The 285,826-nt window shown below is 38.6% G+C and overlaps 2 protein-coding genes across 2 annotated transcripts; one reads left to right on the top strand and one right to left on the bottom strand.

Moving 5' to 3' along the window:
- Positions 1 to 4,729: 4,729 nt before the first annotated feature.
- On the bottom strand, positions 4,730 to 213,686 carry LOC146000279 (uncharacterized). Its single transcript, XM_083137759.1, has 14 exons — positions 213,503 to 213,686; positions 143,912 to 143,981; positions 143,117 to 143,227; positions 135,849 to 135,965; positions 133,802 to 133,899; positions 54,670 to 54,785; positions 50,413 to 50,623; positions 45,518 to 45,615; positions 41,585 to 41,785; positions 39,944 to 40,119; positions 39,017 to 39,229; positions 18,700 to 18,957; positions 16,012 to 16,094; positions 4,730 to 12,869 (listed from the first exon to the last, which is right to left on the bottom strand). Exons 1-14 carry the CDS (start codon positions 213,547 to 213,549, stop codon positions 5,543 to 5,545), a joined length of 9,126 nt encoding a protein of 3,041 aa, XP_082993885.1. The 5' UTR covers positions 213,550 to 213,686; the 3' UTR covers positions 4,730 to 5,542.
- A 21,491-nt stretch (positions 213,687 to 235,177) lies between these two features.
- Positions 235,178 to 252,642, top strand: SdhD (succinate dehydrogenase, subunit D). Its single transcript, XM_083137230.1, has 3 exons — positions 235,178 to 235,573; positions 247,312 to 247,600; positions 252,301 to 252,642. Exons 1-3 carry the CDS (start codon positions 235,528 to 235,530, stop codon positions 252,476 to 252,478), a joined length of 513 nt encoding a protein of 170 aa, XP_082993356.1. The 5' UTR covers positions 235,178 to 235,527; the 3' UTR covers positions 252,479 to 252,642.
- The last annotated feature ends 33,184 nt before the right edge of the window (positions 252,643 to 285,826 follow it).

The raw sequence follows: 285,826 nt of genomic DNA on the forward strand, positions 1-285,826 counted from the left end.
ATAATTGTAACCCAATTGAAGTGTATGGTAGCCTGATGTTGTGTAATGAGACTACTGGTATCGCAATCAATTAACAAGTCTCGTTAGATGCGATGTGTTCAGTTTTATATTGTCACCCGCTGTTTTTATTTTTTCATCGGAGATCACGACACGTCGCAACACCTCACTGAAGGTATTGTGAACTGCAACACCTCACAACCCACCAGGGTGCGAAATCATTGAAAACTGGTGAAGGTGAGTAAGTTCTTAACCTACAACCCCCTCCCCACAAACATATGTGTGAATTATACGATGTACATATTTGTAATGTTATTAAAAATAAAAATAAATTACTCAATTAAAAGAATTATTATGATTATTAATTAGAAATTAATTTGTTACTTTCATACATATCAGATAGTGTAAAGCAGCTAACTAATTCCAATACTAACCGGTTAAAGATGTTAATAAATTATGACATAGTTGAAGTGGTTTTATTATGTGTAAGTTTTTGTTTAGTTAGATTTCATAGTTATTATTGTTTTGCATTCTTGTTTTACTTTTACTGTGCGTATTGATGTAGATTTGTTAATGATCTCTTGAGGCAGAAAGCATTCAACACTCACAACCACACTAATTTGTGTGTGTTTTCGATATTATTCTTAGTAAAGTATATTTGAAATTAAAAGTAATTGCTTATCTTTTCATTGTTATAACAAAAACTCTTTCCCCCGGGAAATTTTTGGTGAGGGATTTTTGAGGCCAAGATTGTTGGTGGGGGGAATCCCCCTCGTCCCCTCCAGGATTTCGCACCCTGAACCCAACAATCCAGAAATACAAGAAAAAAGGAGGGAAAAGAACAAAACAGATCAGCCTTTCCACGTTTCTTTCCGTATGGGGTAAAGACTCAGCTGGGTTTTGTCCGCCCATGACGTCACACCCGTGGCAGTCGCGAAAAGAGGCGTGTCTGACCCCAGCCTTTCCTTCTAGTAGTCTTGGTAGGCGATAGCCATTTACTCATTTACTCTTGGGTTAATTGACAATCTATTACAGTTGAGGGGGTAGTAACCCTCTCCACCCTCCCACTTAATGCACCCATGAACTGTTCTAATTGCCATATATATAAATAGTGTATACAAATCAAATGCAGAATTATTTAAATAATTTATTTTACAATACACTGTATCATATCATCAGCTGTAAAAATAACAGTGTATTTATCAATAATAAATTACAATATATGCAATACTTACAATATATACAAAGTATACAAGATTTCCATAAGTATCAAACTAGAAACTGATGACATGAAATATTATTAATGGAAACTTTGTTGATTATGATGAAAACGTACAATCTTAATATACAAATATTTACACATTATTGTATTATATATTAATGATAATGTGCTTGGGAGCTACTCAAGACTCAAATGATATGAAAACAGAATTAAAGATGGACATGAGTAATGCTTGATGGTATTCTGACTAGCGAATACAGTCTTAATGTAATTCTTATGGTATTTTCCAATTTCTCCTAATCTCTTCTCCTATAAGCATAACTGATACAATTGTGATGCAATTGCTTTAATTGTTTTTAATTATGTATTTATATTCATCAAAGTATAGAACTTACATAATTGGAGGGATAAATGAATTCAACTTGTAACAGCTTAAGTTAGGCTCTCAGACATCAGTAAAAATTACACTTTTACTGGAAGACTGACACTCCCATTAAGTCTAAGTTCTTGAACAGTAAATATTTTGATTACTCTTTTTTACTTTTTGATTTATTATCAGGGTTCCGAAGATTGTTTGTAAGTTTCTGAATATCGTGCTACTTATCCGGCTAAATAAAGTTCCAATAAATACAAAATGGATTTAAAAAGGTTTCATAAATTCTCAGCTAGTTTGCTGTTCAAATACACAGAATTAGTAAGGTCTGTAATAACTTACAACCTCAAAAAATACGACAAAAACATTAACTATTATATTATATAAAATATTATTCAGAAATTTTTAATGGTGTTGTTTACTTTTTTGAAAGATATTGCATACAAACACACAATTTACGGGATTCATATGATTAACTTCTTATAAAAATAACAGCACGTCATGTCGTTGTTACAACCCATTTTGGTATTGGAGAAAATGTACCCAGATATCTGGAAGCATCGTGTACATATCTATATAATTATTCCAAGAAGTTTGTTTTGTTCATTTAAAAGTATCAATATAAAATGCACATGAACACTGAACAGAAAATGTTAAAATTAAAATTCAGAAACATCTTTGAAAACTGAAATATTTCAAACTAGCATGTAATGATGCAAGTACTCGTACTAAGCAGTAAGCAATATATGATGAAATGTTAAAAGAAAAACTCTTTGCGCTTGACATACAAGTGCATATCGATCCAATGTTATGAATTCCAAGTGATAGAATGTATGTATGTATGTAAACGTTTGTTTGTAGAGTATACAGACATCTATTAACTGTTTTATTAAAGTGTGGATCAATTCAGGAAAATTTAACTTCCCAGTTCTGTTGATAATGGTTAATGAAATCAAATTCAATTTATGACTGAATCATCCGAATTGTGTTCTGATGTGACAATGATTACCTGGCCAACCAAAATGACAGTTTTTCTACTGAGTCATTCCATATGAAATCAACACAGCCTACAACCTGACCATCTCCGATTTTCATAAAATTTGGGGAGTTGAAACTATGAATGAAACTTAGTAACTACGAAAATTTTTTGTTTCGTGCGTCTTGTAATTGTTAAATTATTCAAGGTCAAAGTTAGCATAAATTGTCCTTTTTGAGCCCGCTTAGCTATACTAAATGTGCTGTAACTCCGCCCCTATTTCGCCTAGGAACCTCAAATAAAGCTTATTATACAGGTAATTGAACAAGCTTTCCAGTGATATATAATAGGCCTACCTTTGGATAAAAATATAATTTTGTCACGTGTCCTTGACCTTTGACCTTGAGTATCTCAAAACATGTCATCACCAAAAATCGTGAAAAAAAATATATTTGGTCCCTCATGCCATACTCTAAAACATATCAAATAATCATTCTGAGACTGCAATGGGATCAGAAGATACAAAATAATATGTGTAACTATGTGACTGATAAAAGCCCCATTATATGAACTATGACGAGTCAAATATCACTTAATACCCCCTACAAAATGTAAAGGAGTTACCCTGGGTATAATTGGTCATGAAAGAAATAGGTTAGGCACGGGGCGATTCCTAGCCGTGTGTGTCAAGCGCAGGTCCGGCATATTGTTCACCGCCCCGGCATATTGTTCACCGCCATATTGAATTCAACGCAAAAATTTCAACGGAAAGGGGGGTAATGTTATATCAAATCAGGCTAGAATTTCACGAGAAATGAAGTGACGAAGGTTTATCCAACATATATTTAACCAGCAAAAAGTTATTACTGCATGCTTGTAACCATTTTCTCCTTTTCGAGGTGTTAAAAACAAAGCATTGGAATGCTCCTAACGTGTTAGCAACTCATCGAGATCACGCTGACATCTTGGGAGAGAAAGAAGTATACGCACCATTGCATATGATTTTAATCAGTGACATTCACCAAATACTTAAATAGTGAAGAATATTGGGAAAAGTATATCAAGCAATTACGTGACACTTCCTTTGTAATGAAAAATTCTTCAGTGACGAGGCAAATTTTTATGTTCACGGTGAAGTTAATAAAAATAATATGCAATACTTGTGATTTGCCCAGCCGAATGGTTGTTGAAGGTAAGCTAATGATGTGGTATAGTGCATGGAGAACTGGAATGGTTGGTCCATATTCAACAACGGTTCCTTAACTGGTGAGGGCTTCTTGGATTTGTTAAGTGAATACGTTTCTCATCCTTGCTTATGGGATATGGCACTTTTCCAGAGTTTTGAAACAGGACAGAGTGTGACCACACTATTTGGACATTGTGGCAATTTCTTCATGGTAAAGTTCTAGGTAGATTGATGGGCAGACAGGGATCTATTAAAAGGCCTGCACATTCCCCAGATCTAACATCTTACTAGGACTTTTACCTTCAGAAACCTTTAAAGAGAATGGTGCATGCACTAAAAGTCGTGATATTGACCATCTGAGAGAAGGCATAGTTGTTGCTTGCGATGTTGATGCACCTGCTATATTGCCAAATGTTCTATAGAGTGTGAGAGACGTCAACGAGTGTGCTCACAGGAACATTGACAACATTATAATGTGCATGTATCGTAAGTGAAAGATATGAGTATAACTTTTTGCTGGCTAAAAATACGTTGGAAAAACCTTCGTCACTTCATTTCTCGTGAAATTCTAGCCTGATTTGATATATCACATTACCCCCCTTTCCTTTGAAATTTTTGCGTTGAATTCAATATGATGGTGAACAATATGCCGGACTTGCGCTTGACACACACGGCTAGGGATCGCCCTGTGCCTAACCTATTTCTTTCATGACCAATTATACCCAGGATAACTCCTTTACGTTTTGTAGGGGGTGTTAAGTGACATTTGACTCGTCGTAGTTCATATAATGGGGCTTTTATCAGTCACATAGTTACACGTATTATTTTGTATCTTCTGATCCCATTGCAGTCTCAGAATGATTATTTGATATGTTTTAGAGTATGGCATGAGGGACCAAATATATTTTTTTCACGATTTTTGGTGATTACATGTTTTGTGATATTCAAGGTCAAAGGTCAAGGTCACGTGACAAAAATATTTTTTTATCCAAAGGTAGGCCTGTTATATATCACTGGAATGCTTGTTCAATTACCTGTACAATAAGCTTTATTTGAGCTTCGTAGACGAAACACGGGCGGAGTTACAGCACATTTAGTATAGCTAAGCGGGCTCAAAAAGGACAATTTATGCTAACTTTGACCTTGAATAATTTAACAATTACAAGACGCACGAAATTAAAAATTTTCATAGTTACTAAGTTCCATTCATAGTTTCAACTCCCCAAATTTCGTGGAAATCGGAGATGGTCAGGTTGGAAATTGCACATATCTGTGTTGATTTGGCATGGAATGACTCTGCATTAAACAATTATTAGGCTATGTGTGGGCCAAAGATTTTATCCAGTTCATGTATGAACACTTTGATTTGAATGTACTAAAATATTAAAATTAACAAAATAACCACTTTTGACACATGCATATTATGAAGCTTTGAAGCAATAATCAAAATGATCACTTAAATGAAGCAATCGAACCGGATATTAGGACAAAATTGTTACTGCTAAAAAAACTGATTCGGTGATAACAATTCACTAGCTCAAGAACAACCTTGGGACGTGTGATTTCAACTTACCAGGGTGAAAGCTCTACTTTACCAACTTATACTTAATTAACACATAAACTTATGATTTTGTACATACATGTCAATTCATTTTCATCTATAAAGAGGTCAACATTATTTATCATGCTCTAACAGCACTGCACATCGCTGAATACAAAGACTGGCACTAGATAAAAATAGATTGTTATACTTATTTTGTGTGTGGGACATCTCGACTTTAACCTATGCTATGTATACTTTAATGTTTGGCTTGACAAAGAGAGGTGGTCAGCTGCATCACAAGTAAGTCCGCCATCACCATCCTTATCAACCATTGTCGCTCTGACGATTTCCCTCCGTAACCCTACAAGGTGTTGCATGTACGCCCTTGGGGAATGAATGTTCATGGAATGATGCGTGATTGATTGCCTCGTGGCAACCAATCGCGGGGATGCAAGAGGAGACGTTGATGAATGATGAGATTGATGTTTGACTAGATGACGCGGTGAGGATATGTTTCCGACAAAATGCGACAGTCCGTGGCACGAGGTTGAACGTGTAGGTGAACGAGGCGAGTCTCTCATCTCGCGCATATTGAGCTGAGGGGCAGATCCATACCAATCCCTGTCTGTGGGACGCTTCTGCGAATGGCACTCGCTAGGCAAACTTGTTCCGTGGTCCGCGCATAAGTTGTCCAAATTTTGGCAAGACGAAGAGTAAGGTTTGTGCTGACGACAATGATTTCGAGCACACGCACACGAAGATTCCAACTGAGATTGCCCACAATGGTCAGATGAACAATCCAGATTCCTCAATGAAATACCACCGGAATTCAAACTCCTGATTGGCTGTGATGAGGTTAAACTCGATGTTCTGCTCCTGTTCCATGGTTGGCTTCTGCTACTGAGAGAATGATTCCACCGCCTTCGTGACTCTTCAATTTTCTTCTGAAGCCTGACACACGATTCTTCTATTTTCTTCTCGTAAATCGATGGTTCAAAATACATGTACCTCCTTGAAGTTACAATAGTTGAAGTACAATCCTCCAATTCACTAGAACTACCTTTGCTTTTGTGGTTGAACTCATCCCTCCAACTGCCAACACTTATGTCCGTTTCGCTTTCCTCAAAATACAAATCCTTAACTTTGCTTGGAGAGAAGTGCCTCCTTCTAGCATTTCTACCAAACCTACGATCTCTTTCACTGTATCTACTGAGATTATTTGGCTTCACCATTCGACCACTGCTCTCGGTTTCAAGAATTCTTGGATAGTCAGAATCTCTTGTAATCAGGTACTTATCAATGACAGGGTTCGGTAGGAATCTGGATGGAATTGTATTTCTTGGCCTCAAAGAGGTTGCACCATTACTTGTGAATTGTGGTGATGAAGTTTGCTGCTCTGGATCTGATGAATCTTCATCGCTGCACAGGGAATCATCATCATTGCATACGCTGAATTGTGGATCAGTCTGTACTTTGTGGTTGTGTTTCGTGAGGTCCGTCTGTACAGCCTTTTCTTCAAAGCTATCACTTTTTTGCACACGCGCATGGCCGATGAACATTCCAGCTGAGTCCATTTCCTCGAAATCAGCATGCACATTGTTGAAAACGTTCATAGCATGCTGAAGTTTCAACTTGTTCCTCTGTATCTTTGGGCACATTGGGTATTTCTTTTCTAGAAGCACAGAAATCTCATTCAAACTTTTGAGAAGTGTTGTCGCCTCCTCGAGAAAAGTTGTTATCGCTGATAGATTATCGGATGCTTTGTCCTTGATTACACTTGAACTTTTCCTGGCTTGAGCTATTATATCACTCATGTCCATCATGCTCCATGACCTTTGTGGGGGTGCAAACCTCACTCTTTTTCGGTATCCTCTATCTGTGCTACAGTCGTTGCTGCTCGATGAACCTGTAGAGTCGGTTGATAAATTCGTTCTTTCAGCGCAACCAGTCTTATTAGAGTTTCCAATTCTATTCAGAATAGATGTTACCAACTTCGATGCTGTACTTTCTTTAGATGGAGTGGACGGTTCTGAATAGCATTGCCTAGAGGTTACACATTCAGGTAAATTGTTAACCTGAGTAGCTGCGTCAACTTGCTCTCCAACTGTTATATTGTCGCAGATATTCCTTGTTCTGTTCAATATTTCTTTTGGCAAGGTCATTGTGAAGTTGTCATTTTTGAACACTGGCTGAAAGGCTGTATTTGTACTCCTATCTGTATCTTGAACCTCAACATTTGACTTTTTAATTGAACATGATACATTTTCATTACTGATTTCTAATGGATGTGGTGTTAATGTGGCCAGTGTAGAAATGCCCGTTTCTATACCCGTCCTTTTAATTATTGGCTTCGGTTTGTGGCTTGATACGACCGAAGGGTTAATATCTTGGTTACTGGCATTCGGACTATCAGAAACTTCAATGTGAAGCTTTCCACATCCTCTAAGATCAGTCCACGAAACTGTTTTTTTCTTACCCTTGTCCGCACTTTCTTCATTTCCACTTTTGCTTGAACTACTTGTTGACATCTGAAAGTCGGTTGTTCCGCTTTGTCGATTATCCGGTGTTTTGCCTAGAATAAGGCTCTCCAACTCCTTCCAATGCTGAGAACCTGTAGTGCTATTAACAAAATTATCTGCCAACGTTTCTTCATCACGTGTTCGATCATCACAGACTGTCTTCCTAGGAAGGGTAGGTGGTTGAGAATCAAAGAAGTCATCATCTGTGTCAATGGAAGAATCGTTTAAGAACTCTGAATTTGCATTGTCGTAGTTAATTGGTGAATTTCGGCCTTTCTGCTTACAATCTGCTATACTATGAAGCCTCCCCTGTTCGAGAATGACCTGAAATTCTTCTGGGACTAAAGTATCAAGGCTATACGTGCGTGTAATGTCCCTCTTCCTTTGCAGCTTCACAAATTTAGTGAGGGCAACCATAGCTGTGTCAAGAGATATTGACCTCTGGAGTTTGTGTGGTTTCTTTTTCGACGACGCGTAAATGTTATATTGTTTGGCTTTTGGAGATGGCGCATTGGTGCCCGTATCGGAACTTGACAAATCTGCAGAGCTTCCGCTCCCCATTGCTTGAGTAGGCCTTAGGCTTCTTCGAATTAACTCCATTAGGACAGGAGTTCGTCGCGCCGGGCCTACAAATACAAAGGTAATGCTGTCTTCGGATGCTGTAGAGGGTGGGAACGTGTCAGAACCATGGAATGTTTTGATACGAGACACCTTGTCACCAAATAACTGTGAGTCTATACTTACAGGAACATGACGCGATGGGCTGAGTATGTTAACATTTAGGAACTGTCTTTGTACCGTAGATAGTTTTGGATCTCCCCAGGTGCAAATATTGTTACTTTTCATCCAATAATTACTTTCTAGTGTGGTATCACTTCGTTTCTTTACTTGGTTAAAATCTTTATCGTAGAATAAATTTCTGTTAGAACCAGTGCTTGGTTGCTGTGGCTTATCTGAACACGCTGCGATCTTTTTAGACTGATATAATTCAAACAGCTTTGGAGCGGAACGACCAGCGTCCTCTGCAGCCAATTTTTCAGGTATACCGCCTACTGTTCTCTGTAAGTTTGGATTATCATAATTTGAACCTTTATTCAACAACTGGCTGAGCAAACTCTCTACACTTCTATGGATGCTTGCTAGTTTCTGAATTTCAGACATGTTTTTGCACCTAGGTTTGTTGGAAGGTATTGTTTTGGATTTCTGAGAAGCCTGTAAAGGGAAGTAGCTAAGAGGTGAGGGTGAGATTTTATCTTCTTCGTCTACTTTAACGTTGAAGCTCTCTTGTTTTAGAGGGGGCCCATTTGAACAATTTGTCTTAGACTTTCTGAACGTTTCATGAAAGTTTGTATTGTTATTAAGATGGTCATCTATATTTATGTTTTCACCTGTCTCGTTTTCCAAAATCATCTTTGGTACAGTTTCGGGATGGTAGGAACTTGTTGAACTTTGTTCTTGAGCGAATGATTGGCTGGCATCTCCATTGTTATTGTTCTCGGAGCCGCAGTTGTTTATAACTTCTGACCTATCAGTATTTGGGTGTTCTTTTCTCAGACTCCCAGACCTTAAGGAGTCATCTTTCTCCATTTTATTGTGTGCAGAAGAATTAGGATCAGAACATGAGTTGCTTGCATCCGATTGTTGGCTTTCAGGAACCACTGGTGAACTGTGTTCACACCTATTATTAGCAGGCTGTGAAAGGTTGAGTACGTACTCGTCAGTTACAGCACTAGAAATAATATCAAGTGAAGAACTATCTGTTTTAGCATCTTTTGATGGCCCGTTGTTCTTGGACTTGATAGGTGTTCCAGAAGTAGGAGTTAAGCTCGATTGTGGCGTATTTGAACGCGAGAGAGAACTGTCAATGTCGCTTTGTTCACTGTTTTCGACGATTGTGTACAACTGCCGATCTGGCTGGAGAAGCATTGGCATTTGATCTGCTCGACATGGCACCACTTTTCCTTCCGAGAACGGTTCACAGTAAACAAAATCATCTGAAGAAGTTTCGCTTGAGCAAGTCATGTCCGACCCACAAGGAGACGTAAAGGAATTTTCACTTGACGTGGCATCAGTAACTACGGACAATTGATCTATGGCATTCTTAGAGTTTTTCCCAAGGCTTTCATACGATGAAAAATCTGACAGAGATTCTGGTTTTGACAGTAAACCATTATCGTAGGTGTTGTCCTTTGAAAGCGTTTCCTGACTACCCTCGGAGTCAGAGTTTGAACAAGGCAGACCATTAAAGAGTGTCATTATGGGATTTGGAATTCTATTTTCATGAGCAAGAACAAAAGATTCGGTATGATCTGGAGATGAATTAGATTTGTCAAGGTCTAATGTATTTTCTGTAGGAAATTTGGAATGCATCGTTTCATCACGATTTCTAATTTCTCTGCTTGAAATTGTATTAGGTACAGTTGTAAGCAGAAAATTTTTGTTCTGATTATGTTCTTCATGGAGAAAGCGTAATCTAGGATTAGGATTATATTCAAATTCTATAACTCTCTTACCACCAGAAGATGAATCGCCACTTTGCAAGGAACAAGAATTGCTCGCATCTTTACTAATGGTAACATTATTCTTTCGACCACATGGATCAACAGAATTGACATTAATAACAAACTCATTTCTATTTGTTGAAGTTTGACATTCTTTGGAGTGAATTTCAAGTTCCTCGTTTAGAGCTTTTTCATTTGTTCCTTTCTCTTTTCTGTTTGTACTATCCTTTATATTTTCAGTGCTGCTAAAGTCGCTATTAGAATTCCGCTCTTCTAGAAGCTGGTTATTATTTCCAGTGGTATAGCACGCATCTGTAGATTGGGAACATGTATTAATGTTCAACATGAAATAATCGCAACGTTTTGCATCAGTGCCAGTATGAGCCCTTTCTACCTGTTTTCGTTTCAAGTGTTGTGCCTTGCGCCTTTTCTGAGCTTTCACAATTTTTTCATATGCAACAGCTTTCGCCTTGAACATCCTACTCATATTAGCTAATTGCTTTAGTTCCGAATTACCTTCAAACTCGTCTAATGAATCTGAATCTAGATTTTCATCAACAAAGACATTTCTGTTTGGATCACTATCACTCTCTGTGCCATCTAAGCTGTCGTCAGAAAAATACTCATCGCCCATGCCATTATTTCTAGAAGAAAACAAAGGCATGCTACGATTGTGCGTTACTTCAATTACACATTCAGTTTTCCCATTCTGAACTGAGTTGACGTTTTGGCTTTCAGTTGTACCTGATGCTTCTGATGGCTTATCTCCATTAAGCTTCTCTGAACTTAGAGATAACTTAACTTCAGGGCCTCCAGGAGCCTTCTGAATACATTCTAAGACACAAAGCTTCGATTCGGGAATAAACACTTCAGACGAAATGATCTTGTTTGACAGACCATGATTGAAGCTAGAAGGTGAACTTCCCATCTCACTTCTAATGATAATGGATTTTTGGCACGGCTCTGGCTCCGTTTCAACTGCCACTTCTTTCGTGTCGAAGTCCTTGCTTGTCATGTCTGTTTGGATTTCAACTTCCGGATTCTTGTGTTTCTTGCTTTTCTGGGCATTCATCAAAATCTGCTTGCTGAGTTCGAAAAGTCTTAACTTAGGTTGCACACCTGACAGTGGGTCTTCTTTGGCACCGCTGTTGTTGATTGTACTGGGTGGGGTCGGTTCAGGCTTTGCTGGCTTCGGCGGTTCTGCAGATGGCTTTTTCCTCACAGTGTATAATCTTTTCGTGACATTGTCGGCAATCGAAACCTTTGACCCTCTTGGCGAATCCCTTTTCCTCTTAGTTTGAGAATCAGAATCAAGAATGTCGGATGACGATGAATTTTTCCTTGATGAATCCTTGCTCTGAGTGTCTGGAAAATCCTTTGAAGTGTCAGAGACATCTGAGGAAGTAGATAATTTCCTTTGAAGTATTTTGTCATCAGAGTCCGCCAGCTTCTTTGCGGTTGGAAGGGTCTTCCCAACTGGTGTCCTTCTGCCACTTTCTCCTGTAGATGACGTGGCTGCAGTCTTGTTAGCGATTCCTGGTGCATTTTTCCCAATTCCACTTGTAGTTTTTCTGTCAAATGCACCTGTAGACTTTTTCTCAACTGCGCTAGGAGATTTAACTTGGGAAGTTCTAACAGGCAATGTGGCTTGCTTTTTAAGTGTAGCACTAGAATCACTTACTATAGAGGATTTTCTTCTGCTAATACTCGATTGGTTGTCAGGTTGACTTTTCGATGCACTCTTCACATCAGTCAAACTGGATGTTGTTTTTGGATTCCCCTTCGCTTTAACACCAGGGCTGCTTTTTGAAGTTCCAAGAGGATTACGTGTGCCGCTTGCCCTATTCGAAACAGAGTTTTCAGGTAAATTTGATTGCGAAATACTTTTAGCTCCTAGAACACCTATAGTGTTCAAGGAAATGTTCTTTTTTGTACTGTTTGCAGCTTTGTTCGTTTGAAGTTTATCTTGCACCTTGCTATTAGGGTCTTGTTTCATTTTGGACACCTGTGTCGTGTTTTCACCACTTTGAACTTTTGTATCCACACTCTTCTGCGAGTCCACACTGCAAGAGGAATTTAGAGAAACGTCGGAACCGAAACACTTTAGCACACTTGAGTTCGACGGGTTATCACTAGAGGCACTATGAACATCACTATTTACAGGAAGACTCCCCTGCTTGACGTCACAAGAACTCGGAGCATCTTGCGTCTCAGAATTCCCATTTTCACATGTTTTAGAAGTTTCATCACCATTAACTGCACTCTCCACTTCCATCGTGGGTATTAATTCCTCATTTGTCTCAAGGTTGTGAGAGGTGTCTGGTTTGCAATTTTCAGGAACTGAGGGTGAAGCCGGTCCCTCAACATGACCATTAACGTTTGCTGCTTGCGAGACGGAAGGCGTTGATTCGCTGATGACTTCCTGCGTCGCACTTACGTTAGCATAAACACTTTCAGAGACCTCTTCCGAAGAGTTGAGTTGACTAGTGACTTCCCCATTCTCCATTTTAATGGAAACTTCTAACGGATGATCAGGATCCAGTGAATTTGTACTGGAAAGAAACAATGGTAAATAATAAACACAAAAAGAATGTCAATTGTGCCTACAAGCAAGAATACTCCATATTTGATTGCTGACAATATACAGGGTGGTCCAAAAGTGTGGAATAAAAATTGAATGGAATGATACTTCCAAAAACTAACATTGCAGGTTTGGAATAGGGTGGGGAAAAATGTTATAGGGCATATGACGATGACGGCCGCCATCTTGAAATCCGCCATCTTGAATGCAACTTTAAAAGTTCAAATGGAAACCATGTCGTGTAATACCTCATTTCAATAGGAAATTTTGTCACGAGTTCAACGGTGTGCGTAATTTTGCTCTAGCCCCAACAGGGACGAAGTTATTAACGTTTTTATGCTTGCTTTATCGTTGCAGGTGACGTAACACAGCATGGGTCTCACGCAGGCAGAACGCATTGAGATCGTGTTGATCTCAGGCGAACGAAGCACGAGGGTGATTGCAGACGATTATAACCACCGTCATCCATATAGGGTCCCCATCCATTATGGTACCGTCAGTAAAGTGCTTGCAAAATTTCGTAAAACCGGGACTGTGACTGACAAACCAAAATCACGATGGCGCCCCTCCTCATTACGGAAATTGTGTTCGTCAGTACCTGGATGTGCAGTTTCCCAACACTTGCATTGGACGACGAGGTGCTGTGGAGTGGCCACCACGTTCCCCAGACCTCACTCCGCTGGATTTCTACCCGTGGTGACATGTCAAGGCCATCGTTTACACCGAGGAAATTCGAGATATTGTTCACCTTAAGCAACGCATCATTGACGCATCTGCCAGCATTACTGCAGACACTTTACGCAGGGTTTTGCACGAATGGGTATCAAGACTGGCTTTAACTGTGGAACGTGTTAATTACGAACACAATTATTGAAATGAGGTATTACACGACATGGTTTCCATTTGAACTTTTAAAATTGCATTCAAGATGGCGGATTTCAAGATGGCGGCCGTCATCGTCATATGCCCTATAACATTCCCCCCCTATTACAAATCTGCAATGTTAGTTTTGGGAAATATAATGCCATTCAATTTTTATTCAGGTGTTTCCACACTTTTGGACCACCCTGTACAATAGGTAACTTGTATAATAACATGGACGTCTTAGTAAACACAAAACTGTATAAATATTTCTTATTTGTAGCTTTAAATAATACATATTCAGAAACTCAAATTAATGTTACACTTTATAATGTTTGCAAAGGGGAAAAAACACATGAAAGAAAATGTCAACGGTAGAAAAATATAATTTGTGTCAGGTAAAAGTGATTGCCAATGGGAGATATTAAGTGAGCCCACGCCCGCCATCATATTTCCGGCAAACAGATTATATCCTGCCTTGAAAACATGTTGAGTAAGCATTGTGCATATGGTCTTTGCGGAAGTGATTCAAGGCATGATCATATGAAGAACGTGTACGTATAAAATATAGCAAATTTTACCGCTGTAAAAAAGCTTCTTATGTGCTTTCCTTATCTGTTTGACGGAGTTCACGCGTATTCAACTGTTTCTTTCCAAAATGCTCTGCGTGATGATTCCAAGTTGAATATCATCCATTGGTTTAAGTTTACTATTTCTAAGTAAACTATTGGTTCGTCACAGAGTAACCTTGCACATAAAATATAGAAATAAATAATTCTGCTCTGTTCATGCTGAATATATGACATTAGAGTCATAGGCTCCGTACCGATATCTTACACCCTGGATTTCCCAAACATTTCAAACATTTTCGTCAAATAAGTAAGTTTCTTGTGCAAAGGGTGTTTCTAAATAGCGCGGAAGGTATTTTTTTTTACCTCTATGGCCACGAAACTTACGTTTTTTTTTTATATTGAAGTTCCTTACGTACGTAGCGTCTATAGGTGTGTTTCATCTACGTCACAAACTGTTGCATTGTGGGATCGAGCAGCCATGATTGAGGCCGGTTCTTGTAAACATAGGGAATTCAAGCGGGCGGGCGGGAGATTTCAACCTTGTTTATGATGGTACTGTGTAGTTTTCGGTTGTTTAACAGAAACTCACGTTTATCCTCGAATTTTCCGGGAAAGAACAGAAGTTGCGCTTCAGGGCATGGGACTCGTTAAAGCAAGGAGTGAAATTACTGTTTTAGAGCACCTCAACATTTTACATTACAGCGCTTCAACAAACCTTAAAAGGGAACAGAGACGATAATGGCGGAGCCTTGGAATTTACAGTTAACCTTTACTGGATGAAAATGTTTCAAGCAGAATCCTAACCAGTAATAAATAAGAAAACAAATTGATTCCAAGTAGCTGGGTGAAGTAAATAAACACACGTGAACTATAGTTGGGTAAAGGTTTAGGCTCCTTTTCATTTCGTTATTGTCCAGTTCATATGGATCTACACCGCAAAACTTCGCTTTTTCTCCATATCTTTTTCTGTCGATTGCGCAAAGAGTTTGAACATATGAAAAATTACCGCTATTCCCAGATGACATGACATTGTCATTAATTTTATGCAATGTTACCGACATTTTACACAGTACTAACAAACGTACAGTTGGCGCAGGTGTAACGAACGCTACGTGGTGGGTATTTCCTTGCAGACGACAAGCAACTTCGTCGCAAACATGGCGGTGGTGCGAATCCTGATGTCATATGAAACCCACCTATACGGCTTTTCGGGGTTTCCATAATGGATACCCGATTCATGTCACAGGCGCACGTCTACAAATTTTCTTTCTCTTCTTATGATCGACTTGTGCAATGGGATAATTTGCGATATGTTATTTGTATTACGTATTGGCGGGTTGGAGATTTCAGACATTGGAATAGATATGTGTGACAACGTTATCTTGTGGAACATCGTGGACATTTCTCTTCGCAACTGCGGGCCAGAAAAGGGGAGGGTGTAAGATTTCGACACAGATCCGAGCCATAACGGCCCGACCCTGTGGCCGAGTGGTTAGCACATCGCGCTGCGACGTCAAGGGTCCCGGGTTCGAATCCCGGTCGGGCTTGGTTGTTTGTGAATGTCCATTCATCAATTTCATCATTTCATCACTCATCCCCATCTTCGCAAATTAGCCAAGAGGCACAAAACGCGAAGTAAAATAAACTAAATCAAATAAAAAAAAACGAGCCATAACTTACATCGTTTCTGTCTCCACATAATTGTCCTCTGCTTCATGCAACCTAAACGGAACAGGAGGTCCCGCTGATTCTGACAAAGTGTTCTGGAATAGAAACCAACATTAAGCAATGCTTGATCTAAGTTACAAAACTAATCCACAAAAACAGTATATGTTCTATTTGCAATAACAATTAAGCGAAGTGCAAATGTATTTCTCTTTCTCTATGTAAAAGAGTTTAATGCATGCTATGCCCAGTCATAAAATATGATTTTGTAGTGGAGTGAAAGGGGCGAAGTCTCACGAGATTTCAATATCCTATTTTTACTTTTTCATTGTATACGAGGGGCGATCAGGTTGCTCCGACCCTAACATAGAAGGAATGACGTCACGATTGATTTTTTATTTTGTTATTGTTTAGTGATCCTTTATATGCTTTCAATCTGAATTGCAAGTCTAAGTAACATACAGTTTTCTTTTTACAGGGGTTTAACTGAGTGAAGTTGTGTCAATGTGCCAGAATGGAGAAAACTGAGGTGAGAGCTGTGATTAAATATTTTGTGAAGAAGAAGTGGACGGTATCCAAAATTCATGAGGACTTGGTGGATACATTAGGGGACAGTGCTCCTTCATACAATATGGTGAAGAGATGGTGTCGTGAGTTTAATTGTGGGAGAGAGTCGTGTGAGGATAAACATGCAGGTGGAGCACCAAAAACTGTCATGACGACCGAAAACATTAACAAAGTCCACATATCGTGCTGAAGGATCGTCGAGTCACTATCCGTCATGTTGCTGATATGTGTGGCCTGTCATATGGCACTGTGCAAAACATAATTACCCAGGAATTGCAAATGAAAAAAATTGCTGCAAGATGGGTCCCTCGAAACCTCACCCCAGATCAGAAGCGCACCCGAGTGCTCATCAGTCAAGAACTTCTTGACAAGTTTCGTGCTGATATAGACGATTTTCTTGCCCGATTTGTAACTATGGATGAAACATGGGTCCATCACTTCGACCCAGAAACAAAATCACAAAGCATGGAGTGGAAACACCCACATTCTCCACCAACGAAGAAGTTCAAGGTGCAAACGTCAGCCAAGAAGGTGATGGCCTCAATTTTCTAGGACTGCAAGGGTGTCCTTCTTGTGGACTATCTACAAAGAGGCCAAACCATCACTGGCACATACTACAGTGACCTAATCAAGAAATTACGTGATTCCATCAAGAAAAAGAGGCGTGGGATGTTGACCCGTGGTGTGCTCCTTCACCAGGACAATGCACCTGTCCACACCTCACGCATTGCGAGGACCGCTATCGCAGATGCATCGTTCGAATTGCTGCCCCACCCACTCTATTCCCCAGATTTGGCCCCCAGTGATTTCCATTTGTTCAAACATTTGAAGAATGACATTCGTGGGCAAAATTTTTCTGATGATTCTGAGGTGATAAGGACTGTGGACTCATGGTTGGAGGACCAGTCGAAAGATTTTTTTTTGCAAGGTATCCACGCGTTGGAGCACCGATGGGAGAAGTGCATTGGAGTTGCAGGGGAGTATGTTGAAAAATAAAAATAAAATTGAAATCCTATTGCCGCTCTTTCTATGTTAGGGTCAGAGCAACCTGATCGCCCCTCGTACTATGCTTACATTACGCTATGTTCGTACTGAGGCTTTCTAGCAGTTTTTCATTAAATTCTTATGCTGAGTAAGAATTGATTTGATAGACAAATTAGATTACAGTTATTACTATTGGTACTTACCTTTCCCACATAGCAGCAGTAAGTAGGAAAATGCATATAAGTGCAAAATCTGCTACGACTATTGCAGATTTAAACTACAAGCAGTTGAAAGTCAGACACTTAGCTCTGTCTAGCGACTAGTTACTGTGCATGAAAATAGCCATTAATACAAATAGACATATCAAAATAAGCTTGACACTACAAAGAAGGATTGGCAGGTAGAGCGTGAGGCAAATTGTTTGATTGTGTTAGTTTCCTCAGTTTCATTGTTGTGTACTCTTTTTTTTAATATTGCATACACGTAAAGGATTTTGCCTTCCTTGGCAACACAGAAACGTATACCAGAAGAAGATATATATAGATATAGTGAATCAGCTTATAATGTGATTATGAGTGTTGGTGTGCAATAAAGTAAATATGAGATGCCCTTCCGATACTTTTCGATTCTAATTTCAAGCTTCGGCAGATGTCGTTTTCATATTGCTATGTATAGAAGCTAAATCACCCAATCTATATTGATTAATCTATGGTTTTCAGTGACATAATCCAAGAGAAAATATAAAGGTTAGGATTATAAAAAAAAGTTTCTGTGTGCGATAAAGGGATTTCTAAATTTACACTTTATCTTAGTTTTGAACTGTCAGTTCAGTTCTATATATTTTATACTTGGTATAAACAAAGATAAATTGATTTATTAGGATTTGGTAAATTTGTGTGTTATATCGGAAAAATCATCAAACATGGGAATTATTGTTACATGACGAAACATAGGTCACAAATGATCTAACACAACAGATTTCGATGAAATTATGTACGATTGTAAACTAATGGAAGGAAGTTGTACACACAAATATTATTTAAACATGACCTTAATTTGAGACCTAAAGCACATACGCTAGAATCTTTACACACTCTAAGACACTGTTATTCTCGTGAATCTTAACTTTCTGCAGTTTACCTTAGGACTTACCCTCCACGTAGAGCCAGGGTAAGAGAACTTGAAGCAAAACGACTTCCCTAACTGAATGACGTCACCGTCAGACAGTAATGTGGGGAACATCAACCTGTTCCCACCCATAAAGCAGTGAGCCCCCTCCTTCGCTTGCAAGACTACCTGATCGTGAACGGGACTGAATACGCAATGCAGTTCTTGAATGTCTTCCCCAGGTAGAAGGATGTCTGCTGGTTCTCTGCTCACACAGTTGCCCACGGATGTTGATCTGTCTCTCTGGAAACAGAAGATTGTAAATTAGATGCGATGATTTCTGAACATCTAATGATGTTTGATTGACACTCTTTAGAAGCAGCTAAAATATAAATAAATATATAGAAAAGCAAAATTTATTAAAGTACATTTTGCAATAAGCTGATCTGCTTCTCCACTACCGGTGGCGATTAACGTGTCCAAATTGTAATCCTATCCTCAGTTGCCTTTGTGTAATGTAGCTAGTTTTCTTTTTTAAAAGCTACTCTCGGAAATGTTAAATGCTATTTTTCTCAGTTGGTAGAGCATCTCGCTACCACTCGGAATGCCCGGAGTTCGAATCCCGGACCAGGAATTTTTCCAGTCATTTCGCTGTTTCTGCGCGGCTCTGAGGCTTACTCAGCCTCGTATCAATGGGCACTTGGGGGCAACCCTGGGGGGTAAACGCGGCCGAGCGTGATGCTGATCGCATCATTCCAACTATGGCAGAGATCAAGAATATGTGGAGCTCTACACCTCCACATCACCTCATATGCCATATGCATAGCTACACGGGTATATTTACCTGATTTCTGAACTTCGGAAAGAAATAACTTGATTGTATTGACAATTATAAATTATGAAGGGCGTTACTCTTCATACATTACGCTGAATTATATTATTAAAAAACAATTTTGAAACTACAAAGTTACGCTCCAAATAGTGCTTTTTTACCTCGCATTCAAGATTGTCGGGTGTATTTCGGTATCATTTATGTATAAGAAAAGGACAACACTATATACATTCTCTATGTGAACGCACCATAACCCAGAGAATATTAGGTTTTCAGAAAACAATTTATACACAAAAATGTTGAAAAAAACTGTGTCACTAAAGGTATGCAGCAATTACAAATAATACTAAATATAATGCAAATATATTAAGAACAAGCTAATTAATGAAATCCTCTTTTTTCTTGTTACCACAATTCTATTGTATGTTCCATGGTTGTTTGCATGTTCATTTTTAAATGGTAAAGAAGTGAATATTCGTTTTGGATACATTGCATGTATAAGTTACCACGACATTTCACTTAATTATAAAGGGGGAATTAAATATTAAGTAATTTTTTAACCCCCATATTTGGTATGGGTTTCATAACTCCTACATGCTGTAAGTTATTATAGGAATAAGAACACCATAGTTTCAGAAGTTTCAAAAGTAGTAGATTTGCACATCAGTATCGACTTATAGCAGGTGGAGCAAAAGTCATCACCTGATTTTATTAAGCTACAGCTTGGGTTTTAAATTAAACAAAGTGGTTTCTTTTGTGTTAAACTTTTATTGATACTTGTAAATTTTCTGTCCTCAATTTTTAAAGATAAGTAGTGTATATTGGGCGCTTCAAAATAGTACTTAGTAGGTATCCTTTTTTTTTATCAATCGAATATCACTTTTTGACATACTTTGACAATTTTTTGTCCATGTTTTAGCGTTTAGCGATGTTTTAGTACAAATTTTCACTATACTCATTTTTTCCCCACTCGTACTTGGTAGGTATATCATGATGTTACGTGATACAACTTAACCTATCCTTTTTTTACGATTATTTAATTTTTTTATGATCCTAAGTGATATAACTTAACCTATCATTTTTTTTATTTATGCACTGTTTGAACGTCATTATTTGAGGATCATATTTTGTAGGTATCCTCTTTTTTTATCAATCGAATATCACTTTTTGACATACTTTGACAATTTTTTGTCGATGTTATAGCGTTTAGCGATGTTTTAGTACAAATTTTCACCGCACTCATTTTTTCCCCACTCGTACTTGGTAGGTATATCACGATCTTACGTGAAACAACTTAACCTATCTTTTTTTTTTACGATTTTTTAATTTTTTTTACGATCCTAAGTGATATAACTTAACCTATCATTTTTTTTATTTACGCACCGAACTAACCTACAGGGGGGACTCTGTTTGTTTTAATATTTCAGTATTATAAGGTTTTCACAAATTTTATATAACCTAAAATGTGTTGGATGTTGATTTTTAGTATGTGGCAATTTTTTATGAATTTAAAACTGTTCCGTCACCCTCTCGTTCTTCACGTCGTGGACGAAGGACTTCTCTGCAATCAGGATGACGCTGCATAGAGTATCGGCAGGCAGCGCGTCGTGGAACTCGCAAACATCCACTCTACAAAAATTCTACTATATGATCTTTCACTGGCTAAGCTAACCTACAAATAGGAATTGGCAGCACTGACTTATAAACCCACTGGGTCTTCTTGGCATGTTTTTTCATGATGTGTTGCCAGGCTATTGGGCATCTTGGCGTATACAATGTATATATTTTGAGAGGGGGGTTATAGCTTTTTATGCTGTACGAATACTAAAAACTTGACAGTGACAACCAACAGAGTAAATAAACCTACATGCAGAAACTAACAACACTAGTTTCTGACAGTGAATTTGAAATAAAATATTAAACAAAATACATGAGTAAGCACTGTGATTACAAATAATACCAGTGTTATGCCCCCCCCCCAACTCCAACTGGACAACTGGGGAAAATAATTGTACAACAATTTGTACCTAATTGTACAATACTTGTACCTAATTGTACAACATATACACAGACATAAAAAAGAGAGCCTTCTCGTAACTTACTTCATGCACAATTTATATGATTTTACAACTGTGAAAAGAAAGCATATGTGTTCTGTATGCACACATTCATTCTTATTTTTCGAAGTTGAATGGAAGCACGTGTTTTTTACGCTCTCGTAATACTGACCTTGCCCCAGTGATTTTAAATTGCTTCCATCCGGTTTTTTTTTTCTGTGCTATTTCCGCGTGCACGCAACATTCGCTTTCAATAGACAGAAAGGAGTGTTAGTATAGCAGGCTCTGAGTTTACAATTTATTAAATTAAACAATAATTTATGTAAGAATATACTTGTACTTACCGAACACAAAATAATAAAAGCACATGTGAATTTTTGCGTGTGTTCATGTTATATGACGACTGAGTAAAAAATAATGTTGGCTCCCCGAAAGATAAAAGTTCCTGGTTCGACATCAGATGCATGCAAATTTTATGTTTTGCTCTCCAAAATCTTGATTTTTATGTTTGTGCTATTTGTCATACAGCAGAGGAGAAGAGGGGAGAGGGGAGGGGAGGGGGTACTATTAGCGCCATCTATTAGCAAACAATAGAAATAAAAAAGTAGGGTCAAACTTTTTCAACACCCAAAAATTTTAAACGTCCTCGTTTAGTAATACGATCAGCAGAAGACGTTTGAAAGAGTACTCTTAGTCGAGAAAGCTAATTGCTAGGGCCCATATATTGCTAAAATGTTCTTTGATTTGCATATTTCACATACCGCCATATGTTGTTCTAGTTGACTTCTTCCAAAAAAATGCTAATTAGCGAGAGTTAATTAAGCCAGGCAAGTAAAAGAAGCAAATAGGGCAACATGTGGCGGCGTGGAAATATGATAAAATTCGAATTAAAATTGGAGGATATTTTGCATTTTTTTCCTATAATGTACAAAACATTTACCGTACATAATCTTTTCTATTTACAACAGTATAAAATAAGAGGAATGTGCGACAATATCCATATTAATTAGGAAGGTGTGTTGTATGCTAGGTTAGCTAATTGTGTCTTCTACAGCTTCACTCTATAGAGGAAAAATGAAAAAAGAGAGCTCTACAAAAACTAACGCTCTTGACAATATTGTACGCCCCGTGAAAATTATATATAAATAAGGCATAAGCGTATTATCTGCTTTCATGTCAGATTTTCCCGACCTGTGAGCTGTAGTGTTTAGGTGACAAGCGACGTGCTCAAATATAATACCGTTGACAATATTGTACGCCCCGTGAAAATTATATATAAATAAGGCATAAGCGTATTATCTGCTTTCATGTCAGATTTTCCCGACCTGTGAGCTGTAGTGTTTAGGTGACAAGCGACGTGCTCAAATATAATACCGTTGACAATATTGTACGCCCCGTGAAAATTATATATAAATAAGGCATAAGCGTATTATCTGCTTTCATGTCAGATTTTCCCGACCTGTGAGCTGTAGTGTTTAGGTGACAAGCGACGCGCTCAAATATAATACCGTTGACAATATTGTACGCCCCGTGAAAATTATATATAAATAAGGCATAAGCGTATTATCTGCTTTCATGTCAGATTTTACCGACTTGTGAGCTGTAGTGTTTAGGTGACAAGCGACGTGCTCAAATATAATACCGTTGACAATATTGTACGCCCCGTGAAAATTATATATAAATAAGGCATAAGCGTATTATCTGCTTTCATGTCAGATTTTCCCGACCTGTGAGCTGTAGTGTTTAGGTGACAAGCGACGCGCTCAAATATAATACCGTTGACAATATTGAACGCCCCGTGAAAATTATATATAAATAAGGCATAAGCGTATTATCTGCTTTCATGTCAGATTTTCCCGACCTGTGAGCTGTAGTGTTTAGGTGACAAGCGACGTGCTCAAATATAATACCGTTGACAATATTGTACGCCCCGTGAAAATTATATATAAATAAGGCATAAGCGTATTATCTGCTTTCATGTCAGATTTCCCGACCTGTGAGCTGTAGTGTTTAGGTGACAAGCGACGTGCTCAAATATAATACCGTTGACAATATTGTACGCCCCGTGAAAATTATATATAAATAAGGCATAAGCGTATTATCTGCTTTCATGTCAGATTTTCCCGACCTGTGAGCTGTAGTGTTTAGGTGACAAGCGACGCGCTCAAATATAATACCGTTGACAATATTGTACGCCCCGTGAAAATTATATATAAATAAGGCATAAGCGTATTATCTGCTTTCATGTCAGATTTTACCGACTTGTGAGCTGTAGTGTTTAGGTGACAAGCGGCTCGCTCAAATATAATACCGTTGACAATATTGAACGCCCCGTGAAAATTATATATAAATAAGGCATAAGCGTATTATCTGCTTTCATGTCAGATTTTACCGACCTGTGAGCTGTAGTGTTTAGGTGACAAGCGCCGCGCTCAAATATAATACCGTTGACAATATTGTACGCCCCGTGAAAATTATATATAAATAAGGCATAAGTGTATTATCTACTTTCATGTTAGATTTTACCGACCTGTGAGCTGTAGTGTTTAGGTGACAAGCGGCTCGCTCAAATATAATACCGTTGACAATATTGAACGCCCCGTGAAAATTATATATAAATAAGGCATAAGCGTATTATCTGCTTTCATGTTAGATTTTCCCGACCTGTGAGCTGTAGTGTTTAGGCGACAAGCGGCCCGCTCAAATATAATACCGTTGACAATATTGTACGCCCCGTGAAAATTATATATAAAATAACATACCTGAAAATTATATTCACAGTAGATTTATTTTTTGAGTTTTGTAATTACCCCAAGAAATTCTATATAAAATAACATACCTGAAAATTGTATTTACAGTAGATTGAATTCTTGAGTTTTTGTATTCGCACACAAGAAATTCTATATAAATAACATACCTGAAATTCTATTTACAGTAGATTGAATTTTTGAGTTTTGTAATCACTCCAAGAAATTCTATATAAAATAACATACCTGAAAATTGTGTCGCTATATACTAGACTTTTTGATTTCTGTGATTTTGGAGAAAGCAATGGCATCCACCACCAGTTTCAATCGTAAAAATGATAAAACTGAATGTGTTACTTGTGGGAAGCTAATCTCAAGGAACAATTTATCGGTACACAGGGCAAGATGTAGCGAAACAGGTTCGAGAATTAATCGTTCGTTACCTTCTAAGCCATGTGCTCGATGCGGAAAAATAATCAGCATTACAAATTTAAGTAAACATCTCAAAATTTGCAAACCATCGACCGAACAAGGAACATCGAAAAGGAAAATCGATAATTCAGAAACGGAAGCTTCCACTTCCAAGCAAATTAAATTATCTAATGAACGCAAACCAATTAGATCTGCATTTAACGACCAACTCCAGGATTTTTCAATTAAGTCAGAACCAGGTCGTGACATCCTTAGTTTCTTGGATGAAACGAAAACATCTGTACTAAATATTTTAAAAGATAAACTTGAAAACAACTCTATAAAAGTATACGTTGTTCTGTTTTCTGAATACAAGAAAGTTGATGGCACAACAAGTATTTTTTATCATCGTACAAAAAACCAGACTCTTTATTTGGCGGACGTCGAAAATTTGGACAACTTCTATTATAAAGTTTCCAACGAGCTGGTTAAGAAACATGACGATTTCGAGGCTAAAGGGTCGGGATGGTCTCTATGTGGAAGTCCTCACACGTTAACTGTTTACGTGAACCGATTCTCACCTCTTCGAGCTTCCAGCTACGTTCCTCTTCCACCGAACATTCAACACAAGAGGGCTGTGTTAAATATACAGAACAGCGATAACAAGTGTTTTCTCTGGTGTGTGTTGGCTGCACTGCATCCTGTTCATTGCAAAAATAATCCACAGTGGGTTGGACATTACAAACAATACGAGACCGACTTTCAAAGTGTAATGTCTGACATCGAATACCCGGTGACATTGTCGGATATAACAAAGTTCGAAAATTGTACAGGAAAACGCCTCGCTATTAATGTGTATTCCTTCACGTCAGATAAATATCTCGTGCACCCTGTCAGGATAAGCGATATCGACGATGACGATGCCTGTGTAATAAATCTCCTTCTAATTTCAAACGAGGATGTTCATCACTACACGCTAATTCGTTCACTATCACGTTTGGTCAGAAGTCAATCAACCAAGCATAAACATTGCATCGAAGTTTGCCCGAGATGCCTAACCACGTTCGACGATCGAAAACAACTCGATTATCGAAATTACACCGGACGTCAAATTGCTATCGAGAAACTTGCCGAACATAAAATTTATTGCGGCGACAACAGACCGGCTAGAATGTTGATGCCCGAAACGAACGAAGTCGAAGAATTCAAAATGCACAAGGCATTGTTGGAACATCCCGCAATCATCGTCGCAGATTTCGAGGCGTTCCTCAAACCACTCTCCTACTGCGAACCGGATCCCGAAATTTCCTCCACAACGCCGTACCAGCTTCATCAACCTAATAGTTTCGGCTATGTTGTTGTGCGACGTGATAAAATAAATGAAGCATATATATATCGCGGGCCAAATGTAATCGAACACTTCCTGGAAAAAATGGTGGAGGAGGTTGAGGTAATTGGTAGCGTACTGCTTACATCAAAACCGATGGCACCTTTAACTGAAAATGAACTTCAAAATTACAATTCCACTGAGGTGTGTCCGGTATGTGATCAAAGTTTCACTGATGAGAACAAAAAAATATTCCACCACGATCATTTCAGCGGAAACTACATAGGTGGAATTTGCAACACGTGCAATCTTAAAATCCAGAAACCTAAATTCATCCCCATATTCTTTCACAACGGAAGCGGATATGATTTTCACCACCTGGTGAGACATCTTGGCTACGATCCGAAACGTATAGGTGTCTTGGCCGAGAATGAAGAACGTTACATTAGTCTTAGCAAGCAAGTGTCGATTCCGGGAACGAAAAATACAATCGAGATGCGCTTCCTGGATTCGTATAGATTTCTCTCTGCAAGTCTGGATGCTTTAGCGAACAAACTCACCGACGATCAATTTAAAATAACTAGAGCTAGTTTTCCCAACGTAGACATAGAACTCGTTAGACGTAAAGGGGTTTATCCTTACGAATATGTTAGTGATGGTTCTAAATTTAACGACGACGCTCTTCCACTTCCAAGAGAATTTTACAGCAGACTCAGAGAGAAAGGAATCACGGACGAAGAATACCAACACGCGCAACTCATGTGGGAGAAATTAGAATGTAGGACACTCGGAGACTACCACGACGCATACTTAAAATTAGACGTGACGATACTCGCGGATGTTTTTCAAGCGTTCAGGAAAACGGCAACGAATATTTACAAATTAGATCCAGCGTATTTCTACAGTCTACCGGGATTAGCGTGGTCGGCAATGTTATTCCAGACAAAGGTCAAGCTGGAACTGATATCGGACGTTGACATGTTGCTATTCATCGAAAGAGGGATACGAGGTGGAATGGTGCAATGCGTACAGAGACATGCAAAAGCTAATAACGTACACATGAAAGAAGATTACGATTCAAATCGAGCATCGAATTACATCTTCTACGCCGACGTTAATAATCTCTACGGACATGCCATGGTTCAGAAACTTCCTTACGGGGGATTCGAATGGTTAGATCCCACTTCGATAGATATTATTCATTTCGACGATAGCGAGTGTGGTTTCTTCGCAGAGGTAGATCTCCAATTCTCCGACCACCTGCACGACACGTTTTCGGATTTGCCTCCGACTCCCGAAATCAAATGTCCACCCGACTCGGTTCAAGACAAGCTTTTGTTAACATTGGACCCTAAACAGAGATACGTTGTCCACTACAAGAATCTCCGGTTTTTGATTGCGAAGGGTGTTCAGATAGTGAATGTTAGACGAATACTAAAGTTTAAACATTCCACGTGGTTAAGACCTTACATAGAAATTAACACACAACATAGAACAGCTGCCACTTCCGATTTAGACAAGGACTTCTTTAAATTAATGAACAATGCGGTGTACGGAAAGACCATGGAGAATGTTAGAAAGCACGTAGACGTGAAATTAATTTCCGATAAGAATAAATGTCGGAAGTGGATAGCCGATCCTAGATTCAAGTCGAGAAAAATTTACAACGAGAATTTGGCACTTTTCAATCTACATATAAAATTGATGAAATTCAGAAAACCAATTTACGTTGGCGCAACGGTTCTCGACTTGTCGAAACTTTACATGTTCGAATTTCATTATGACGTGATGAAACCCTTCTACAATGATAAAATATCACTTTTGTACACGGACACCGACAGCTTCATTTACAGCATACAAACACCTAACCTATACGAAGACATAAAAAATCCTTCCATGCTTGAGTATTTCGATACTTCTGCGTACCCTCAACCCAACAGATTTGGAATTCCATCCCTCAACAAAAAAGTCCTAGGTAAACTGAAAGATGAATGTAACGGTGATATTATTGTCGAGTTCGCGGGTTTGCGTTCGAAGATGTATGCCATAAAAACAGAGAGTAGCGTCACGAAGAAAGCAAAAGGTGTGGGCAAAAATACGGTGGAGAACAAACTCACCTTCCACGATTACATCGATTGCCTCAAGACCAGGTCGTCGGTTCTAAGAGAAGAACAGCGCATCCAGAGCGTCAACCATATCATCACAACAAACAAAATTAGAAAAATTGCGCTGGATCCCGATGACGACAAGAGGTGCGTTCTCGAGTGTGGTATTCACACATTGCCGTGGGGACATCGTCGTTTAGAAATAAATAAGAATTGCGCACAGTGCAAATAATTAACACTCACCACCACACACAACAATTTTCACTAACTCAAGAAAAAAAACATTTTGTTACTGAGTAAAAAAAACACTTTGACTGTCATTACAAAATAAAACTTTGACCGTATCCTTAAATAACCAGCATGCCTATGAACTTGTTCGGTTTCAAAAAACAGATCATCATGGAAACCATACCAGATCATGAAGTCTTACCTTCCGTGTTACCTAAACTCAACGGTCTGTTGATCATTCACCTCAACAGCATTTGGACGAAACTGAATGACGATGTGGGCAAGATGTTTTACGTTTTTAATAACAATTTACATTTCTACGAAATTCCGATCGACGGGAAACTTCAAATCACCGTGAATCCGGAAAACGCAGGCGAAATCAAAATTTCTACCGGCAAGAACATTTTTCGAATCAAGCACGACAAGATGCTTTCTAACATTACGTACGATGTGTCTGCAGGAGATTATTTTTACATAGAACTCCTCGGAGATTACGACAAACTTATTCCTCTTTTTGTAGAATTACGAATCGTCTATCCTATTATAAATAACCGTTAACCAAAAATGCCTAACGACATTTTCGGCAACACCAAGCGTGTAGACCACGCAGAAGAGATTCTCATGTTGGACATTCGAGTTAAGAAGTTGAGGGCCGATTTGATCGCTTTGCAGGAGACCTTAAACAAAAGTTTAGAGTCGGAAATCGCTACGCTCCAAACGCAATGTCTCGACCCCATTCTGAAAATCGATTCCGAACTGAAAACGCTCATAAAAAATTATGTCGACGTACCTTCTTACGACAACGTTCAAAATATACAGTTGAGCGTGGATTCGCTTCAAAATGATTTGGCCAAATTACAGCAATTTCAATCGAAAAATGAAGATTTGGAAAAATTGAAACTCGAAATCGAAGAACGAACTTCCGCAATAGAAAAGAATTTCTCTGAACTTCAAACCGTCGTGAACGATATTGATGTAGAACGCTTGCATGTCGTTGTTTCCAAATTACAAGAAGAATTCACCAGCACGTTGGAAGAAATTAAATCCAAGTTGCAGACTTTGGAAGATACCATGACGAACCTACCATCGTCGGACGAACTGCAGGTCATCGGTAAAAGCGTCGCGAACATAAAAATTCAATTGGAGGCCTATCGAGATTTCGAACACATTCAAACCACCATCGCTACGCTTCAGGCGTCCTTGGAATTGATCAACGAAGAAATTAAAAATATTCACGCTGAAGCGAGAGCGTTGACGAGCATTCAAGACACGTTGAGCACGGTTCAGCAGAAGATCGAATATTTAGAAAATTTGAACGTCGAAACGAATCTCGCTCATTTTCATCACGTACTCGACAACATACAGGGTGACTTGGAATCGTTACGGACGAGCGTGCCTTCGAGCGAAGATTTGGAAAAATTGAAAACGGCGGTGACGGCACTATCCGATTCGGGCGACATTAAAAGTTCATTGAGCGATCTCGAGAGTAAAGTGGCCAATCTCCCCACCTCCAAAGAATTGCACGCTTTGAAAAGAAACATATCACGTATGCTGAAACGACTAGAAACGGAAACGGCGAACGTGGAACAGATTCGAGACGAAATTAGTTCGCTGGTGTCGACGCTGCCCACTTCCCAGAGCGTCGCCGACCTTCACACGCAGTTTACAGAGATGCGAAGCATCGTGAACGATCTTACCGAGAAGAGCTCGAAATTGAATCAAGTCGAGAACCTTCAGAGCATCGTCGTCAACATCAGAGATCAAGTTGGAGTGCTGGAATCCACGCAGGAATCGACGCAGGCCTCTTTCGGTGCCAAGTTGCAAGAACTCAACGAAAACTACAAGCAGTTGAACGTGGAAGTGAAAATCAAACCGTCGTTTTCTGCCGTAACGGATACCATAGTTGAGCATTTGCTGCCCATCGAAAATAAACTCGGACAAGTTCACAGTAACCTCGTTAGCGTCGACACTAAATTCGCTAAACTGCATTCTCTGCAAGCCATCGAAATCAACAGCGTACCCAATCAACAAAGAATCTCCACGTTCGTCGAAGGTAACAAACTGTACATGTTGCATCCTTATCATCCGTACTACAAGTTTCTCCTCGATGGCACGATTCAGATAAACGAATTTTCGTACTGGTCTCACGGCAGAAAAGCTAGCGTTCCCACCATGACTTTGATATCGAATCGTGGTGTCCAGAAAGCAGGAAACATTCCTCTGGCACGTTGGAACGAAACGCGCAACATATATGAAATACACGAAGACGAAGATCTCACCGTTTTCGACGTGAGTGCCGGCGATAAGCTGATCATTCAAAACACGAGCGAAGTGCCACCTTCTTTGAATCCCATCACGCTTGTGCTTCTCTTGAAACGTAATCTCTAAACAAAAAATGTCTAGGCAAGCCATCGTCGAAGAATTGCATAAACCTGCACGCCGCAACTACGAACGTTTGGCTGTGGTAACCAAGGGCATCGACGACCTCTGGCAAAGTGACCTCGTGGAGATGAGTAGCGGCAATTTGAAAAACGTACATAAATTGAACAAGGGCAACAAGTACCTCCTCACCGTCATAGACACGTTTTCGAAATTCGCATGGGCTCTACCTTTGAAGGCGAAAACGGGAACGTGCGTCACGGAAGCATTCAAATTAATTTTTCGCAAAAGCGGTGGCAGACGACCACGGTTTCTGCAAACGGACAATGGTAAAGAATTTTACAACGCCGTATTCCAAAAGTTTATTCAAAAACATGGCATTCGACATTATTCGACCTTCAGTCACATCAAAGCCAGCATCGTGGAAAGATTCAATCGAACCTTGAAAACACACATGTGGAAACGATTCACGCTTCGGGGAAATTACAAATGGGTCGACATCCTGCCGGAACTCGTCGACACCTATAATGATACGGTACACAGAACGATAGGCATGAAGCCAGTTGACGTTACCAAGTCTGACGAGCAGCATTTAATTTCTACAGTTTACTGTCCAAAGTACACACCCACGACAAAAAAAGCTAAATACAAAATTGGAGACCGGGTGAGGATCAGCAAATTCAAACGCACCTTCGAGAAGGGGTTCACAAAAAATTGGAGCACGGAACTTTTTACGGTGGTTCGAGTTTTACCCGGAAACCGATACACGTATATAATAAAAGATAGTAGCGGCGAGATTTTGAAAGGAAGATTTTACGAAGAGGAACTCTCTAAAACAAAACACCCCGACACGTACCTCATCGAGAAAGTATTGCGTAGGAAAGGTGACAAACTGTTTGTCAAATGGCTGGGACTTCCGGAAAAGAGTTGGATCGACGCGGACGAAGTGATCTTGTGAGTACGTGGAACGTGGTGAAGCGTCTACCGGATCCGGAAAGTCAAACGAAGTAAAAAGAACGGCGAGTTGCTTCCCGACAGCATCCGCTGTCTGATCGTAGGTCCTTCGGGGTGTGGGAAAACGACACTGCTCGTGGACAATTTTCTCCTCGCACCGAATTGGTTAGATTGGAAGAACAGGCACCTGTACGTGTTCTCGAAAAGTTTAGAGCAATCCAAATACCAGCAACTGATGAAACTGTACGATGGTCTGGACATTGCAACGTTTGCCTCGGAAATAAAACCACTCGACGATTGTCGTGAAAATTCAGTTGTTGTGTTCGACGACGCCATCCTGGAAAATCAAAATGAAATTCGCAACTTTTTCACGCAAGGTCGTCACAAAGGAATGGATTGCTTCTACCTAGCTCAAACGTTTTCCAAAATTCCAAAACAGTTAGTACGCGACAACGCTAATTTCATATGTTTGTTTCGTCAAGATCACACCAACCTCAAGCACGCGTACGATGACTACGTAGGCGGAGACATGAACTACAATCAATTTTCGGAACGCTGCTGCTCTACTTGCTGGAACGGTGACGATTTCGGATTCGCGACGATCGACATGACGAGGAAACCCAACGATGGAAAATACAGAAACAAAATCAACGACTTTCTAAACGTTGCAACGTTGTGAGAAACGACGTGTATAAATAACGTCATATCGAAACGAAAAATCGAAGACGAAAATCTCAAGCTTCGCGATTACCTCGCGAAACGCTTCAAAGGTTGGAAATCCGAGAATCGCGGATTCTACGAAGAGAAGAAACGTCAGGATCAACCCGTGATCGATGCCATCAGCGGTCTAGGTAAAGAAATTAAAAGTGTCACGGAACAAAATAAAAATTTGATTAATGAACTCGTACCGCTCGCAGCTAAAAGTTACGCCGTACCCACGCCCATTTCGAGCATTCCTTCGACGCCGTTCGAACTGAAGGATGCACCGGCACGACGTCGAGCTATTGGTAGCACGTCCTCGTCTTCGGATAAAATCGAGTTGGGGCCTTTGGCACGAGACTACCTGAGTACGGGGAAATTCGACAAGGATGAAGTGTTCGGATTGTATCCCAGCATGGAAACCAACGAAGGCGGCGGTGTGGTGTGGAAGATTGGGAAATCGAAGGTGACCTTCGAAGGCAACGACATTAAAGTCAATTTAGGCGACAAGGATAGTTGGACCAGGTATCCGGGTACGGTGGGACTGTGGGAACTCGTCGCCAAAAAGCAGCCGAAAGATTACACCGACGAAGATTACCAAAGTTACAAGGAAATTCTGATCATGACGGATGCCTTGTACCAGAACAACGACGCCTCGCAGAATAGGGTGAAATCGAGCAGCGGCGAGAAGTACAGGAATCTCATCAAACCGATTTGGAACCAGGTCAAAACGGGCAGCGGCGTCAAACGCTACAACACGTTACCCAAAGAATTCGTTTGGGTGGACGACGTTAGGAAACTCGTGGACCGATTGTTGGTGATAGCCGGCGAAGAGAATGCAGGCAATCGTAATTTCTACAACGAGAAGGTTGGCATCGTGGACATGATCAGCACGAAACTTTCCAACTTCATCGTGAACGACGACAAGGGCATAGGTTACCTGATCAAAATCATCAACACGCTGCCTCCGAAATTCTGGAACGTGGCCGAAGGAAAGGGACTCGTAAACGACATCATCAACAAGTTACCTTTCGAGATGCATCTACCGGGCTACCAGTACTGCGGACCGGGTACCAAACTCGAGAAAAGATTGGAGAGAGGAGACAAGGGTGTGAATCCGTTGGACGCGGCATGCAAAGATCACGACATCGCCTACAACACCACGCAGACGAATCTGGACGCACGTCACGAAGCAGACAGAAAGTTAGAGCACGCAGCTTTCGAAAGATTCGTGAGCAGAGACGCATCGTTGGGTGAACGGGTCGCCGCACTAGGCACCACCATCGCCATGAACACGAAACAAAAATTGGGGTGGGGTATATAAATAACATACCGTAAAAAAAAAAACTTGATATATAAATAACACACATCGTAAAAAAATAATCTTCGGTATATATAAATAACACACATCGTGAAAAAAAAGCAATTAAATTTCTCTCTAACACTCTGACAACTGAAAAAATGAGCGATCTCCAAGCATTAAAACAAATGCTAAATTTGTCAGTCGAGTATGTAAAAATTCAGGAATTGGAAGTCGACAAACCTTACGATAACTTCCGGTTCAATCGTTTCTACCCAGTATGGTCCCAAGGTACGCCTGTTGCTCAACGCACAATACAGTCTATTTTTACCAGATCGATACGCTAACATGTTATCCGACGAGAAGCTATGTATTTTAATCGAGAACAAAACTCGAATCGTGTACAAGGGGACAAAGGAACTTCTTGGCAAGAAAACGAAGCACGTAATAGAATTTGTGTAACGACTGCGAGGCCTTGAAAATATATAAATAACATACCGTAAAAAACTACACAAGAAAAAATCTCAGAATATATATATAAATAACATACCGTGAAAATAACACATAGAGCATCAACATGAAGCCCAAGGGTGTCGTGTACCAGATACCATACTCCAATCTTAAAAATCTAGGTGCCCTCGATGGGTTACTCACCAAGAAACAACGCGAGAAGAAACGTTCTTGCTTGTCGAAAGGACACGGAATGAAATTACTTCTCAGCACACCTCAATTGAAAAGATTGCAGCGTTCGCGGAAACAGCAAAAGGTCGGAGGTTTCATATTCAGCATCCCGGCCATCCTGGCAGCATTGGGGGCCGTTGGAAGTTTGGCCGGCGGAAGTGCCGCCATCGCGAAAACCGTCATCGACTCGAAGAAGAACAAAGCGGAATTGGAAGAACAGAAACGTCACAACCTGGCCATGGAGAAGAAGGGGAAGGGCGTGATGAAAAAATTTTAAAAAAAGAAACAGAAGCACTCACCAACCGAGACATTGAATCTCTGATCGGACCGTTACGAATCAAACACTTCAGAGGAGTTTTCATGTCCGACTCGTTACCTTCAAGCGTTAAAAAAAGAGAATGCGGTGTAGTCAACTTGGACGATCAAGAAAATCCAGGCACGCATTGGATATGTTACCACAAAAATGACAATAACAAAGCATTCGTTTTCGATTCTTTCGGAGGTGTTCCACCTACAAATTTAATTCATTATCTGAAAACGAACAAAACCTCTATATACTACAACGACGAACGCATTCAAAATTTCGGAGACGTGAACTGCGGTCATCTCTGCCTCTCCGTGCTCGCGTTTCTCTCTAAAATAAATAACCCTACGATCGAGGATTTCCAGAAAGCATTGTGGAACCTCAAACAGCATCACTAGGATGGGCGTGTTCCATCTCACGAGCGAATCTTCAATCTTGAAACTCACGCTGCACGACGACATCGTCTATCCTAAATCCGTGGCTCTGCGTGCATTCTACAGCATGTACCTCATACCTAATGTTACGCAGCACAACAACAAAATTAGCGTCGGAAGCGAACACATCGTCGTCACGCCAGGACAATACAATCTTTCCACTTTGCAAGCTCAGTTACCCAAAGGCACGTACCTTTCTCAAAATTCGGTCACGCACAGAGTGGAAATCCTATCCGCTACGGAGACCGTGGACCTGGGCACCATGGGAGAACTTTTAGGTTTCGAGAACGACACCAAACTCGAAGCTGGCATCAAGCACGTGGCAACCAACATTCCTAAATTCTTGGCCATAGAGACTCTGAACGTACACTGTAACGTGGCCGAAGGTATGATCACGAAATCTTCGGACGGATTACTGGGAAGTCACAAGCAGACGGGAATCATAGCCACTTTCAAACCAAGTTCTGAGTTCATGGAACCGATCATCTACACGCCCTCTTCGCCGATCTATTTTCCAGTATGTCGCAACCGCATAGACGACATAGAGTTGGTGGTGACGAACGAGAAAGGAGACGTGGTGGATTTCGCAGGTGCCACTACAACGGCCATCGTGGAGATCAACGTATAATAAATAACCATACATGTAAAATGGAGCAAATCGAAAGTTACGAATTGCAATCTTTCCCTCCCAACCGTCGCACGTTCGCCAATCTCAACGAGGCAAACAGGGAGATCGAATACGACGTGGACGTAGGCGACGGGTTTATTCATCCTCACAGAGCGGACCTCTACCTTCAATTCGACGTGGTGAAGAAAGAAAGCGGAGACGCGTTTCCCGCAGCAGCAAACTTGATACTCGTGGACAACTTCGTGCCTCACCTGTTCTCGCAGGTGGAGGTGAGGAAACACAACACTGTCATCGACAGAATAGATTATCCAGGCATCACGTCGACGGCAGTGGGAACGTTGAAATTATCCAAAACGGACGCAGCGTACTACCAGGCCGGGGGATTCGAAGCCGGAACCAAAATATCGACGAAAAGTCACACGGTGCTCTTTCCCATGCGTCTGCTGCCTGGTTTCTTCTCGGATTACAAGGAGATCATGTGGAAGGGAGGACTGAGGATCACGTTTCGAAGAGCGGCCAACGACAACGACGCACTGATGCGATACGCTACTTTGGGTCCGGACGGCACCACGCTGATAGCCAACACTTTACCCGAAGCGGCGAAATGCCTCATCCGAAGCATGGAATTGAGAATGCCGGTGGTGGAATACGAAACAAACTACGCCCTCAAGTACAAAGCGGAGATCTTGAAAAATCCGCAGGTGCCAATTCACTTTCACGGTTACCAGTGCGTGCAGAAAATGGCGTCGGGAAGTCACATGGAATTCGACGTGACGACGCAGTTCAACAACATACAGTTCGACATGCCAGATTTCGTCGTAGTGCTTTTTCAGACCGCGAGGGACAAGAATCAGGAAAAAGATTCTAGCAAGTTCGACGACTGCAAGATCAAGAACGTTTATCTGAAGAACGGTAGGAACGAAGTGTTCCCGCGCGAGAATTACAACCTCGACGTGACCAAAAACGATTACCTCAAACTTTACGAAGCTTACACGGCTTACAAACGCGTGACCGAGGGAAGCGTGGACATGTACTACACGCCCAGCGAATTCAAAGCACGGAGACCCATGACCGTCATCAACACATCTAAGAGAAGGCAGGTGGTGGTCAACGATCGCACAAACATCAAGATCGTCTGCGAGTTCCACGACGCGCTGCCTGCCGATACTCTATGCAGCGTCATCCTGATTGCAGAGAAGTCCTTCGTCCACGACGTGAAGAACGAGAGGGTGACGGAACAGTTTTAAATTCATAAAAAATTGCCACATACTAAAAATCAACATCCAACACATTTTAGGTTATATAAAATTTGTGAAAACCTTATAATACTGAAATATTAAAACAAACAGAGTCCCCCCTGTAGGTTAGTTCGGTGCGTAAATAAAAAAAATGATAGGTTAAGTTATATCACTTAGGATCGTAAAAAAAATTAAAAAATCGTAAAAAAAAAGATAGGTTAAGTTGTATCACGTAAGATCGTGATATACCTACCAAGTACGAGTGGGGAAAAAATGAGTGCGGTGAAAATTTGTACTAAAACATCGCTAAACGCTATAACATCGACAAAAAATTGTCAAAGTATGTCAAAAAGTGATATTCGATTGATAAAAAAAGAGGATACCTACAAAATATGATCCTCAAATAATGACGTTCAAACAGTGCATAAATAAAAAAAATGATAGGTTAAGTTATATCACTTAGGATCATAAAAAAATTAAATAATCGTAAAAAAAGGATAGGTTAAGTTGTATCACGTAACATCATGATATACCTACCAAGTACGAGTGGGGAAAAAATGAGTATAGTGAAAATTTGTACTAAAACATCGCTAAACGCTAAAACATGGACAAAAAATTGTCAAAGTATGTCAAAAAGTGATATTCGATTGATAAAAAAAAAGGATACCTACTAAGTACTATTTTGAAGCGCCCAATATACACTACTAAGATAACATCCAATAAATGACCACCATTCAAATTAATGCAAATTTGGGCTCTTTTTATTGCGTTTTCCATGGTGTTGGAAATCTGCGGGGAATTGTTTTCAATTTCATGCTGAATATTGTTATTACTGTAACGTCTCTGGCTTATTCACATAAACCAATGACTTCAAATATCCCCAAAGGAAAAAAGTGTGGAGCTGGCAAATCGGGAGACCTGGCCGGCCATGGCAAATCACCAAAACGGGATATTACTCTGCCCGGAAAAGTGTCACGCAAAATTGTCACAATTTTTCCACGTTCTTGTGGGGTATACTTATTCATTCTTGCACCCGATAAATTTCGTGAGTATCTTCTATTTAACTGACAAAACACTACTGATATAAACTAGATGTCAAAATAAAGGTGAGTTCAAATAGGATGATGACTTTTGTGCCACCCTTTATATCGGCTGTGTATTAATCGCTTATCTGGCAAACACTAAATATGATACGGATATTACACTCATTTACAATGTAACGAGGACGAAAAACAATTGTAGGGCATACTGGCTGCCTTTTGAACTGGTAGCTGATCTTAGGAGCTATTTCTGTCTTCCAATCAACTTCGTGGATGTGTGTGATTCTCAGTTACGTTCAGTGTAGTCAGAGGCGTCTCGTGAACGCATGCGGTGCATGCTGCGCATGCGTCAATTCTGAGAAAAAGGACAGCTTGCTCTGCGACGACATTAATGAGCATTTCTACATTCAAATTTCTTCATATAGGAGAAGTATTTATTTTACACGAGAGCGCTGAAGTAAGCTTATATTACATTTCTTGGATCTGAAGTGAAAGAAAGTAATCATTCTTTTTCCACAATTGACGCATGCGTCACTTCAGATCCAAGAAATATAATTTAAGCTTAGTTCAGCGCTTTCGTGTAAAATAAATACTTCTCCTATATGAAGACATTAGAATGTAGAAACGCTCATGAATGTCGTCGCAGAGCAAGCTGTCCTTTTCCCCACAATTGACGCATGCGTTCACGAGACGCGTCTGAGTGTAGTTCTAGGAACAACATCGGCTCTCCTGACTCATCGTTGCTGTGTTTGCACGTTACAAGAAACTAGAATTAACCAAGGCCCTTCGACTGTCATTTTCCTCAGGGCTCGCGAGGATTCACTCGTAGCAGGGCTCCGTAGCAACCCTCGCGTTTACAACCGCACGAGGGAGGATACTATGCAGTAGGTTTGGCAACATGCAATATGTGCGAATCTCGTGTGCCCGGTACCGCGCGCGGCGTTCGGCACCTTGGAACAATAAAATTACAAATATCAGCCGAGGACGTGAGGACTTGCCTGCAAAACAAAAGACTGAGGACCCTTGTAGTGTTGAGTTGATCCGACGACGAAGAGTTCCGCCAAGTCTTCCGGTTTCTCTCCTCCAGCTTCCTCGTTGTTGTGCCACTTGCTCACCCAGTCTCTCGTCAGTTCCTTCGCTCTGGATTCGTTCTCCCGCAAAAGGTCCAGCAGGACGTTTCCATTGGGACCGTAGTTGGACAAAGATCCGTTCTGCAGTGAGAAAAAAAGTTGGCTTAATTTAATCCATTTTTCAATGAGAGGACAGAAAGAAATCAAATCAATTTTACCGACAATTTGAGTAGATACAGATAACAATATTGTCGACCTCCGTGGCACACCTTTCGGCTTTGGCATGGGTGTTCTTTGTGAATGTCTCTTCATCAATTTCGTCCTATTATAGCTCATCCTTATCTTCGAAATTAGCCAAAAGTGGCAGAGAAGCGGCGATAATTAACAAGAATCATCAATCAATCGCTTTTCAATCGCGAACATGATAAAGAGTGATGATGTGATGAAATTGATGAAGGGATACTTCACGCAGAACGGGATTCGAACCCGGGATCTCTAGCGTTGTACCGTGCTGTGATAACCGCTCTGCCCCGGAGGTAGGTTAAAAAGTGGCAGAAAGAGACGCTGAATAACAAGAATAAAATCAAAGCAAAATTTATTTTCTTCGCATTATTGGTCATGAAATACATGGTGGTATCAGTTATTCATACCTTTGAATATTCATCTCACGGTTAATTCGTAGTAACAACTATTCCGATCAGATGAACAATTACATTTTCTTTAGGAAGCCTCGTGTGAGAATTAGTTAAAATTTAGTTCTATACTGTTCACGACGTATTCGTGATGTACAAATGAAACAAGGAATTCTTTATGGGGCAATAAACATGAAATCATTCCACAAATTTTGATACTTACAATCTGTATAGCTGCCAGCATGTTCCTGAGCCTCGTGACTTCATCCCGTAACTCTCTGATTATCCTGACGTTTGGGTCCTCGTTGACTATTGGCTGGTTTACGATGCATTTCGTCCTCTTGGCGTACCGCAGCGTGTTCAGGGTCTCGTTGTAGCAGGAACTTGAAGGGGAAATAGCTGACAGGGAAATAATAAAATTAACAAACAATAACTGAAGTTGAGGGAATGAAGACATTGTACAATTTATAAGAGAGAGTTACAAAAATATAATCCTTCCTGTCAGTAAGTCATTTCATTAACCAATCATGGCTAGTAGGGTTTATTTGACCATTACAGGAAGAAACTACTTTTTTTACATTAAATTGACTCAATATACGTATAAAGACAAGTCACTATTTACAACTATACACAGATCAATTACGAAGCATCCTTTCTAAGACACTTCCCGCACTACCTTTCACAACATACAAGTAGATATAGCATCTTGGTAATAAGCCCTGTATAACTGTTTGTTTGTTAGTTTGAATTATTGTTTTAAGTCCACTTTATACGCCATCAGGGAGACCGAGTTGCTTTTGATCGTTTTAATATATGCAAAAGATAAAATGATATGAAATGGTCGGCCATGTCCTAACCTCACTATGTCGACGTGTGTTGAAGAAATAAAATGTTTTGAGAGGCTCTTTAAAAAAATAACTTTAGTGTTGAATAAATTGTAATGTTGGATATATTTATTATTCTCAATTTTTTAAAAAAAGTCATGAATCATCAAGGGTATGCGGGTTTGAATCATGTCATCACTGCACTAAAAGAAATCAATGAGTCATTGCTTGGAGAAAATTTGAAATATTTGTTCACCGAAAAGAAAGGAAGAGGAGTTAAAACTTTTCTTCTGTCAGCGCCTTAAATTCAGGGTCAGGAAACGCCACATTGGTTGTTCGAATGGCAGATGTGCATGAATCTTGCACGTAGGAATAATGTTGAAATGATAAATAAAGCAATACCACACTGAACTTTGCGGATTTGTAACTGATATCCGTATTTCAAATTTTCCGATATCCGTTTCGGATGTAACGGATAATTCGGATATCTGAATAATCCGTATATCCGGGTTATCAGAATATCAGGATAGAAAATTTTACGAATTTGATCATCATCCCTAGTTCGATTTCCACCACACAATTCTCATCGTCGCGATTAGCCAAAAGTGGAAGAAAAGCGACGTAAAGTAATGAATCACTGAACTTTGAAGTTGTGGGGACCTTATATCATTAGGTGTACGGCTACCAATATATTAATGGGCAAAATAACTCCACTATTTTGCCGGCCCCCGTGACGGAGTGGCTTGCACAGCGCGCTACGATGCCAGGGGCCCCGGGTTCGAATCCCAGCATGGGCATGGATGTTTGTGAGTGTCCATTCATCAATTTCATCATATCATCACTCATCCCCATCTTTGCAAATTAGCCAAAAGTGGCACAAAAGGCAAAGTAAAATAAAGGAAATCAATCAATCAACACCACTATTTTCCTCAAAAGTCACGTGGTTTTGTTTATATTAACTTCGTTCCTACAGTGAATACAGAATAGATGTGCTTTGCGTGACAGAGCTTATGCGTTGAAGTTTCCAGCAAGTCACTTACTTGCAATCATGACGGTCTTGGAGTTCCCGCCGAGGGAGTCCTTGAGGAGCCAGGTGAGGACGGAGTCCCTGTAGGGCACGAAGGGTTGCCAGGAGCGGCGAGGGGACGTCGAGGGCGAACTCCCGCAGGAAGTCGTTCCCGACAGGCTCTGCGTCGATCCCGTCAGGCTGTTAAGGCTCCCCTCTGTCACGGAACGCTCAGCTGAAATACAAACACTTGTATGAGCAATCTGTTTTACAGACAATTTTACCAGAAGATACAATTATTGACAATTTTACCAGAAGAAGTAAGTATTGACAATTTTACCAGAAGAAGTAAGTATTGACAATTTAACCAGAAGAAGTAAGTATTGACAATTTAACCAGAAGAAGCAAGTATTGACAATTTTACCAGAAGAAGCAAGTATTGACAATTTTACCAGAAGAAGCAGTTAAGTCCCAGGAACGTAGACGTAACTGTAAGGCAATTGTCTGAAGCACAACACTACATGGATTCTAAACATGAACAGTGGAGGAAGTTAAAAGGACAAGACTGGAAGCCTTTGAAATGTGATGCTACAGGAGAATGTTGAAGATTGAGTTGAAAACAGAGTGACAAACCAAAAAAATGCCTTGCGAGGTGCACAAAAAAAAACAACAAAAAAAAAAACTGGAAAAATTGATGGCCATATTCTGAGTAATTGAAGGAAGAATATATGTGAAAAAAGCACATCGTTTACCTAGGACTGATTATAGCAAAACAAATTGTTAAAGGTGTAAATTGAAAAAGCTATACAGAAATGAAGACAGCCGAAAGCAAGAATAAATGTATCAATGCACCATAGTAAGAAGACTATACTATATAGTTTAGTTCCAGAAAAGGTATGTGGCCATCATATTTCCCTTCGTTGTTCCCACTTCTTGTATGGACACCCATGTGGACATGCGGTGACCACATGCCTCTTCACGCCTTATCAAGGATATGAGGAAGGTCCTAGTTTCTTTAAATTTGTCCATAACTGTAAAATAGTATCACGGGCATCCTTTCGTAAATACTAAGAGAAGGGAAACAAAAAGAAAAATGAGGGAAAATATGAAGGGACCAAGAAATAATAGGACTCCATCACTCCAACCACAGGTAAAGCACTAGAGAAGAAAGTACCACCATGTGTTTTTTTATCGTATCTTCTGCTCATTGGTAAATAGAGACGGCACTGGACTATGGCCGACTTGATAGCGATCTCACCACCGAAGATTCCGAGTTTGTGTCACGGCCTGGGCATGGATTTCTGGTGCTCCCTCCATTAGTTTATCGATTCATCACTCATCTTCATAGGAAAACAGAAAGAGAGTACACCCACTCTCTAGCATTCTTAAACCAGAAGGTTTATGGCTGCAACAACACAAGCCTTCCATCTGTCCCTATCCTGGACAAGATCAATCCAATCTTTTCCATCCTTACCAATTTCCTTTAGGTCCATCTCATCGTTATCCCTTCATCTTCATCTTGGCCTTCCTACAGGTCTCTCACCATCAGGGTTCCCAACAAGAATCTTGTAAACTCTTCTCTCATGTCTTCTTGATTTAATTTAATTATTCTAATAATATCTGGACATGAATACATGTTATGTAGTTCTAAATTATGTAACGTTCTCCATTCACCTGTCTCCTCATCCCTTTTAGGTCCAAATATATTTTTATATTTTTAGGTCCAAAAATAATTTTATTTTCAAATATTCTTAATTTATGCTCCTCTTTTAATGTAATGGACGAAGTTTCAAAAAGGGAGTACATTGGACAATTTTAGCTATGTTCATAATTTTAGTTATGTTCATAATTTTTTTATGATTGTACTGACATGTAGACACCTCGTAGAATCAGAAAGTTTTCTATTGCTACCTTTCGTAGCATGATCAAAACAAAATACATCAAGTTGTGTGCAAAAATGCTAATTGGCTCGCTGATACCTACAGACCTTGGAATATACTTTGTATGTACGACTATAATACAAACTTTGTCAAGTGTATCCTGTCCATTATGAAACTCCGCAAAACACAATTGTATGGTGGGTTGCATATCTATACAGAAAACAAACCCGTGGCGCAACAGCCCTTGGGGGCCAAGGCCTACCTATCCACTGTCGGCCTCAATTCCACATGCCTCAGCAAAGGTAAGCGATCTCACTGTAAATGCAAACAAATGTATCACAAGAAGTGGCATGGGATGTAGTCAGGATAGAAGCAAAATGATTACAGCAATGGCGAAGGAAGCCTCTATAAGTATTCTTGTGGATATTTAAACAAAGAAGTAAGGAAGTGTTTTGTGTGGAGTGTAGCATTGTACAGCGCAGAAACATGGAGGCTACGAAGGAGTAAGAAAAAGCGGCTAGAAATTATACATAGGTGGTTATGGTGAAGAATAGAGAGTGTGAAATAGACTAACAAAGTAAGAAATGAAACATTGCTGATAGAATTGATGAAGTAAGTAGTAATGCTGGATGTGAGCAATAAATTAAACAGAAATCAATTGGGAAGTGGCTAAGAAGAAAGTGTCTGATAATAGGTGTGCTTGAAGCAATGTCTCGTGAAGCGCAATGGGCAGTGAACAATGGATGAAATGCTTACAGTTCGTTACCACCAACACTTCCTCTAAAATTTAATGATTTTGGTAGTTTTATAAAGCTTTAATCCTAGTTGACAGCAGATATGTTATTGTCCTGTACTGACGTAGTGGTTTGTAGAAAGTAGAGGGCTTAATGTATCCGTCCTTTGCCAAAATAACAAACAATCTATTAATATATACTACACGATAGCCGTGACCTAAAAAAAAAAGAATGTGAGAAAAATATTATTTTCACCTCTGCAGATGGAATGAGGTATACGAATATCCACGGAATCAGGAAATGATCTCGTGCAATAATAATTATACATATAACGATAATAATAATTATTATCTGATTATTATCAGATATTATTATCCTTTCCTGATTCCGTGGATATTCGTATACCTCATTCCATCTGCAGAGGTGAAAATAATATTTTTCTCACATTCTTTTTTTTTTTTAGGTCACGGCTATCGTGTAGTATATATTAATAGATTGTTTGTTATTTTGGCAAAGGACGGATACATTAAGCCCTCTACTTTCTACAAACCACTACGTCAGTACAGGACAATAACATATCTGCTGTCAACTAGGATCAAAGCTCTATAAAACTACCAAAATCATTAAATTTTTATAATCAATATCCAATAAGTGATCACGCTACCCACTTTATAGGTTAAACTCGTTGTTTGAAAGAGGTTCTTATACACACACACACACACACACACACACACACACACATATATATATATATATATATATATATATATATATATATATATATATATATATGTAATGTACATATCGAGGAAGGTTGTGTTTGTTGTTTGTTTGAGTTGCTGTTTTAAGTCCACTTTATGCACAGTGAGGCTAATCGGAACTGGACCTACAGTTTAAAGTGGGATCCTCCACCGGGTATCGAACCCGGGACCCCTTGATTACAAGGAAAAGACGCTACCACTGCGCCATGGGGGAGGCCCCCGAGGAAAGTTGAATCATTTAACTCTCTATGCCCTTCTGATACATGGGTAGTTATATTTTTCTTTCGGATTTGGCCATTCCTGAGAGCTTGATCAACCTCACTGATGAACACACTTGGATTAAGAGAGGGGGCTCCATATCATGGCCTTCATCTTCAAAAATAACTAAAAGCCTCGACTGCGGGAAAAAAATGCTTTGAAAATGGCTACAAAATGTGGTACACATATTTTAAAGAAATATATAATATATAACTAACGATCTGTCAAAACTTGTCCTAAAACTTATAACTGATATTGTATGTAGGCCTCATGATGTTAGCTTAGGGTCTCCACACATATAAATTCGGTCCCCGGGTACCAGAATGACACTCACCTAATGACGAGATGACCGTCCCAAGAGTGACGAGGGACTTGTTGATGTTGGCACCTTCCTTCAGCCGCTCCTTGCATTGTTCCTGGTTTGCTCTTTCACTGGGAACGGAAGAAATTGAACAGTGAATAGAAGAAGCATGCAACTTAAAATTCTAATCCATATCAGATAGTAAATCATAAATGATTCTCGAGCACTCCAGTGGAGTTAGCCGTATAATAGTTTTGTGTGTTCCGTTTATATTTTAAGGTTTTGTACGAGTCAATAATAATAATAATAATAATTTCATATTTACTTTTGAATTCAGCAAATGATGATATCGTCTTCCCCCAAGCAAAAACCTTAATTTGTACAGTGGTAAGCTTATTGAAAATACACCAGCTCCAGAACGAATGCTAATAACCAAGTACACCACGCGCACACACATTTCCTTCCTGTTTTTAAGTCCACTTTATGCACAGATAGGCTAATCAGGAGTGGACCTACAGTGTAAACCACTGCCTCCATCCCGATGGAGTAGTGGTAACGTCGTCGCCTTGTAATGAAGGGGTCCCGGGTTCGATACCTGGTAGAGGCGCATTGCACGGTGTTTCGGAACCCAATTTAAACTGTAAATTCAGTCCCGATTAGCCTACCTGTGCATAAAGGTGACTTTAAAACAACAATTCATTTCAATGCGTTCACCGGGTACCGAACCCGGGACTCCCTTGATAAAACGTTACCATTACGCCCTACACAAACACACATAATAATAATGATAATAATGACAAATATAGTAAAAAAGAACACATTAAGAATGATAATTGATTGCAGTTGAAGGAAGAAAATGCACTTGCAGTTCTCGAAATGACAACAATTATTTTGTATGCACTGTACGAACGCGACTTACTTATACATATCTGTATTTGATCGACATGCGAAAGCCATGCCTGCTCCTTCATTATCACCATCCATCAACTCATCTTCCCAGTCGCCCGAGAGACTGTACATAAGCGTTGCAATTTTCCGAACTGGTTAGTGATTAGACAAGATTGTCCCTTTGTTTTCTTTCGGGCTTGAGGTAGATATACCGAGAAATGTCGATAGGGGCCACTGACCGCGTGCGCATGGAGAATTAATGTGTTTGTTTTCCGTCAGGAGGCGCGCAGAGCAATTTCACTGCTTAACCAGCACACATGCACCTTTGATTTACAGTCAGCCTAATTATAGGGAGGCTGCTTCGATTTTCTGCTGGGAAAGATGCATGTGTTCCCAAGAAGAATCCTGGCGAATTGATTGGATGCTTGGCAATCGTTTGGGTTTATGCGTAGCTTCAGGTTTGCCCAATGGAATTACGATGTGTGCTTATGAACTAACCTTTGATGCCATTTACGTTGTGTTAAACGTAGCTTACTCGTGCCGTACGAAAAACTTACAGGCCTATACTTTTTTATCACTAAATTTCAAGAAACTATTTGGTTATTGAATCACTGCTTCCTTCGTTGTTTATATAAGTGCAGTTATTAATTATAATAACGACAAAAATTACCTTCAGTAATAAAAAAGTAATAACCAATTATTGCATGGGTGTCACACACATATTTTATCATTCACTGAAACTTGCAATAACCACGTTAATTTTCATAAGTGTTTTTGTACATATAGGTGCAGTTATACATATATCTTCTCTATATATATATATATATAAAAATGGATGTATGTGTGTGGGTGTATATATGTTTGTTCCTACATAACTCTTGAACGGCTGGAGCAATTTCAACCAAACTTGGTACACGTATCACTTACAATCTGGAAATAATATTTTTGGGGTAGGACACCCCTGGCAACCCTAGGGGTGGGGTGGGAAGGGGTGACATGTAAAAATAAACAAGAACGACCGATATTAAATTTCCGCACAAATAGACATCCGTGACTGTATACAATCCAGCACAGCGATAGTGTTTCTCGGGTTGTCTAACATTCAGGCTGTGCTGCGAATGGAATCCATAGTTTTCGTGACACTCCCAATGCGGTTCAACTTCAAGTTCATCACCTATCGGCATGGGCGGTGAGAGGGGGTGAAAAATATAATTCCACAAATGACCTAGATTAGTGTCGAATCCATAGTTTTCGGAGTCGCTAAGCTAATTGGTGACATTCACGATCACATTTAAAATTAGTTACATTTTACACTATAGTTAGAACTCATTATTTTCCTGTCTAATACAAGATTGGGATAAATAAATACCCGGGCAACGCCAGGTAATCAGCCAGTTAATTATAATACTGTCAAAAATTACCATAATTACCATAGGCGTGCGCAGATCGTCTGATTAGTGGAAAGAGGGGGGGAGACAAATCGGAGAAAGAAAAACCTCATTTCATCTTGCTGTTTATTGTATTGATGGGTACGAAAGGGGCATATGTAATGTGTGTCCCGAACCGCCGAAAATCACTGTATTAGAAGAATTCAAACTTCCGTCAAAACAACTACATATAATTTATTCATTTCCAACAGTGGCTTCCATTAGAAGGGCGTGGAGGGGGCGGTTCCCGTTCACTTCTTGCCCTCACAGTATGGCCTCTTAATGCTAAGCCTTGTCTACCAAGAAAAACTAAACTGTCCATCCCCCCTTCCCCCAATTTTGACACCCAATAGCGGATACTGATTTCCAATGTAGGAGCAATTTATTCTGCAAACACATAGTTTGCGGAAGTGTTAATAAAAAGAAATTTGTTAGGGAACGAAGTTGGATAGTTGAATTACATGAGAAATAATGCACCCCTTCCTTAGTTGGAACTTTCGTCGGCTTGAAAATACTTAATTTTTGAAGAGCATAATATTGTTTAATAACGGCTTCTCCTATTTTATTAACTGCTGGTGATACACGAAAAGTTCCAAACGTTTTAGTCGATTCAATTAAGGTTTTCAATCCCATTATTTTTTCTGCAATTCTCACCGTTATGTTACGAGTCTTCTTTCGCTACAGGTTTCGTCAAAGATGATCAAACTTACTGGTATATCGCAATTAAATACTATAATGCTTTCACTGTGTAGTGTACGCTGTTCATCATTTACCAAGATTATCCATATTACTGTGGTAAACGTGCGACACGTTTTTTTGGATTTAGAGCTAGGGCCGAGAAAAGACTTCACAGTCTCTTTTCGTCTCGTTCTCGGTTTAGAATGTTTTAGTTATTTGTTTTAAGTTTGCTCTATGCTTAGATGGGCTAACCAAGTCTCAATCTACAGTTTAAAGTGGAAATCAAACTATAGATGGTCACATCCGGATACCAAAATATCCGGCTTCCGAGTAGTAACGTATCCGGTTCCATGCATTATGTTGTTCAGTCACCAGCAGAAAAAAAAAAAAGGCCCTGCTATAGCTCTTTTCAGTTCTTACGTCGTGCGCTCTAGAAGCTGGCAGGGGAAGTGGGGAGCGGGGAACATGGCGCTGACCAACCAGAGAACAGACCACCTAGCGGTGGAGCCGAGAGTTACGCAGTTGCGGGAGGAAGCTGCAGCGCTAACTTCGTTCTGCACGTTGCTGTGTTGCCAATTCACCGCGTTGCTGATGGTCTTTTGCCCGTGTTGATTCCTGTTTGTTATGAGCGGAATGTAGGAATAACATACGTGGGAGTAATTGTTGTCGCGTCGTGTATTGCCTAACTGCATTGTTTCTTCGATAAACGTGTATGTGGCATGTGATGTGACGTTTATTTGTACTCTCGCTGTTCCATTGGGAGCTTTGTGTTTATCAACGCAGTAAGTATCGTACGATGGCGAACAGGAAGGAGGTAGTTCGTAGCCAAGGCAGGAAAATAATCAGTAGGGCTCATGGATATTTTCAAAAGGAAGCAGAAAACAGTTTTCCCTTGGTAAGTGTGCACAAAGTGCAACAGAGAGTGTCGGAAGCTTGTGGAGTGACGCTAACTGTGCAGCATATTGTTAGGGAAGGCAAAGATAGTCTTGAGGCGTCGGGTTCCACGTCATTTGAATCACCGCGCAAACGAATCAAAAGGAACAGTATCACAAAGGCAATCGACGGTTGCGATAAAGATATAACAAGAAGAATTATCCTCGGGTATTATGTAAAGGGTGAATATCCAACACTGAACAAGTTTTCGTTGATTTGCATACATAAATAAGCTTTCAGTGGGGAGTTTCGTCGTTGTGGAGGATACTGAAGTATATGGGGTTCAAGTACAAAAAGAGCAATGACAGTAGACGATTTCTGATGGAGAGAGCCGATATAGTTACAGCCAGAGTAACGTTTTTGCGAAAAATGCATCTTCTAAAAAATAAGGAACGTTTGCCCTATATAGGTATTTCATTTAGATGAAACGTACATACATTAGAATTACGCTCCAACGAAAATCTGGCAAAATAAAGAGGGTACAGGGGGTTTAAAAATGTCCGTGGGTAAAGGTGGGCGCATTATTGTTTGCCACGTAGGTTCCAGTCACACTGGTTTTCTACAGGAATGTAAATTAGTTTTCAGTGGTTTTTGCAGTTTTTAGATACGCTTGACGAAAGGAACATCAAAGACGCAGTGATTGTAATGGACAATGCTAGCTACCATTCGGTACAGTTGGAAAGAATTCCTACAACGTATACACTTGATATCATACACTTATCGGTATTCTACTGACCACGAGATGGGGATAATACGCATACTCAGGCCATACGCGAACAATGGGACGTCTGTATTTCATGGTTCTTTCGATTTCAACTCCTCTTTCCCGCTACTCTGGCAACGCTGCAGTCTCTCTCTCTAACCGGCCTGTCTCGTTGCGCTGGATAGGTCGTTTCCCCGCTCTCCACTTCCCCTGCCAGCTTCTAGAGAGCACGCCGTAACAACTGAAAAGAGCTATAGTAAATATTACTGTATCAATGAAGACAATGATTAGGTACGTACCTGCCAGCCAGGTCGACGAGGTGCACCCTGCTGGTGACCTCGGCAGGAAGGTCTCCGTCCATTTTGGCCTGGCCAAAGGTCACCGTGAAGATGGCGTGACTGCGGCTGCTGCGATGATTGGCTTCTGTCGACGCAGTGCTGCGATTGGCGTTCCCCTCCGACACCAGTGTCATCAATGATGTGACGTCATTAACTGTGTGCTGGCTGAGGTCTTAGGGGATAAAACATTGCAGCATTATAGGATATTTTGTTGAGCGAGGAACTCACAGAAACATCTTCCCTAACTCAATCTGTCTCTGGATATCTCGAGTAGAAACATCTTCCCTAACTCAATCTGTCTCAGGATATCTCGAGTAGAAACATCTTTCCTAACTCAATCTGTCTCAGGATATCTCGAGTAGAAACATTTTCTCTAACTCAATCGGTCTCAGGATATCTCGAGTAGAAACATTTTCTCTAACTCAATCGGTCTCAGGATGTCTCGAGTAGAAACATATTCCCTAACTCAATCTGTCTCAGGATATCTCGAGTAGAAACATCTTCCCTAACTCAATCTGTCTCAGGATATCTCGAGTAGAAACATTTTCTCTAACTCAATCTGTCTCAGGATGTCTCGAGTAGAAACATCTTCCCTAACTCAATCTGTCTCAGGATATCTCGAGTAGAAACATCTTTCCTAACTCAATCTGTCTCAGGATATCTCGAGTAGAAACATTTTCTCTAACTCAATCGGTCTCAGGATATCTCGAGTAGAAACATTTTCTCTAACTCAATCGGTCTCAGGATGTCTCCAGTAGAAACATATTCCCTAACTCAATCTGTCTCAGGATATCTCGAGTAGAAACATTTTCTCTAATTCAATCGGTCTCAGGATATCTCGAGTAGAAACATTTTCTCTAACTCAATCTGTCTCAGGATGTCTCGAGTAGAAACATCTTCCCTAACTCAATCTGTCTCAGGATATCTCGAGTAGAAACATCTTCCCTAACTCAATCTGTCTCAGGATGTCTCGAGTAGAAACATCTTCCCTAATTCAATCTGTCTCAGGATGTCTCGAGTAGAAACATCTTCCCTAACTCAATCTGTCTCAGGATGTCTAGAGTAGAAACATCTTCCCTAACTCAATCTGTCTCAGGATATCTCGAGTAGAAACATCTTCCCTAACTCAATCTGTCGCAGGATATCTCGAGTATAAACATTTTCTCTAACTCAATCTGTCTCAGGATGTCTCGAGTATAAACATTTTGTCTAACTCAATCTGTCTCAGGATGTCTTGAGTAGAAACATCTTCCCTAACTCAATCTGTCTCAGGATGTCTCGAGTAGAAACATCTTCCCTAACTCAATCTGTCTCAGGATGTCTCGAGTATAAACATTTTGTCTAACTCAATCTGTCTCAGGATGTCTCGAGTAGAAGCATCTTCCCTAACTCAATCTGTCTCTGGATGTCTCGAGTAGAAACATCTTCCCTAACTCAATCTGTCTCAGGATATCTCGAGTATAAACATTTTGTCTAACTCAATCTGTCTCAGGATGTCTCGAGTAGAAACATCTTCCCTAACTCAATCTGTCTCAGGATGTCTCGAGTAGAAACATCTTCCCTAACTCAATCTGTCTCAGGATGTCTCGAGTAGAAACATCTTCCCTAACTCAATCTGTCTCAGGATGTCTCGAGTAGAAACATCTTCCCTAACTCAATCTGTCTCAGGATGTCTCGAGTAGAAACATCTTCCCTAACTCAATCTGTCTCAGGATATCTCGAGTAGAAACACCTTCCCTAAGTCAATCGGTCTCAGGATATCTCGAGCAGAAACATTTTCTCTAACTCAATCGGTTTCAGGATGTCTCGAGTAGAAACATCTTCCCTAACTCAATCGGTCTCAGGATATCTCGAGTAGAAACATCTTCCCTAACTCAATCGGTCTCAGGATATCTCGAGTATAAACATTTTGTCTAACTCAATCTGTCTCAGGATATCTCGAGTAGAAACATCTTCCCTAACTCAATCGGTCTCAGGATATCTCGAGTAGAAACATCTTCCCTAACTCAATCTGTCTCAGGATATCTCGAGTAGAAACATCTTCCCTAACTCAATCGGTCTCAGGATATCTCGAGAAGAAACATCTTCCCTAACTCAATCTGTCTCAGGATATCTCGAGTAGAAACATCTTCCCTAACTCAATCTGTCTCAGGATATCTCGAGTAGAAACATCTTCCCTAACTCAATCTGTCTCAGGATATCTCGAGTAGAAACATCTTACCTAACTCAATGTGTCTCAGGATATCTCGAGTAGAAACATCTTCCCTAACTCAATCAGTCTCAGGTTATCTGGAGTTCCCTTAAGACTGAAACCTCGGGACTACGTTATCTATTCTTAAACGAGCAGGACGAGTGCTAGTTGTAGAAGTCTTTGGTATTATACTCTTTATTGATTGATTGACTGATTGATTGATTGAGTTGGTTTATTTTACTTCGCTATTCTGCCAGTTTTGGCTAATCGCCAAGATGAGGATGAGTGATGATATGAAGAAATTGATGAAGAACACTCACAAGAATACCCCTAGTGTCGTAGTACTGTGTTACTAGCCATTGCACTGAAAATGCTCACATCTCCCCTCTACAAATACAGATATGGGTTGAAAAAATTGTATCTTTTCAAGAATTCTGAGTGGTTAAGTGTAGAGAGGGTTCCCAAAAGTCACCCTCACTTCCACGTACTGCACAGCGAGGGGTCCCGGGTTCGAATCCCGGTACTGGCATGTATGTCCTTTCATCAATTTCATCATATCTCATCCTCATCTTTGCGATTAGCCAAAAGTGGCTTAAAAGCGAAGCAAAAAAAAATCAATTTACTTCCACGTAGTACACCCCGGTAACTGCAATGTTGCAGGCTAACGAGGCTCTGGGGCCTGGACCCAAATAAATTCTTCCTCTCCTAGATGCCGCAGCTTTAGTATTCTGTCTTTTACGTAATCTTTGTACAACAATCTAAGAATATTAAGGACGTGAAATTCAAAGAATGAAGCTAAGTATTTACAACTATAAAGTAGTATCTCTGCTTAGTAGATGAAATATTAATAGAGATGTAGTTTGAACCTTCGTAGCAGAATTGGGAAGAGTTCAGACTATAATGAACGCAAAATATTTGAAGAAAATATATCTTTATAAGTTGGATCTACTAAGTAGTCATATTCGAAAGAGTAAGTCTTCATTGGATGCGTTTGGTAAGCGATTTAATTTGATTTTGTATTATTATGAAGTATCAAGCAATATTGTAAAATTTAAAACATTATGCTCTTAAATATTTGAAATCCTGATTACATTTTGCTTGAATGATTCTTGTATATATTGGAGAGTGCAAATAAATGAATTAGATAGGGACAAATGATGTTTCTTGCGTAGTCAGTTCCTCACTCAACTGTTTTTGCATTAAGATGATTTATGAATACACTAGTGTTTTTATTTTGCGACTGATAGTTTTGTTAGAAGGACATGATACTTACTCCACTGCAAACTAGACAATTACCAGAGTAGCCTACCTGTTTTATAGCGAGAAAAAATAATTATTACGTAGTGGATCTGTGTGATTTATAATGTGAAAATGTGTTCAGTTATATTTTTAATGATTTAGTTAACTGCATCTTTGTGCAGCTCAATGTTTAAAATAGTTTTGAATGACTAATAGTTATATTTAAATATTTAAATCATTCTATTGCAAAACCTAAAGTAAGCTTGAATAATTTGATTTATTAAGGTAAATTCTATTAGTTTCAAATATATTTATCAAGAAAAACTTACATTTTCATAGTGCAAATACTACTTCTTTTGATAAGTTCTGAATTCAAGATTTTTTTTGTTATATTAGTGTTACAGTTGAACAAAGAGGTAAAGGGCCATAGTATATTATTTTGTCACTTTTGTACAGATACATATTAATATGAATTCGACATTTACCTTATAAAAATCATGAATTGATACTTTATATTATCTATATATATTTGGGATTGGGTAGTTTAACAATCGTACAAAAATTCACCGAAATCTCTTGCCCGAGCAACATGTGTGTTTTTTTCTGAAGAAGCAATTGTCGACAATTTATCTATTACACACAGGCAGGAGAGAATTATATAATGTCGACAAGTATATACGTTTTATGTGCAACAAGCTTGATACGTTTCATGCAATAAGCAATATATGACGTCTACCGCCAGAGGCGCTGGCTACTACAAAGGCAATAATACATACATGAAGACTTACCCTGAACGTAAGGCCCCAGTTTAGGATGCTCCCTGACTTTCAGCGTATAGCGAGGTTTCGATGACGTCCCACCCTGCAACAGATCCCGCACTCTCTCGTTGTAAATCTCCAGGAAACTGGAAAGAGAAAATGTAATTTGCCTTTAAAATGACTTATTTCATAGAATTCGGGAATGTAGTCTCGAAACAAACCTTTTTTACCACTAAACAATTCATAGCAATATAGTAAATAAGCATTCAAAATTTTCCGCAGAAATGGAAGAGTTGATTGTGATTGGCGCAGGGGCAGCGCCAGAATATTTTGACCGGGTGGGCAGGAGGAAAATATTGATAAATTAGGGTGGGCAGATATAAAATGTATGATTGTCAGAAACATGTATTCTCTCGCCCTCTCCTGCATTTCTTTCGCCTTTTCTCTTTGCTGTTGTAGGTATGTCTTATTTATCTTTTTCCACCATTCGCCTATGCTTCTATTACCACCCCCTTTCCGTCGCTTTCACACACATACATGCGCTCGAACGGGTAATCTGTTCGCCAAACTTCTGATTAAATTTCCCACTATCCACTACAATCTAGGAAACAGTAGGAAGTGACTCCATTTCGCCACATGTTGTAAAGCCGCTTGGCTATTATTTCTATCTTCCCTGTGTCAGTCTTCATATACCTTCCTTATTTCTCTCATTGAAGAGTTCCTTCCCTTCGTTGTGTCGCCCTGCTCATTCCTTTCAGCTGCTCACCGTATACTTCGCTTTGTAAGTGGATATTTTGTCTTATCCCTTTCAAGTAAGAAGGAATTTAATTAATTTAATTACCTGAACGAAGCAGATTAGATTAATTGATATGATTGATTTGTTTTATTTGACTTCGAATTTCTTCCACTTTTGGCTAATCGCGAAGATGAATTGTGATGAAATGAAATAGATGAAACGAGTCACTAACACGTATGGGCAGATAACAAAACTAGATACACATAGGATTATACAGGTTGTGAGTACAGACGACAGAGCCTCGCCTGCAAAATACAGCCCAGAGTGCAACGTGGAAGAAAGGTTGACATTTACACTCTGTCCCGTTTATCTCTAGAGAGGCCGCGCATAATGGCAGAGAAGGGGAGGGGGTAATCAAGTGGGCAGAGCGAAGCAGTACATGCTGCTGCGAAGGCTGGTAACTGCAGTCGATTTCCTCCCTCCATGCAATCCCATTTCCTCTCACATGTTCATTGGTAGAGCCGTCTCGCGCCCTACTTGCGCAGAGACTTGTTTTCCTTCGCTTGCTCCGGGACAGAGTATAGGTGGCAGATTAGAGTATATTGCTTAATTCAGGGATTGCGAAACCCTTGATCGCGAGCTACCGGTAGCTCGCTGGGTCATTTCCAGTAGCTCGTGAGGGGTTTGGCTAGAATTGACTGTAGATAAGAACGGCAATATTGGAGTGGCAGAAGAATCTGCTTTTGCGGACAGATGAACATCTGGACAATTCGTTCCAATATCTGTGACAATCAGTTTACACAACCTATCAAATATTGTGGATGAAAATGAGTGTCATCCTTATTAACATGGTAAGAAGCAAGATGATAATAATTAGAAGCAAGTTTGAAAATTTGACTGTTTGTAAGAAAGGTATTTACAGGTTTTGAACTCTCTTTAAGAAATGCAAGCTTCTGTATGTTGCATACAAATTGAAAATAATAATTTGACGTGATTGGATTTTACTTTTGTTACTTAGTGTCGCTTTTATGCCACTTTTGGCTAATGGCAACGATGAGGATGAGTGATGATATGATGGAACTGATGAAGGGACACTCAAAAAGGAAACGCATGTTCATGCCGGGATTCGAATCCGAGGCCCCTGGCGTCTTAGTGCTGTAAAAAACATTACTTACCTTAAAGTTTTTATGAACCGAAAAAGGATCGTAAAATATTCAATCTACACTCATCATGTATTTTCAAATGTGGGAAGTATAGCTCAATGGCTCGGTGAGTTTGGAGACCTCTGGCTTAATTTATGCGACAATTATGAAAAAATATGGAACAATTTTTTTACAAGTACAAGAGTCACCGAAGCCTACAATAAGTATTTGCACGTGCTAATCTAGCGCCGTCCCTTGTGGAGGAACAAGGCCTAATGCTTCATGGAGTGAAGCAACCTAGCAGAAAATCTATTTGAAATGTAATTTTAGTGATTTAGTTTCGGAAAGCAAGTTTGGGTAACACTTTACTATACCGGAGACGGATTTCTTCAAATTTACAGGAGAAAGTACTTACGCAAATCATTTTCTGTAGCGTTTTTGATGTTCGGGAATGTAGTTTTGATCCATTTTAATGCGAATGCATGTGGTTTTCTACGACAATCTATTTCCGACGCGCTATTGCTGCTGCCGCCATTTGCTTTCTGCACGAGAGTACAATACGCGCTATTGCTGCTACTACAAGCCGATGTTGTCCGTATATGCTAAATTGAACGAAAGGAGTGCTAATGGAACCTAACCTAACAGGCTTAACCTAACCTAGTAGGCATACCTCGTCCGCGTGATGGTTCGTGGGGCTATAGTGAATTTTTGGCCTAACGTCAATGGTTTTTGCGGCTCTCCGTGGATGGTTTGGTGGAAATAAGGAACAACAGTAAGTACTCGTCAATGTAAGAAATATACATTATTTTTGTTAGATATTCATTATTTCACCTAAAGAAATGTTCCGCAATGCAGAATAGTACGTTAGCAATGTAAAAAATTGCGAAATAAATCATTGATAGATGTCTCCGGTATAGTAAAGTAGTACCCAAGTTTGTTACGTTCCCCTGAATATTCTCAAAGGATCAACTTACGTTTATTCCTCAACGGCGATCATGAGACTTATCAGCCTACTTTGAAGCCCTCAGGTAGTAGGAAATCAGATAAGGATATGTTAACGTAAACCTTGCTAACTCTCGCACATCAAAAATATATTTAGATGTCAGTTAATGTTAATATATAACACTTGCACTCACAATTAAACTTCTTATTACAAACAAAATTGTATTAAGGTCATAATACTTTTTCACTACACAAATTAACACATTCACATTTCCAAAATCACTTCCATTATCCAGCAACATTCATAATAATCTCTCTCACCTCACAACTGTCACGTACACAAACTGCATTGCTATTCTTTGAAATAAAGGACAATAGATGGCAGCATGCAAAAGGAACAACGGTTATATGAGGTGATGCATAAAGTAGTCTAGAAAGTGGGTAAGAGATGGCACCACCCAGGAGAACTTATACGATTGTAAATAGAGACAACGGAAAGAGCAGATATGATGAAATAGTGATTGTATATATTAATACTAATTATGAGGAAATAAATAAATAAATTTAACATAATAACAGGATATAAATAAGGAGAAAAGGGGAATTATCATTCAGTAACGGCATAAGTGATTAATATACAAAAGTAATGAAGTCGAATTGTAATTTCGATTTTGTGTCTTTTTCGGTTCCCACGAACTTAGAGTTTCGTGTGGCTTTTGGGTTGTTATTTCCCAGGTGTAGCGCCATCTCACGGCAGCACCCAAGCACATTTGGAAGCGCATACACTGTAGCTCCAAGTTAAGGTTAGCGCCGGCTAGGCGGCGATCTTTAACTAACCCCTTTCTCTTTGTTTGTCTGGGGGATTGATTTTATTTCCGTCAATTTGGATCGACAAAGAAAAGGAAGAAGAAATATTATTGATTACAAGAAAGAGAAACCTTAGCGATTATAAGAAGAAGAAGCCTTATTAATTGCATGAAGAAGGCACCTTAAGAAGAAGATGATATATTAATTAAGAGGCTATAAGAAGAAGATGACATATTAAGAAGAAGATGTCATATTAATTATAAGAAGAAGATGCCATATTAATTATAAGAAGAAGATGCCACATTCATTATAAGAAGAAGATGCCATATTAATTAAGAGGTCATAAGAAGAAGATGCCATAAGAAGAAGAGGCTATATTGATTACAAGAAGAAGAAGCATAAAGAAGATTAGCCACAATAGAAGAATAATATTGTATAAAAGGATTTACAAAGATATTAACACTTGTATATAATTATTCAAGAATATAGAACGAATTGTACCCTCCGTAGTGGGTTAAATCTGTTGTTTCTTTTCATATATTCTTAGCGTTAGTAACCTTGGTCTGTGCCCAGAGGTATCTCATTGTCTCTACCCTGTGTTAAGCTGGAAGATGCTCACGCGAGGAACGTGGCATTGATTAATGGCGACCAACGTGTGGGGCTCGATACAGACCAGAGGTTGAAATAACGCAAAGAATAAGATTTTGGAAAGATAAGTAAAGCGAAAATGGAAGAAGGAAAATATATATGTTGTGGCGAAGAAGGAAATAAGGAAGAAATAATACAGTGTAAGATATGTGAAGAAATGAAACACTGGTTATGTGAAGGAATCCGGAAAGAAAAATATGAGAAGATATGTGAAAGAGGAGAAGGATACGAATGCAAGGAATGCAGGAAAGTAAAGTTAAAGGAAAAGGAAGGAAAGAAAGAAGAACAAAACACGATGGAGATGTTGATGAAAATGATGATGGAAATAAAAGAAAGTCAAGATCACAACATCAGAAGGTTGGAAGAGAAAATGGAAGAAAACAGCAAAGAAGTTAAAGAAAGGTTGGAAGAGAAAATAGAAGAAAACAGCAAAGAAGTTAAAGAAAGGTTGGAAGAGAAAATGGAAGAAAACAGCAAAGAAGTTAAAGAAAGGTTGGAAGAGAAAATAGAAGAAAACAGCAAGGAAGTTAAAGAAAGGTTAGAAGAAAATAATCGAAAAATAGAAGAGATGGCAGAAGTATGTGAAGAAAACAGGAAAGCATTGGAGAGAAAGATAGAAGATATGATAAGGATGTCAGATGAACGACATGAAGAAACCAATAGAAAGATAGAAAAGGAAGTTTCAAGAGTGAATGAAGAATGCCAGCAGAGGAGTACAGGTTTAGAAAACAAAATTTTGGCAAATAAGAAGCAGATAGATATTAACATCTCCAAAATAGATGAAGTGGAAAACAGAGTAGAAGAAATGAAAATTGTGACAGAAGAAACAATAGTAAAAGAAACCTTGAAATTCAGAGAAATGATAATTAGAGAACGACAAGAAGTTAGGGAAGAATTAGAGGAGAGTAATAAGAAGATGCAAACCCTCGAAGGTAAGATCGACAAAGGAAAGCAAGAGAATAAAGTACAATGGAGAGAAATAATACATAAAATAGAGGATATGAGAATACAAGATAAGACAATAGGTTTCAATCGAGAAGGAAATGACGGAAAGGAAGAGTATAAAAAGATCAGAATAAAAAAGGAAAGTAGTAGCGACGAATCGAACACAGAGGAGGAAATAAAGCATAAAAGGAATCATCAGAGGAAGAAAAGGAAATGGAAAAGTAGTGAAGAAGGGAGCGATAATGGAAGATGGTTGGACAAAATAAACGGAAGTAATTTGGAAGAGGGAAAATATAAAACAAGAATCCCTAAGCCTAATGAGTTACAACACTTGCCCAAGTTTAATGGAAATATATCGGACAAGTGTCCACGAAAATTCCTGAAGGAACTAACAACTAACGTAAAGCTAATGAGGATACCAGGAAATATGATACTGGACCTAATCGAAGGATGTTTTGAAAAGTCTGCAGTAGGCTGGTATCAGTTAAATCAGCACAAGTTTGGAACATTCGAAGAGTTTAGTAAAAGATTTTTGGAATATTATTGTAGTGAGGAAATTAAGGAAAGGCAATTGGAGACATTGAAAAGAAAATGTATAGATTGGTCCAAGGTTGAGAGTTTGGAAGCACACACATGGGAAACGTTAAGGAGTTTCCGAAATTTGAATGAAAAATGGAACGAGGAAGAGTTGGTTAGACAAGTGATACAAACGCTACCAATATGGACACAAAGAGCGGTGGCTGTAGTAAAAATAAGAAAGGTGGAAGACTTGATAGACTACCTCAGAACAGATGACATGCTGAAGAAGACTCAAAGGTCATGGGATAAAGAAAAGGAAGGTAGATATTATCCTAAGAGGCATCATCCTGAAGAGGAACAACGTCCAGAGCAGAAATTCCGGAAACAAGAATTCGGGATTAGGAACATAGAAGTCAGAAATGCATATAGAGGCAGAGGAAGAGGATTCTTAGAAGATAACGGAAACGGCAGAAGGCGAAATAATGTTCAGGAAGAGCAAAGAAATTATGATAGAAGGAATACAGGACCGTGGAGAGGAAACCGCGGATATAGAGGAAGAAATGATTATTGGCAAAATGTGAATCGAAGAAACTCAGAAAGAGGGATGGAGATAGAAGAAAGGCAACCTAGAGGAAACAACTACAACGACAGGAACGAGAGGGGAAATCCTGAGATAAATGAAGAGCGAAGAGAAGCAGTGGAATTAGTCAGAAGCCAGGTGCAGAACGAAGTAGGAAATGCTGGATGGCAGCAGTTAAATGAGGAATCGAGGAATGTGGAATCGGTCGAGAGGCTAAACTTGTAGAGCTCTCGCAGCAACTCCCAGGTGTGAGAGCAAAGGAAAACGATGAATATATGAAGGGAGAACATAAGATAAATGAAGAAGGAATTCTGAAGTTATTTTTAATTGGAGAGCCGAGTTTTGAAAACCTAAAACCTGGAAGATCATTGTATGTGGAAGCAGAAATAATTGAAATTAAGGTTAAATGCCTGATCGATTGTGGGAGTGTCGTCGAAGTAATGAGCTATAAATATTGGCAGAGAATTAAAGAGAAATACCCACAAGCAAAATTAGACGCTTCTGAAAAAGACAAAGTCAGATTAGTTATGGCTGCGGGAAATGAAGACTACAAAATTCAGGGCACGGTACGCATCATGATGAGCATCAGAGGAGCGAATTTCGAAATAAAATTTCTGGTGATAAAGGGTTTGAGGTGTGATATAATCCTAGGAGTACCTTTCTTAGAAAACTACAATGGGCACATACACATAAAAGAAAAACGGCTAAATCTAGAATCAATGGAGAACATGAAAGTAGATATCCCTATGGAGGATGAAATAAAAGGTTCCGAGAGCGAAATAGGCATTAGGAAGCAAAGTCTTGTATATCAGAAACATGATGCAGTGTATAAGAAGAAAGACTACGATGATATAATGGAAAATGAAAATGTAAAATGTGAATATGAAAAAGAGGCCGAAATAGAGGACCATAAATACAAGGCATCGAAAGAAGAAATACAAGCCAAAGTGGATGAGTGTCATTGGATCTCGGAAAAGGAAAAAGAAAATTTAAGATATATTTTGTTGAGACATAGGGGAATATTTAGCCAACGCCCAGGAGTGACGGATGTGTACACCTATAGGATTGAGGTATACACAGCGAGTCCAATAGTGTCAAAGCAATATCCTATACCCTTTGCAAAGAGAGAAGCTGTAGAAAAGGAATTGAAGAAATGGTTAAGTTGGGGGATAATAGAGAACTCCAATAGCGTACATGTAAGCCCAATGCACGTGGTAGACAAACCGGACGGAGGTGTGAGGCCCGTACTGGATTTAAGGGAGCTAAATAAACACGTGCTACTTCCCAGAAATCAAGTAGAAAGAATAAATGAATTACTACACACTTTTTCAGGCAGCATATACTTCACATCGTTTGATATGACTTTGGGATACTTTCAGGTAGAAATAGAAGAAGAGTCTAGAAAATATACAGCGTTTCGATATGGATCAAGGTTATTTCAATTTAGAAGGCTTCCATATGGTTTAGGCCGCGGTGGCTCAGTCGGTAACGCGTCTGGCTACCATGCTCAAGGTCCCGGGTTCGATCCCCGGCCGGTTCAAATCCGGGAACTTTTCTAAGGATGGAAGCGGCCCCGGCGCCCACCCAGCGTCGAATAACATGGGTACCTGGGGGAAACCCTGGGGGGTAAAGGCGGTCAGGGGCGTGATGCTGATCACATCACCCCACTCACGACCGGATCAAGAAAGTGTGGGGCGTTACCCCCACACCCCCTATACGCCTTCATGGCGTGGTGCTATGCACAGGGGAACACTTTACCTTTTACCATATGGTTTAAATTCGTCAGTATCAGCTTTTATGACGGCTCTCAACAGAATATTTAGTATAGAAACAAGAGAATGGCTTGCTATATATGTGGATGATATGTGTATACATACAAAAGATTGGGAGACACACATAGAAAAAATAGATTGGGTATTAAGTAAATTGGCAGAAGCAGGATTAACTGTCAAATTGGAAAAATGCTCTTTTGCAAGGAAGGAAATACGTTTCCTAGGTCATGTGGTATCTGGAGGTGAAATAAAGATGTGCCCAGACAAAAATGACGCTATAAGCAAGTTCCCAAGACCAAACACAAGGAAACAACTCCAAAGATTCCTGGGAGTATGTAATTGGCGATCGAAATTTATACACAATTTCGCAAGCAAAGCCAAGCCATTATATGAACTCCTCAGAAAACATATAAAATGGAAATGGGAAGAAGACGAAGAGGAGGCTTTCCAAAGACTTAAGCAAGACCTTATACAAGCACCAGCTATAAGCCAACCTGATTTCGGGAAAATGTTCTTTTTAGGTACCGACGCATCAAACATTGGATTGGGAGCATACCTATTTCAGAAAAACGAATCCAATGAAGATAATGTAATACAATATGCTAGCAGAAGCTTGAAGAACTTTGAAAGAGCGTATACTATAAGTGAGCTAGAGTGTTTGGCGATAATATTTGGAATAGAAAAGTTTTCTGCATATCTGAAAGGCAGGAGATTCAAGGTGGTATGTGATCACAAGAGTCTAGTTTGGCTAAATTCTGCAAGACAGTGGAATGCAAGGCTTACGAGATGGGCGATCTTACTGCAACAGTACAGTTTTGATGTTATAGATATAAAAGGAAAGGAAAACCATGTTGCAGATACTCTAAGCAGAGCACCTTTAAAGGGAAATCAGGAACCAGAGGAAGTGATTAGGCTAGAAATCAACGCTATCGCTGAGGAAGAAGTGAATGGTATTAAAGAACAGGAATGGCGAGTTGGAACAGAGGAAGATGAGGAACTAAGGGAGATTATCAAAGTGTTGGAAGGAGAGGAAGGAAACAAGAAAACAAGGATGTCTAAGATAAAGAAAAGATACAAAGTTATAAATGGCATCGTTTTCCAAGTTAGTTATGAGAATCCGAACCAAGTAAGGATTAGTGTACCACGAACTTTGATAAGAAGAGTACTCGAGATCGTTCATGAAGGATCTGGCCACTTCGGAGTTGACAAAACGCTGAGATTAGCTAGAAGATTTTACGTATGGAAGACTATGAAGAGTGACGTTGTTAACCATGTTAGAAATTGTACAATTTGCATACAAACTAAACCTTCAAAGATAAAATTTAAGAAAGAAGAACTACATATTATCGCTAAATGGCCATTAGATATGGTTTCGATAGATCTAATTGGACCATTACCTAGGTCTAAGGGATGTTTGTACATATTGACGTGTGTGGACATATGTAGCAAGTTTATCATGTGCTATCCTTTAAAGAAAGCCACAACCAAAGAGATAGTCAAGAAGTTGGATGAAGGATTTATCAAACATTATGGTAGCCCAAAGAAAATGTTGACAGACAACGGGACTCAATTTACTTCAGAGTATTTCAAGGAGTATCTATATTTTAAAGGGATAAAATTGATTAATGTAACAAGATATCACCCAAGTTCAAATCCAATTGAGCGTTACAATGGAGAGATTGTGAGGTTACTCAGAATGTACCGTCATGATCATCATACAAGGTGGTGCGCAGTAATTAACAGGATAGTTATGTTATTAAATAACTCTATATCAGCTGAGGCGAATATGAGCCCGATAGAGATTTTCTTGGGATATGAGGCAGAGCCAATGATTTTTGATGATTTAGAATGGCCAAAGAAGGTTATGGAAAGAGGAACAAGGAAAGAATTTTTCAATGACTTGTATAACAAAAGAAAGAAGAGGACGTCAAAAGAGGAAGCGAAAGGAAAGAAGATAGAAGTAAAGAGGGGTGATATAGTTTATTGTAAAACACACCCAATAAGTAAGGCCATTGACCGTACAATTAAAAAATTGTTTTTCAAATACGAAGGTCCGTATAGTGTATTAGAAACGTTTAGAAACACTATAGTTATACAAGATATGGTGACAAAGGAAGTAAGAAGAGAAAACTTAGATAATGTAAAAATATATAATTGTACGGAAGACGTTAAACAAATGTTGAAAAGTACACATGAGAAGTGAATAGTAAGAATGGATGTTGAAGAAAATTTTTCCTTGCATACGAAACTTCTCAAAAGGAAAAATTTTGCCCAGAGGAGGGGAATTTTGTGTCACGAACACAAACTGCATTGCTATTCTTTGAAATAAAGGACAATAGATGGCAGCATGCAAAAGGAACAACGGTTATATGAGGTGATGCATAAAGTAGTCTAGAAAGTGGGTAAGAGATGGCACCACCCAGGAGAACTTATACGATTGTAAATAGAGACAACGGAAAGAGCAGATATGATGAAATAGTGATTGTATATATTAATACTAATTATGAGGAAATAAATAAATAAATTTAACATAATAACAGGATATAAATAAGGAGAAAAGGGGAATTATCATTCAGTAACGGCATAAGTGATTAATATACAAAAGTAATGAAGTCGAATTGTAATTTCGATTTTGTGTCTTTTTCGGTTCCCACGAACTTAGAGTTTCGTGTGGCTTTTGGGTTGTTATTTCCCAGGTGTAGCGCCATCTCACGGCAGCACCCAAGCACATTTGGAAGCGCATACACTGTAGCTCCAAGTTAAGGTTAGCGCCGGCTAGGCGGCGATCTTTAACTAACCCCTTTCTCTTTGTTTGTCTGGGGGATTGATTTTATTTCCGTCAATTTGGATCGACAAAGAAAAGGAAGAAGAAATATTATTGATTACAAGAAAGAGAAACCTTAGCGATTATAAGAAGAAGAAGCCTTATTAATTGCATGAAGAAGGCACCTTAAGAAGAAGATGATATATTAATTAAGAGGCTATAAGAAGAAGATGACATATTAAGAAGAAGATGTCATATTAATTATAAGAAGAAGATGCCATATTCGTGCGAAGGTAGCATAATCATTAGTCTTTTAATTGGGGGCTAGAATGAATGGTTGGACGAGGAATAGACTGTCTTTAGTTAATTAACGTATAATTTTACTTTAAAGTGAAAAGGCTTTATTTTTTTAAGGGGACGATAAGACCCTATAGATCTTTATATTATTTTAATGATGTTTTGATTAGCAGTATAATTATATATATCATTTAATAATATTTCGTTGGGGTGATGGGAAGACAATAATTAGCTCTTTTTTATTTAATATTCAATAATTTTTGTTATTTGGGATCCATTTTTAGTGATTTAAAGAATAAGTTACCTTAGGGATAACAGCGTAATCTTTCTTGAGAGATCTTATCGACAGGAGGGGTTGCGACCTCGATGTTGGATTAAGATATCATTTGGGTGTAGCATTTCAAATTTGATGGTCTGTTCGACCTTTAATTTCTTACATGATCTGAGTTCAAACCGGCGTGAGCCAGGTTGGTTTCTATCTCTTAATATTAAGAGTGTTTTAGTACGAAAGGACCAAATACTTATATTATATATGTAATATTGATTAATAATAATTACTATTATGGCAGAGAAGTGCATTGAATTTAGAATTCAATAATGAAGATAAATTTCTTTTTATAGTGGATGATATTAGATTTATTTATTGGAATTATTTCTTTTATTATTTTAGTTGTATGTGTTTTAATTAGAGTTGCTTTTTTTACTTTATTTGAGCGTAGGGTGTTAGGTTATATTCAAATTCGTAGGGGACCTAATCGGGTTGGTATTTGTGGTATTTTTCAGCCTTTTGCTGATGCAGTTAAATTATTTACTAGGGAGCAAACATTACCTACTTTAAGAAATTATTACCCATATTATATATCTCCAGTTTTTAGTTTATTTTTATCTTTGGTTGTTTGGGTTGTTTTTCCATATCATACCTTATTATTTAATTTTTATTTGGGGGTGTTTTTCTTTTTATGTTGTATAAGAATAGGAGTGTATAGAGTAATATCTGCTGGGTGATCATCTAATTCTAATTATGCATTACTCGGTGGGCTTCGAGCCGTTGCTCAAACTATTTCTTATGAGGTTAGATTAGTATTAATCTTATTATCTTTTATTTTTTTAATTGGTGGCTATAATTTACTTTTATTCAATGTCTTTCAGGACTATTTATGGTTTATTTTTATTGCTATACCATTGGCGCTAGCCTGATTGAGTTCTTGTTTAGCTGAAACTAATCGAACTCCTTTTGATTTTGCTGAGGGGGAGTCTGAACTTGTTTCTGGGTTTAATATCGAGTATAGTGCTGGTGGGTTTGCTTTAATTTTTATATCTGAATATGCTAGTATTTTATTTATAAGTGTTTTATTTAGAATTTTATTATTGGGGGGATATCATTTTTCTTATCTTTTTTATTTAAGGATTATTTTTTTAGGCTTTATTTATATTTGAATTCGAGGTACGCTACCACGATTTCGTTATGATAAACTTATATATTTAGCTTGAAGGAGTTTTCTTCCGGTTTCTTTATAAGAAGAAGATGCCACATTCATTATAAGAAGAAGATGCCATATTAATTAAGAGGTCATAAGAAGAAGATGCCATAAGAAGAAGAGGCTATATTGATTACAAGAAGAAGAAGCATAAAGAAGATTAGCCACAATAGAAGAATAATATTGTATAAAAGGATTTACAAAGATATTAACACTTGTATATAATTATTCAAGAATATAGAACGAATTGTACCCTCCGTAGTGGGTTAAATCTGTTGTTTCTTTTCATATATTCTTAGCGTTAGTAACCTTGGTCTGTGCCCAGAGGTATCTCATTGTCTCTACCCTGTGTTAAGCTGGAAGATGCTCACGCGAGGAACGTGGCATTGATTAATGGCGACCAACGTGTGGGGCTCGATACAGACCAGAGGTTGAAATAACGCAAAGAATAAGATTTTGGAAAGATAAGTAAAGCGAAAATGGAAGAAGGAAAATATATATGTTGTGGCGAAGAAGGAAATAAGGAAGAAATAATACAGTGTAAGATATGTGAAGAAATGAAACACTGGTTATGTGAAGGAATCCGGAAAGAAAAATATGAGAAGATATGTGAAAGAGGAGAAGGATACGAATGCAAGGAATGCAGGAAAGTAAAGTTAAAGGAAAAGGAAGGAAAGAAAGAAGAACAAAACACGATGGAGATGTTGATGAAAATGATGATGGAAATAAAAGAAAGTCAAGATCACAACATCAGAAGGTTGGAAGAGAAAATGGAAGAAAACAGCAAAGAAGTTAAAGAAAGGTTGGAAGAGAAAATAGAAGAAAACAGCAAAGAAGTTAAAGAAAGGTTGGAAGAGAAAATGGAAGAAAACAGCAAAGAAGTTAAAGAAAGGTTGGAAGAGAAAATAGAAGAAAACGGCAAGGAAGTTAAAGAAAGGTTAGAAGAAAATAATCGAAAAATAGAAGAGATGGCAGAAGTATGTGAAGAAAACAGGAAAGCATTGGAGAGAAAGATAGAAGATATGATAAGGATGTCAGATGAACGACATGAAGAAACCAATAGAAAGATAGAAAAGGAAGTTTCAAGAGTGAATGAAGAATGCCAGCAGAGGAGTACAGGTTTAGAAAACAAAATTTTGGCAAATAAGAAGCAGATAGATATTAACATCTCCAAAATAGATGAAGTGGAAAACAGAGTAGAAGAAATGAAAATTGTGACAGAAGAAACAATAGTAAAAGAAACCTTGAAATTCAGAGAAATGATAATTAGAGAACGACAAGAAGTTAGGGAAGAATTAGAGGAGAGTAATAAGAAGATGCAAACCCTCGAAGGTAAGATCGACAAAGGAAAGCAAGAGAATAAAGTACAATGGAGAGAAATAATACATAAAATAGAGGATATGAGAATACAAGATAAGACAATAGGTTTCAATCGAGAAGGAAATGACGGAAAGGAAGAGTATAAAAAGATCAGAATAAAAAAGGAAAGTAGTAGCGACGAATCGAACACAGAGGAGGAAATAAAGCATAAAAGGAATCATCAGAGGAAGAAAAGGAAATGGAAAAGTAGTGAAGAAGGGAGCGATAATGGAAGATGGTTGGACAAAATAAACGGAAGTAATTTGGAAGAGGGAAAATATAAAACAAGAATCCCTAAGCCTAATGAGTTACAACACTTGCCCAAGTTTAATGGAAATATATCGGACAAGTGTCCACGAAAATTCCTGAAGGAACTAACAACTAACGTAAAGCTAATGAGGATACCAGGAAATATGATACTGGACCTAATCGAAGGATGTTTTGAAAAGTCTGCAGTAGGCTGGTATCAGTTAAATCAGCACAAGTTTGGAACATTCGAAGAGTTTAGTAAAAGATTTTTGGAATATTATTGTAGTGAGGAAATTAAGGAAAGGCAATTGGAGACATTGAAAAGAAAATGTATAGATTGGTCCAAGGTTGAGAGTTTGGAAGCACACACATGGGAAACGTTAAGGAGTTTCCGAAATTTGAATGAAAAATGGAACGAGGAAGAGTTGGTTAGACAAGTGATACAAACGCTACCAATATGGACACAAAGAGCGGTGGCTGTAGTAAAAATAAGAAAGGTGGAAGACTTGATAGACTACCTCAGAACAGATGACATGCTGAAGAAGACTCAAAGGTCATGGGATAAAGAAAAGGAAGGTAGATATTATCCTAAGAGGCATCATCCTGAAGAGGAACAACGTCCAGAGCAGAAATTCCGGAAACAAGAATTCGGGATTAGGAACATAGAAGTCAGAAATGCATATAGAGGCAGAGGAAGAGGATTCTTAGAAGATAACGGAAACGGCAGAAGGCGAAATAATGTTCAGGAAGAGCAAAGAAATTATGATAGAAGGAATACAGGACCGTGGAGAGGAAACCGCGGATATAGAGGAAGAAATGATTATTGGCAAAATGTGAATCGAAGAAACTCAGAAAGAGGGATGGAGATAGAAGAAAGGCAACCTAGAGGAAACAACTACAACGACAGGAACGAGAGGGGAAATCCTGAGATAAATGAAGAGCGAAGAGAAGCAGTGGAATTAGTCAGAAGCCAGGTGTAGAACGAAGTAGGAAATGCTGGATGGCAGCAGTTAAATGAGGAATCGAGGAATGTGGAATCGGTCGAGAGGCTAAACTTGTAGGGCTCTCGCAGCAACTCCCAGGTGTGAGAGCAAAGGAAAACGATGAATATATGAAGGGAGAACATAAGAGAAATGAAGAAGGAATTCTGAAGTTATTTTTAATTGGAGAGCCGAGTTTTGAAAACCTAAAACCTGGAAGATCATTGTATGTGGAAGCAGAAATAATTGAAATTAAGGTTAAATGCCTGATCGATTGTGGGAGTGTCGTCGAAGTAATGAGCTATAAATTTCGGCAGAGAATTAAAGAGAAATACCCACAAGCAAAATTAGACGCTTCTGAAAAAGACAAAGTCAGATTAGTTATGGCTGCGGGAAATGAAGACTACAAAATTCAGGGCACGGTACGCATCATGATGAGCATCAGAGGAGCGAATTTCGAAATAAAATTTCTGGTGATAAAGGGTTTGAGGTGTGATATAATCCTAGGAGTACCTTTCTTAGAAAACTACAATGGGCACATACACATAAAAGAAAAACGGCTAAATCTAGAATCAATGGAGAACATGAAAGTAGATATCCCTATGGAGGATGAAATAAAAGGTTCCGAGAGCGAAATAGGCATTAGGAAGCAAAGTCTTGTATATCAGAAACATGATGCAGTGTATAAGAAGAAAGACTACGATGATATAATGGAAAATGAAAATGTAAAATGTGAATATGAAAAAGAGGCCGAAATAGAGGACCATAAATACAAGGCATCGAAAGAAGAAATACAAGCCAAAGTGGATGAGTGTCATTGGATCTCGGAAAAGGAAAAAGAAAATTTAAGATATATTTTGTTGAGACATAGGGGAATATTTAGCCAACGCCCAGGAGTGACGGATGTGTACACCTATAGGATTGAGGTATACACAGCGAGTCCAATAGTGTCAAAGCAATATCCTATACCCTTTGCAAAGAGAGAAGCTGTAGAAAAGGAATTGAAGAAATGGTTAAGTTGGGGGATAATAGAGAACTCCAATAGCGTACATGTAAGCCCAATGCACGTGGTAGACAAACCGGACGGAGGTGTGAGGCCCGTACTGGATTTAAGGGAGCTAAATAAACACGTGCTACTTCCCAGAAATCAAGTAGAAAGAATAAATGAATTACTACACACTTTTTCAGGCAGCATATACTTCACATCGTTTGATATGACTTTGGGATACTTTCAGGTAGAAATAGAAGAAGAGTCTAGAAAATATACAGCGTTTCGATATGGATCAAGGTTATTTCAATTTAGAAGGCTTCCATATGGTTTAGGCCGCGGTGGCTCAGTCGGTAACGCGTCTGGCTACCATGCTCAAGGTCCCGGGTTCGATCCCCGGCCGGTTCAAATCCGGGAACTTTTCTAAGGATGGAAGCGGCCCCGGCGCCCACCCAGCGTCGAATAACATGGGTACCTGGGGGAAACCCTGGGGGGTAAAGGCGGTCAGGGGCGTGATGCTGATCACATCACCCCACTCACGACCGGATCAAGAAAGTGTGGGGCGTTACCCCCACACCCCCTATACGCCTTCATGGCGTGGTGCTATGCACAGGGGAACACTTTACCTTTTACCATATGGTTTAAATTCGTCAGTATCAGCTTTTATGACGGCTCTCAACAGAATATTTAGTATAGAAACAAGAGAATGGCTTGCTATATATGTGGATGATATGTGTATACATACAAAAGATTGGGAGACACACATAGAAAAAATAGATTGGGTATTAAGTAAATTGGCAGAAGCAGGATTAACTGTCAAATTGGAAAAATGCTCTTTTGCAAGGAAGGAAATACGTTTCCTAGGTCATGTGGTATCTGGAGGTGAAATAAAGATGTGCCCAGACAAAAATGACGCTATAAGCAAGTTCCCAAGACCAAACACAAGGAAACAACTCCAAAGATTCCTGGGAGTATGTAATTGGCGATCGAAATTTATACACAATTTCGCAAGCAAAGCCAAGCCATTATATGAACTCCTCAGAAAACATATAAAATGGAAATGGGAAGAAGACGAAGAGGAGGCTTTCCAAAGACTTAAGCAAGACCTTATACAAGCACCAGCTATAAGCCAACCTGATTTCGGGAAAATGTTCTTTTTAGGTACCGACGCATCAAACATTGGATTGGGAGCATACCTATTTCAGAAAAACGAATCCAATGAAGATAATGTAATACAATATGCTAGCAGAAGCTTGAAGAACTTTGAAAGAGCGTATACTATAAGTGAGCTAGAGTGTTTGGCGATAATATTTGGAATAGAAAAGTTTTCTGCATATCTGAAAGGCAGGAGATTCAAGGTGGTATGTGATCACAAGAGTCTAGTTTGGCTAAATTCTGCAAGACAGTGGAATGCAAGGCTTACGAGATGGGCGATCTTACTGCAACAGTACAGTTTTGATGTTATAGATATAAAAGGAAAGGAAAACCATGTTGCAGATACTCTAAGCAGAGCACCTTTAAAGGGAAATCAGGAACCAGAGGAAGTGATTAGGCTAGAAATCAACGCTATCGCTGAGGAAGAAGTGAATGGTATTAAAGAACAGGAATGGCGAGTTGGAACAGAGGAAGATGAGGAACTAAGGGAGATTATCAAAGTGTTGGAAGGAGAGGAAGGAAACAAGAAAACAAGGATGTCTAAGATAAAGAAAAGATACAAAGTTATAAATGGCATCGTTTTCCAAGTTAGTTATGAGAATCCGAACCAAGTAAGGATTAGTGTACCACGAACTTTGATAAGAAGAGTACTCGAGATCGTTCATGAAGGATCTGGCCACTTCGGAGTTGACAAAACGCTGAGATTAGCTAGAAGATTTTACGTATGGAAGACTATGAAGAGTGACGTTGTTAACCATGTTAGAAATTGTACAATTTGCATACAAACTAAACCTTCAAAGATAAAATTTAAGAAAGAAGAACTACATAGTATCGCTAAATGGCCATTAGATATGGTTTCGATAGATCTAATTGGACCATTACCTAGGTCTAAGGGATGTTTGTACATATTGACGTGTGTGGACATATGTAGCAAGTTTATCATGTGCTATCCTTTAAAGAAAGCCACAACCAAAGAGATAGTCAAGAAGTTGGATGAAGGATTTATCAAACATTATGGTAGCCCAAAGAAAATGTTGACAGACAACGGGACTCAATTTACTTCAGAGTATTTCAAGGAGTATCTATATTTTAAAGGGATAAAATTGATTAATGTAACAAGATATCACCCAAGTTCAAATCCAATTGAGCGTTACAATGGAGAGATTGTGAGGTTACTCAGAATGTACCGTCATGATCATCATACAAGGTGGTGCGCAGTAATTAACAGGATAGTTATGTTATTAAATAACTCTATATCAGCTGAGGCGAATATGAGCCCGATAGAGATTTTCTTGGGATATGAGGCAGAGCCAATGATTTTTGATGATTTAGAATGGCCAAAGAAGGTTATGGAAAGAGGAACAAGGAAAGAATTTTTCAATGACTTGTATAACAAAAGAAAGAAGAGGACGTCAAAAGAGGAAGCGAAAGGAAAGAAGATAGAAGTAAAGAGGGGTGATATAGTTTATTGTAAAACACACCCAATAAGTAAGGCCATTGACCGTACAATTAAAAAATTGTTTTTCAAATACGAAGGTCCGTATAGTGTATTAGAAACGTTTAGAAACACTATAGTTATACAAGATATGGTGACAAAGGAAGTAAGAAGAGAAAACTTAGATAATGTAAAAATATATAATTGTACGGAAGACGTTAAACAAATGTTGAAAAGTACACATGAGAAGTGAATAGTAAGAATGGATGTTGAAGAAAATTTTTCCTTGCATACGAAACTTCTCAAAAGGAAAAATTTTGCCCAGAGGAGGGGAATTTTGTGTCACGAACACAAACTGCATTGCTATTCTTTGAAATAAAGGACAATAGATGGCAGCATGCAAAAGGAACAACGGTTATATGAGGTGATGCATAAAGTAGTCTAGAAAGTGGGTAAGAGATGGCACCACCCAGGAGAACTTATACGATTGTAAATAGAGACAACGGAAAGAGCAGATATGATGAAATAGTGATTGTATATATTAATACTAATTATGAGGAAATAAATAAATAAATTTAACATAATAACAGGATATAAATAAGGAGAAAAGGGGAATTATCATTCAGTAACGGCATAAGTGATTAATATACAAAAGTAATGAAGTCGAATTGTAATTTCGATTTTGTGTCTTTTTCGGTTCCCACGAACTTAGAGTTTCGTGTGGCTTTTGGGTTGTTATTTCCCAGGTGTAGCGCCATCTCACGGCAGCACCCAAGCACATTTGGAAGCGCATACACTGTAGCTCCAAGTTAAGGTTAGCGCCGGCTAGGCGGCGATCTTTAACTAACCCCTTTCTCTTTGTTTGTCTGGGGGATTGATTTTATTTCCGTCAATTTGGATCGACAAAGAAAAGGAAGAAGAAATATTATTGATTACAAGAAAGAGAAACCTTAGCGATTATAAGAAGAAGAAGCCTTATTAATTGCATGAAGAAGGCACCTTAAGAAGAAGATGATATATTAATTAAGAGGCTATAAGAAGAAGATGACATATTAAGAAGAAGATGTCATATTAATTATAAGAAGAAGATGCCATATTAATTATAAGAAGAAGATGCCACATTCATTATAAGAAGAAGATGCCATATTAATTAAGAGGTCATAAGAAGAAGATGCCATAAGAAGAAGAGGCTATATTGATTACAAGAAGAAGAAGCATAAAGAAGATTAGCCACAATAGAAGAATAATATTGTATAAAAGGATTTACAAAGATATTAACACTTGTATATAATTATTCAAGAATATAGAACGAATTGTACCCTCCGTAGTGGGTTAAATCTGTTGTTTCTTTTCATATATTCTTAGCGTTAGTAACCTTGGTCTGTGCCCAGAGGTATCTCATTGTCTCTACCCTGTGCTAAGCTGGCAGATGCTCACGCGAGGAACGTGGCATTGATTAATGGCGACCAACGTGTGGGGCTCGATACAGACCAGAGGTTGAAATAACGCAAAGAATAAGATTTTGGAAAGATAAGTAAAGCGAAAATGGAAGAAGGAAAATATATATGTTGTGGCGAAGAAGGAAATAAGGAAGAAATAATACAGTGTAAGATATGTGAAGAAATGAAACACTGGTTATGTGAAGGAATCCGGAAAGAAAAATATGAGAAGATATGTGAAAGAGGAGAAGGATACGAATGCAAGGAATGCAGGAAAGTAAAGTTAAAGGAAAAGGAAGGAAAGAAAGAAGAACAAAACACGATGGAGATGTTGATGAAAATGATGATGGAAATAAAAGAAAGTCAAGATCACAACATCAGAAGGTTGGAAGAGAAAATGGAAGAAAACAGCAAAGAAGTTAAAGAAAGGTTGGAAGAGAAAATAGAAGAAAACAGCAAAGAAGTTAAAGAAAGGTTGGAAGAGAAAATGGAAGAAAACAGCAAAGAAGTTAAAGAAAGGTTGGAAGAGAAAATAGAAGAAAACGGCAAGGAAGTTAAAGAAAGGTTAGAAGAAAATAATCGAAAAATAGAAGAGATGGCAGAAGTATGTGAAGAAAACAGGAAAGCATTGGAGAGAAAGATAGAAGATATGATAAGGATGTCAGATGAACGACATGAAGAAACCAATAGAAAGATAGAAAAGGAAGTTTCAAGAGTGAATGAAGAATGCCAGCAGAGGAGTACAGGTTTAGAAAACAAAATTTTGGCAAATAAGAAGCAGATAGATATTAACATCTCCAAAATAGATGAAGTGGAAAACAGAGTAGAAGAAATGAAAATTGTGACAGAAGAAACAATAGTAAAAGAAACCTTGAAATTCAGAGAAATGATAATTAGAGAACGACAAGAAGTTAGGGAAGAATTAGAGGAGAGTAATAAGAAGATGCAAACCCTCGAAGGTAAGATCGACAAAGGAAAGCAAGAGAATAAAGTACAATGGAGAGAAATAATACATAAAATAGAGGATATGAGAATACAAGATAAGACAATAGGTTTCAATCGAGAAGGAAATGACGGAAAGGAAGAGTATAAAAAGATCAGAATAAAAAAGGAAAGTAGTAGCGACGAATCGAACACAGAGGAGGAAATAAAGCATAAAAGGAATCATCAGAGGAAGAAAAGGAAATGGAAAAGTAGTGAAGAAGGGAGCGATAATGGAAGATGGTTGGACAAAATAAACGGAAGTAATTTGGAAGAGGGAAAATATAAAACAAGAATCCCTAAGCCTAATGAGTTACAACACTTGCCCAAGTTTAATGGAAATATATCGGACAAGTGTCCACGAAAATTCCTGAAGGAACTAACAACTAACGTAAAGCTAATGAGGATACCAGGAAATATGATACTGGACCTAATCGAAGGATGTTTTGAAAAGTCTGCAGTAGGCTGGTATCAGTTAAATCAGCACAAGTTTGGAACATTCGAAGAGTTTAGTAAAAGATTTTTGGAATATTATTGTAGTGAGGAAATTAAGGAAAGGTAATTGGAGACATTGAAAAGAAAATGTATAGATTGGTCCAAGGTTGAGAGTTTGGAAGCACACACATGGGAAACGTTAAGGAGTTTCCGAAATTTGAATGAAAAATGGAACGAGGAAGAGTTGGTTAGACAAGTGATACAAACGCTACCAATATGGACACAAAGAGCGGTGGCTGTAGTAAAAATAAGAAAGGTGGAAGACTTGATAGACTACCTCAGAACAGATGACATGCTGAAGAAGACTCAAAGGTCATGGGATAAAGAAAAGGAAGGTAGATATTATCCTAAGAGGCATCATCCTGAAGAGGAACAACGTCCAGAGCAGAAATTCCGGAAACAAGAATTCGGGATTAGGAACATAGAAGTCAGAAATGCATATAGAGGCAGAGGAAGAGGATTCTTAGAAGATAACGGAAACGGCAGAAGGCGAAATAATGTTCAGGAAGAGCAAAGAAATTATGATAGAAGGAATACAGGACCGTGGAGAGGAAACCGCGGATATATAGGAAGAAATGATTATTGGCAAAATGTGAATCGAAGAAACTCAGAAAGAGGGATGGAGATAGAAGAAAGGCAACCTAGAGGAAACAACTACAACGACAGGAACGAGAGGGGAAATCCTGAGATAAATGAAGAGCGAAGAGAAGCAGTGGAATTAGTCAGAAGCCAGGTGCAGAACGAAGTAGGAAATGCTGGATGGCAGCAGTTAAATGAGGAATCGAGGAATGTGGAATCGGTCGAGAGGCTAAACTTGTAGAGCTCTCGCAGCAACTCCCAGGTGTGAGAGCAAAGGAAAACGATGAATATATGAAGGGAGAACATAAGATAAATGAAGAAGGAATTCTGAAGTTATTTTTAATTGGAGAGCCGAGTTTTGAAAACCTAAAACCTGGAAGATCATTGTATGTGGAAGCAGAAATAATTGAAATTAAGGTTAAATGCCTGATCGATTGTGGGAGTGTCGTCGAAGTAATGAGCTATAAATTTTGGCAGAGAATTAAAGAGAAATACCCACAAGCAAAATTAGACGCTTCTGAAAAAGACAAAGTCAGATTAGTTATGGCTGCGGGAAATGAAGACTACAAAATTCAGGGCACGGTACGCATCATGATGAGCATCAGAGGAGCGAATTTCGAAATAAAATTTCTGGTGATAAAGGGTTTGAGGTGTGATATAATCCTAGGAGTACCTTTCTTAGAAAACTACAATGGGCACATACACATAAAAGAAAAACGGCTAAATCTAGAATCAATGGAGAACATGAAAGTAGATATCCCTATGGAGGATGAAATAAAAGGTTCCGAGAGCGAAATAGGCATTAGGAAGCAAAGTCTTGTATATCAGAAACATGATGCAGTGTATAAGAAGAAAGACTACGATGATATAATGGAAAATGAAAATGTAAAATGTGAATATGAAAAAGAGGCCGAAATAGAGGACCATAAATACAAGGCATCGAAAGAAGAAATACAAGCCAAAGTGGATGAGTGTCATTGGATCTCGGAAAAGGAAAAAGAAAATTTAAGATATATTTTGTTGAGACATAGGGGAATATTTAGCCAACGCCCAGGAGTGACGGATGTGTACACCTATAGGATTGAGGTATACACAGCGAGTCCAATAGTGTCAAAGCAATATCCTATACCCTTTGCAAAGAGAGAAGCTGTAGAAAAGGAATTGAAGAAATGGTTAAGTTGGGGGATAATAGAGAACTCCAATAGCGTACATGTAAGCCCAATGCACGTGGTAGACAAACCGGACGGAGGTGTGAGGCCCGTACTGGATTTAAGGGAGCTAAATAAACACGTGCTACTTCCCAGAAATCAAGTAGAAAGAATAAATGAATTACTACACACTTTTTCAGGCAGCATATACTTCACATCGTTTGATATGACTTTGGGATACTTTCAGGTAAAAATAGAAGAAGAGTCTAGAAAATATACAGCGTTTCGATATGGATCAAGGTTATTTCAATTTAGAAGGCTTCCATATGGTTTAGGCCGCGGTGGCTCAGTCGGTAACGCGTCTGGCTACCATGCTCAAGGTCCCGGGTTCGATCCCCGGCCGGTTCAAATCCGGGAACTTTTCTAAGGATGGAAGCGGCCCCGGCGCCCACCCAGCGTCGAATAACATGGGTACCTGGGGGAAACCCTGGGGGGTAAAGGCGGTCAGGGGCGTGATGCTGATCACATCACCCCACTCACGACCGGATCAAGAAAGTGTGGGGCGTTACCCCCACACCCCCTATACGCCTTCATGGCGTGGTGCTATGCACAGGGGAACACTTTACCTTTTACCATATGGTTTAAATTCGTCAGTATCAGCTTTTATGACGGCTCTCAACAGAATATTTAGTATAGAAACAAGAGAATGGCTTGCTATATATGTGGATGATATTTGTATACATACAAAAGATTGGGAGACACACATAGAAAAAATAGATTGGGTATTAAGTAAATTGGCAGAAGCAGGATTAACTGTCAAATTGGAAAAATGCTCTTTTGCAAGGAAGGAAATACGTTTCCTAGGTCATGTGGTATCTGGAGGTGAAATAAAGATGTGCCCAGACAAAAATGACGCTATAAGCTAGTTCCCAAGACCAAACACAAGGAAACAACTCCAAAGATTCCTGGGAGTATGTAATTGGCGATCGAAATTTATACACAATTTCGCAAGCAAAGCCAAGCCATTATATGAACTCCTCAGAAAACATATAAAATGGAAATGGGAAGAAGACGAAGAGGAGGCTTTCCAAAGACTTAAGCAAGACCTTATACAAGCACCAGCTATAAGCCAACCTGATTTCGGGAAAATGTTCTTTTTAGGTACCGACGCATCAAACATTGGATTGGGAGCATACCTATTTCAGAAAAACGAATCCAATGAAGATAATGTAATACAATATGCTAGCAGAAGCTTGAAGAACTTTGAAAGAGCGTATACTATAAGTGAGCTAGAGTGTTTGGCGATAATATTTGGAATAGAAAAGTTTTCTGCATATCTGAAAGGCAGGAGATTCAAGGTGGTATGTGATCACAAGAGTCTAGTTTGGCTAAATTCTGCAAGACAGTGGAATGCAAGGCTTACGAGATGGGCGATCTTACTGCAACAGTACAGTTTTGATGTTATAGATATAAAAGGAAAGGAAAACCATGTTGCAGATACTCTAAGCAGAGCACCTTTAAAGGGAAATCAGGAACCAGAGGAAGTGATTAGGCTAGAAATCAACGCTATCGCTGAGGAAGAAGTGAATGGTATTAAAGAACAGGAATGGCGAGTTGGAACAGAGGAAGATGAGGAACTAAGGGAGATTATCAAAGTGTTGGAAGGAGAGGAAGGAAACAAGAAAACAAGGATGTCTAAGATAAAGAAAAGATACAAAGTTATAAATGGCATCGTTTTCCAAGTTAGTTATGAGAATCCGAACCAAGTAAGGATTAGTGTACCACGAACTTTGATAAGAAGAGTACTCGAGATCGTTCATGAAGGATCTGGCCACTTCGGAGTTGACAAAACGCTGAGATTAGCTAGAAGATTTTACGTATGGAAGACTATGAAGAGTGACGTTGTTAACCATGTTAGAAATTGTACAATTTGCATACAAACTAAACCTTCAAAGATAAAATTTAAGAAAGAAGAACTACATATTATCGCTAAATGGCCATTAGATATGGTTTCGATAGATCTAATTGGACCATTACCTAGGTCTAAGGGATGTTTGTACATATTGACGTGTGTGGACATATGTAGCAAGTTTATCATGTGCTATCCTTTAAAGAAAGCCACAACCAAAGAGATAGTCAAGAAGTTGGATGAAGGATTTATCAAACATTATGGTAGCCCAAAGAAAATGTTGACAGACAACGGGACTCAATTTACTTCAGAGTATTTCAAGGAGTATCTATATTTTAAAGGGATAAAATTGATTAATGTAACAAGATATCACCCAAGTTCAAATCCAATTGAGCGTTACAATGGAGAGATTGTGAGGTTACTCAGAATGTACCGTCATGATCATCATACAAGGTGGTGCGCAGTAATTAACAGGATAGTTATGTTATTAAATAACTCTATATCAGCTGAGGCGAATATGAGCCCGATAGAGATTTTCTTGGGATATGAGGCAGAGCCAATGATTTTTGATGATTTAGAATGGCCAAAGAAGGTTATGGAAAGAGGAACAAGGAAAGAATTTTTCAATGACTTGTATAACAAAAGAAAGAAGAGGACGTCAAAAGAGGAAGCGAAAGGAAAGAAGATAGAAGTAAAGAGGGGTGATATAGTTTATTGTAAAACACACCCAATAAGTAAGGCCATTGACCGTACAATTAAAAAATTGTTTTTCAAATACGAAGGTCCGTATAGTGTATTAGAAACGTTTAGAAACACTATAGTTATACAAGATATGGTGACAAAGGAAGTAAGAAGAGAAAACTTAGATAATGTAAAAATATATAATTGTACGGAAGACGTTAAACAAATGTTGAAAAGTACACATGAGAAGTGAATAGTAAGAATGGATGTTGAAGAAAATTTTTCCTTGCATACGAAACTTCTCAAAAGGAAAAATTTTGCCCAGAGGAGGGGAATTTTGTGTCACGAACACAAACTGCATTGCTATTCTTTGAAATAAAGGACAATAGATGGCAGCATGCAAAAGGAACAACGGTTATATGAGGTGATGCATAAAGTAGTCTAGAAAGTGGGTAAGAGATGGCACCACCCAGGAGAACTTATACGATTGTAAATAGAGACAACGGAAAGAGCAGATATGATGAAATAGTGATTGTATATATTAATACTAATTATGAGGAAATAAATAAATAAATTTAACATAATAACAGGATATAAATAAGGAGAAAAGGGGAATTATCATTCAGTAACGGCATAAGTGATTAATATACAAAAGTAATGAAGTCGAATTGTAATTTCGATTTTGTGTCTTTTTCGGTTCCCACGAACTTAGAGTTTCGTGTGGCTTTTGGGTTGTTATTTCCCAGGTGTAGCGCCATCTCACGGCAGCACCCAAGCACATTTGGAAGCGCATACACTGTAGCTCCAAGTTAAGGTTAGCGCCGGCTAGGCGGCGATCTTTAACTAACCCCTTTCTCTTTGTTTGTCTGGGGGATTGATTTTATTTCCGTCAATTTGGATCGACAAAGAAAAGGAAGAAGAAATATTATTGATTACAAGAAAGAGAAACCTTAGCGATTATAAGAAGAAGAAGCCTTATTAATTGCATGAAGAAGGCACCTTAAGAAGAAGATGATATATTAATTAAGAGGCTATAAGAAGAAGATGACATATTAAGAAGAAGATGTCATATTAATTATAAGAAGAAGATGCCATATTAATTATAAGAAGAAGATGCCACATTCATTATAAGAAGAAGATGCCATATTAATTAAGAGGTCATAAGAAGAAGATGCCATAAGAAGAAGAGGCTATATTGATTACAAGAAGAAGAAGCATAAAGAAGATTAGCCACAATAGAAGAATAATATTGTATAAAAGGATTTACAAAGATATTAACACTTGTATATAATTATTCAAGAATATAGAACGAATTGTACCCTCCGTAGTGGGTTAAATCTGTTGTTTCTTTTCATATATTCTTAGCGTTAGTAACCTTGGTCTGTGCCCAGAGGTATCTCATTGTCTCTACCCTGTGCTAAGCTGGCAGATGCTCACGCGAGGAACGTGGCATTGATTAATGGCGACCAACGTGTGGGGCTCGATACAGACCAGAGGTTGAAATAACGCAAAGAATAAGATTTTGGAAAGATAAGTAAAGCGAAAATGGAAGAAGGAAAATATATATGTTGTGGCGAAGAAGGAAATAAGGAAGAAATAATACAGTGTAAGATATGTGAAGAAATGAAACACTGGTTATGTGAAGGAATCCGGAAAGAAAAATATGAGAAGATATGTGAAAGAGGAGAAGGATACGAATGCAAGGAATGCAGGAAAGTAAAGTTAAAGGAAAAGGAAGGAAAGAAAGAAGAACAAAACACGATGGAGATGTTGATGAAAATGATGATGGAAATAAAAGAAAGTCAAGATCACAACATCAGAAGGTTGGAAGAGAAAATGGAAGAAAACAGCAAAGAAGTTAAAGAAAGGTTGGAAGAGAAAATAGAAGAAAACAGCAAAGAAGTTAAAGAAAGGTTGGAAGAGAAAATGGAAGAAAACAGCAAAGAAGTTAAAGAAAGGTTGGAAGAGAAAATAGAAGAAAACAGCAAGGAAGTTAAAGAAAGGTTAGAAGAAAATAATCGAAAAATAGAAGAGATGGCAGAAGTATGTGAAGAAAACAGGAAAGCATTGGAGAGAAAGATAGAAGATATGATAAGGATGTCAGATGAACGACATGAAGAAACCAATAGAAAGATAGAAAAGGAAGTTTCAAGAGTGAATGAAGAATGCCAGCAGAGGAGTACAGGTTTAGAAAACAAAATTTTGGCAAATACGAAGCAGATAGATATTAACATCTCCAAAATAGATGAAGTGGAAAACAGAGTAGAAGAAATGAAAATTGTGACAGAAGAAACAATAGTAAAAGAAACCTTGAAATTCAGAGAAATGATAATTAGAGAACGACAAGAAGTTAGGGAAGAATTAGAGGAGAGTAATAAGAAGATGCAAACCCTCGAAGGTAAGATCGACAAAGGAAAGCAAGAGAATAAAGTACAATGGAGAGAAATAATACATAAAATAGAGGATATGAGAATACAAGATAAGACAATAGGTTTCAATCGAGAAGGAAATGACGGAAAGGAAGAGTATAAAAAGATCAGAATAAAAAAGGAAAGTAGTAGCGACGAATCGAACACAGAGGAGGAAATAAAGCATAAAAGGAATCATCAGAGGAAGAAAAGGAAATGGAAAAGTAGTGAAGAAGGAAGCGATAATGGAAGATGGTTGGACAAAATAAACGGAAGTAATTTGGAAGAGGGAAAATATAAAACAAGAATCCCTAAGCCTAATGAGTTACAACACTTGCCCAAGTTTAATGGAAATATATCGGACAAGTGTCCACGAAAATTCCTGAAGGAACTAACAACTAACGTAAAGCTAATGAGGATACCAGGAAATATGATACTGGACCTAATCGAAGGATGTTTTGAAAAGTCTGCAGTAGGCTGGTATCAGTTAAATCAGCACAAGTTTGGAACATTCGAAGAGTTTAGTAAAAGATTTTTGGAATATTATTGTAGTGAGGAAATTAAGGAAAGGCAATTGGAGACATTGAAAAGAAAATGTATAGATTGGTCCAAGGTTGAGAGTTTGGAAGCACACACATGGGAAACGTTAAGGAGTTTCCGAAATTTGAATGAAAAATGGAACGAGGAAGAGTTGGTTAGACAAGTGATACAAACGCTACCAATATGGACACAAAGAGCGGTGGCTGTAGTAAAAATAAGAAAGGTGGAAGACTTGATAGACTACCTCAGAACAGATGACATGCTGAAGAAGACTCAAAGGTCATGGGATAAAGAAAAGGAAGGTAGATATTATCCTAAGAGGCATCATCCTGAAGAGGAACAACGTCCAGAGCAGAAATTCCGGAAACAAGAATTCGGGATTAGGAACATAGAAGTCAGAAATGCATATAGAGGCAGAGGAAGAGGATTCTTAGAAGATAACGGAAACGGCAGAAGGCGAAATAATGTTCAGGAAGAGCAAAGAAATTATGATAGAAGGAATACAGGACCGTGGAGAGGAAACCGCGGATATATAGGAAGAAATGATTATTGGCAAAATGTGAATCGAAGAAACTCAGAAAGAGGGATGGAGATAGAAGAAAGGCAACCTACAGGAAACAACTACAACGACAGGAACGAGAGGGGAAATCCTGAGATAAATGAAGAGCGAAGAGAAGCAGTGGAATTAGTCAGAAGCCAGGTGCAGAACGAAGTAGGAAATGCTGGATGGCAGCAGTTAAATGAGGAATCGAGGAATGTGGAATCGGTCGAGAGGCTAAACTTGTAGAGCTCTCGCAGCAACTCCCAGGTGTGAGAGCAAAGGAAAACGATGAATATATGAAGGGAGAACATAAGATAAATGAAGAAGGAATTCTGAAGTTATTTTTAATTGGAGAGCCGAGTTTTGAAAACCTAAAACCTGGAAGATCATTGTATGTGGAAGCAGAAATAATTGAAATTAAGGTTAAATGCCTGATCGATTGTGGGAGTGTCGTCGAAGTAATGAGCTATAAATTTTGGCAGAGAATTAAAGAGAAATACCCACAAGCAAAATTAGACGCTTCTGAAAAAGACAAAGTCAGATTAGTTATGGCTGCGGGAAATGAAGACTACAAAATTCAGGGCACGGTACGCATCATGATGAGCATCAGAGGAGCGAATTTCGAAATAAAATTTCTGGTGATAAAGGGTTTGAGGTGTGATATAATCCTAGGAGTACCTTTCTTAGAAAACTACAATGGGCACATACACATAAAAGAAAAACGGCTAAATCTAGAATCAATGGAGAACATGAAAGTAGATATCCCTATGGAGGATGAAATAAAAGGTTCCGAGAGCGAAATAGGCATTAGGAAGCAAAGTCTTGTATATCAGAAACATGATGCAGTGTATAAGAAGAAAGACTACGATGATATAATGGAAAATGAAAATGTAAAATGTGAATATGAAAAAGAGGCCGAAATAGAGGACCATAAATACAAGGCATCGAAAGAAGAAATACAAGCCAAAGTGGATGAGTGTCATTGGATCTCGGAAAAGGAAAAAGAAAATTTAAGATATATTTTGTTGAGACATAGGGGAATATTTAGCCAACGCCCAGGAGTGACGGATGTGTACACCTATAGGATTGAGGTATACACAGCGAGTCCAATAGTGTCAAAGCAATATCCTATACCCTTTGCAAAGAGAGAAGCTGTAGAAAAGGAATTGAAGAAATGGTTAAGTTGGGGGATAATAGAGAACTCCAATAGCGTACATGTAAGCCCAATGCACGTGGTAGACAAACCGGACGGAGGTGTGAGGCCCGTACTGGATTTAAGGGAGCTAAATAAACACGTGCTACTTCCCAGAAATCAAGTAGAAAGAATAAATGAATTACTACACACTTTTTCAGGCAGCATATACTTCACATCGTTTGATATGACTTTGGGATACTTTCAGGTAGAAATAGAAGAAGAGTCTAGAAAATATACAGCGTTTCGATATGGATCAAGGTTATTTCAATTTAGAAGGCTTCCATATGGTTTAGGCCGCGGTGGCTCAGTCGGTAACGCGTCTGGCTACCATGCTCAAGGTCCCGGGTTCGATCCCCGGCCGGTTCAAATCCGGGAACTTTTCTAAGGATGGAAGCGGCCCCGGCGCCCACCCAGCGTCGAATAACATGGGTACCTGGGGGAAACCCTGGGGGGTAAAGGCGGTCAGGGGCGTGATGCTGATCACATCACCCCACTCACGACCGGATCAAGAAAGTGTGGGGCGTTACCCCCACACCCCCTATACGCCTTCATGGCGTGGTGCTATGCACAGGGGAACACTTTACCTTTTACCATATGGTTTAAATTCGTCAGTATCAGCTTTTATGACGGCTCTCAACAGAATATTTAGTATAGAAACAAGAGAATGGCTTGCTATATATGTGGATGATATGTGTATACATACAAAAGATTGGGAGACACACATAGAAAAAATAGATTGGGTATTAAGTAAATTGGCAGAAGCAGGATTAACTGTCAAATTGGAAAAATGCTCTTTTGCAAGGAAGGAAATACGTTTCCTAGGTCATGTGGTATCTGGAGGTGAAATAAAGATGTGCCCAGACAAAAATGACGCTATAAGCAAGTTCCCAAGACCAAACACAAGGAAACAACTCCAAAGATTCCTGGGAGTATGTAATTGGCGATCGAAATTTATACACAATTTCGCAAGCAAAGCCAAGCCATTATATGAACTCCTCAGAAAACATATAAAATGGAAATGGGAAGAAGACGAAGAGGAGGCTTTCCAAAGACTTAAGCAAGACCTTATACAAGCACCAGCTATAAGCCAACCTGATTTCGGGAAAATGTTCTTTTTAGGTACCGACGCATCAAACATTGGATTGGGAGCATACCTATTTCAGAAAAACGAATCCAATGAAGATAATGTAATACAATATGCTAGCAGAAGCTTGAAGAACTTTGAAAGAGCGTATACTATAAGTGAGCTAGAGTGTTTGGCGATAATATTTGGAATAGAAAAGTTTTCTGCATATCTGAAAGGCAGGAGATTCAAGGTGGTATGTGATCACAAGAGTCTAGTTTGGCTAAATTCTGCAAGACAGTGGAATGCAAGGCTTACGAGATGGGCGATCTTACTGCAACAGTACAGTTTTGATGTTATAGATATAAAAGGAAAGGAAAACCATGTTGCAGATACTCTAAGCAGAGCACCTTTAAAGGGAAATCAGGAACCAGAGGAAGTGATTAGGCTAGAAATCAACGCTATCGCTGAGGAAGAAGTGAATGGTATTAAAGAACAGGAATGGCGAGTTGGAACAGAGGAAGATGAGGAACTAAGGGAGATTATCAAAGTGTTGGAAGGAGAGGAAGGAAACAAGAAAACAAGGATGTCTAAGATAAAGAAAAGATACAAAGTTATAAATGGCATCGTTTTCCAAGTTAGTTATGAGAATCCGAACCAAGTAAGGATTAGTGTACCACGAACTTTGATAAGAAGAGTACTCGAGATCGTTCATGAAGGATCTGGCCACTTCGGAGTTGACAAAACGCTGAGATTAGCTAGAAGATTTTACGTATGGAAGACTATGAAGAGTGACGTTGTTAACCATGTTAGAAATTGTACAATTTGCATACAAACTAAACCTTCAAAGATAAAATTTAAGAAAGAAGAACTACATATTATCGCTAAATGGCCATTAGATATGGTTTCGATAGATCTAATTGGACCATTACCTAGGTCTAAGGGATGTTTGTACATATTGACGTGTGTGGACATATGTAGCAAGTTTATCATGTGCTATCCTTTAAAGAAAGCCACAACCAAAGAGATAGTCAAGAAGTTGGATGAAGGATTTATCAAACATTATGGTAGCCCAAAGAAAATGTTGACAGACAACGGGACTCAATTTACTTCAGAGTATTTCAAGGAGTATCTATATTTTAAAGGGATAAAATTGATTAATGTAACAAGATATCACCCAAGTTCAAATCCAATTGAGCGTTACAATGGAGAGATTGTGAGGTTACTCAGAATGTACCGTCATGATCATCATACAAGGTGGTGCGCAGTAATTAACAGGATAGTTATGTTATTAAATAACTCTATATCAGCTGAGGCGAATATGAGCCCGATAGAGATTTTCTTGGGATATGAGGCAGAGCCAATGATTTTTGATGATTTAGAATGGCCAAAGAAGGTTATGGAAAGAGGAACAAGGAAAGAATTTTTCAATGACTTGTATAACAAAAGAAAGAAGAGGACGTCAAAAGAGGAAGCGAAAGGAAAGAAGATAGAAGTAAAGAGGGGTGATATAGTTTATTGTAAAACACACCCAATAAGTAAGGCCATTGACCGTACAATTAAAAAATTGTTTTTCAAATACGAAGGTCCGTATAGTGTATTAGAAACGTTTAGAAACACTATAGTTATACAAGATATGGTGACAAAGGAAGTAAGAAGAGAAAACTTAGATAATGTAAAAATATATAATTGTACGGAAGACGTTAAACAAATGTTGAAAAGTACACATGAGAAGTGAATAGTAAGAATGGATGTTGAAGAAAATTTTTCCTTGCATACGAAACTTCTCAAAAGGAAAAATTTTGCCCAGAGGAGGGGAATTTTGTGTCACGAACACAAACTGCATTGCTATTCTTTGAAATAAAGGACAATAGATGGCAGCATGCAAAAGGAACAACGGTTATATGAGGTGATGCATAAAGTAGTCTAGAAAGTGGGTAAGAGATGGCACCACCCAGGAGAACTTATACGATTGTAAATAGAGACAACGGAAAGAGCAGATATGATGAAATAGTGATTGTATATATTAATACTAATTATGAGGAAATAAATAAATAAATTTAACATAATAACAGGATATAAATAAGGAGAAAAGGGGAATTATCATTCAGTAACGGCATAAGTGATTAATATACAAAAGTAATGAAGTCGAATTGTAATTTCGATTTTGTGTCTTTTTCGGTTCCCACGAACTTAGAGTTTCGTGTGGCTTTTGGGTTGTTATTTCCCAGGTGTAGCGCCATCTCACGGCAGCACCCAAGCACATTTGGAAGCGCATACACTGTAGCTCCAAGTTAAGGTTAGCGCCGGCTAGGCGGCGATCTTTAACTAACCCCTTTCTCTTTGTTTGTCTGGGGGATTGATTTTATTTCCGTCAATTTGGATCGACAAAGAAAAGGAAGAAGAAATATTATTGATTACAAGAAAGAGAAGCCTTAGCGATTATAATAAGAAGAAGCCTTATTAATTGCATGAAGAAGGCACCTTAAGAAGAAGATGATATATTAATTAAGAGGCTATAAGAAGAAGATGACATATTAAGAAGAAGATGTCATATTAATTATAAGAAGAAGATGCCATATTAATTATAAGAAGAAGATGCCACATTAATTATAAGAAGAAGATGCCACATTCATTATAAGAAGAAGATGCCATATTAATTAAGAGGTCATAAGAAGAAGATGCCATAAGAAGAAGAGGCTATATTGATTACAAGAAGAAGAAGCATAAAGAAGATTAGCCACAATAGAAGAATAATATTGTATAAAAGGATTTACAAAGATATTAACACTTGTATATAATTATTCAAGAATATAGTACGAATTGTACCCTCCGTAGTGGGTTGTTTCTTTTCATATATTCTTAGCGTTAGTAACCTTGGTCTGTGCCCAGAGGTATCTCATTGTCTCTACCCTGTGCTAAGCTGGCAGATGCTCACGCGAGGAACGTGGCACAACCCACAATCAAATGTTTTAAGGTAAGTCCATAACCATAACAAACTACCCAATTGAACAAAACAAATTACATCATAATAGACAATTAACATATTAAACATATCAAACACTTAAAATGATACAATAAGTGGGTGCGTATCATGGCATCCTCCCACAAACAAAAAGAAAATTAACAAAATGAAAATGGAGTAAATTTTCTTTTTAGTTCTTAATTACAGTCATTCTTCCACCTTCGCAACAATTCTTCCCTTCTGGAATAAGAGCAGCTATCTTTTTTAGGTTATAACCGATGTGCCAATTACAAATCCCCATCAGTCTTTCTACGCTTTCCCCCCAAGATCTTAATTTTCTGCTCTCTGAGAAGAAACCCAGCTGCCTCGCTGAGCGTTAGTTCCCATGAAGCCTCCCATATATCACCGCCCCTACTTCAAGGTGAAGGAAACAGTGTGTCCGGCAATAAACTCCCATATCTCTCCCGTACAAATTCATCTAGACTCTGGTTCACGTCAAGATAATTTCAGCCCAGATGGAGCCTATCGAGATAATTTCTGCCGAGAAGGAGCTAATCACCTGGAACTTCAGGCATTTAAAATTTAAAAACTTTCTTACCCGTTTTAAACAAACGAACCTCTGTTCGCGTGAGACTCTGCAGGTGGCCAGGCTCGGATTCTAGACAATCGCCCTACACATGGTGTTCTCCACGAGACGCATAAATTCACGACCACCGCCCGCTAGTCTCGGCTCATAGACAGCTCAGTGACAAGAGTGATTAGTACGGAATTTTGAACTTCAACCCTGCCAGAACATTTCTCTTCATATCTCGTCGCTTCGATGGGATTTCAACAGCAAAGGAAGGAATAACTTTACCGAAGTGTCCAAGTTGTGAGCCATTAAAATTAATTAGAAAAGATGCTTTTCATTCCTCGAGATCAGCTCTCAAACAAGGTGCTATTGTGTTTTTATGTTAAGGGATTCTCACCCTTATCACCCCCGTGTGTTACGATTATCGCCCCTACATGCAGAAGTGACCACGTGTGGGCGGAGCAAAAAGTTCAACGACCAATAGAGAAGAGGAACAATTCTTCCGAGAACGAAGAGAAAAGAGGAAGTAAGAACTTAACAGAAGCAGTTCGATAGACACAGTTTGATAGACACACTAGGATTACACGTTCGATAGACACACTTCGATTTGGCAGTTCGATAGAGAGTTCGACATTCACATTTTAGAGAGACAGTCTTAGAACATTCATTCACAGTTAAAAGTTTCAGATAGAAACTTTGTTTTTCAGCACCTTTGTAGGTCAGAGAGAAACTGTTTTCTCTCTCTAGACCATGATTAAATTTCTAGCTTTGTGATTTCAACTTCTTTAACTTAACTGGTTAGGTATGGTGCTCGAGACATAGCGTTTATGTACGTATAACGCCGACCATCAGCGGTCTGCGTTGCTCACTTGTTTAGACCCGGTGCATTGTGGGTCCGTGACAGTGTTTTTTTATGGTGCCTCAGTAGGCGAGCGGAATTGTAAGTATGTATACAGTGGTGTATTAAATATTATGTCGTAATTTATTTCAGTGTCCAGATTTCTGATTTCCGGTTCCTGATTCTTAAATTCATGATAGATTCATGATAAATTTGGCTAGTAAACGAAGACCATTGTAGAAGGAACATCATCGTCCTCCTCCAATGGCCGAACCAGTGACCGTTCACGCAATGTACATTTCTAATCATATCTAATTCAAATTGTGTTCGTACATTTTGATTTCCCCTTACATTAGAACATCAATGTCTTATAAATAACCCAAACGTTGGTTCGAACCCTAAACGCCACACCCATTTTTCTTAAAATTTTAATTATTGACATAAGGTTATCATAGTTCTCTCGTCCAACCACTTCCTTAGTCCTGGGATCAATCAGAGTTGCAACGTTGTTTTTCGTTTCAGATACTAGAAACGGTCTCACAAAATACTCGAAAAATTTAGCTATAACATTATTTTTGGCTGAGCTGAGTTTACGATTCCGCTTGAGAACGAGGTCACCAGAATGCAGGGAATAAGCATTGCCCTTATTTTTGAACTTATGCTTATCCTTTTTCCTCCTATTACTCTCCTGGGCTCTAAACAGTTTGGTTTCCCAAGCAATTGATTAATTTGCTCGTTAAGGGGCCACTCTAGTTGTTTTAACAAATTAGCTGGAACTGGTTTGTTGTAAAATAATTCCACAGGCGCGTATCCTGTTTCCTCTGATACCGAAAAGTTCAGCATCCAACACACTTTATTTATGTATTTGTGCCAGTCTCCGTGCCTTTTGATGCAGAATGTTCTAAGTAATCTTACAATTTCTTGATTGTATCGCTCTACCAAGTTACTGGCAGGGTGGTAAGGAGATGTAAGCAATGGCGATAGGAATGGCCTTCTAAAAACTTCTTCCATCTATCCGAAGTTAACTGACTTCCTCGATCTGTCAAGATGTGTTAGGTAACCCAGTTTCAATTTATTGATAATTTCTCCTGTGCTGGCAGTCCGCAGTGGGTAGGCAATCAGGAACCTACTGCCGACATCCACCATGGTGAGCAGATAAAGATATCGACTGGATCTAGGTAACCTTCCGATTAGGTCCACGGACACAACTTCGTGCGGAATCCTTTGAGTGGTTGTTAGTTTCTCCTTCACAATACCCAATCTGTCGGGCTTATTCTTCGAACAAACTAAACATTCCCTTACATATTCAGATACATTTCTTTTCATATTTCCCCAGAAGTATCTGGACTTTATTTTATTATAGGTTTTAGTGAATCCAAAATGTCCAGTTCCGTCGTGCTCCGCATGCAAAACTTCTTGAATAAGAGATTCTGGGACTACAATTTGATGAAATTGCTGGGAGTTTAATAAATCCTGATGTTCCAGATATTTTTCCTTATCCTTAGTACTTTCCCTTACATTCTTCCGTACTTTTTGACAAAAGGAGTCATTATTCTGCCTTTTCCTCCACTTGTCCAATTCAACTTCATTCAAGTTATTAGGCATTATATGCCAGACATTAAACACTACGGTGGATTCATTAGGGAGCTTCTCCTCAGGAGCGCTAGGAGGATAACGGCTTAAAATATCAGCGAGTTGATTTTGTTTGCCTTGGATGTAAAGGATTCGATAATCGAACTGCTGCAGTTTTAAGGCCCACCTAGTAAGTCTGGCATTCTAATTTCTGCTGTTTTCCAGCCACACAAGATTATTATGGTCTGTATAAATGAGGAGGAACTTTGTGCCATATAAATACACCTTGAAGTGTTCAGTACCAAACATAACAGCCAGACACTCTAATTCTTGAACAGTATAATTCTTTTCCAAAGTTTTTAATTTTCTACTGGCGTACAGCACGATAGCAATTTCTTCTAATTTGGCAGCTTCAGACAGAACTCCTTGGAAGAGTATGGCTCCCAGACCTATGAGAATGGTTTTGAGAAATCTGGCTGGGCCAAAGCAGGAATTTGAATCAGCTCCCTTTTCAACTTTCGGAAGCTTAACTCATGTTCATTGTTCCATTCCCAATTTTTGTTTTTACTCAGTAGTTCCTCTAACTTAGCAGTCTTTTGAGCAAGATCTCGCACAAATCTCCGCCTCCAATTTACGAGACCCAAAAATTGTTGTAAATGCTTTTTGTTCTTTGGCCTTGGAAACTTCGTAATGGCTTCATCCTTCCGCGGATCTATTCGTATATATTGTCAAGAAACAAGATGTCCTAAATATTTAATTTCTACCTTTACCAAGGAACATTTCTTCAATTTTACAGTAAAGCCTTTCTCTTGCAACTTCCGCAAAACAAAATCAACATGTTCAAAATGGGATTGAATAGAATCATCAAAGATTAGGATGTCATCAATATATAAAGTGAGAAAGTCTTCTGTATCTGGACCGAATAAATTATGCATTGCATGCATGAAAACAGCAACTGCATTGGCTAAACCAAAAGGCATACGGGAAAAACACCACGACCTACCATTGTAGTTGAAAGCAGTGTAGATTTGATGCTCGGTCTGAATGGGAATCTGTAAATATCCTGACGCTAAATCTAAACAAGTGAAATATTTTTTTCCTCTAAATTTTTGTAACGCTTCTTGCAACAGAGGCACTGTGCTCCTGGGGGAAATGGTAAGTCTATTTATCTTCCGAAAATCAATGCAGGGCCTGACCGACCCATCTGGCTTGTCTACAACCAACATAGGATTTAAATAAGGTAAGTTACACGGACGTATCACTCCCCAGGCTTTCCATTTGGTCAATTCCCCTTCCAACTTCGCCCTCTTCGCCATAGGTATCGGATAAGGATGCGTATAGACTGGTTCACCAGATCCTAACACAATTTTAGTACATTCGTAATGTTTTGCAAGTCCAGGCCTATCCGAAAAAATGTGAAGATAACTCAAGAGTAATTCGAACAACCTTTCCTTATCTTCTTGCCTTAAGATTTCGGGTTCATAGGCCTTCATTCTTAAAGCCTCTTCAGAAGCTATGCAATTATCGTCCACTGTATTTTTCTCACAATCTATACTATTGACCACTTTAAGTCCTTTCTCCGTCAAATCAGATTCTGAAGTGCTCTTTGGAATGAGCCCCTCTTCAACAACTTGTCCATTTACAGTAAGATATAATTTATCAGATCCCCTCATCTAAATTAGCTTTATATTTTTTTTAAAATTGGTATCCGAAAAGTAACTCAGCCTCTAAATTCCTAATGACATAGACTAAATCTTCAAAGGTAACTTCAGCTATTTGAAAGTGAATCCTTCGACAACCCACAACTCGGGATCTTTCAATTCCGGACCCTAGCTTGTTGTGGTCTCCTGTTCTCTAATCTGGGATTGTCTGCTCTCCAGCCCTCCAGTTGCTCGGGATCTTTCAATTCCGGCAAAGTCTCTCAACTTAACTCCTGGACACTTTTGAAGTCTCAAACCTGGGAGCTTTTCTCTTAATTTTAGCCACATTCGATAACTCATAACGGTACCCTCGCTGCCGGTGTCTAAAATACAGTTAATTTTAATCTCCAAAACGTCAGCCATAATTTCAGGTTTCTTATTAAAATAATCAAATTCTTCCAAATTTGTCAATCGAACAAAGTGCCAGTCACTAGGAGCAGCATCAATTTCTAAAAACAAAACCTCTAAAATTTCTTCTGAAAATAACCTATTCTCGCTCCCATAAACTTCACTATCTTCATGGGTTACCGTTGTGAATGAAAGAGCTTCATTCACAACGGACGAGGGTTTAAACTCATTTTACTACTTGAAAGAACGTCCCATGGGGATGCTCTCGCATTAAGCTCACTGGGCGTTGCTTCTCGAACAACATCAGTCTGAATCCCAAATTCCTTGGTAACAGTATTACTTCTATCAACAGTCCATCCTCTTTGATAAAACGAGTTCTTTCTTCGATTCCAAAATGTTCTCCCTCCTCTCTGAGCGTTTCTGTACTGTGGTTTCCTATTAAAGTGGTCTTTAGTAGAACTATCATTAGGTTCAGGCATTCCCTGAGAGCGGGACTGGTCTCTAGAATACTTCAATTGCTGGACCCTAGCTTGTTGTGGTCTCCTGTTCTCTAATCTGGGATTGTCTGCTCTCCAGCCCTCCAGTTGCTCCGAGGCTTCATATCTCCCCAAGAAACTAGTGAGTTGGTCGAAGTTTTGTGGATCACGTGTAAGTACCAACTGACGCACTCGCTGTGGTAGTTGACTAATAACCAAATTCAGCGCCTCTGTTTGGTCAGCGTTATCAACAAGATTACAATACGAGCCATATGTGTCCCAGCAATATTCTTCACGTGAGAGGTCACAGCTCCTCGAATTCCGTTTGTTTCTCAGCGTCTGCATTTCCCTTTGCTTGGCATCACCAGAGGCATATTATTTTCTAAAGGCAGCACAAAAATGTTCAAAAGTCTTCCACTTCTTCTCATTTGCAACAAACCATGCCTTAGCCTTTCCTACCATAAAAGAGGGCAATAACTTCAATCTAAAAATCATAGGGACATTCATTAGATCCAGGTATGTTATTAGCTCTTTTAAATACCTCTCAGCAGAGACAGTATTAATCTCTCCAGTAAACTTTGAAAGAGCGTTAACATCAGACATGCGAAAAGATTTGTAGGAACTATTCTTATAGGCATTGCCACGAGATATCTCATCCTGTCCCCATCTCTCAGACTTTCCATTATTATGTCTCTTCCTGGGCTTTGTAATTTTCCTAGTTTCAGTTTCCTCACAACTAGAGGAAAATGCAGAGCAAGAACTTGACGAGTAACGATTCCTTTTCCTCATCTTCCCCTTGGAATCACCTCTCGTTGTTAAACCGTTCATTCCCGGTTGAAATACAGCTTCACCATTTTGAGAAGGTTCTAGAACCCAACAGCCTGCCATTACCATCTGTAGTTGATCGACCTGCATATCTACAGATGCGACTTTCTCCGTAACTTCTTCAAGTTTCTTTTCTTGCCTTCTCTGATTTAGCTCTAAATTATCAAGTAATTCTGAGAAACCTTGTGTTGCCTCTGGCCTTGCACTTCAACACTCTCTATTCGTCCCCTCAATTTCTCGATTTCATTTTCTATTTCCTTTTCTTTAGCTTCTCTAGATGTTTTCTCCTGTGTCAAGTCTAAGTTCCACTTCTCATAATCCTCCTTTTGTTTCTCTTCCAGCTTTAGTATTAATTCAGCTACTTGCTGCCTCTCACACGCAATTTCCTTCCTCAGTCTGCTTAATTTCTCTACATTCCTTTCGCCGCTCTTCTATTCTAAATATAAATGCTTCCTTATCTTGGCTGAGCAGCTTCATCAATTCTCCTCTTTCTTCATTCCTTTTTCTTTCTTGTTCATTTCTTATCCTTTCCTGATCCTCTTTATCTTCTCTTCTGATTCTTTCTTGTTCATTTCTTATCCTTTCCTGTTCCTCTTTATCTTCTCTTCTGATTATTTCTTGTTCATTTCTTATCCTTTCCTGTTCCTCTTTATCTTCATTTCTTATCCTTTCCTATTCCTCTTTATCTTCTCTTCTTATTCTTTCTTGTTCATTTCTTATCCTTTCCTGTTCCTCTTTATCTTCGTTTCTTATCCTTTCCTGTTCTTCTTTATCTTCTCTTCTTATTCTTTCTTGTTCATTTCTTATCCTTTCCTGTTCCTCTTTATCTTCTTTTCTTATCCTTTCCTGTTCCTCTTTATCTTCTTTTCTTATCCTTTCCTGTTCCTCTTTATCTTCTTTTCTTATCCTTTCCTGTTCCTCTTTATCTTCTCTTCTGATTCTTTCTTGTTCATTTCTTATCCTTTCCTGTTCCTCTTTATCTTCTTTTCTTCCCATTTCCACTTTCTCCATCAGGGTTTGAAACAACTGTTCCAAACAAGGACTTCCTTTGTTACCCTTCTCTTTACAAATAAGACATTTCAATTCTTCCCCCTTATACTGAGATTTTGGCAAAGGATAACCAGCACAACGTAAGTGGAAGCTTCTTTTACAATCGTTGCACTCGACCTCTTCATCATCAGCTTTCCCTTTATCGGAACAGCAACTTAAAGTATCCATTTTTAACTTACGACGATCACTTCTTAAATTACGCTTCTGCATACCCTACTCAAACACATTTATCGAGTCCCGCTTTGCGGCGCCAAAAAGTTTACCCCTGTTACGTTCCCATGAATATTCTCAAAGGATCAACTTACGTTTATTCCTCAACGGCGATCATGAGACTTATCAGCCTACTTTGAAGCCCTCAGGTAGTGGGAAATCAGATAAGGATATGTTAACGTAAACCTTGCTAACTCTCGCACATCAAAAATATATTTAGATGTCAGTTAATGTTAATATATAACACTTGCACTCACAATTATACTTCTTATTACAAACAAAATTGTAAGATCATAATACTTCTTCACTACACAAATTAACACATTCACATTTCCAAAATCACTTCCATTATCCAGCAACATTCACAATAATCTATCTCACCTCACAACCCACAATCAAATGTTTTAAGGTTAGTCCATAACCATAACAGACTACCCAATTGAACAAAACAAATTACGTCATAATAGACAATTAACATATTAAACATATCAAACACTTAAAATGATACAATAAGTGGGTGCGTATCAAGTTATACCAAAGATTCGACATTTACAAGTTTCAACTGTCCGCCTTTATTAGCTACTACTGACGTGATTTCCAAAACTAAATAACTTGTTTTTTCTTGCAATGCAATGTTGTATGATCCATACATTAAATATTCAAGGATGATGACAGAAAGTATGGTAATTGATTCATTTAGTTGGTGTTTTAAGTCCACTTTAAGAAAGTACGATAAACCCCGACAATAGTGAAGAAATGTTTTTTGGCTTTTGTCCATTCAAAGGAATTATTTTTAAATATACAATTTTAAGAATGAGTTTTTAACTGGAAAGATCACTACGTCTTTGTTGAAGCTTAATGGATGATCCTTTTCCTTGGCCCAAAGGGGTGTTCCAAATTGATACATGTAGCCGCCTATGTGAATCTTTGAATTTAATTAATGCCTGTTAGAAAAGTTTTTAAGTACTTTTGTTCATTCTGCATTAAACTTTCCTCGCATAAAAACGGGAATTTTCACACAAAATAAAAATTGTAAAAATAAAGAAATATGTGCAAAATGAACATCGAAAAATCGATGCCAACACTTGCTGAAGTAAATCGTGACCTGACTTATGCAGGAAAAAGAAATACTTCATGTGGTTCAATAAAAATATGCCTAGAGATTGAGAAAACAGACACGTTTCAGTAAGTTAGTTAAAAAAAAGTGAAATTTGATCATTGTAGCTATACCGTATGTGGCAATTATTCTCCTGTTCACACCTTACCTTCATACAAATGGAGTTTTTCTTGTTCATTGCGCTTTGAAACTCTTTGATATAGTTTAATTTACTGACAATTTACATGGGAGCGAAAAAAGTCAACGATTATCCAAAATGCTTGGTGAAAGAAGCCTAGTCATGAATCGAAGTTCTTTTGCATACTACATGGAAGTAACGTGACGCTGTTTCTATTTTTTGTTTTGTTTTTATAGACAGGCTATTCTTCCTGTATGATTTTATATTCCCACCTCGGGAAAAGTGTACTTAGGCTGTAGATATTATTGTAATACATAGTAGTCACAGAAGTCTTAACTCGATCACAAGTCTTATGCTTCAATGAATGAATGTTTTGGTGTTTTAAGTCCATTTTATGCACAGTAAGGCTAATTGGGCTGGACCTACAGTTTAAAGTGGGATCCGATTCACTATGTGCCTCCACCGGGTATCAACCCTGGGCCCCCTTGATTACAAAGCGGTGACGGTACCACTACTTCTCTTATGCTTCAAGTTTTAAAAATGGAATACTTATAATTAATTCAAAAGTAATAGGTATTATTTCTCACCATATTTTGCTACGATTTTCACTATCTTATTCGGTAAACTAATGTAAATCCAAAGGCAGCGAAACTTCGTACAGGATGATATTGTGAGCCTCTCTCCTATAGATAATATTCGTAAGAAAAATATGCACGGAGTCATGACAAGAATACATTTTTATTGAAACATTTGTTTTTTTCTAAATACATATTAATACTCTTTGAATATTTTGGGTGGGCAATCGGGTGGGCAGAGAAATTTTTGGGTGGGCGCTTGCCCACCCTCGCCCACCCGTAGCGCCGTCCCTGAATTGGCGGGAAAGAAAGTTTGCGTAGTGTGCCATGTTTATTTGTGGAGATTTCTTAGCGTATTTGTGCTCGACCTTAAAGTTTGTAGTTTGAAAGGAAGTGAAGGATACGATAGTCATAATTTTCACGCACAGTCACCTGCAATAAAAATGCGACACTTAGATCCTGAAATACAGTAAAACCTCGTTAATCCGGACCCCGACAAGCCGAACTTGGCTTAATTCGGACAGGCAAAAGGGGGAAAAAGCAGAATGCAAGGTTTCAAATGTGGCTAGAAGTCAACAAGAGAACTTCCCAAAGAAATGGTAGGCAACCACTGATGAAATTCTGTTTCCAGCAGACTTTGTATTGTAGGCTACTGTATAGTGTATTTAGGCCTATGCCCTTTAAATGCACCATAATAAACGTGTTTTGTTACTATAAACGGAATTTTAATGCACTTTCTACTGTTCTTTTAGGTTATTTCAGTTAATCCGGACTTGCGTTAAACCGATCAACTTATCCCCCATTAGTCCGGATTAACGAGGTTTTACTGTACTTACTTTCCTGCAAGACGTTATGTGTGTTGCATAACTCTACGGCGATTAGTATATCTTAATAGGAAATTTTCAATGACAACTACTATCACCGCCGTAGAGTTAGGCAACACACATAACGTCTTGCAGGGAAGCGAGTACTTCAGTATATAGGTGTAACACTGACGTCAATTCTATCTTCAACAACATAGAGAAAAAAAACACATTATTATGGTTAAGTAATTAATATTCTATTACTTGCTGTATTTTGAATAGCTATACATTTTTCTTCTCCAATGTTATGCCCAAATGCGGTGTCTCCTAGACATTTAATTTCTTTCAAATTGCAAAATATTCACCCAATAGTGACATGCAATTTGTATTTTATTCAGTTGAATACATTGATTGGAAACATAATTTTAAAAAATAAGATGAGAATTTTCCTCTTTCGTGTTTATAATTAAAGAAAAACGTAGTAATTCAATCATAATGAAAAATATATGTTTAATTCAGTTTAAATATACAGATATTTCCTCTTACTGATACACAATACATATATTTTTTATGTTGAACACTGCAGTATAGGAGATTGGGAGGATTGAATTGAAAATGGGTGCGTCAGCGCTTTCAGTACTTAAGCTATTTCGCACTCGTCACATTGTACGGGCCCAACCTCTTATAACACCATTAAGCCTTGTTTCCATGAAACTAAATATGTTGACCAAGGCAGTAATTTATTTTATTAAAAACATAAACTAAACGGAACGTTTCAACCTTCTAGCAAGGTCTTCTTCAGACTCTGCACCAAGTACAAATGTAACAAGGTACAAAACAGGACGATACATATACACAAACATTACTCCCCTTCAGACTATTAGAAAGTTGTTCTGGAACTTTCTAGCAGGTGGCTTTCCCTTGTCAACTTACTTTCACATAAAAGGCTAAATATATTTACTTCCATATAGAATGTGGTTGGACTTTTTATCTCACGCTCTTTTTCCTTCATTTTTCTTCCTTCTCCTCTCCTCTTTCTCTCTTGTCCTTTCCACTCTTTCTAACACCTTCTTCCATTCTTTGTTTAATTTCAGTCCCCCAGAGAAGGAAGAAAAATGAAAGAAAAAGCGCGAGATAAAAAGTCCACCCACATTCTATATGGAAGTAAATATATTTAGCCTTTTATGTGAAAGTAAGTTGACAAGGGAAAGCCACCTGCTAGAAAGTTCCACTACAACTTTCTAATAGTCTGGAGGGAGTAATGTTTGTGTATATATAATGCCCTGTTTTTGTATCTTGTTACTTTTGTACTTGATACAGAGTCTGAAGAAGACCTTGCTAGAAGGTTGAAACGTTACGTTTAGTTTATGTTTTTAATAAAATAAATTACTGCCTTGGTCAGCATATTGAGTTTTTCCAACCTCTTATCGAAACTACAATCAAAATCTGTCTCCGAGAGCTCAAATCTCCTAACCTAATTAGAAGCTGAGGCTGTAAAGGGGCACTCAGAACATACAAGGACAAAAACAGGCCAACGCAGCCCAACAAAAGTTTGTACTGGCCGTAGGTCCAAACGCCAGAACATCGTTGGCCTGCAACACTACGTGGAAGTGAGGTTGACTTTTACACCCCTGCAGCATAGAAGGATATTTAACAAAAACTAACGTTTAATTTTTTCTTCTTAATTGTATTGAAAAACATGTAACGCAACTCACACAAGGCAATTTCTGCCCCCAACATTCACGTAGAGTGACATATACATATTTACATACATCAAAAATTGTTTCTGCCAAGCTTAATAATCTTTTTCAACATTTAGTCATGTAAAGAATAGCCTACACTTTTATTATTAAATTTTAATCATGTTAAATTTTCTATGTTTCAACTGTGACCGACAAGGCACTGATCAGTCTCAAGCGTGGAACTGAGCCCCTTTTCAAAATTAGTTAAAAGAAGTTGTAGGTCCATATAGGCAGAAAAAAATGTGTTAGCAATTAGGACACAGCTTTTCCAGGTAATATGATGTTATTCCTGTTCAGGAAGCAAGTGTTCGCAATTAGGACTGTTCGCAATTAGGACAACACCATAATAGCCTATATGCTGTTGTGCCCATATCACAATCAATCAATCACCACTCGTTCTGTCACTACAACGATGTCCGTGAAACCGTGGGCTGCCACTAGTGCGATGTTGGAACGTTCAACGAATATATTTGCTCCGTTGAATAAAAATCTGCACAAAATCGGTTTCGCAATGTGAATTGAGAAATAGGTTTTAAAAACAGCTGCATAGAGCTTCAAAACAAGACCAAGATCGTATCAATACTAAGAAAAAGTTGTTTCACAAAATTGATAAGAACTGTTTTTTGGCCTTTTAAAAGAAATCTCAAAATTAAGAATTGTATTTAAAACCTTTGTATTTGAACCGTATTTACATTTCATCATGATCCGACCACAAGTTCAGTATTTATAGAATTTCAAAGAAAACGGTAGTTAGGAAAATACCAAAACACCGGCACTTTTTTGTTCTCAGGACGATAAAAAATCGAAAGCATACTCGAAAAAAAATTGGTTACCATAGCTTAACGCAGAATTGAATAAGCTAAATTTTGACGTAACTCGTTTTAGTGTAGGTCTACTGGTTAGTTTTTAATTGGAGTCCAAACTGGAGTATCCATAATTTTTAATCTGACAGTAAATGTTGTACTCATAACTATGGCAGAGATGTGGTCAGAATGATGTGATTACTAAAACAGTATAATTTTGCAGGATTTTTCTCGGGGAGGGGGTTGATGAAAATGATGATGGAAATAAAAGAAAGTCAAGATCACAACAGCAGAAGGTTGGAAGAGAAAATGGTAGAAAACAGCAAAGAAGTTAAAGAAAGGTTGGAAGAGAAAATAGAAGAAAACAGCAAAGAAGTTAAAGAAAGGTTCGAAGAGAAAATGGAAGAAAACAGCAAAGAAGTTAAAGAAAGGTTGGAAGAGAAAATAGAAGAAAACAGCAAAGAAGTTAAAGAAAGGTTAGAAGAAAATAATCGAAAAATAGAAGAGATGGCAGAAGTATGTGAAGAAAACAGGAAAGCATTGGAGAGAAAGATAGAAGATATGATAAGGATTTCAGATGAACGACATGAAGAAACCAATAGAAAGATAGAAAAGGAAGTTTCAAGAGTGAATGAAGAATGCCAGCAGAGGAGTACAGGTTTAGAAAACAAAATTTTGGCAAATACGAAGCAGATAGATATTAACATCTCCAAAATAGATGAAGTGGAAAACAGAGTAGAAGAAATGAAAATTGTGACAGAAGAAACAATAGTAAAAGAAACCTTGAAATTCAGAGAAATGATAATTAGAGAACGACAAGAAGTTAGGGAAGAATTAGAGGAGAGTAATAAGAAGATGCAAACCCTCGAAGGTAAGATCGACAAAGGAAAGCAAGAGAATAAAGTACAATGGAGAGAAATAATACATAAAATAGAGGATATGAGAATACAAGATAAGACAATAGGTTTCAATCGAGAAGGAAATGACGGAAAGGAAGAGTATAAAAAATCAGAATAAAAAAGGAAAGTAGTAGCGACGAATCGAACACAGAGGAGGAAATAAAGCATAAAAGGAATCATCAGAGGAAGAAAAGGAAATGGAAAAGTAGTGAAGAAGGGAGCGATAATGGAAGATGGTTGGACAAAATAAACGGAAGTAATTTGGAAGAGGGAAAATATAAAACAAGAATCCCTAAGCCTAATGAGTTACAACACTTGCCCAAGTTTAATGGAAATATATCGGACAAGTGTCCACGAAAATTCCTGAAGGAACTAACAACTAACGTAAAGCTAATGAGGATACCAGGAAATATGATACTGGACCTAATCGAAGGATGTTTTGAAAAGTCTGCAGCAGGCTGGTATCAGTTAAATCAGCACAAGTTTGGAACATTCGAAGAGTTTAGTAAAAGATTTTTGGAATATTATTGTAGTGAGGAAATTAAGGAAAGGCAATTGGAGACATTGAAAAGAAAATGTATAGATTGGTCCAAGGTTGAGAGTTTGGAAGCACACACATGGGAAACGTTAAGGAGTTTCCGAAATTTGAATGAAAAATGGAACGAGGAAGAGTTGGTTAGACAAGTGATACAAACGCTACCAATATGGACACAAAGAGCGGTGGCTGTAGTAAAAATAAGAAAGGTGGAAGACTTGATAGACTACCTCAGAACAGATGACATGCTGAAGAAGACTCAAAGGTCATGGGATAAAGAAAAGGAAGGTAGATATTATCCTAAGAGGCATCATCCTGAAGAGGAACAACGTCCAGAGCAGAAATTCCGGAAACAAGAATTCGGGATTAGGAACATAGAAGTCAGAAATGCATATAGAGGCAGAGGAAGAGGATTCTTAGAAGATAACGGAAACGGCAGAAGGCGAAATAATGTTCAGGAAGAGCAAAGAAATTATGATAGAAGGAATACAGGACCGTGGAGAGGAAACCGCGGATATAGAGGAAGAAATGATTATTGGCAAAATGTGAATCGAAGAAACTCAGAAAGAGGGATGGAGATAGAAGAAAGGCAACCTAGAGGAAACAACTACAACGACAGGAACGAGAGGGGAAATCCTGAGATAAATGAAGAGCGAAGAGAAGCAGTGGAATTAGTCAGAAGCCAGGTGTAGAACGAAGTAGGAAATGCTGGATGGCAGCAGTTAAATGAGGAATCGAGGAATGTGGAATCGGTCGAGAGGCTAAACTTGTAGGGCTCTCGCAGCAACTCCCAGGTGTGAGAGCAAAGGAAAACGATGAATATATGAAGGGAGAACATAAGAGAAATGAAGAAGGAATTCTGAAGTTATTTTTAATTGGAGAGCCGAGTTTTGAAAACCTAAAACCTGGAAGATCATTGTATGTGGAAGCAGAAATAATTGAAATTAAGGTTAAATGCCTGATCGATTGTGGGAGTGTCGTCGAAGTAATGAGCTATAAATTTTGGCAGAGAATTAAAGAGAAATACCCACAAGCAAAATTAGACGCTTCTGAAAAAGACAAAGTCAGATTAGTTATGGCTGCGGGAAATGAAGACTACAAAATTCAGGGCACGGTACGCATCATGATGAGCATCAGAGGAGCGAATTTCGAAATAAAATTTCTGGTGATAAAGGGTTTGAGGTGTGATATAATCCTAGGAGTACCTTTCTTAGAAAACTACAATGAGCACATGCACATAAAAGAAAAACGGCTAAATCTAGAATCAATGGAGAACATGAAAGTAGATATCCCTATGGAGGATGAAATAAAAGGTTCCGAGAGCGAAGCATTAGGAAGCAAAGTCTTGTATATCAGAAACATGATGCAGTGTATAAGAAGAAAGACTACGATGATATAATGGAAAATGAAAATGTAAAATGTGAATATGAAAAAGAGGTCGAAATAGAGGACCATAAATACAAGGCATCGAAAGAAGAAATACAAGCCAAAGTGGATGAGTGTCATTGGATCTCGGAAAAGGAAAAAGAAAATTTAAGATATATTTTGTTGAGACATAGGGGAATATTTAGCCAACGCCCAGGAGTGACGGATGTGTACACCTATAGGATTGAGGTAGACACAGCGAGTCCAATAGTGTCAAAGGAATATCCTATACCCTTTGCAAAGAGAGAAGCTGTAGAAAAGGAATTGAAGAAATGGTTAAGTTGGGGGATAATAGAGAACTTCAATAGCGTACATGTAAGCCCAATGCACGTGGTAGACAAACCGGACGGAGGTGTGAGGCCCGTACTGGATTTAAAGAAGCTAAATAAACACGTGCTACTTCCCAGAAATCAAGTAGAAAGAATAAATGAATTACTACACACTTTTTCAGGCAGCATATACTTCACATCGTTTGATATGACTTTGGGATACTTTCAGGTAGAAATAGAAGAAGAGTCTAGAAAATATACAGCGTTTCGATATGGATCAAGGTTATTTCAATTTAGAAGGCTTCCATATGGTTTAAATTCGTCAGTATCAGCTTTTATGACGGCTCTCAACAGAATATTTAGTATAGAAACAAGAGAATGGCTTGCTATATATGTGGATGATATTTGTATACATACAAAAGATTGGGAGACACACATAGAAAAAATAGATTGGGTATTAAGTAAATTGGCAGAAGCAGGATTAACTGTCAAATTGGAAAAATGCTCTTTTGCAAGGAAGGAAATACGTTTCCTAGGTCATGTGGTATCTGGAGGTGAAATAAAGATGTGCCCAGACAAAAATGACGCTATAAGCAAGTTCCCAAGACCAAACACAAGGAAACAACTCCAAAGATTCCTGGGAGTATGTAATTGGCGATCGAAATTTATACACAATTTCGCAAGCAAAGCCAAGCCATTATATGAACTCCTCAGAAAACATATAAAATGGAAATGGGAAGAAGACGAAGAGGAGGCTTTCCAAAGACTTAAGCAAGACCTTATACAAGCACCAGCTATAAGCCAACCTGATTTCGGGAAAATGTTCTTTTTAGGTACCGACGCATCAAACATTGGATTGGGAGCATACCTATTTCAGAAAAACGAATCCAATGAAGATAATGTAATACAATATGCTAGCAGAAGCTTGAAGAACTTTGAAAGAGCGTATACTATAAGTGAGCTAGAGTGTTTGGCGATAATATTTGGAATAGAAAAGTTTTCTGCATATCTGAAAGGCAGGAGATTCAAGGTGGTATGTGATCACAAGAGTCTAGTTTGGCTAAATTCTGCAAGACAGTGGAATGCAAGGCTTACGAGATGGGCGATCTTACTGCAACAGTACAGTTTTGATGTTATAGATATAAAAGGAAAGGAAAACCATGTTGCAGATACTCTAAGCAGAGCACCTTTAAAGGGAAATCAGGAACCAGAGGAAGTGATTAGGCTAGAAATCAACGCTATCGCTGAGGAAGAAGTGAATGGTATTAAAGAACAGGAATGGCGAGTTGGAACAGAGGAAGATGAGGAACTAAGGGAGATTATCAAAGTGTTGGAAGGAGAGGAATGAAACAAGAAAACAAGGATGTCTAAGATAAAGAAAAGATACAAAGTTATAAATGGCATCGTTTTCCAAGTTAGTTATGAGAATCCGAACCAAGTAAGGATTAGTGTACCACGAACTTTGATAAGAAGAGTACTCGAGATCGTTCATGAAGGATCTGGCCACTTCGGAGTTGACAAAACGCTGAGATTAGCTAGAAGATTTTACGTATGGAAGACTATGAAGAGTGACGTTGTTAACCATGTTAGAAATTGTACAATTTGCATACAAACTAAACCTTCAAAGATAAAATTTAAGAAAGAAGAACTACATATTATCGCTAAATGGCCATTAGATATGGTTTCGATAGATCTAATTGGACCATTACCTAGGTCTAAGGGATGTTTGTACATATTGACGTGTGTGGACATATGTAGCAAGTTTATCATGTGGTATCCTTTAAAGAAAGCCACAACCAAAGCGATAGTCAAGAAGTTGGATGAAGGATTTATCAAACATTATGGTAGCCCAAAGAAAATGTTGACAGACAACGGGACTCAATTTACTTCAGAGTATTTCAAGGAGTATCTATATTTTAAAGGGATAAAATTGATTAATGTAACAAGATATCACCCAAGTTCAAATCCAATTGAGCGTTACAATGGAGAGATTGTGAGGTTACTCAGAATGTACTGTCATGATCATCATACAAGGTGGTGCGCAGTAATTAACAGGATAGTTATGTTATTAAATAACTCTATATCAGCTGAGGCGAATATGAGCCCGATAGAGATTTTCTTGGGATATGAGGCAGAGCCGATGATTTTTGATGATTTAGAATGGCCAAAGAAGGTTATGGAAAGAGGAACAAGGAAAGAATTTTTCAATGACTTGTATAACAAAAGAAAGAAGAGGACGTCAAAAGAGGAAGCGAAAGGAAAGAAGATAGAAGTAAAGAGGGGTGATATAGTTTATTGTAAAACACACCCAATAAGTAAGGCCATTGACCGTACAATTAAAAAATTGTTTTTCAAATACGAAGGTCCGTATAGTGTATTAGAAACGTTTAGAAACACTATAGTTATACAAGATATGGTGACAAAGGAAGTAAGAAGAGAAAACTTAGATAATGTAAAAATATATAATTGTACGGAAGACGTTAAACAAATGTTGAAAAGTACACATGAGAAGTGAATAGTAAGAATGGATGTTGAAGAAAATTTTTCCTTGCATACGAAACTTCTCAAAAGGAAAAATTTTGCCCAGAGGAGGGGAATTTTGTGTCACGTACACAAACTGCATTGCTATTCTTTGAAATAAAGGACAATAGATGGCAGCATGCAAAAGGAACAACGGTTATATGAGGTGATGCATAAAGTAGTCTAGAAAGTGGGTAAGAGATGGCACCACCCAGGAGAACTTATACGATTGTAAATAGAGACAACGGAAAGAGCAGATATGATGAAATAGTGATTGTATATATTAATACTAATTATGAGGAAATAAATAAATAAATTTAACATAATAACAGGATATAAATAAGGAGAAAAGGGGAATTATCATTCAGTAACGGCATAAGTGATTAATATACAAAAGTAATGAAGTCGAATTGTAATTTCGATTTTGTGTCTTTTTCGGTTCCCACGAACTTAGAGTTTCGTGTGGCTTTTGGGTTGTTATTTCCCAGGTGTAGCGCCATCTCACGGCAGCACCCAAGCACATTTGGAAGCGCATACACTGTAGCTCCAAGTTAAGGTTAGCGCCGGCTAGGCGGCGATCTTTAACTAACCCCTTTCTCTTTGTTTGTCTGGGGGATTGATTTTATTTCCGTCAATTTGGATCGACAAAGAAAAGGAAGAAGAAATATTATTGATTACAAGAAAGAGAAGCCTTAGCGATTATAAGAAGAAGAAGCCTTATTAATTGCATGAAGAAGGCACCTTAAGAAGAAGATGATATATTAATTAAGAGGCTATAAGAAGAAGATGACATATTAAGAAGAAGATGTCATATTAATTATAAGAAGAAGATGCCATATTAATTATAAGAAGAAGATGCCACATTAATTATAAGAAGAAGATGCCGAAGATGCCATATTAATTATAAGAAGAAGATGCCATATTAATTAAGAGGTCATAAGAAGAAGATGCCATAAGAAGAAGAGGCTATATTGATTACAAGAAGAAGAAGCATAAAGAAGATTAGCCACAATAGAAGAATAATATTGTATAAAAGGATTTACAAAGATATTAACACTTGTATATAATTATTCAAGAATATAGTACGAATTGTACCCTCCGTAGTGGGTTGTTTCTTTTCATATATTCTTAGCGTTAGTAACCTTGGTCTGTGCCCAGAGGTATCTCATTGTCTCTACCCTGTGCTAAGCTGGCAGATGCTCACGCGAGGAACGTGGCACAACCCACAATCAAATGTTTTAAGGTAAGTCCATAACCATAACAAACTACCCAATTGAACAAAACAAATTACATCATAATAGACAATTAACATATTAAACATATCAAACACTTAAAATGATACAATAAGTGGGTGCGTATCATGGTATCCTCCCACAAACAAAAAGAAAATTAACAAAATGAAAATGGAGTAAATTTTCTTTTTAGTTCTTAATTACAGTCATTCTTCCACCTTCGCAACAATTCTTCCCTTCTGGAATCAGAGCAGCTATCTTCTTTAGGTTATCATAGTTCTCTCGTCCAACCACTTCCTTAGTCCTGGGATCAATCAGAGTTGCAACGTTGTTTTTCGTTTCAGATACTAGAAACGGTCTCACAAAATACTCGAAAAATTTAGCTATAACATTATTTTTGGCTGAGCTGAGTTTACGATTCCGCTTGAGAACGAGGTCACCAGAATGCAGGGAATAAGCATTGCCCTTATTTTTGAACTTATGCTTATCCTTTTTCCTCCTATTACTCTCCTGGGCTCTAAACAGTTTGGTTTCCCAAGCAATTGATTAATTTGCTCGTTAAGGGGCCACTCTAGTTGTTTTAACAAATTAGCTGGAACTGGTTTGTTGTAAAATAATTCCACAGGCGCGTATCCTGTTTCCTCTGATACCGAAAAGTTCAGCATCCAACACACTTTATTTATGTATTTGTGTCAGTCTCCGTGCCTTTTGATGCAGAATGTTCTAAGTAATCTTACAATTTCTTGATTGTATCGCTCTACCAAGTTACTGGCAGGGTGGTAAGGAGATGTAAGCAATGGCGATAGGAATGGCCTTCTAAAAACTTCTTCCATCTATCCGAAGTGAACTGACTTCCTCGATCTGTCATGATGTGTTAGGTATCCCAGTTTCAATTTATTGATAATTTCTCCTGTGCTGGCAGTCCGCAGTGGGTAGGCAATCAGGAACCTACTGCCGACATCCACCATGGTGAGCAGATAAAGATATCGACTGGATCTAGGTAACCTTCCGATTAGGTCCACGGACACAACTTCGTGCGGAATCCTTTGAGTGGTTGTTAGTTTCTCCTTCACGATACCCAATCTGTCGGGCTTATTCTTCGAACAAACTAAACATTCCCTTACATATTCAGATACATTTCTTTTCATATTTCCCCAGAAGTATCTGGACTTTATTTTATTATAGGTTTTAGTGAATCCAAAATGTCCAGTTCCGTCGTGCTCCGCATGCAAAACTTCTTGAATAAGAGATTCTGGGACTACAATTTGATGAAATTGCTGGGAATTTAATAAATCCTGATGTTCCAGATATTTTTCCTTATCCTTAGTACTTTCCCTTACATTCTTCCGTACTTTTTGACAAAAGGAGTCATTATTCTGCCTTTTCCTCCACTTGTCCAATTCAACTTCATTCAAGTTATTAGGCATTATATGCCAGACATTAAACACTACGGTGGATTCATTAGGGAGCTTCTCCTCAGGAGCGCTAGGAGGATAACGGCTTAGAATATCAGCGAGTTGATTTTGTTTGCCTTGGATGTAAAGGATTCGATAATCGAACTGCTGCAGTTTTAAGGCCCACCTAGTAAGTCTGGCATTCCAATTTCTGCTGTTTTCCAGCCACACAAGATTATTATGGTCTGTATAAATGAGGAGGAACTTTGTACCATATAAATACACCTTGAAGTGTTCAGTACCAAACATAACAGCCAGACACTCTAATTCTTGAACAGTATAATTCTTTTCCAAAGTTTTTAATTTTCTACTGGCGTACAGCACGATAGCAATTTCTTCTAATTTGGCAGCTTCAGACAGAACTCCTTGGAAGAGTATGGCTCCCAGACCTATGAGAATGGTTTTGAGAAATCTGGCTGGGCCAAAGCAGGAATTTGAATCAGCTCCCTTTTCAACTTTCGGAAGCTTAACTCATGTTCATTGTTCCATTCCCAATTTTTGTTTTTACTCAGTAGTTCCTCTAACTTAGCAGTCTTTTGAGCAAGATCTCGCACAAATCTCCGCCTCCAATTTACGAGACTCAAAAATTGTTGTAAATGCTTTTTGTTCTTTGGCCTTGGAAACTTCGTAATGGCTTCATCCTTCCGCGGATCTATTCGTATATATTGTCCAGAAACAAGATGTCCTAAATATTTAATTTCTATCTTTACCAAGGAACATTTCTTCAATTTTACAGTAAAGCCTTTCTCTTGCAACTTCCGCAAAACAAAATCAACATGTTCAAAATGGGATTGAATAGAATCATCAAAGATTAGGATGTCAACAATATATAAAGTGAGAAAGTCTTCTGTATCTGGACCGAATAAATTATGCATTGCATGCATGAAAACAGCAACTGCATTGGCTAAACCAAAAGGCATACGGGAAAAACACCACGACCTACCATTGTAGTTGAAAGCAGTGTAGATTTGATGCTCGGTCTGAATGGGAATCTGTAAATATCCTGACGCTAAATCTAAACAAGTGAAATATTTTTTTCCTCTAAATTTTTGTAACGCTTCTTGCAACAGAGGCACTGTGCTCCTGGGAGAAATGGTAAGTCTATTTATCTTCCGAAAATCAATGCAGGGCCTGACCGACCCATCTGGCTTGTCTACAACCAACATAGGATTTAAATAAGGTAAGTTACACGGACGTATCACTCCCCAGGCTTTCCATTTGGTCAATTCCCCTTCCAACTTCGCCCTCTTCGCCATAGGTATCGGATAAGGATGCGTATAGACTGGTTCACCAGATCCTAACACAATTTTAGTACATTCGTAATGTTTTGCAAGTCCAGGCCTATCCGAAAAAATGTGAAGATAACTCAAGAGTAATTCGAACAACCTTTCCTTATCTTCTTGCCTTAAGATTTCGGGTTCATAGGCCTTCATTCTTAAAGCCTCTTCAGAAGCTATGCAATTATCGTCCACTGTATAATTTATCAGATCCCCTCATCTAAATTAGCTTTATATTTTTTTTAAAATTGGTATCCGAAAAGTAACTCAGCCTCTAAATTCCTAATGACATAGACTAAATCTTCAAAGGTAACTTCAGCTATTTGAAAGTGAATCCTTCGACAACCCACAACTCGGGATCTTTCAATTCCGGACCCTAGCTTGTTGTGGTCTCCTGTTCTCTAATCTGGGATTGTCTGCTCTCCAGCCCTCCAGTTGCTCGGGATCTTTCAATTCCGGCAAAGTCTCTCAACTTAACTCCTGGACACTTTTGAAGTCTCAAACCTGGGAGCTTTTCTCTTAATTTTAGCCACATTCGATAACTCATAACGGTACCCTCGCTGCCGGTGTCTAAAATACAGTTAATTTTAATCTCCAAAACGTCAGCCATAATTTCAGGTTTCTTATTAAAATAATCAAATTCTTCCAAATTTGTCAATCGAACAAAGTGCCAGTCACTAGGAGCAGCATCAATTTCTAAAAACAAAACCTCTAAAATTTCTTCTGAAAATAACCTATTCTCGCTCCCATAAACTTCACTATCTTCATGGGTTACCGTTGTGAATGAAAGAGCTTCATTCACAACGGACGAGGGTTTAAACTCATTTTACTACTTGAAAGAACGTCCCATGGGGATGCTCTCGCATTAAGCTCACTGGGCGTTGCTTCTCGAACAACATCAGTCTGAATCCCAAATTCCTTGGTAACAGTATTACTTCTATCAACAGTCCATCCTCTTTGATAAAACGAGTTCTTTCTTCGATTCCAAAATGTTCTCCCTCCTCTCTGAGCGTTTCTGTACTGTGGTTTCCTATTAAAGTGGTCTTTAGTAGAACTATCATTAGGTTCAGGCATTCCCTGAGAGCGGGACTGGTCTCTAGAATACTTCAATTGCTGGACCCTAGCTTGTTGTGGTCTCCTGTTCTCTAATCTGGGATTGTCTGCTCTCCAGCCCTCCAGTTGCTCCGAGGCTTCATATCTCCCCAAGAAACTAGTGAGTTGGTCGAAGTTTTGTGGATCACGTGTAAGTACCAACTGACGCACTCGCTGTGGTAGTTGACTAATAACCAAATTCAGCGCCTCTGTTTGGTCAGCGTTATCAACAAGATTACAATACGAGCCATATGTGTCCCAGCAATATTCTTCACGTGAGAGGTCACAGCTCCTCGAATTCCGTTTGTTTCTCAGCGTCTGCATTTCCCTTTGCTTGGCATCACCAGAGGCATATTATTTTCTAAAGGCAGCACAAAAATGTTCAAAAGTCTTCCACTTCTTCTCATTTGCAACAAACCATGCCTTAGCCTTTCCTACCATAAAAGAGGGCAATAACTTCAATCTAAAAATCATAGGGACATTCATTAGATCCAGGTATGTTATTAGCTCTTTTAAATACCTCTCAGCAGAGACAGTATTAATCTCTCCAGTAAACTTTGAAAGAGCGTTAACATCAGACATGCGAAAAGATTTGTAGGAACTATTCTTATAGGCATTGCCACGAGATATCTCATCCTGTCCCCATCTCTCAGACTTTCCATTATTATGTCTCTTCCTGGGCTTTGTAATTTTCCTAGTTTCAGTTTCCTCACAACTAGAGGAAAATGCAGAGCAAGAACTTGACGAGTAACGATTCCTTTTCCTCATCTTCCCCTTGGAATCACCTCTCGTTGTTAAACCGTTCATTCCCGGTTGAAATACAGCTTCACCATTTTGAGAAGGTTCTAGAACCCAACAGCCTGCCATTACCATCTGTAGTTGATCGACCTGCATATCTACAGATGCGACTTTCTCCGTAACTTCTTCAAGTTTCTTTTCTTGCCTTCTCTGATTTAGCTCTAAATTATCAAGTAATTCTGAGAAACCTTGTGTTGCCTCTGGCCTTGCACTTCAACACTCTTCAATTTCTCGATTTCATTTTCTATTTCCTTTTCTTTAGCTTCTCTAGATGTTTTCTCCTGTGTCAAGTCTAAGTTCCACTTTTCATAATCCTCCTTTTGTTTCTCTTCCAGCTTTAGTATTAATTCAGCTACTTGCTGCCTCTCACACGCAATTTCCTTCCTCAGTCTGCTTAATTTCTCTACATTCCTTTCGCCCCTCTTCTATTCTAAATATTAATTCTTCCTTATCTTGGCTGAGCAGCTTCATCAATTCTCCTCTTTCTTCATTCCTTTTTCTTTCTTGTTCATTTCTTATCCTTTCCTGTTCCTCTTTATCTTCTCTTCTGATTCTTTCTTGTTCATTTCTTATCCTTTCCTGTTCCTCTTTATCTTCTCTTCTGATTATTTCTTGTTCATTTCTTATCCTTTCCTGTTCCTCTTTATCTTCATTTCTTATCCTTTCCTATTCCTCTTTATCTTCTCTTCTTATTCTTTCTTGTTCATTTCTTATCCTTTCCTGTTCCTCTTTATCTTCGTTTCTTATCCTTTCCTGTTCTTCTTTATCTTCTCTTCTTATTCTTTCTTGTTCATTTCTTATCCTTTCCTGTTCCTCTTTATCTTCTTTTCTTATCCTTTCCTGTTCCTCTTTATCTTCTTTTCTTATCCTTTCCTGTTCCCCTTTACCTCTTTTCTTATCCTTTCCTGTTCCTCTTTATCTTCTCTTCTGATTCTTTCTTGTTCATTTCTTATCCTTTCCTGTTCCTCTTTATCTTCTTTTCTTCCCATTTCCACTTTCTCCATCAGGGTTTGAAACAACTGTTCCAAACAAGGACTTCCTTTGTTACCCTTCTCTTTACAAATAAGACATTTCAATTCTTCCCCCTTATACTGAGATTTTGGCAAAGGATAACCAGCACAACGTAAGTGGAAGCTTCTTTTACAATCGTTGCACTCGACCTCTTCATCATCAGCTTTCCCTTTATCGGAACAGCAACTTAAAGTATCCATTTTTAATTTACGACGATCACTTCTTAAATTACGCTTCTGCATACCCTACTCAAACACATTTATCGAGTCCCGCGTTGCGGCGCCAAAAAGTTTACCACTGTTACGTTCCCATGAATATTCTCAAAGGATCAACTTACGTTTATTCCTCAACGGCGATCATGAGACTTATCAGCCTACTTTGAAGCCCTCAGGTAGTGGGAAATCAGATAAGGATATGTTAACGTAAACCTTGCTAACTCTCGCACATCAAAAATATATTTAGATGTCAGTTAATGTTAATATATAACACTTGCACTCACAATTATACTTCTTATTACAAACAAAATTGTATTAAGATCATAATACTTCTTCACTACACAAATTAACACATTCACATTTCCAAAATCACTTCCATTCTTCTTCTTCTTCTTCTTCTTTTTTTTGGCCCTGTCAGCATTATCTTGTCGACTTTGGACATCGTTATTGTTTTTTTTTAAATTTATTTTAATGTTTTCTTCTGAAGTTGGCAGTTAGTCTCACAAATTAACAAATTAATCGGAATCACAAATATATAACAATTATTATAAATAATTCACTTTTTTTTGTCCATTTTGCTGTTTCTTAAAAATCACTTTATATTATATCACTTCCATTATCCAGCAACATTCACAATAATCTATCTCACCTCACAACCCACAATCAAATGTTTTAAGGTTAGTCCATAACCATAACAGACTACCCAATTGAACAAAACAAATTACGTCATAATAGACAATTAACATATTAAACATATCAGACACTTAAAATGATACAATAAGTGGGTGCGTATCAAGTTATACCAAAGATTCGACATTTACAAGTTTCAACTGTCCGCCTTTATTAGCTACTACTGACGTGATTTCCAAAACTAAATAACTTGTTTTTTCTTGCAATGCAATGTTGTATGATCCATACATTAAATATTCAAGGATGATGACAGAAAGTTGGTAATTGATTCATTTAGTTGGTGTTTTAAGTCCACTTTAAGAAAGTACGATAAACCCCGACAATAGTGAAGAAATGTTTTTTGGCTTTTGTCCATTCAAAGGAATTATTTTTAAATATACAATTTTAAGAATGAGTTTTTAACTGGAAAGATCACTACGTCTTTGTTGAAGCTTAATGGACGATCCTTTTCCTTGGCCCAAAGGGGTGTTCCAAATTGATACATGTAGCCGCCTATGTGAATCTTTGAATTTAATTAATGCCTGTTAGAAAAGTTTTTAAGTACTTTTGTTCATTCTGCATTAAACTTTCCTCGCATAAAAACGGGAATTTTCACACAAAATAAAAATTGTAAAAATAAAGAAATATGTGCAAAATGAACATCGAAAAATCGATGCCAACACTTGCTGAAGTAAATCGTGACCTGACTTATGCAGGAAAAAGAAATACTTCATGTGGTTCAATAAAAATATGCCTAGAGATTGAGAAAACAGACACGTTTCAGTAAGTTAGTTAAAAAAAAGTGAAATTTGATCATTGTAGCTATACCGTATGTGGCAATTATTCTCCTGTTCACACCTTACCTTCATACAAATGGAGTTTTTCTTGTTCATTGCGCTTTGAAACTCTTTGATATAGTTTAATTTACTGACAATTTACATGGGAGCGAAAAAAGTCAACCATTATCCAAAATGCTTGGTGAAAGAAGCCTAGTCATGAATCGAAGTTCTTTTGCATACTACATGGAAGTAACGTGACGCTGTTTCTATTTTTTGTTTTGTTTTTATAGACAGGCTATTCTTCCTGTATGATTTTATATTCCCACCTCGGGAAAAGTGTACTTAGGCTGTAGATATTATTGTAATACATAGTAGTCACAGAAGTCTTAACTCGATCACAAGTCTTATGCTTCAATGAATGAATGTTTTGGTGTTTTAAGTCCATTTTATGCACAGTAAGGCTGGACCTACAGTTTAAAGTGGGATCCGATTCACTATGTGCCTCCACCGGGTATCAACCCTGGGTCCCCTTGATTACAAAGCGGTGACGGTACCACTACTTCTCTTATGCTTCAAGTTTTAAAAATGGAATACTTATAATTAATTCAAAAGTAATAGGTATTATTTCTCACCATATTTTGCTACGATTTTCACTATCTTATTCGGTAAACTAATGTAAATCCAAAGGCAGCGAAACTTCGTACAGGATGATATTGTGAGCCTCTCTCCTATAGATAATATTCGTAAGAAAAATATGCACGGAGTCATGACAAGAATACATTTTTATTGAAACATTTGTTTTTTTCTAAATACATATTAATACTCTTTGAATATTTTGGGTGGGCAATCGGGTGGGCAGAGAAATTTTTGGGTGGGCGCTTGCCCACCCTCGCCCACCCGTAGCGCCGTCCCTGAATTGGCGGGAAAGAAAGTTTGCGTAGTGTGCCATGTGTATTTGTGGAGATTTCTTAGCGTATTTGTGCTCGACCTTAAAGTTTGTAGTTTGAAAGGAAGTGAAGGATACGATTGTCATAATTTTCACGCACAGTCACCTGCAATAAAAATGCGACACTTAGATCCTGAAATACAGTAAAACCTCGTTAATCCGGACCCCGACAAGCCGAACTTGGCTTAATTCGGACAGGCAAAAGGGGGAAAAAGCAGAATGCAAGGTTTTAAATATGGCTAGAAGTCAACAAGAGAACTTCCCAAAGAAATGGTAGTCAACCACTGATGAAATCCTGTTTCCAGCAGACTTTGTATTGTAGGCTACTGTATAGTGTATTTAGGCCTATGCCCTTTAAATGCACCATAATAAACGTGTTTTGTTACTATAAACGGAATTTTAATGTACTTTCTACTGTTCTTTTAGGTTATTTCAGTTAATCCGGACTTGCGTTAAACCGATCAACTTATCCCCCATTAGTCCGGATTAACGAGGTTTTACTGTACTTACTTTCCTGCAAGACGTTATGTGTGTTGCATAACTCTACAGCGATTAGTATATCTTAATAGGAAATTTTCAATGACAACTACTACCACCGCCGTAGAGTTAGGCAACACACATAACGTCTTGCAAGGAAGCGAGTACTTCAGTATATAGGTGTAACACTGACGTCAATTCTATCTTCAACAACATAGAGAAAAAAAACACATTATTATGGTTAAGTAATTAATATTCTATTACTTGCTGTATTTTGAATAGCTATACATTTTTCTTCTCCAATGTTATGCCCAAATGCGGTGTCTCCTAGACATTTAATTTCTTTCAAATTGCAAAATATTCACCCAATAGTGACATGCAATTTGTATTTTATTCAGTTGAATACATTGATTGGAAACATAATTTTAAAAAATAAGATGAGAATTTTCCTCTTTCGTGTTTATAATTAAAGAAAAATTTAGTAATTCAATCATAATGAAAAATATATGTTTAATTCAGTTTAAATATACAGATATTTCCTCTTACTGATACAGAATACATATATTTTTTATGTTGAACACTGCAGTATAGGAGATTGGGAGGATTGAATTGAAAATGGGTGCGTCAGCGCTTTCAGTACTTAAGCTATTTCGCACTCGTCACATTGTACGGGCCCAACCTCTTATAACACCATTAAGCCTTGTTTCCATGAAACTAAATATGTTGACCAAGGCAGTAATTTATTTTATTAAAAACATAAACTAAACGGAACGTTTCAACCTTCTAGCAAGGTCTTCTTCAGACTCTGTCTCAAGTACAAAAGTAACAAGATACAAAAACAGGGCATTATATATACACAAACATTACTCCCCTTCAGACTATTAGAAAGTTGTTCTGGAACTTTCTAGCAGGTGGCTTTCCCTTGTCAACTTACTTTCACATAAAAGGCTAAATATATTTACTTCCATATAGAATGTGGTTGGACTTTTTATCTCACGCTCTTTTTCCTTCATTTTTCTTCCTTCTCCTCTCCTCTTTCTCTCTTGTCCTTTCCACTCTTTCTAACACCTTCTTCCATTCTTTGTTTAATTTCAGTCCCCCAGAGAAGGAAGAAAAATGAAAGAAAAAGCGCGAGATAAAAAGTCCACCCACATTCTATATGGAAGTAAATATATTTAGCCTTTTATGTGAAAGTAAGTTGACAAGGGAAAGCCACCTGCTAGAAAGTTCCACTACAACTTTCTAATAGTCTGGAGGGAGTAATGTTTGTGTATATATAATGCCCTGTTTTTGTATCTTGTTACTTTTGTACTTGATACAGAGTCTGAAGAAGACCTTGCTAGAAGGTTGAAACGTTACGTTTAGTTTATGTTTTTAATAAAATAAATTACTGCCTTGGTCAGCATATTGAGTTTTTCCAACCTCTTATCGAAACTACAATCAAAATCTGTCTCCGAGAGCTCAAATCTCCTAACCTAATTAGAAGCTGAGGCTGTAAAGGGGCACTCAGAACATACAAGGACAAAAACAGGCCAACGCAGCCCAACAAAAGTTTGTACTGGCCGTAGGTCCAAACGCCAGAACATCGTTGGCCTGCAACACTACGTGGAAGTGAGGTTGACTTTTACACCCCTGCAGCATAGAAGGATATTTAACAAAAACTAACGTTTAATTTTTTCTTCTTAATTGTATTGAAAAACATGTAACGCAACTCACACAAGGCAATTTCTGCCCCCAACATTCACGTAGAGTGACATATACATATTTACATAGGGTCTACATCAAAAATTGTTTCTGCCAAGCTTAATAATCTTTTTCAACATTTAGTCATGTAAAGAATAGCCTACACTTTTATTATTAAATTTTAATCATGTTAAATTTTCTATGTTTCAACTGTGACCGACAAGGCACTGATCAGTCTCAAGCGTGGAACTGAGCCCCTTTTCAAAATTAGTTAAAAGAAGTTGTAGGTCCATATAGGCAGAAAAAAATGTGTTAGCAATTAGGACACAGCTTTTCCAGGTAATATGATGTTATTCCTGTTCAGGAAGCAAGTGTTCGCAATTAGGACTGTTCGCAATTAGGACAACGCCATAATAGCCTATATGCTGTTGTGCCCATATCACAATCAATCAATCACCACTCGTTCTGTCACTACAACGATGTCCGTGAAACCGTGGGCTGCCACTAGTGCGATGTTGGAACGTTCAACGAATATATTTGCTCCGTTGAATAAAAATCTGCACAAAATCGGTTTCGCAATGTGAACTGAGAAATAGGTTTTAAAAACAGCTGCATAGAGCTTCAAAACAAGACCAAGATCGTATCAATACTAAGAAAAAGTTGTTTCACAAAATTGATAAGAACTGTTTTTTGGCCTTTTAAAAGAAATCTCAAAATTAAGAATTGTATTTAAAACCTTTGTATCTGAACCGTATTTACATTTCATCATGATCCGACCACAAGTTCAGTATTTATAGAATTTCAAAGAAAACGGTAGTTAGGAAAATACCAAAACACCGGCACTTTTTTGTTCTCAGGACGATAAAAAATCGAAAGCATACTCGAAAAAAAATTTGTTACCATAGCTTAACGCAGAATTGAATAAGCTAAATTTTGACGTAACTCGTTTTAGTGTAGGTCTACTGGTTAGTTTTTAATTGGAGTCCAAACTGGAGTATCCATAATTTTTAATCTGACAGTAAATGTTGTACTCATAACTATGGCAGAGATGTGGTCAGAATGATGTGATTACTAAAACAGTATAATTTTGCAGGATTTTTCTCGGGGAGGGGGAGGCAGCAGTGCTCAATGTAGGGGGAACGCGGAGTGTGCTTTCCCCAGTAAAAAATTCTCATTAAACATTTCCAGCACCAAGATACTTTGCACATGTACTTCACTGTCTTTCACGCTAGTTTCACCATTTGCAGTCTCACGGTGTATAATTATTACCAGTCATAAAGTAATGTACTGCAAAAGCTAGGAATATTTATTCTAATCTTGTCCAAGGCTTATGAAAGCCTTTATCTTCAGTACTCTTTTCTAATCATCTTATTATTGTGGATTTATTTCATTCGCATATTGCCAGATTGATAAAAATCGCTGCACAAAAACAAAAATTAACGCTACCAAATGTTCAGTGCCATCTATTGTCCATTAACCACAACGAGCCTACTTTCTTTGAATAATGGTAATCTCTCAGATGATGGACACGAAACATGACATGGAGTGTTTCGAGCACTCAAGAACGAACAGGTTAATTACAGAGTGTACAGGTTACATCAAGAATTCTGTCTTCCTTCCACCCATTCCTTTCGCTTTCTCTCTCTTACTTCGCTGTGTATCCTGTGGGGCGATCGTTTTGCGCACTTCCCATCGGTGAATGAGTCTGTGTCAACCCGTACCGTGTGGGCGATCGCCAATGCCTCGCGGCAACCGCTTCGACGGCGTCTGATGGCGGATTTGCACGCAACGTACGATTCCAGTTCAATTGAAGAACGGAAGGGAACGGGGGGCGGGGCCTGTAACGATAACTCCGCTGTTTTTGCGACTTTTTTGCGCTCCCGTTGTTGGCTAAGGGCTTTGACGTGTTTATCGCCGCTTTCAATTGTTGTGTTTGCATATTTGGCAACTTCCAAGTGGCTTTCTGGGGATAGGTTTTTTTTTCTTGTTTTTAAGTTTCCTGGGGATGACAGCAAGCAGCGACATATCTTTATTTCGCATCTGTTTTCTGTCTCCTCAGGGTTATCGCGGCGATGAATGAGAAATAGATTACGGGCAATCATAAAAAACACGCATGCCCAGGCTTATATTAAAACTTTGAGTCGACCACTGAACGCGCTCATCCACATGCATAAAAAATAGTGCACTAGTATATGTTATAATTTCCACCTCAAAATTCTTCAATACACACCTCCCCAGGCAAAGACAGTATATTTCCCTTTGTAGATAAGGTGTAGCATAGTGCGGGGGCAAAAGTGGCGAAAAGTGGGGGAGGCAACTGCCCCCCTTGCTCCCCCAATCGCCGCCACTGCACGTCCCCATCCAGAAACGGTGTAAGAGGGGGGCAGGAGTGGGCGCTCCCCCCAAAAAAGCAAGAGAACCTCAATAAATTCTCTTTTAGGCCAAACATACATTTTTGTGGTATTCGGAAGAACTTTTTAAAAAATAGTTAACAATTTTAGTTTTTTTTTCTCAGTGTAATCATGGGTTTAGCCTCGCGAAAACTATACTGACGGCTATCTTCACTTCAGCGCTTGGTAAGGGACTGGACCTACAGTTCTGTACTCAGTGATATTTTATTTATTTATCACCACACACACACACACACATGCATGCAATCACACAGAGAGAGTTTATGTCAATCTTCCCCCACTAAAAGTACCTTAAGTTTGCATCACTGGCTACAGATCTGCATTTTTCATATTTTATTTGTTTCCTCCGTCTATAGGAGCTGCGGTGGTCTAGCTGGTACGGCACTTGACTGTCACGCGGGAGACCCTGGTTCTAAGGTCGGAATTTTTACGGCCTTGCCCCTGTATAAAAACGGCTCTGGGGTTACCCAGCCTCAAACAAATGGGTACCGGGGAGGGTAAAGGCGGCCTGAGCGTGATACTGATAACATCACCTCCAAAATGGCCTAGACCGAGGCACGGTGCACGGTGAATTTACCTTAACCTACCATTCGTATATTCGAACATTCGCGATATCCAGTTAGCTCATCGAAATGTTAACAGATAATCAAATTCTACAGTGTGTCCCACGAACGGCGCAACTGGGAATTAAGAGTGGCGTTACTTTGTAACCGAAACCTGTACATACATAAGTCATACACCAAATATTAGCCCTGTCCAAGTAGATATTTTTAAACATAGAAACAACAAACGGGGTGCAGTGTTGTTCATGCAGTGTTGCCAAATGTAAGTGAAAGTGTAAATTTATTTTTCCACAAAGCATGGAAAATTGCATGTCAAACATTCGTACGGAAATTTGGACGTCAATTTCCACCTTGGGTAGGTGGACTATTTCGCCATCTATAGTTCAGAGAAGAAAACCGATCGTTTTCGCGTATAGCCAATCCTGAAATGCCTCGTAAAGGCGTACCGGTCCAAATGGGTGTTTTAAAAAAATTATGAGGTACAGGGGCAACACTGTTGATGTTTGAAGGCAACAAAAGGTGTGTTTAGTGATGGTCTATGACATGGAAATACTGGAAACAGGAAAAAAAGAAAATGAAAATTATGGTGACAAAAGTGTTAGAGTAGGTAAGTAACACTTTTGTCACCATAATTTTCATTTTCTTTTTTTCCTGTTTCCAGTATTTCCATGTCATAGACCATCACTAAACACACCTTTTGTTGCCTTCAAACATCAACAGTGTTGCCCCTGTACCTCATAATTTTTTTAAAACACCCATTTGGACCGGTACGCCTTTACGAGGCATTTCAGGATTGGCTATACGCGAAAACGATCGGTTTTCTTCTCTGAACTATAGATGGCGAAATAGTCCACCTACCCAAGGTGGAAATTGACGTCCAAATTTCCGTACGAATGTTTGACATGCAATTTTCCATGCTTTGTGGAAAAATAAATTTACACTTTCACTTACATTTGGCAACACTGCATGAACAACACTGCACCCCGTTTGTTGTTTCTATGTTTAAAAATATCTACTTGGACAGGGCTAATATTTGGTGTATGACTTATGTATGTACAGGTTTCGGTTACAAGGTAACGCCACTCTAAATTCCCAGTTGCGCCGTTCGTGGGACACCCTGTAGATGTGAAATGTGGTGGACTGGAAAACAGCACCAGTGCCAACTTAACTCGACAGTTTATCGCAAATGGGCTACTTTATTTTTACAAGGATTTTTTTTAACGAATTCGGTGGGCACCCATTCCCCCGCCTCCCCCTTTATAGTTCCCAGAGCACCTTTTGCGATGTACAGTCACCGGCAATAACAATGGGACACCTAGATCCTGAATTTCTCGCTTCCCTGCAAGGTGTGTTGCCTAACTCTACAGTGGTGGTAGAATTTGCCATTGAAAATTTGTTAATAAAATCAACTTATTGCTATGGAGTTAGGCAACACACATAAAGGTCTTGTAAGGAAGCGAGTATTTGAGAATCTAGGTGCCGATTTTTATGGCTGTACAGTGGGATCCATGAGTATTACCGTGCAAATTGTCCATGACTATTTTCATTAATTTTTTTCTTACATCCTATGTGTTTTTAAGCTATGGATTTTTATTTATGTTGGTGTAGAAGTTGTCAACAGCTTGTTTTGAGTTTTCTTTTAATTCTTGAAGCTCTTATTGGGTCAAATAAAGTGCACGAACATGGTGATGGACAATTTGCACGGTAATACTCATGGATCCCACTGTACAAGTCGAATCATGATTCTCGCAATTTCCCGGTGCCCAGTTCCGTAACCAATTAGCTTCTCCGCGAAATTACTCATTGTAAACCATTTCACGGAACGAGCCGATTCCTCAAACTGCCGAGGATGTCCAGCGTTGTCTTGGATGGTTCCAAGAGTTTCGCAACGTTCCAAGTCCTTCGACCTCAACATGCAAAGAAGAGCAGTAAAGAGCCTCGATCGATTTCTTCCAGGTTTAATGGCCACCATATATTATAAATGCATGTACAAATAGCCTCGCGAGAGGAAAACAATAGATTGTATACAGTCCTGTCGTGCGGTAGCACAGCCTCTGGAGCTGATGTCAACAAAAAACTTTGCCCCCATGAAATAAGCGTGTAAATAAAGCTTTTGCTTTGGGCGGGATGCCATCCTATTCTGTTCTAGTAGTTTTTTTTATTAGTTCCCTATGAACTTGTTTATACGTATTATTATTTTCTTGTTATTAGTTCGGCGATTTTAAAATAATATAAACAATACACATTCATTTCCTCGAACATGCATCTTTCGCTTCAATGTCCCAATGATATATTGAATTTTAAGTTTTCGTACATTGGTATCCTATTTACCAACACAATGTTGTTTTCTCTTCCTTCATAAAATGTGTTAGATGGATCAGTATTTACAATAAAATTGATTGGTTGGTTGATTTTGATTATCTTACTTAACTTTTCTTTAAGAGAATCGCGAAGATGATAATGAGTGATGATATGATGAAATTGATGAAGGGACACCCATAATGAACACCCATGACGTTGACATTCATGTGTGAGTATTCAACATATGTTAATTTAATTTCTATATATCCGTTATACTTTTAAAAACATATATTTGATGTAGAATGAGAAATTGAGTAATTTAGTGTAAACATGTAAATGCAGCACAACCAACGATATATTACTCGGGATGATAGTTATGTAAAAAACAAGTGACTCGTTATACAGTTTTATACTGAGTGGTTCGAATAACACTTTAAACTGTAGGTCCAGTACCGATTAACCTTTTTGGGCATAACGTGTATTTAAAAAAACACTCATTCATGGGCGTACATATAGGTCACGTAAGTGGGGGATCAAATTTTGGTATGATCAGGGTATCAAAATAAAATGTGCCTCCTCATGGAAGGCCACAATTTACAACTTCTACCTTCATAAAATGAACAGAAAAGCAATTTTTTTAAAAAAACTATTCCCACCTCCACTTTCAATAAGAATTACAATTATGGAATTAGTATTTTCCTCCTTACTACAAAATGAAAAGTGTCGTCATTTTTTAATTTTAATATTGCCATATACAGTTCTGAAATACTCGCTTGTGTGTGTGTCGCATAACACTAGGGGCTGGTAGAGGTTGCCAGAGGTCCGGGTTCGACTCTTGGCCTGGCCAAGGGAGTTCTTTGTAAGTGTCCCTTCATCAGTTCCATCATATCATCACTCATCCTAAGGTGACCAGACGTGCAGTATTAGCCGAAACAGTATCTTTTTTGAGTGTCGGTCCAGATTTTATAATTCCTGCAACAATACACCTTATCTACTATTACTATAGCATTGTTGGATAGAATCACTTCACATTTCAATGTTAACAATGTGCCATATTCAAATGATCTTAAAATATTGGAGTTCCATCTCTGTTTACCTGAATCTAATGCCGCCACTGAACGAGTGTTTACGTACGTGAATGTTTTGTTGACACGTGACAAAAATACTCTTTCAGTATAAAATTTGAAAGCTATGTCGATTAGTAAGGTAAAATTTAATCACACGTGGGTAAACTTTTACAAAATGTTATTTGAAAAGAATTACTGAAGAAGATGCATTCATTGGCAAAATATCAATAGAATGACTTCTAATTCTAAAGGACGGCTTGGTTGGAGTGCAGTGCATATCACCATATTATGTAAGTTATTTACACAGTATTTATTTATTAAAATAGTTTTCAAACAAGTATTTGTTTGAAACAGTTTTCATTAAAATGTATACATTTTGCCGTCCCGTTTTGTCCCTGTTTTCATCTGAAAAATATGAAAAATGTGCACTCTGTTGTTTTCAAAATCTGATCACCTTACTCAACCTCATCTTCGCGATTAGCCAAAAGTTGCAGAAAAGCGAAGTAAAATAAACCAAATCAATCTATCAATTACATCAACTTTACAAATGACGGAGGCTGCGAATGAGTGGGACAATACCGCCACAATCATCATGCAAGACTTCACGACATTTTACAATGTGCAGAGGGGGGAGTAGCTTTCATTTTTTTAAAAAAAATAATGTATACAAAGTTGTATTTCATATCATGTAATAGCGATTATAATATCCGTGTAGCAGCAACCGAAATGTAGTCAAGATGTCAATAAAGTTCGGCTGAGCCGATACAACTTTGAACAGATACTCTCGCCGTTTCTCACCGATACTTGAAAATTGTAATAATTAGAAGCAGGGTGAATAAAAATCATGAAAGTGTTGCGGTACATTTTTCCGGAGTCTGAGAGACCAAAATATCCGAAAAGTATCGGCCTGTAACGGTAAATAAATTCCAACCTATACTTTCCGATACCACGGGTATCAGCGATACCGATACATCGGTTCTACAATAAAGGATATAATAATAATAATAATAATAATAATAATAATAATAATAATAATAATAATAATAATAATAATAATAATAATGCACTTTCTTCTCCGCAAAAACGAGTGGAAATGCAAATTTCCTGTTTACACTCGATCAATGCTCATCCTAACCCCCCCCAATAACACTGGGTGCATTTATTCCTATTGCCAGCGTCGACCGATGCCTCCGTGTTTTGGCCACGGTTTGTGAATGCTTCCCCTTACCTTGTAATCTGGAGATCCGAGGCTGTGACGCGGGTCGCCCGGCAAAACTCAACGAACGCTCACAACATCGCGATCTCTGCTACACTGATCCAGCGAGGGGCCGCGGAGTCTGCCTCATCGCCAGTGTTGCCATCCCCTGCGACCACCTGCGCCGCTTCCCACACATGCGACCTCTCTTGCCCCCGCCGAGGATTGCAAATTGTACACTGAGCCTTTTGGTTATATATACATACACACCCACACAAACATACGCGTGTATGTATAGATGAAGATATTTCGTATTTCCAGAAATGTCTACTGCTGTAGATTTTCCCGAGCTCTTCACTGCATTTAATTTTAAATGTTGTTTTCTAAAATTTCGGAGCGGGCCGTAGCCCCATCAGCCGATGTTTGAGAGTTCTAACAAATAAAAGTTGTTCAAAATATTGATTAATATGAGTGGGCGAGCATTTGACTCAAAATTATAACTATCAATTTACGCGACTTTTGTTTTAAAATACAGTAAAACCTCGCTAATTCGGACCCCGGACCTGGATAAGCCGGACTACGCATAATCCGGACAACTAACTAAAACTAACTCTCTAGCCTTCTTAAACCCGAAGGTTCATGGCTGCAGCAACACAGGCCTTCCATCTGTTCCTATCATGAGCAAGTTCTATATACTCTTTTCCATCCCTACCGATTTCCTTTAGGTCCATCTCAACGTTGTCCCTCCATCTTCGTCTTGGCCTTCCTACAGGTCTCTTACCATCTGGTTTCCCAACAAGAATCCTGTAAACTCCTCTTTCCTCTCCCATTCGTGTCACATGTCCTGCCCACCTAAGTCTTCTTGATTTAATTATTCTAATAATATCTGGACATGAGTACAAATTATGTAGTTCTAAATTATGTAACCTTCTCCACTCACCTGTCTCCTCATCCCTTTTAGGTCCAAAGATTTTCCTAAGGATTTTATTTTCAAATACTCTCAATTTATGTTCCTCTTTCAATGTAAGGGACCAAGTTTCACACCGCATAATCCGGACAGGCCAAAAAAAAAAAGCAGAATGCAAGGGTGGCTAGAAGTCAACAAGAGAACTTCCCAAAAAAAGGCAGTCAACCACTGATGAAATTCTGTTTCCTGCAGACTTTGTACTGTACTGTATAGTGTATTTAGGCCTATGCCCTTTAAATATATCATAATAAACTTGTTTTGTTGCTATAAACGGAGTTTTAATGCACTTTCTACTGTTCCTTTAGGTTATTTCAGTTAATCCGGACTTTCGTTAAACCGGTCAACTTATCCCCCCCATTAGTCCGGATTAACGAGGTTTTACTGTATTAAAAAATTACGTCAGAATATAAGAATACCTGTTACGTAATCGAAAAATATAGTTCTTTACCATGTAATATAATAGGAAATCAATAGAAACTTCGAATTTTGCATAACTTCCAGGATAATTACACTCTGCTCATCGAATGTGATGTGATCAATGCTCCTGCTGACTTTACAAAAATATACTTTGTAGGATAAAATTGCAACATATTCTTCCGTATGGCAACACTGCAGCGGCATTAAGTTTGCGGTGTGTTTGAACTGGCCCGGTCCTCATTCTCCCCACTCGTCAGAAAGAAGAATCGGATTCTCTCTCCTTCAATGGCTGATCCCACGCGTAAGCGACCGGAACCTAATGAAATGCACGGAATCACGACAAGCCGTGGGAAACATGGCTGCTCGGAAACTGAGTCGCCAAGAAAAAGGAAATCAGTCTCAACGGGCGCTTCGAGAATGCGGAACTCCCTCTCAAATTACGGAAATTACAGAAAATTTGTCCAAATTGCAGGACAAAATTTCTCCTACGTTCGCAGAGCTGATACATAGGTGAAATCTTACAACTTCACGTATTGCCGCACATTGCGGTGGGCCCAGTCTCAATTAGAATATCTGTACATAAAGTGGACTTTAAACAGGCACGTAAAGGTTCAGGTTCCAATTTAAACTATAGGCCCTTTTCTGATTAGCGAAATGTGTCGCGTGTCCCTCCGGCCGGCTCGTCCCTAAGGGAGATTTCATACCGAAGCTTCAAGCGAGAAGCAACACGAGCCCCGTCAGACTAAAGCAAAACATTCACCGCGCATGCGCGAACAACGGACAGAACCGACAAGAAGCAGGGTGTTGAGAAAACGACCCAGTGCGAGCGACCGACAGCGACACCTGCAGCTTTTCGTATCTCTTCGGTTCGACAGGTTGTCTTGATTACTGATGCTTCGGTGTGAATTCTCTCTGAGCGAGATTGTCGCTTGCTAATGAGCCAATCAGCAGCTACGTTTCACAGTGTATCGGCACGGCAACAAGCCATGGGTGGAGTTTGAGCTTTTGCTTTGGGGGGGGGGGGGTCAGACTTTGGGAGAAGCATATGATGTACCTGAGGGTTATTGACTATCCCCTAGTTTCTAAGGGGTTCGGAGGTCGTCCCCCGGAAATTAAAAACAACAACTTAAAAACACTGAATTTTAAGCCTTTTAGATTTGAAAATGTTAAATTTCCTCGCTTAAGTAAACAAATATTAATTAATTGGTTGTCAGTTTTAAAATAAGCAAAACAGAACGATTATTGCATTTTGCATTTCATTAAATTTATATTGACACAATACTCGTATTACTTTAAAAAGTTACGGTACAATAGTAAGATTCAGAAATTTTAGAAAATTTAAATTGAAAAGTTCTTTTGATGCCCCAGCAGTAAGTGTTGACTCAACACAAAGTCATTTTACGTTTTTCTTTCTTCAAACTGTACACATCAATCAAATCGTCAAAGACCCGCTATTGCGGCGCAATTACCGCACATGCCAAACGTCAAGATTTGCGGTATGGCTTCATAACAAAAATGTAGTAACTTAACTTAATCATGTGTTATTTTTTAAATCTTTTTTTAAGTTGGGGGCCAGGCCCCCCCCCTGGCCCCTCCAGAACTCCGCCTATGCAACAAGCCTTCATTCGATTTGTGAAATGCTCAAGCGACACGTGTCATATGTCGCTTCGTTATGAATTCTCCCTTTAAGTTATGCCGAACCCGGGTCCTATGTGACCGTATGATAGATTTAAGTTTCAATGAAGATACTTACTGTGGTTTTTAAAAAAGATGGATCTCCCAAAAATTAGAGCAGCTTGCCCGTCACACTGCAACCACTCATACAGCTTCGAAATGTTGTTATGTTGCAACATTAGCGTGAAGAAGAACTGGACGATTCTCTTTTTTTTCCCAAAAGAAGCTAGAAGGGGCGTGACCGAATAGGGCATGCCTCATCGCACCAAACTCAAACACCTTCTTGTTCAAGCGCCGTATTTCATCTTCTGACGTAAGCGCGGAATGCTTTCGTGGTTAGGTTAGGCTTTCTAGGTTTAAATGTCCTAGCATAAATTCATTTAGGCTATTAGGAAAGTATTTAGCCTGACATCAGAAGACTAAATACGGCGCTTTGACCAAGAAGGTGTTTGAGTTTGGTGCGATAAGTGAGACCAGACTGAACATTAGCGACGAGGACGAGAGAAGCCTTAAAGAAGCAGCACATAATAAAAAGATGTCGTGACGGTTCTCTCCCCCTTATTTCCTCCCCTCCCTGAAGCCCTCCTAAGCCAGGCGCCGCACCCTTTCATCTTCTAAAAAAGCGCTCCATATCAAAACGCGATGACGTGCAATTACGTCGCTTGGTCGTGCCGGCCCTTGTCCAGGATTGAGCACCAATCAACAACTTTCTGACACACTTCTTTCGCGGCAAACTTATTTTGCTTCCTTGTAAGTGTCTCGTGACAGGCTTTAAGGGGAAAACGCTGGCAGAAAGAAACGTCGTTGTTGTAAACAGTTTTGGAGTGGAGCCAAACGGTATACAATCGCCATATGTCTCGTTTATAGGTAGCTATCAATATTTCGTCGCCTGGGAATTTTGTTTGTGTTGGATCATGGGTGAAGGAGATATTTTCAAGTGGGTTCTGAATCGGTGGTCGTCTCGTTCTCTTTCAATTTCCTTCTCTCCCTCCTCTTCTTCCGTTCTATTCGATCTCTCCTTCTTTTAACTCATTATGAGAGCTCGGAAGTTGAAGAGCTATAAATTGCCAAAAAAAGAGACCTATAAATGAAAGGATGTTTATGAGGTGATGAACTTGTGTCGATTCGAAGTGAGAATGGGGAGTAAAAACGTAGTCGAAAGAAGGTGAAGTTGCAAAAAAAAGCCGTTAAGACCTAAAAAAAAGGCTAAAAAAGGACCAATAAGCCAAAAAACGCCGAAAAAAAAGGACAAATAAAACCCATCTTTTTCTGGCCTACAATGACCCAAAATGAACATATATTATGTTGGGCCTCGTCTTCGGACACCAGGAGAAAAAAGATTTTTCCTCAACTTCCAAGCCCTACTCATTTTCCTTCTCTTCCTCTTCCACCACTTGCTCTTTTCTTCTCTATTTCCTTCATTCCATTCTGTATTTCTATTTCTCTTTGTCCTTACCTCTCTCTCCTATTCTCTTTATTCCTTTTCTCCCTTCTTTCCCTCTCGTTCATCTCCCTCTTTTTTATCTTTCTCTTTTTCTTCCCACTCTTTCTGTTTTCTCCTTACCCCTATATACCCCTCTCTCTGTATGTTTTTTGTCCTCTTTGCCCTCGCTATTACTTTCAAATTATATTTTTCTCCTTACGTCTCTCTCCCTACTTCTCTTCCTCTTCGTCTCTCTGAACTCACTCTTTCTCTCTTCTCCTCACCTCTCTATCCTTCTCTCTCTTCCGTTCTTTGTCCCATGGCCACGTTATTTTCGTTTTCCCCTCTTCCCCTTCCATTCTCCTCTTAATCTCTTTCTTCCAAATCTTTCTATATTTCTCCTTACCCTGTCTTTCTTTCGTTCTCTTTGTTTCTCTACCACCTCTTTCTGTTTTTATATTTCCCTTCTCTCCTCCGTCTCTGTCTCCTAATATATCCTTCCCTTTCCTTCTCTGAACTCCGTTTATTTCATTAATACTGTTTGAAAATGTATCATAGAGACTATCAGAAGATTGACCTATGACATTTTCATCTAGTACTTTTGAGTTGAGCCCACCCTCTCCCAACATCCTTTGTGAGTTTCCTGTCATCAATTCTATCTAATCATAATTTTTTATCCTTGTCATCGCGACTAGCGAAATAAGCAGCAGAAGAGCCATGTATTGTAAGTTATTTTTTTACGTTGAGGTGGGGGATGATCGATTATTTTTTAACGGGGCGTGACCTCCATTTAAGACGCCTGCGGTGGCGGAGGGGGGTATTAATCAGTCCTACCGCCGCCCTAATCCAACCTTGCTTGAGTTTTCGACCTGACACGAAGGGGGAGGGGAGAGCAAGTGCAAAAATACTTTTTTTGGGAACTATTTTCGTGCAGTAACGTCATTGTGAACGTGGGCAGATATTAGTATTCACAGAGTTCAAGGCAGGTGCAAGGAAGACATACAAGGGTATCGCGAGGTAACACGTGATGCGTCCAGTACGACGATACTTTCGCGTGCTGTCACCGCAGATCACGTGACTTTTCTCTGACTCAAAGGTAAGCTGCTCGCTTAACGTGACCTTACAGCAATTAAAAAAGGAAGGAAAGACGATCACGTGACTGACCATGGACACCAAAAACGAGGGAGAATCATTGTGTCAAAACTCGATTTAGATTTTTCAACTTCAGATATTCTCTGACAAAATGTCACTCTTCTACCTCATGAGACCAATCGCGACGATGAGGATATATGGTAAATTAGATGCAAATCGATGGCATGTTCACAAACATCCACACCCAAGCCAGAACTAGAATTCGCACCTTCGGTAGCGAGTCTACTATTCACATTCTCGGTAAGCAAGAATGATGTACGATTGTGCATTCAAAGTAACACTGAAGAATATAAATTAATCTTAGTAAATGCAAAGTGATGAAATGTACACTCACCGGCAAGAAAAATGGGACACCTAGATCCTGAAATATTCGCTTAGCTGCAAGCGAAAGTTTGCTATTAAAATCCACTTATCGCCGTAGAGTTAGGCAACACACATAACGCTTTGCCGGGAAAGGTAGTACTTCAGGATCTAGGTGTACCTTTTTTATTGCCGCTGACTGTACCAAGATTAAATTACTTCATGAGGAATAATTCGATCAATTATGTTGGTAAAATTCTGGTTTTTCTTCCACTTTTGTCGAATTGCAACGATGAGGATGAATGATGATGTTCTCACAGAGAACAACCATGCCTAGGCTAGGATTCGAAACCGGTACTCTCGGCGTCGTAGCGCGAGATGCTACAGTGGTTCCGGTGAAAGAACGGACTTGGAAATTCTATTTTTGTCTTTTCTGTCGAAAGCCATGGAGGGTCACATGAACAGCTGAACCAATAGGCTTTGTCCAGTTGCCGTGGTGAGGGGGAATTCTCGTGGTATTCTGCGTTGACAATTTTTTCGATTTGGGTCGTTTTCGAAACAGGTGGCGCCCTCATCAAAGCCAGCACGGCTGTGCCTAATGGTTGCCGCCGCGTAGCAAGCGAATGGGTCTCTGGTTCCCTGCCTCTCCCTGAAATACGAGCGAAGGCGGCTTGTTGACAGGAAGAGGTGCCGTGTACGACTGGAAAAAAATCAGGCGTGTAGCAACCGGTAGCAACATCGCTTTTCCCCCTTGAACTGGAGGCGGAAAATCTGGGTTTCCTCAAGTCCATTCTTTGGCCGGGCGGACTTTAGCCACTTCGCCACAGAAGTGTCTTTCACGATACCTACTCGTGATTTTTCACCATTAAACTCCATTGTTCCTTCCCCCGTTATGTATACAAATAAAATTTAATGCGCCTTACCTGACGTTTGTTCGAAAGGACACCTGTTCCTCGGCAAGGACATCGTCGATTCTTGAGAAGAGACCCTCACATATCCTTGGAGTCAAACCCGGCTCCTCCTGAAATTTCAAAGCAGAAATATCTGTACTGAAGTCAAAAGTATATGCTTAAAAATCCACTTATCTACTAAGAGTGACTTCATGTTGCTACACACACGTAAACAATACTAACTAAAAATGCATACCTTGAGATGGGTGCACGTACTTTTATGATACTAAGTCATCAATTTGATCTATTATCAATCATCCACATCGTCGCGATTAGCCATCGGTGACAGAAAAGCGACGCAAAAGCAATAACATACAAATAGGTATGGATGTGTGATTTCTTACAATAAAATATCAACAAACACCCTTTAAATTTTATGAAAATCTTAGAATGTAGATAATTGTGCGCTAATGAAATTAATATACAACCTTAGTTTATTTTGAATAATTACATTTGTAAGATTGATATAAGCGGATAATGTTGCAAGATGAAAAGAATACCGCCGTCGCTTTGTAATCAAGGGGTCCGGGGTTCGATACCCGGTGGAGGCACATTCCACAGTGTTTCGGATTCTACTTTAAACAGTAGGTCCAGTCGCGATTAGACTATCTGTGCATAAACTGAACTTAAAAGACAAACTGAAGCAAGCAAACAAGAAAAATTTGCACGTGTATTTAAAAACTGAAAAATATCAATTCTCAAAAATTGAATTGAACACAATATAATGAGCATAATTTGATAAAAACAAATTCGAAAATTATGATCACGGTTACTTCGTTGTAATTGCTATCAATAAATATATGATTACATTTCAAATTATTAAATACAAGCCAGTGGAAAAGCGACAAAATTTGAACCAGGTATGCGATTTGTATGTCCTTTCATGTGACATAGCCTATAGCACTTGGAAATTTCCCAAACGCACGTTGTGTTTATCTTATTTAGATTTGTTCCTGTGCCAATGATTTCCCTTGTTCGTTCAGCTACGATAAAATATATGTACGTACTCCTTTCGCACAATGTTTTGATACCATAGCTACGAAGGAGGCACGTATCTACCTTGGTACTCTCTACAAGTATACTTCGAGAGAAGTTCGAACGAAGTGTCTCACATGTCATAATAGTGCTACTACTAATAATAATACATAGTAAGAACGTTTTATGTAATGTTTAGTAGTTTAACAAGATTATTATGTCCAATAATATAATAAAATAGGTCAGTTAACAATGATAATGTGGTTATTATTACATGTATTATTACATGAACTGGCAAAAGGATGATACGAGCACAGCCGGCCTTCGTGGTGAAGCGGTTTAAAAACAGCGCCAGGGGTTCCGGGTTCGAATCCCGGCATGCGCATGGGTGTTCTTTGTGAGTGTCCCTTCATCAATTTCATCGTATCATCACTCATCATAAATCGTCGCGATTGGGCAAAAGAGGCAGAAAAACGACGTTGAATAACCCAATTGGAACAATCTAACATTATTTAGTTTAATATTACTTAAGATTACTAAAATTTGCACAAGAACAGCTGTTCTACCGAAGATTTAATAGCAATTTGTTTCAAAAATGAATTTTAAAAAATTATTACCAGAAAAGTTGTTAGGTCCAGCTGATGAAAAGTAAAATCCTTGATTATTATTTTTATGCGTATTATTATTAGTAGGAGCATGCATAAATTTTCGCAGGCACTGTCATTGCAGCGTAAGTTCTACGGATATATATCAGCTTCATATTATACAACAATAAACAAGTACTTTGTCTATTTAATTTTGGACTTGGTAAGTCTCTGGAGGGGGTCCAGACCCCCTGGACACCCCCTCATAATATTTCCTTGCTACCAAGGGATATGGTTGATTAATTGCGTTTGTTCTTTCGTGCATTCCATCTAAACATCATTCAACATTAACTGTATCGCGATTGACCCAAAAGAGCCAACAACAAATATCACAGGAAATGACAAATAAGAATGCAATAAAGCCAAGAAAATGAAAGAGTCCGAAAATATTAACCACTCACCTCAGTGCCCATCATTGAGTGTGTCTTCCCAGATCCACTCTGTCCGTAGGCTAGTACGCATGCGTTGTAACCATCGAACACAGCCTCTAGAACTTCCGTCCCAACGTCCTGGTAGATCTGAAATAAGCATTATGCATGATTTTTTAATTACTAAGTCAACTCAGTACTAAAAATTGTCATCTTTAACTAAGCGGTTGTATACGTATATGCAGGATAAGGTTGTTTTTCGAAGGTCCATAGCGTCAACACGAAGCGTCAAACAGGGAAAATATTATGAAGGAAAGTTTTTTGCATTAGTGATATCTATACACTGTGAATGCTTGTGCGATGATTTAGAGGGGGCTTGGGGACTACAACCCCGGACCATAATTTGCAAGGGAACTTCGACTGTGAGATAATTGCTTTGAAAAGGACCACAAAATAGGGCGAAAATGAGATATTTGTATAATGTGGTGAAAATTCATAGGTAAGTCAGTAAGTAGGTCACAAACGTTTATTAAAATAAAAGATACTATGTGAGATACTGGCTTGAAAACAGTTTTTTTTTTTATTTTTCAACGTAATGCGCACACTTTTCGGAAATTCAAACGATATGAATTATGCTCTAGACTAAACAGCCTACTATTGCAGTTGCTATGTTGTCTATCGTCACTCGCCAGTCAGCTCGAATCATCTCCAGCCGTACCATCTCCACGCAGAGGCGTCTCGTGAACGCATGCGGTGCATGCTGCGCATGCGTCAATTGTGGGGAAAAAGGACAGCTTGCTCTGCGACGACATTCATGAGCATTTCTACATTCTAATTTCTTCATATAGGAGAAGTATTTATTTTACACGAGAGCGCTGAAGTAAGCTTATATTACATTTCTTGGATCTGAAGTGAAAGAAATTAATAATTATTTTCCCACAATTGATGCATGCGTCACTTCAGATCCAAGAAATGTAATATAAGCTTAGTTCAGCGCTCTCGTGTAAAATAAATACTTCTCCTATATGAAGAAATTAGAATGTAGAAATGCTCATGTATGTCGTCGCAGAATAAGCTGTGCTTTTTCCCACAATTGACGCATGCGTTCACGAGACGCCTCTGTCTCCACGTACAGTTCTCGAATATGGTCGCCATTTTCAAACTGAGCTGCCCATGCATGCGTCTGCTATCTAGCGACTGCTAACTGAATATCATCAAGCTGGATGTGCTGCCACCTAATGAGATCTTTAGAAACTACTATTTTCGGCTATTCCACATCAGTTTGTGACCTATTTACTGGCTTCCCCTCGTATAACAAATCACCTGGTATAACTTAGCCTAGACGTCATAACTAAAAATTGTATGCCTACAGGGCCCTCACGATATTCTTATCCCCGGGCCTCCACATATGTAAATCCAGGTTTGGTGATACGCAGCATATGTTGCCTATACTGTACTCTCAAGGCTCGAAACGAGAACGAGACGTTTATGAATACAGACGAGAACGAGAACGAGACAAACCTGCCATATTTTGCACTCGCTACTGACGTTGAATGTGAATATTTTGGTAAAAAACTACAATGTTCCTTCATTCTCGCAACATCAGTAGCCAATAGACACAGGAGAAAGAGAGAGTAACGTTTCAAAAACTCTTGGCGCTTTATTGAAAACAAAAGAGAATCGGAAGATCAATACAAACCTTTCTTCCTAAATTTAGCAAAGAACATCAATTTCCTTCCATGCGCATCGTACACATACGGAGATAAGGATCGCACACAAACAAGGAATCCGAGAGCGTTGGAAATTGATTTTCTTTTGTTCTTCGTCTCTCGTTTTTTCATGAAAATAAAAGTTGGTAAAAGAGAGCATGTGGCGTGACCTGCGGACTATGTCAAGATGTATTTTCCCGTACGCACGACACAGGAGCTCACGACAGCCAATCAAAGGGCTTCTCCAAGAATGCGAAAGTTGGTATAAGGCAAGCGAACTGCGCTGCAGTAAACTGCGGCAGGATAACGCATGTTCTCATAAGGAGAACACTTTCGTAAGTGTTGGGGTTTGATTGATTGATTTGGTGTCCACTTTTTGCACTGTAAGGCTAATCGGGACTGGACCTACAGTTCAAAGTGGGATCCGAACCACTATGTGCCTCCACCGGGCATCGAACCCGGGACCCCTTTGTTGGGGTTTGAAATGCATACTGTGATTTGTGGCATAAAGGTCCATTTCACCTTAACACTAAAGTTAAGACGTAGGAGGGCTTGCAAGGGAAGGAGTTAAACTATCGGTTGCTATTCGCGATTCAAATTATCCGATATGCCATCTGGTGAGATTTTTTGGGAACTACTGTTTGTAGCACACTGCACTCTGTTGCAGTCGTTTAAAGCATGAGGAATGTGCGAAAGGATAACGTCTACTGTTCAGCTTTTGGCTGTAAATCGTTTTATGGGTCAGAACACGTGAAATGTTTTCATGTGTTTCACCCCGCGGAATCAACAAAATGAAATTTGTAAATAAATCAGGGAAAACAGAATTAATTGACAGAAGACTGCCATGGGGGATGATAATGCGTCAAGAAAATTACGAAGAATGCATACTCACTTCATTTTTCGAAAGAAGATTATATATTACCATGCACATATAGTTTCAAATTGTACGTTATAAATAAAACATATTTTTGCTTCGTTCTCAGCACAGCTTCACCTTCGTTATAGTTCCTGTTATTCACATTGTATTCGCAATATTTAAAAATATCGCGTAACTTGTAACAGCCATGACCACGTACTACCTGCTACTAACTTAACGTAAACAAGGTATGTATCCTACATACAGCGGCCATATTGGACGCGACACTAGCGCTCAGGTGGTAATTTTAATCGCAAATGGTAAAAACCGTCACGAGGTAGCAAAGTTGCCAATGTAAATGAGTTACGAACTTTGTTGCTACCTGACTGTGAAATTGTAGGAAGTAACGACGGTGAGGAAGAGGACAATATCGCAACACAGATTTAACCCAAGGATCTCCCACCTCTCCCTTTTCTCAGTCTCTCGAAGTCGAGAGATAGTAGATATAAGAACGGAGAAGACAATTCGACTGCTGCCACCACCATAGGCGTAACTTGATGGGGGCAAGAGGACACTTGTCCCCCCAAAAAAATCATTTCAGGTATGTGAAAATTTACAAGATAATGGTACTTTCGTTAACCTCCTAGAACCTGAGGAGCAAAGTAATAAGGAATTTTTATGATTTTGAAAATGTAACAGTTATTTAGTAAGCTAATCCTGGATGATATTTTGATAGGCTTCAAAAGTTTATCCTGTTTGCCCAGAGTTGAGCTCTAAGTTCGGTTCTAACCCCCAAAGTTAAGTACTAAGTTACGCCAATGACCACTACCACAACAAATATGCATTTTCATGTAATCTTTGGAGATATAATAAATATGATTGTCCTTACAAAATATCCCTCTCTCTGCCTACCTTGTCATTTTATTCTGGCGACGATACTGATTAACGAAAAGTCTGTCAAAAAGATGCAAACTTAGTCGACTCCAGCGGTTCCAGTCCAGAAAATGTGTTCTTTGCGAGTGTCTCTTACTCAATTCCATCATATCCTCACTCATTCATGGTTTCCCCGATGGCGTAGTGAAAACGTCGTCGCCTTATATGCTCGGGTTCGATACCTGTTGGAGACACATAGAGGTTCGGATCCCACTTTAAACTATAGGTCCAGTCCCGATTAGTCCATCTGTGCATAAAGTGAGCATAACATTCTAACGCATCATGAACGTCGCGATCAGCTAAAAATGACAGAAAAGTGACGCTAGATAACAAAAATAGAATCTCCGGACAAAGGTCTATCGAAATCCAAAAGTGTCATTATTAGTGAGTCAACAAAAGAGGTTCCTCCTACAAAATGACAGCCACGTGTGGAGAGACCACGTGCTTGTTTACACATCCCCAGGCCTTTGAACCACAATAGGGCATCGACCAGAGAAGACTAGCAGCCTAACAACTAACCCATTGTTTCCAGAATAGCGTTGGTAGAATGGAAGGATTCATTCTCAAAGACTATTTAAAATTTCCAAGTTCTTATTATTATTAGTGAATTATCATTCATTACGATTCTATAAAGGAAAGGAACAGAGCATTACTGATGTCAGTTGGCCGTAAATAATCCATCCGAAAGAATACCATAACAGTAGAAGAAAAGACAACAATGACGTTGTTCATTGGCCTTTCTTGCTCTTTTCTCTTCAATGTCTATGTTTACGGATGCATGAGCAAAAATAAATACATAACTATAGCAGCGACCACGAAATAAGGCGCTGGGGGTAGAAATGCGCTGTTGCCACATCGTCCTTCAACCAACGGGATTTGTTAGGAGGTTATGATGACAATGTTCTCGTCTTCCTCCTTGTAATAGTATGTGATACAAAATTGGCATCGATATATGTTGGAAAGTGGTGACAACAGTCCATTTCCTTTTGGAGGGAAGAGTTGATGCTTTGATTGGCAACACTGCATGGTGAACGTTGCCATATCGTGCGAGATTGACCTCAGGCTTTGTAACGTGCTGTGCTAACTACTTCACCATTGAGGTTGTAACCGAGATAGAGACTAGAGATGGCCAAATCCGGATAAACGGATAATTTTCTATCCGATTTCAAATATACGGATATCCGAAGATGTGCATTATCCGGACAGTGTTATCGTCTATTCGTTTTACGAGCTATCCACATACTCTTTTATTAGTCATATCCGTATTTCACTGTGCGGATTTTCTACAAATCCTACATCAAATCTGTTCTATCCGGATAACAGAATTCTCCGGATATTCTGATATCCGGACACCTGAATTCTCCGAATATTCTGATATCCAGACATCTGAATTATCCGAATATTCTGATATCCGGACATCAGAATTCTCCGAATATTCTGATATCTGAATTCTCCGAATATTATCATATCCGGACATCTGAATTATCCGAATATTCTGATATAAGGACATCTGAATTCTCCGAATATTATGATATCCGGACATCTGAATTCTCCGAATATTATGATATCCGGACATCTGAATTATCCCAATATTCTCATATCCGGATATCTGAATTCTCCAAATATTCTGATATCCGGACATCTGAATTCTCAGAATATTCTGATATCCGGACATCTGAATTATCCCAATATTCTCATATCCGGATATCTGAATTCTCCAAATATTCTGATATCCGGACATCTGAATTCTCCGAATATTCTGATATCTGAATTCTCCGAATATTCTGATATCCGGACATCTGAATTCTCCGAATATTATGATATCCGGACATCTGGATTATCCGAATTATCCGTTGCATCCGAAACGGATACCGGATAATTTGATATCCGTTATCCGGATCTTGTGGCCATTCCTAAACGAGACGAGACAAGACCGGGACCTCTCGATCCCATCCCTAGTGTACGGTACTTGGTGTCGATAGAAACTCTTCAAAGCAACGGTCGATTCCGTGCCAAAACTTCTATTTCTGCGGGAATTAAAAGCAGCGCCAATTACTCCCCTCCCCCTCTGCTTTAATCAATTTCCGCGGTTCGCGTGATCCAAGACAGCCGACGTCTCCATCAGCACCCTGCGCTTACTCCTTCGGCAAGCAGCAGCACTTGGCGCAGTCAGCAGGACAAGGAGCCCTTCCAAGTGGCCTGGGAGAAGATGGTATCTCGGAAGGAACCACTTCGCCTCCACTTAGAACAAGTGTCTGCAGTCAGATATGGACCTCCTCTGCAAACCGCACAAGAAAATCCTTATTCGAAAGACCTTCGAATAGAAATACCCGATTTCGAACAGCAGATTGTATATACACCAGAAATTTGTTTTCAGTTTTTTAAAGTCCACGTGAACACTCATGTATATGTCTTAAATTACGTACATATTAAATGCACACACACACACATACGTATATTAATTCGAAAAAATACTGTTTGATGTACCAGTATATACACACAATTTACTCTGACACGTCTTCTGTCACATCTGATAACTTTTTTAGATAGTTGGTAACACTGACTCCTACGGTGTTCCACGGAGGGCGTTGAACACAATTGCTGTGCGTGTTGCATAGAGCTGACAGCTAAGGGGCTGCTGGCCACTATACCCCGAAGATGTTCACTTCTCTGTGCGAACTCTGCAAGCGACTTCTCTGTGCGAACTCTGCAAGCGACAATACTTCTTACATTCGGCACCAGAGTGCAGCATATACAAGGCATGTCTAGGGGGACTCGAAAAGGTCTGTGCTACATAGTTGCAAACTTTAGCGACAATTCGCTAAACCTGGTGAATTTCAAGGAGGAGAGGGACAATTTCCCCTAGGTCCTTCTTGTATTACTTCAAATATAGCGTGGTTTTGGGGGGAAATTGTTGAAAATAAATTGAACTGTTATTCTAACTTTTTCAATTGAATATAAAGTTACAAGGGAGAGGAGTAAATCTGCATTCAGTAGAATAACATTATTGTGAACACTCGTATGCGAACCGCACGCGACGCCACTGGTTACGCGGTGCAACACCGACTTGTCTACTTCGTTGTCAAGCAGTGTAGTTAGTCTCTGCACCTTTGTGCTACGTTCTGAAGCGGCGTACACTGTGGTGTATAGTCACGTGGTATGTAGGCCTATTAACCAATCAAATGAACGTTTAAAGCAGACAGGCATTTCTTGAATCTTCTGAACTTAAACACCGCTTTTCGTCTATTTGAACGTCATTTCCTTGCACCATCCTGACATCAGGATTCAACTGCACTACACCTAGTGTCAAAAAGTGCAGCGAACTAGACGGGGCTTTTGTGACACTACAGGGTAACGAACACGGAACCCTCGATTACAAACCGACGTTACCACTATGCCATTGGGGAGGCCCCGTATACCCGAAAAGTAATTCTACGGATCCAACTTTAAACTGTAGGTCCAGTCCCGCATAGTCTCTCTGTGCATAAAGTGGACTTGAAGCAAATTCCAATAAACCAAACAAAACATACACTGTTTACGAAAATCTGACGAGGTCTGAGCCCGGGACTATACATATGTTTCATGCCCCGATCTTTGGAACTACAGTGTGTCATTTAGAATGGGCTAAGTTTATTAACTGCATTTAATTCCAGTTGAATTTCGAGAACTCGTTTGATCTGACAAATGAACTAGACTTTTTATTGGTTATGGGGATAAACTGTACGTCCAATCACAATCAGCACTGCGCATAATTCGAGTTTGAAATTATCTGCACAACCTTTGGCTTTCATTATGATACTTACCATCGCTTGCGACACGTAGTTTTCATTCTCTGGGTACATGGAGTTGTAGCAGAAGTCGAAAACAAAATGGCGGACTCTATCACGGCTGTCTCCTTCTTGTTGTTCGGGAACCTACAAAATAAACACGAGCAGATAGAACTACTTGCAACGAAAGCACTATTTTATGCATAAGACAGTTAACATGCATACAAGAGTGGATAAAAACTTTCTATTTGGTGTGCCAACAGGCAACATTTAATGAGGAAAGTTGATGGTGAAAAGTTTTTATCATTAAATATTTAAGTTATACTGAAAACAACAGGCTGATGACCAGTGTAAATGTTCATATAACAACTAATGATAAAGAAAAGAAAATAATAATTAAATCAAAAAGACTTAGATAGGCAGACCATGTGGCTTGAATGGGAGAGGAAGGAACAGTTTAGAGGATTCTTGTTGGGAAACCTGATGGTAAGAGACCAGTAGGAAGGCCAAGACGAAGATGTAGGGATAACATTGAGATGGACCTAAAGAAAATCGGTAAGGATGGAGAAGATTGGATTGATCTTGCCCAGGACAGGGAGAGATGGAAAGCTTGTGTTGCTGCAGCCATAAACCTTCGGGTGTAAGAAGGCTAGAGGGGTTAGTTTAAAATAAGTGCAATACAATTTATGTAGCCTTCTTCACTAAGTGAGTGTCCCTTCATCAATTTCATCATATCATCACTCACCCTCATCGTCGCGATTAGCCAAAAGTGGAAGAAAAGCGACGCTAAATATCAAAATCAAATACAAAGCTTCCAATCTACTCACTCACCTTGAGGTTAGTGATACTGACGGTGTCGTCTTTGATGTCTATAATGATTGCGTCATCCTCGTCAGCTTCTCTGTGAAAAAAAGATGAGAGAATTAGAACTCAGAAATTTAACACAAATATTATTATTGTCTCTATACACCTCATTAATATTATTCCGTGTAAAGATGGAACGGTACGGATACCATATTTACATATGTTCCATGAAATAAAATGACTAATTCCACCTCCTTAATGTATATAAACAGGTGACTAATGGCTTTGTATTTGGAATAAAAACTGTGTATTTACATATTTGCTCACAAAACCAGGGATTTCCCTCAATTTTGTTTTTTTAGAGTGGTCTGTCTCTCTGCCATTCCTAGAGTCAATTAAAAATCGTTAATAAAAACAAACACACTTTATCATTTCTTCATCAGTATAAACACACTGATTCAAAATATTGTAATTGCGAGTCTCCATGTTGACACTATATTTGGGAATTTGGATCATATAAGAAACGATTTCTAAAAAGCAGTGTTTAGAATTGTACCATTGCAAGTGCTAGTTAATTTTTCCGACTATCGGTAACTGTTATTGGTTACGTTTTGAAATAATAATAATACTTCAATTACTTTTTCGGGTAACATGGCCGCATATAAGGGGAGGGTTTAACGGGTCCAAGCCTCGCCCATTGGTTTAGTAAACATTTTGCACTAATTGTGTAATCAAATAAACAGCAACTCACAATTGTTCAAGAATCTGCATCATGTGCATGAAGCTAATATTTATATTAAATTTGTTTAGAGAGAAAATGTTATTGGTCATAATTTAAAATTGGTTATTAATAATAAATACTAAAGGTTAAATTATAACTATTAAAACGTATACCATCATTTGGCTACAATACGTTGAACTCGTTAGCTACTGTTGAACTCCAAACATTATTTCTATACATATATATGGCCATGATAACAACTATTTGAAGTAATAATTATTTCTACATTTACTATGCTCAAACACTAATGAACAAAATTATGATTTGCTACAAAAATAGAAATAAAATATCTTTATGTATACGTTTGTTAGCAATAAATGTTTTGTGTTAGGTAATTCTTGTAAGTATAAGGATTTACTTTGAGTTTCCTTACAGTGAGACCATCTCTGTAATAATATATATTTGGCTGCTCTGCTTTTTCAGCTTGAGAGCGAGTAGTAACTTCTGAAGCATCCAATCAGCAAGCGATCCGATGACGTCATCTCAACGCAGCATCAATCGCTAACCCTCCCGCCCAAGTTCTACGCTGTTGGTAGGCTCGCTAGATTGACTCGCGCAGTCGACTGGAAATGTTCCGAAAGTAAGTACTCTTGTTGTGTGCTTGTTCTGAGAACAAGTACTCTTCTTCTACCAATATGTTTATGCGATATGCACCATATGTAATCATGTGAAGTTTATTGTAATTTAATTTAAAATAATGTCAATTTTTCTTGGTGGTCAGGAGAGAAAGGGGCAGCCAACTTACAGTTTATGCATGCAAGGCGTTCTGTGAGTAGCAGATAATGTAAAGTCACTGTAAAAGTAACTTCCAGTTACTTTTTAAAATAATATTAACTTAACAGTATTACATTTCTAGTTTGGTTGTATTAGTCACGCTTCTACCACTTGGGACAATCGCGACGAAAAAGATTATGACATTGGTGATGAGAGACAAACAAAATGACACCTCCAAGCTGGGACCTCAAGCTTTGTAACGTTACATTTCAAAAAAGAGTAACAGTGTCTGCAACCGAGTTACTTTTTGGACAAAGTAACTGTAAACTGGTGTTACAAACGCAAACAGGCAAGTTTACTCCGGTTTCAATAAGAAACGATATTACTTTTAAAATCATTCTCCCTGACACGATTCCGTCAACCATTGCACGCTCGCATCAAGGTCACGTGACTAAGACAGTAGTACCAAGGTCGGGAATAAACGTTTCCTGCAGGGAGTCATGCATGGATAAAGAATAAAAGCACCTGGCCTCCTTCTCTCACCCACGACAATCAAAACGCAACAATTTGCTACACTGTCTTCGATTTTTACCCTTTGTCAGAAGCAATGTTGCCAGGAAGTAACTACAAGTAAAAACGTCTAGAACAAGAAAATAGACTTCTAAGAAATTTATTTCTCAGAAGTTTAACTTCCGAATATCAACAGCTTCAACTGTATTTTCCAAATATACTTGGAAGCCCTTGGCTTCGTCCGCCGAGGTATTTAAACACAGAATCTGTTGAGGATTTTTGCCTATAATGTATTTACATGTCCTCGCTTTGGAGTTGAATTTCGGAAAAAAGCTTCTTAGTGGGTGCTTATGTCATAAGCTAACGTCAAGGTGTCAGGTTTCCAGGTGCATGGGGTTTGAGCTGTGTGCTGATGAGTCATTGACTGAGAACAAACTCTTTTAGGCTTGATTCACATCTACGCTCAGGGGCGTGTCGAGTATCTGAGCGCTCAGCGAGCAACGTGATCTCTCAGCTAGGGAGGTTATTTCAGTCGTTTACCGCGAGAGCGTCGGCCTAGTGGACAACGAGGGAAGGTTTTTTAAGAATTTTCGAATGCTTTTGAAAGCATACCGAAAGAAAATAGCCTTTAATAAAGAAAAATACGAAATTCTGTGTTGCCATTGCATACCCTTTACACGCCTTCATGGCGTGGTGCAATGCACAGGGGAGCACTTTACCTTTTTTTTACATTAGGCTATATAATGATTGTTTAGTACTTTCCTTGAAACATACAAATTAACAATAAATTCAACAACACGAACAATAACATGAAAACAATAAATAAAACGTATTAGTGACAAAATAACAAACAAACAAGATTTAAAGATGAGGTCTTGAAGCTTTCCTGGCAACGAATGATGAAAAGCTTCTCTCGGCCTTTTGACCAGCTGACTCATCTCAACTGGTCGATAGCCCCAGAGAATGTTTTCAAATAAGACGTAATCGTGAGGAAATAAACAACACGTAGCATGTTATAGCAGCGCGAGGAATAAACGCACAGGATTCATCAAAGAAATTGTGTTTTAAAGAACAAATGCAATCTCAATTTGCGCTTTTGCAAAAGACCTGCAAAAGCCAGGTTAATCGAACCGAAAGGGAAAAATGTGATTCACGACTGCATTGGGCAATTAGGTAGACACGGAAGGAGTGATTGTCGAGCTTAACATTTCGTCGAGGTGGGCAATAAGTCACCACACGGGACCATCTCATTTGGGAAGATAAAAAACGAGTTTCCCGACGCGGAAAGAGAGATTCAGCGTCGCTCGCACACGCGACGCTGCGGAGAGCAACAGTTTAATTGCATTTGTGATTGCAGTGTATTAAACCAGGATAATCCAATCAGCGTTGCCAGACGCATTGTAATTATCCATTTTTGCCATTTTTTCAAACCTGTCCAGCACTTGCGGACTGGCATGAAAATACCGTAGTTCTTTTTTCGTGTCTTATTTACCAACTTTTTTTTACGAAACAAGACATCCTCTTACTACAGATATATAGCCTAATGTGTTATATCTTATTTATTTATTAATTTATTCCTTGTTTTGGATGGCGAAGTTAAGGCACAAGCCTTTTCTTCCACTTAACCGTATTTTATAAATTGTTTTTATAGCTAACTGTTTGTGAAATATATAAAACCCAAAAACCTTAAGATACCAAATAATAAAATATATAAGAACTAAGAACATTAAGATTCCCAAAAAAGAAAAAAAAAACACAAGAAAAATAAAAGAAAAACACGCAAAAAAAAACAACAGAAAAGTACATACACACTAAGAAAAGTGAAAAAAAATACACGTAAAACATAAACACACACAGAACAAACATACTCAAATTTCAGAAAAAGTCAGTGGATGTTGGTCCTACAAGTTTACACGAAGGTTTAATTTTATTTCCCTGTTTTCAGTACTGGTAAGTTGACTCCAGAAGATGATTTTTCAATTTTGAATTGAATTGGCCGAAGGAAGAAGAGTTTCTTATGTCATTGGAGAGGTCGTTCCACGCTCTGGTAGCAGTGGCCGTTAAGGAATTTCCATAAAACGTTGTCTTGTGGGAGGGAATGGCCAGCAGAGAGTTGTCTCTCGAACGGGTGGCAAAGGTGTGTGCTGCACTTAGGGGTTGAAATCGAGAGAACCAGAACCAGAGGGACGTAACTCCAATTTATCAAAATTTACAGGAGAGAGGAAACAATGTATTCTTACGAATATATCTGACTCTTAAAGAGTCAGTAAATTGGAAATACGTGACTCCATCTTGCTTCTAAGGATTGGAAGTGGAGAAACGTTGATCTGATTCCAATAGAGCTCTTCAAAGGAGTTTACTTAAAGAAAAGTGAAAACCGTATTTTTGGAGTTACGTTCCTCTGGTTCTCATACGACGATTTATGGACGTTTTTCTGCAATAATTTTTTGACAGTAAAAAAAAAATAATAATAATAATAATAACCGTAATAAAAGTTACTGAAAACATATTTTCAATGCACAATATAAACATAATTAATTAAAAATAACCTAAAACTTCTTCTTGGAATCGAAATCGTCTGTCACTGCTAAATCCATAGCTGAATCCTTGTAAAGAATTTCCACAATGTTTATGTGCATTCTTCAGTGCTGTTCTCCAGAGTATAAACAAAAGCGCAACTTAATTCGACATGGGTACAAGTAAAACGAAGAAAGACTGATAAAGTAAGAAAGGGAGAGAGAGAAACAAGAAATGGGAGAGGCGAAGCATTCTATAGGAGATTGATTGATTTATTTTACTTTGCTTTTCCGCCACTGTTGACTGATCGCGAAGATGAGGATGAAAGGCGTAAAGATGAAATGGATGAAGGGACAATCGCAAACACGTAACACAAGCTCCACAGAGGATTATACTGGCTGTGTGAGTCCAGGCGCCAGAGCCTCGTTAGTCAGTGGCGTGCCCAGGATGCTTGAAAGGGAGGGGTTTTTCTGGTAGTCGGCCCTCATTTTTGACATCTTTTCCTACCTTTCACGTTCTTCTGTTTAGGAATACTGGGTCAAAGGGGTGGTTATAACCCCTACCAACCCCTCCTTGGGAACGCCACTGTCGTTAGTCCAACAATGTAGTCCACGGTATACTACGTGGAAGGAAGTTGACATGGATGAGAAGAGAAAGAAATAATGAAAGAAAGAAGAGGGAAAGTGAAACAAAGAAAGTAAACGAGGGAACGAGAATATCTTCACCAGCGGAGCAGAGTCCGCGTAAAAATATTAATTATAAATATTATTAATAATGATTAAATTAAATATTGCCCTAACGAGATTCGCTGATGACACCAACGCTTTTCTCCTTCACATCAGTTCTAGAACATTTCTGTATAAATTTATTTGCAACGCAGGTCGAAGGAAGATCCCTACACTCACAGACTAGAAATGAATATCTACACTCGTCTTTTCCCTCACTCCCAAGGCAACTTTACGTCTCCTGACATCTAGCGGCAGGAGCGCGAACTTCTACCAGTACCGCCGACTGCGCACGAGAATAAACTCCGCCCCTCAGATGCAGTAATTACTCAATTGACCGCTAATAACATGGAATATCAAGGACAGGAAAATGCAAGGGAGAAATAGGTTGTTGGGTTCCACAACATCGATCTTCAGTGGCGTCTTCAACTCGCAATGATGCCAGATCTACCATCTTGGTTAATATGACCGAACGTGTTTTGAGGCAGACTCTCTGGGTTCGAGTCCCTGGTGAATGCGTATTTATTGGTGCTTTTTCATTCAATTACGCTTATCTCTTCATCGTCACGATTTACCTATATAGACAAAAGCATGAATTCCGGAAAGTCGACCTCCGGGAAAGAGTGGTTTTTATTCATTGATTTGGTACTTCACTTTTCTGCCACTTTTGAGTAATCGCGTCGTAGGGAGCTGTACTAATCACTCTGCCACGGAGGGCGACCGTGAGGTAAGCACAGCGTGCCTGGGGTCCCGGATACGTATTCCAGCCTGGGCATGGGTGTTCTTTGTGAGTGTCCCTTCATCAATTTCATCATATCATCACTCATCCTTATCTTTGCGATTACTCAAAAGTTGCAGAAAAGCGATGTAAGATAAACAAACCATTCATTCACGTGCCGAATCGAGACTGTGCCAATCTCCTTCTGGCTCTTTTCGGTGCCATCCACAAATGAAGGGGATGCACAAGAGAGCAAACCATACTTCAGAGTTTTATCCTTCACGTTCCATGCACTGACAAGTCTACGCATTCCAGTCAACCCCAAGAACTGGAGGAGACGGGAAACAAACGAATTGGAGAGACACTGCTTGTCTTCTGCTTAAGCCCAAAGCATGCTGAGGATCCATTCTGTGGGAAGCCAAAAAAAAAAAAAAAAAAAAGTACATTCAGAATTCGTGGATTTTTTCTTTCACACGGTGCAAGGGATGTAAATTGCATTTTGGAGGTTCCTGTTCGTGATGTCAAGATTGCAAAGGGAAAATTTCGACCTCCTTGTGGCAAACTAGTTTCAGAAACAAAATATTTTTGCTATCAATATGTAATTGGAGCATTCCATTGTCACGGGTGGGACACACAGACTACAGAAACTATTCCACTGATAGTTGAGCAACATTTTTCTTGCAGTTTCCGTGCAATGAAACATGAAACTTAACATTGTTTATTAAACATTACTACGCTTAAAATACAATGTTGTGTTACGGGTAGGACAGATAAAGCACTTCCACTTAATAAGATATTAATTTAAATTTCTGGGAATTTTCAAATGATGAAAAATAATGTTTTTAACACAAAGAGAGAAGGTAATTGACCTCTGAATATTCTAGTAGAGTTGAAGGGAAAATGTAGCAGTTAAAGAGAAATTAATTGTTTTTTGGTGTCACGAGTGGGACATAATAGAAAACAGAAGTAAATCAAAACGTTAAAATAAACGAACAATATGTAAATTACCTTCTATCTTATAACTTAATTATGTATAATACTTAAATTTTTATCCAAATGACAATCTTAGATTGTCCACTGACAAGATAGGATAAAGTTACAGCATTGCATTTAATTTTAAAAATTGAGGTTCAGGGGCTTGGAATGCCACAATTACAATTGAAAAATAGTATTACCATATACGTGTTCTGCATTAACTTTTAAGCTTCTGGGAAATATTTGCAACTTCAAAATGATAGACAAAGTTCTACAAAATAGGAAAGTGTTAAGAATGTATTTCTTATAATAATAAAGTAATAATAAAGTGTATTTTATACGTAAAGTTGTTGAAAAGTTCTGCAAACTAATGTTAGCAGTTTTTTATTTATTTCCATTATCGTAACCAATCAACTGCCCTGCCTGTGTCTAGTGCAGCGATGCTCAAACGTTTTTGAATCGCTACACACTGTTCGCATGTACATAGAATAATACAATATTACGGCACATCTGTACAGTAGATTGCTTTTTTAAAAAAAAAAAAATCGACCTGTTCTATTTAATTTAGCTTTTCGTCGTGGAATAAATAGCACTATTTATAACACTAGTTCAGAGGTAATCATACCATTCCACAGTTGAACACTTCATTATAGCATCTAAAAGGGTGTATGTTTCTTGTAATCAACGTCTTAGTTCGTCTGGATATTGGTATTCATTATATTGCTAAGGGCCTCTTTATCAAATACATGCGTGCTTTAAATGACGGAATTCCTTGTCACCAGTATCCATGCTCAATCCTTTATTGACTCACCTGTAGCCACCCACCTTGGTCTGCTGAAATATCAACTTCAGACCAAAGTATTAAAAATAATACTATAACAGCACTGGCATGAGGTTAAACCACAGATTAATGGTTAAACTGCATGAAGATTACACACAAACAATGGCGTGGAGGGAATTTTGTTTGTGCAAATTATAAAATTGCCTTGCGCCTATCTCTCACAGACTTCCATTTTAATTAGCTTCAACAGCGCCCCAACAGTCGAACGTGATAGCTACACACGCCATGACGGAAATTCCCAGCTTATGTTCTCAGGAAACAACGTGCATAATTCATTCACAAAGAGGTAGAAGGTTATGGCCGCAATTAAATGGTTTAATTTCAGATGCGTCTGGATGATAAATATGAGTTCCTCCTACAACGCATGCGCGGAAATGACATTTGGTGTCTTTCGACGCGTTATTTCCACAAAACTTCAGCAACACTTCATCAATCCGACCCGAGAACTCAAGGGGGCTTCCCGAAAGGAGAAAAAAGCTGCGAGTTTTACAAGACATGCCACCTTCCCTACAAACCTTTCCCTCTGACGATGTTTTCCTTTCAGTCTTCTCTCTCTCTGCTTCGTTAGTTCTCCCTCGCTGATCTCTCGCATCAAACCCTGCTTGGCGCCATGTTTTCTCTCCCGCTTTTTCTGTTCCTTTTCTAAAAATATTATGTTCAGCCGACAGCAGACGGCTTCTCCCGATGCATCATACTTTCCCGCCTTCCTCTGGCTGGTTTTAGGCGTGTGCGGAATGGGGGGTGCACGTGCAAACACATGTTCTATGCCTTGAAAGACGAAAATGTTTTAACGGAACGACCCGGTAAATAAAATTGACGTGATGAATTTCTCAAGGATTCCACAGCTTTGATATTTAAATTTTGCTAATTTCTTCAAGCTTTATGATTAGTATTGCTATTTCAAGGTTATTGGAGTGGAATAAACTAATATTAATCAATATTTGAACACCTTCTACTTATTACAAATTTCATTCACCGGTAAGGGGATCGGTTCAGTTCTACTATAAACCACTCTAGGTCCGCCCTTGGTATTGCGGATAGAGTAGAAGTAGATGCAGACATTGCCGATTTTTTTCTATATTTTATAGAGACCAAAGAATAGACCTCAATGAGGGCTCATCAGAGGTTACAAGGGAATAGGCTTGATAAAAATACATGCTTTTCAGATGTTTCAGAGCAGACAAATGAAGATAAATATCTATGTAGTCAGCGGACACAGACAGGTCGAGAGGTTGTATCTGGAATCTATAATATATATATATATATTATATATATATATATATCATAGGGTTTTCGAATGGACATCCAGAATTATGATACTGTTTCAATGAGTATCAAGCCTCGTTATGGGCCAATATTTTAAAAAGGTGATCAAATTGAAAACCTTCTATGTCATCAATGAAAAAGCATGGGAAGAGTCAAATATTCGCGCCACCCTAGGAGTGTGCCTCAAAAATACATCATGGGAATAGGGGCTAAATGGCGTCAATGGAACATAATGAAATTTGTCTGCTCTCTGGAAAGGGATCAGTCGCATTATAATTCTATAGCAGCTTTTACCAATCGCTATTTCTTGGGCGACATGCAGTCTTATCTTACATTGTACTCTAGGAAGCGGAAATTACGGAGGCACTTCTATGTGTCACTCTCCTCTTTCGAACGTCTCTTTGTTTCTCATTCTCTACATATACATTTTTTTTGTCTTTCTCCATTCTCTCTCTATTCCTCTCTTTATTTCTCAACCCTCCATTTTTCTCTCAACCCTTCATTTGTCTCTCTTTCTTTCTCCACCCTTCTTTCTTTATCTCTTATTCTCTCTTTTCTTCCCCCTCTCTTTCTTTCTTCAATTGTTGTTTCTCTTCCTCTAGCAAACCCTCTTTCTTTCATTTTCTTTCTTCTCCAAATTTTTCTCCGTTTTTTGAGAACGCCTTGACTTGAGCAACAACACTCTGCTTGAAAACCACTGTTCTATGGTGGTGTTATTTGGTTTTCTATTTACACAGCACTGTTATACACTGGCGTACGCAGGACATGAGCTGATGGGGCTATAGCTTCGTCCGAAATTTTGAAACAGTCAAAAATTTCGAATGAAAGAAGTATAGAACTCGATAAAACTAAAGTGGTGAATGTCTTTGAAAGACTTTTTAAAACGAAGGTGGAAAAATAGTAGTTACGAAATATTTTATAGTATTTATCCCGCCTTTACGTAGGATATCCACTTTTGCAATTCCAGCTCTCTCTGAAAAAAAAAAAAAAAGGTCTGCGTACGCTTGTCTATCGAAGCATGCGACAAAATAGAGAATGTCCTTGAAGAAACTGACATTCCTATTCCCGTCCATTTATTATTCCCCCTTCCCTGCTGTTAAGTTTTCTTTTTCTCAGCATTCATAGATTGTATTATCTTTAAGAAGACAGCAACAAACTTTAGTTCTCGTTTCGAAACTCTGAAGAAAATAATAAGGCAAACTTCTTTCCGACTTCTACTCTGTGATGTGGGGAAACTGCTCACAAGACGACTTCACCTACATTCGAAGTTTCGTTCTAGTTTTTACGCCAGAATTTTTCTTCTTAACTTTATGGAAATGTGGGCATACTTTGTGTTCGAAACGGCGCTGCTTTTATAGTAGTAATATGTTCCTGGGAGGATAAAATAAAGAAAATAGAAGTGGCTAAAATTAATAATATACCTTCAATAAACATAACGGTGAAGGTAACAAGATTCATCCCTCCCCCCGAGAGAAAGTCGTTAATTCGCCACTGAATAATTACTGATATTTCATGTGAATCAAACAGTTGAAATAAAAAAGGTACATTACATCTGTTCGGAAACGATGGCAATTATGTTATACTTGAAATATTTCACTTCCAGAGAGTGTTTATTTTCAATTAGCAACTTTCTTTAATGTGTTAACTGTTAACTAATATTGAAAGTGATATTTAATTTAGCTTTGCTATCAAATTATATATATTTTCATTGCAGTGTATCATCTGTTCATCTGAATTACATCGTCAAATAAAATCACATCTATAAGTTTGCTACGAGCAATAGTAGCTAGATATTCCGATTGTAACAAAACGAAAATTGTCAGTTTGATAATTAATTAATTTTAACCTTACGAATAGTGTCCCTCTTACTTACTTTTGGCGAAATGTTTTGGGAATATTTAGGTAGTTACCGCAAAAAGTATACAGTGGAATACATATATATTACCGGCAACTTGCCCATTGGTATATTTCATTAATTTTCCCCTTACAAGCCTACTCCTACATGTTTCTAAGGAATGAAATTGTACTTTGGGTTGCATCAGTATTACCAGGCAAATTGCCCATCGCAATTTTTATTAATTTTTCTCCTCCTACGCGTTTTTTAAGGTTGGAATTCAACTAGTGTGCACGTGTTGAAGTTGTGCACTACTTCGTCAGTGTTTTGTTCCACTTCTTCAATTTTACATTACGTAAAACAAAGTGAATAAAATTAATGATGGACAACTTGACTGTCAATACTTTTGCATCTCACTCTACTGATGCTGGTGTTAAACATGCTGCATGCTGACAACTGCTTCGTTGTTTATTTTGTTTCATTGTGTGAAAAAGGCGAATATGTATGACTATGGACAATTTGCCTGATAGTATTTATGCATCCGGCTTGACTAGAACGAAAGCGAGAAAAAATGTCCCAAACACTTTAAAAACAGGGAAGAGACGAAGAAACTATGACTGGAGGTTAGTTTGCATTTTCTTCACCCCTGTGTCTGCGTTCGTTTCCCCCTTCAAAGTGCGCATGAGTGTTGAGAATGGGCCATGCATGAAACGACTCTTCCTGTGTGCCGACAGTGGCGACGTCGGTGGCAGGCTGCCAAAATTCCCAGCCCAGCTGATGAACAGCGTAGCAATTATATGGGAAGGTCGAATGAATGTGCACGCGGCAACAACTCCTGAATCTTGTCTGCGCCCTCCATAGAATGGGGCACGGAACGCCGTCAAAAACAGTCGGCGTCTTCCTTTACATGTTTTTTGCTCTTTCTTTGGTTGTCACGCCCTCTTCTGCTTCATGGAGGGAAGCTTTTAGATTGAAGGGAACATATTCCCTTGACTTTTCAGTGCGACGTAAGAAGCGTAGGAAATCAGATTAACAATGCTACAAAATGGGGTTACGTCACAAATAGTAGCGTGCTCAGGATTTTCGTAAGGGATGTTAAAACATTTTTGTCTAACAGTTAGTCAGTCCTACATTTTGCCATTTTTACTGCATTTAATATTATTTTTTTTAAAAGAAAGGAAATTTTGGGCCAGAGGGTTGCGCCCCAAACCTCTTTGGGCGTCACAAATCAAATTCCTCACTCAACACATGCTTTGCTTGATTTAAGTCCATTTTACAAATGACAAATTTACAGATAACTTCCGAGTAAATCCATTTAATCAATTAATCTGACCTATTCAAGGGAGCACTCAGGACTGAACAAATTGCAATAGTATGCGAGTTTTACTTGTGTAAATGTGTGATATACTACACCCTCCAAACAGACCCCTAAATTTTTCCGACTATTTCAGTTACTGATCAATACTCCTTCTAACCACCCTTCAAATTTTTCACGACACCCCTAATGTTTTTCGCAACAGAAGTATTTCTTGTCACTTCGACCCCAAAGGAATCTTTCCACCCTACTAGAAACATTATCACACCCTTAGAAAGGATATTAAGAAATGACTCTTCCTCACCAGGTGATAAATTAATTCTCAAGTACAATGGGGCATGGATCCCCCCCCCCCCCCCAAAGCTCTTGGTCTGAAGTTGTAAATGTCTCTCTCGCTCTTGTCTCGAAATGCGCGAGGGTGGCGCAAAAAGAACGCATGTTTCTGGAATAAGTGTAACGTCGTTGATATTCAAGATACAAAACTCCAAAACTATCGTTATGAAATGCAGTTTGGATTGGTATACAGTGATGATTTAAGTATGGAAAGATGACGTCAATGTTGCTGCACACATCCGGAGCCTATCCTCAAAGTTTCGCATTGCTCTTGCCAACATTTCGTCTGGCACAGCTGTCATTCCTTCACAAATCTGGGGAGCGTTGGGGCCAAGAGACATCGCTCGAAACGTGCGATTACGTGGTGGGGACAGCAACAATGACGTCATCTTTCCGACATCATCTTCCATACTTAAATCATCACTGTATACCCATCCAAAACTGCATTTCTTACCGATGGTTCTGGTGTTAATAAAACGTTTGTATCTTGATAATCAACGACGCTACACTTATTCCAAAAACATGCGTTCTTTTTGCGCCACCCTGTATAAACAACATATATATAGCGTCCAACCGAAAAATGTTCACAGCGCATAGGCTATAGAACCCTCATTGACCACTATAAGCTCTTAATTACGAGCTTATGATACGTACATCGTTCCGACGCTACGAACTTTCGAAAAACGGAATTCTGTCCTGTGATACAACAACCACGTGGCATAGCATATTAGTGATCACAATGCGTTACATTTCCAACTAACATAGGGGTTCAGATCCCACTTTAAACCGTAGAGCCAGTCCCGATTAGCTTTTCTGTGCATAAAGTGGACTTAAAAACTTTAATATCAAATTACTAAAAGGAAAATATATGACATCTGTAGGTATCGAGGTAAATATCTGCTTCGTGTACTTGAGTAGGTCGTATAGTAAAAGAAATTTAGATTGGGTAAACTTTTCAAACACCTTACAGAGTCCCGACTAATCTCGAAGAGTCTAGGTTCGATCTCGTCTCGCTGCTCGAAAGTCTTACTCTGTCGTGAGACCATGGACTGGACCTTTCAGCCAAGAAAAAGCAAGATAGACAATTTCCTATTCACCAGTCTCTATCGTGATGGCGAAGCATACGAACACATAAGGCGAAAAATCCCCCCCTCCCCCGCTCAACTGCGAGGCCGAAGCATGCGTGTTTCCGAATGCGTGGCCTGGTTTACGAGGCCAAGGTGTTTCGCAGCCCCCCGTCGGGGTTATATTTAGAAAGCCAAACTGGGGGGCCAACGAGGGGCCAGTGTCCCACCGAATGTCTCGCCTAATCAGATGGTTCGTTGTGCTTTCAGATATGCCTCGTCGGCTGCTGAGAGAATTAGTATAGCATTCGCATTCCACTGTAAGTTTTGAAAATGTACGAATAGTTTGCTTCGAACAGAACCGTAGATTGACTCAGTGGCGCATTAACAACCTTCTCTCTTGTAGGGGCGTGGTGTTTTCCTTAGCAACTGACCACTGGGCAATTGTTTTGAAAGGTCGTCCTCAAGGGACAGGCCATGTGGCACGAATGGGAGAGGAAAGAGTTTAAAACAGGATCTTGTCGGGAAACCTGATGGTAAGAGACCTGCAGGAACGGAAAGCCAATACGAAGATGGAGGGATGACGTTGAGATGGACCTAAAGGAAATCGGTTAAGGATGCAATAGATTGGATTTATCTTGCCTAGGATAGGGACAGATTGAAGGCTTGTGTTGCTGCAGCCATAAACCTTCGGGTTTAGAAGACTAGAGAGTTAGTTAGTTTACTCCCCCGCAAAGGTTGATTTTGGACTCAATAGAAATAACTAGCTCTCTTGCATTCTTAAATCCGAAGATTCATTACGGCAACAACATAAACCTTTCATCTGTCCCTATCCTTGACAAGCTCAATCCACTCTTGCCCGGCCCTACTAATTTCTTTCAGGTACAGTCCCCGGCAATAAAAATTGGACACCTAGATCCTGAAATACTAGTTTCCCTGCAATGTGTTATGCGTGTTGCCTACCTCTACGGCGAAGAGCCAACTTCAATAGCAACTTTTCAATAGGAAGTCCTGCTATCCCTTCAGAGTTAGGCAACACACACAACGCATTGCAGGGAAACCCGTATTTAAGGATCCAGGTGTCCCATTTTATTGACGGTGAGTGTACATCCTCATATTATCATTTCATCTTAGTCTCGGCCTTCCCACAGGTCTCTTACCACCAGGTCCACTTTATGCACAGATAGGCTAATTGGGACAGGATCTAAATTTGAAAAGTGGGATCCGAACCAATATGTGCCTACATCGGGTATCGAATCCTGGACTCCTCGATTACAAGGCCACGATGTAACCACTACGCCATCGGGGAGGATAGTTGTGGATCTTTCATTTTGCATGTATTTGAAATGCTTACCGTTTATGATTCGTTCAATAAATAGTTTTGAAACTCCACCATGACTTTATGGACACACTTAATATCTGTTTTCAAAATCATCATTGGATAATGATTGATTTGTTGTTTTAAGCCCACTTTATGCACAGGAAGGCTAATCTGGAATGGACCTACAGTTTAAAGTGGGATCCGAACCACCACCGGGTATCGAACCCGGGACCTCTTGATTACAAGGCGACGACGTCATCATTGGATAAGGAAAAAGAATATAAAATACTTTGAAATTACATTTGGAATCTTGATAAATAAATGCAAGGAACAATCACATTTTAGATATTAAGTATTGAAACTGGTAAACTCTATACAATATGCGACGTAGATATTTGAAGCTCAATTGAAAGCAAACCGGAAATGGAAGAGACTTTCGAAGAACAATTCCCTTGAAATGACTGCGTGAAGTTTTGCCTCGTTCCCACGTTTGTTGCTCAGAATCATTGTTCCTCTCTCGCCCCCTCCCCCTTTCGGTGGTGATTGATATAGCTACGTCGCGTGGAATGGACCAACTAGCCAAACTCCAAATTGAGTTTCGGTTCGTTGATTACTGCCGAACAGTGAACTCTTCCGCTGTTGACCCAAAGTGATCCCAAACAATCGTTTTCCGTTCTCTTTCACTTTCCGTGGGATGAGTCTAAAAGTGAATTTTCATAACTATGACTGATCTTTTTGCAAAATACGACATCAAATTTACACTACAATTACTGGCATGAAGATTACTGAAAATATAATTCGTAACAACTCCTCCCATGTATTGTTCATAGATAATGAAAATGCTCTCTTTTCTTCAATTTAGTTTCCTGTTCTTCTACACCCCTATTTTCGTTCATTTCTTTTTGTTGCAGTGTTGCTAATTTGTGTTTTAAGTAGGTTAGGTAGATTAATTTTTGTACGATAAATTTCAAACAATTTATTTCATCTGGACATTGTTTGATTGATTGATTGATTTAGCTTATTTTACTTCCTGTTTTGTGCCTCTTGGCGAAGATGGGGATGAGTGATGAAATAATGAAATTGATGAATGGACATTCACAAACAACCAAGCCCGAGCGGGATTCGAAACCGGGATCCTTGGGGCATTGCTTGAATAAGATAGCCAGATGTCTGTCGCATCTGGTACAGACATGACCAGTGTTGTCAGTACACCTCCTAATTTAAAACAAATGTTAATGAATATGGAATATATAACCCCATAAACCGTCTGTAATGCACAAAATGCATAAGGATTTATCGTTCTTTTTTCAATTCGATAAATATCCACAGAGACCATCGATACATAAGGCATAGGTTTGCAAGCGACTCCACATCTGTCTTTTACCCACGGTTGTTTTTGATCTGTACAAAAACATTTTCACACTTTAGTCACTTTTCCCGCAACGTTCGTGTAGAGTATGATTATCTTCTATATTTTAAAAATATCTACATAGACAAAGTTAATGCCCAGTGTAAGATTCATGCCTCTATCGCTCTTTGTACAAACGTTATGTACATTCAAGTCTCGGTTGCGTGATTTTTTGGACACCCTGTAGCTCAGAAACTGCTTCACCACATACCCGTGTCATACAGTAATGACAAGAAGCCACAAAAGAGTATTGTTAGGTTTCACAAAAAATAAAAAATAAAAACCGTTCTTACAATTAAGAATTAAACCTCGCAAATTCCTGCCGTCTCTCGCATACTATTTTCAGAGAAGTTTTTTTTTTTCTTCATATTTCACATTCACAATACATACAACCTGCAAGAGCTATATGCAGAGAACAAGGCAGCTTCCGACCGCAACAGGGGCGGGAAAGCTCTCTTCGAAGAAACACATATGGCTTTATGGTGGTGGCAGATGTGAAGAAGGTTCCCCTCCTTGTTAACCCTCCCGCTTCCACCCTCAACCCTTCTAACAGCGAAGAAAACATAAATTGCTTCTCCCACGAAGAGCATTTCGGGGATTTGTATGGAAGCCTTCCACCAGACTGTATAGATTGGGTCCAATTCACACAAGCACTTTGTTCCTTTGTAAATTTCAATGGGAAATTAATTCTCAGTAGGATATGAAATCCCACTCAATACCTCAATGAAATTTACCGGGCGAGATAGGGACGGTGTCGTGTTTGCATTTTCGTTATTTGGCGTCGCGTTTCTGCCACTGCTAGTCGTGACGATATGGATTAGATAAAGTGACCAGATTTTTAAAACAACAAAACGGGACTTTTTCATATTAGCATATAGTCCTTATCATATCAATGGCTACACGCGGTCGTTTCATTATTTTCAATAATAGCAGATAGCAGAAAACCCTAGCCATCCTCCTCATCCCACGGATTCACCTTCAGCAGCTGATGTTGACACTTTCTCCTCTAACCCAGTGCTTGCTGCCTGCACCCGCCGTCGAAGATGCCAGATGAAAATTGGCCGCGGGTGTTGACGCATCAGCAGATGTGGCAGATGAAACGGCCAGCATCTCCCTCTGGGGACCTGTCACGCATCGCAACATCCGCAATTTCCAGGACGTGAGCAAAGCAGAGCACCGGAAGCTGCCTTTCCGGACCCCACCAGGCTGGGAACCTCCATGCATCACTTGCGCTTCTCCACTCTTTGTTTTGACTGCAGCATTCTGTGTTGCGCACGTGGTTTTCCTATTCCCCTTTGCCATTCTGTTCTTGCTGCGTGAACAATTAAATGACGGTTCGGTGCCCTTTTTCTCTGTGGACGAATGAAAATCAGATCGGACGCTAGGCTGACAAACTATCCCTTGCGCATACTTAGAGTAAGGAAAGGTGTAAGTGGCTGCGCAGTAGACCCTTTGCGCACGAGCAGAATAAAATAAAGCTGCGGTTGTGAGTAGGCTTCTCTGTGAAACAGCGCGTTCAATAAGTGAGTAAGGAAGTAAGTATTTATTGCTCATCTCCACGGCCGTAGGCAGGAAAAAGTTTCGGGGGGGGTTCATTCATAATTGTTCCCATGGGCGTCGCCAGAAATTTGAATAATATAAATAATAACAATAATTGTACAATAATTATTAAAATTTCACAATAATAAAACAATTTTATTCCATAATAATACTAATAATAATTATTATTATATTATTGTTATATCCTTGAGGGGGGCTCACTCAATCCAGCAGATGAGTGAATATCCAGCACAAGTTTCTTTTTGTTTTTTTACGTTTCATACAGTGTGTACTGAAATGCACAATTATTATACTTCGTCATTAAACTTTAGACACCTTCAAGAAAAAGCTTTAAAAGTTAGATGGAAATTTTAGTCATAAAGTTTTTGTTGTTTAACTTTAAAATTACATTTTTGGAATTTTGAAAAGTGTGGAAGCAGTTATTATTTTTAAAAACTTAGCCTGGTGCATGGATTGTAACCTCAATCGCGAACGTAATGCGCTACGAAACTGGAGATCCTAGGTTTGAACTCCTATCAAGGGGGGATTTTCAATTTTATCGGACAGGAAATTTAAAAGCTGGAAAGGGAATTTTGGGACAATCATAAGGGAATCTTCAGTCTATATTCCTTGTGACGCAGGAACAACACTGGCAAGATGACAGCAGAAGTGAAAATGGAGGGGTTGCGGGTTGGTTACGATTCTGAGAATAAATCCTGTTTCACTCAACTTTCAGAATTCCAAATGTATGAAAATTCTAGCTCGATCGTTTCAACATTGTCTCCTTGTATTTTTGTGATGCTTCGAAAAAAAAAAAAATTGAAAATTTGTAACAGATTTTGGTTTCTGAACTTCCATTAATCCAACATGTCAGAAGTTTCGGGGGGGGTTTGAACCCTAGAAACCCCCCCTCTAAATACGGCCATGCTCATCTCATGTGCGAGCCATCGGCTGTACACACTACATCTATTCGTATTACACAACTACGATTTTCCTTACAGACTACACTTTCTATTACATTCCGTATAGGTGTTAAATAGCAGTTCTGGTAGTTTTAACTGTTCTCACTTAAACTAACACTATTCTTCTTCCTTATCCCGTCTCTGTGCAACACTTCTTTTCCCCCTAACTGTTTGTAAATATACCCCCACTTTTTCCAATAGTTCCATGTTCCTTTGCACTACGATTTATTCGAGCACTCTTTCCCAGCTTATGTTGCGCAGCTTCTCCTCCTGCAGAACGCGCGTGTCCTGACATGAGAATAAATGTTCTGTCCCATCATCACCATTGCATAATATGCATTTATATCTCCCTTCCTCATTTTTTACTGTGTTATGTCTCCACCCCCCTAGCCTCAACTAGACCAACCCCTTTCTTGCCACCATGCTCACCTTCCTGATGTACGCTACTTGTCCCCATTCCCGCGGTCCCCTTCTTTGGAGTTCGAGCGATCTCTTAGTTTCACATTCCGCTATTATTTCCTGCCTATCTATATCCTCTAATCTTTGTTTCACTAATTGCAATGTCCCCTGGTCGACGTGCTCCCCCTCCCAGATCCATCCCAGTCCAATTTCGTATAGTTTACCTCTGATCTCTTTCGCCCATGTTCTCATTTCCTCCCCTTGTACAGTGGGATCCTTGAGTATTACCCTGCAAATTGTCCATGACTATTTTCATTAATTTCTCTCTTACATCCTATGTGTTTTTAAGCGATGGATTTTTATGTATGCTGGTGAAGAAGTTGTCAACAGCTTGTTTTGAGTTTTCTTTTAATTCTTGAAGCTCTTATTGGGTCAAATAAAGTGCACGAACATGGTGATGGACAATTTGCACGGTAATACTCATGGATCCCACTGTACCTGTTGCATCAGCGCTTGGCAATGAAGGGCATAACTTCTTGAAGCAAGCAAACGGCATCAATGTGTTGGAACATATACACATCTAGTATTATTAGATCTCTGCACCTTTGGCTAGAAATCGCGTTGTGAGCCAACAAAATAACGACGGTGGCTTCTCTGTGAATCCATGCAAAGGCTTCTCAGTATACTCTTGGACATGCGTAGAATAAAATAAAGCTCCGATTGGGAGGAGCCTTCTCCTTGATGTCATGTGGAAGCAAGGTCCGTCGAATCAGTCTTCTTTCGGGATGGGAGAAACTCTTCACGGACTTGGATGTGGAAGCTCCTCAGTCGAGTCTTTGCGCAGGCGCAGAATAACATAAAGATGCGTCTGGGAGGAGCCTTCTCTGTGATATCACGTGCAGGTTGCGCAGTAGGCTCTTGCACATGCGCAAAAGAAGTAAAACCTAGAATAATATCAGATTAATAAGGATCCAATAAGCCCCAGGCAGGCACGTAGCCAAGAGGAGGGTTCGAGAAGCTGGAGCCTTCAAATATCTAATTTAAATCGAGTATAGTGGTAATTAATTTTACTTAATTAGCAGCATTAAAATGTTGAAGATGTCGAGCAAAATCCTTCTGTCTACCCTTGGAACTAACAACCTAAGGAAAGCTGTAGGTATATTAGGAATTTTAGGAAATGTGCACACATTAAACTTATCGTCTTAAAATTATGTTTAGGCCTACGTGTGCGAGAGTAGAAGACTAGAAGAACAAGAATCCTGGATATCACACATTACTGCTCATGGAACATGTAGCTATTAGAAGACAAAAGTGTTTTGCAAATATGGAGGCTTCTTATTGCTTTCTTAGGTGGCCGCGGTGGCTCAGTCGGTAACGTGTCTGACTACCATGCTAAAGGTCCCGGGTTCGATCCCCGGCCGGTTCAAATCAAAATAAAAAACGATGGAAGCGGCCCCGGCGCCCACCCAGCGTCGAATAACATGGATACCTGGGGGGTAAAGGCGGTCAGGGGCGTGATGCTGATCACATCACTCCCACTCACGACCGGATCAAGAAAGTGGGGGGCGTTACCCCCACACCCCCTATACGCCTTCATGGCGTGGTGCTATGCACAGGGGAGCACTTTACCTTTTTTCTTATTGCTTTCTTACAAGCTGTGCTTAATACTATTGTAACTTAATCTGATATTAACGTTAGTAATGTAAATTACACTACATTATTTGTACATTACTTTTGGCATTTGTAAAATTACTTTGCGGGACTCTTGTGACCCTAACTTGGAGTCACAAGGCTTGGCATTGTGTCCTTATGATCGGTAAGTTAGTTTTTGTACGATAAATTTCAACTCCTTTATAATCATTTCATTTCTGATACGACGTATGTTGCCAGTACTCCTCGTAATTAGAAAAACATACTTTTTATGAATGTCATAATTAACCCCTTAAGTCGCATAAAATACGTAAAAAAATATCGTTCTTTTATCAATTCAATAATTACCCATAGAGACTATAGATACACATCGAAAATTTAACTTCGTACAAAAACTTTTTTACACCTTAGTAACTTTTCCGTATAATGTACTTTCATGCAGAACATCATTTTCTTGTTTAATGATCCACTTAGACAAAGTTAATATCCAGTGTAAGATTCATATTTCCATCGCTTTTTGTACAGAAGTTACGTACGTGCAAAATCTCGTTGCGTGACTTTTGGACACTGTAGGATGCTTATTATGTCCATTCTAAATGATTATGAAGAGGTGGTGAGATTCGTGCCAGCGATTTAGCAGATTCTTGTAGAAGTAATGCAAAATAAACAAGAAAAATGTTGTATCGTAGACATTTGCATTTCCTTGGTCATGAAAGTCGACCATGCGACACTTTCAATCAGTCTGAGATGCTGTTGGTCGTAAACAGTCGATGACGTCACCAAATGTTTTTACTCCGTGGCACATTACCATTCGAAAAGGGATTGTTTCGATTTAATGACTCATGGAAAACAATGGAGGAATGGAGCGGTTCTAAATCATTCCTGTGGCATCTGAAACGCTACATATTCCCAATCCACACACGGAGTTCTTGAATTCAGATGATCCGATTCAGTTATTCAATTTCCACAATAAACATTCTTGCGCAGTGACGTCAACAGTTCCCCAATTCAGACCACGCCCTGATAAATTTACATGGATAGCACAGTATTCACAGGTGTGAAACGAAGTTAGATTTTCAGAGTAAGATGTGGAAAAGTATTTCTGGAGGAAGTAAATATCTTATGTCCTGCTTGGTAGTTATTATAATAATAATTATAATAATAATCAGTGCACTAGCGCGATTCCTCTACGTCACGTGAGGAAATGCTATTGGTCAATTCCGTTGGTATCTATTCCACAGGAATCTTCCGCGAAGGAATATATTGCTATGCCATTGAACTATTTAGAACTCCTAAAAACTGATTAGACCTTCACTGTTGTTAGTTCATGTGAACTCTCCAGCCTATCATTCTACTGAATGATGGGATCGAAACAGCCACTCCCAATGAGTGATGTAACGAATCATCATTCATCCTCATTAATGATGAGAGCACTTGTCATAAGGACAAGTTAAATGCTTGGCAGCAAAAGGCACAACTGAAATAAAATACCTTAACCCTAGAACACTACCGTGTTCCAATATTACAGTGTAACTACCGCTACGTAAATTTTACGTACATGAAGGAATCTATTTTTAAAACAACCTCTACGTCATGAAAACAAATTTATATTCATTGTGAACATTATTTTGTTTATTTTTCCTTATCCTGGAATTTTATTCTTCATTTAAAATGTATAAACATGGTTTTATTAAACATAGAATATTTTAAGAGAAGGTCTTGCTTGACAAGCCCATTTCGTACATTAAGAATGAAGGCGAAAAGTTCGAACAATGAGAAGCAAACAATAATAATATACATAACGCTGTAAATAAGAAACAAATGTAATTTTAAAGTCTTACAAGAAAATAGTGCATGCTTCTAAACATTCGTTTTCAAAATCTAAGTATCCAAATCGAATTTACAAATGGCAAAATTACGTGAAAGATATTCCTCGTTTTACACAGCTACATAAAATTGACGTACAGTGCACAACATAACAAACCAAATCAAGACGATCAGCGCTTGCACCCTCCCTACCACAGTGCTGCCTTATGTCTGACAGACAACTTGAGGCACTGCTGTGCAGAGGGATGAGTGGGTGCGAGGTGGGAGGTAGGGGAGGGATTTGAGCGCAAAGCATACGTAAATTTTACGTAAGGTAGTGTTCCACAAATTGGCTTCCCACAGGAGCAGTACGTAGTTGTCATCCTCATTTTCTTGTAGTTGCAGAAACTGCAATACTTTCAGTTCCCTTGTGACGTGGCTGCTACTGTACTTGCCCCTTTCTTCCCCAATACCTTCAAAATGGACTTTCTTAACCCCTGTGACAGTCCCGGATTTATTAGCCTTTGCTACTGCCAGTTCTTGGTCAAGTTCTCATGGAGGTGAAGCATGAACTTAATTCGTGAGAATGGTCTCTTTTCTGAGTTGCCCTGATGTAGAAGTTGTGAGTGTGAATAATGTATCGATTGATGGCTGCGATGTTGATCATATTATAGAAAAATGGGATATTTTAGAAAAATTCACACAAATCTTACGTGAATACAAGTGGCGTTATTACTACATGCACGTCAAAATTACGTGCAAGATTTTTCTTCTGTTACTATCGCTACGTATTATTGACGTACAGAGTCTCACTTAACGCACAAATTAAAGACGTTCACTGCTTCCGCCCTCCTTACCACAGTGCTGCCACGCACCTGACAGAATGCCCGAAGAATACCATAGGTGGAGGGGTAGGTGGGTGCGATGTGGGAGGTAGGGGAGGGAATTGAGCACGAAGCATACGTAAATTTTACGTACGGCAGTGTTCTAGGGTTAAACAACTAGAAATGGCAAATAGTCACTCGTTGGATTTTAGAACCTTGAACCCGAATCATACATAGTAAGGATTAGGATAAATACCTGTCTACACTTAGAAGAATGATGATTAAGTATCGAGGAGTAAAATAAAACTATCCTTTCTCCAGGTTTGGTAGGTAGTTCACCTAAGTCAGGCACACTGCTGTCCTTCTCTACTCCCCAAAATGCTCTTGACTTTCTCTAATCAAATCGAAAAGTCAGTCCCCCTGCCAGTCTGTCCGCTCCTCTAAACCCCTGTCCGCGGAGACTTCCTATACGCTGATACGTGAGTTTTTACCTTCCTATTATTGTGAACAGCTTACTACTTGTTTACCTGTTGTAAACCTTGTAGCCTCAATATATCAGGAAGTGGAAGTCTGCTTAACACTCGACTGTGCATAATTCAAATACCTGAGAGGAGTGGACAGTTAAGAGTAAACAAGGGAATGAACCTTGGTGAATTGAAGCTTCTAGAGAAAGTTGAAATAAAATAAAGAATAATCCTATGGATTGATACGCTATTGCCTATTTTGGGGGAGCAGGAAAAGGTTCTTAAAGTCCATGCCTTTACTAATTTTCACTCAACAGGTATGTGCCGGGGCTTTCCCCCAAGTTGATACCTTCCTGGAGATGAGGCCTGCTCGAAAAGGTATATAAACTCCTTCATAGAACTCCAGCAAGCAATCGCCCTGAACACAATTGTGGGATTAGAACTCTAAAGTGCTTTACATTTGTATGAGTTTTTAACTGACGCCTCGGCTACGGCTACTTATTTATTTAACGTGCCTGACGTCAGTCTGGATCTACATTACGATGGTAATGTCAAACCCACAACAATTAAACAAACAAACAAAAGGCAATCATTAACAACCTATTTACCTTTTGTCACAGGGTAAGTGCCATCAGTTGGAGCCCAAGAGATTACATAGGGTAGAACAAATTACACCACAGGGTTAGTTCTATATATATACACTGTAATTTCTATAAAAGAGCACATGCATAAACATTACATCATTGCCCCTTTCATTCTCACAGTCACACTCGCATTCATTTCTCGGCAATCCAAAATACATGAGTAATTAATACAATAATAGTTCGGCGGCATGTTTAAAGTTAGCTACATTAATTTAAACTGTTCTTAATTTGACATTTTACTTTTGCATTTACGGAAAAAACATGTTCCGGTCGGAGCTTTACCTGTACGACAAAACACTACTCCTTTTAAGTTGTTGTTGTTGAATGAATGTTAATCTATATATTGTTAATTTTGAGGTTAACACGGATCACTGATATATAATTATATTGACAATTTATAGCGTCGTACAATCTGAATGTTAAATACTTTGGATGAATGGATAATTGAACGCTGTACGGTTTTACATGTTAAATGATAGTTGATGCAATTTAATCACCGTAATAAGTAATGTCTTGGTAATGATTACGTAATTAGCGAGTTCATTGGATGTCACGACGGGGCGAACGAAGCTTATCCATTTTCACGTCCATTCCGGCTTACCTTTGTCGGCTCTGACTGAAGTCCTCGTGGTGAAGTCGTGGATGTTTGCGGCGTGGTCAATAGATGGCTTCCGGGCGATAAGATAGGATCTCCGCATCTTCAAGGTGGCAACTGGGTCGGACGCCCCCCAGCAGGGCCTTTCTCTGTCTCTACTCCATATTGATAGTACACAGACACGTGCGAAATAACACAACACGGAACGGAGCGACACACAAAGCGGATACTTTACGCGGGTGGTTCGCGAAAGATTGACGATGATAACACGTCGAAGAAAATCTGAATAAAACTGGTGGTTTCCCTTCTCTGCGCGTCTATTTATTTGTTATTCAAAAGGTCTGTTACGGTACCCTCTCTGTCCAAGCGTTGCTAAATTGTCATCAAATCGTAGGCTCTTGTCCTGCTATCTTCGCCCGTATATTTGGAGTTCTTTGACCCTTCTCGAGCAGCACCTCGAGTAGAGGTTAGCCAAAGATCGGGCCTATTGTAACCGGCACGTTCGTTCCGAAGACAGTGCCAGGGAGTCTGTAGCTATTGTTATCCAGTCTAGCTGTTTAACCTTTAATATCGGGCTTAATTTATCTCCTATCAAATTCTGCTTTGGGGATTTCGTCGATGATAATCTGCTGCTGGGCTGTCTTTAATTTCAGTTGAATCTGACCATTGGTAACAAAGTTGTATTTTTATATTTCTTTACCCGAGGCTCGGCCTCTTCTCTCGGGAAACAGGCTAGTCCTTCGCACTCTGCCGTCCAAGTCCCGGTGAACAGCCACAATCCAATGCGTATTATTGCTTATTACGATGATTAATTCATTTACCTGATAATTAGCAAGATTTTATCGTTATAAGTTTATTATATCTGTACAGTGGGATCCATGAGCATTACCGTGCAAATTGTCCATCACCATGTTTGTGCACTTTATTTCACCCAATAAGAGCTTCAAGAATTAAGGGGAAACTCAAAACAAGCTGTTGACAACTTCTGCACCAGCATACATAAAAATACATATCTTAAAAACACATAGGATGTAAGAGAAAAATTAATGAAAATAGTCATGGACAATTTGCACGGTAATACTCATGGATTCCACGAGGACGCTGCAACACCATCGCAAAGACACATTTGTGCAACAAGTTGAAATTTTCTGAAAACTGTAAAGTGTATTTTGTTTTACTTCAATTTATATAATGCAATTGGGGTTCTATTTATTTATTTAACTTAGTATTCCAAATACACCATTAGCCATTTGAAATTGGAATGTACTAAAAAGAGAAAAAATCAAACTAACATTTACATGTCATTAAGTGACAAACATTTACACACAAATGTGCGGGATTTCAAGAAATGACAATACAACTTGGTTTGCTAAATTACTGTTCTCTGTGGAACAGGGAACGATGGATGAGAAATAATCTTGGTTTCTGACAAGCGAAAAGACGATTGCTTCTTGTTGTGCGAGACTACACTCGAAAGTGAATTTCCTGCAGAAGCCGGCCACTTCTAATGTTCCCATTGTCTATTTATGCGGGAATATATGGTCTAGCAATTTGTGTCCTTCGTGATCAGTGTGAATATTTAACATTTTCAGAAGGATGGGCTTCTTAGGTGCTTTGTAGATGTAATGGAGCGACGAACAATAGCCAAACAGAAATTTAGAACTTAATTTAATCTATCTTAATTTGAGAGGCATGCCATGGACCAGATCGGAGAGCAGTATTCAATTTTAGGCGAAACGAAAGATTTGTAAAAAGTGCTGAGGGCAGACAGGTTACCTATTTCACATACGCGCTGCAGCATAACTGAAGAATAACGCATATGGGAGTGCTAATAGCATGAAATTTGTTACAGAACGAAGCGGGGTGGTCTAACTACATAAAAAATAATGCATACCGTCAAATTTTCATCGGCTTCAAAATACATCATTTTCTTTGAGAGTATAATAATATTCAATAAGGGCGATAAGATTCCTTTACACTAAATTTCTAGGGGAAAGTATACAGGGTGTTTCCGGGCTGATGATACAAACTTTCAGGGATGATGGAGAAGGGCACATGCATCCTGGTCCGGAAACGACTTAGTCGAAAGTTATAAGCGAAAATCGGTGTATGAAGATGTAATACTTTTATTACCTGCACAAGTTTCACAAGCTGCTACATTCACAACAGTTGTTCAAAGTGGCGTCCCCCAGCTTCGCTGCAGGCATGACATCCTCGCACAAAGTCCTGGCGTACCCGTTGGAACAACCCCGGGGTCGTTTGAACAAAGTCACAGGCAGCGAGAATTCTTGCCAGGAGACCCTCTTCAGTCTACTCCAAAGGGAACGCCAGAACTTTGTGCGAGGATGTCATGCCTGCAGCGAAGCTGGGGGACGCCACTTTGAACAACTGTTGTGAATGTAGCAGCTTGTGAAACTTGTGCAGGTAATAAAAGTATTACATTTTCATACACCGATTCTCGCTTATAACTTTCGACTAAGTCGTTTCCGGACCAGGATGCATGTGCCCTTCTCCATCATCCCTGAAAGTTTGTGTCATCAGCCCGGAAACACCCTGTATAGGGCCATGGACATCCGGAAAGGATTGGGGCAAGGATGGCTACGCCTCCCCCGTGGAAAATGAATGCCAACCTAAAAGTACATATTTCACATATATAACTTGATTTTAGTCACAGTAATTTACTTTAATTATTATAATGGGGAAAGTGATAATTTCAAACTCAAGTGGTGTTTTTTGAGACGGCAATACTATAAAGGGCCGTGCCGGATCAGTGCCGGATCTACAAGCCGCAAAACCCCTCAATGCGGGGGGGGGAGGGTCCCGGAGACAAGCAAGTCTTTAGGGGGTCGTTAGCCATTGACATAGTATAGGATTTGTATATGCGAATGTAAAAAATAAACGTAGGTACTCAGGGGTACAGAAACAAATACAATATACGTGTAAAGGTAAAGTTCCCTGTGCATATAGCACAGTGCTATGAAGTCACATTTAGGGTATCTGGGCTCCACATATTATCGATGTCGGCCATCTTGGAGGTGATGTGATCAGCACCATGCTGCGGCTGCCTTTATCCCCCAGGGTGGGTCCTAGAGCCGCTCTACGCGGGTACAAAGCCGGAAAATTTCCGGCCTTAGATCTCCCATTCCGAGTTTCCCGCGTGGCAGTGTGACTAAAATCAAATCAGGCTAGAATATCACTAGGAATGCAGTGGTGAAGGTTTCTTCAACTTATCTTTAATTAGGAAAAAGTTACGACTGCATGATTTTAACAAATGTATCATTTTCCAGGTGTGAGAAAACAGTGTCATATCGCATCACCCCCTTCCCATTTAAAATTTTTGAGTTGAATTCAATATGGAGGACGTCCGCTTGGAACACATGAATGTGGTTCCCCTAAGCCTAACCTGTTTCTATCATGACCAATTATACCCAGTCTAACTCCTTTACTTTTTATAGGGGTGTTAAGGGACTTTTGAATCACCCTCTAGGCCTTTATATTTGACTTTGTCGACATGAGATCAAGAGTGTGTGTGTGTAACGGTAGGTAGAGGTAGAGGGGGGCCTTTGATAATATTTTGCCGGGGGACCCAAGATTTGCAGATCCGGCACTGGGGACAATATGTCTCGTTTACCCTCCCCGGAAAAAAAATACGGACGTCCATGATTAGGGGAGGCAATTACCCCTCCCCCTTGTTCCCCCGTGCGTATGCTATTTCAGTAAAACGATAGAGTAGACTCAGCATACGAATTGTACTACCCTCACTAACTGCGGAAATGTGCTCAGAAAAGGAGAGATCTCATCAATTCAATATTTCTTATACTATGTACCGAGTTGTAGCGAAAACGCCAACATGCATGCTGAGTAAAAGCATTGTACATAAAAAAAAAGTAAAATTAAAGTCCTCCCCTGTGCTTTGCACTACGCCATGAAGGCGTACAGAGGGTGTGGAGTTAGGGCCCCACACTTTCTTGATCACGGCCGAAGGTGGGGGTGATGTGATCAGCACCACGGCCCTAGCAGCCTTTTTTACCCCCCGAACAGGTGGAAAACGTAAATAATAATAATAATAATGTTATTAATATAGACAGGTTTGACATGGCACTTTGTGCGTGCAACGTAACGGCCATGAGGAGGAATCGAATACCGGACATTCCGATTGCAAGGCCACACATACAGTCGTTTGTCTATTGCGAAGCTGACGTCATTGTCTACCCATATCTCATTCGTATGAGGTCACACAGGTTTTGCGAGAGCCGTACTGTCCTGTGCCCTTTTGACAAGGTTGCCTCCGACATTTCTTCAACTGTCGTGACGAGAGGTCGTTAGTGAGATGTTCGGTGGAAACTCGAAAGAGAAGAGCCGCACGTGAACAGCATGCTAAGCAGGGTCCTCTCAACATGCAAAGGAATCAGGCTTCTGGGTTCGATGCTTTTGGCAGCCATTCTGGCCATAAACATTAACTCAATCGTGGGCATGCGTCCCTAGCTCTTGGTGCGCCGTTGGCTGTAAGATTGCACGTATACAGTGACATCGGCATCGCCAGAAATATTGGTAGAGCACAATCTTTCCTTGTTCACTTTCTTTCCACTTTCTTTATGTTATTTAGTATAGGTAAAGCTACCCACTGCATCAGGGTGAGAAATCCCCGGGGGGCAGGAAGGATTTCCGCCAGAGTTGTTAAAGGTCCAAGAAACCATAAATTCTAATTCATAAAATTACATTCGGCCCAGTTGCGTATTGTTTCATTTAAATACGGAACTTGGGCCGTATTTAAATTGATCCGGAGAATGGTTCCTGGACTAAAATTGAAATACTTTACAGGGGGGGAAAATCTGTACGGTTCAGAACCCATTTGACTTACTTGACTTACTTTGACTTATTTCCTGGTACTCCGCTACGGAGCATAGGGCCACAATGAAGCATCGCCAATGGACTCTATTTCCAGCCATCTTCCTTATCTCGTTCCAGGTCTTTCCTGCTTCCCATATGCCTTGCTCTATTGTCCTTCTCCAACTCATTCTTGGCCTTCCTCTCCTATGTTGTCCTTGTGGATTCCAGCTCAATGCTTGTCTCTCTATTGCCGATGGATCTTTCCTCAATGTGTGGCCAATCCACTTCCACTTTCTTCTTTTGGTCTGTATTGCCACCGGTTCCTCTTTCGTACGTTTCCATAGATCTTCATTTGAGATAATACCTGGCCAATATATTCCCAGAAGTTTCCTTAGGCATCTGTTTATGAATCTCTGTAGGTCTTTAGTAATTTTCTTTGTTACTTTCCAAGTTTCACATCCATAAAGGAGAACTGACTTCACATTAGTTCTAAAAATTCGCAGCTTAATTCTTATTGAAATTTCTCTGGCTTTCCAAACTTTATATAGCTGAATAAATGACACATTTGCTTTCCTAATTCTTGATCTAACATCATCTTCTGTTCCCCCTGTATTTGTCACCAAACTCCCCAGACATGTAAACACCTTAACCTCTTCAATATTTTCCTCATTCAAGTGGAAATTTTCCATCTTTTTTATATTTGTTCTTAATGATTTCGTCTTTGTACTATTTATCTTTAAACCAACTTCCCTTCCTTATCCAAATCTCCTAATTTCTTTTCCATATTACAGTATGTGTGAGACAGCAGACAAACATCATCTGCAAAACACAAGTCTTCTAGCTATTGGGTGAGACTCCAATTTATACCTGTCCTTTTTCTTTCCGTTACCGTCTTCATTACTTTATCAATTACCATCAAAAATATTGTTGGTGATAAAATACCCATTTACCCTTGCTGATTTTCTCTCCTGGACCGAAATTGAAATTATTTAAAATTCCTTGATTTCCCCATCACTAACGAACTTATCCTAAAAATTCCTCCAAGCAGAATTTCAAGGGAGTATTTTCGGCACCCAGTGGCGTTTTAAAATGAGTAAATGTTGATTGATTTGGTGTTTTAAGTCCACTTTATGCACTAGACTCATCGGGACTGGACCTACAGTTTAAAGTGCCTCCACCGGGTATCGAACCATGGACCCCTTGATTACAAGGCGACGACGATAGAGTAAATGTAACTCACTCACGTTTTTAAAAGTGATTTTCCGAAATATGTGATAAAGAAGTAAGAGAGAGTTAGAAAAGAAATCGAAAATGCAGCAGCCAACCTCCGGGGCTGAGTGGTCAGCATAGCGCGCACTTCGACGACAGAGTTCAAATTCCGGCCTGCATATGGACGGTCCTTTCGGCCTCTTCATCATATGATCACTCATCCTCATCGCCGCGATTAGCCAAAAGTGGCAGAAAAGCTACTTTAAAAACCTAATTAACTCAACTGATCGATTGAAAATGCAGAGTTGAAACAAAGAGGAAAGAAGTGAAGAACGAAGAGAGAGAGCGGAGGCGAATATTATGACTATGCCAGGTAAGCACTTTTTGCTCAGTCCTATTGGGGTGATAAAGTGACCCCCAGTTAGCTCTACCCGCGGGCGTTCACGAACACCACCGAAATCTAGTCAGTGAAACTCTCACGAGGCACGGTCCGAACCTTCGCCCTCAGCTACGCACATCGTTCGTGGCAATTAACGGCGAATTGTGAAACAGGATTACCTCATGGCGATCCTAAGACTTCTTCCTCCCCCAAGGACACGCTCTCCTGCGGGAGCTGTAATACGTTCTGTCATCGTTTCGTCATGATCATGGGATCAGCAAGGATTTTCATGCGCCGCAAAGGTCAAAGAGTAGGAATTGCCTAAACGTGTGTGTGAATGTAATATCAGGTAAGGTACCTGAACCCAAGTTATGCCTACCTAGGGTTTGCGATTGTAACTAATGGCGTACAAAGTAAAAAAGTTAAAACTAGTGGCAAGATTCAAAAGAGGGAACGTTTCTGAAAATTAACTGAAAATTGGAACCGGTACCAAATAATAACATAGAAGCAGAGAAGGTTTTATTAAAAGTAACGTTTAGGCCATATTGGCCCCACCAACTCTCCCTTGGACACGCCACTGATAAATGGTTCCACAGTTTTCAAATTTCCAAAAAATAGAGTTTTATGCGAAAGGTCAAAAGCATTAGTAAAATTTCACCCTGACTTATAAAGCTTGTTCTCGAATGAGATGTGTTGAAATTAATAACGAAATTTTAGAATAATTCAGTAATGAAATGAAATGTAAAAAGGTAATGAAAAACAGACTGCATATTCGCTCGTCTGGTGGATCAAATGTGAAAGTCTCCCCAAGGATATAATAACAATGACTTTGAACGAAATGTTTTATTTTTGAAGGTTCATATAGTTATTATTGTGTAATAATCATGACCGTAATAATAATTATTAATGTTATTATTTCTGCTATTCAAGTTTTATAAATAGCTTGACTATTACAAAAACGTCTGGTGATGCCCATATTTTTAATTTGTTATCTTCTGAATTCAGGCTCGATGTGGGAACCTTCTTGGAGTTTTTAACTGCAGCCACCGTTCTGAAGGTCAGGTGCAACAGCTACAATATCCTTTGATGACGTAACGCTTCCGCAACGCGCTTTAAACAAAGGGAATGCCGCTACCCATCCCCATTGACCTTACTATCTCGTGCCATGAGTCACCCTTCCGTAAGATTGGAGGCAACAGGAATGGCAGACAAGAGTAATACTTATTTTGTGATTTTTTATTCGTCCATAGGGAGACAAGGTCCTTCGAGACTTGGCGGCGACGGAGAGAGATCTGTGTAACATTGAAACGAGACGAGACTTTCGATTTGGTTCGAGATTTTGGTACAACTGTGGATATCTACTTGGTAATGTTGCCCACGAGACTTTGGCCTGTCTCGTCTGTTCTCGGAAATATTCGCCTACCTCTGTGGCGTAGTGATTATCACTCGGCCCTACGATGCCAGGGACTCCGGGTTCGAATCCCGGCCTGGCCATGGGTGCACTTTATGAGCGTTTTTTCATCAACATAATCATATCATCACTCATCCTCATCGTCGCGATTAGCCAGAAGTTGCAGAAAATCTACGCTAAATAACTAGGCTTACCATATTTTTTGGGGTCCAACCCAGGACATATTTGCGATGAACTCGTTACTGTTGAATTTCAGTTTTTTTTTACAAAAAAAAAATGAAATTACTTAAAACATTTTATTGGAACATTAAACTATAAATTGTACAAGAAAAAAATATTAACATTATTTTCTAAAAATCAATCAATTAATTTTCAAATGTTTAACTGAATAATACATTTTCTGATGTTTAGGAAGTCTCTCTGTTCTAGGAAGCATTATCTGTTAGTTGACTCAGTTGCACTTTTCACTAGACATGACTTTTTCAGAAATGGCTTGTTTTTTTTAATAACATCATAAAATTCACAACATGAAAGTTCTGAATTAATTTGAACATTCAGCAGATGTTTAACAGTGGATACTAGAAGTCTACCTCTTTCTGCAGACCAAATATTCGCCATAATTGAAAATGCTCTCTCAACTGGAGCAGATGTTCCAGGCAAAGACATACCAACCATTTTAGAAATGTTGGTCCATGAAATATCAGTCTTTTGAAACACCTTAAAAATTGGTCGTGAATATTCAATACCGATAGCTATTTTCATGTTCAGATTCTCAAAACCCCGGATATTTTGCAATCCCGGTCAGCACTAAAAAACCAGGACTGTCCGGGCTAATCCCGGACACTGGTAAGCCTATAAATAACAAAAATGAAATCAAATCGATGTTATTCGTTTGTCTAATCTCGTGAGCAAAACTTTGGCATCCAATAGCCGACCTCCGTGGTGGAGTCGTTAGTACTCCTCGCTACGATACCAGGAGTTCCAGGTTCGAATCCCAGCTTTGGCATGGGTGTTCTTTGTGAGTATCGTTTCATCATATCCTCAACTTTGCGATTAGCGAAAAGTGGCAGAAAGGAGAAGTAAAATAAGCGAAGTCAATACAATAACAAATTTTCACGAAGGAGAGGTAACTATTTTCCTATTGGTTCGTTTAGCTTCCTTTTGCCCCAGCGGTCGAGCAACTCTGCAAACAAGCAACGCCGATCAAATTACTTAATCCATTTGAAAATAATAATAATAATTAAAACCTAATGGAACCGCTTATGTGTAGATGGTTTAGAACATTTGAGAGTCTGAGATCCATCAGAACCACCAGGTAAAAGAGGTGGATCACGTTTCTTTCGTTAGGACCGAGTGGGTCACGCAGCATTCTTCAGTCCAGGCACTTTCCGGACCAGAAACTCGATTTGGGAGGAAACCTCCGCCAAAAAAGTCCCCATTCCTTCGGACCGTTCGGCGAAGACAAGAACCAGAAACACGCCACTCGAGGAACGGGTCTTGCAGACTCTCTACCGAGGCTTCCTCTTCAAATGGATCTTGTTATCTTCTGGTGTGTGTCCTATACGCTGTACTAGTTCCTGGTGTAGGTTTTCAAAGACAATCTTTCGGCAGGAATTCTAGGCCATTAGCTTAATTGCTGCCGGAAAATTATGGGGATTGTGGGAAAGGAATGCCATTGGGATTTGCAGTGCTCAATCGCTGTGTACACAATGTCGGTGTCCGTGCTCTGGTGCACTGGGTGGATATAACGGAGGAGCATAGCCCTTCGCTGGTGTGCTGATATTTTTACACCAGTGGTGTGATGGTTTTTTTTAAACCCTGTGCGCAGTAGTAGCAGTAGATGAATTGTTGTTCGTTCGTTTTCGTTTTTTGGGTGAAACACAGAAAAAGGAATATAACTGATACATTTATTTCAGAATATTGATACTACAGTAACCGAAAATTACACATGAACCAAAAATTGTTACAAACATTTTCAAGAAGATAAAGTGAACAGCATAATTACAATTTTTATGCTTCTTTTGAACTACTTATTTCATACAAATTTACTAAGAAACACTAAAATGATCTTCGCACATTGAATATTACATTTTATTATAAAAAAATAAATAGAAAGTGTAAAATTACCTTCGAGTTTTATGTTACACGAATGGTGGGGTGGGGTTTTAGGGACCCCAAACAGGAACAAACAGGTTACATCCAGTTCCAAGCACACACACTAACCGTAAACTGGCACCACAGAGCTACAAAGGTAGGTGCTGCACCCTGACGGAGAAACTACGACACAAAACGTCAGTGGGGTTTTTAAAACCCCAGCACACCAGCGAAGGGATAGGGGTACGTGGCCCTCCCAAAAGGAATTACCAACCGTGTTGAAAATTGACTTTCATCACTTTACATTTGAGGCGTTGCTGATACGAAAGGCGAACTCAACAAACGTACATTGTGAGGGAAATGCATTTCAAGTTGTCAGGTGCAGTGCGAACTCCACAAAAAAACGCATGAAATCACGCATGAAACATTCCGATCTACTGTTAAAAGCTTAAATCTTGAACGTAGCGCCAGTTCGGCATCTTTGACTAGGCTTACCATATTTTTTGGGTCCAACCCAGGACATATTCGCGATCAACTCGTTACTGCTGAATTTGTTTTTTTTTTGTTTTTTTTTCTTACAAAATTGAAATTACTTAAAGGCCTTAACATTTTATTGGAACATTAAACTATAAATTGTACAAGAAAAAATATTAACATTATTTTCTAAAATCAATCAATTAATTTTCAAATGTTTATTTGAATAATACATTTTCTGATGTTTAGGAAACCTGTCTGTTAGTATACTCAGTTGTACTTTTCACTAGACATGACTTTCTTCAGAAATGGCTTTTTGTTTTAATAAAGGTAAAAAAAGGTAAAGACATAACAAATAACCAAACTCAACCATTTTAGAAATGTTGGCACATGAAATATCAGTCTTTTGAAACACCTTAAAAATTGCCAAGACGCTCACGGAAGAACGGAAACGGAACCGCTCGGAAGTCAATATCTCGAAGAAAGGAAAAGGTATAATCGATCCTTTGTCATCGATCAATCCTTGCCGGTCATAAATTCTAGTCGTGAATATTCTCTACCGGTAGCTATTTTCATGTTCAGATTCTCAAAATCCCGGACATTTTGCAATCCCGGACAGCACCCCGGACAGCGATAAAAAAAACAGGACTGTCCGGGCTAATCCCGGACGTTTGGTAAGCCTATCTTTGACCCAACCCATATCTGGTTTCGAGCCACCACCTGTTTTTCGGCAAAGCGCTGTTGTCGCTTTTGCCTGCAGTGTTTAGACATCCTTTCATTCACTGCGACGTTTTACTCCCATGGTTTTTATATTATTTATATATATATATATATATATATAAATAGCACACCACAATAACACAACCTAGCAAAGATAAAGAATTTCAACCTCGCGTTCAAAAATCTCTAAGGAAACCGAATTAGCAACATCTCATTTACTCCACGTGGACTTGACGAGAGCTGTCATTTCTTGTACAAACGCTATTGGTGGGAAAGGTTTCAGGGGACGATTTATTGGACTCCACGTGGACCTGGCATGTGGTTGTTATGGGGAAAACTGATCTTTCGGAACTTTCTTTCATGTGAAGTGAGGTTGGAATCAGAACGAGGAGTTATACCAAGTTTTTGTGGAGTTCGCACTGCGCCTGGCAACTTGAAACGCATTTCCCTCACAATGTACGTTTGTTGAGTTCGCCCTTCGTATCCGCAACGGCTCATTTGTTTGGTAAGGATGATATGTCCCTGTCTATAGATATTCCTTAAAGTGGGATCCGAACCATTATGTGCCTCCACCGGGTATCGAACCCAGGACTCCTTGATTAAGTCCGACGACGTTACAACTACTCCATCTGCCCGACCCTGTGGCCGAGTGGTTAGCACATCGCGCTGCGACGCCAAGGGTCCCGGGTTCGAATCCCAGTCGGGCTTGGTTGTTTGTGAAAGTCAATTTCATCATTTCATCACTCATCCCCATCTTCGCAAATTAGCCAAGAGGCACAAAACGCGAAGTAAAATAAACTAAATCAATCAATCAATCAAAAAACTACTCCATCTGGGAGGACATTCATGAAAACATGACAAAGGCATGTAAAACTAATTAAGTTAAGACACTTCGTTGTCAAGGACGTATTTAGGGGGTCCAGGGGGCCCGGACCCCCCCCACCCGAAAGACTTATCAAGTACTAAAATTAAATAATGTAAAAATACTCGTTTAGCTTTTGTTGTATAATTTCCTCTGAACTTATTGCAAGGTAAGGATTATATTGGGATCTTACGGCTTTGAAGGACAGGAAGAACATATTTAGGGGAGGTCCAGGGGTCCGGACCTCCCGAAAGACTTACAAAGTACTAAAATTAAGTAATGAAAACATTAACATTTGTTGCATAATCGATGGTTATTAATTTCCTCTGAACTTTTTAGAAGGCAAGGATTATATTGGGATCATACGGCTGTGAATGACATTACAAAGAAGATTTGTGTAGACTACTACTCAAAATAATATGCATAAAATTTTAATCAGAAACTTACTTTTCTCCAAATACATGTAACATAATTTTTATTATTCGATAAATATTCAATTACTCATCTATTTGACATTAATTTCATTGCCAGGGCACTTGTTTTTATGTAAATTATTCCGATCTTAACTACAGGTAAGCTACGTAATGAATATGCGCTGTTATATCTATATTCTTATACAGTCTTTTTACCTATTCGTGTAATACTAATATAATATTAATTTGATTTAATATAATTATTTTAATTTAAACATTATTATTATTATTATTCCTGAGATACTTGATTCGTACCTCCCCCGAAACATATTTCTAGGCCTGTTCGTTGTGTGCATATTTGATAACTTTCTACGCACTAGAGAGCATATTTTGGTCATATTTAGTACATTTTCACGTTTTTCAAAGTATAAACAACCTTCTATTACACTCAGCCACTTCTAGATGGAATTAAATTTGCTCGTGTTGTCAGTGAAAGTGGGAAAAAGGTTTTCTACATAAATGTTTTCATTTGGTTTATTTTACTTCGCTTTTCCGGCACTTTTGGCTAATTATGAAGATGAGGATGAGTGATAATTTAATGAAATTGATGAAGGTACACAAAGGACACCGGCGCCATGCCAGGATTCGAACGGAACCTCTGGCGTAGTAGCCCGCTGTACTAACCACTCCACCAAGGAAGTTGGGCATCTCGAAATTTCATGTATACTGGCATGATACCTCGACGGCGACGCTACACTTCCTGTTTACTGCTAGCAATAGGTTCAAAGCAGGGCGTTAGCTGCTAGATCATTCAACCACAGCACGCCCAATGTTTAAATAGCAAGGGACGTGAAGATATGCAAAGCGTGCTGGTCTGCAAACGGATGCAGTGTATCGCTTGCAGGCGGGAAGGGGGGTTACTAGCGAGAGACATGAGTCGACCCGACCGTGCAGGACGTGCGTAGCATTCAGCAGACGCGTCTTGACCTACGCGTAATTATTACACTTCCGATTGTCAACGCTGGTCGTCTGCACGTGCGGTCCGGACGTGAGCTCTCACAAGCGACATGTTGTGTTGAAAGACATTTATCGCTCATGTTCCCTACAGTGACTGTGTTAGCAAACTCTGCCAAATTAGGATGGGTATGAATAATAACACGTGGTGTTTTAGTGATTAGCACGGCGCGCTACGACGCCGGAGAGGGGGGTGTGCGGGTTCGAATCCTGTCCTGGGCATGGGTGTTCTTTGCAGGGCTGTTCAAGATTCAGGAAATTCCGGTCTGGGAGAGAAAATCAGCAAGAGTAAATGGGTTCTGGACCGTAAAGTACCTTTTTATTTTTAAAGAATTTCATTTCAGTTCCGGAACGTTATTCCGCATTAATTTAACCCTTAAGTGGGCGCGCAGTGAACCTAGTTCACCACAGCTCATCTGACTAAGCATATTGTCGCCAACAACATGTTTGCAATCAAATATAAATGATAAAATAGTTTTTTAACATCTTGATATGAATTTTTATGAATGTGTATTAGTGAACTACGTTCACCACGCGTCTACTTGTGTAAATTTATTTTAAACTACATTTTTTTTATTTTCAAATGTTTGCTGGTGTTTGGTATGTGTCAGACATCTAGTGGAGTTTTGCTGCATTGGAGTCATGTAGTGCTGCTTTCAGAAGACCAAAGACGTGTCTGCGGTACAAGCTGATTTGTAATTTAAACTTTGCAACTTCATTTGCTTCAATAATGGCTGCAAAGAATAAAGCTGTTTCCGATGCTGAAATTGGTGCTCCGTTAGATGAAAGTAATGAAATCGATAGTGATGATGTGAAAATACAAAGTGATGACAATGTCAGCGATCACTTGTCTGTGAGTGAACATGACACATCTAGTGAAATTGAAGGCATGATGACAGTGAAGATAACAGTGCCGATTCTGATACTCTCAATAAATCAGGTAGTGAGATATCTGACTTTGGCTCATCAGGTAACACTGTTCAATCAAATGAACATGAAAAGGATCTACCTTATTACGTTGCAAAAGATGGAAAAAAACAAGTGGCTGAAAGATCCTCCACCAAAAGCCAGAAAGAACCCCAAGACGTAATATTGTAATAAACCTTCAGGATTAAAAGTTGGAAAATTTATTGCAAATGTAATAAACATGTTCTACGTCCATAAGAAAATAGTACGACTTTATTCTTTCACCTATACATCTCTGATGATGTGCAGTAATAAATAAATATCCCACAGTAGTATAATAATATACAGCGTGTCCGTAAAGTCATGGTGCACTTTTGATCGGTCACAGGAAAGCAACAAAACAAGATAGAAATGTGAAACCTTCACTAAATAAAAGGAAAACTCTCCATGTTTCTTACCTATTCAGTGCAGTTCGATGTGGCCTCCATTTGTTGCCCGACACACATCTAAACGATACTCAAGTTCTTCCCACACACGGTCAAGGACGTCTGATGTAACAGAGTGAATAACGTCTGTGATTATCGTTGATATGTTCACTGTACACATGTTGCTTCACATAACCCCACACAGAACACACTGGACTTTCCTCTGTACCGTCCACATCTCGACTGGCATGGGCGAGGGCTGATCCGCTGCTGCGCAGTTCGTGGTGTTGCGCACGCTTGCGCATCATACTACGGAAACTTGGAGAGTTTTTCTTTTATTTGGTGAATATTTCACATTTCTATCTTGTTTTGTTGCTTTCCTGTGACCGGTCAAAAGTGCACCATGACTTTATGGACACGCTGTATATAAATTCCATGAATTACAAGTAGGCGCAATGGTGAACTACGTTCACCACGCGCCTACTTATGTTACACAATTCCACGCGCCCACTTAAGGGTTGAATACGGTCCAAGTTTCCGAACTTGGACCGAATTTACTGTAAATTGTGCGAGAATTGTGTCTTGTTACGGAACCCAATAAAATCCATTAATATTGGCATACACGTGAGTTGAAATACGATCCAAAACGACAGCTCTCATCTACATAGGGGATCGAACCCCAGGATACCTTGATTTCATGGCAATGACATTACCACTACGAAGGTCTTGTTGCATCAATGTAAACAATAGTAAGATACACCTATGCATATGTCGTCCATCGTCTCTATCGTGCTCATTTCTCGATTTTGGTGCATCTATACTTCTCAAGGAGAAAATTGTGTAAACTTAGAATTTGAAGTAGCTCTAATTTTCGAATTCTTTCAGTTTCACTTAGGTAATCAGCGGTTCGGAAAGTTTGTACTTTTGTACGACGCTGTCTACCCTGGAACCGAACGCTCGCTTCAGCTCTCTAACAACATTAAGAAGGAAACTAATGCTTGTTGCTTGAAGGTCACAAACGTGGAAGAAAATCACTTCCTCCGACGAAAGCTGATTCATCGTGGGGGGAAAAAAAAATCTTAAGACGATATTGCGTAACAGGATTTAAAATCGCATCAGTGCAACCCCTCAACTGACAAGTGACAATCGCAAAATGTAAGAACTGCCAGACTCCGTGGTGGAGTAGCTTGCGTCATTGGAAGCCAGATGCCTTATTGTTCTGATTTTTGCTTTCCTTTCTCGTCCAGACAATATATCTTTCCCCCTCATATCTGCCGAAGTCTCAATTTCTACCATATTGTCTATATACATAAATTAAGTATCGATAATCGGAGTTTTCTTCCGATAAGTGCTCAGACAGTAGGTGTATGAGTGGAAATGATGCAACGTCTTGAAGTAGAAGACACTTGACCATTTCTTTAAAGTGCAAGTTCAATATCTACTGTACTGAGCAACGTGCGTACAATATTCAATATTCATAATTATGAATAATCTAAACAACTTTATTTCGGCGCTACAATCCCTCGCAAAACGAAATTTTATCCTATGTATGCAACCACTCAGCGCAGGCTCATAATCACCACTGATGGACAAACTGTCTTTGCAATTACTATGAACAAAATATACAACTTATCCATTTGGTTTGGTATGCCTGAAGAAGGCTCATACTAAAGTAAATGTGATTTAGATACATCTTCCAACATTATACCATACTCGTGACTGATTGATTGATTTGGTGTTTTGGTCCACTTTATGCACAGTAAGGCTAATCGGGACTGGACCTACAGTTTAAAGTAGGATCCGAACCACTATGTGCCTCCACCATACTCTCGGGCGAGACCGAGAATCTTGGGCAGAAAGTCTTGATCTTGTCTCGATTTTATAGAAGTTTGTCTCGTCTCTCCGTAAAATCCCTACTTGTGTGTATTTACTGGCATAAATTTAACTGCTTTTTTAAAGTTTCGAATTAATATCTGCTATAATTTGAAGACTTGAAAGCAAACAGAGAAAAACAAGCATTTGAAATTCGAGACGAGACAAGTCTTGAAGTCATTCTTGTTGGCACACATTATGTTGTTGGGCTTTGTCTAGAGCTTCAACGAGGTAACAGCAATTTGCACGGACTGGATGCGACAAAAATGAAATATTGTGCTGGACGTCCAATGATTTAATGAAGTTACGCTCGCTTAGCACGTTGCGTGAAGAACTGGGAATAAAAGTAAGAAATGCGTGAGCGTATTATGTCATTTACAAGGTGCTAAATCTCATTTCTTGTATCTTGCTGGGAGCGCTTGAGTAAAAAAGTGAAAGCAGATAACAGCACACTGATTGCCAATAAAATTCCTTTACTCTCGTAATTCGTGTGCGCAAGGAAAAAAACAGCAAAGATATCAGTTAAAATCCCTTTTTTTTTTTCTGGAGTCATTCCCGCCTGAGAAATACGATGTAGTAAATACCTTACGCAATTGAATGTTGTTTTTTTAAAATTGAATATTTCTATTACTATTACAAGCTACTTTAATTATATATAAAAATATTTGTATGTTTGTCATTTGGCGTCGCCAAAGTAGTAAAAAAAAGTTATAAATGATAGTTAGATTAATTTAAATATTAAGCAAATAATTAGTCACCCTTGAAAGATAATATGTGAAAGTTCATGTAAATTTAATATGTCCGTTTTACTGTTATTACATTTATTATCATTATCACTTTCCGTGTATTTTCATATGACATGTGATATCGTATTGTTTATCTCAAAGCAAAGGAAAAGTTGTTTGTTTGTAGCCTTTCTAAGTTGTTTTTGCTTAAAAATATTTGAATTAGTTTCTCATTTCAAATACTCGGTAGTAGTATTAACAAATGAAAACAACATCAAAGAGAAAATTTAAGGCATGTTACTTTTCTGTTCTTAAACTTCCATAAACTTGACTAATATCAAAGAATCTAAAGGTTAGATATGCAAGACAGTAATTATGCTTGTGGTTTTTATGAATGCGAAACGTTGTCCCTTGCACTAGAAGAGAAAAATAAATAAAGAACTTTTGAAAATCTTATGTTAGGATATTATTAAAATAATTAAATCAAGAAAACTTTGGAGGGCCGGCCATAGCACGCATGGGAGAAGATAGAAAAGTTTACAAGGCTCTTGTTGGGAGACCTGATTGTAACAGACCAAGGCGAATATGGAATGACAATATTAAGATGGACCTGAAGGATGGTCAACAAGTCTTCAGATTTAAGAATACCAGAGTTGGATACGTATGGGGATAAATGATGAAATAATGATAAAAAAAAAACAATGCTTAACCATGACTACATACATACATACATACACACACACACAGAAATAACGGATGAGGTTCAAAGTACAGCAGCCCAAGGATGGTACAAATTTGATTGGTACTATTTATTTATTATGAATTATATAAATTATAACCAATTGGATTTTCGATACACATTTTGGATGGAAATAGCTATTGACTTGATGAGAGTGATCACAAAGTCCCATTACCCCCTATGTATTACATAGATGTTAATGAATTGTTGTTTCTTATTGTTGCAGGATCTACATCTAAATCATAGCTGATGATGATGATCATGATGATCGCCATCGTACATAGCGGAGAACCATACTCTGTTACGAAAACGATGGTGTACACACAGACACTCTGGACTAAATCATAACGAATAGTCACACTACCTCTAAGTTGTCCTCTGCCATGATCTCACATTAATACAATGCGACCATGTATGACGATGTGGACACGCGATAGGGGGTAATGGGACTTTGTGATCACTCTGTACTCTAATAATATCATATTTTCATTTAACTTAATTAGAATTGGGCTATTCTTGTTGAAACACTTATTTTATGTGTGACATTAATAACTTCCAAAACTTTTTCAACCAATGTAGTGTTTTATGATCAATTTTGAGACTTGTTTGTTAGATTAGACAATTAATGCAAAGTGGTTACTAAAACAATAAGAGGGGTTTGGCCCCGTTAAACCTTCCCCTTACATATGGTAATGTGTGTTACACCATCACCCCATCTTTTTCTGAAAACAGCTCCATTGCGAGTTTCATTTTTGGATTGCGCTACAGAAGGAAACCGACACACATCGTATAAGGCTTTCCTCTATAATTAAATTTTCTTCATTCTTTACTTTTTCTTGCTTCTTCTCTTGTGCCCCTCGAGGTGTGTCACAAAGATAAATGGATGAAATCCTCACTTATTTTTTTCCACAAGGGGTTTATGAAAACAAGGACTTGTAGACGCACGAACTGAACTGGAGACATTCCAGCGATGGCGTGAGGAACGGGAAGACCATACATGTGGAAGCGAAACGTGAGAACCCAGGATCATCCATTTTGCTTCGGTCCCTTTCAATAACCGGCTCCTTCCTCGAAAAAAATCTGTCACGCGACATCGGAAACCCGTCCTCTTGGAATATGCTGTGCGTACTTACAAAACCGTTACGAGAAAGAAATGTTCAATGCGTGACTAAGTTCAAAGCACGGATGAGTCGGTCCGAATTCTGAAGACTGGAGTCAGGTATTTATCCAGAATTTTCAATCTGGGGGAAATGTAAGTTCGTATTTAGGGGAGGGGGTGTGTATGGACATCCACAGGATTTTTTTTTCGAGGGTGGGGCAAGCAAAGCACTCATAATAGTGTTGCACTAAAAAAAAAAAAAGCTTTCAACTTGAAGTTACGTTTCTGTAATGACTAGGTCTCGGAAGTTGAAGACCTATAAAAATACCTAAAAATATAAAAAAAAGGACCTAAAAGCGGAAAAAATGACTTATAAATGTGATCCAAATTAATTAATAACTTCAGTTTTAATTACATATTTAATGAATAAAAAAATACAAAATTCTGGTGGTATGGAACACAGCGCGAAAAACTATATGAATGAAATGCATCTTCTTTCAGTCCAAAAATGTTTTTCTCTCGTTTCAGGGATCGTTCAAATATATTTATTTATTTATTTTTTACTACAGAAAGGATGTTTAAGAGATGATGAACTGATGATGATTCGAATTGAGAATGGGCAGTAAAAATGTAGTCGAAAGAAGGTGAAGTTGCAAAAAGAAGCCGTTAAGACCTAAAAAAGGCTAAAAAAAGGACCAATAAGGCAAAAAACACCGAAAAGGCAAAAAAGGACAAATAAAACCCATCTTTTTCTGGCCTACAATGACCCAAAATGAACATATATTATGTTGGGCCTCGTCTTCGCACACTAGGAAAAAAAATGATTTTTCCTCAACTTCCTAGCCCTAGAAATGACCTTATAATATTTTAAGTAATTTAATGTGACTGAAACGAAATTATATGTGTGAGATATATATACTATTCGGCTGGCATTTATTTTCCAGGGGGGGGCATGCCTCCTTGCCCCCCTTTCGGACGTCCATGGGTGTAAGGCTAAATTTAGAAGCATTAGACTTTCATGAAAAATTTTATGGGAATGTTAGTGGGTGTTCGAGTATGTGTGGATAAATAACTGACTGGAGTGAAAAGTGTGGTTACGGAATAGAGAAATAATTCTGGATTCGAGAATAAAGCCCCTATCACACGGAACTGGATTTCTAGTAGGAATGAATGTCCTGGTTGGCGCTGAACTAACTTTCTAGGTAGCAATCATGGCCGCCTAAGTTTCGGCATGTGAAGATAATCTGAGTGTGCAAAGGAGCGTTTTTGTCTGTGGTTTCCGAGTGTTACTTCAGCAATGTATAACGTATACAGCATGAAAGGCGCGTTGATTTACACCATCTATGCTGAGTGCACGGTGTTTACATTTGAAACAACTAAAATTTTATTCCATACGTGTACAGTAAACGTTGTAAAGTATGTATTTAAGCAGCGCCATTGTTTTGTACCTAATAACGTTGTATACGAAACGTTATTCCTCTCTGTTGAATAGTTATCGGCTTTTAAAAATGTGAAGTGATACATTGTTTACATCTCACGCGGCCGCCATTACAACTTCCCTCGTATGAGAACAAAAGTCTATCGACAAGTACGCTGATAAGTATCGTGTGAGGCGAAGTAGTGTAAAAGGTGATATTATAAACCCAAGAAAGTATGAACCCCCCTCAAGCAGATTTGGCTATACTTAAAACAAGCTCAACATGCCCATACGAGCTTTTTGCTCAAGTGTGGAACCCCGTCTAATCCTAGATTTTTGTAAAAAAGCCCTCATGGATTCCATGAGAAAGTATGACCCCCCTCAGATTGATTTGGCTATACTTACAAAAGGCACTTCTGTAAGATTGTTGTCCATAAACCTGTCAAAAATATGCCCCTCTTGATATTTTTTTTGCCCACACTTAAAATTAAGCCAAGATGCTTATAAAACCTACACCCACACACACCCACACACACCCACACCTATACACACCCACACCCACCCACCCACACCTACACCCACCCACGCATATTCACTTCCGGTCCACTTCCGGTCCACTTCCGGTCCACTTCCGGTCCACTTCCGGTCTACTTCCGGTCCACTTCCGGTCCACTTCCGGTTTACTTCCGGTCCACTTCCGGTTTGCCTACTTCCGGTCCACTTGTGGCCAAGTTGTGGCCTATTTCTGCTTTTTTTATCCAGCATAGAGTTTTGATTTGAACCCCAAGAAATTGTATATAATTACCAAAGCCAAAAATATTAAGTGTATACACACATACACACATACACACACACAAAGCACAGTGCTGAACCCAGCTGATATTTTTTTATTAAGCATAGAATTTTGATTTGAACCCCAAGAAATTTTATATAATAAACCAACAACAAAAATGCCAAGTCAAAAATATTGCAATCAATGCAATAAAAATATATCCAGCCCCAATTGGGTTAAGTACTAAAAGAATTGTAGTCCAGATAAAAGCAGAATAGTCACAAAAATATGCCCCAAATGCCATAGAGAATATAGCATGCAATACTTCACATATACACATAAAGATACTTGTTCTGCACAGTCATCAATATTTCCAAACAAAATTGATTGGAAATATTTGTGTGATTGCCCTGTATAACTTAGATTGCAAGGCCATATTTTGTAATTTTCTAGACCAGGAGCTAGACCCTGTGCACCAGAAACAGGCTCTCCACAAATTATGTGAGCATCATGGAGCACACAATATATTTTACAATTTTGAGAATCTCAATTTAAATTCAGGAACAAGAGATTTGGATTTGATGTATCTGGAAATATTTTTGCATCTTGAATCAACCTGCAAACAATATTACATGTTAGGCTGGGCTATTTCAACAGCAGTAAATATTTACCAAATGTTTCAATGTTAAAAAACAATCAAAATAATATCTTCCAGGAAATATAGATACCTGAACATGCAAACATATTTTGAAAGAAGAAACATTGCAAGATATATAAAATCAGACCACCTGTTGGATTGTTTTAGGGAAAAATCTATCAGAGTATGATTTTTTTAAAGTGCAAAATGAAACAGAGGCAAGATGGGTACTTGACAGTGATATTGGGTTTGGGTATGTGAGCATAGAATTGGGTTCTGAATATGATGATTTTGAATCCAATACATACTGGCATAGAATTGATGCATACCTGTTGCATTGTTATTGGGGAAAATATGTTGCTTTTTTTACAAAAAGTACTTCAAGTTTAGAAAAATTTAGGTTTTACAAATTTTTCCATGATCATAGAATTTATACAAACAGCAGGTGGCCTGTTGATGACATAACATGGGACACAACAATTTCCATACTTGATGAGGCAGGAAAATTGGATGTAAATTCTGGTTTATATTTTAATGAGTTGATTATGTACCTGCTTAAAAACAATATCAATTCTGGCTTATTCAATACAAGATGGACTTAAATAATTAGAGTTTTTACACAAAATATTTTTTTTGCTAACAATTTCAAGTTCCTTGAGTGGGAATATGTTGTTTTTAAGATCAGCATTGATTCTGTAGTATAGTATTGCTGTGGAACATGTCAAGTCCTTGGATTCTGTCACACCTATTCTAATACAATTAATATCACAAGTACCATTACAAGGCACGCACTGCATAAAATCATAATTCCAAGCGATGGAATGGAGTAATTATTTTTCCACGATTCCATATCATACAAAAAAATTATACTGCAATTGGAGCTTCAGCAGTTCGGGACTGTGCAATATATTGTCTACAAATGTAGGAAAAATAATATTGTACGGGTTGCAAACAAAACTCCCAAAGCTTATGTATTTCAGGTTTCTTAAATTTGAAACAGAATCCAAACTGTCTGGAAGTTCATAAAAGTGAAGCCATTCTACAAGCGGGTCTATCTCAGCTTTTGCATGATATATTTGAGCAAGAGGTGATGTGTTTATAATATTTGTTGGTATAGAGGTTTGTTCTGAGTACAATTATATCTTATTAATTATGAACAGCTCTGCTGCATGTTGTGATGATGAATATCTAGTCCCTAAACCTAACAGAGCTGTGCAGTGATGTTGTTATTGGGAACAGGATTCAAATCCTACACAGATTTATGGATAGGAGTGAAGAATTAATTTTTGCCATGAAATTATATCTAGATCCCTGTGCAATAATGCTGTTATTGGGAACAGGATTCAAATCCTACACAGATACAGATTCTTGCTGAGCTTAATAGGTGATTGTCATGAAAGATACTCAATATTTCTGCTGTTATTAGGTACAAAATTCAATTACACAGACACAGATATAAATAATAATGCATACAGAACTGTGGTTTCTATAAATTTATACTCAATATCCCTATACCTGACAGCTGTGCGGTGATGCTGTTATTGGGAACAAGATTCAAATATCACACAGAAACAGATTTTTGCTGGGCTTAGAACTATTATGGATAGGTGATTGCCATGAAATAATATCCCTATACCTGACAGAGCTGTGCAGTGATGCTGTTATTGGGAACAATTTTAACAGAGCTGTGTTTTCCATAAATCTATACTCAATATCCCTATACCTGACAGAGCTGTGCAGTGATGCTGTTATTGGAACAGGATTCAAATATACAGATCCTTGCTAAACTTAGAACTATGCCATGAACAAAACTGTGCGGTGATATAATTATTGGGAACAAGCTTCAAATCCCCGCACAAATACAGATTCTTGCTGAGCTTAGAGTGAAGATACCAGTGATATAATTATTGGGAACAGGATTCAAATTTTGGAACTATTATGGATAGGTGATTACCATGAATATACTCAATATTTTTGTTATTAGGTACAAGATTCAATTATACAGATACAAAAATATTCATTAACAGAGCTGTGCGGTGATGTTGTTATTGGGAACAGGATTCAAATCCTACACAGATACAGAGCCTTGGAATTATTATGGATAGGTGATTGCCATGAAGATAGATACTCAATATCCCTATACATGACAGAGCTGTGCAATAATGTTATTATTTGGAATTGGAACTTAGGTACAAGATTCAATTACACAGATACAGACACGGAAATAATATCTAGTTAACAGAGCTGTAGTTTCCATAAATTTATACTCAATATCCTATACCGTGCAGTGATGCTGTTATTAGGAACAAGCTTCAAATCTCACACAGATATAGAGCTTTGGAATTATTATAGATAAGTGATTGCCATGAAGATAGATATTCAATATCCTATTAGACACAAACACAGTATCAATAAATTTATAATATTTTTATATTTAATAGAACTGTGCTGTGATGCTGTTATTGGGAACAGGATCCAAATCATAGATAGGTGATTGCCATGAGGATAGATATTAGACACAGACACAGAAATAATATTTATCATTAAATTTATAATATCCCTATACCTGACAAAACTATGCAGTGATGCTATTATTGGGAACAAGCTTCAAATCATGGATAGGTGATTGTCATGAGGATAGATATTAGACACAGTCACAGAAATAATATTTTCCATAAATCTATACTCAATATTCTTATACCTGACAGAGTTGTGCGGTGATGTTGTTATTGGGAACAGGATTCAAATCATGGATAGGTGATTGTCATGAGGATAGATATTAGATACAGACACAGAAATAATATTTTCCATCAATCTATACTCAATATCCTTATACCTGACAGAACTGTGTGGTTAATATTATTAGGAACAAGTTTTAAATCTTACACAGATATAGAGCGGAATTATTATGGATAGGTGATTGCCAAGAGGATAGATACTCAATATCTCTGCTGTTATTGGACACAAACACAGAGAATGAAATAATATTTAATAACATAAATCTATACTCAATATCCCTATACCTAACAGAGCTGTGTAGTGATGTTGTTATTGGGAACAGGATTCAAATCATGGATAGGTGATTGCCATGAGGATAGATATTAGATATAGATATAGAAATAATATTTATCCATAAATCTATACTCAATATCCCTATATTTAATAGAGCTGTGTAGTGATGCTGTTATTGGGAACAGGATTCAAATCATGGATAGGTGATTGCCCTATACCTAACAAAGCTGTGCGGTGATATAATTATTGGGAACAGGATTCAAATCTTACACAGATACAGAGCGGAATTATTATGGATAGGTGATTGTCATGAAGATAGATATTAGACACAAATACAAACAGATACAGAGCCTTGCTGAGCTTGGAATTATTATAGATAGGTAATTGTCATAAAGAACACAGAGAATGAAATAATATCTAGTAAATAAATTTTTGTAAATCTATACTCAATATTCTTTTGACAGAGCTGTGCGGTCATAATGTTATTGGGAACAGGATTCAAATCATGGATAAGTGATTGCCATGAAGAGGTAAATAATATTTATCCATAAATCTATACTCAATATCCCTATACCTGACAGAGCTGTGCGGTGAAGCTGTTATTGAGAGGATTCAAATCCTACACAGATACAAATCCTTGCTGAGCTTAGAATTATTATAGATAGGTGTGTTATTGAGAACAGCATTCAAATCCTACACAGATACAAATCCTTGCTGAGCTTGGAATTATTATGGATAAGTGATTGCCATGAAGATAGATATTAGACACAAATTTTATAAATCTATACTCAATATCCCTATACCTTACAGAGCTGTGCGGTGATGCTGTTATTGGGAACAAGCTTTAATACTGAGCTTGGAATTATTATAGATAGGCATGAAGATAGATATTAGATACAGACACAGAAAATAAAATAATATTTAGTATTAATTCTATACTTAATATCCCTATCTCTAACAATTACAAATTCCACACAGATACAGAGCCTTGCTGAGCTTGGAATTATTATGGACAGGTGATTACTATGGAAATAACATCTAATAGAGCCTTGCTGATATTTCTACAGCATGGAATTGCTATGAATCCCTAACAGAGCTGTGTTGTGTAGGTACAAATCTCACACATAGATATAGAGCCTTGTTGATATTGTTATTGTCGTAATCCCTATCTCTAACAGAGCTGTGTTGTGTAGGTTGCTTTGAAAATATTATTTACCCTTGCTGATATGTTATGGATAAGATGTGAATAATACATACCCTAATAATCTGTTTCTGATATTTTCCACCATTGTTTTTTTATAAACGTTTCAACATACGTTCCAGCTTTGTAGCTACAAAACTGGAACGTATGTTGAAACGTTTATAAAAAAACAATGGTGGAAAATATCAGAATCAGATTATTAGGGTATGTATTATTCACATCTTATCCATAACATATCAGCAAGGGTAAATAATATTTTCAAAGCAACCTACACAACACAGCTCTGTTAGAGATAGGGATTACGACAATAACAATATCAACAAGGCTCTATATCTATGTGTGAGATTTGTACCTACACAACACAGCTCTGTTAGGGATTCATAACAATTCCATGCTGTAGAAATATCAGCAAGGCTCTATTAGATGTTATTTCCATAGTAATCACCTGTCCATAATAATTCCAAGCTCAGCAAGGCTCTGTATCTGTGTGGAATTTGTAATTGTTAGAGATAGGGATATTAAGTATAGAATTAATACTAAATATTATTTTATTTTCTGTGTCTGTATCTAATATCTATCTTCATGCCTATCTATAATAATTCCAAGCTCAGTATTAAAGCTTGTTCCCAATAACAGCATCACCGCACAGCTCTGTAAGGTATAGGGATATTGAGTATAGATTTATAAAATTTGTGTCTAATATCTATCTTCATGGCAATCACTTATCCATAATAATTCCAAGCTCAGCAAGGATTTGTATCTGTGTAGGATTTGAATGCTGTTCTCAATAACACACCTATCTATAATAATTCTAAGCTCAGCAAGGATTTGTATCTGTGTAGGATTTGAATCCTCTCAATAACAGCTTCACCGCACAGCTCTGTCAGGTATAGGGATATTGAGTATAGATTTATGGATAAATATTATTTACCTCTTCATGGCAATCACTTATCCATGATTTGAATCCTGTTCCCAATAACATTATGACCGCACAGCTCTGTCAAAAGAATATTGAGTATAGATTTACAAAAATTTATTTACTAGATATTATTTCATTCTCTGTGTTCTTTATGACAATTACCTATCTATAATAATTCCAAGCTCAGCAAGGCTCTGTATCTGTTTGTATTTGTGTCTAATATCTATCTTCATGACAATCACCTATCCATAATAATTCCGCTCTGTATCTGTGTAAGATTTGAATCCTGTTCCCAATAATTATATCACCGCACAGCTTTGTTAGGTATAGGGCAATCACCTATCCATGATTTGAATCCTGTTCCCAATAACAGCATCACTACACAGCTCTATTAAATATAGGGATATTGAGTATAGATTTATGGATAAATATTATTTCTATATCTATATCTAATATCTATCCTCATGGCAATCACCTATCCATGATTTGAATCCTGTTCCCAATAACAACATCACTACACAGCTCTGTTAGGTATAGGGATATTGAGTATAGATTTATGTTATTAAATATTATTTCATTCTCTGTGTTTGTGTCCAATAACAGCAGAGATATTGAGTATCTATCCTCATGGCAATCACCTATCCATAATAATTCCGCTCTATATCTGTGTAAGATTTAAAACTTGTTCCTAATAATATTAACCACACAGTTCTGTCAGGTATAAGGATATTGAGTATAGATTGATGGAAAATATTATTTCTGTGTCTGTATCTAATATCTATCCTCATGACAATCACCTATCCATGATTTGAATCCTGTTCCCAATAACAACATCACCGCACAACTCTGTCAGGTATAAGAATATTGAGTATAGATGTATGGAAAATATTATTTCTGTGTCTGTGTCTAATATCTATCCTCATGACAATCACCTATCCATGATTTGAAGCTTGTTCCCAATAATAGCATCACTGCATAGTTTTGTCAGGTATAGGGATATTATAAATTTAATGATAAATATTATTTCTGTGTCTGTGTCTAATATCTATCCTCATGGCAATCACCTATCTATGATTTGGATCCTGTTCCCAATAACAGCATCACAGCACAGTTCTATTAAATATAAAAATATTATAAATTTATTGATACTGTGTTTGTGTCTAATAGGATATTGAATATCTATCTTCATGGCAATCACTTATCTATAATAATTCCAAAGCTCTATATCTGTGTGAGATTTGAAGCTTGTTCCTAATAACAGCATCACTGCACGGTATAGGATATTGAGTATAAATTTATGGAAACTACAGCTCTGTTAACTAGATATTATTTCCGTGTCTGTATCTGTGTAATTGAATCTTGTACCTAAGTTCCAATTCCCAATAATAACATTATTGCACAGCTCTGTCATGTATAGGGATATTGAGTATCTATCTTCATGGCAATCACCTATCCATAATAATTCCAAGGCTCTGTATCTGTGTAGGATTTGAATCCTGTTCCCAATAACAACATCACCGCACAGCTCTGTTAATGAATATTTTTGTATCTGTATAATTGAATCTTGTACCTAATAACAAAAATATTGAGTATATTCATGGTAATCACCTATCCATAATAGTTCCAAAATTTGAATCCTGTTCCCAATAATTATATCACTGGTATCTTCACTCTAAGCTCAGCAAGAATCTGTATTTGTGCGGGGATTTGAAGCTTGTTCCCAATAATTATATCACCGCACAGTTTTGTTCATGGCATAGTTCTAAGTTTAGCAAGGATCTGTATATTTGAATCCTGTTCCAATAACAGCATCACTGCACAGCTCTGTCAGGTATAGGGATATTGAGTATAGATTTATGGAAAACACAGCTCTGTTAAAATTGTTCCCAATAACAGCATCACTGCACAGCTCTGTCAGGTATAGGGATATTATTTCATGGCAATCACCTATCCATAATAGTTCTAAGCCCAGCAAAAATCTGTTTCTGTGTGATATTTGAATCTTGTTCCCAATAACAGCATCACCGCACAGCTGTCAGGTATAGGGATATTGAGTATAAATTTATAGAAACCACAGTTCTGTATGCATTATTATTTATATCTGTGTCTGTGTAATTGAATTTTGTACCTAATAACAGCAGAAATATTGAGTATCTTTCATGACAATCACCTATTAAGCTCAGCAAGAATCTGTATCTGTGTAGGATTTGAATCCTGTTCCCAATAACAGCATTATTGCACAGGGATCTAGATATAATTTCATGGCAAAAATTAATTCTTCACTCCTATCCATAAATCTGTGTAGGATTTGAATCCTGTTCCCAATAACAACATCACTGCACAGCTCTGTTAGGTTTAGGGACTAGATATTCATCATCACAACATGCAGCAGAGCTGTTCATAATTAATAAGATATAATTGTACTCAGAACAAACCTCTATACCAACAAATATTATAAACACATCACCTCTTGCTCAAATATATCATGCAAAAGCTGAGATAGACCCGCTTGTAGAATGGCTTCACTTTTATGAACTTCCAGACAGTTTGGATTCTGTTTCAAATTTAAGAAACCTGAAATACATAAGCTTTGGGAGTTTTGTTTGCAACCCGTACAATATTATTTTTCCTACATTTGTAGACAATATATTGCACAGTCCCGAACTGCTGAAGCTCCAATTGCAGTATAATTTTTTTGTATGATATGGAATCGTGGAAAAATAATTACTCCATTCCATCGCTTGGAATTATGATTTTATGCAGTGCGTGCCTTGTAATGGTACTTGTGATATTAATTGTATTAGAATAGGTGTGACAGAATCCAAGGACTTGACATGTTCCACAGCAATACTATACTACAGAATCAATGCTGATCTTAAAAACAACATATTCCCACTCAAGGAACTTGAAATTGTTAGCAAAAAAAATATTTTGTGTAAAAACTCTAATTATTTAAGTCCATCTTGTATTGAATAAGCCAGAATTGATATTGTTTTTAAGCAGGTACATAATCAACTCATTAAAATATAAACCAGAATTTACATCCAATTTTCCTGCCTCATCAAGTATGGAAATTGTTGTGTCCCATGTTATGTCATCAACAGGCCACCTGCTGTTTGTATAAATTCTATGATCATGGAAAAATTTGTAAAACCTAAATTTTTCTAAACTTGAAGTACTTTTTGTAAAAAAAGCAACATATTTTCCCCAATAACAATGCAACAGGTATGCATCAATTCTATGCCAGTATGTATTGGATTCAAAATCATCATATTCAGAACCCAATTCTATGCTCACATACCCAAACCCAATATCACTGTCAAGTACCCATCTTGCCTCTGTTTCATTTTGCACTTTAAAAAAATCATACTCTGATAGATTTTTCCCTAAAACAATCCAACAGGTGGTCTGATTTTATATATCTTGCAATGTTTCTTCTTTCAAAATATGTTTGCATGTTCAGGTATCTATATTTCCTGGAAGATATTATTTTGATTGTTTTTTAACATTGAAACATTTGGTAAATATTTACTGCTGTTGAAATAGCCCAGCCTAACATGTAATATTGTTTGCAGGTTGATTCAAGATGCAAAAATATTTCCAGATACATCAAATCCAAATCTCTTGTTCCTGAATTTAAATTGAGATTCTCAAAATTGTAAAATATATTGTGTGCTCCATGATGCTCACATAATTTGTGGAGAGCCTGTTTCTGGTGCACAGGGTCTAGCTCCTGGTCTAGAAAATTACAAAATATGGCCTTGCAATCTAAGTTATACAGGGCAATCACACAAATATTTCCAATCAATTTTGTTTGGAAATGTTGATGACTGTGCAGAACAAGTATCTTTATGTGTATATGTGAAGTATTGCATGCTATATTCTCTATGGCATTTGGGGCATATTTTTGTGACTATTCTGCTTTTATCTGGACTACAATTCTTTTGGTGCTTAACCCAATTGGGGCTGGATATATTTTTATTGCATTGATTGCAATATTTTTGACTTGGCATTTTTGTTGTTGGTTTATTATATAAAATTTCTTGGGGTTCAAATCAAAATTCTATGCTTAATAAAAAAATATCAGCTGGGTTCAGCACTGTGCTTTGTGTGTGTGTATGTGTGTATGTGTGTATACACTTAATATTTTTGGCTTTGGTAATTATATACAATTTCTTGGGGTTCAAATCAAAACTCTATGCTGGATAAAAAAAGCAGAAATAGGCCACAACTTGGCCACAAGTGGACCGGAAGTAGGCAAACCGGAAGTGGACCGGAAGTAAACCGGAAGTGGACCGGAAGTGGACCGGAAGTGGACCGGAAGTGAATATGCGTGGGTGGGTGTGGGTGTGTGTGGGTTGGTGTGGGTGTGTGTGGGTGTGTGTGGGTGTAGGTTTTATAAGCATCTTGGCTTAATTTTAAGTGTGGGCAAAAAAAATATCAAGAGGGGCATATTTTTGACAGGTTTATGGACAACAATCTTACAGAAGTGCCTTTTGTAAGTATAGCCAAATCAATCTGAGGGGGGTCATACTTTCTCATGGAATCCATGAGGGCTTTTTTACAAAAATCTAGGATTAGACGGGGTTCCACACTTGAGCAAAAAGCTCGTATGGGCATGTTGAGCTTGTTTTAAGTATAGCCAAATCTGCTTGAGGGGGGTTCATACTTTCTTGGGTTTATAATATCACCTTTTACACTACTAGGCGAAAACTAGCAAATTGGTAGCCAGTCCAGCGCCAACTAGGCCATACCTACTAGATATCCAGTTCCGTGTGACGCGGGCTTTAGGTACCATTCCTAGATTTGGGAAACCGAATAGAGAATCCCAGATTCGGGAATCTGTATTGAATTATGGATTCAGAACACCGAGTAGCAAATACTAGATACGGAAATGAGATAGCTAATACTAGATTGTGTTTGGTAGCAAATCTTAGATAAGAATCAGGAATGGGTTGGCTGTCATGACTCACATACAGCAAGAATTTATGAGAAACATAAATTGAGAGATAAGGAAAGGGAGGGAGGGAGAAAGAAAGAAAAATACAGAGAAGGAAAGAAAGGAACTTATAAAACGAAGGTAAAGAGAAAGAAGGAAACGAGGATGAAGATGGAAAGACATTGACAGAGAAAAGGAAACATTGGAGAACAAAGGGAAGAAGATAGAAAGAAAGAGAAGGACAGAATATTAGTAGCAGGACGTATTTAGGAGAGTCAGGGGGTTCAGACTTCCCGAAAGACTTACCAAGTTCAGAATTAAATAAGCAAAATACCCGTTTACTGTTGTATATTCTGAGTTGATATATTTCCGCTAGAATTTACATAAAGATTAGATTGTGATTATACGGCTTTGACAGTGCCTGCGAAAATTCATGCGTACCAGTAATAATAACAATGTGCATAAAAACAATGACCAAGGACTTTACTCTTCATCGGCTGGACCTAGCAACCTTTTTGGTATTCAATAAAAAAAACATTTTGTAAACCTGACATTAATTTCTTTGGTAGGACAGCTTCTTTTATGGTAATTTTAATGACCTTAACTAGACTTAGATAAGGAATACGACCTGTTATATTCCTATTATTTTGCCATCTTTTTGCCTGTTCATGTAGTAGTAGTTGTAGTAGTAGTAATAATAATAATAATAATAATAATGCTTCGTCGCCATGACAGAAGCAGGGCACACCTGATAATATATTTCGTTCACCTTTCAACATGGACGTCCGCAGGATGTTTTCCAGGGAGGGGCAAGGAAGGTATTTTTTCCAGGGGGGGCAAACGAAGACAAATTTTTCCCAAAAATAGTGTTGTTCCCTAAAAAACATTGATTAAATTTGAATTTATGGTGTTCATGCAATAACACATATTATTGTGGCTAAAATGAAATTATATGTGTGAAATACATATTTTTTGGTTGACTTTCATTTTCCAGGAGGGGCACGGCTTCCCTTGCCCCTCCTTCCGGACGCCCATACCTTTCAACACATCCGAACAAAATTCTATCTCTCCTCCATATTAGAACTGAATGAATTCTCCACTCTCCACCTCCCAAAGCAAGAAATGTAAATTAGCACACAGACAGCATGTGTGGCCTAATAGTTGCGTATAATCCCCGTGGAAACCCTTCGCACGTTTCACACACTCTACGTCACTCATTGCACCGCATGTCTTCAGAACTGCTCTCCTGTTTATGAGACGCATGCTTGGAGAAAACTGCATTTTAAACCGAAGGCAGGTTTATGGCAATTCCCATGTAAATAAAATATATATATATATATATTCATTGCAATTCTTTGCTGCGTCCGAAAGCAACTTTTCGCGTACATGCAATGCAATAAATTACCCACACGTCATGATAAAAGAGCAGGTTACAATAAAACTTGTAACGGTGCACTCCTAATGCAATGTTTTTTTTTTCCTCGAGCCAGAATGTTTTCTAAGCCGAACAAGAATAAAACATATGGTTGTCTGTATTTTGTTATATATATTCATCGTTTACTGTGCAAAAATTGTTTTTCTTAGCTTGTTTCAATAGAAATATTTCAACATTTTTTGTATATATTATTTCGGGACAATACAAGATCAGACAGATTTCGTCATTCATGTCGTCTCGTGTAGTGGGACCAGTGGCGTGCCTAGAAGGGAGTTGGTGGAGGTCATAACCCCCTCTCCCCTTTGGCCCAGTATTAAAGAACGTCAAAGGCACAAAAAATGGAAAAATTAAGGCTGACTACTAAAAAAATGTACGTATCCCCTCCCTTTCCAAAATCCTGGGTACGCCACTGACTGGGACAACCAAATTGTCCACCATTATGTTTATTCTCTTTGTTCCCCTCAAGGCAATTATGCTACTCTTCCATATAACACTGTTATTTAATATCTACGCGCAAACAGCAGACAACACTCGAAAACTATGGAATCAATAGCAGAAATTGTATCATTTTTGACTCGCTGCTGTTTTTTAGGGGTGTGCGGGACAGAATTTTTTTGGTCGAGACGGGAATTTCTTTTAAACCCGACATTCGGGAAATTTTCGGGACGGGAAATGTTCGAAATTTCCCGAAGCTCTTAAAATCTCGAATTCTACACGTCATTTTCAACTTAAGTGATTGTCTTTGCATTTCTGGAATACAAACGAACAATTTCCGATAAGTTCAAGACACTTGCATTGTAGAAAACGTCGAGAATTAACAACATTTTAAAATGTCCTTTCGGCATTTCCCGACTGCTCGGGATCCCGAAAAGTCGGGAAGTCATTTCCCGAAGTCGGGATCGGAACGGGAAATATTTTTCCCGATGCCTTTCCCGACTTCTCTGGATCTCTACCGTTTTTCATCCAAAATCCTTAACTGCAGAAAGAAGCTCTTACTCAGACAAATAGTCCTGCAGCAAAAAAGTTCGTAACGAATATTCCTTATTTCTTTCACTATGGGGTAATTTTATAATGTATTACCATGTAGTAAAGCCCCTATCACGCGGAACTGAATTTCTAATAGGAATGCCCTAGTTGGCGCTGAACTAACTTCTAGGTAGCAATCATGGCCGCCTGGCTGACTGCTTGACTGGTTTGGAGGAATAGGACATGTTCTAATTGCTACTTGCTTTCCTTGACTGGATTCTGTGGAACAGCCAATCAGAGCAATGTTTCGCCATGTGAAGATAATCTGTGAGTGTGCAAAGGAGCGTTTTTGTCTGTGGTTTCCGAGTGTTACTCCAGCAATGTATAACGTATACAGCATGAAAGGCGCGTTGAGTTACACCATCTATGCTGAGTGCACGGTGTTTACATTTGAAACAACTAAAATATTCTTCCATACATGTACAGTAAACGTTGTAAAGTATGTATTTAAGCAGCGCCATTGTTTTGTACCTAATAACGTTTTATGCGAAACGTTATTCCTCTCGGTTGAATAGACCGTGTTTAAAATGTAAACATAAACATTGGTGAGGTCTTGCCCGGTCCCTCCGGAACTTCCGGTTTAGGCCAGTCCCCGTTGTTGCCAGTTCATATTCACCGGCATACGAAGTAAGAAATGGGCGCTTGTTTTCATCAGTTGTGCGACGATAGTCAAGAAAGGTATTTGTTAAAGTTCTACTATGAAGGAGTGGGCGTCTAGAATCCGTCTGATGATCAACTGCAGAGCAGATTATTAAAATATGACGTGTCTTGATGGCCGCCAGTTGCATAGCACAAGTGTTTCATGTACACGCACGACGAACTCAAAACGTACAAAAGTTTAGATATATTCAATTATTTTGTAAATGGAAAAATGAGGGAAAGATAATTGTATAAAACTAGTGATATTATTATATTATAAAGTAAAGTAGTATAAAGTAAAGCTTAAGTGAATCTTTGCCAACAAATCTGCAGAAGTAATGACACATAACAAATGCTAAAGTAAATATATGTGCTTTCAACGTCGCCTTTCCGCCTGAGAAATTTAGGGAAAACCTATGATATGGCATGCCACTTTCACTTGCACGAATATACTTCAAACAACAAGGGAGTTTTCAGACTGAAGCGACAAGCGATATCGGGATTTCGCACAGAAGCATTGGATCTAAAGCAAACCATTCACCAGCCACGCTTGCGCAAATAACAGGCCGGGGCAACACAATGCACGGTATTGATAAAACAGCCCAGTCCGACCGACAAGCGACACCTGCAATTTGTCGTGTCGCTTTAATTCGGAAGGTTTTTTTTTTTTTTCTCAAGAAACACGTATCGCTGCAGTCTGAAAGCTTCCTTTCGAATCAATTCACCACGAGAAAATGCACGTGTCGCTTGGACTGGACTGTTGTTTTCTCAGCACCATGCATCGTGTCGGCTCGGTCTGTTGTACTCGTATGCAAGGTGAATTGTGTTCTTTAGGGGCTTCGGGGTGTAATCTCCGTACCACGTAAAAGTGAATCCTCAGTGATCAATGAAATTTTTCGAAGAGAAGCGACAGGACAAGCTGCACGTGTCGCTCAGATTCCCAATGGCGTGTATTGTGCCGCCTGAGACTTGATTTCCCATGAGCGGTAAATGCTTATTTATACACTAAATGGGCCTGTGTCGTTTATCACTTCGGTACGAACCACTGCTGTGGCGTGTCGCTTCGATTTGAAACCTCACTAAGAGGCGTGCTTTTCACTACAACACAATACGCAGATAAACGATCAACATGTTTGTAACAAAATGCAAGTCGTACAAATCCTTTCCGGGTACCAATCCTTTCTTCGTTCTGCTTGTATCAACAGGTTTCGTCTCTCTACGTCCTTCGGAAACCTACGAAGAGATACTTGACTCAATAAATTTGTTCCCGATCGAACTGTGAAACCATATCCTACACAGTTGACACCCTATGTCGTTGTAAAAGAATCTCCACCTTGCTCTTTCATATTAACGTCCATAGCACCTTAAGCGTAACCGGATGTTCGAGGGGGACCAGACGAGTGCGCATGCTCCGCAGTAGCTCCGCCTTTAACACCGTCTATAGTTATCGGCTTTTAAAAATGTGAAGTGATACATTGTTTACATCTCACGCGGCCGCCATTACAACTTCCCTCGTATGGAAACAAAAGTCTATCGACAAGTATGCTGATAAGTATCGTGTGAGACGAAAACTAGCAAATTGGTAGCCAGTCCAGCGCCAACTAGGGCATACCTACTAGATATCCAGTTCCGTGTGATGCGGGCTTTAGTGTCCGTTAAGTTTAAGTGCAATTATTATAGCACACAGAGAGTCGTTAACACCAATAGCCTTTCTAATACAACAACATTGTTAACTACATCTGCTTTAAATATAGCCTTATACTTACTAACACTGACATTATTGACTAACTAAGAACATATTTCAGGGTGCCGTGACTTGTATTTGTTTCCAGTATTTTTCTCATTTTGCTCGTTCGGCGCCTTCCCCTTTCCCTCTTTAGTACTGTTCTGGTACCACCCTTAGTGAAAACCCAGTATGCAGTATGCATCCATGTAAACATGTGGATTACTTGTAAAGGGAAAAAAAGTGTTCACCTTCACATAGTTCTATTTATCAACACGGGAAGTTAAAATAAAGAAAAAAAGGGGGGACAAGAAAGTGCAAAACCGAGAAGATTATGACCTCTATTTTTACCTTCCCCATTTCTACAGATGAATGGTTTAAGAAAGGGCGAACCCCCCCTCCCCCCTAGCGGAAACGGTGGGAACTTCTGAAGCGTAGAAATGTCAGCTGTTCCTTTCCCGTGCCAAACTCTGCTCCCGTCACCTGAGAGATAATTGCTCACAAAAAGCACAAAATGGCTGCGAGACTATTTCTGTTGCTCGCGTGGGACGCGGGCGATGCGATGCGATATTGCCCAAAGTGACTTACAGGACTTCGTTCCTCGGGCACCTACAAAAAGCCTAAGTAAATAACACGCCGGAAACGCAAGCTAAGTAGGCACTGGCGACTGAAACCAGAGTCTGCGACAGAGAAGTGCGGGGCGGGTGGGGGGGGGGGGTGTAGATACTGATCAAGTACGGTGGCACAGAAGAATTTCCAGTGGCAGGAGGGAGGGTTCTTGAAGCTTCTGGATAGTACATAAATTATAAATACAGCTCCGCCAGTGTCAAAAATTAGCAACCACAGGAGGAATTCTCTCTCATCTCCCTTGAAATCACCATTGGTGGGCACATATTCATGTAGAAACTATACAGGGTGGTCCAAAAAAGGACTTTACAACTTTGTAAGTATATACAAATTTATAAATTTATTCTGAAACGTTACAGAACTGGTTGTGGTGTCATTTTGTAAGGAAATATATCAAATTTCAATAGCGTTGTGGAATAATACTGCATTCCGTCACCGCAAACGCCGGCAGCTCCCTGTGTGTTTTGGCCGCATCCACTTCCAACAAGATGGAGCACTACCTCATCGAAGCCCGGGATATCCTCAATAACCGATTTCCAGGTCGATGGATAGGTCGAGGTGGGCCAATTGCATGGCAACCTCGACGGTGTGGAATATCAGCCTCGACTTGCTTCGCCGTAACATTGTAGTGGATTCCAATTCTATTCAAGGTCTCGTTCACCTGATCTGCCACCCCTCGATTTTTACTTTTGGGGTTTCATTCATCGTATCGTACCAATCTCCTCTAAATATAGATTCATATCAAGCCAGGATTCTGAACCTCAGTCATCGGCCGCTGCTCTATCAGGCATTCAAAGAATACCATGTCAGGTATTAACAAATCTTTCTGGTTTACTATAGTTGAAGTGCTGAGCAACTGGCATTTGCAGGACAATGACCAGGGTTACAGGGAAGAGAACGAAAGTGAGAGGAACGGGCAGTGTGGGGTCTTTTGCCTGGAGTCGTAGAACAAGTAGCAACTGAGGAGATTGAGCGCTCGATCAGAATTCGATTTGATCAGCAATCAGCGGAACTTATCATCAGAGACAGACAGGTATAGTCCTTTCCAACCATGTTGATCTAGACTTGAAGATATATATCCAATAGCTTCTGTTTTGCCATTTCCGAGTGTGAAAAGTAACCCCTCGCCCATTACCATTGAGTTATCTGCCAGGGGCGAGTGCTCACCGTTGAGGATGAATGATTAAATGAGCTACACCAATCCACATCAATGGTTAAAGGTTCTTGGTTCGATCCCACGAACCTGAGAGTTCGTTACGTTGTGAAGATGTTGGGTATCGATCCCACTGCCTCTCACGGTATGCTTTTCACGTGTGAGGAGCCACAGTCCTTCTTATTAACAAATAAGGCAATTAAAAGGTTCACATCGCTAGATATTACTGTTGCTTGTATTACCAAGGTATATTGTACTGTGCAGTGTCTTACGCGTTCGCAGGAGTGCGCAAGAAGACTAGCGTACGATGTGTACAGTCACGGACACTTCTGGATTGTAACAGCCCCATATACTTTCAATGGTATTGCCACAACCCAGAAGTGTCCATGACTGTACAAAGAATCAAGTCAGTGGTGGATCATAACCATGGGCGGAGTTTTGAGCTTTTGCTTTGGGGGGGGGGGCAGACTCTGGGAGAAGCATATTATGTACCTGAGGGTTGTTGAATATCCCCTAGCTTACAAGGGGTCCGGAGACCTTCCCCCGGAAATTAAAAAAAAAACAACAACTTAAAAACACTGAGTTCTAGGCCTTTTAGATTTGAAAATGTTAAATTTCCTCGCTGAAGTAAACAAATATTAATTAGTATATTGGTTGTCAGTTTTAAAAGAAGCAAAACAGTACGATTATTGCATTTTGCATTTCATTAATTTTTTATTGACACAATACTCGTATTACTTTAAAAAAAAGTTACGGTACAATAGTAAGCTTTAGAAAAATTAAATAGAAAAGTTCTTTTGATGCCTCAGCAGCAACTGTTGACTCAACACAAAGTCATTTTACGTTTTTCTTTCTTCAAACTGTACACATCAATCAAATCGTCCAAGACCCGCTATTGCGGCGCAATTACCGCACGTGCCATCATACCAAACGTCAAGATTTGCGGTATGGCTTCATAACAAAAATGTAGTAACTGAACTTAATCATGTGTTTTTTTTAATCTCTTTAAGTTGGGAGCGGCCCCCCCTGGCCCCTCCAGAACTCCGCCTATGATCATAACCATACATTTGCAATTAAGACTTTCTTTGCTTCTACGATCGTGTACTTTTCACTGTTTCAGGTTTCACTATCACTTCTGGTACACCCTGTGTAGGATTATAATTATATTCCACCAAGAGATGAAATGTGCAGATAGGTTTAGGTGATTTCCTCCAAACTGTTTTCTGGGTTTTACCCCCTTCTTCCATCTAACCCTTCAATTAATAATAAAAAAATAATTTCAACCCTTGATGTTTTTAAAATGCGTTACAGCTATTCGGAAGCAAATGTTGAATACGATACCGAAAGTTGATTTGACACACAGACCAGCAATTCCTTCAGTCAATTCAGTTCAAACACGAGCAGGTCCTTCGTCGATCTTGGCCTACTTACTTCAGCCGGGAAGGCAGGCAGGCCACTTTCCTGCGGGAATTTTGCGCAACCCAATCAGCGAGGCAGGAGTTGTAGTTGCATGTCTCGAACTTGGGATGAATGAAGCAGACTTCGAGCACGCGAAATGACGTCACTCTGGTAAATTGTTTGGCTTTTGTGAAACCCCTCCCCTCGTTTCTAGGACGGTCAGATCGCAGTAGACCCCCCTACTACATTCCATTGTAAACATTTTGACTGAAGAAACAATAAAATCTATTATGCTCTTTAAGTTGACTCTATTTCATTTTCCCCGCTTTTGAGTTATTGAATTTTCTTTCAACATTATCAGGGATAGCCGACCTGCGTGGCGGAGTGGTTAGTACAGCGCGGTACGATGCCAGGAGTCCCGAGTTCGAATCCCGGCCTGTGCATGTGTGTTCTTTGTGAGTGTCCCTTCCTCAGTTTCATCATATTATCACTCATCTTCATTTTCGCGATTAGCCAAAAGTGGAAGAAAAGCGAAGTAAAATAAGCCAAATCAGTCAATATTCAGGGACTTTGCATAGGAAGATATTGGTGGATTTCAGATATATCTTTCCGCTGATTTTTCTGCGAATTTATATGTGTAGGAGATTATTCAAAATGAATGATTCAACCATGAAAATTATACAGGTTTTGAGGGAAGGTCACTTCCAGAGCTCTATGCCCCTACCTTCAATCTGCCGTAGTACTACATTGTGAGGCCCCGGATTTTGATGACATTTCATCTTTTAACAGGTGCAACGTAGACATTGCTAACTAGTACAGAAATCCTGAACACCCTTCTCAGGTTGAAGAAATGTAATTTTTTTCTGTCATTTTTGGTCATTTTTACCACTTTATTTTTCGGCCATTTTTTTAAAATTTTGCGTCATTTTAGGTCGGTTTTTTTATAAAAAAATTTGAGTCATTGCATGCTGAACAGTGATGTGCGTCTACGCGTAAACAACGATAGTCTACATTCTACACGAAGCCTACTTTATACGCGTAGATTACGTAATCTATGTAAACAACATGGCGAAAGGTGATAACTTAGCAAAGGGCGCCGTGGAAGTAGAACAAAATTAGACTGCGTATCAGTTGCTGATGTGTGAGGAGAACTTTTCATACTCTTCCTTCCAAATACGAACAATTTCTCACCTAGGAAGAAACCTAATATAGGAAATATTCTAGCGTTTTATGGGGAAAAGACCACTCTTGCCTCACGACTGCCATCTAGTGTTGTTTTTTTGCATACTATTTATCTTCTTCCATAGTTGATAATATAATAGAAGAGAAATTTTGTTGTAAATAGGATTCTTTTCATTTCGTTAGGAACCAGTATAGTTGAAAATTTCACTTTCCTTTCATGAGACCCTTGAAAATTAATTTTAATGCACTTTAGATTTTCTACGTAGTCTATGTAAACTACAACCCAATGTAATCTACGCGTAGATTACGTGTAGACAACGCATGTAGACGTAAACGTATAGTCTACGGCACATCACTGATGCTGAAACATAAGAAGTTCAACAATTTCTGTTTTGTCTGAATGTTATCTTGCGGTACTTACTCTGTTTTAACTACCAGAGCAACAAAGCCTGTCTGAAAATCGCGAAATGCAACATTGTCGAGTTTCTTATTCACAGTCCGTACAAAACACCAAGGTGAAGAAGCAATTGTTAAATTGTTTCTCTTGGAATATATATACTGTTTTCAATAAGCAGATTGAGTTTTGTACGAATTTTTGGGTAATTTTTCAAAGATGTTAAGTCATTTTACAGGATTTTTGTTGTCATTTTAAAGGTCATTTTTCAAAGATTTTTAGGTTATCAAAATCAGGGCCCTGTAAGCGAAGCGAGCAAGAACATTTTTAGGGTATTTGTTACGAAACTGGCAATAATACAATTTAATAAGGACTAAATATTATCACAAGGGCCCGCAATATTTACTCCTCGTTCAGCAATCACTTTGCCTCGGCGCTTGTGGCTGGCGCCCCTTAACTTCCCCCGTAGCTTACGCTGTGTCTAACCATCACTCATCCTCATTATCCTGAAGTGGCGGAAAAGCGACGTAAAATAACAAGTTACACGTGGACTTCTTGTTTAGTAATCGATGCTATATTTTTCTTCACTACTTTTTCATGTATCTGATGTTAAGTTTTAGGAGTGAAGGAACAAAGGGGGATGGGTATCACCCCACCCCACCCCCACTTTGCCGAATAAGCAAGAGTAAAATCCACTTGATACCATACGATTTCCAAATGATACAGAAAAATGACAGCCGATCGTACGAGTTTTATACCAATGCGCTAAATATCACCCCCCCCCCCCCACCGCCTTAACTTCAAAGTTCGATTCCCCCTTTACTATGGAAATTCGATGTCAATGTAATACCTAACAATGATATCCACATTTGGATATTCCCCCTTCAAGATTCAAGTAATGCTCAATTCTCCCCTCCCCTAGTAGAATTCCCGTGTTAATCTAAGACTTAACGTTGATAGTCAAGAGTTTTATAGTTCCCCCCCCCCCCCCCAACAAAATGCTTAATCTCCCCACAAGAATTCACCTGACAATTTAAAACTTAATGAGAACTTGGCACTGTCCTCTCCTCCCCAAATAATACTCATTACCGTCGCTCAGCAGTATATGAAGTGATTATTACATGTTACATCTTCTGTTCAATGCTGAAATTTTTATTAAGTCAAATTTCCATCACAAAAAAAAGAAAGTAAATGAAAAATGCCCCCCCCCACAAAATTTGGATAGACGCAACTTGCGTCCGCAAACCCTCCCTTGGGTACCCCTCAAGTGATCGAAAAATGTCGCTACCTTGTGAAATTTCATTGTATCAATTCGAAGTTTAGTTGCAAAGTTTTCCCAGGACATTTGCATGGGAATATATTTTTAATGGATGACATTCTATATTGATAGCAAAATTATTTTGTTAATCAAGCAGGAAGCGAAAGGATAGCAGAATCTTTTGCGGGGAACTCGCCCCCTTTCCCCCCTGGCTCGTCTTAGCATCGCTACTTGTGTAAGGAGAACAGGAGAATTCAGCTTATGTGATGGGCAGTAGATAGGTGTGTGTGTGTGTGCGTTTTAAACGATTTTTATGAACCTATCACTAGAGGCATGCAAATTTCGTTTCTGACGAAAACACGAAATATGAAATAACATGCTGTAATGTTCATTTTTCATGTTTCTGAAAGGTGTGATGTGCATTTTCCTACCCTGTTTTGTCACGAAATAATGCGAAATGAACTGCAAAATGCGAAATATACTCTTGAACACGAAATTTACCGTTTATACGTATACCGACGTGACAGTTTCTGAAGTCTGTAATATCCTGTGAGGTATACAATTCACGGAAAATTGATTAATTCTGCTGTAAATATTTGAGAAGCAAAGATCGACCCCTTTACACAGGAATAAACTTAATACTCTGGTAACTACATAAATGTGCTATTAGAAGGGATAAGTTTATTTTGTGTAATAAGTGCAGTTTTTAAATCAAATTTAGGATTATATTCACAATTTAAAAACCAAAATGTCATTTTATATATCACTTTTCATGTGATTATTCACCGCTATAACACCAAAATTTTATTTTATTTACCGCTTTTGAACCCGAAATCGACTCTGTTTTTGTACCGAAATTTTGCTTTTTTATTTACCAAAAACATGTGCCTCTACCTATCACCAACCCCTTTGCCCGCCCCCTCCCATATAAATATTCTGACGTCACCACTGAGTCTTGCGGCTTTCCTTCCCAAAGTCGGCACGTATGTTTTAGGGTAATATATATTCAGTTGCGACGCCGGAAGGGGGCTAGGAGGGCGATGTCCCTGGTCGCGTCGACATATAAACTCTCCCCCTCAGGAAACAAAAAAATATTAGACGATGAACGCTTTTCAGTGGCATATTAAACTACCCCCCCCCCCCCGTCTACTTCACCACCAGTTACGCCGCGAGGGGTACAGGGGGCAACGCACCCAACAAACAAGCAAAATTAGATCAATAAATTATCTTTTCCGTAAATATGCATTTTTCTTTTCTTTTCAGTACAGTATTTAGGTGTGTTTACAATGTGCTTGCCCCTCCCCGTCCAGAAAATTTTGCCGCCCCTCTGTTACTTCACTATTCCTTTGTTTCTGGTGCCTTCGCTGGTAGTATTCATATGCGTTTCGGAAGCGAAACGAGAGCAGAGTTGCGGGACACGCAACTCTTTTTGTTTTGCCAGGAAACGCGCGCTGGTCTGTAAATAAGCCGCACGCTCATAAAAAGTTTTATTAATCAAATTCGTCTTACCTTTTCGACAAAGGCCTGGCCCGTACCGCTACCTTGACGTTTGCCATAGCGATCCCTTCCTCCGTCACGCAACTCCATCAATCACAACCTTCACATCCCGCACTGGACAGAGACGAACATACTGATCTTGTTTGACGCACCGAATTCTCGCGACACTTCTGTTTCTGATGTTCGTCGCGTCCGTCTGCTCGACGCAGCAGCTGTTCTAGATTGAGCCTTGCTGCGGACGCGGAGATGAAGTTAGTTCCGCCAGTGCTTCATAGATGGCAGCACGAGGCGAAGTCAGTTCCGTATCTCAGGTTCTTCAAGAAATTTTTGCTTCAAAGTGCTACAAAGTGCTTTCAATATTTTACAGAAACATGCATAGCAACAGCATTTGGAACCAACTAAAGTTAATGAACTAATATTGTGATTCATATTGCAACATGGTGCCAAGTTGTAAACTTTTTCTTTACATATATAATAATTTAGAAAAAAATATATTCACATTGAATCCCATATTATTTAAAGGATCCCTCCCCAAATTTTGATTGCCTGGTCACGTGCCATTTTCTCCTCCCCTCAGTGGGCACCTCTACTAGGAGAAGATATATGGCATGCTAATAGCACCAGTGGCCTAACCTACTCATCCAGTAGCGGCGATTGGGGCAACTGCCCCCCCCCCCAATCACCTCCACTGTACTCATCCATGAATCTAATAACAGTATATAAATATGTGAATAGGTTAGATTTGTGCTGCTAGCGAACAATCACTGCTAGTGACTGCGATTGGGTTCCAAAACTGGGGGGGCAGGACCAGTGATATGCCGTAGACTATAAGTTTACGTCTACACATGCATTGTCTACGCGTAATCTACACGAAAATTACATTGGCTTATAATTTACATAGTCTACTGTAGACAATGCAAACAACAGGGAAGAAATAAATTACAGTGGTCTTTCAAAGATAAAGTATTGTTTTCTTCAAACATGTCGATAGTCTGGGCCTATAACAAACTTAATACCATCTGACGTAATCAAAGTTATCAAATTTTTACTAACGAGGGGAAAAGGGACTACCGGAAGAAATACAAATGACAGCCGTAGTGAAAACACATTATTTTTTACACTGACAAAAGGGAAGGCTAAAAATATTTTCTTGTCTTGTTACTGCATGGGAAAGTGTATGTGTCTCTAAAGTAGAAGTCTCCACGTGTGAAATGGTGGAATAGAAGTAAAACAAATATTGTCATTCTACGGACATCGCTTTTTTTTTGGTATGTCGCGACAACTTCATTTTGCAGTTCAATTAGTACTTAGTGAATTGGTTGAACGTAAATAAATACTAAAACACTTATTTCTGGACAGTGGAATACTTCACGCTCTCTATGTCTACCTGCTGATGCTGGTTGCTGCTTCTAGAACGATGTTCCTGCCTTGCACGGAGAACGCCGAGAGCCATGTTGTCTACGTTGATTACATAGTTCACATAGTCTACATTGTCTACACGTAGATGTAGATAATCGTTGTTTACGCGTAGACGCACATCACTGGGCAGGACAGTTTATTTTCGCTTAGTAAGATAGGTAGTGATTGTTGCTACAACTGTTTCAAGCATTCCCATTGGCTGGAAGCTTTTTGTGGTAGTAAATAATGTGTGCTGGTTAGGTTAGGCGCCATTGGGTTAGGCTTTTTGGGTTTGTTCAACGCCGCGGACGAGTGAAGCCGGCAGTGCACCTTGGGAAATACATGCTAACAGCATCAAACCTGGAGCCAAGCAGGGGGACATGTCTGGAACGAAATACAATTTGCTTGATTTTTCTATTTTCGATCTTTCTTGGTTGTGTAGAACTTAAATTGAGGACTAAAAGTGGTAAACGTTGTAAGTTCCAAAAGTGAAAGTGTTGGGAAAGGATACATGATACATCCCGAAATGATACGTGATACATCCCGAAAAGTTGGGAAGTAATTTCCCGAAATCGGGACGGGAAATTTATTTTCCGATCCCGGTCCCGACTTTTCGGGATCCCGCACACCCCTACAACCTAGCAAAGATAACGCAACCGCGGACCTGACATGTGGTTGTTAGAGGGAAAACTGATCTTTCGGAACTTTCTTTGAAGTAAAGTGGTCGCCAAAAGCGGACGACAACTATAGACCGTGTTAAAAATGTAAACATAAACATTGGTGAGGTTTTGCCCGGTCCCCCCCGGAACTTCCGGTTTAGGCCAGTCCCCGTTGTTGCCAGTGCAGATTCACCGGCATACGAAGTAAGAAATGGGCGCTTGTTTTCATCAGTTGTGCGACGATAGTCAAGAAAGGTTCAAGTTCTACTATGAAGGAGTGGACGTCTAGAATCCGTCAGATGATCAACTGCAGAGCAGATTATTAAAATATGACGTGTCTTTGTGGCCACCAGTTGTATAGCATACTACATACAAGTATATCATGTACACTCACGACGATCTCCAAACGTACGAAAGTTTAGATATATTCAATTATTTTGTAAATCGAAAAGTGAGGGAAAGATGATTCTATAAAACTAGTGATATTATAAAGTATGCTTAAGTGAATCTTTGCAACAAATTTGCAGAAGTAATGAAATGACACATAACAAATGTTATTAAATATATGTGCTTTCAACGTCGCCTTTCCGCCTGAGAAATTTAGGGAAAACCTATGATATGGCATGCCACTTTCACTTGCACGAATTTACTTCAAACAACAACGGAGTTTACAGACTGAAACGACAAGCGATATCGGGATTTAGCACAGAAGCATTGGATCTAAAGCAAACCATTCACAATTCACGCTTGCGCAAATAACAGGCCGGGGCAACACAATGCACGGTATTGATAAAACAGCCCATTCCGAGCGACACCTGCAATTTGTCGTTTCTCTTTAATTCGGAAGGTGTTGTTTATTTTTGAATGTTGGTTTCCAAGAGACACGTATCGCTGCAGTCTGAAAGCTTCCTTTCGAATCAATTCACCACGAGAAAATGCACATGTCGCTTGGACTGGACTGTTGTTTTCTCAGTACCATGCATCGTGTCGCCTCGATCTGTTGTACTCGTATGCAAGGTGAATTGTTTCCTTTAGAGTAAAGGGACTGTTGCTTGTTTCTTCGGTGTGTAATCTCCGTGCCACTTAAAATTGAATCCTCAGTGATCAATGAAATTTTTCGAACCGAAGCGACACGACAAGCTGCACGTGTCGCTCAGATTTCCAATGGCGTGTATTGTGCCGCCTGAGACTTGATTTTCCACGAGCGGTAAATGCTTATTTATAGACTAAATGGGCCTGTGTCGCATGTCACTTCGGTACGAACCACTGCTGTCGCGTGTCGCTTCGGTTTCAAACCTTACTAAGAGGCGTGTGTTTTTCACCACAACACAGTACGCAGATAAACGATCAACATGTTTGTAACAAAATGCAAGTCGTACAAATCCTTTCCGGCCCGATTGTATAAAACAGTTGATCCTGGATTAGCTAGTAAAATTGATCTGCAGTCACGCTGAACTCTGATTTTATGTTGTAAAAGTTGAACTGAAATCCAGTCTCTGCGATCTGCGATCAAAGTTGATCCGCGATTTTCTCCGATCAGCAGACATTGACCGTAGTTCAGCTGTTGTAACATGGCTGTACTAAGGAATATTTGCTTGTAAATGTGTTGCAAGCAAACGTATGCGGCAGGACGGGAGAATCAATTCATCAAATCATGTTTCCATAATAATAAAGAAGAAATATGCACAACGAGGTGAACAATGATAAATATTTCTTCCATTTTTCTTTTTTTCCATATATCGTGTGTCATTGTTATTTACTGTTTGAAATACCATGTATTTTTTCTTGTAATTTGCTTTAAATGACTGCAAGAGCATATTGTAACATTGTTTAATTGCACGATCAGAGAAAAGTAATTTCAGAACAATCGAGTGTTGATACAAACCGAAAATATGACCCGCTTACGTTTTCTTGTTGATATCATTGCAAAACTTGCGTTGGTATGAAGAGGGAGTATAAAAATATTACCATTTCGCTTTACTGCATCCAGCCAAGTGTTATTGCAATTCCATTTTGTCCGCAGAATGGAACAGAGCATATAACTTTGGCTGTAGTGTATATATCTACTGCTATATGAACCGAACACGTCGCATTTTAGTAGTTGGTAAAGCTTTCTCTCCTCCCGATATATAAATAACACATATTTTATTTCGAACATTATTTTTTTTGGGCATAATTTACATCCGAGAGGACAAACGGCATTGTTGTTTCAATATTTCTTTCCATTCGGGAAAACGCAAACACATGTTACATTTCACAACGTAGGTTACTCAATTAAGTGCAAGGAAAATTCCGTATACTACCGGGTACAATACCTTTCTTCGTTCTGCTTGTATCAAAAGGTTTCGTCTTTCTACGTCCTTCGGAAACCTACGAAGTGATACCTGACTCAATAAATTTGTTCCCGATTGAACTGTGCAACCATATGCTACACAGCTCACACCCTATTTCCTTGTAAAAGAATCTCCACTTTGCCCTTTCATATTAACGTCCATAGCACCGTAAGCGTAACCGGATGTTCGAGGGGGACCAGACGAGTGCGCATGCTCCGCAGTAGCTCCGCCTTTAACACCGTTACAGCGCCTTGAATAACGTAGTGTGGAAAATGACCCAAGAAACTAGTTCCCCAGACGGATGACAAATATAGATGGCAGTGCGATCGAACCAGGTGGTAATTTTGTTATGAAAGTAATGCGGCTTAAGCCCCTATAACCAAGACCATCTTAGAGACTCAGGCCGCAGCGCTCAGTTGTGACGTCATCATCTGGAGGCGATCATCTTAACGCTGTGCAAGGAAGACAATATTTTATCGTAGAGAATTTAAGTTCGTTTGTTTCTTTTAGGAAGAACTGGAAGCTCAGAGGAAGTTAGTTTTTAACATTTACTCTGAGAAAATATAGTTAGGAGAGATAGAAGAAAATATTGAATATTTACACCAACATTTTTTGTTCAATAAGCCACTATGGCCACCACAAAAAGATCCCTAATATCACACAAATTCATGTTGAAAATCTTTACGAACTTTCTGGTGGAATTTTTTTTTTTAAAGAAATGCGTGTATTTGTGAAATATTATCCGTAATACTTTTAAGTTTTACATAAAACTCGTTACAGTTTTTGCAAAAAAAAAGTAAGAACAAATAGAAGAATTTTAACCTCGCGTGCTACGTTCAGAGGAAATTCGTCAAGTTGCCTAACCAAATAATAAACTCACAGAAGCATCGCTAGCACTTTCATTATTATTGTTTTATTGTCTTTCCGTTCATGAAAGACGACGACAGATAGCACTTTGTAGTACCAACACTCAATTATTTTTTCAACAATTAAATAAGGCAAACAGCAAAAAAGTTTAAAGTGTGGAGAATTAAAAATGCCAGGAATTGGCAGTAAAAAGACCATAGGCGAGTATGACATTCATTTTCACCAGCATAGAATGAACAAACTGGGAAAGCTCTACAATTTATTAACAATACACATCTACAGTATTTAGTTACTTATCCTGTCCTCAAGCAGACATGTAATACTTTTGTTGAAAGCAAAATAATATTCTCTCCTGGAGGTCACCTGACATCAGAGGCGACCTCGGTGGCTGAAAGGTTAGCACAGCGCGCTACAACGACAGGGGATCCGGGGTTTGAATCCGGCCGGGGCACGGATGTTCTTTGTGAGTGCTACATCAATTTTATCATATCGTCATTCGTTCTCATCGTCGCCATTAACCAGAAATGGTAGAAAAGCGACGCTAAATAACAAAAATCAAACATGACATCAGCAAGTCTCAATACTAGTAGCTATACTATATATTTTTTAAATTTTGAACCAATACATTTTACAAAACGGTATAAGGATTGAGGTTACGATTGGTACAGAGAAAAAGTATTTGCTTAGACTAACGAAAAAGGTTAGGTTGAGAGTTTGGCGTTAAGCAGTTTGGCGATTTATTTGTTTCCAATAACTAAACATCAGTAAAAATGTCTAAATACAAAAATACAAAAAAATCTGTCACATAAACGTTTGTAGAGCCAAAATAATTGATACACATGTAAGTAAAGAATTTGATTAAATATACTCAAGAAAAAACAATTTAAACAAAATGACTATGTTCGCTTATTCACATAGCTCGGTAAAAATGTAAGATTTTTGTGTGAAAACGTTTATTTGAAACATAAACAATATATTCTTGTATAATTATACAAGGAAACATTCCATCAAAGTGCATGTTGTTACACAATGTACTTTGTATCTCAATGCATAACCTAAATTCCAACTTGCCTTCCATTATCTCCGATTAACCTAAAGAGGCACTAAACTGAGCTAAAAATAATAATATAAATGTTCATATTTTTCAATCTTGCTCACTTCTATAGTTTTCTTCCCTCAAGCATGCTTTGAAACTGAACATTTGTATAAATTATATAGAAGTTTCGATGAAGAACATGTTATCGAAACAGTAGACTGCTTTGGCAGATATGACAATATTTTATAACGTTGAACAATTCATTTGGAACGATAAACAACTATGTAACGTTAACCAAATATGGTAATCCAAGTTAAATTATTTATCATTTCTAAAGAAATTAACTTGGTTACATTTACCAATTCGATACTGGTGATCAAAAATGATTTTCAAGAAACAAGTAAAACTTGACCAAATCTAAAAGTATGTTAAATGCCTATTTCGTGCACATTAAATATTTACATTATGAACTAAACTATTTCTCTCGTTTATTTATAAGTATAAAGTCTGTGTTACTTACCCTGGAGTTGATTTTAGGGACAAAATTACGCGGAATTGCTCTAATCCATCTATCTTTTTCAGTAAAGTCTTGAGGAAATCTAAATACATTAGTCTTACTGTTCTCATCATAATTTCCTCTACAATTGGGAACACAACACTTATAGACCATATTCCTTATACGCTCCCACTACACTTATACTTCGTTGCAGTTCTTAAAATTGCATTGCAATTCCACATTCGCTAATAAAGATCCAACATTACTTCCACCAAATAAATCAAACATGGCGGCTGTCTCGCCTACAGATGATGACGTCGCTCACGTGACTAGAACAAGCCATTCGGCTTTCTCCAGTTTGAGAAGGTGATGCTATAACACGGAACTGGATTTCTAGTAGGAACGCTCTAGTTGACGCTGGACTGGCTACCCATTTGCTAGTTTTCGCCTCACACGGTACTTGTTACACCGTACTTGTCGATAGTCTTTCGTTCCCATAATGGCGGCCGCGCGAGATGTAAACAACGTATCACTTCACACTTTTAAAATACGATAACTATTCAACCGAGAGGAATATCGCTTCGTATTAAATGGTTTTAGGTAGAGAAGAATGGCGCTGATAAAATACATACTTTACAACGTTTACTATACACGTATGGAAGAATATTTTAGCTTTTTCAATTGTAAACATGCCTTTCGTGCTGTATGCACTCGGAAACCACAGACAAAAAAGGCTACTTTGCAAACTCACAGATTATCTTCATATGGCCAAACTTTGCTCTGATTGGCTGTTTCACAGAATCTATAGTGGAGCCCAAGTTAAGAGTTCAGTATGGGCCCTTATGGGCTTTTACTTTCAAGATCACCACCCCTAAACAAGTGTGTTTCTGTCAGAAACAAAAGTCGTTATCATTCGGAGAGAAAATAATAAATAAGAAAAAAACAGAGGAAATGTAAGGCTTTGATGGTTTACACCTTCTTTTGCAATTCGGACCATCAAAACAAGACGTTTTCCTTTCTTGTGTTTACCGTGATTTGGGGAGTTAAAACTAACAGCCGTCCGACGGTTGCCACTTGCTGCAAACACGTGTTGGGAAGAGGGAAGGGGGCGGGGAATGGCCAGGCAAAAGTTCGTGAATAGGCTCCTGTCGGGGGTCAAGTGGTTTGTTGTTTCCGTACGCGCTTTCTCTTTTTGGGTATTTCTTGAAGGAATTTATTATTATAATTATTCTGCAACAGCAAAATGGCAAGGGGTGGTATTATCAAGCATAAAAGTGTCCAGAGTCTTACAAGTAAAGAGAGACAAATTGTAATAAATATAAATATACTTCAAGCAGGAAAATCCCGGTAAAAGTGTTAGTTGGACTGCAAGCGAAAATGCTGAAACGACTGGAATTTCGTTCAAAACTGTTTACAAAATTAATAGCGAAGCGATTAAAGATCCTCTTGCAGAAAAAACGTCAAGAGGTAACGACTTCGAATATAACTTTAATACGAGGCGATGTGCGGCGAAACTTCGCAGGCACATTGTATATAATACATTGCCGGATTTTTCGGGAGGAGGTTCACTTGCCCCTCCCAATATGATGACTAAGTATTATGAAAAGTATTGAGAGCGTTATATTAAAAGATAAAAAAAAAAATGATCGAGCCATTTTTCCTAGATAATTAAAAGAATGTCAGTCTCCTTTCTGTAATTATCCTTCATATGAGTAAAAATACAATAGAACTCCTTTTATTTCACAACTCTACTAATAATTGATTGATTGAGTTTTAAGCCCAATTTTATGCGGAGATAGGTTACTTGGGACTGGACCTACAGTTTTATGTGAGATACGAAGTACTATGTGCCTCCAGCAGGTATCGAACCCTGGATCATTTGATTTTAATGCGACGACGGAAATTCTGCTAATGCTATCCCCTTATAATCGAAGGGCCCTGGGTTCGTTTCCTGGCGGAGGTACATTGTAGGATGAATTACACATTGAAGGCTCAGTTCCGATTAGTTCATCTGACCACAAATTACACCTAGAACGAACCCTTGCAATTATATTGATGTGAATGACGTGACGTGTCCAATGGGCGTATATGCTGGTCATAAGCCCCCTTGGATAAGTATTCCTAAAAGAAGAGGGTCAACAGCAGGAGAAGATGGCATATGAGGACCAGCTACTAAAAAGTATACGTACTACCTCCCTCCCCTTCGAAAACACTGGGCACAACACTGATATAAGGGCACTCTTTGATGTGTCGAATAAGTTGCAAATCTGCACATTATATTTCCAATATTACGTAATGCTTACAGCATATTCTGTGCACGTCCCAGAAAAAAATAATCTAGACCCGCCTATGACTGTCGAGCTGGTGCTGTGCAAAACGAATAGAGGGACAAAACAATAAAGACACAACAAGACTTTCTGTGCGGTCTTACGAGTTGTTTGCGAGCACTTACAGGTCGGGGGGGGAGAGATTTGCTTTGGTGCATGCCGGTAATGAACACGGTTTTGTCTCAAACAAGACAGTGTGCCGATAAATGTGAAACAGGCCTCCCCGATGGCACAGTGGTAACGTCCTGTTTTGATACCCTTTGGAGGCATATAGTGGTTCGGATCCCAGTTTAAACTGTAGGTCCAGTCCCGATTAGCCTTTCTGTGCAAAAAGTGGACTTAAAGGGAAAAAACACGGCCAACGTACACGATGAAATGGACAGCAAGACGTATGACAAGTATATTCGGGAACAGTTATTTGCAAATCTCCCTCCATGGACCGTCATTACTCTGTACCACAGCCGCATGAAAGAACAGCTTCCCATCAAATCATGGCGAAAGGATTTGTATTCTTGTATTGAACAGTACCCGTTCCGTTAATCACTAACTTTATAACGATAAAATCTTGCTAATTATCAGGTAAATGAATTAATCATCGTAATAAGCAATAATATGCATTGGATTGTTGCTGTTCACCGGGACTTGGACGGCAGAGTGCGAAGGACTAGCCTGTTTCCCGAGAGAAGAGGCCGAGCCTCGGGTAAAGAAATATAAAAATACAACTTTGTTACCAATGGTCAGATTCAACTGAAATTAAAGACAGCCCAGCAGCAGATTATCATCGACGAAATCCCCAAAGCAGAATTTGATAGGAGATAAATTAAGCCCGATATTAAAGGTTAAACAGCTAGACTGGATAACAATAGCTACAGACTCCCTGGCACTGTCTTCGGAACGAACGTGCAGGTTACAATGGGCCTGGTCTTTGGCTAACCTCTACTCGAGGTGCTGCTCGAGAAGGGTCAAAGAACTCCAAATATACGGGCGAAGATAGCAGGACAAGAGCCTACGATTTGATGACAATTTAGCAACGCTTGGACAGAGAGGGTACCGTAACAGACCTTTTGAATAGCAAATAAATAGACGCGCAGAGAAGGGAAACCACCAGTTTTACTCAGATTTTCTTCGACGTGTTATCATCGTCAATCTTTCGAGAACCACCCGCGAAAGTATCCGCTTTGTGTCGCACCGTTCCGTGTTGTGTTATTTCGCACGTGTCTGTGTACTATCAATATGGAGTAGAGACAGAGAAAGGCCCTGCTGGGGGGCGTCCGACCCAGTTGCCACCTTGAAGATGCGGAGATCCTATCTTATCGCCCGGAAGCCATCTATTGACCACGCCGCAAACATCCACGACTTCACCACGAGGACTTCAGTCAGAGCCGACAAAGGTAAGCCGGAATGGACGTGAAAATGGATAAGCTTCATTCGCCCCGTCGTGACATCCAATGAACTCGCTTTAATTACATAAAAAATCTCGAACAGACATTGCTTATTACGGTGATTAAATTGCATCAACTATAATTTTAACATGTAAAACCGTACAGCGTTCAATTATCCATTCATCCAAAGTATTTAATATTCAGATTGTACGACGCTATAAATTGTCAACATAATTATATATCAGTGATCCTCGTTAACCTCAAAATTAACAATATATAGATTAACATTCATTCAACAACAACAACATAAAAGGAGTAGTGTTTTTACAGTGCAGGTTAAGCTCCTACCGGAACAGTTTTTTTTTTCTTTCGTAAATGCAAAAGTAAATGTCAAATTAAGAACTGTTTAAATTAATGTAGCTAACTGTAAACATGCCGCCGAACTATTATTGTATTAATTACTAATGTATTTTGGATTGCCGAGAAATGAATGCGAGAGTGAAAGTATGAGTGAAAGGGGCAATGATGTAATGTTTATGCATGTGCTCTTTTATAGAAATTACAGTATATATATAGAACTAACCCTGTAGTGTGATTCGTTCTACCCTATGTAATCTCTTGGGCTCCAACTGATGGCACTTACCCTGGGACAAAAGGTAAATAGGTTCTTAATGATGGCCTTTTGTTTATTTGTTTAATTGTTTTTTGTGGGTTTGACATTACCAATGTAATGTAGATCCAGACTGACGTCAGGCACGTTAAATAAGTAGCCGTAGCCGAGGCGTACAGTTGAGGCCCGTATTCATAGTCGTTTCTCAAGAAAGGAAAGCGTCTTGAGACCTCTCTTAGGGCCGATTTTTCAATGTCCAGTTAAGGTTCATGTTAGCACGTAACTGGAAGTTAGTGAAAATTTCGGTTTTTCAATGTACAGTTAGCTCGTAACTGGAACTCTGGTGGCGATTATCTTTACTGGTACTTCTTCTTGCGGTTACCAGCCTAACTGGAAGTTGCGAAGCAACATGGATGCCTCGTGCAGCTATCCAAGTTCCACACTCGCAACTTCAATGTCAGATTGAACAAGATATGATTCATAAAACTTTCAAATTGGTACAGAAAAAGACTTGTTTTGTTTGGCAGAGCTTACAAGCGTCCATGCAAATATGGAAATTAAGCAGCGTAGTTGCTAGAATTCGCAGGCAAGGTTGTGTTACAGAATTTGTGGCTAGGATATCCGGTCTACTAGGCGTGATAATCTCCAATCAGAAATTTGGTCTAGTTGTTAGCGGCACCAGCTTTCGGAGCGTGTTGTGTTTTGTAATACGAGTTCGAGTCCTGGTCACGGGTATTTTTTTTCTTGTCAATTATTTATTACGTGTGTTGCATTAAATTCACGCTTTATTGTTGAATGAATGATCTTCTCGGATAAATATTACAGTAAATTTTAAATTATTTTTACTCGTACCTTCATATTTTTAGAAGTTTAGAAAGCATGCTTACTATTAACATATTGTTTTTTCGCTCAACAACATGCATAGAGAGGTACAAAGCATGCAGTCAAATGTACAATATTTACATATTATTAATAATAATAGTGTTTATATCAACAAACAGTTATTATTAATGTCTCGACTTTCGAATTCTTCACGTTTCTTCTACAAGAAAGTATCTGCGCTTGCGCCTCATAACATCATTTCCCCCATGTGGAATTGGCCTTTATTAGAAGAAAACCAAATTTGTAGTGCTGTCTTTCGTTAATTTATTTCGTAAGCATACAAAATGGATGCGCTGCCATTGTTCATATCGTTTCACAATTGAATAACGTGCTTTCGAGCGCGCCGTGCTTGTAGTTCTACATTTAAACGCCAGGCTGTGTGCCAGTCGACACAATTTGAAACTATACTAACAGATGGCGCGCAAGTCGATTTCCTGTAATTTCCGTGCTTCGGAATTGCCAACACACTGTTTCGGAGAACGAACCATGGTTTAGTTAACTGGTAGTTACTTTCACATTGAAAAACCCGGTGCTGGTTAGGACTGGCTGTTATCTCCAACTGGCAGTTAGTTAACAGAAAGATTAACAGGACATTGAAAAACTGGCCCTTAAGACGCCATGCTGTTTCATAAACGTATCTCAAGATACTAGCCAAGAGACGGTTTGCTTCACCATCTTGGATAAGAACAGTCTGTGCCAAGAGACACTTTTGGCGTTTCATAGTTCTCTCTCAAGATCCATCTTAAGATTCGCTGTTTCATAGACACTTCTTGGCAGCGTAAGAGCGATATTCGGTCTCTTAAGATCCTGTATTCGCCAAGAGAACGAAACAGGTCTCTTGAGATAACGAATGTTCTCTTGAGAAAATAAAAATGGACGTTGCAGTTATGATAAAGAGGATGCATATTTTGAAGATTTTCTCATTGCAACAGCTGTTTTGTCCAGTTTTTATGCCTCAGTTTTGCATCAGGTATGTAAATTGAACTACTCTCTACGTAATTATCTTAGTTTGAGGAAACATAAACCTTGTTAATTGGTTGTACTGCCTCTCTTTCTTCGGTTTATTGATTCATAAAGAAAAGTGTAATCCTGTATTATAATAATATTGCTTCTGCATGAACATTATTTGATTCTGAAGTAGTGCATCGATTTGTTACTCAGTTGTGTAGCAAATAATGGAATACAATAGGATTTCGGTGCCGTTAATCCAATGTACTCCCTCGAGAATTGTTTTGTTTTCTTTTTAATGGACAGATTTCGATGTTTTACGTAATATTAAATTGGTTCCAACTCGCGGAAAACACAAATAACGGATGTATTTGATTCCAAAGTATGACCGGCGTAAGTTAAAACCTTCCATCTACGGTTACTTTCGCCGCCTTTTATTAGTAAAAAAACCGTTTATGTGCACACAAAAAGAGCGAAAGAACACGTCAACTCCAAACCTAACACTCCTAACTTAACGACGAAAAATTTTAGCTCCTGTTGTGGAATGTCGTGCTGGGTGCTATATTCACTTGCAAGAAGCCCTCAGGCTGTTTCACAGTAAGGTAACAGACGTACTTTATTTCACAATGACACATCTGTGCGAGCTAGAAATAGTGAAAAACCTCAACATTTAACATAAACCATGCAAGGCATTTACTTTCTTGAGGGAGTACAGATTGTTAAGGGTACCTAGTATTTCTATTTTGGGCAACTACTGGCACAATGTGGTGAGACCAGATATATCTTTCACACATTTTCAATGTATGTATGTCAAATTACTCACACTAACTTGGGAAAATAAACAAGACAATAACAGTTAATCAAACTACCTAACCTGTGCACTATAGAAGTTTCTGATTATTTTTAGACACACAAATGGAATACCTAACTGCCCTCCCTAACATGCAGTGCAAAAGATAGAATACAAGAAAATATTTGTGTCTTAAAAATAAATTTCCACAGTGACAAATCACGAGACCTGGTGAAAATAGCCCCAAAGCTTGGTTCATCACCTGGTGAATGAAGGTAGTCGCTGATTTTATTTTATTACTACAGTATATATGATTACACAAAAATATATGATTTAACATGAACATATTTGAACAAGCATAATTGTGAAATCATGAATATTTCTCTTCTATTTTCCATTCCAAAGGTGTACACAGAAGAGGCTGTATCCCTTCAGATAATTTTTATTTGACATAAATTAATATAGGTCCAAACTCTGCTTTTGTAATTTCTATATTCTCATAGTACACACATGCATTTACATAAATCATATTCTACATGTGCCTATAAGCAAATACTGAACAGGTTTTCTGATGAGAATAATTTTACCATCCTGCTCGTGTGCACTTATGCAAGTAGTTTAGGCAGGTATGTAGAAATTGTTTAGATTTGAATAATACTGAAAAACTTTTACAAACACAGTTATTTTCATGTTATTAACTTCAGAAATGAGTATTTTCTGCATTTCAAAATGCACAAGATATGGACATTTTAATAATGAGGTATGTGTATTGGGTTAATTTGTGGTCAGGCATTAATTTATGTGGAATGAATTTTCGTTACAACTTTCCATGTTCTTATTTTAAATTGTGAGATCAGTCTTAAGGATATTTTGTTGTTATTTTTTCAGGTAGTGCAGGTCCAAAAAGTGAGTTCTTGACTTCGTGGCTAGATGGGCAGGAAGTATTTATGATAATTCGATATTCCAAAGGACAAGATGCAATTCTTCATGGCAAGGGATATTCAGCTCAGCTCGACCATACCTCTACAGTCCATTCCAAGACCCACCAACTGATCCTGAAAGAGGTACAACTATGCCCATGCTCAGCAGAGGAATGTTGTGGAGAGTACCTTTGGGATATGGAAGCGACGTTTTCCACGTTTGTCCAGAAGACTTGGAAACAGTTCGAGACATTGTTATCGCGTGTGCAGTTTTCCACAATATGGGTATCATATACAGTGGCGATGTTGAAATTTTCAAGGAACCTCAGATATCATGTCTGTAGAAATAGAGCCTACACGTGTGCATCGTAACAATGGTGAGCTGCAAAGGAGCTTCTTGTGAATAGACTGTTCATATGAATATAACAATGTGGTCAGCTTATACTTTGTCAAAGACTATTCACTCAGTTTTCAATGGTTCTCTTTTTCTCTCGCACACAATTTTCTGCATCAGCATGTGTGTGTGACTGTGAATTATAGTGGTAGGAATCCTAGTTTTATGAGATTCGTTTGATTTTTATTGTGAACGCTGTTTTAGCATTTTCCATGACGTTAAATTCGTATTCATCCAAGTGCTGTGTGCATTGATACTATTGATTGATACTAAGAATATCAAAAAGTTATGCTGCAAAACTGTATTTTCCTTAAAACCATGCATTTTACTACATGGTTTTAATGTCACCAAAAACATGTGTATTTTGTATATGTGGACAACATAATTTCATTTAACTTATGTTCTTTCCCCTTTTTTTTAGTCAAAGAAAATAATGAAATGTGACCTTCCTTTATGTATGACCAGTGAACAAGATTATTCTCAAAATAAATTAGTGCTTTACCTGTAAATTAGTTTTGATTTTTATTTATTACACAGTTTAATTTTTCTCAGTGATGTCCATGTGTCTAGTAAAATTAACTTCTCAGTGATGTACATGTGTCTAGGAAAATTAACTATCTTAATTCCTTTGGTTCTTTTATGAATTTGTGCCGGACCCTGTGGCTGAGTGGTTAGCACATTGCACTGCGACGCCAAGGGTCCCGGGTTCGAATCCCGCTCGGGCTCGGTTGTTTGTGAATGTCCATTCATCAATTTCATCACTCATCCCCATCTTCGCAAATTAGCCAAGAGGCACAAAACGCGAAGTCAAGTAAACTAAATCAATCAATCAATTTTATGAATTTGTATCATGTGGATATTCTTGGAAGCCATGGGAGGGAGTATGTATGCACCATGTGCACACATGCACAGACAATCGATAAAAAAGGAACATAAAAATCTGTGGTATCACACCAAAAATTATTTACAACAGGAATTATATGCTTTCAACTATTCAGTATAGCCTGGTACAGTTGAGAGTTACTGAGGTAAGTAAGTGCATCAAATTATCTTGATATCATTCATTAATGGGAAAAGGCCTGATGATAGTGTACCATCAAGCTAATGTTACTCTAATTGACTGGGTAAAAAAATATATACTCCTTATACTATTTGAAAAATAATGAGTAACTTATGCAAGAGAAATGTTCATAAGAAGCAATTGAAGGTATCTGTGTGTAAAACATGCTAAGTGACACCTTGGTCAAAAAATATTATTAGAAGCTATACTGTAGATAAATTGTTTTGTGTTGTGTTTACCAATTTCAGAAGGCTTCACCGAGTCCAATGCAAATTGTATGACATGGCAATTTCACTCGAAAATTGAAGGATGGCACATTTTACTTTGTAACTCAAAAATACCAAAATGTCACTTACCATGTTTTTCACCCAAGCCCTTCAATTGATCATAGCTCGCTGGAACATTTTATTGTGACCATGGACTCTCACTTTGTTTCTATAGCCTATGGTACAGCGTAAATGAGCAAAGGCAGAGAGGCTGTGATTAGGGAGTGGGATAAATTAGTTTGGTAATGTTTGTGCATCTCCTCATATGTGAGAATCCCATAATCTTGTACCTTCTGTTTTATGATGGAATAAAAAACACACCCAGTGTATTGTTATACACTTTTGCATTAAACTTTGATACATCTCAGATATTCATTAAATGACAGTAGATTTATTTTGTCTTCTGTCAAAAGTTTAGCTCTTAACATATTCTGAATATTTGATGTCCTTTGCTATACACTCATTTTGTGCATAAATGCCAGGCTATAATCGCTCCGCATATCTTGTTCACGTGTATTGTAACCACCCATTTGAAATTCCAACTTCTCAATGTTACGCTTTCTTCGTTGATGAATTTTACTTGTACTTGTGTCGAATTATGTCATTGCATTTCGCTTATACTCTTGAGAGGAGTGAACAATTTATATGCACATTGTGGAAATTCATTATGAGTATTCCGCTTGGGATTTCGAATCCATAGAAGTAGTTTTGGTACTAATCTGATATTCCCCGGACAGATTTTTTCATTTTTACAGAAGAAACTACTTAACGGTAATAAGCTCCTGTAGCATTGTTTAACATCTGGAAGGTGTTTTGTGTGATGTGGGAATGTTTCATAGCGGAAATTCAACAATTGACACATAGCCCCATGAACGATTCCCGGTAAGGTTAGGTTAGGTAGGGTCACGTTTAGGTTACAATAGTTAAAAATTGGTTTCGAAAGAAATATGGTTAGCCCCACGAACCATCGACACATAGCCCCACAAACCATTTGCGGAAACGTACGTTCTTCAGTTACAAAAACGCTTTTATTAAAAAAAATACAATTACTTTGATCAAAAAAACGTGAATGAATTAAAGTATGTTCCGCGAAGCAGATAGGTAAATACAAATGTCAAAAATTGACAAAACGAAGAAGTTATAGGTGTCCGGGGAATATTAGATATTTACTGGTTTTTAGTTTCTTTCATGATTTCTTCTATTTTATGTATGTGGAAAGAGGACATCAAGTAGATTTCAGGAAAAAAATTGTAAATATTAACAAAGTGAACAACATCTGTTCTATGGTTTTCTGAAAAGAACATGACAATGTGCAGGTAAGTTTGGACTAGATAGCCCTTTCTCATTTGTTGCAAATTGATACTTGGGTAGAAAATGGAGAAGCATCCCAGTATTAGACTGATGTAAGGAAATTATGTTCAAACAGATTGATGCTACAGTGAAAGAGTGGTAAGGTTGGTAACCTTCAAGTTCATAAGATTCCTCAAATGCATGCCTGCAGCTGTAAATGCCCATTTTGCTCAACTAAAGCTTTTTTTATCTTATGCTTATGGATATATATTCACAAATGAATTGATGTTTCTAATATATAATGGATCAAATTTGTGTCCCAAAAAAGTTGAATTGAAATGGTTCTCGCACATATCAATGCAGCGATGTCCGTTGAACCATAGAACCTAACAGTGTTGGACACGTTCCATGTACATATTTACTCCAGGCTGTCTACCAGTCAAGATAGTCAAGAAATCATGCTTGTGGTCAAGAATGTTTGCTATTTTTTTTTACAGTGTAGCGAGTTAAAATGTTATATACCTGTCCTGGGATTTAATAATATTGAATATTTGAAAATTTAAATTATATTGAGTTGTGTTTAAAATTTGTTTACTTTGGTTCTTAAGAATTACATTTTTGTATGCATAAAGTTTTGTAAAAATATTACATAACGTAATGTGGCCATTCCCAATCTAAGATGATATCTGGAGCATTAATTTTTACATGCATTAATAATTAAAGCAAGTCAAGCACAGCTTCAGTTTTCATCTTCACTGGCCTTCTGGTAAGGGTTTTTCACTGAATAAAAATATCTAAATTTGCAACTATGCCTAAGTAGTGAACGATTAAATAAGGTTATGAAAAAGGGAAGAAAGATCAAGAATTTTGGATTTGTTATTTTGGTAGACACCCTGTACTCGGTTGATTAAAAATCTGTTTTGCAACGTGAATTGACAATGATAATGGATTTGAAAAACAGATGTAAAGACCTTCAAAGCAAGACCAAAATTGTATTTGTAGGACTACAATACTATAAGAGAAGTAGTTTCGCAAAAATTGATAAGAATAGTTTTTTGACAAATTTTAAAAATCTGAAAATTAAGAATTGTTTAAAACCTTCCTGGTTGCACCATAATAAAATTTCATTAGAATCGACCACCCATTTCTTTTTTATAGAATTTCAAAGAGAGCGATCGTATGCAAAAAAAAAAAAAAAGAGGGGACACTTTTTTCTCAAGACAAAAAAAATTGCGTAGCATAGATTAACGCAGAATTGAGTACGCTGAGTTTTGATGTAACTCGTTTCTATGTAGACTAATTACTGGTTAATTTTTAATTTGAATCCAAACTCGAGTATCTATAAGTTTTAATCCGTGAGTAGATAATTATTTTGTTGTTCTTGTTTCTCTTTCATCAACGTATATGAACAACAAAACATGAAGCTACAGCACAGCGCCTGCTGTGAATTTACGTCTTGACTGCACACCGCTGCGTGATTTTCTTTTGTTTTACTACCAACATACAACCCTATCGCTAACCCAAGAAAAACATACAAAGCCAGGAAAGTAATTCATCTTCTGTAACAAAATCATCACTTATCGAAATAAATGTACTTTTACGACTCTGTTCATAACTTCACGTAATTTATTAATGTATTTCAAAATGTGTTTTGTTGTTTCTTTTGACAATTTTTCTTGCAGTTCTTTTAAGTTGGTATCACTTCAGGCAATCGTATCTCAGGATCGTCGTCTTGGCGAAGAGAAAGTTTCTTTCCTTGGGAAGTGAGGCTCTTAGCCAAGAGTTTCTCAAGATACGACTATGAAACGACACTGTCTCAAGACGAGATTACCTTCCCAAGATCGTCTTGGCTAAGAATCTCTTACACAGTGTCTTGAGATTTAACTATGAATACGGCCCCAACTAGGGCATTCCAACTAGAAATCCAGTTCCGTGTGATAGGGGCTATAGTTAGTTTTTGGAATATATTGTGTAGATTTGTTTATCTAGAAAGGCGGTAAGTCAATTGATGGAAACAGTTATATTTGTGGAGTGATTTGCAGTCACGAAATGACATTAATTTGGAAAGAAAAGTAAAATAAAAATAATAAATAAATAGCATGCGTAACATAAGAAGAAACATCGCAAACTGATTCCGGACGTCAGGTGTTGGATTGTGTACTAGAGTTTTATTTTTCTATGTTATTAGAATATAAATAGTATCCTTAGAGATATTTCATACCTAGGCGACAAACCACAAGTGTCGCTTGGAAGCGAGCAGTCCGTAATCAATGCAGCCTTTCGAACCGTAGGGACACAAGTTCTGACTGCACCGTTTCCTCAAGGATATTTTACACGAAAGCGACACGCGACAAACGATACGTGGATTTCACACCAAAGCGACACGGGTCCTTCGGTCCAAGGCAACTTTCATACCGAAGCGAGACGCGACACATGTTGCTTAGAAACGAGCCAATCAAGAGCAACATTTCACATCGTAGCGGCATGACGGAAAGCACAGGCCAGCGTTCGGTTTGTGAAATCCTCAAGCGATAAGTGTCGCGTGCCCCTTGTCGCTTTGGTGCGCAATCTCCCTAAAGCAAGACACTCATTGCATCGCGCATGCGCGAACAACAAACCACGGCAACATGTAGCTTGTCACTTAGTTGGGAACTCCCCCTGTAGCGCGTCGCTTCGGTCTGAGCACCCTTCCTTTAAGGAGCTTTCCGACCGAAGTAACAAGTAGCACGCGAATACGTCATATGAACGTGTCGTTTGCTGTTTGGACCCTCATGGGCAATGAATGCTATTTTACAGTCTGGAAGTGTGTGTCACTAGTGTGACAGTGTGAACATCCCGTGTCGCTTGTCCCATTGGTTCGAAAGTTGCCTTACACTCATGTCGATGGCACTAAGAAAGTTTTGTGGGGTTCCCCTTGTCGTTTCATGGTATCATCATTATCACCATCGCCGTGATTAGTTTAAAGCGGAAGAAAATAGACAGTAAATATCCAAAATACAAATGCTTCAGTGTGTATATCTTTAAAAGAAATGATGATGATGATAATAAGGCCGAGTCTGCTGCCACGCACGTGTCAGCAGTAAGAATAAGCGTCAAATTTGCTGCTGCCACGTAATTCGTCTGCTAAGAAGACGTTACAAATCTTAAGAACAGATGGAGACGAGAGAAATGCAAGTTTATGATTAGTGGGAATGAATGTACAGGTAATTTAGAACCTTTTTCTTTAGAAAGCATTTAGCGATATTATTTTAATGCTAACAGAACTTAACCTAACTACGAGAGCATTTAGATTTATTATTAGAAGAATGCTAAGGGACCTAATCTTAAAACATTTTGTGAAAGTAATCGCTACAACGTCACAGTATGTGTTACAGACGTAATTGCATACATAGCATGATGAAATCACGATAAAACAAAGACCGAGTCTTCTGCCACGCGCATCTTTTCTGAGGTTACAGCAGAAAAAGAACGTGGCAGCAGACACTACCTAATAATAATGAACCTAATTCATACACAAAAATGTAGTTGCCAAGAGCATTCCAAGCGTATTTTTCTCCCGTATTATTAACGAAAGTATGACGATAACAGGGCGTGGTCGACTGTCTAGAATGTTCGTTAATATCTTCGCGACCACTGTACCAAATATCATAGTAATTATCACATTCATAGAAATGCTTCATGTAAAAGAATCAGACGTTGCAGCGAAAACTCCATTTACTTCCATTATAAGCAGACGAATACCAATCACCGGGTCCAACACCAGCGCCTCTAGCGGATCATTTTCGAGTGGAACCAGCCAGAGAGCGCAGAACCGTTTTCCACACTACGTTATTCAAGGCGCTGTAACACCGACCGTCTTCGGTGGGATATACTGTATCTCCAAGCTGTCACGTGCCATAGTTTGATGCCTGTTGATGTTCTGCACAGGAGTGCAGTTAGTTCTCAGACTAGCCACCAGACCTTTTTTTACTTTAGTGTCGACAGAAGTGCTGTTGTTTTGGGCCCTAGACAAGGCATAAAATGTAGTGCTCTGTGATTGGGTGCAGAACTGGCAGGCTGATAACGTTGTACACAGAAAAAAAATCCCCAAAAATACCACTATTTTATAGCTTGTTTTTGACTTTTCTCTGTTACATAAGGAACCGTGTTGGCAACTTGGTTGTGCACTTATCTAATAACTTCTTCAAGAGCCGTTTCTATTTCGTAGATTTCTGTTGTAGAAATCGGTCGAAGTTAATTTTAACAGTACTAGTTATTTCCAGAGACATAGCTTTGCTTCTGTTCCCTATCAGGAAATAAATTATTTTGTTCTATGCGGCAAGTTATGTATCAGTGACCTTAGGAATATTTTCTTGTAGACTATAACACTCAGCACAGAAATGGCTCTTGTTCGTGCTTTGTGTGGAAGTTCAAGGACCATAAAAGGTAGGTTGTAGAGTCGGATGAATTCTTCGCGGAGAATAGATTAAATCTGGTGGGTCATGTTCATTTTTAGACTGTTCAATTAGTGTTACGTAATAGCCCTTCAAAAATGCCGGTAGGAAGAACCAATAGGTAACAGTTTCATAGACCGGAGACACGTTAATATCTCATATTTTGTGTTTCGCATGGTTCGTACTTACCAATTGTGTATTGCGGAACATAGTTCAAGGTGCCATTATGCTTGTTAAACGAAAGGAAACACAATTTTTCACATTCTGAGTGCTTTTTATTTTATTCCTTTCTTCGCTTCCGGAACACACAATATGGTGGGCACATCTTGACTCACGTTGGGGGTATGCAGTGTTTCAACCTTCTTCACCGAAAAATACCTACTATCGTGTTCGTCACTGGTGGAAATTATACATTATGCATGGGTATCTGACGGCTAGCCTGGGTAGCTGACATATAACCCCACATACTATACATGGATAGCCCCACGAACCATTATGCACGGTAGCTGATCGATGGCCCCACGAACCATTTCCGGTAAGGTTAGGTTTGATAATGTTAGGCAAGCATAGTAAAAAAGAAGGTATTGAAACACTGACAGGGGCATCAAATGTGAGTCTGTGAGATATTTCTCTTGGGAACGACTTGAGATGACCGGACCCCTCTCCGATTTTCTTCATATTTGGCATAGTCACTAATTGAGGCCTCCTAATCACGAATCTGAAGTTAAAATTTGTTGGAAACGTCTAGAAATTGCAAAATAAGCTAAAATAAGGCGTTAGTTTTCGGAATGGAAACTGTCGATTTTCGCGAATTTTTTTGTTTCACAACCAAATATATATATATATATTCCTGATACTACCACGACACCAAATTTTAACTGTTTGCCTAACCTAACCACGTGCCAATGGTTCGTGGGGCTAGTGTCAATGGTTCGCAATTTCTAGATGTGACCGACAAATTTTAACTTCAGATTCGTGATTAGGAGGCCTCAATTAGTGAGTATGTCAAATATGAAGAAAATCGGAGAGGGGTCCGGTCATCTCAAGTCATATTTTCTCTTGAAAAATACATGATTTCCCGGTCAAATATATTCCACGTTGAAAAAAAAAAAACTTCGACGAACATTGTAAACCTTGGACAAACTCATTTCCGTAAGTAGTTCCTTGTGTAAAATTGAAGAAATTTGTCTCCGATGTATGAAACTGTTACCGAAACAATATGATATTGAACATTAATCAAACATAGTAAATGTAGAAAACTAGGTAGTAATTTTCCTTCCTCATCGTATACGTGGTAAGAAACTACTTACGGAAATGAATTTCTCCAAGCTTTCCAACGTTCGTCGAGGTATTTTCTTTCATCGTGGAATATATTTCACTGGGAAATCATGTATTTTTCAAGATAAATATCTCACCGACGCACAGTTGCCATTGCTTTCGCTACGTGAACTGCATACGTTTGATGACACAAGCCCCTGTCAGTGTTTCCAACCCCTTTTTTTTAACTATGCTTGCCTAACCAAACCTAACCTTCTTTTTTTAACTATGCTTGCCTAACCAAACCTAACCTTATCCGTGAATGGTTTGTGGGGCTATCCATCAGCTACCCGAGGTATTTTTCGGTGAAGAAGGTTGGAAACACTACATACCCACAACTTGAGTCAAAATGTGCTCGCCATATTGTGTGTTACAGAAGTGAAGAGAGGAATCAAAAAAATCTCTGTATGTGAAAAATTGTTTGAACTCTTACCAAATATGCTTGCTGTGTAATATCAATCAAAAAATCTTTTAGTATTGAATCGCAAATGGATTCCATGTAAAACGTACAAGGAAAGTGCCAAATAGCCTGTCTATACAGTGTTGCCAACCATTTTTCGGCAATGTCCGTACCGACGTAGTCAAAATGTCTCTACGCCAAGTAAAGCAACTAAATAAAACAACACCTCATGAGCATGCAAAACAGAAGATAAAATATACACATTTACTTACCAAATCTTTCTGCTTGATGCTTCCACACTTTATGAATAACGTTGAGTCGTTTACTGGTTGTTATGTTATTTGAAGTCATACATGCTGCTGTGAAGAGATAGATGTTGGTTGGTGATGATGTATTTCTTGCAGTCTTCTTCACGTGCCTTAAGGGAATCATTTTATCACTGGCAAAGAATTTAACAATTCTGGTCCCAGGTATAATTTAACAATACAGGGAATTTCTCCAATTTGTTTGAAATTTCGGATACTTACTAATTTGGGTCTCCTAATCACAAATCTGCACTTAAAATTTGGCACTCACGTATAGAATTATGAATTATGGCTAGCCCCACGGACCATTGGCACTAGCCCCACGAACCATTGGCGCGTGGTTAGGTTAGGTTAGGAAACATAGTTAAATTTTAGGGTCGTAGTAATATCAGGAATATATATATTTCGTTCTTTAAGTATTCGAAACTGAAAATCTTGCGATAAATAATGAGCAATTGTGCATTGTCGGTTGCGATGACCGACCCTCTTATTTTGCAAGTTTGACACGTGAGCGCCAAATTTTAACTTCAGATTCGTGATTAGGAGCCCTAATTTAGTGAGTATGCCGAATTGCAAACAAAATGGAGAAATTCCCGGTATTGTAAAATCGCTCCGGTAATGTTAGCACTATTTTCGCGAGAGTGGAAATGTTTTCAAAATAGAACTTGCCTTCAAAGTTTTTGGTTGCCGATAACATGTTCCAAAATTCTGATGGAGATTTGTTAGTAAGTTGTTTTTCCTCCTCCTCGTTAAAGTATCCAGCTAATCTAATCCATTCATTCCAAACTGAGCGCGAAGGAAGTTCAACTTACTGGCGAGTAAGCTTTGCACAATAAAATGTTATTTTCCAAGATTGAAAAAAGTCCCTATGTTTTCCCTCATTTGGCAAAATCTGTCCCTACGTGGGCAAAATATAGTGAAAAGTCTCTATGCGTAGGAACATGTCCCTACGGTTGGCATCAGTGTCTATATAGTACTAAATGCCTCAATATAAACAACTTATTATTGTGTTTTAAAAAAGATGCTGTTGTCGCTTTTCAATCGAATTTTATGGCTATATGTTGGATGTGGCATTGCTACCACACCAAATTCACATTTATTCTAGATGCAGTGTAAAATACTGTACTACAGTGAGCAATTTTACTTTCTGAAGACATGGGCGGTTACTGATATTGTTGCAGTGTTGCACAACGACCGGATATTTTACCATGAAATTTATTGCTTTTTGTTAGTATTTTTTTCATTGGTTTCTATTAAATATATTGAACATACACAAATAATTGTACCCTTGAGTGCTTCAAAAAAGCTAATTCCATTATGATCCGTTTAAAAAGAAGGAAGCAGCCTGCAAGATTTCACAGTATATGAGTAGACGTACAAGTTGATGTTGCAGCACTGAAGCAACGGCCTGATCTTTACAGCGAGGTTCAACGCCGTTGTTCCTATCCTCTTCCTAAGCCGACTCGTCGTTGCAGAGACTCTGTAACTAACCAAGGTCACCCACCAGGGCACACAGGCAGGGATTAAGACTTCACGACGGTCCGACAGGAAAGTCTGGGATGCTGATTCTTTTTTATGCCATTAGAGAGCAACAGCGTGCGAACAATAGGCAAAGTATTACTGTCCCATGTGTTACAGCAACAGACAAAATGTCCACATTAGGCAAAGATAAATATTTTCCTTTGGGGAGAATTTTAACCTAATTTAATAACCTTACCACCAATCACTAATCCAAAATCAGTTTAAAATATAACTTATCCTATATAAATGGATTGCTAGTTATTTTCCCTGATGTTGTGACGTGGGCGCTGGACTAACTATTGTAATAGTTGCAATATTTTGTATAGTGTTGTTAAGTTGTGTTCCAACCGGTACTGATACCAATGCTTAAAAATTGTTCAAAATACTGATTAATATTTTTGGGTGAGTATTCCAGCCCAATTAGTAGCTTGGATTTATCAGAGATTTCCTTCAAAATATTCAACAGTTGAATCAGAACATTAAAGTACTTCCTACGTAACACAAAAAAACACAATTCTCCACAATATTGTTGCCGAATATTTATATTTAAATATTCTTGAATTTAGTTAGAAACTAAATGTGATTTTCAAATTGTCGCTTAGCCATTCTGCATGTGAAACTATAAGAATCAAAACTGTAATAGAAATCATTGCTGTATACCTCAGTTTTTGAATATACTTATATTAATTCTAACATACCAGTACGTATTTTAGATCATGGCTGCACTTGTTGACACTAGATGTAGTGCAGGTGCATCCCAGTAGAATAGCAGTGTTCAAGTTCAGAAGATTCAACAAATGCCTGTCTGCTGCTTTAAATGTTCATTTGCTTGTTAGCATGCACCACGTCACTATACACCATGCATTACACTGCTCCAGAACGTGGTGCAAATAGTGCCAAATACACTACGTGACACCAAATCAACGAAGTAGGCGAGTCAGTGTTGCAGCATGTAACCAACTAAGCACACGAGTGCAGAGAAAATCAAGAAGTGCAGCAAACAAGTCCTGATTGTTTGATTCCAAACAAATCATTGTGCACATGCATTTTTTACATGCTCTGATTTCTGGAGGTCGATTTTTCCCTTCCACATACTCTTGTATGACTTCTTGTTTACAAGCAGCCATTCGTTTACTGTCATCTTGGATATACTGCTGGTGCTGCCATCTATTTCATGTGTGTGGTGTGCAAAGGGGTACTATGTATGTAAATGCTTTCGTTTTTAGGGCCCAAATCCCGATTGTTTAATTCCAACTTCATAATTGTACACAGGCATTTTTCCCATGGTTTGATTTCTATTTATGTCTGTGGACGTACTTCGGAGTTATAGTGATTACCTACTGCATGCTTCCTTGGGAGTGGGTTTACACTTCCGTATACTCCTATATGATTCATCTCTTGCAACCAGTCATTTGTTTACGGTTGTCCTGGTTATGGACTGCTTCTGCCATCTAGGTCATGTGTGTGGTGCAAAGCAGTTTTGTTGTTAGGTTAGGTGAGTCAGGTTTAGAGTTGTTCATTACAATATTTTTTCCATAAATGCTTTCAACATCTCATGGTGTTGGTGCAGGACTAAAGCAGGGCACCCTCTTCAAGCCTTGTGTCGGCAGTAGTCTGGAATGCCTTATCGCTGGGATATCTGCATTAGGTACCTTTCACATCTTATTTTTGGAACTGCAAAGAGAGGCTAATTACTTCCAGGAAGCTTCAAATTTATTTTCACAATCATTTCCCCTATTCTGCGATACTTTCTCTTTCTTCTATGAATGAAAAATGCCTTGTCAATGGGAAGCTCAGATGCTTGCATAAGGTACTTTTTATGTTGTTTTTTTTTTTCACAAATAAATTGGAACTCCAAATGATTGTTATTACTGTCCTGTAAAACATACAAACAATTTTATGCATGTTCTTTTGTAAAAAATATCACATGCTGTGATTTAAATTTAAACAATAAAAAAAATAGAAATAAAATCATGATTTTTATCCATCTTGATTTTCCGTGTTGGTGTTCTTGTATAAAAGTAAATTTACCAATCCATTATTTCTATAGATTCTCTGTGAACTAAATTCCACAATGCAACAAACCTTTGAGCATCAAGGCCCACATGTCACTTTTCTAGCTCTTGAATTAATCACAAGGGTAAGAATGAAAGTTAACCTACATGATGAAGCAAACAAAGATACACATGTGCCTTATCCAGGGTTCGAACCTGGGACCTCTGGCTTCGTAGTGTCATGCTGACCACTCACCATGGAAGTCAGTGTATCAAATCTCAGTGAGTTGTCAGTGCATCAAATCTCATTGCACCTATTATGTGGTTTTCATACCAAAGCCCAGAACTTTTTTTTTTCAAGTTGCTCCCAAATTGTGTGCATCACGATCAACACTGAAACTTTGGAGTCCCCACAGGGATTGAACCTGGGACCACTCACACCGATGACAAGAGTGCTAACCAGTCAGCTATGTGGGACATCTCAAATATTCAGCAAATGTCAATTTCTTATTCATATACAGGGGTTGGACAAAATAATATGAACTCCCGATTAGCGGTGGAGGCACATAGTGGTTCGGATACCACTTTAAACTGTAGGTCCAGTCTGGATTAGCCTTTCTGTGCATAAAGTGGACTTAAAACACCAAATCAATCCATAATCACCCGTTTAGATGAGCCCCAATTTCGGAGTTGTGTGCTGACTGCACTGGCACGCACGGAATGTGTTTTTTGTTTTCTCCATGTCTTATGACCCTCTGCTAGAGGTATGAGCCACCAGTAAGACTGTGAACGGCTTCGTGTTGTGATACGCTACCATTATGTCTGACCTTCAGACTTCCAATGAGGGCAAATTGTTGGTGCCCGATTAGTTGGTGCATCCGCAAAGTAGTTAGTAGGAGTATTGCGAGCTACTGTATCTACCGTCATGACAGCGGACAAAATGCAGGGGAAAACTACGTCTGCAAAACAGAATAGTGGCAGAAAGACTAAACTGACAGAGAGGGACTCGAGGGCAATAAGGAGGATTGTTGGCTCTGAGAGGAAGACCACCACAACCAAAGTGACTGCTGGGCTGAATATGCATGCCGAGAATGCAGTGTGAACGAAACAGTGCGCAGAGAACTGCATACATAAACAGAATATCATAGCAGAGTCACTATTGCCAAACTTCTTGTAACGCAGGACAATGCCAAAGAGAGACGTCAGTGGTGTCAGGAGCACAAAACCTGGACTACCGACCAATGGAAACATGTCTTGTGGTCCAACCAATCAACCTTCACAATATTCCCAACCAGGGGACGTGTTTACGTATGGCGAACACTGGCCGAAGCAGACAATCCAGACTGTATGGTGCCAACAGTAAAGCATGGTGGCAGTAGTGTAATTGTGTGGTGTGGTTAGCATTCACTGGGCCCTACTGTCACACTGAAAGGAAGGGTAACTGCCAAGGTGTATGAAGGCATTTTAGGTGACCATGTCCATCCAATGACACAGGCATTGTTCCCAGCAGGGGATACCATCTTCCAGGATGATAATGTCCCCATTCATACTGCTGCCACTGTCCAAGATTGGTTTGATGAGCACGATGACGCACTTGCACATCTTCCCTGGCCTGCACAATTGCCTGATTTGAATATTATTGAGCCATTGCGGTCAGTATTGGAAACCAGAATATGGTCCCATTTCCCCCCGCCAGCCAATCTCAAGGAATTGGAGCAGTATCTTGTTGAGGAATGGTATAGCATCCCACTGACTACTGTCCAGGATTTGTATGCATTCATTCCAAGGAGGATTGAGGCTGTTCTCAAACCAAAGGTGGTACCACATCATATTAGGTGGGTGTTCATATTATTTACAGGGGTTGGACAAATAACAGCTCCTAATACAGAACAAAAGACTATACTCGCATACCTGCAGGGGCAGATAAATGCAGTGTTCCCCGGTTTCCATGGCACGTGAAAATTTTCACCTCACACGTGAATTTTTAATTCAGTGCTAAATTTTTTGAAAAATATTTCAAGTTCGCTTATGGAAATTTCCATTATTTTTTAAAATTAAACCAGTTTGTGATTTTTAAAAATGCATAAAATTGTTTGTATGTTTTGTGGCACAGTACATGTTTTTTTTAATGTGAAAGGTGTTTTGATGAACTGCCCTGTAAAATGTTTGAACTGTTTGATTAAAACAATTAAGAAAAAAATAAATGTAAATATACACTTTTCCCTTTCTGATATTGTATATATGAACCTACATTGCAAAAAATTGTTGAGTGTTAATAAAACTATAGAATAATTTCAGTAACATTCTTACAGTAAAAATAAAACATTTTTATGTACTATATAATTATAACTTAACATATTTTTTACAGTTTTTGTAGGTGGATTTTGGTGATTTTTCAATGATATTTTGCAAAATATTATCAGCTTCCATGTTCGTTTAGGCCTTAATGATAAATTATACTATGAGTTTAACTACAGTTTAACATGATTAGTATTTTGTATATTATTCTACACAAAATATTTAAAGTTTGATAAATAAGTGAACTACAGGTTTCGCCGTGACTAGCTAGCAACACTAGTGCCACTGCTCTCATGCCAGTGTTTCAAATTAAAATGCTTTGTTTAATCTAGGGTGACTCCCTTAACACCCTCTATAAAATGTAAGGAATTTATGCTGCATACAATTTGTCATAATAGAAACAGGTTAGGTCCTAGAGGGACCATAGTTGTGTGTCCAGCCAAGGTCCACCATATTGTTGGTCGCCATATTGAATTCAACTCAAAAATTTTAAATGGGGGCGGGGGTGTGATATGTCAGATCATGCTAGAATTTCATGAGAAATGCAATGGTGAAGGTTTTTTGAAACGTATCTTTAACCAGTAAAAAGTTAAGAGTGCACAGTTGTACCCATTTCCTCCTTTTCGAGGTGTCAGAGAAAAAAACTCATTCACAGGGAATTTTGGGTTTTTAGGGTGGCAGTTGTGCAAAAAAAAAAAAAAAAAAATACATGAGGAAACAAATAAGTTATGTATCATTTACAAGCCAACTACTGGTGTTCTTGCATTGCATTGTTTTCTTAAAAGACAATAAATGCGCGATATTATTTGTTAGTTTTTCTTGTATGTACGCATTGCTTGCATGATAGAATTATTTTCCTGTAGTTTACGGTTATTACAAGCATAAGAAAACAGTTTTTTTCTTTGTGACGTTTCAGGAGAACACACGCTCCTTTCATCAGACATTTATTTTCATTTTGACTAAAGATACAGTTATAACAATGGTTAGTAATTTTTAAACAAAAATAAACTGTTATATAATGGATGTTGTCAATGTTACATTGTTGTAATATAGCAACTTATTCATTTAATGAATTCAAAATGAGAAACTCGCTACCAGATGTGGAAACCACAGGAATATATAATATAAGTTGTTCATGTTCAAAAGATTATGTGGGACAAACAGCAAGGAAAATGGCAATAAGATGGCACGAACATGATTTGGACATTATAAATCTAAACCCAAGAACAGGTTTGTCAACCCATATCATCGAAGAGAAGCATTTGATTAAAAAGAGAAGGGTTTTAAAAAGATTAACGGGAAACACAGAGTTGAATGTCTGGGAAGCCTCGTTCATTGCAGAAGAACACTGGAATAAATTAAATAATGAAAATGGTAACATAGATCCAGTGTGGAGTTTTCTTTTTCACAAATGGAGTAAGCCACCATCTTTAAAATTTAATGTAACAGAAAACATCAAGAGACTTTGTGAAAACAATGATGAATTTGAATTACCTGATGATATTTGGGATTAAAAAAAAAAAAAAAAAAAAAAAATAATAAAAAATAGACTGCTTTTTTCACAGTTAAGTTGCTATATTACAACAATGTAACATTGACAACATCCATTATATAACAGTTTATTTTTGTTTAAAAATTACTAACCATTGTTATAACTGTATCTTTAGTCAAAATGAAAATAAATGTCTGATGAAAGGAGCGTGTGTTCTCCTGAAACGTCACAAAGAAAAAAACTGTTTTCTTATGCTTGTAATAACCGTAAACTACAGGAAAATAATTATATTATTTGTTATTTGTGTAAAACAATACACTGGCCATTGTTGAGAATAAAAGAAGTAATTGGCAGCAGAAAGCATTTTGCTTTACGGCCGTTATACCGTGCAGCATTTTGTTGCTTTCATCCCGCACCTTTCCCCACCTAGTCTGGCCCCGCCCACAAGTTTTCCCCTCTGCATGTCGCTACTCCAGACATTCCGGAAAAGTTGTATAAATGCAGTGGACAGTACAAGTGATATGTGTGCCTGTTAAATTTAACACATTTTCAAAGTTGTTTTTTTTTTGTTCTCTCTTTTGGTCTGTTGATCATAACTTCCTACACCTAAGTCACCACTGATGTGTGGAACAGCGACAGCAAAAAATCAGGCGAAGCCAGGGCTGTTTTAGCAACTCAGTTGGAAGAGCAATAATATGTTATTCCAGGCCTGGGTTCGAGTCTTGGTTGAGCCTGCGTTTTTCATTAAAATTTCTACATAGTACATCTCCTGTGTGTGTTAAATAGTAAGGCAAGATGCTTCTATGCATACATTAAGATATTTAAGTGTAGTGAAATAGAACTTGTATTAAGTGAGCACCACAGTTGTTCGGCAACTTGGGTGAAACTAAACTGCTCACAAAAAGTTTTGCATCACACAAGAAATGATAGAAAGAACAATCGCAACATGTCCCACTGGGCCAGTTGTGAGAAAGTACACTGAGCTGTGCAAGATACCCATTCAACCCCGCATAACTTGCTCTTCAGACGACAGCCACGACCAGCTGAGCATATTTGTGTGTTCGAACATCTCAGTATTGTGGGTGGTAATGGTCAAGGCTATATCTCCCACTTACGTAGAGAAACTCAAGTAGTGAAGGTGCGTTGTAGACATGCCCAGGCGTACAATATCTCAGTTCGATCGGGCAAGGGTTATCGCCTTCGTGCAGAGTGGGATGTCACAACGGGCGGTAGCCGCGAAGATGGGAATCGCACAGAGCGATGTCAGCAGAACATGGAGAAGGTACACAGACAGTGGGACAGTAGCAGATCGCCACCGTTAAAGTCGACCACGGGTAACAACACCAGCCTAGGACCGTTTGCTAGGAATCACAGCCCTGCGGCACAATACCAGGACCGCAAATGAGTTGCGAAATGACCTCCAACGTGTTTCGACCCAGACTGTTCGCAATAGACTGCGAGCAAGAGGCTTACGTTGCCGAATACCCATGCGTCGGCAACCTCTAAGTGCAAACCAACAGCGTGATCGTTTGGTGTGGGCACGCGAACATGTGCATTGGCGACCTGCAGATTGGTCGTGTGTACTCTTTACAGATGAATGTAGGCTTTGTCTGAGGCCTGATTCGAGACGTGTGGAGAGGCGTAGGACCGCGGGAAAGACTTCGTCATGTGCAACCTGTTCATCCATTCCAAGGAGGTGACATTATGGTTTGGGCAGGGATTATGCACGGCCGGCGAACGCCCCTAATTGCAATTCAAAGGACACTGACAGGACCGCGTTACATCAGAGACATCCTACAAACAACTGTGGAACCATACCGTCGGAACATTGGTCCAACTCTTGTGTTCATGGATGATAATGCCCAGCCACATCCTGCAGGGGTGGTGCAAGATTATCTGCAGCAGGTGCAAATTAACAGAATGCTCTGGCCGCCAGGAAGCCCAAACATGAATTGTATCGAGCATGCTTGGGCCATGTTGAGGAATGAATGGCACACCGTACTGTGCTCCCAGACTCTCCACGTGAGCTTCTTTTTTTTTTGCAGCTCAGGAGGAATGGGATCGTTTACCACAGGATGACCTTGATCATTTCATTGCGAGCATGCCCCGGCATGTTGAAGACCTCATTGCAGCTCGAGGGGGACATACCAGTTGGTAAAGATCCTGTCTGACATAAAAATTGGCAGATAGAATTGTTGTGCCATTTGTTTCCCTTTGCTACTTCAGCAGTGTGTCATTTTTATCTTTTTTTGGATTAGTGTGAACGTTCTTTTTCACGCAATTCCCATGTTTTCCACGTTTTCTTCTTTCTTGTACTGATTGTATGTTTATTTTCTTCCGAGAAATACAGTTTTTGTTGGTGATGCAAAACTTTTTGTGAGCAGTTTATTTTTTCTCTTGCAGTCTGCCCCTTGCAGTTCACATTGAAGAACAAGCTTTTCCGGAATGAGATAGCATGCACCAGATACCCAACTCAGCATACAGTACCTATCGCAGTGTCGTTGATGGCAGCCAAGCCGTTCTCTGTGAGTCCACAATTGGCTGCCGCAGCCGGACATGATCACTCGAAGATGTGGGCAATAGAAAAAGTGGTCGCTGCCTCTATGTATGGTGTCATACCCGCCTGCTTTCTGGTTCAATCGCCGGCCTTGGAATATGTTTTGAATATCATCCTAGTAATGCACAATCATTGGTATGTATGCTTCAAAAGTGTTTTGAGAATTTTTAAAATGAAGTGCAATGCTGTAACTTCATCCTATCTTGTGAATGAACAATCTAAAATTGTCATTTGCGTAAATATTCAATTGTTATATATAATTAAAGTAGAAGCTAGAATATATTTGTTCATATTGTTAGTTTCTTTTAATTTACTTGTGTTTTGTATTGTGTCCCACCTGTGACACCAAAAAAGCAATTAATTTGTCATTTACCTGTTACATTTCCTGCTCAACTCCACTAGAATATTAAAAATTCAATTACCTTCTCTCTTTGCCCTTAATAATTTATTTTTCATAATTTGGCAGTTCACAGAAATTAAAATAGATTTCTTATTAAGTGAAGACCGCAGTGTTTCATCTATCCCACCTGCTATACAAAATTGTTCACTTGTACGGGGGGGCGTTTCATATTGATTTACACTTTTTTTTTTTTGCACTCACACAGTAGTTATGTCCACCTTCTCAATGTAGTCTCCCTTCAGCTCTATCCAGTTGCTCCAGCAGTGTGGTAACTTCTCCAGGCCCTCCTGGAACCACTTCGTTGGAGTGTGTCCCACCAACGTCCGGACAGCTGCTTGCAGGTCCTAGGTTTCTTCAAACACCGAACAGGTTGTAATCAGAAGGGACCAAGTCGTGAGAATGCAGTGGGTGTGGTAGCACCTCGAACCCCAAAGCAGCTCCGTTTCTTAGTGTGTTTAGCGTAGTGTTATTCATGCTGTTGTCTCTGTCTGCATTCAGAGCTTTTGGAACCCACCTGGCAGACACCTTCTCCAATTTAAGGTGTTCATGCATGATGCGATGCAGGGTGAGTCCCGTGGCTGCCTCTATGTCCGAGAACGTTATGCTCCTGTTCTCCTGAATAAGCAGCTCCACTCGTGAGATGGTGACTGGCACCGTCACTGCCACTTTCCTTCTGGAACCGGTCCCCTTCTCTGTTGCCCTGTATCCAGCCATCCACCCAGTTTCCAGCCATCCACCCAGTTGTACACAGTTTTTTGTGACAGTGCATGCTCTCCACACACTGATACCAATCGCCTGTGAATATCTGCTGTGGTTTCACCCTCGTTCCACAGAAACCACGTCATCCAGCAATATCTGTTCCTGCTGATCGCTGTCCATGCTGTCCGTGCATGTACTGACGGCTGTTGGCGAAATGTGCTGTGGTTCATAGGTATTACACCCATCTGAACACTGGATGCTACAACATGGCTGTTAACATATATGTAAAATTTCTTTTGTTGGCTTCACAGTTGATGAAATATAGAGGAGGGGAGGGGAGGATTTGACCAACTATGTACCCCCTCAACTGTACATGGACAGATTTTGTAGTTGTATGTGGTATAAATTGTGTTTCTGTGGGCAGAAGTCTCAAATAACTGAAATATTTGATTCCAAAGTATGTCCTGCATAAGTAAAAGCCCTTCTCAGAGTACTTTCACCTTTTTTGTATTTGTAAAAATCTGTTCTGTGCACACTCAGAAAAATAAAAAGCAGTAATAATGCCACTAAACGTAGCACTCCTAGCCTAACAATGTAAAATTATTAACACCAATTAGTCTAACACTCCTAACAATGGTTTTGCTTCCATTTTGCTTTTTTTTAACTTGTCAGTCAAGTGTTTGATTTACATTATTTTAAAATATTGTAAATTTATTGACTTTTATCATTAATATATTGTCCATGAAGTGGTAGGCTTTTTGTTGGCTCATCTTGTTTTGGGTGCTATATTCACCTGTGTGAAACCTTCAGGCTAAGATAACAGTGATATAGTACTTCATCATAGCACATCTCCACGAGATAAAACAACAGGAAGCATTCATGAACAAGATACTCTTCAAACCATGCAACATTTTTCAATTTCTAGAGGGAGTAGAGAGGTCAAGGTTGCCATATCATGTGCACCATCTTTAGTGCATGCTCTACCAGAAAAAAATACTGGGTGTCCCAATAAAATGCACACACACTGGGAATAATTATAACGTCAGTACTTATTAAGATACAGTTCATTTTTTAAATTAAAAATAATCTGCAGACATGAATAATTTTATTTGTTAAATGCCTATTTTCAAAACATCTTCGGGTAGGGGAGTTATACCATATGGATGTCATTCGTGAAGTAAACCTTTGAGTATGTTTTACAGGTCTGTAGAGAGAGAATACCAAGATTTTGGCTGCTTTTATTAGTTTTTTAATAAATAATGTTTTATTAATGTTAATAAAATTTGTAGCTTTGCAGTAATGTTAATGTTAAAAATAGTTATAATCAGGGATAGAAAAAACTAAAATTAATTCAGTAGCCAGCTTTTTTGGGGGGGTCAAATATGGTCTAAGAAAGTCAACTGAAATAAGTTACACATTTTGAAATATGATCTTAAAACATTTAATTTATTTATTAATACAAGGCGGGATTATAAGTAATTGATTCTTACTCTGGAGTGGCATTCCTCAAGATGGCTCAACTGGTAAACAGCATGAATTGATTGATTGATATGTTTTATTTTACTTCACTTTTTTGCCAGTTTTGGTATTCATGAAGATGAGTATTAATGGTGATAAGATGACAGGGAAGAAGGGACAATCAGAAACACACATGGACTGCAACACAAGTCCCATGGAGGATTATACTGGCTGAGAGATCAGATGCCAGAGCCTCACTAGTCAGCAAAGTGCAGTTGAGAGGTACTACGTGAAAGAGAGGTTGACATTTGAGTTAGATAGGAGCACCTCTTGAACCCTGGTAACAGCATGAATACCGTATTTACTCATGTATAATACACACTTTTTTTCCAAAATTTTTGGTCCCAAAAACTGTGGTGCATATTATGCACGGAATAATTCAGACGGCCAACATGAAACCGTACAGGATCATTCCATGATTTTGGGACACTTGCATTGATTTTTCCTGTTTACGGAACCCTATCATGTTATATATCGTTGTAAAGCTTAAATCTTGCAGTTTCTGAATATGGCAACAGTATTCCATTCAAAATGGCGACGCTAATGTCAATGCGATTGAAATAAGCTCATCACAAAACGAAGGAACTTTCTGATATCTATGGTGCTTTGGATGAAAGAAAACATAAGGAAAAAGAAAATAATAATTAAAATGTATTACTGGCCAAATATTATTATATATATGGAGTGTGCAAATTCCTTAATGGAAGAAATCTTGTGCTGCTAACTGCTAGATTGAAGGTCCTGAATGTGCCTTGTATGAATGATACATTAGTCACGGAAAAAGTATATATTTTGAAGTTCTTTTAGAAAAAGTAAAGAAGGAATGAGAAAAACCACGTATAAAAGTTTGAAGGCCATTTCACACTATTTTTCACTTTGTAATGTAATGTTCTGTGACACCAAGAAAAGCAGTGCAACTCTGGCAGAATTCAAGCACGCACCTTCTGTCACATGGGATGCATATCAGTGGTATTTGTTGGATGAGAAAATAGAAAAGAACTTCCTGAGCACTGCAAATCTATAACGTAATTTTGATCTTGCTTTCTACTATTACAGAATAAATAAGGTGGTTAAAAAGTGAAAGCTTTGGGATGCTCAACACAGTGGAGGGAGAAGGGGGAGGTGGCATGGGTTGGAGACTTATTGTTTACACGAGAATATTCTCCTCTTGGTCCACATAGCAACAGGTGACTCATTGCATAGGTATGATGTCACTAGCTCTTGATCGGCATAGCAACAGCTTTACGACCTACAACTAAGGAAGCCATTTCTTGGAACTGAATTGTAGTGTGCATTACATACGAGATATGATTTTTTATAACTTTTACCCATCAAAAACTAGTGTGTGCATTATATACACGCGTAAATACGGTAACTATACAATACATTCATTATGGTGGACTGTATCATATCGCCACAGATTTCAAATTTGACTGTCAACAGTGAAAAAATTTATAATGTCATGTTTATTAAATAAATCCAGAGAAATTAGTACGTGCTCACTTTATCCGAGAAACTGTTTTTTCTTCTTTGTTCTATCAATTAATAGAACAATGAAGAAGAACAGCTTCACGGATAAAAGTGAGTACTAGTTTCTCCGTATTTATCTACTACCGCATCTCTCTTTTCCCAATTATACAAAGTCATGTTTATTATTCTGATTTAATTATACATGCGAGACAGAAACCTTAAAAAAAACAACTAAAAAAAACATGCTTTGCTGTTTTATAAAAAGGTATGGAATTTCTATAAGCAAACTCAGAATATTAAATATCCATACTTTGTGTAGCACTGAAATTGAACATTCAAGCTGCATGGCGACTGGGTGCCCTGTATTTTTCAACCCCTGTTAATAATAATAATAATAATAATATGAGGATCTCTCTGACGTAGTGACTGTGACTGCTACTTAGTAAATGAAAAGTCCTGGGTTTGATTCCTATGGAGGTCCAGTAGTGTGGTTTTGATCCCTCATAAAATTCTTTGAGATTTGATTACTAGTTCACTCCCAGTTTGGGAGTGCTTGTTTTTCGTTCGACATTTGCAGCTTTGTATTGGATTTATAGAGTATTGGTAAACTTTGCCACTGTCTGCAACAATTCTGCATTGGCTCATGCCTAGTAAATTTTTTTTAAGGTTCAATGTTTAAGTACTTAATGTGTAATGAGACAAAGTTTGGAGTGTTGATTTGCTTGCACTAATGTTGTTCTCGTTGCAGGGGGTGGGAGGCTGCCGCAATCGACTATGTGAGGCCAATAATATTTGGACCGCTCGTCCCAAAAGTTGCCCTAGGACTCGTGTACTTACTCTCAGTATTAAATCTCTGTGGCTTATTTTACTTCACGTATTCAGATGTTGGTATTATACAGGCAATTAAGATGATTTGGAAACTGTAAATTTTCCCCATGTGTTTTTCTAGTAGTAGGTGTGTGTATAAAGCCAAGTAGGCTGCAAGCTGAATTTAGATCTTTTGAATCTGCTGTACTTTCGGCATTCGTTGTAATAAATATTTGTGGTCGATATCACAATCTCTAATAAAGTTTGTTTTGTGTTGATCATCTTTTCTGTCTTTTTAGCTAATAATTCAATTCTTCATATTCAAACTGTGGACAGACTGGTAAAATCTATTTGTATGTGCGTGTAAAGGGTCTCACTTATAGCACACTTCTGAATCACCTTCTTGGACAATCCTACCCTTCAACTTGTGATGTCACAAAAATGTATGCTAAGAGCACTAAACCTAATATGCCTAACCTAGCAACAAAAGAATTTAGCGTGACTTCAGAAGATAAAGGGTGGGGCTTGACCAAGAAAGGTGGTTGAGAAGTGTGCTGTCAGTTATACCCGTGCACAACATTTACACTGGACATGTTGCCTGTCACTCTTGACTAACTGTGACATAGGCAGTATATACTTTTATCAGGTGAGAAGCGCTACCTTCCACTTTGACATCAAATCCTCCATTGAGAGAGAGAATGAGGGGATGTTGCCATGTGTAGTGAATGCTTGCTTGTAGAGTAAGGGGGGTCTATGTTGCTTGTCTCTTTGGTGTGAACCCCCACTGGTGCTTGTTGCCTTGGTCTGAAGTGACAAGTGATGGGTTTTCCAGAATTTTTCATCTGGGAAGATGTAACGTAAGTTCCTATTCGTATTGTCTAAATATTTACAATATCTCTTAAGATTGCGTTAAGAAAATTAGTGTTGACGTGTCATGGTTCTGCAGCAAAGTATACAAAAAAGGCTGAACTGGTAACAGCATGTCTAGTACAGGGTGGGCCAAAAGTCACAAAGGTGTTACAACTGTGAATAACTTTTTATTGATCACTAGGCCCATAATGGTGAACACCTACCTGAGCTTCTATTCCACACATAAGTGTAAACAATCTCCCATCCTTGGTCTTCCAGTCTGTGAAATCTCATTGGAAACTAATGATCAATAAAAAAGTTATTCACAGTTATAACCCCTTTGTGACTTTTGGCCCACCCTGTATATGGCTGACTCTATCATATCACTGCAATCTAACATAAATTGAAACAATTGCAGTTATGGAAATTTGAAACTTCACAAGTTTACAAAGAAACAGTCCCATAAATACATTCCACTTGTTACAAATTATTTTAAAATAGAATAATATTTTATGCATGTATCCTGTTGCAATAGTGTTGAAAATTGGCCGGTATTTGGTATTTTAACAAAATTGAAACAAACAGCAAAAATAAAAATATCAGAGATTTATATAAAGGTGTAAATGAGTTTAGAAAGGGGTGCAACCTAAAGTAAACTTGATAAAAGATAAAGACGGTGATTTTCTAGCTGACCCAAGTGATATTCTAAATAGATGGAAGAACTACTTTAATGACCTTTTAAATGTCCATGTAGGAGATAAATCAGAAGTAAATGAAGTACGCACAGCAGAACCTTTAGTTCCAGAACCTAACTTGACTGAAGTTAAAGATGCTATTAAAAGGCTAAAGAATAACAAAGCACCTGGCATTGATTTAATACCAGCTGAGTTAATTAAATATGGTGGAAATTCATTAATATGTCAAATTCATAAATTAATTTGTTTAATATGGAATAAAGAAGAAATCCCTCAACAGTGGAAAGAATCCATAATTGTTCCTGTGTTTAAAAAAGGTGATAAAATGAACTGCAATAATTACCGTGGAATTTCTCTACTCTCAACAACATATAAAATATTATCTAACATTCTTTTAACAAGACTAACACCATATGCTAATGAAATTATAGGTGATTATCAATGTGGATTTAAACGTAACAGATCAACTATAGATCAAATTTTTCACATCAGACAGACACTTGAAAAAAGTGGGAATATAATCAAAATGTCCATCAGCTATTCATTGATTTCAAAAAAGCATATGATTTGGTCAAAAGAGATAAATTATATAATATATTAGTAGAGTTTGGAATACCTAAGAAGCTTGTTAGTATGATAAAAATATGCACCAGTGAAATAGAAAGTAAAATTCGTGTGGGTATTAATATGTCTGACAAATTTACAATTCATGATGGGTTAAAACAAGGAGATGCATTATCTCCATTGCTCTTTAATTTTGCCTTAGAATATGCTGTTAGGAAGGTAAAAGAAACTAAAGAAGGACTAAAATTAAATGGTGTGACTCAGTTGTTAGCATCTGCAGATGATGTAGATTTACTGGGGGATGATGTGAATACAATTAAGAATAATGCTAAAATATTTTTCAAAACTGCTAAATTGATATGTTTGGAAGTTAACAAAGATAAAACTAAATATATGCTTACAGGCCGAATCCAAGTGTTAGGTAATAATCAAAATCTAATTATTGATAACAACTCGTTTGAACCAGTTTCCAAATTCAAATACTTAGGAGTAATATTAACAAATGAAAATTATATTAAAGAGGAAATAAAAAGTAGGCTTAATTCAGGAATGCATGTTACATCTCTCTTCATAAACTTTTGTTTTCTCGTTTAATATCTAAGAAACTAAAAGTTAAAATATACAAAACAGTAATTTTGCCTGTAGTATTATATGGGTGTGAAACTTGGTCCCTTACATTGAAAGAGGAACATAAATTGAGAGTATTTGAAAATAAGATCCTTAGGAAAATCTTTGGACCTAAAAGGGATGAGGAGACAGGTGAGTGGAGAAGGTTACATAATTTAGAACTACGTAATTTGTATTCATGTCCAGATATTATTAGAATAATTAAATCAAGAAGACTTAGGTAGGCCGGCCATGTGGCACGAATGGGAGAGGAAAGAGGAGTTTACAGGATTCTTGTTGGGAAACCTGATGGTAAGAGACCTGTAGGAAGGCCAAGAAGAAGATGGAGGGACAACGTTGAGATGGACCTAAGGGAAATCGGTAGGGATGGAAAAGAGTATATAGAACTTGCTCAAGATAGGGAAAGATGGAAGGCCTGTGTTGCTGCAGCCATGAACCTTCGGGTTTAAGAAGGCTAGGGAGTTAGTTAGTTGGTTGCTTGCAAATGATTAAGTTTTCCTGGTTGGCATCCCTGCTCTGACGTGGAACATTCACCTGAATTCATGTCGGTTGTTGGAACATGGCTGATGTGAGTGGTCAGCAGATAGTTACATTGTTGAGAAGCCGCTAGTGAGTATACAGAGATACACTGGATACATAGTTTATTCATTAAATTACACACATACGGGAGATGTACACATAGAATTTTCAGCGAAGAATGCAGGCTCGACCATGACTTGAACCTGGGTCCTGGCATACTGTGCTATTGCTCTACTACTAAGCTACCAAGTCAGCCGGTATGGTATGCCAGAGATCCGGGTTCGAGTCCTGGTCGAGAATGCATTTTTCGCTGAAAATTCTACATAGTTTGTTGTTTGTATGTATGTTATAATGTAAATAAATATACATATAACAAATCAGTGTTGTATATATCTAGGGTAAGGTGACCAGATGTCCCATATTAACCAGGACAGTCCCCCTTTTTTTAGTGAGTCCCAAATTTGTTAAGGCTCGGCTGGACATTTGGCATGCAAATGGGCGAATTTTTTCAAATTTTCCTCTCCATTCGAATAACTTCTTGGATATTTCAAAATATAAAACATTACATCAGCTTAGAATTCCTTCTAGAGCATTAACGTGAATTTTCATATAGTTTTCTTTCATTGTTGTCTAGATATTATCAATAGTTTAATAGACTTATTTAATCACAAAGTCTTATGCCGCATAGACTTCCTTACGAGGATCTGTCCATGATGGGTTGGTATCTGACCATAACGATGATTCTGCTTATTTACCTCACCGTTCACGAAGAATATGGCCTCCTTGCTAAACAGAACACTTTTTGGGGAACCGGGGATCCTCATTGCAATGAGCCAAAGTCCAGTCTGCAAACTGTAACTGCCTGTCTGGGTAATCCTCAGTTAAGAACTGCTGCATTTGAATTTTGTAGGGATGTCACTTGTTAGTATGCAACACACGGAGTATGGATCTCTGACTGACTCCTGACACTGAAGCCAAACACCAGGTACTGCGTTTTGGGCTCTTGACCAAGGATGCCATGATTGCCATTCCTGTTTCTTCGTTGGTTGCTGTTCTCTGCAGTCCACTACGTTCTCTGTCGTACACGGATCCAGTCTCCTTAAACGTCTGCATTACACACAACACTGTGTTATGTGAGCTGTCATCTCTCTCTGGATGCCGGGCATTGAAATATTCTGCAATGACCCTGGCACTGCGCTCCCCCACTTATAACAACAATTTCGATCCCTTCTTGGAGGGTTAGAGCCATGTTAGATCACCTGGAACAAATAAATACCAACCCATTACATTACGCCAAATGTGAACTTCAACTGTGAAAATGTCCTCACCAAATAAAGTTAGGGGAAAATAACTGCATATTCTTATTTCTGAGAAAATGCACATGTAAAATGATATTCTACATGACCACCTTACCATTTTAAAATCTGGATGTAATTCCAAGATGGCCACCAACCACGCAGGTGGCGTCAATGCATTTCCCCCTTGGCTTGGCAATGATTGGTCATAATGATTTCCACGTTGCACGCTGCAGTGGTCTTGTACCGGGGGTGTTAAGGGACTTATTGAGCCACCCTGTACTACAAAAATGTTGCATTTTTCCAGACAGTAAATTTACTGACTTTTCCAGACTAGTAGACATGTTGAAATCTGTCTTCCTCCCTGCCATAACTGGGCTTTTTAAAAACCCCCACGGTCGAGAATTCTGTGACCTCGTCGTGTAAGCACTTGCCTTCCTTCGCCAGTCTTTTTACAAGAAAGCTCATTGGAGGCACGAATGTTTCCAATTAGTATACAGACATATGTGTATGCAATTGTTGTTGGAGTTTTTGTATGCAACGTCGTATTTAGAGGGAGGGTCTGGGGGGGACAACTCCCCAGGAAAAGTTAACAAGTACTAAAATTAAATAACCAAAATACTTGATTACAGTATGCAGGGTTTAAAGTGAGCCGGAACTCCCGTTTGTTGGTGGAACTTAGTTCCTGCTGCGACATAATACACGAAAGTCCACCCTTTGTTACACCTTGTAAACAATAGGTAAAGAAGAAAGATAACTAAATTTCTCTCTTGTCAGTGGGTGGTCCAAAATTTAGAAAAAAATATACATTTCAGTCAGTGCAATTTGTTTAAGTTGTAATTGAGAAACTAATTCCCTGAAATGACAGACGTGATAGATCTCGTGTTTATATATTTACTTTGGATGAAATAATAATAAGAACTCTATTTTTCTCTTGCATGATCAATTATGAATGACGAATTGTTTTATTTAACTTGGCACTTTTTACCACTTTTGGCTAATTGTGAAGAAGAGGAAAAATGGTGGTAAGATATATATAGATGAGGGACAATCACAAATACATATTGACAGCTCACAACACAAGCCCAATAGAGAAATATACTGGCCATGGATTCAGATCAGAGGTGTGGCGTGCATGTAGCCGCTGTTACCGCAGGTAACACTAAAATATAAAGAATTGAAGAACCTGTCTTAAAATATTATTACGTACATAAACTGGTAATATTGTCGTAAAGTAAACATTGCAGACTGACATTTTTTCTGACACCGCAAAAGCGAAGAGGAGGACTGATCCGGTACGCTCCACAGGCAACATGAGGGAAGGGCCCTGAGCCCACCAAAGGAAGACTTGGCGTAGCGGTAAAGACTGTTATGGCGAGAGGAGGTGATCCTTACAGGAAACATACCAGTGTTGCCATATTCAATTGACAGAAAAGAGCTAAGTCGCGTAATCGGGTCTATCTTACTCTGAAGTTGTCCAGTCACACTGGGGAACAATGGCGCAGTGTTAGTAGCGTCGCCGCCTTATAATCAAGGGATTCCGGGTTCGATACCCGGTGGAGGCACAAGTGGTTCGGATCCAACTTTAAACTGTCCCGATTAGCATTACTGTTCATGAAGTGGACTTAAATCGCCAAATCAAAATTCAAAAAAATCAAATCACACTGGGGCAAAAGCAAACTACCAAGTGATATTTTGTATTTACACTAAATATCAGCGATTATGAAAGTCCTCTTTGTCCTTCTTCGACATCATGGGCGAGAAGGAGAGGAGAGGGATGGGTATGGTCAAGGGGTCCGCTGTCCTTCTAAAAATGTCAACCTAAAATTCTATATTTCACACACACAATATTATTTCGGTTACAGGAATTTGTGATAATTGTTGATAATACAGATTGACATTGACATACGTTGTCGCAGGAATGCAATAATTTCGGATTGAAGCAATGTTTTTGAGGTGGTAGAACTGTTTTTGGGTGAAAACAATACTTACAAGCATAATTTCCCGATTGTTATCTTAGCACGCTCTGAAGTGTCAGGTGTCGCAGGTTCGAATCCTCAGCAAGAAATGGTTATTTCAATGTTCGTTGTTATTATTTTGCTCACATAATTATAAAAATTAATAATTACATACACAAAGAAATAATAATTTTATTTCAATAATTCACCACGCATCGTCATCGTCACGATTATCCTATAAAGCGAAAGCCTTAAAGGTAGCAAAGGACGTAAAATATACGAAATAGTAGTGTCAGAAATGAGATTTCAGTGGATTTAGCGAAACATGGGAGTGGGAGTAGTTAGGAAACAGATGAAGACTACATCTACTCTACATCTCTACATACGTCTTATTTGAAACGAAAATGTTTCGCGATTTGGGCAAATCTGGTTTCAAATGAACTAAGATGGCAACATTAGTAGAACTGGACATCTTGCAGGTTCCGAAGGAAATATTGGGGAAGGGCCGATGCTGAGAGGGGAGGGTGCAAGGAGGGTGCTTCACGTGTTACAAAAGTAAACAACGGTTTGTGGGAGGGACTGTGCAGTGGGAGTTTTGTGACTGGTGTCTCTCGTCTTTATGTTGTTTTCGGGCATTGTCAATTAATTTATGAAGCTTGCTCCGAGTTCCGAGGTGGCAGGTTCATCCTATCTGGACAGTGTGTGTAATCGTGCGATAGAAGATATTTTGAAGCAATCTTTCGGTTCGTTATTTTGCAGAAAACATCGAAATTGTGGCGAAAGGGAGGCCAAAGCCTATTTTGAACGATTTAAAAACCAAGTCGTCTGCTGGATATGACCGACATTTCAATGTTTCGTGGTATAACCACTATCCGTGGTTATGTGGATGTGTGCAGTTGTCGAAACTCTTTGGTTGGCCATGTACTCTATTTTCGGGTGAAAAAAACAAAAAAAACCTGTCAAATTCAGATGTGGATAACATGGACCATGACGCACCCAAAAATTCAAATTCAAATGAAAAACTTCTCTTTATGACAGCATCATAGAAGTTTTTTGATTTGATTTGATTTGATTGATTTTGCTTCGCTTGTGCCACTTTTGGCTAATTTGCGAAGATGGGGATGAGTGATGATATGATTAAATTGATGAATAGACATCACAAACGCCCATGCCCAAGCTAGGTTTCGAACCCGGGATCCCAGCATCATATAACTATTTTCAAAGTCGGATTGATCTGCTCTATAAGTAGCCTTCGATGTTTCTGTAAGTATCAAATTACGTATTATTGTGTCAACAACCAATGTTTGCGGTTTCACTTTAGTCCTTATGTCAACATTTTTTTTTCTGATTAATAACTTTACCAAAATCTAGTATTGAATTGCATACGTACCAGATTAATATTATATGAACTACTTGGAAGACATTGGGGGGGGGGGGGGGCATGAGGTGGGGAGGCGCCCAAGTCTCCCTTAAATGTCCTACTGATAACCGGTAACACTTTTAAAAATCCACGCCACGCCACTGATTCAGATGCCCCTGAATAACGTAGTCCAGTGAGATTGACATATGAGTGTCTTGAGAAGGGGTCACTCCTTACACCCCACACAATCATTTATGAACATACCACAATATTTAGAGTAGTACTCAACAAAAGTACATTTTGAGGAAAGTGTGTTTCAAGTTGTGAGGCGTGGGGCAAAAAAACAAAAAAAAAAACAAAAAAACTACTACTATGGAAATCATTCAGGAAACTTACCGATCTACTCTTACCAGGTTTTTGTGGAGTTCGCACTGTGCCTGACAACTTGAAATGCATTTCCCTCACCATGTACATTTGTTCAGTTTGCCCTTTGTATCCGCAACTCCTCATATGTTCTTAACTAATTTTGGCATGCTTATTTTTTATTTGCCACTCAATTTTTCTCCATGTACCATTTTTGAGAAACGCGCGACATCATATATGGTATAATGTGGGTAATTTATACACCACTAAATTCCACTTTTCTTGTAACCTGCCAACACCACATTTGCATGCCAAATCATCATGTATAACTTCAGTTTGTCTCATATGTGATGATGTGCAGTTTTATTGTAACGCCATTTGCTACAATAAGGGATATTAGAACATAGTTATAAATAAGCATGCAGCGTACATCATTTTATTTGTGCAGTGACAGTGGTCTGTGCTGTATCGACTGTACTTTGGTTGATGCTGAGAGATGAAGACTGCCCATGGGCCTCACATGGTACACGTCAGAGTTGTTAAAATCTTTTATTTCGTATGGAAATTAATTGAATAACATTGCCCGATGTCGGCGCACATGGCACTGCACTCTTGACATGGCCACTGTTGTCAGTACACTTCGTAATTTAAAAAGAAAATGTACTTTTTTATGAATATGGCATGATGAACATAAATCATCTGTAATGCATAGAATGCATAAAAAAATTATTGTTCTTTTATCAATTCGATAAATACCTATTGAGACCATTGTCACACATTGAAAATTATTGCAAGCAACTCCACATGTTATCCATGTTTTTCTTTTCTTCATATAATATATTTTTAACACCTTGCAAGCTTTTATTCTATACTGAACGTTCATGCAGAGAATTATTTTCATATTTAATGTTTAAAGAATTTCCACATAGATAAAGCTAATAACTATTAGAAGGTTCATGTCTCTATCGTTTTTTGTATAAAAGTTAAGTACATTCAAAGTCTCGGTTGCATGACTTTTGGGACACCCTGTATGTGACGATACACAAGTTTTGAGACTTTCTCTGAATTCCTCGCACCGGAATTAGTAAAGAACACATTATTTAATCCAGGATACAGAAAAAAAAGTTGAAATTTGTTATCTAGTGAAATCGGAAGTACCAAAAAAAAAAAAATGCTTAAAAAATCATCATTGCTCAATTTACTCCTCTTGTGTTAAAGTTATGAGAAATGTCTAAGTTATTATTATAAAGTATTGAGAGTAGGACGAGAATTGACAGGTTGTTCAATTGTCGCAATTGAAGTAGGATGCAATCAAGGTAACTTAATATATAAGGTAGCGCCATCCGAAAATTGCCGATCATGCACGAGCGCGTGACGTCATGTGGGAGGATCGGTTATGCTCGGTGCCCCTTCGTTTATGTTCGTTCGGGGCTTGGCCGAAGCAAACGGTCGCTATCATTTCTATGCGAGTTCCAGAGAGGGAAAGTGTTTCATTACTTTGAGGGGTAAATAATAATTATCATACTTCGGGATGGTATTGAGGTATTCCTTTAATGATTAGTAACATAATTAAAAGATGCTACTTTTAAAAGAGGGAAAATTGCACATGCAAACGTATTGTAAAAATTCATGTTTCTGAAACCTCATCGATATATTAAAAAAAAAGTTGTCCGTGTTCTCATTAGAATTTCAGATTTCATCATTTCATAAATCGTATTATGATTTTAATAAGAAACCTTGCATGCTAAAGAAGAATTGCATAGTGAGAGAGCTACAAAGATAGAATTGATTGACAGATTTGGTTTATTTTTGTTTTTCTGTCTTTTTTAAAATATGAAAGGAAAACCCATAAGAGGTAGTCCCCCCCCCCCCCCCCCGTTATTCTCTTTCTTTGTTTCCACAAGCCGGCCTCCTTGGCATAGTGGTTAGCACATCGCACTTCAACGCCAGAGGTCTGTGTTCGAATCCTGGCCTGGGCATGGATGTTTGTGAGTGTTCATTCATCATTTCATCACTCATCCCTATCTTCGCAAATTAGCCAAAAGTGGCACAAGAAGCGAAGTAAAATGAAGCAAATCAATCAATCAATATTTGTTTTCACATATACTATCACATTTACTAAATTCTCAATTTTCTCATTAAGGACAAATCAATGTCTTACCCAATTGGATTTGAATCCGGGGCCCATGGCGTCGAAGCGCGATGTTCTAACCACTATGCCAAGGAGATCGACAGAGGCCTCCGAGGTACTACGGGCCTCACAGAACGTCACAGGAGTACTATCGAATTATAAATTATGGATATTAGAGAATGGATAATAAATAAATAAATTATATAATATATAATCTATAAATAAAAAACACCAGTTCTTTATTTATAGAATCTCAAAGAGAGCGATAGTTTGCCAAACTAAAAAATAATCCTATTTTGTTCTCACGATGATAAAAATGGAAGGCATAATCAAAAATAAATTGGTAACTATAGATTGACACAGAATTGAATAAGCTGAATTTTGATGTAACTCGTTTTTATGTGGTTCTACTGATTAACTTTTAATTGGAGTCCAAACTTGAATATCCGTAATTTTTAATCCGATAGTAGTCCGGTATAATCTATTTACAACATTTAACACAACGCAGTACAAAAGCCTAATATTTAGTTTTCTGACTGAATAGTTCCTTCTTATTCATTCAGAACGTTGCAATCATTTCCAAGAACATTTCAAATTTTACATAACATCAGAAAGTATTAACATTATACTGATATACTTAAAATCCAATCTTTACCATTCTCCATAATGTAACTTTATTTTTGAAATTATCAAGTGAAAGAAGCAATATACAATCTAGATAAAATTTTACTCTAAATTCGAAAGAATTCCCAACCTTCTTCATATATTTATTTACTGTACAATAAATTACGTACGGATCAAAGTTCCACATGCAAAAATTTTTGGAAAGTTTTATGTGGAGGAAGAATGACGAAATAGTTTGTAAGATGTAGTTTCAGACTTCGAAAACGCAATTCCAGTTTGTAAGTTGTAGATATTTTTAATTTCTCTGGTTCAAATTTGGCTGCAAGTTATCGTTGTCATAGTTCTAAAAAGTATTTTTTCATATTAAGAACTTTGCACACACACACACACACACACACGTGCAGAAGACGAGCCAAAGTGTACAAGTACTAATTTAACTAAGTTAACCTACTCGAAATACTAATTGAGTGCTAGGAACATCAAACTTAAATGTCTTAACCTACTAATTCAAGCCTATAGAAATAGATTTATGATCACACGGTAAATGAAACGCTTTGAGAATATCGATGAAAATATCTTAGTTTAATGAAACAATAAAGGAGAAAAGTTACATGAACTCACAATGATTGACCGTTCAAGTGTATGAATTATTATTCGTTAAAGGACTTTGTCCGCTGATTTTCCATTTCCATTTCCATGTGTGTCTTAGTTGTATAACTGGAAAATATACTCCAAGGCTGATATGCGACACTCATTTGTACATTAACGAAGTACCTTGCATTGCACTAATCTTAGATCTTGCGCTTTTTGACAGAAATGTACTACAAAGAAATAATGTAACATCCATTGGTTTATATTGACTACAAGGGTACAAAATTATTCACAATGTATTTGTGAAATACCAAAATTGAACAAAGTTGCAAAAATTTCAATGATGCATGTAATATTCACTCATGCAATATTTACCATCGTGCATACAACGCTATGTAACTCGAATTGAAGATGTACTAAGTGAATTTCATTTCCAATAGCGTGAAAGTTAGTACGCGATCTTCGAAATGCCCATTTCCGAAAACGTTTTTCACAATAATGTGAACATACAAATCACAGTCAACATCGGTCTGTGTTAAATGAATTTGTTAATAATTATAAATCCGACTTACATAAAATGTACATAACAAATCAGTTAGGCTCACTACGCACTTCACACTAGTTGAATACATTATCAAGATATTGATGACTTTTCTTGTGGTACTGTCGGTTAGGTTACGTTGTAGATTTTGAACTTCTTTATTCAGTTAAAGCAGGTTGATAGAGGTTGTTGGTAATCTTTAATTTATTTGCTTCATTATGCAGACGTGTGTTTCTCCTTTGTAAACGATCGAATATGTTTTCCAACAACGAAACATTGCTTGCAGTTTGTGCATGTACCTTCGTCTATATATTTTTCTCTTTTCTGGCAGCATAGTCTTTAGCTTGTTTAGGGCACGTCTCCTTATTGCATATCTTTCGTAGCATACATCTCTGCAAACCTTATCAACACGTCCTACAAGCGAATCATATTGTGAAGATAAGTGTTCAAGAGAACTACACCATTTCCTCGATTATTTGGTACTAAAGTAATTGGGTGTAATTTTAGCGATGGCACTGCAGTTGGCTTCAGTACTTTCTTTGTTGGCAAACACAGAAGTTCTGCTCTTAGATCTCGCACATAGCCTTCTTTACAAAAATGGGCACTGCACACTCTCGCATTTTTAATATTAATATTATGTTCTCGATCACAAGCACCATTCCACTGTTTACTTACACGATTATCAGCTGGAAATCTATGATATTTTATATCACTTCCTTTACTTTTTTGGTTATAATTCTCACAGCTTGTTACTGCACAATTAGGCATGATTATAGGTGGAATGAACAAAACAATCTCATTTCAAAAGAAATAATACAATAAAAATATATCTAATGCGATAAAATCAATAACCTGCTTGTGGCGATTTTTGCGACGTGTTAGTAGCTAAATGTACCCCGCACCAAACTTCTGCACATAGCAACGAGCACCATCAACCCGATCCTCCCAGATGACGTAATGCATACGTACTGCACATAGCAACGAGCACCCCCTGGGATGCAATTTGTTGGACTGGTTACTATGACAACGATATGAATGCATGGATTGGATTGCCAAATACACTGCCATCTATTTCATGGTGTTTATTTATTTTATTTTACCTAAAGTTTCAGATACAGTACTGAATGACCATTTTACACTGGAACAGTAACAGCAGGAAAATGACAATAACAACAACAAAATAGAGTACAAGATGGCACTGAAAACAAATCAAAATTATACATACATCGTTAACAATTGTCTAAAACTTTGTTCTGGTAAGAATATGTCCACATTCGGAGGCAGGTTATATGAGTGAGGATCTGTAGAAAAGAGACCGCTGTAGAAGGGAGAGTCTCGTGGTGGGATTGTGAAAGACCTTAACGTTGCGGGTTGGCTCTGTAGGGACGCGTAGATGAAATTTGTTGAGCAGAAATTCGCATTTAATTTTACCATTCATGATTTTGTACAAATTGTGCATTTCATGTCTGCTAATTCGCGACGAGAGTGTGGTGGTTGGATATTGAAGACAGACACAATATCTGTTTTGTGAAGGTGCCTCAGAGAAGGTATTCTGTGGCGAGCAATGGCGAGGAAAAAGTTTAGGACAGAATCAATCCAGGAAAGATTTTTTTTTGAAGCCATGGTCCAGATAGGAGAGCAGTATTCAAAAATGGGGGAGATAAGGGATTTGTAAAATATGCTGATGGATGATTGGTTTTGGATTTCAGTGAATCTGTACAGAAGACCGAGAAGACGCATTGCTCTTTTAGTAGTGTTCGTAATGTGCTCATTAAAGTTTAGTTTTTTGTCTATGATATTTTGCGAGATCTTTTTGAGAGGAAATTTTTTGATGGAATTGTTTTCAAGATAATAAGCAGAATCGAGTTTGTTCCTTTTTAGGGAAATTGTGAGGCAGGAGCATTTCTTAGGATTCAATTGAAGTTTCCACTGGCGACACCACACAAGTAGTTCTGTAAGATTAAAGCATCGTGTTCTGATGAGATTTCTGTGAATAGTTTAGTCATCAGCAAACAGAAGTATATTTATAGGGAGAGGTCAGTCTGTCGGGGAGATCATCCATGTAAAGAAAAAACAAAAGTGGGCCTAAGATGCTCCCTTTAGGAACTTCAGACAAAACAGGAAGAAAGCTGGAAGAGGTGCCAGGAATGATAACACGATGCTCACATGCACTCGGATAGTCTTGTAGTAAGGATAGAAATTTCCCATGGATGTTCAATCTGGATTGTAATTTATGAAGAAGGAGATTATGATTTATTCTATCAAAGGCTTTTGAAATGTCCAAATATATAACTTCAAGCTGGGAATTATTTGAGATAGACTGAGTAGCATGTGAAAGTAATACGGATAGATTGGTCAAGCAAGAGCTGCCTGGAAGGAAACCAGCTGAGCAGTATTTATAAGGGGAGATATAAACTTTAGCAACCTGTCTTTAATTTTCTCACAGATAATGGAGAGAGGTGACAAAAGAGAGATCGGTCTATACAAATTTGTGGAATTTTTGTCTCCAGATTTGTAGGTAGGTACAATATTGGCACGTTTGAACAAGTCGGGAAACACACCTGTAGAAAAACACTTATTAAGTAAGAGGCACAGAGGGTGAGCCGAGGAGTAAGCAGTTTTACGAAGAAAAATTGTCGGGATTCCATCTGGGGCTAAGAACCGGCGCAACGGTGTTTGCAAATTTTGAATGTGAAGCATGGGAAGTACACACGAGATGTCCTGTGGGGTTCAACTGAGGAACTGCACCAGGGTGGCCGACTCGCTGTTTCACTTCTCGGCAAAAGAATTTGCTGTTACGGACACAAATACAAGACTTATTATGTAGACATTTTAGCGAAAAATTGTGATAAGATAGACATCATTTATTGTTCATTCTCAAGGTGAATACTGTACATTCACACAAGTATTTAACTTTTGGTTTCAGTGCTAGAATTATGGTTGACACGTCCAAAGTTCCAGTGGAGTGTAAGAGTAGCACCAGACTGTAAAATGGTCATGCCTGAAATAAACTATTGGAGCTTGGTAATTAAAAATGAAGGTATGTGCTAGTGCATTATAACAGTTGGGCTGAAAAGTTCATAGGCTGACTCATAGATGGCGTTACTAGAATTAAATCCATGTGATTTTTACTTAGTACTAACCTTCAAAAGATACGTGTATAAATTTCACAGCTGCCGGATAATTAGTTCGTGAGATATAGCATTGTGATTGAAGCAGCTTTTGTTATTGTGAAAAAATGGATAAAAAAGAATTTCGTGTGTTAATAAAGCATTGCTTTTTGGCGAAAAAAAATACTGTTGAAGCCAAGGCTTGGCTTGATAAACATTATTCGGACTCTGCACCAGGAAAATCAACCGTTGAGAAGTGGTTTGCTAAATTTAAACGAGGCGAAATGAGCATCGAAGACGATGCACGCAGTGGACGCCCCAAAAAGGCTGTTACCGACGAAAACATCAAAAAAGTCCACAAAATTATTGTAAATGATCGTAAAGTGAAGTTGATCAAGATAGCTGAGACTTTAAAAATATCAAAGGAACGTGTTGGACATATTGTGCATGAATATTTGAACATGCGAAAGCTGTGTGCAAAATGGGTGCCGCGTGTGCTCACAATCGATCAAAAGCAACAACGTTTTGATGATTCGGAGCAATGTTTAGCGATATTCAACCGTAATAAACACGAATTTTTCCGTCGATATATTACAATGGATGAAACATGGCTCCATAACTACACTCCAGAGTCCAATCGACAGTCAGCCAAGTGGACTGCACGTGATGAACCGAATCCAAAGCGTGGAAAGATGCAACAGTCGGCTGGCAAGGTTATGGCATCAGTATTCTGGGATGCGCATGGTATTATATTCATCGATTACCTCAAAAAGGGCCAGACCATCAACAGCGATTATTACATAGCGTTGTTGGAGCATTTAAAGGATGAAATCACGAAAAAACGGCCCCATTTGAAGAAGAAAAAAGTGCTGTTTCATCAAGACAATGCACCGTGTCACAAATCAATGAAAACGATGGCAAAATTATATGAATTAGACTACGAATTGCTTCCCCATCCACCATATTCTCCAGATCTGGCCCCCAGTGACTTTTTCCTGTTTGCAGACCTTAAAAGAATGCTCGCTGGAAAGAAATTTAGCACTGATGAAGAGGTAATCGGCGAAACTGAGGACTAGTTTGAGGCTAAAGAGAAATCGTACTATAAAAATGGCATCGAAAAATTGTATGGCCGCTATAATCGTTGTATCGCCCTCAAAGGCAACTATATTGAATAATAAAATCGAATTTTGTCAAAAAAATATTTTTTACTATGCTAGCCTACGAACTTTTCAGCCCAACTGTTAATGTGTGAAAGTTATGAAAAATAATCCTGCCCTTGGTGTAATTTATTTATTTATTTATTTATTTATTTATTTATTTATTGAACACTACAGGCAAATGCCCAGTTACAGTGCTTTGAGGTTAACTGAGTTCAGTTTACATACATATTGACAAAACAAGTAATTAAAAATTGGTAAGAGAAAACAACAAAGACAAGTAGAAAATAACTACGTATAAGACGGAACAGAATAATCATTACATAACAACAATATATAATACAAGGGTGGTATATCATAAAGTATACAACATATTTGGTTACAATGCTATTATATACAGGGTTCACATAATAAGATTGCTTATAGGTCTAAATAGATCAATGTCAGGGGTATTATTGGAGACTATATTGTACAAAGCGCACATCCTCCTCATGGGATCCATTTCAGCCATCCTGGTTCTACCGCGTGAAATTTTAAAGAGGTCATTTCTGGGTCTTAATTTTGAGCATGGAATGTAAAAGTTTATTTTTGCAAGAAGTGCGGAGGAGTCTGTTTTTCCATTGACAAGTTTCGAAAGGAATGTTAACTGGTGCATCTGTCTTCTTTTTTCAAGGGACGGGACACCTAGCATGTTGCGTAAGGTGTCATCCGAAGTGAATTTTGGATAAATGCCATCTAATTTATATACTAAATACCTTAAGAATTTATTTTGGAGTTTCTCTATTTTTTCGATTTCCTTTATAAATAACGGGTCCCAAACGACTGAGGCATATTCAAGTTTTGATCTGACAAACGTATAGTAAAGTAGTAAAAAGGTTTCTTTTTTCTTAAACTGGCTACACATTCTCATCACAAATCCTAGGTTCCTGTGCGCTTCACTGAGGATGCGCGCAGTGTGTGTCTGGAAATTTAAAACTTTGTCAAAAGTGACTCCAAGATCAGTTACAGTATTCTCTCTTAGGATTTGTATGTCGGAAATGTTATATGAATATTGGATGGGATGTTTGTTACGTGTGAATGACACTACTTTGCATTACTTCAGATTGAGATTAACCTTGTTGTTCTTGCACCAATCAAGTACTTCGTTAAGTTCGTCTTGTAATTTCGTACAGTCGTGATCACTTTTAATTTGTTTGAAAATTTTGACATCGTCAGCAAAGATTAATTTTTCGGAGTTTTTTAGTGCATCTGGCAAATCGTTAATGAAAATCAAGTACAGCAGGGGGCCTAGGTTCGAACCTTGGGGTACACCGGAGCTGGCTACGTAATAGGAGGACCTTAGTCCTTGGTGCATGACATATTGTCGTCTATTCTGTAAATATGAAGCAAGTAGTTTTATAAGTTGCGGGGAGAGGCAGATGTAAGCTAGTTTCTGAATTAAAGTATCGTGGTGTACCGTGTCGAAGGCCTTTGAAAAGTCTGTGTATATTACATCGACCTGTCCTTTATCGTCAATAGTTGACGCAACGTAATTTGTTAATTCGACGAGATTAGTCACAGTTGAACGGTTTTGTACAAATCCATGCTGGTGTGGAGAAAGGATAGGTTTGACATGAGAGTAAATATGATTATAAATTATTTGCTCAAAGAGTTTAGCTGGAGCTGACAGTTTCGCGATTGGTCTGTAGTTACTTATGTCTGTCTTATCTGCTGCTTTGGGGATTGGACAAATCTCCGTCGTTTTCCAACTTGCGGGGAATTTTTCTGTTTTCAAGATTAAATTAAAGAGGGTGTGGAGAGGGAACTTGAGCGCCTCTGAGCAACCTTTAATAACGTAGGGGGGGATTAGGTCCGGTCCAGCTGCTCTTTTTGGTTTGAGTTTCTTGATGGCTTTTTCGATTTCTTTTAGGGAGATTTCTGGGATGCTTAAGAGACTAAGTTGGGATTTCGGGAGCGCGTTCGTACGTGTGGTTTCGTAAGAGGACGGTTCCGCGGAAAAGACAGATTCGAAATATGTAGCATAAACATTCTGGATGTTATTGTTATCGATAGGTTCACCATTGAGTTTGGTTGGTTGGGCTGGTGGATTCTTCCTTTGATTCTTAACTAAAGACCAAAATAGATTTGGGTCGCGAGTCAGATTAGCTTCGCAGCTGTTAAGGTAGTTTTGGTAAGCTTTGTTTATTTCCGCTTTTAATTTCGTTCTTAGGGCTTTAAAGTTAGCTTCATGATACCCTACATTCCCTTGTTTTTGTTTCCATTTTTTATGATGGTGCGACTTGATCTTTATACCTTTTATAATATCTAGCGTGAACCAACATGGGTACTGATTAGAATAAGTTGAGCGGGAGAATGGGACGCATTCATCAAATATACACTTAATTATTTCATAAAATTTGTCCACTGCAAGATCGATATCTTTGTATTTATGTAATTGTTCCCAGTTAGCCGATTTAAATTTGTGAAACATACTGACGAAATCAGCTTTCTTAAAATTGTATCACTTAATACTCGACTTTGAAGTTTTACGCTTAGGTTTGGGGCGTGGTACATTTATTCCTAGGGGAGGGTGGTGAGTATCTTCCGGCACCAGTGCATCTTGCCGGAGTATCGTTACCTTATCTATATTTGTTAGGACTAAATCTAGGGTTTTACCGTTGGCATTTTGTATAGTATTTAAGTTTTTGAGATCATTAAAATCAATAAAGTACTTCAATTCACGACAGTGGGAACCCAACGTGAGGAGGTCGTTAGTAGGATGAGTTATGTCAGGGATGTTAAAGTCACCAGCGATGAGCAATGGGGCCCCTAGAGGACAATGTGCGGTTATGTGGGAGAACAAAGTTTCATATACCGATAGGGGTGATGACGGCTGGATGTATATTACAGAAATATAGATGGCATGTGCATGTTCCGGTTTTAATTTTATAATTACACAGTCTATGGTTTGTTCAGTTAACGGTAAATCCACCAGTTCAGGGCAATGTTCCTTCTGGACACCAATAAGAACACCACCTCCTAGGGTTTTCCCGTTTTCTCGTGGGTTGCGGTCCGATCTAAAAACACTGTATTGTTCTGAAAATATTTCCGAGTCGGATATTGAAGTGTTGAGCCAAGTTTCAGCGCACAAGACCACGTCGTAGTTATTCGCCAAAATGCTGAGAAGAAACTGATTCGTTTTCGTGCGTATACCTCTTGGGTTTTGATAAATAATGCTCATGGGGACTCGATTTGTTTGATTCTCGTGAACGGTTTTGACTGAATGTACATCCTCTGGCGAGTTATCAGAAACGGAGTGTGCACTAGTTGCGTTTGTACTCGTTCCGCTAGTTTCGAGATTGTCAGCTGTTTTCACTAATACACCAGTGGGTCCTGAGGGGATGTCCTTCTTACCTGTCAGGTTGCGATGGGCGTGGCTACGTCGACATCTTCAGAGAGGCCGGAGGCCATTTCCGCGGGACCACTTGCTTCGCCGATCGTACTGCATTCCTGAACTTCCAGGGTGGATAGGGGCTGGGGGATGTTGAACTGCACTTTCACTTCGAGACGGGTTGGCGCCAACAGTTTGGGGCTCAGATAAGGTGGCTGGGTCAGGTTGGAGATCACTCAAGGAATACTTGACATTGTCAACAACGAGGTGGCGGTAACTAATGTAGGCTCTATGACCAGCATTCCGGGCACTGTGCATATGTTCCAGGAGTCCCTGGCGCTCCTTCCGAGTGGAATAGCAAAAGTCATGTTCAACATATATTTTTGTACCTTTTAGTTTGTTGCGGCACCTGAGAATTTCTTCCTTTTTTTTGTACCGTAAAAAGTGGCAAACGATTGGGCGTGGGCCTCGCGTGCTGTTCGTGTTTATCCTATGAGCTCGCTGAATGTCATCCTCTTGCAGAATTATGCTCAGCTTGTCTTGTATAATTCGACGTACTTTGGACTCGGATTCTGCCCAGTCTTCTCCCGGGGAATCCTCATCGACACCGTAAAACACTAGGTTATCCCGACGACTTCTATCTTCCTGATCATCCAGCCTTTGTTGAAGCCATCTATTGTTCTCCGACAGTTCTTCTACGCGTTTTGTAAGCGAACCTACGTCACTTTGGAGGACATCCACTCTACCGACCAGAGTTCTAAGTGCGTCGTTGAATTGTCGAACTTCGGTAACAAGTGATTCGTGAGACGCTTTGAGATCACGGAACATTTCTTTGATTTCTTTCATTTCGTCACTTGGGCCAGGGTTTGGTTCCACGCCTCCAATCACTAATAACACTAGCACAACTAGTCCGTAAGCAAAGAAACACTGTTTCAATCCAAAACTGCACCCCACGGTCGCTTGACATTTCGAAGGCACTTTTCCCATGTACATTCCTATACGGCAGCGCCAGGTCTCGGTCGACACCCCCATCTCTTTGCTAGGCACGCGGTTCCACGGAGCAGATTTAAACATGTCCGTCCACTTTCACTTTCCGGACTAATGATGCAATATTTGGAATGTAAAAACTTTGATGCATGAAAATAAAACTCATGTTGCAAAAAGAGAATGAGTAAGATTATTGTTCTAGTAATCCAAGTTACTGAGCTAACTACTTTGCTGTTTCATCCTTGATTGTTCAGCCAGGAAGGATGGGACTCTTAAAGTACCAGGTACCCATCGCTGAATGGGACCATATCTCTTGCTTTTTTTTTTCTCCTGTTACAAAAAAAAAATAATCTAATTCACGTTGAAAATTAGTGAAAAGTATCATTTTTAAACATATTTCACATTGTTGTCAAGAAATGGCACTAGTGTTCTGGGAGCATATTTCTGTCTTGGGGTACTTATGATCCCCAGTAAAAGAAGTTGAATTCATTAGAAAATCAGCAAAAAGTAAATTTTGTAATGTAATAGTTCACCTTTTCATCAAGAGATGGCACTAGTGTACTGGGAGCATACATCTGGGGTAGGGCTTATGATCCCGTCATACGAAAAATTGAATAAACATTAGAGTTTACCCTAACGCCATGAGATGGAGCTGATTCTTATGATCTGATACTAAATTCAATAAACATAGTAAGTTGTTTATAAGTTGATCCTGTAAGAAAACCCATAATCAGCAGCAAACCTGTTGAGTTGTGGACTCACGATGTTCCCATCAACCTCCCGAGTTCAAATCCATGGTGTTCGTTCCTTTGCAAGTTTCCATTCATTCTTATAAAGGTCGCCTGCAGAATTTTTCTCAGGGGGGGGGGAGGAAGCAGCAGTCAAAGTGTAAGGAACATGGGGTAATACTCATAAAGAGATGTCATTGCAGAAAATTGTGGCAAAAAAATATCATCTTCGTACTCTGACTGCAGTTTCCTAAGTAGCCGAGTCAAGATTAATAACAATCCACCAAATTGTTATATTGAAATTCATATTTTGACTGATATTAGACAAGTGAGTAATTTAACAAATTTTCGTTAGTCAATAGTTTTTCAATGTGTTAATAATCTACGAGGATCACTATTTATATTTTGAGCCTAACAATGAAAAAACAGGAATTTGGCATTGAAAACTGCTTTATTGTTTTTCGAAGTATTCTCCTTTATGGTCAATACACTTTTGCATTCGTTCGAACCATTTGTCAAAGCAGTTTTTCCAATCTTCTTGAGACACCTCTATAATATGGTTTTTGAACGCATCAACGGCATCTTCCGCCGACGAAAATCGTTGTCCACGCAATTTATTCTAGACGTTTGGGAACAAGAAGAAGTCATTGGGTGCCAAATCAGGACTGTACGGCAGATGACCCGTCAATTCGATTTTTTGACTGTTCATAAAGTCGGTTGTTAGACGAGATGTTTGACAGCTGGCATTGTCTTGATGAAGAATGATCCGATGGCATTTGTTTGTTTTCTGTATTTGACCAAAGACCTCTGGCAAACAAATTGTTGTGTACCATTCAGAGTTGACCATTCTACGTTCCTCTAAAGGCACAGTTGCCACATGACCAGTTTTCCCGAAAAAACAGGCGACCATTTGTTTCGATGTGCTTCGAGCGCGAACAACTTTTGTTGGATTGGGTTCATCTTGAAACACCCATACAGTCGACTGCTGTTTACGTTCCGGCTCATATGCATATATCCATGATTCGTCACCTGTTACAATCTTATATACGTCTTTTGAAGCACCATATTGTATTTATTGAGCATTTGTTTGCACCAATTGACGCGAGCGTCTTTTTGAGTTTTTGTCAAATTGTGTGGGATCCAACGAGAACATACCTTTCTCACAGCTAAATGATCATGTAATATTTTATATATGCTGGTGGAACTAATGCCTATGGTTGCCTCAATCTCACAGTATGTCACATGACGATCTTGCAGTATTAGGTTTTGCACAGCATCAATGTTTTCTTGAACAACAACTGATTTTGGACGACCTTCGCGAATCTCGTCGGTGAGCGAATGGCGGCCACGATTAAATTCGTTATACCAGCGTTCCACAGTGGCAAAGGATGGGGCTTCATCGCCAAATGTGGAAGTAAGTTGATCGATGCACTCTTGTCTTGATAATCCACATCGAAAATCGTAAAAAATCATCGCACGAAAATGTTCACGAGTTAATTCCATTTTATTGTTGTCACGCAATCTCCAAGGCAAGATAAACAACACAAATGAAGATATTGACAAAACATTTAAAGTACGTTATGGTCAATAATGCCAGACGATTCCGTGCAAACGTCAAATCGTGCCTAACTTCAATCAATGTTGCCACGGCTCAAAATATAAATAGTGACCCTCGTACTAATACCTGGGTTGGAGATTAAATATTGGCAACACTGCTGTATATACACTATGAAACTGAACCGGTGCTTCTCACTTGTACAGTCACAGACACTTGTGTGTTTTGGTAATCCCATTGAAGGTATATGAGGCTGTTACAACCCAGAAGTGTCTATGACTGTACCACAGGTAGTTTGTAAGTGGACTCTTCCTTTCAACACTAGGTGCATGCACAGTGTCGAGAGGAATAGAGTATCATTGACTTCGTGGTTGACTTTGATGGTGTTATCTAACGCATACCGTACCTCAAGGACAGACCATCAATGTGCAGTATTACTGTTCATTTTTGGAATATAACCTGTGACCTGCATTGCAAAAGAAGAGGCGACACTTTCTGCTGAATCCTATGATCATTTTGCAGAACAATGCTCGGGTGCATATAGCACAACATGTGGCTCTCCCAACCTCTGCGACTTTGATTTCATCCGTAAGAGGAAGGAACCACTTCGTGGCACTCTCTTCCGGACTGTTCCAGAGATTCTTCAAGCAATAGACCGCTCCATTCGAACCATCAAGAGAACAGGCTCTCTGCTACAGGTATATTACGACTTCCACATCACTGACAATGGGTTGTACACAATTCTGGTGAATACATAGAGGGGCTGTATAAGTTTCACAGAGCATCACATATTATTAATACACATGAAATGTACTTAGGTACCCACATAAGAATTTATTGCATTCCATTCACTTCAGTGAGCACTGTCACCAGGTGGAAGTTGGACACTTCTCGGTTGTCGCAAACTCATCGACTTTCAGAAATGACATTCTTACATGCCACTGGCTACATTTAGCTATCGTGACTAGGATGAGTGACGATACGATGAAAAAGATGAAGAAACATTCACAAAGAATACCCATGTCCAGAATGGGGTTTGAACCTGGGACCCCTAGTATTGTAGCATGCTGTGCTAATAACCATTTTGTCATGGAGGTCGGTAAGAGAAGAATGGACTTCCTGTTCAAATTAAATATTCAAGGTAGGAAATTTATTATGTATTTTATTCTCATACATAGGCATACATAAATATTTCACAATTTGATAAGCCTCCATATTTTATATATAACCATGAAACACTTGAAATTATTTCCTTACGGTTTCTATATTAACTGTGACATTTTTATAATTATTGTAAGTTATGCATTTTTAATCACAATGTCATGAAAAGAGCCTCCCACCACCCAGCAAATTTGTGTCCATTCCAACATTATGATATGAAGAGAGAGCCCAAGTTTTGAACCTAGCACACACCACTGCTCCTCACATTACAGTATTCCACCAAACATCTGAGCCACTGCTCCACTTCCTATTTAGAGGTTGCGCTAATGACCTGAAATCCATCCATTACTGGAAACTTCTGCTGGTTACCTATCCCAATGGCCAAGATTTAAAAAAAAGCCATTTCGTAAATATATACATACACAGCCAAATGTTACATATGCAGCATTTAAAAAAAAAAAAAAAACCAATTTAAATGGCACAAATGACCTAAAAACATGAAACTAAGAACTGTCTGGTATAATTAAATTAATTAATAAACATACAACATAAAAAGGATCAAGTGATAATCTCATCGCAAATGTTATTTATCTTCCCTATCAAAATAATTCAACGGAAAAATTCTGTTAACATACAAGAGCTCATCAGTTCCCCTTTTGCATTACAAAAAAATATTTTCATTAAATTTTCTTTTGTACATTTAAAAAAACAACTACTTCTTTATTACATATATTTTCAAAACATCTGTGCTCCAACAGTTGTGCTACTGTGAAAAACACAACATTGATCTTTGAAATATGTAAAACATAAATAATCTTTTCTATTACAAAAATATACAAAAAATATTATTTTCATTTACATTTCACACTTGTTCTCTTTCTTTACCACAAAAGAACATAAAATATGCACCCTCCATTTCTTTTCAACACTTGTCAAAACTTATTTACAATATTTGCCAACATGTGTGCATGCACTTGCACTTGTTTACAATTTTTGTGAACAGTTACATGCTAGAGAACAATAGGCATGTTCTGAAATCATTTCTACTCATGTGACACACTTCATATGAACCTCTCCTGAAATATAGTTTTAGAAGATGTCTGCCCGTGTTTAATATTCCAATTTCATTTACTGATGCCACATGTACATTGCATTTTTAGTCACAGCAGAGAGAGGTGACAACATGAATGTGCACTTGCTCAGGAAAAAAAAACTGCCATGTTTTGTAAATTGCATGGTAAATTCTAACTGTGTATATAACTCTTCACAGGCTATGTCAGTGTATGATATTTTACTATTTCTTTTTACAAAATGTGGGTCATTGAACGATTATATCCAACACCAGCCACTCAGAACATGCCACTGGATGAATGTATAGGAATATGGGTAAAATTTATATAAGTGTGCATGTAGACCCATGTATGACCACAACCTCAAAAATTTCCAGGCGTCCCCGATTGCATAGTTGTTGCATCGTCGCCTTGTAATCAAGGGGTCCCAGGTCCCATACCTGGTGGAGGGACATAGTGGTTTGGATCCCACTTTAAACTGTAGGTCCATTCCCAGTTAGCCTTACTGTGCATAAAGTAAACTTAAAACACCAACCATTGTCGTGAAGCAGGAAAGGCAAGAAATTGACATACTTATGCAAAAATAAAACTTAAAAAAATACCATTGCTAATTTATAAAAATGACATATAGACATTATAAACAGGGAGATATGGGAGACAGGGTTCCCCAACTTTCACGGTGTTGGCTGTTTTTGGAGGTGATGTGTGATGCTCTGGCCAAAAGAAGTTAAGATAACAGGATTGGAGCTGCAGAGAGAATGCTGTTTGACACTAATGTGAAAAAGTACTGCCGACTGCAGGTGTGGCCGTGAAAAGTATGAAAAAATAGTGTGACTTCTTGCATGATGAAGTCCAAGAGACTGTAGCACATGTTTGGAATAGATGCTAGACCATCCAGAAGAACTCGAGAGCACCGCAAAGCATTGAGAGAGAGAGCGAGAGGAACAAAGGGTTTGAAAGTATGTATTTTTCAACTGTGAGTACCTTCTACAGAAGTCCATCCAGTGCAGTGGTCAATCGTACTCTCTACATTGTTTCACCAGGCCAACTCCATCAGCGACGAAGAGCACTTTCAAGATAAAATTAGACACCTGTGCACAGCTTTCAGACAAAATGGATACACTGAAGGCATCATCAACAATACACTAGAGTAATGCAATACAAGAACAATGAACAAACAAGCAAACACACCTAGACCAGTGTTCCTTTTCAGAGTAATCGTACTTTGTGTTACTTTACTGATGTTGATAAATTCACAACTAGAGAATTCATTTGGAGGTGTGACGATTTTCTACGCGAACATGATTTTCAAGTATAATATTAAATTCCGCGTCGAATATCCTCACATCTCTCCTCATACATTCCGGTACGCTTCGCGTCAGTGTTTTTCAATTCTACTTAATTGTTGGACCGATAGAGGTCACTAGTGGCTTTCCCTGCTTCACGAACTCGATCGACGAAAACGGCAGTTCCGTTTCAGCTCGCGAGTCGCGAGGGATTTCTTGGTGTGACGTCATGGACTACGAGAGAAGTAGCGGCTCGTGGAACTCAGTGCTTCTCTCTCGTGTCGATCGCAATTTGTAACATGCAGAAACTAAGTACTTCGAACATTACGAGGAAACGTTGCATTGTTCACGTATAGTGCTAGTACGTCTGAGAGGTGTTGGAATCCTTTGAGAAAACAAACGTCAAAATACAAGGATGGTAATTTGGAACTTAGTTGACCATTGACCATTTTGACCGAACGTAATTTTCCTTGATTCACCTGGCGGGACTCGAAATATGAAGGAAGGATGGATCCTTTGCTGAGAAGGAAGGATACGAGGGAAAACGAGGACAATACCGTCCAACGTGCTTGAAAGCGACCAATTGGAGGACGTTCCCCCATTTCTCTAGATGCCGAGGATTTGCCCAAGTTAACTGAGGTGAACAGTTTTCCAACGATCTGAGGTATGTACTCTACTGCTCCCTTTTTATAAGTGAAGTGCGAATGCGTGTTTTTTTTTTTTTTGGACAACAATGTCACTCACCCCCGTTTTTCTTCTCTTTTGCGTCCACATGATAATTGAATCAAGAAAGTAACGCACGACGTGCAAAAGAAAGAATTGTACGTAAAACAACCATCGATTCAGTTTTGGATGATTGGACATTGTAACGTTGCGATCGATATAGTGGAGAAAGAAAGCGACGCTAGGTCACCCCCTTCCCCCTCCTTTTTGCGTAAAAAAAAAAGAACAAATCACTCAATTAGAATCACGTGAACACAAGCTGAGAATACGATTAACATACCGCAAATTAGCCTGTGAGCTGAGATAACTTTTGTGAGACGTATCGGATGGGTTTAGCAGGAGCACCAAAATAAATCAATGTGTCAAATGGGTGGTTTTCTGGGTGGTGGCAAAATGCAATGGTAGATTGACCTTAAAGTATTTTTAATTAACTTCATATATTATGTCATTTGTAGTTGCCGGACGTGTTCTAGTTTTATTATCTTGTTATTTGCCGGTAACAAAGAATTGTTGACCCACCTTCAAGTCATTTATAATTATATGTGGAATGAAATAATTTGTTATGAATAATGTTATGTACATGTTGTTCTTGGGAACGCCAGCCATTCTCCGTTTCGAGGTTTTGGCATAATAAATTTTGACTAGAGTCGCAAAATTAAACTAAGTGTACGTAATTATCCCTTATAACACGAAACTAGAGTGTTGGTTAAATTTTGACAAAACGAGACTGGAAATCGTGCTCACACGGACGAGCGGTTACATTGATTGAGTGAGAAAAGAGTTAATTCGAATTTAGTATTTTTACGAGCATCGTTTCGACCACGTTTACCTTTGTCAAGTTGGTTCTCAGTAGAGACTGAGGTGACAGTCCAAAATACTGTCATTAGCCTCAACAAAATCCCTGACTATTGTAACTGATTGTTTTTTCTTGTTTATCGTGCGAGTAATTAAATTTCCACGGACCAAAACGCTTTCCTTCAAAATCTTGACTATTTCGTTACGTACGCAACAATCAGGTTACAAAGTTTTTGGCAGCAGATCTGGTTCTATAGATATACATATTCTCCGTTTTACGTGTTAAAAGTAAGAAAAATTTGGGCCCCCCTTTTTTTTCGAAACAAACTTTTTTTCCCCTCCACCTTCCTCTAGAAATTTTTTTTTCCCTCTCTTATAATATAAATCTTTTCCCCTTTTCCATTGGAAATTTGAAGAATTTAGTAGAACATAGTAGAAACTTTTATCACCATGCCTCCCCCGGAATCGAGCAATGTTGGCGAATTGATACCTATACAACAGGAGTCTTCTCCATTCGTTTTACCACCACCGCCACCCTTAACGGGCCCCCACCTTGCACATCCGGTTCAAGTTATCTCTCAGGTACCTACGGCACCAAATAACATAACTACCACGTCTACAGCTCCCTCAATGTTTTCGTCACCCTTGCCCGCAACAACTACGGCGACCGTAACGGTCCCCATATCACCTGGTTCAGTTACGTCGTCTCATCTTAACGGAGACTCTTCTGTTATTCATAAGATTCTTCTGAGGAATTTAGATACCCATATAGATGCGCTGGCTATGTGCGACGGCCAAAGTCATTCTGCCTTATTTACATTCATGTTGGCTCTACACCGTCTGGTAATTTCCCACCAATATCCATTGCAGTGGCTTTTGCAAAACGCGACTCGCCGTACCGCAGGAGTCTTGCAAACACTCTGGACGACTGCTATCGCTTCTCTTATGCCTTGGCACGACATGAAACTCTATATATGGCAACATTCGGTTCCGATGTCTTTATATACGGACTTAGTTAATGCCCACGTTACTCGTCCTCAACGTGAATTTGAGACGCTTCACATTTATGTGTCAGACGTCCGTGATTCGGCCGAGGCTCTGGCATTGGGCTGGGACCCTACCATTTTGGTCACCTTTGTTTTACAACATCTTAACAATACCTCCACCAACTGTTTATTATTTCAGTTCCGTCCACAATCTATGCCTGAGTTAGTAGCTTTAGCTCATTCTATCATTCCTTTAGAGATGCAAAAGGCATACACACAACGCCAATTAGGTCAGCTTGACCGGCATGTGATCCCCCCTCCTTATAATCTTACTAACCGAGAGCGGAACCTAAATCGCCCCCTGCATCAACCTCAATCTCTATACTGCAATTTTTGCCACAGAAGTGGACATTCCACGTCTCACTGCCGCCGTCGTCCCTCTCAGCATGATTACCATTCTCCTAATCCGGCTGTTCCAAGGTAACTGACGCATTCACTTTCACATGTATTGTATGGTATTAAAGTGTTTATATGTACTAGAATGTTAAGGTTTTCTAATGGATTTGTACTATTTATATCTTTGCTTATTTGCATGTGTTTATTTACTGTTTTGGTATTATTACTTGGGGTATGTTATAAACATTTATTCATTGATTTTCATCAAAGTAAAGCAAACTATGATTCATTACTTAAGTTACAAATTTAACTTCATTTAGTAATTTTGGATATCTATCTCTATACCTGTTTGACAGTATATGTATATTTTTGGGATGGTTTGTTTCAAATATCTTGTAATTGGTGCTCTTATTCCTCGCTGTATTCCCTTCCTCCTTTTGGTTTCCTCTCCTCTTTCCTATCCTTTTGTTTTTTCTTCTATTTTTCTCTTCTAATGTATTCCTTTTTTTTCTCTTTTCATGGTTTATGAGGAAATTCACAATTATATACCATCTCGGAATAAGTGGAATTGAGGCACCATATGGATGATTACTTATCCCCGTGCAACAATAGATATATATATATATTCTCGTCTACTTCGCAAATATTTCGACCTGTTAGTGCATATCCGATCGTTTTTTTCCCAGTGTCAGCCCCCCTCAAAATTAAGTGCTACGTATCACATGTCCCTATTCTTATTTTGCAGCGTGCAACTTTGTGCGCCTAATTATAGACTTTATTGGCGCCTATTGTTATTAGGTGTTGTAAAAATTTGATATTATGTATTATCTCATTCTTAAATTGTTAAATGTTTTATACTATTGTTCGTTCCCATTTTTTAGATTGCAATCGATCATTAATTTTCATTTTGCATCATCTTCATTGTATTTATTGATGGTATTTATCTAATGTATTTCAATTTGTTGCATTTCTTAATCTGTATGTTGGTGACTCGCCTTTTCAGAGAATAACAAGTTTATTAGGTAATAATTCCTTTAGGCAGTCATTTGTTGTAACATAATTGAGTGTGTTTCGACTTATTTATTGTCAGGTTTATATATTTTTTCAACAAGGTCAATATGGGTTATTTCATATATATATATATATATGCCTTAATTGCTAGGGGTTAGTTCTAAATGGTGCTCTTGCGATACTATTGGTGATAAGTAATAATGTAAATGGTTGTGTGCTCCTTGGGCGTCCTTCTCATTTTTTGCCAGGCAGGGGAGTTTGTGACGATTTTCTACACGAACATAATTTTCAAGTATAATATTAAATTCTGCGTCGAATATCCTCACATCTCTCCTCATACATTCCGGTACGCTTCGCGTCAGTGTTTTTCAATTCTACTTAATTGTTGGACCGATAGAGGTCACTAGTGGCTTTCCCTGCTTCACGAACTCGATCGACGAAAACGGCAGTTCCGTTTCAGCTCGCGAGTCGCGAGGGATTTCTTGGTGTGACGTCATGGACTACGAGAGAAGTAGCGGCTCGTGGAACTCAGTGCTTCTCTCTCGTGTCGATCGCAATTTGTAACACGCAGAAACTAAGTACTTCGAACATTACGAGGAAACGTTGCATTGTTCACGTATAGTGCTAGTACGTCTGAGAGGTGTTGGAATCCTTTGAAAAAACAAACGTCAAAATACAAGGATGGTAATTTGGAACTTAGTTGACCATTTTGACCGAACGTAATTTTCCTTGATTCACCTGGCGGGACTCGAAATATGAAGGAAGGATGGATCCTTTGCTGAGAAGGAAGGATACAAGGGAAAACGAGGACAATACCGTCCAACGTGCTTGAAAGCAACCAATTGGAGGACGTTCCCCCGTTTCTCTAGATGCCGAGGATTTGCCCAAGTTAACTGAGGTGAACAGTTTTCCAACGATCTGAGGTATGTACTCTACTGCTCCCTTTTTATAAGTGAAGTGCGAATGCGTGTTTTTTTTGTTTTTTTTGGACAAGAATGTCACTCACCCCCGTTTTTCTTCTCTTTTGCGTCCACATGATAATTGAATCAAGAAAGTAACGCACAACGTGCAAAAGAAAGAATTGTACGTAAAACAACCATCGATTCAGTTTTGGATGATTGGACATTGTAACGTTGCGATCGATATAGTGGAGAAAGAAAGCGACGCTAGGTCACCCCCCTCCCCCTCCTTTTTGCGTAAAAAAAAAGGACAAATCAGTCAATTAGAATCACGTGAACACAAGCTGAGAATACGATTAACATACCGCAAATTAGCCTGTGAGCTGAGATAACTTTTGTGAGACGTATCGGATGGGTTTAGCAGGAGCACCAAAATAAATCAATGTGTCAAATGGGTGGTTTTCTGGGTGGTGGCAAAATGCAATGGTAGATTGACCTTAAAGTATTTTTAATTAACTTCATATATTATGTCATTTGTAGTTGCCGGACGTGTTCTAGTTTTATTATCTTGTTATTTGCCGGTAACAAAGAATTGTTGACCCACCTTCAAGTCATTTATAATTATATGTGGAATGAAATAATTTGTTATGAATAATGTTATGTACATGTTGTTCTTGGGAACGCCAGCCATTCTCCGTTTCGAGGTTTTGGCATAATAAATTTTGACTAGAGTCGCAAAATTAAACTAAGTGTACGTAATTATCCCTTATAACACGAAACTAGAGTGTTGGTTAAATTTTGACAAAACGAGACTGGAAATCGTGCTCACACGGACGAGCGGTTACATTGATTGAGTGAGAAAAGAGTTAATTCGAATTTAGTATTTTTACGAGCATCGTTTCGACCACGTTTACCTTTGTCAAGTTGGTTCTCAGTAGAGACTGAGGTGACAGTTCAAAATACTGTCATTAGCCTCAACAAAATCCCTGACTATTGTAACTGATTGTTTTTTTTTTTTGTTTTTTTTTTCTTGTTTATCGTGCGAGTAATTAAATTTCCATGGACCTCTACGCTTTCCTTCAAAATCTTGACTACTTCGTTACGTACGCAACAATCAGGTTACAGAGGGTAAAACATTCTTTGACGTGTTGTTTCAAAATGGTTACCATTAAGACCGAATCAAATGGAACTGGATTTCCTACTGGAATGCCCTTGTTGGCGTTGGACTGGCTACCAGGCTAGAAATGATGGCTGTCAGGCTGGCAACTTGACTGGTTTTGGCAACTAGACAGTTTTCTAATTGCAAATTCCATCTCTGCTTGATACTGTGGTAAATCAGAGTGAACGTTTGTTTGTGTGAAGATAATCTGTGATGTTGGCAAGAAAATCACTTTTTTGTCTGCATATGATTCGAGTGTAGATTGGGTAATTTTTTTTTATTCTTGCTCCATAAAAAAAATAAAGTAGCAGAAATAAGCTGCATTTGTGTTTATTGATAATTAGGAATTAATCAATAGCAATGAGATTTGTACACGAGAGATGTGATTAGCCAATAATGAAAATTTTCATTATTACCTGCATTGAACAACAATTATTATTTTTGGATACCTGTAAATGAATCCTGTGATCTCATGTATGAATACATCCCAGAGTTCATTCAAACGCATTACCTTCTTCTTTCCTGTCAACTTCTACCCCATACTTTCCTTTGTAAACCTTTAATTTTGCCAATTGTAAGGAAAATAGCACTACCAGCTATTCTCCTACAACATTCTTCCTCATGCTGATCACCCACATTCTAACTTGTCTACTCTTAGCAATGCCTAGGAACAACAAGTCTTCCAACAAGTAGGTGAGTATCATGTGAGGCGAAAATTAGCAGATAAAGTACCACACAACTAGTCAAAGTCCTAGCAGGAACTCTAGCCTTGTGTGAATCAGTCTTTACACTTGCAAAATGCACAATACAGAGAACAGACGTGGTACTTGTGTTAAACTTTAGATGTCCTTATTGCAGAGGTTCCCAAATTTTTTGGTTTCACAGGGCTCTAGTGTTTCAAGACTTTTCCATGGCACCCTAGTCAGAATGTGGGCCTATCTAACACTTCCAATGCTC

This window comes from Lepisma saccharinum, chromosome 16, assembly GCF_977018435.1.
Source record: "Lepisma saccharinum chromosome 16, izLepSacc3.1, whole genome shotgun sequence".
NCBI classification, from domain to species: domain Eukaryota; kingdom Metazoa; phylum Arthropoda; class Insecta; order Zygentoma; family Lepismatidae; genus Lepisma; species Lepisma saccharinum.

Coding starts and splice junctions, on each gene's coding strand:
- SdhD (XM_083137230.1), top strand. CDS start 235,528: ATGGCTCTTGTTCGTGCTTTGTGTGGAAGTTCAAGGACCATAAAAG. Junction 235,574..247,311: donor AAGTTCAAGGACCATAAAAG/GTAGGTTGTAGA, acceptor TTTCTCTTGCAG/TCTGCCCCTTGCAGTTCACA. Junction 247,601..252,300: donor CTAGTAATGCACAATCATTG/GTATGTATGCTT, acceptor TTCTCGTTGCAG/GGGGTGGGAGGCTGCCGCAA.
- LOC146000279 (XM_083137759.1), bottom strand. CDS start 213,549: ATGGCAAACGTCAAGGTAGCGGTACGGGCCAGGCCTTTGTCGAAAAG. Junction 143,982..213,502: donor GCCAGGCCTTTGTCGAAAAG/GTAAGACGAATT, acceptor TTTTTTTCACAG/AGAAGCTGACGAGGATGACG. Junction 54,786..133,801: donor TCCTTTCGAACAAACGTCAG/GTAAGGCGCATT, acceptor TTCTCTTTCCAG/TTTCCTGGAGATTTACAACG.